Source organism: Tenrec ecaudatus, chromosome 13 (genome assembly GCF_050624435.1).
Source record: "Tenrec ecaudatus isolate mTenEca1 chromosome 13, mTenEca1.hap1, whole genome shotgun sequence".
In the NCBI taxonomy this organism is placed as follows: domain Eukaryota; kingdom Metazoa; phylum Chordata; class Mammalia; order Afrosoricida; family Tenrecidae; genus Tenrec; species Tenrec ecaudatus.
In genome coordinates this window covers 3959721-4219663 of record NC_134542.1, presented here as the reverse complement: position 1 = coordinate 4219663, position 259943 = coordinate 3959721, and the positions used below count along the sequence as shown (strand labels likewise).

The 259943-nt window shown below is 53.7% G+C and overlaps 2 protein-coding genes across 2 annotated transcripts; one reads left to right on the top strand and one right to left on the bottom strand.

Annotated features, from left to right (window-relative positions):
• Positions 1–32241: 32241 nt before the first annotated feature.
• DRC11 (dynein regulatory complex subunit 11) lies at positions 32242–198676 on the bottom strand. Its single transcript, XM_075530131.1, has 20 exons — positions 198557–198676; positions 198250–198389; positions 132889–133213; positions 127656–127775; positions 126497–126688; positions 125820–125891; positions 114429–114634; positions 94521–94605; positions 81751–81879; positions 80703–80778; positions 76852–76958; positions 76539–76634; positions 74187–74251; positions 71113–71195; positions 65257–65364; positions 63850–64049; positions 48381–48467; positions 40941–41118; positions 34302–34540; positions 32242–32343 (listed from the first exon to the last, which is right to left on the bottom strand). The coding sequence occupies exons 1-20, from the start codon at positions 198674–198676 to the stop codon at positions 32242–32244; spliced, it is 2730 nt and encodes a 909-aa protein (XP_075386246.1).
• ACKR3 (atypical chemokine receptor 3) lies at positions 198218–208432 on the top strand. The gene is made up of 2 exons (XM_075528951.1): positions 198218–198284; positions 206452–208432. Exon 2 carries the CDS (start codon positions 206489–206491, stop codon positions 207575–207577), a length of 1089 nt encoding a protein of 362 aa, XP_075385066.1. The 5' UTR covers positions 198218–198284; positions 206452–206488; the 3' UTR covers positions 207578–208432.
• Positions 208433–259943: the final 51511 nt, after the last annotated feature.

Genomic DNA, 259943 nt, shown 5'->3' with positions numbered 1-259943 from the left:
CAGTCTGGATCTTGGGTCCAATTTCAGTGAGTGTGACAGCCCGCAGGCTCCCTCTGGGATCCAGGCATGACAGGGTTTCAGAAACGGTGTCGGACCTTGAATCTCAGAGCCTCCGTGCTTTGCTCTGGTGCTGAGGTGAGTTACAAGCTCGGCTGCCGACCACAAGTTTGAAACCACCAGGTGCTTCCGGGGAGAAAGATGAGGCTGTCCACTCCCAGGCAGTCCTCCTCTGCCCTGCAGGGTGGCCGTGAGCTGGACTGGCCTCACAGTCAGCATGAGGCCAACAGCTCTGCAGTGCTGGATGCCTTGCGTGTCCACAACTACAAAGAGCCGAGGGAAACCTCTGGGGTTCGAGGAACATGGTTGCCAAAAGAAGCGACATGAGAATGACGAGAGACGGGATTGAACTTCAACCCACAAAGGAGGTGACGCTGAAGCTCTCGTTAGGCAGATAGTAAGAGGACAAAGCCTCAGAACTCGGCACCCACCGATCTTAATTACCAAGCTATCTGCTGGGTGTTTAATCAGCGGCGCGCACACTATGCTAATTATTCGGGCTAATTTTGTTATAATGTAATTCTTTCTCAACCCGGCTATGTATAAATTAGGCACCGAAATGTAACCGAACACAAATTATATTTGAGGCAACATGAATTCCCTTATTTCACGATGAAACACCCTCAGTTTCCATTTCCCTCGCTTCCTCCTTTTTGGGGCAAATCCTTCGTCTCCGCCCCTGCCTCTTCACCCTCAGCCGACCCATCCCCTGATCAGAAAAGAACTCAGTCCGGAGACCCTGCCTCCGCTCCCACCTCCCCGCTTGGAAACAGTCTGACTGCTCCAGCGGTGTCCTTGAAGGGACCAGGCTGCACGGAAGCCTACATGGAAGCACACACACGCTTCAGCACAAGGAGGAACTCAGAACATTACTCAAGCCCGTCTCCACAGGGCCGAGGTCAGACCTGCCCCCACCTTCCACCCTCCACCATCCCTGAAGCCTACGAAGTGGGAGCCATGAGTGGGGGCAGTTTGGGTCAAAGTTGGCGTGAGAGTCATGGCTCGTGATCTGGCCCATCCCGAACGCAGACCCCATTGTGACTCGGGAGCCCTGGCGGTGCCCATGATTCATGCGCTGAGCGTGGGGCTTCCAGCCCGTCCAGAGGCCCGGCGATGGGTTGGAGATCGGGCAGAGGGCACGAAGATGGAGAATTGGACAGAGCATGCATACAGTCCACGACCTCATTGTGGGACTACATTTCCCAGAGACCCTTGCTACCCCCATGGCCTTGCTTGAGACTCTCCTGTGCAGGGAACCCTTAAAAAACACTTGGGGGAGCGAGGCGGGCAAGAAATATCAAGGCTGTGATGGCTTGTCAGGTTTTCTTCCTCCCTGGATTTCTAGAGGGGCTTTGGTGGCATAGTGGACTGCTAACTGTAAGGTCAGCAGTTTGAAACCACCAGCTGCTCCTCAGGAGAAATTTGAGGCTTTCCACTCCTGTAAAGAGTTACAGTCTTGGGAACCCACAGAGGCGGCCACACCCTGTCTTATGGGGTCACTCTGAGTAGGCATCGACCTGATGGCAGTGAGTGAAAGGACTTTGTAAACAGTTTTCTCTTGTGATGCCCTGTGTCTTCCCCAGAGGCGGCTTTCTCTTGGTGAGACGCTAACCGGACTCCGGGAACGGACTGATGTGAACATCATGTGGATCCCAGTTCTCCTGGGACACAGGCGGTGGGGTGGCTGTGAATCGGCGCTGGTTGGCTCCATGGCAACTTGTTTTGTGGTCATAGTGTGTGGTCATGAACCTAATCTCATGAAAGCACATGGAGCTCACAGGGACCTCTCAGCCCAGCACAGGGGCCCAGGGGACTCTTGAGCCCCTTCTTTCCTCCCGGGAGCAGCTGGTCCCCATTGCCAGCCATCAGTACTTGAACCTCACTGCTAACGAGTGGGGCTACGTCCAGATCTCCCCAAAGTCACCAGATGCACTGACGACAAGAAGCTTTGCTTTGGAGTCTGCAATATCCACCCTCCCCGGTGCCCATTGCTTTCCTGAGACCACAACCCCAGAGCTCGGCTGCCTTGGGGGGGGGGTTCTTCTTTTTGCAGCCCCCCACAGCTGGATCTGCTGCTCTCCACCCACATGTCCAGCTCAGTGGAGAGAGAGGCTGCTCCCTCCCTGTGGTCAGGAGTGGTCTCACTCTGGCTGGAGGTTCCTCCAAATTCCTTTTTAATGAGTTTCTAGTCATTTCTGTGACCTGCCCACTGCTTCCAAGATGCCCTCCTGGGGCAAGCTGGCCCTGCTGTCAGTCGTGGAGCTGCTGGGCCTCCTTCTGGGGTTGTTTGTGCCCGGCTCTCAGAAGACCTTCCACTCGTAGGGCCTTGGCTTCTGCAGACACTGCAGGGACTTGTACAAATGATGGGGGGGACAGTTCCAGGAACGCCACTGTCAAGGGCAATGTTGCAGACACACGACTGCCTGCAGCCTGTGCTTCCTGAGTCCTTTCTCCCAGGCACCGGTGCTTTGCAGGGAGCTGGGAGTATAGGGCTCTCCAGGGGTGCAGTCTTGGTGGAACAATGGGCTAAGATTGGGCTGCTTCCTGCAAGGCCGGTGGTTTGAAACCACGGGCTGCTAGACAGGAGAAAGACGAGGCTTTCTGTTCCTGTAGAGAGCTACAGTCTCTGAAACCTAAGGGGCAGTTAAGGGTTGACATTGGCCTCCCTTTGTTTCTTACCATGGCCGTGATTGTCACCTAGTTGTCATGTTTTATTTAGACTTCTTGCAAATATTTCTTTGATTGATTTTTCTCACCGTCCCCTATGAAATGGCTGTCTTTTGATTTTATATCCTTGCTTTCTTTTTTATTTCTAATGATATTCATCTTATGAAGGCTTTCAAGGACATTCAAAAGATTATCCTGAAGATAGTGGTTACACATTGGGCTGCGATCTGCAAGGACAGCAGTTCGAAACTACCACCCAGTCCATGGGAGAAAGATGGGGCCTTCTACTCCTGTAAACAATAATGTGATAGGCCAGGTTGACCGGTGAAACAAAGTCATTGACACTCATATGTGTGTAAGGGAGAGCTTTAGAGCAGAGTAATTGTATATCGAGAAAATATCCCAGCCCCGATCAAGTCTATGACTCCGATACTAGCCCCTGAACTCCTCTTCAGACTCAGGCAGCACACGCAACGCTGCCAAATGCAGGAAGATCACTGGCTGGTGGGCGGAAAGTCCTGAGGCTCCAGTGGCAGTGGACGCATCTCCAGGGCTCTGGCTGCCATCAGCGTGGCTCCACGTGGCTTGTCAACAGGTTGGTGAAGCAGAGAGAGTGCTTCCTGCCTCCAGGGAGGAAGAGAGGTAGGTCCCAGCATCCTCATGAAGAGGCCACGCCCACAAGGAGGGACCATCAGGCTGTGACCCAATTGACAGGCTAGACTTCGAAATTGTGTAACTATCACCAACAGTTAATCTCGGAAACCCATGGGGGGAGGGGGGGGGTCACTCTGAGTTGGCATGGACCCTGGCAGTGAATTTTGAGAACTCCCTGGGGCACAAGCAGGAAGCGCTGGACTACCAACCAAAAGGTTGGTGATTTTCAACAACCCAGCACCTTAGAAGAAAGACGCGGAGACCGTTTCCAAATGGTCACAGACATGGAAAGCCCTTCTCTGCATACAGGAAGGCACCCTGCATGGGAACAGACTCCACAGCAAGTAGAAGAAAAACTAGCTATCGCCTCGTTCTCTGTGTTTCTTCTTGTCCTCTTGGTTCTCTGGTTGACCTGTGTGTTAGTCTAGGTAGAACAGAGAAACACATCCACAGACACTCAGGTGTGTAAGAAAGAGCTTTATATACAAGAGCAGTTGGATATTGAGAAAACATCTCAGCCCAGTCCAGATCAAGTCCACAAGTCCGATATTAGCTTTTATGTCTGATACCAATCTATAAAGTCCTCTTCAGACTCATGTAACACATGCAATGATGCTGATCACAGACCAGTGGATGGAAAGTCTTGTGGATCCAGTGGCAGTGGAAGCATCTCAGAGCTGGCAGGGATCTCTATGTGGTTCCTTCAGCTCTGGGGCCCTAGTGTAGCTCAAAGTGTCTTGTCAGCAAGCATGTCTCACAGGGAGTGAGTGTGTGTCCTGCCTCCAGTGAGCTATTTATCTCCTTAGTGCCTCTAAATGAGGTCATCAAGCTCCGACCCGATTGCCAGGCTAAACTCCACCCCTTCACTCGTAAGTCTCAAATTGACGACAGATGATGTAACTACCACACCTGGTTAATGATACGTGATTTTACTTCCCCCGACTCCCTCCCCAAAATATTAAGCTATAGTGTTCCTAAATCATTGAAACTATTTTTCACCATTTTATTCCTTTCTAAATGTATTCACTTTATTTCAATGCTGCCCTTGTTTTGTTTTTATATTTCATTCTCTGTCACTGAGTTAAATGTTTGGCTCGTGATTCAATCAGTAATCCATGGGAACACTAACTATCACTACACCCGCCATGACGGCACGTAACAACAACCACAACCACAACAAGGCAAGGTCATAGAAACCTTTATGAAACAAAAATATCAAAATGAGAAGCTATTATGATGGGGGCCAGACCAAATCCAGGGATACATATGGTAGCTAACAAAGAAGGAGGTGGGAGGAAAGGAAAATAAAAAGAAATGGGTAGCAGAGGGACAGGGTACTAGCTCACCCAAGGTCAGGGTATTGTTTATATCTCCACAGGGAAAGAGGGGCCAGACTTCGACCGGTGCTTCAAGATGTGAATGCAACATACCGGCATGAAGCAGGGAACCAGTAGAGAGGTCTGAGGGGTTGTCCCCAATCCAAACTATGTGGACAGCAGCCCCTCCCCCCAGAAGAATTTACTTCAGAGGTCAACACTGAGGCTACAGCTCAGGGAGAGGAACATGTTTGATCAGACCACAAAGAGGGAGGAAGAGAGAGTGGAGCACATCTTGGCTCACCAAGCCTTGAGGATGATATTCCTGCTCAGAGCAGCCAATCCACAGAGAAGAGCACATGGCTGGACCCTCTATGAGACACGACATCCCTCATTGATCCATAGCCCTACAGGGGGCAACACTGGGGACACAGTGTGGGAACTGTGCCCGCTCTGATCCCATCACACCGAGGCAAAACACTAAGGACGTGGAACACAATAGCAAGGGGACCGCCCCCACCCAACCAGGACTGGCTCTTTCTGTGAAGCAGGGTGGCCAACACGTATCTTATCTTCCATGAAGACATTGCTGTTGGGTCCCATTGAGTGAGGTCCAACTGATCTGGGCCATATGCACAACCCAAAGAAACACTTCCTGGTCCTGCACCATCCTTAACACTGTTGTTAGGTCTGAGTCCACTGCTGTACCCACTGTGTCGACCCATCTCCCTGAGGGTCTTTTTCTTGGCCAATGACCCTCCACTTTACCAAGCATGATGTCCTTCTCCAGGGACCGGTCTATCCTGACAACGTGTCCAAAGCACGAGATGAAGTCTCCCCATCCTTGCTTCTAAGGAGCATTCCGACTGTCCTTCCAAGACAGATCTGTTTGTTCTGTGACTGTCATTGGAATGTACTTTCCACAATCTACTCCAGCACCACCATTTAAATGTGTCGATTTTTCCTGGATCTTCCTTATTCCATGTCCAACTTCCACATGTGTAGGGGGCGATTAAAAGTACCCTGGTTTGGGTCAGGCAAGCCTTTTCAATACTCTGAAGCAGCGGTTCTCAACCTGGGGGTCACGACCCTTTGGAGGGATTGAATGACCCTTTCACTGGGGTCGCCTAAGACCATCGGAAAACACATATTTCCGATGGTGTTAGGAACTGAGACACCCGCTTCTCTATCCGTCTCCAGGTGGGTCCGCCCACATGCAGATACGCCCACCTACGAGTACCCGTGTGAAGACTGTTACCCATGCTGCACCGTGCTTCAAAACAAAATTTCATTTATTTGTCATTAGAAATAAATAGTTCACAATATATAATTACATATTGTTTTTGTGATTAATCACGATGCTTTCATTATGGTCAATTTGTAACAATGAAAATACATCCTGTCTATCAGATATTTACATGACGATTGATAACAGTAACAAAATTATAGTTATGAAGTAGCAACAAAAATAACGTTATGGTTGGGGGGGCACCACCACATGAGGCACTGTAGGAAAGGGTCGCAGCATGAGGAGGGTTGAGAACCGCTGCTCTAAAGAGGTCTTGTGAGCAGATCTGCCTAACAAAGCCCGTCCTTTGGTCGCCTGCTGCTTCCCTGAGCATCATCGGAGCTAGAAAGCATTCCAGTGGAAGAAACTGAGCACTAGGTTGAGCCCTTGCGGTAGAATTTTATTTCGGTCTCAGCAGTATGATTTGCTGGGAGGAGGTTTTCCATAGAACGAAGGACAAAATACAAGCCACCCCTCACGTCTCTCCTCTAAGCCATTCTCTTTCAGTGTGTGTGTGTGTGTGTGTGTGTTTGTTTAGCACAAACAATGAGTTAGCAGAGACACTCCCTTTGGAAGCCAGACTTGCACTGAGCCATAAACTGTAAACACATTTCTGGCTCAGTGGCTAATGCACAGCCACAGCATCTTTACGGCCGTCGAGAGCACCATGACACCCAAGGGCCAGGACTGACTTTGCCAAGACCCGGGCGCTGGGTCGTTGGGTCCTTGCTCGTCAGCAGGGAGGCGTCCCACGTGCCCTCGGAGAGGCGGGAACGGCTTGCCATTTTCTAAAGGGTCGTTTTTTTTTCCGCCTTCAGCAGTTTTAAGCTCTGACACCCACTGAGGTCTTGTATTCCCTCAACTTGGCTGATTCACACCCCGCTCGCTCCCGAGTCTCCTCTGCACTCTTAATCAACGGCCCCCCATTTCTCCAAGCTTCCCACATGAGTCTCACCAGGGTGTTTCTGTTATTTAAGAAAGAAAAGAGAGGCATTTTTCTTTCCCCGGGTGATTACGAACGAAGCAGCGTTGCTTCACTGCACAGCCGAGGAAGCGCAGGAACCAGTGACGAGCATGAATGCGAGGTCACCACTAAGCAAAAGGCTGCTGTGTTAGTCCTGGTAGGCTAGAAAACAAGGCCACAGCCACTCATATGTGTTTAAGAGAGAGTTTTATATAAAGGGTAATTGTGCATTAAGAAAGCATCCCAACCTAGTCCAGTCCAAGCCTGGAAGTCCAATATTAGTCCATATGTCTGATACACACATGCAATGGCGCCTAATGCAGGATGATCACAGGCCATTGGGTAGAAAGTCTTTGGATCCAGTGGCACTGTAAGCATCTCAGTGCTGGCAGGGGTCTCCATATGGCTTCTCCAGCACCCAGGGCTGCATCAGGGTAGGTTTATGTGGCTTCTCAGGAATGTCTAGCAGGGAGTCAGTCTTGTCAGTAGAGAGTCTCCAAGGGAGTGAGTAGAGTGTCTTCCAGGGAGTGAGCTGAGAGAGAGAGAGAGAGAGAGAGAGAGAGAGAGAGAGAGTGAGAGAGAAAGAGAGAGAGAGAGAGAGAGGAGTGTCTCACGCCTCCAAGAATGAAAATACAGGAGTTCCCAGAATTCTCAGGAGAAGGCCATGCCCACACAGAGGCCTCATTGGTTATGTCTTGATTGACAGGCCAGACTCCACCCCTTCACTCATAATCCTCTCAAATTGACACCAGATTACATAACTACCACAGCTTCCCCACCCCCACCCCAAGCCCGTGCCCTGGGGAAGGTGGGTACAAGTCATGGACATGCTCACATGGAAAGACGGGAGGCTCCAGCCTGAAGCTCATGTGCCACCACCGTGCTGGACAGGTTTCTAGTGGGACTGCCAGATGACGTGGCTAAGAAGAAAGACCGGGCCACCCACTTCACCCTACGGCACTCAGTTCTACGTCCACACGCGTGCGGGAACCGTGAGTCAGAGAGCCCACTTCAGGGTGGGGGACTCCTAGTGTGTAGCCTCAGCGGGATGGCTGCTCATCCGGGTTTACTCAAAATGGGGTAACACTTAAATGCTCAGAAGAGAAACCATGGTCTGGTTCTAGTTTATGAAAGCTGGCTGTCTTTATCACTTGGCATCTTGTCATCCAAGCTTTCTGCACGCATCCTTTTATATTGCTTAATAGGAGTCCCGGTGGCTTGGTGGTTATGTATTGGGCTGCTAACCACAAGGTCAGCAGTTCAAAACCACCAGCCGTTCTGAGAGAGAAAGATGGGGCTTTCTACTGTTGCTAAGGGTTACGGCCTCCTAATAGCAGTGAGGACAAGCAGAAAGATAATGTTCTTAGATGGCCTGCGGTCATGATGGTACAGCTGTTCTTAATACGACCCAACTATTGAATTGTATGTGAATTATATGTCAATAAAATTTGAAAGAAAAAAAAGGGTTACACTCTTGGAAACGCACAGGAGCAGTTTTACTCTGTCCTGCAGAGTCACTGTGAGGCGGCATCGTCTTGACAGCAGGGAGTATAGTTTTGGGTTTTCAGCACCTGAAATCAGGCTCTGTGTTCTGTTTCACCATCTGCCCACCCGCTTCCCCCAGCTTTCTTTCCACTTGATTCTCACGTGGGCTCATGCTGGTGCCTGCCGACTCACGTGACCCCCATGCACTCTGGGCTCCGATCGCTCAGATCATGTCGGTCCTCCTGGGCTGCCTCTTCAGAAGTCAGTCACCAGGGCTTTCTTCTGAGTGTGCGAGTCTGGAAACTTGCTGAGCCCTGCTCAGCGTCACAGCCACATGCACGCCTCCACAGACACACAAGGGGGACTGTGCATGGGTGTCTTGGCTGGAATCGGATCTCACATAGTCTGCGTGGTCCTTGGTGCCATGGGGTCTGTCCAGATGGAGACCTGATTTGGGGCATCGCAGGGCAGTAGAGCTCATGCAGAAGACCCAGGCTCCGTTCCCAGCCAATACCCCTCAGGGACGGCCATTACCTGTCTGTCAGTGCAGCCTCATGTGTTACTGTGATGCTCAGTGTCTAAAGACCTTCCAGACTAAGAGAGACTAGGAAGAAAGGCTTGGTGATCAACTTTCCAAAGACAAATCAACTGTGTTCGCCTGGGATGACTACAGGAACAAAAATAGTGAGACTCATATAAGTAGAAGGACGAATTTAACATCAAGAAGGGGCCTGTGTTAGTCTGGGTTGGCTAGAGAACCAAATTCATAGACACTCATATGTATGAAAGAGAGAACTTTATATCAAAGAGAAATTGCATATTAAGAAAGCACCCCAGCCCAATCCAGAGCAAGTCCATAAGTCCGATATTAGCCCATGTGTCTAATACCAGTCTCTAAATTCCTCCGCAAACTCAGGCAGCACATGCAATGATGCCGAATGTGGGAAGATCATGGGCCAGTGGGTGGAAAGTGGTGTGGGTCTCCAGGTGGCTCCTCCAGCTCCAAGACTGGCTGCCATCAGCATGGCTCTATGTGGCTTGTCAACAGGACTGTCTCGCAGGGAGACGAAGCAGAGAGAGAGTGCGCTAGGCCTCCAGTGAGCTATTTATCTCCTTCGTGCCTCCAAATGGGGTCATCTAGCTGTAACCTGATTGGCTAGACTCCACCCCTTCACAAGTTGACAGATTATATAATTGCCACAGTGCCCCATTCTAGTCCAGCTCATGTCCATGGGTCTGAGGCTAGCCGGGCCCTCCTCCAACTCACCTAGGTGCAAGACGAATGAGCAGACGTGGGAAGCAGGGAGACTGCAGGCTCATGGGTGCAGAGTCACGTGGAGCCAAGATCTGGGAAGGTAGTAGGGTGCCAGCAGCCTGCATAGGCTTTGGATTTTCACCCAACAAATAGCACCCAGCTCTTCCAAGGGCTACAAAGTCTTGCAAGACAAGGGTCCTGGTATCCAGGATGTTTAGGCCGGACGCTGACCTTCATGGGCGGAGGAGAGGAGACGCATCTTGGTGTGGTGACCAGAGCGCTCCTAGGTGGGGCTCGTGACTTGGCCCTTCCAAAATGGGTAGACTTTCAGAAGGAAATTGGGCAGGAAGATGAGGAAACACCATTCAGGCTGAGGGGCCTCCACGCGTGTAGACCAGACAGCAGGAGTGGAAGGCGTGGGTGGCTGCGTGGGGGGCCATGTCCTATGTGCAGGCCCCGGGTGGGCAGGGTCCCCTGTTCTGTTTCCTGGAGGAGACAGGAGCAGAGTAAGAATGTAAGAGTGATCAGAGGTGATTCATGGAGAGAGGAGGAGGGGAGCCCGGGGAAGGAGAAGGCTCAGCATCTCAGAGATCCAGAGTGAGCATCTAACGAGTGGCAAAACAATGAGCTTAAACAATCCATGTGATTATGCATCTAAACTTCTTATTTCAAATCCAGCTCCCTAATTAAGCATACATTACTTTGCCATTCAAATGTATTCCAGCTTGACACCCGCTCTCTTCAGTCGGTCGTGAGCGAGGAGGAGGGCAGGCCGCCCGAGCCGGCCTTAAGGAGTCCAGGAGCCCTCAGAGATGTTGTGGGTGCAGCGACAACCCACGGCCAGAAAGCCAGCTGCATGCAACTTTGGGTTCTCCAGTGCATGGCCCTGGGGTGCAGTGTTTACCTATCAGGCTGCAAACCTTGAGATCAGCAGTTCAAACCCCACAGCTGCTTCTTGAGAGCAAGAGGAGGCTCTGTGCTGTTGTGACAAGTTCCAAAACCTAAATCCAGACTCACCGCCATGGAGTCGATTCTGACACATGGAGAGCCTACAGCCTGGCAAACCCTCCGGGGTGGGGTGAGGGCAGTTCTACCCTGGCCTATGGAGTTGCTAGCAGCTGGAATCAGCTCCATAGCAGAGGCTGAGCGAGTGAATGCATCCACAAGGAGGCCTGCTGGTGTAGTGGGTCCTCGCTGGGCTGCTAATCCCAAGATCGGCAGTTCAAAGCCCCGAGCTGCTCCTCAGGAGAAAGACGAGACTTCCTGCTCGTGTAAAGATTTACAGCCTCAGAAGCCCACAGGGTCAGCTCTACCTTGCCTTGTGGGGCTCCTAAGAGCCGGAATTGACTCGATGGCCATGAGTTTGAGATTGTTCTTTTCCCCGAGTGTGTAGAAGAGGGATGTTGGCCTCATGCCCTGGCTTGTTCAGTGCGTGATGGAAAGGCCTGGAGTCCTGTGAGAATGGCCAGCTGGTTTTATAAAGACACGGCGAGTAGATACTCCGCCGGACAAATGGCATCCACAGGCCTGCTCCACGCAGGTTGGCTTCAAACCTTCTCTTTACAAACAATGCTGTGTCTTTCAAGCACAGCGCCTGGAGGGGTATGCGCACCTGCAGCGGCCAGGGGCGCTCAGGAGGTCAGCAGCGTCCTGCCTCTCCCGCCGTGCTGGGCACTCGCCGCCCCCTCTCTCTGTCCCCTCTGGAAGGCCTCAGCCCTGAGTAGTGGTCAGATACAAAGAATTAAGCAACTGGTTCGCTGCCCCAATGACTGTCTCACACACACAAGGAGGCCGCGTCAGAAGGTGGCCTCTACTTCATCCAGTTAATACTTAGATGGGAACGCCGAACAGGACACAGGTAGATTGTGTTTTAAGAAAGAGTTTGAAAACAGGAACGAAAGAATGTCAAACAATACCTGACAGACAGATTAAAACTGAGGAACCCCCACCCCCATCAGAATTTTATTTTCAAAGCAGTGCATTTAATTTTTTTTCACAAAACAACTTTCTCATGTTCAAATGACTCTCCATTACACTTAATAAACACACTAGTCAAATCTGCGATCCGTTCTTGGAAACATTTTCCAAACTCATCTCCCTTGTTTTTTTCCTTCACCTCTTCTACGTCCTCAAACAGCTGTCCTTTCATGTTCCCCTGCATTTGAGGAAACAAAAGGAGTGAGGTCAGGTGAGTCAGGTGTGGGGCAGCAGAGGCATGCTGTGTTTGGCCCTAAACTGGCACACTCAGGTGCATTGTCATTGTAGAAACCCAGTCCCCCGTCTGCCACAAATCAGGTATCTTTTGGTCACACACTGTTATGCAATCTTTCCAGAGCCTCTAAATAGAAAGCTTCATTAACAGTCTGACCTGGTGGAACAAACTCCAAATGCAGTCCAAGTTGACATTGTTGTCTGTTCAGGAAGTTGACGGACATCCAGAATGAGGTTTGTCATCAATCAACCTTTTTGAAAGGAGAAAACCACTTGTACACTTGAATTTTCTCCAAAGCACTGTCTTTGTAAGTTATGTTCAGCCTCACAACAGTTTCTGCCTCATTTTTCATGAGCATGAAACAAAATTTCACAGCCACACATGGTTTTCTTAAATCGGCCATCACAAGAAAGTGAGGGTTGAGCGAAACTACTGTGACCCGAGAGAACCTGTCTGGGTGATACTCCTGGTGAACTAACTCAAGGCTCTCCTGGTGGCGGGGGTGTGGGTGGGGGTATGTATACTTCAAAAGGTCCACCCAGCGGAGCATTTTTCTGTGTTTTTTTCTGGGGGTACCCCCTCATATTTCCATATTGCTTCTTGATTGGCATCCTCATTTGCAATATTCTTCCTTCACACTTTTTGCTGAGCATCCCCGGCTGTGTGATTTATCCTCAGCCATCTTTTCACTGTAGGGGAAGCATCCCATTCCTTTAGAGCAGTGGCTCTCCACCTTCCTCACGCCGCCACCCTTTAAATTAATACGGTTCCTCATGTGGTGGTGACCCCCCCAACCATAACATTATTTTCACTGCTACTTCATCAAGGTCATTTTGCTACTGTGATGTATCAGGTGACCCCTGTGAAAGGGTCATTCGACCCCCCAAAGGGGTCACGGCCCCCAGGTTGAGAACCGCTGCTCTTGAGGGAGTCATTGTGTTTGATGGAATAGAAACAGGCGACTTCCCTACTCTCAGCAAACCCCTTCCCGCTCCTGCTGCACTTACAGAAATCATTCTGACAGTATTTTTAGCTCTTTGAACGTTTTCAGGAAAATGTATCCTACAATATTTTGTGGGAATTTGGGGTGTAACACAAAGCTGAAACAAACGACAGTGTGTCACCCTCTGGTTGCTGGAAATTTTTCCTGTTCACATTCTTGGTTTACTGAAGCAAAAAAATGCAAGGGAATAGAAATGTAGCCTTTCCTCAAAAGTACAGCGAGCTTTTATGAAATGAATACCTAGTACCAGCGCAGCTTTGTCTGAGTTTTTTGTATCATGGATGGAGTGGGTGTGACTACAGTGCCCAGAATACGCTGTAAAAAAGCGTGAGGGATGCACTGGGAAGTGGAGTATTGAGATACGGTTAGGTTAAAATGTAGCATTAAAATTTGATCCCCCTTAGGATCCATTTATTTATTTTTATTTTTAAAAAATTTTTTTTATTTTAACAATTTATTGGGGCTGATACAATTCTTTTCACAGTTCATACATATACATACATCAATTGTATAAAGCCCATCTGTACAGTCTTTGCCCTAATCATTTTTTTCTCTTTTCTTCTTTTACATTTTATTAGGGACTCAAACAACTCTTACCACAATCCATACATATACATACATCAATTGTATAAAGCACATCCATACATTCCCTGCCCCAATCATTCTCAAGGCATTTGCTCTCCACTTAAGCCCCTTGCATCAGGTCCTCTTTATAAATGGGTGCACAAGCAAATGTGGTGAAGAAAGCTGATGGTGCCCGGCTATCAAAAGAGATAGTGTCTGGGGTCTTAAAGGCTTGAAGGTGAACAAGCGGCCATCTCGCTCAGAAGCAAATAAGCCCACATGGAAGAAGCACACCGGCCAGTGCGATCACGAGGTGCCCAAGGGACCAGATATAAGGCACCATGCAAAAAAAAAAAGATATAAGTGTGTGTATGTATGTGTATATGTGTGTATATGTATATATGTATGTGTATATATATATTATATTAAATGAAGGGGGAAGTGCAGAGTGGAGACCCAAGGCCCAAGTGTCGGCCAATGGAGATCCCCTCATAGAGGGGTTTAGGAGAGGAGATGGGTTAATTAGGGTGTGAGGTAGTATCGATGAAGAACACAGCTTTCCCCCAGATCCTGGATGCTTCCTCCCCCCAACTACCATGATCCGAATTCTACCTTGCAGGGCTGGATAGGACAGAGGCTGTACACTGGTACATATGAGGGTTGGAGGTACAGGGAATCCAGGGTGGATGATACCTTCAGGACCAAGGGTGTGAGGGACGATGCTGGGAGAGTGGAGGGTGAGTGGGTTGGAAAGGGGGAACTGATTACAAGGATCCACATGTGACCTCTTCCCTGGGAGAGGGACAGCAGAGAAGGGGGGAAGGGAGACCCCGGATAGGGCAAGATATGACAAAATAACGACGTATAAATTACCAAGGGCATATGAGGGAGGGGGGGAAAGGGGAGGGAGGGGGAGAAAAAAAAAAGGATCCATTTAAATTTGTCTGGTTTTTAACATTCTTTCTTTTTGATCAAAGCTTGTGATCTGTTCTATTTTGTCATTGCTGTTACTTTCTGTTTGGGTCGTTTACACGTTGTCCCGCATGTGAAATCCAGGGTAAGTCGATCTATAGACCGACGACAGCTGGATGAATGGTTCCTCGCGGGTCCGGCAGGGGAGGTGGCACGGAGGGAAACGGGGGAGCTAATAGCGATGAGCATGAGGAGGAACATGTTCTACAACCGATTGTGTCATGATTGCACAACTCTCCCCGATGTGATTGAACTACTGAATTGTACGATGTGTCAACTCCCGAACTGTTGACCCCAAACAAAGAGTAAGGGCTCTAAATTTTGGATTTCCACGTTGGGTGGCTGCCTAGCTGCCCCCTTAGAGAACCTTGATTACCAGTGCCATTTTAATGAACTCAAATCAAAAATTAGATATCAGGTCCGCAGAACCGGTGCCAACGGACTGAATCCCACCACTTCCCTAGAGGCCACAGCTGCTGCTCAGCTGAGCCCCTGAGCCTGTGAGGAGAGCAGAGGAAGGTGCAGGGAGAGGCCTTTCGGCCGCCTCATCTACACTACATAGTAGGACAGTTGTTGGGCCTCCAGCTGGTTCTGAGTAAGGGTGACCCCACCCAGGAAAGATCCAAACGCTGCTCCATCCTACACCCTCCCCAGGGTCGCCAACATGCCCTCAAGCCCGCTGTTTCTGCGGATTGCCTGGTTTGAATGCCTTCAGCCCTGAGGCCCCCAGAGTTTCAATTGGCTGGTTATCAGGAGATCTCCAGGCCTTTCTTCCTAGTCTGTATTGATCTGGAAGTTCCACCAGAAACCTGTCCACCAGGGGGCCAACCGGCTGGCCTTTGCAACCCAGGAGACTCAGCTCCCAGCATCAGAGCAACATGTGAGATGCAGGCCACCTGGGGAGGCCTCTGGGAAGGCAGGTGGTGGTAGGATACATTAAGAGTTCAGCTACAGTAGCAGCCCGGTACCGACCACATCAGTACTCCACAGCATCGACTTTCCATGCCAAAGGCCGAGAAAGTTTTCATTGGAGCTTGGAGCTAAAACAAAACACTGGACTCCAACCTGAAGGCATAAGTGATTTTTGTAAACAAAAGCGGTTCATGTTTCGGTCACTCGGCCTTAGTTGGCATTGTTAGTACACGAGTTATTTAAACCTTTTGCGGCTGTTCCAAGCATTTCTTGTTTGTTTGTTTGGAATGTGTGAGTTTTTGTACTGTTTTTAGATAAAAAACATGGGTCCTATGAAAGATTTTTTTGAAAAGAATCATCATGATACGGAACTGGTTAACCATGTTATCGATATTGTTGATGATAATTTGGAAAACCCTTTTAGACAATAGTTAAGGAAAAACCAACAGCAGACCACATGAGACAGAATACTTTTTAGAGAAAGCCAGCCAGGTCCTAGTGACAAAAGCCAAAGAAGGGAAAAAATCCTGAAAAGCAGCTACCAGTTGATTTGATGGAAGGGGATTCCCCTTCCAAACAAGGACTTTCTCTCCATCCCTGCTCTCCCCATCTGTGTCCACAAATCTAGAGCCTCATCCATCTCAAGGAATGGGCCATACTGTAGTTGTTAAAAACTTTTAATGTTGTGTTTCTTATTTAAATTATATTATTTAACTCTGAACTTATTTACTTAGAAGTTTCTGTGTTATGTTTTGTATAAAGAGACAAGGGTAGGGTAAAAACTTGGTGGTCAAGAATGGAGTCATCCATCTTCAGTTATTTCTTGTGGGAAAAATTGATCCAGAACTTGTCTGCATCGCATCTGGACGCTCCTTCTAGAACGGATTAGCGTCGAGGTCTGGGCTCATCTGGATCAGCAAGAGGGACTTGCAGGCACCAAACCAGCTCTCGTAGGACACAAATGCTGCTCTGTCACAGTCACGGTGGGGCGAGGAGGAAAGAGGCGGCACTAAGGGTCCTCCCACTGGGAGCAGAGAAAGGAGGGGGTCATTGTTCACATGACAACAGGGATCATGTGACAGGGCTTCACCTGGCTGGTCAGCAAGGACTTGGCACTGTGAACCTTGGGAAACTCCCCTTTGGGCATGCTGCAGGATGCCCTGGGGTCGAAGGGGACCCAGACTTTCCATTACAGGGGTGGGGGGATTCTACCAGGTGGTCTATCACCTCTGAGCTTAGGACTCCTGGCTATCAGCTGCAAGATCTGCGGTTCAAACCCACCAGCCGCTCTGTGGGAGAAAGCTGTTGGCAGTTTGTTTTTGTCAGGAGCGACAGCCTCGGAAATCCGACGGGGCGGCTCCACCCTGTGCTCCAGGGTCACCATGAGTCAGAACGGTCGTGGCGACAGTGGGTGGTTGGTTTTCGACTCAGGAGTCTTGGTGGCACAGTCATTAAGCGTTCAGCTGCTAGTTGGAAGGTTGGTGGTTTGAATCCACCCGCCCTTCCAAGGGAAGAAGACAAGACATCTGCTTCCATGAAGTTGTTCGGTGCCACCGGGTTGGTTCTGACCCATAGCGACCCCATGCACAACAGAACCATACACAGCCTGGGCCTGTGCCGTCCTCACAGCTGCTCCTGTGCCTGAGACCATGGTTGCAGCCCCTGTGTTCATCCATCTCCTGGAGGGCCGTCCTCTTTGTCACTGCCCCCCTACTTTACCAAGCATGATGTCCTTCTCCAGGGACTGGTCTCTCCACCACATATCTGCCAGTCTGTCCTATTGTGGTGGCTTGTGTTGGTGTGATGCTGGCTGAGATGTCACTGGCATTTCGAATGCCAGCTGGGCCACCCAGCGTGAACAGGGTTCAGTGGAGCTTCCAGACTAAGAGCAGACAGTGGAGGAGAAATCGGCTGTCCATTGTTGAGGAAGTCGCCGCTGAAAGCAGGATGGGCAGCAGCGGGGTTGAGTTCATAATGGCATAGATGTGGTCCGCTGTTCACAGTAGACCAACTGCAGACAGGCCACTGTGGTGAGAATCTGTGGAGCTGAGTGTGTCCTTCCCGCCCAGGATCAGTGTCGAAGTCTGCTCAGCAAGGGAAGAATGGGCTGGCCAGTGCTTACTTGATAGTCTGTAGTAGATCCTCTCATTCCTGGTTTCACCATCCATCAGCCAGCAGAGGTTCCCATGTGCTCTGATGCTGGGACAGGGGACTGGAGAGAAGGTGGGATGTGGACAGGCCATGCTCAGAGTCCAGGGCAACATATTGGGGTGACATTTCCCAGAATGCCTTTCTGCCCCTATGGAAGTTCCCAAGAATCTCTGTGTGGGACCCTGTGTTAGTCTGGGTTGACTAGAGAAGCCAATTTATAGACACTCACATGTGTATAAGAAAGAGCTTTATATAAAGAGTAATTGTACGTTAAGAAAACATCCCAGCCCAGCCCAGCTCAAGTCCTTAAGTCTGATATTAGCTCATATGTCCCATACCAATCTATGATTTCCTCTTCACACTCATGCAACACATGCAATGACGCCAAATGCAGGAAGATTACAGGCCAGTGGGTGGGAAGTCTTGTGGATCCAGTGGTGGTGGAAGCATCTCAGTGCTGGCAGGGGTCTCCATGTGGCTCCTTCAGCTCCAGGGCTCTAGCGTATCTCCATGTGTCTTGTCAGCAGCAAGGTCTTGCTGGGAGTAAGCGTCTGTCCAGCCTCCAGCAAGCTATTTATCTCCTTAGCTCCTCCAAATGAGGTCATCAAGCTGCGACCTGATTGACAGACTAAACTCCACCCCTTCACTCTGAAGTCTCAAATTGATAAGTGATGATGTAACGATCACAGGCCCCTTAATAAAACACTTCATATTCATATGTGTGTGGTGAGTGGGGGGGAGACAAGGAGGGGGAGGATAAAAGAAAAATAAGACCTGCCAGTCTGGCCGGTAAGGATTTCTTCCTCCTCCCAAACCCAAAATCTCACTGCCATCGAGTCAACTCTGACTCACAGCGAGGACAGGGCAGATCCGCCCCCGTGGGTTTCTGAGACAGTCCCTCTCTATGGCTATAGAAAGCCTCCTCTTTCTCTGGCGGAGCAGCTGGTGGTTTCAAACAGCTTACCTTGAGGTTAGCAGCTCCCCGTGAAACCACTAAGTCACCAAGGTTCCTGGGTTTCTCCTGGGAGTCTCCGTAAAGTTCTCTTGTGATGCCCTGTGTCTTCCAAAAGGAACTGTTTCACCAGGGAAGATGGTGAACATGGATTCTGGTCACCATGCTGGACAGGGTTCAGCAGACCTTCCAAACAAAGACAGAGCAGAAGAAAGATCTGGCAACCAGCTTCCCAACATAAGCCATCTGGTTGGCAACTGACCAAGGCAGGCTGTGGGTCCTGGCAGCGCCCTGTCCCCTCTCACTCAGAATCCTTGAATCTCTGGGCAAACTTAGACCTGGCAAAGCCCTGAGTTAGCAGCTGCCAAATTCGGTGACTATTAAAAGCAAAATGAAAACACATTTCCCGTTTGCCAGGAAGGCCAGGTTCCTCTCAGTGTTGCTACAAAGCCCATTTCCCAGCTGGGCGGAGGGCAGGGGAGGCAGCCAGGTGGGCCTCGTAGGCTGGCTCCCGGTGCTGCTGGCAGCCAGCAGGCCCGTCTTTGCTTCAAGCGGAAATGAGCCCCTTTTGCCAAGTGCTGGGAATGCACCAAGCAGAGTGTCTCAGGGGTCAGAGCCTCCTCCAGGGTCTCCTCCTCACCGTGGGGCCCACGCCTCTGCTCGGAGGGGCTGCCAGAGCTGCGGTCCAGTTTGGGGCTTTCCCTCCACCTCAGCTCCCACAGGTCCCACGTGGGCCGGCAGGCTCAGTGGCCGGAAAGAAGTTCCTGAGTGCTCAACTCTGTGCACGCAGAATCAGAGAGGATGCCCACTGCTGTGCACAAGGACCAGGACCTGGCTCTAGTGGCCCTGGAAACCCCCCCTTAGCTGCACGGTGCACACACCCTCCCAGCCCAGGGCTGACCTGCCGGCGGCCTTGACTAGCTGCTTGGATGGCCATGTGGACAAACCCGGCCCCATGCCCTCTGGTCGGTTCCCGGGGCCTTTTCTGCAGACGCCCTTCGGTCCTGGTCCTGTCTGGCCTGTGTCGGCGTCGTCTTCCTTGATGCACAGCCCCGAGCTGCTCAGTGAATCCCGTTAGCTCAAAGGAGGGGACGGGGACCAGAAGCAGGGACCACCAGCTTCCCTGACAGGCCAAGAGGGAGGAGCCAACTCCAAGCCCGGGGGGGGGGGGGGGGGGCCAGGGGACCAGGCTCCAGTCAGATGTAGTGACGAAGACAAGAGACGCCACCACATCTGGGGACGGCGAGGAGACGCGGGCTGGGCTTTGCTCTGGGCCGAGCGGTTTATCCTTGCAGCGAACAAGGGCTCTGCAGCCTTCATGCTTCCTCCCTCTGCCCAAGCAGCTCAGAGGCCATGCAGGAGGCCCTCATGGCTGCAGAGCGGCCTTGCTGCCCGTCGAAATGTGGCTCCTGAAGCATCCGAGGAAGTCCTGACTCTGCTCTGCCCACATTAGTCCCTGGGGATGTGGCCTGGTTTGGAAACAGACTTTTTGGGGAAGATGTTAATACCGTACTCACTGTTAATAACCAACTCCCGGCCATGGGGTTGTTGCCGGCTCACAGTGACCCTCTAGGACCACGTGGAGCGGCCCCTGTGGGTGTCTGAGGCGGTGAACCTTAACGGGAGCCAACACCTCGTCTTTCTCCCCTGGACTGGCTGGCTGGCGGTTTGTGTGTTCCGACCTTGTTGTTATCATCCAACTTGTCACCCAGACATGTCCTCCCTGAGCTGCAGCTTCAGCACTGTCCTCTGAAGTAAATTCTTCTGGGGGTAGGGGCTGCTGTCAACGTAGTTGGGATTGGGGCCGGCCCCGCAGCCCTCTCTACTGGTTCCCCACTCCATGCTGGCATGTTGCATTCACATCTTGGAGCACCGGATTGAAGTCTGGTCCCTCTTTCCCTGTGGAGATATAAACAATACCCTCCCCTTGGGTGGGTTAGTGCCCTGTGCCCCCGCTACCCATTTCTTTTTATTCCCCCCCCCTTTTCCCTCCCTCCCTTTTAGTTGGCTACCATATGTATCCCTGGATTTGGTCTGGCCCCTGCTATATGCCCTGGTCCTCAGCCCAGGAACGTTTGTATACGGAAGCTTTTTCCCTATGCCCATTTGCATTTTTTTTTAAAGCTTACCTCAGCGGACTCATGTTGTACTTGTCCTTTTGTGCTTGGTTTACTTCACTTAGCATGATTTCCTCCAGTTCTTCCCATGCAGCAATGTGCTTCATACGTTCATCACTGCTTTTTAGTGATGCGTAGTACTCCATTGTATGTCTGTACCACAGTTTTTTAATCCATTCGTCAGTTGATGGAAATTTGGGTTGTTTCCAACTCCTTGCCATTGTGAACTGTACCACACACAGATGAACATTAGCATACAGATGTCTGGCCATGGTTTGTTTCTTGCCTCTTCTGGGTATATGCCCAGTAGGGGGATTGCTGGGTCATATGGTAGCTCAATCTCCATCTGTTTTAGATATCGCCAAATCGATTTCCATAGCACGGGAGCACTTTAAATAAAACTGTACAAACATCAATAGGAAACAAAGGTATGTTTTTTAAGCCTTGTAGTGGAGGCCTTGGGTGGTGACCCGCAGGGTCGGCAGTTCGAAACCAGCAGCAGCTCTGCAAGAGAAAGACCGGACTTTCTCCTCCCATCAAGAGTGACAGTCTCAAAAACCCACGGGGGTTGCTGTGAGCTGGCATGGACTCCCGGGCAGGGAGTGTGGTTTGGAGATTTTGGGATGGGGAGGCCTTTCAAGGCCTGCTGGGAAAGTGATGTTGCTTTTGTTAGGACTCACTGGGACCTTGCCTGGTTCTAAGCCTGAAGCTGCGTGCACGGGTCAGTTCACCTGGTAAACATGACAGGTGAAAGCAAGTGAACCCGAGGGGCAGTTGCTGTCTCCTAGCGAGCCCTCTGGTCACAGTGCTGTCTGGTGTCCCCTCTCCCTGGGCCCCTGGGCAGGTGTCTGGCCAGGTACCCAGTGGGCTCCTGCAGACAGGAGGGAAGTGTGTAGTCTTGTCCCTGATGGAGAACTTGAGCCAGGGACTGGCCTGTGACCACTTACTCTGTGTAGGGACCACCCCTAATGGGCAATGTCTGGGGGAAGACTTGAAGTCATTCTCTTAGGGCAGTGCCCTCTCCCAGGTGCCCGCTCCCATGGTGCTGACCCCTAATGTCCTGTCTGCCCAGTTATTTGTCAGGGAGGCTGGACCTCCTTCCCCATGGTGCTGAGATGCTGTGTGGTGCCCCCTGATGCTGGCCCGGGGCCTGCTGTCTCTGCTTCTCCATCCTGGTCTGCTTCCTCAATTGCCTGTTGCTTCCTGTCCATCAGCTTCCATGTGTCAAGAAGCCCGACTTGAACCAGACTGGACTGGTCTGACCTATATCTACACCTGTGTGAGCCATTTCTTGATATAAATCGCTTTCTCTACACAACACATGCAAATGTCCCTGGTTTTGGTTCCCCCGAGAGCCTGGTTTAACCCAGATGTGCGTAGAGCTAGCTGGAGGGTATGTGGAGACACCGTTGCTTCAGGGCTCCACAGGTGTGTTTAGAACAGGTGTCTGTCATTGGGTAACCAGACTCAACCCGCCCGTGTCTTTTGGGGACACAACTCCAGCCAGAACAAAGACCCACGGGCCCTGTTCTTCACGCGTCCCCGAGAGAAGGCAGGGGCCAGTGTCCCCATAAGTGTGTGCACTTCAAATCCGGGATTTGGGAGTTCAGGGATGGCAGGAGTGGACAGGACCCGGTGCCACAGTGCTGCAGGGACACCCTCTGCCCCATGAGGTGCCTGCATCCCCCTGCTCTTTAGCATTTAATCCTGAGAGAGTGAGCAGGACTCCTTCCTGGAGATCCGTGTGCGCATGTGTGTGGACGAGCAAGCGGCACTCCGAGCGAGAGAACAATGGAAGTCCCCCTGCAGAGGGCAGAAACCATTACTTGGGTGGAGTGTTCTCCAGTGAAGCCCAGGGCCCCTCGGGCTGTTCAGGAGGGCAGGCGGGGCCACCTTTGAAGGCTCCCTGACAAAAGACCCTGGCGGGGCACATTCTAATCTGCTCCAACCTCTTGCCAAGTACTCCTGTTTTCAGGTGGCACGGGGGCCTAGTGGGGGGGGGGGCGCGAGACTCCTGTTGCAGGATTTGGGCTTTGTGCCTGATATAAATACGCACACAAAGGGGTATTTGGGATACCTCGTTGGGAGGATGTAATTAAATTTACCTGTGAGAACCCTTTCACGTCTGCGGCTAACTGTTTGATAGAAAGGGAGCGGGCCCCATCGGCTCATCTGTCAGGGGCGGAATTCTAGCAAATTGGGAAAGTTGCTGAGGCAGAAGTAATTCATTTCCGCTCGGAGGAACAGCTTCCAGGAGGGAGGGCCTGGTCCCTGCTCCATTGTTGAAGTCCTGCCACATCCTCCTGTGGGCACAAGCTCTTGGGGAGCTCAGAGACTGAGGGAGGTGCTGGCATGACCACCAGTGCTCCTCTTGTGGGGCACAGGGTGCTGGGTCTGTCAGCTTGTGCCCAGGCCACCCCCTGCTGGAGGGGCAGAGCATGGCATTGCCACACCCCTGCCAAGGGCATGAAGATGGGAACCAGGCTCACAGGGACCAAGGGTGCATGGAGCTGAGGTGGCCACTGTCACACCCCACCCAGGGTAAAGGAGTCTCCGGGACAGGTGTCCCTGCAGTCTGGGGACACCGTTAAGCACCTGGCTGGAGGGGTGGAGAGGAAGGGCCTGCCATGTCCCCTGCCTACAGATGGGTCTTCTCTTCTATGCTTCTTGCCCAGGGGGAACAATGGCTTGGGTTTCCAAGCCTCCTCCTGCCCCATCCCTAGGTCAGCCCTATGCCCAGTGTCCCTGCTGCCCTGGGGGTGCTGGAGGTGAAGAGCTACAGAGGCAGGATGGGGAGGTGACAGTCAGGTCCCAGCTCAAAGCTGAGATCCTAGACACAGGAGGAACAAGCGAGGCCCTCGGGCCTGTGGGTGTGGCCAGCTGGGTGGGCATGTATGTACCTGTAGGGGCTGAGGTGAGGTGGGGCTCACCACTGGCAGACTGGATCTTGCTTTTGAGAGAGAGGCTTGTTTGGGGGCAGCGTGGGGTGTGACATGGATGCTCGGCCAGGCCTAGAGGGGCCAGCACAGCAGCTGCTGCTGACCCAAATCGTGGGGAGCCCATGGTGTCAGAGGAGCCGTGTGGGGTAGTTCTGCTGGACAGAACTACCATCAGAGATGGCTCCTTATGAAAACTATGCTTGTGGAGGCTCAGGGTAGCCCTGCTCCTCTGGGGAGGCAGCTTGGGAAGGTGCCAGCTGGCAGAGAGGCAAAGTGACCTTGCCCAGAGAGGGTCCCAGCTCTCAGGCTGTACCTGCTGGACGCCAAAGTGGCCAGGGCCTGGGAGGCCATGTGCCTGGAGAGAGCACAGGCAGGCTGGCCGTGAGAGCTGGGCCTTGCAGCGCATGATCAACTGCTAAGTCTCGGGAGCTGCTGGCTGTGTGGGTGGAGCTGCAGCCGGTGGCCGGGGGTGGACTCTCTCAGGCAGCCAGGATGCTCTGTGGCCTGACCTCTGCCCCTTCTCACCCCTGCCCCGATGGCCGTGGCTGATTGGGGTTATAGACCCCCTCTTTTTGGGAGGCTCTCTCCTAGGAGGACAGGAGCCCTGGTGGGACAATGGTTATGCATTGGGCTGCGGTCTGCAAGGTCAGCTGTTTGAAACCACTGCATCTCCGTGGGAGCTTTCTGCTCCTGCACACAGTGACAGTCCCAGAAACCCAAGGGGGTCGCTGTGAGTCTGGGAGGGACTGGATGGCAGGCGTCCTAGCCACACAGGACTGGACTTAGAGGGTCGAGGAGACAAATATGGCGGGTCCCCATCTCTGTCTCACCCCTGAGTAGGATGGTGGCCTGGGGTGGAGGGTGGGGGGCAGCTGGGCCCTGCTGTCCATCAGACAGCCCAGTGACCTTGGAAGGCCCTTGCCCCTACAAGCTGTCCTTGTCCCAGTGTGGGCAAGATTTGCTGTGAGGACTGTCCCCATGGGCCACCTTGAGGTACAACCTCCATGCCCCCCTCACCCCCGTGCTGGCCCACAGCTGGGCCAGCTGTTGCCTCAGCCTTCCTGCCCCAGCTGGTTGGCTCTAGCTTCCAAGAGCTCAGGAAATGGATGTTTACAGCCAGCTCAGTGTAAACAGCCCCTGCTCCCGGTGCCTCCAGCACCTGCCCCAAGTCTCCCTTCCTGCTCCAGGCTGGCCAGACTGCTGGCTGGGGAGCACCTCCATCAGCCCTGAGGGGGTGAGGCCATGGGGGAATGTATGCGTGTTTATGTGAGTGTTTATGTCCCATGCTGTGGATGTTGATGGTACGTATATATGGTGTATGGAACTGTGTGCGTGTGCATGGTATATAGGTATGTGTAGGCAGTGGAGTGTTCATGGATCCATGGTATGTATGGGCATGTGTATGTGCTATGGACTTAGGTTTGTATGTGCATGCATGGTATATGCATATATATACTCACACGTGTATTTATGTGTGTTACATGCTTGTGTATGTGCTATGTACATGTATATGTGAATGTGTATGTAAGTGTGCACATGCCTGGTGAATATATAAGGGGCTTCAAAAATTCGTGGAAAATGGAATGAAAAGTTAGTTGAATGTTTCTATGAGGTTTTAGAAGCCCCTTGTATATGTAAGCATGGGAGTAATTGTGTATGTGTACATGCATGGTATATGTGTTTGTATGTGTGCATGCAGAGTACTTGTGTGTATGTATAGATGGGAGTGATTATGTATATGTTGGTATATGTGATGTATTTATATATGGGTGATTATGAGTGTGTGTATGATATATGTGTATATGGGGCAATTGTGTGTGGTGTGATTATTCACACATGACATGTGTGATTATGGGGGGATTACATGTGTACTCATGGTACATGCATGTATGTGTGAATGTGGTGATTATATGTGCCTGTGTGTTGTGTGGATGCATGCATGGTATATGTGTGTGATGTGACTGTGCACACATGCTATATATGTATGCATGTACCTATTATGTGTATGTATGATTGGTATGTGTATGTGGTGATCATGTGTGCATAATGATTTATGTATGTATTTGCATCTATCGGTGATTATATGTGCATGCGTGTGGTGTGTGAATGTATGGTGTATATACATGTGATCATGTGTGCACGAGGCATGTTGGTGCATGAGGCATGTTGGTGCATGTGCATGGATAGTGTATGTGCATGTGATATGTGTGTATGGGGTGTATGTTGATGCATGTGCACATATATTGTTTGTGCATGATTATGTCTGTATGGGGTGTGTTGTTGTGTGTGCATGCATAGTGCATGTGATGATGTGTGTATGGGGTGTGTGTGCACACATGGTGTATGTGTGTGTGATTCGGTTGGCTGATGGTTACTCCACTGGCTTGGTCCCTGTGTTATCACAGGCCAGTGGGTGGAAAGTCTTGTGGATCCAGTGGCGGTGGAAGCATCTCAGTGCTGGTGTGGGTTTCCACATGGCTCCTCCAGCTTCAGGGCTCTGGCTGCTATCAGCATAACTCCATGTGGCTTGTTAACAGGAAGGTGAAGCAGAGAGAGTATGGTCCTCTTCCCAGGAGAAAAAGAGTAAGCTTCCAGAATCCTCCTGGTGGCTGTTACCTTGGGACCTGATTGATGGACTAGACTCCATGCTTATATACTGTTTATCACGTTGACATGAAATTATGTAACAACCACAGTGCCTCCCCACCTGGCTGCTCATGGCCTTCTGGAAAGCTGCGACCCTTTGCATACCCTTCACTCCTCCTTCCGGACATGCCGAGGTCTGGTCTGAGGAAGGAGGAGATGGAGCAGGTGTCCCTAGAGGTGGGGCACTGAGGTAGAGTGGACATGAACCACGGACGCTGTCACCCAGCCAGAGGTGGGCAGTGGAGGGACTGCAGGTGCTGGTGAGGCCTCTCTCTGTACTTGTTCTAGGTGGGCTGCTGTTTCCTCCAGCTCGGGCCCTGCAGCTGCTGCCAGTGTGTGTGTGTGTGTGTGTGTGTGTGTGTGTGTGTGTGTTTCACGACCTCCTCCCTCCTCTGTGTTCTCATCACCTGTGCCTCCTCTGAATGACCTTGGGGGCCTCAGAAGCTATGTGTGGCTCAGCGGGTCAAGCAGAAAGATGAGGTCACTGCTCCAAGACCCACTGCCTCAGAAATCCCCTGAGGGCAGCTCTAATCTGTCCTGGAGTGCCACTGTGAGTTGAAGCCACTTAAGGACAGTGAGTTTGAGGACTTCCAAAGCCACTCCCCGCCCCCCAGATTAGCGCCACTCTTTGAAAGGCCCCCATGGCTCTGGGGCATGCTGAGGGAGACCCTCGGCAGGAGACCCTCGGACACTTTGGTAGTTGTTAGGTCTCGTTTGACTCACGGCAACCCCACGTGCTGCTGAAGAAACCACACACGAGCCTGCGCTGGGTAGACTAGAGAAACAAACCCATGGACACACATATATATAAGAAAGGGATTTACATACAATAGCAATTGAACATTGAGAAAACATCCCAGTCCAGGCCAGATCAAGTCCATAAGTCCGATACTAACCCTTATGTCTGATACCAATCTATAAGTCCTCTTCAGACTCATGAAACACATGCAATGATGCTGAATGTAGAAGCTCACAGGCCAGTGGGTAGAAAGCCCTTGGATCCAGTGGCATTGGCAACATCTCAGCGCTGGCAGGGGTGTCTGCATCAGGGTGGGTCCATGTGTCTTGTCAGCTGCTATGTCTCCCAGGGTGTCAGCAGAGAGTCTCCCATCTCCAAGGAGGAAGTACCGGAGTTCCCAGAATTCTCAGGAGAAGAAGGCCATGCCCACACAGAGGCCTCATTGGCTATGATCTGATTGACAAGCTAGACTCCACCCCTGCACTCTTATCCTCAAATTGACAAACGAGTATACAGCGACCACACCCGTCCTCACATCATTCCTGGGCTTCAGCTTATTGTTGCAGCCATTGCGTCTGTCCGTCGCCTCGAGGGCCTTCCTCGTGGTCGTCGCCCTGCCTCTTTCCCAGGATGTTCTTCTCGGGGGCCTGGCCTCTCCTGACCACATGTCTAAGGTATGTGAGAAGTCAGTCTCCCCATCCTCCCCTCTACGGAGCACTCTGACGGAACTTCTTCCCACACAGACCTGCCCGTTCTTCCGGGCGCCATGGCATTTTCAATATTCTTCCCCAAGGTCGTCACTCAAAGGCACTGGGATGGTTTAAACATGCCGTTTCCGAGCAGGGGGTGAGTTTAAGGCACGTCTTTGAGGGGGCGGTGGTGGTGGTGGTTGGGACATCAAGACCTGGTGTCTGCTTGTTCGGGAGGGCCGCCTGGGTGCAGGCTGCCAAGGGGAAAGTGTCTTCAATCAGCTCCATTTCCTATGTTTCCTTAATGAGGGTTAATGGCATTAATTACTGTCCCCTTCACTTAAGGACATGCTCACGAGGAGTTAATTGACACCTAATAGCCCGGGATTGGAGAGATCCCAGCCGAACTCCAAGATGGCATGGGTGATGGAGTCTGTCTCCAACCTCCCCCACCCTGCTCTGCCCACCCACTTGGCCCCCAGCCCAGGCTGTCTTCCTACCCCAGCGTCTGTTCAATGCGGCTGCTTCGGGCCTGACTGTGCGGCTCGTGGGGCTCTGGGCTTGAAGCATGGACGGTAGACAGGTTCTGAGTCTGATGAGCCGTTCCGGCGATGGAGATGGTGAACAAGGTCCTTGGGATGAGTGCCTCCCTGGGGCCCGTCTGGAACCTCTGTCCCTGTTCAAAAGGCACAGGAAGTCCCACCTGGCACTTTATCTCCTGGGCGTTTATCCTACAACCGTTGTCCTTGTTTCTAAGTTCGCCGGTGGAGAAGAGCGCCGAGGGTGCTCATTGCAACCCTGGCAGGTCAGTGCGTGGGAGCAAGTGGAACGCGTGTTACATGTGGGTGGATCACTGTGATGCAGCCATGCAACCGGTGCATTTGGTTCACACCTACCCAGATGAACCTCAGAAGAAGGCCTGGTAATCGCCTCCAGAAAAACCCACCCTCGAACACCCTACGGGGCACTGCCAACCTGCCGGGGCCGCCGTAGCCATAGCCAAGTAAGCATACCTGAGTGAGCAGAGAGGCCAGGGAGGGGGTAGTGTGCATTGCACGCTGGTGTGTATGTGAAGACAACAGAGGTGGGAGATGTGTGCGCACACACATCCACACTCACCCCCCCACATATACACTCAAGCCCATACACACTCATACACATACACACGCACTCACACTCACATGCACTTGCATACATACACACTCACTCACACATATGCACGCACACACACATGCTCATACTTCCACCCCCACAAACTTGGACACACATATCCCACCCACCCCCAGACACACACACACACACACACACACACACACACACACACACACACACACACATAGACACACACAGACACACATCCCTTCCCATGCACAGACACACAGACACAGACATATACACACACCTCAGACCCCCACATCTACCCCCTCTCCCACAGGGATACACACACACGCCCCACACAGACACAGCAGGGAGCAGGGACACTGGAAGCCCCAGTGTCTGCGGAACTCTGGTGTGTCTGGGCACATAGAGGGGGCCTGGCCAGGACAGGACAAGATGCCCACAGGGTTGTAGGCAGAGTCGTGGGGCTGGCTGAGCCAGTCCAGGTTTCGGCGGGGCTCAGGTCCCCAAGAAGAACTGCAACACAGGCCAGGGCTGAGGAGGGCAGTGGACATGTGGGCCTCCTCCAATCGTGCCTCTAAGACTGTGTAAGTATTTACTTACAAAGGGAAGGGCTGGGGCCACCCTGTAGTCTGTGGAGCAAGTCTGCTGGTGCCCTTTTTTCCAAATGTGTGATCACTCTGTGTCTCTGGGTCCCATGATGGTCAGTCATTATGTCCGTCAATCAGGTCAAAGCCAATGAGGTCTTTGTGTGGGCATGGCTTTCCCCTGAGGATTCTGGGAATTCCTGGATTTCTATCTCCCTGCTCACTCCCTGAGAGACTCACTTTTGACAAGACACATGGAACTACACTAGTGCCCTGAGCTGGAGAAGCTACATGGAGACCCCTGCCAGCGCTGAGGTGCTTATAACGCCACTGGATCCACAAGACTTTCCACCCACTGCCCTGTGATCTTCTGCACTCGGTGTCATTGCATGTGTTTCATGAGTCTGAAGAGGACTTTATAGATTGGTATTGTGCATATGGACTAATATCAGACTCATGGACTTGATCTGGACTAGGCTGGGATGTTTTCTCAATATTCAACTGCTGTTGTATATAAAGTTCTTTCTTATACACATATGAGTGTGCCTATGAATTTGTTTCTCTAGTCTACCCAGATTAACACAGTCATCCTCACAGTTTCAAACTGCTTTTGCCCACTACACAGACCACCCCCCGAGACCCCAGTCCACTGCCACGGAGTCGATACAGACCCCCCGTGACACTCTGTAGGGCTTCCGAGACTCCCAAGTCCTCACGGGGACAGGCTCATCTCTGTCCTGCGGAGTGGCTGGTGGGCCTTTGAAGTGCTGACCTGTGGCCTAGGAGCCCTGGTGGTGCAGTGGGTTCCGAGTGGTAACTGCAGGGTCAGTGGTTTGAAACCCCCAGCTGCACCTTGGGAGAACAAGGAGGCTGTGTTTCCACAGTCACAGCCTTGGAAGCCCACAGGGCAGTTTTACCCTGCCCTCTCGGGTTGCTGTGGGTCAGAGTCACCTGGGTGGCAGTGAGGCTTTTTGGGCTTTGTGGTTTGCAGCCCAGGGGCCTATCCCTAACAGTCATGTGGGCTACCTGACCGCAGGGTCCCCTGGACGACACAGTCATAAGCCCGTCCAAGCCCTGAATTCTTGCCTCCGACATGATGAGAAAATGTCAGCCGCCCATCCGCCCACGTGTGACATTCCCTTAGGAAGCCCCAGCCATCAGGTTGGTATCGACTCGGTGGTGGTGGGTTTTCAGATAATGAGGACAGTGGGTTCCCCAGAGACTCACGGAAAGGCCTGGAGAGACCCCGCAGTCTGCGACGAGCAGGGGCAGTCGACCCCTCTTTCAGGAGCCCCCCCTGTGTCTAGTCAGACACAGGCCAGGCCGGGGCAGGTGGGGCAGGCAGGTCAGGCCCAGACTCAGCCAGGCACCGGGGCCCCTCGGGTGTGAGGAGGCTGTGGAAGCTGGGTTTGTTCCAGTGGACAGATGGGGAGGACAGCCTTCTGGCTTGGTGAGCCCTTGGCTGGTTCAGCCTTCCTTGCACAGATCCAGCCTGGGGGGTGTGTACTGGTGGTCTCAAGGCTCCGGGGCAGTACTGGAGGGCCAGTTTCTGGGTGCCCAGGTGAAGTGGGGGATCCAGGCTGGGCTGAGAGGTGGGGAGAGACCTGGCTGTCGGTGGTCTGACTGGGTAGGGCACTCTGAGGGTTCACATTCCCACCCAGGCCATCCGGAACTGCCCCTCTCTCTGCCGCATTGTCTTACTCCTGAGACTTTACTGGGACACTGTGTCTGTTGCCAGGGGCGGCCCCATACGGGCTGCCCCACCTGAGAGGTTCTGGTGCCCTGCCAGGCTCCCACCAACCTTGGATCCACAAGACTCTGTACCCACTGGCCTGTGAGCTCCCTGCTTCCTGATGATGTACGCTGTGGGGTTGGAGGAGGCCCCGGTCGGCTTGCCTGGGACCAGTGGGCTGGGGTGGGACCGGGCTGGGGCACCTTCTTGATGTCAGCTTGCGTCTGGACTTCAAGCTCTTTCTTGGACACAGACGATGTCCCTGCTTTGTTTCTCTGGACACCCAGCCTGAACCTAGCATGCCTGGGGCCTCAGCTGGAGGGGTTTCCTTCCCCACTCTGAGCCCACCATTGCTTGAAAAACCGGGGATTCAGAGGCAGCCAAGCCCTGAGGTCTCAGTGTTCCAAAAACCAAACCCAGGAACCCTGAGCCTCAGTGCCCACTCACCCCCCATCTCCCTGCCTCCCAAAGCCCCCAACCTCGTTGCCATTGGGTCGATTCTGACTCACAGCGACGCCGGGGCTGGGGGGCAGAGCAGAGCTGACCCCTGGGGTGTTCAAGGTGGTCAGTATTCTCCAGAAGCAGGCGGCCTCATCACCTCCCGCCGGGTCCCGTTACTGGCCTTTCTGTTAGCGGCTCAATGCGGTTAGCGCACTGCCACCACGGTGGCCTTTTTCGAAGTCGGTAGTTTGGGGGTGAGTCGTCTGAAAGATCCTTTTGGCTCCGGCCCGCAGCCACGTGACGCGGTCGGTTTTAAGCTTTTATTCCGCTACATAACATATTCTAACAGAGCAAAGTGTTCATGGATTCGAACACGGACAAGGCAGTGTACAGTGTGTGTGTGTGGGTGGGGTGGGGGGTGGTGGGAGGGGGTGGCTCGCAGCAAACAGGCTCCGCGGCGGCAATGTGCAGTGACCGTCACAATGTAAACCTGGCGATTCCTACTCACGAGAGGTGTCCAATGTGGGGCGGGCTGTGGGGGGTGGGACAAGGGGGTGCGGGTTATGTGCAAACTTACTTTAAGCGAACAAACAACTACAAGTTCTAGACACGGCAGCCGGGACAACGGGCCCGGGGCCCAGCCTGCTGCTCAGGGAAGGGGGCAGTGAGCTCCTGGCACGAGCTCAACTCCCCCCATCTGCAAGTGTCTTCTCCTGCTTGGGGAGTCTTCTCTCGGGAGGGCGGGGCCATCTCCCTCCAAGGCGGCTTTCCAAGAAGGCGTCACTTCTTCTCCTCCTTCTTTTTACCTTTGTCCTTTTCTGCTTCACCCCCGGTGAGGGCCAGCGCTCGCCTCCTGCCCAGAGGGGTTTTGGCATACCAGTTCTGGAAGGAGAGAGACTGCTGATCAGGAAAATGGGATGCCCGACCTGTGTTGGCAGAAGCGGGCCTGCTGGGCAGGGAGAGCCAGGGGTCCCCCCATGGTGGGCTCTCGCTGCCATCGAGTCAAAGCTGACTTGGAGCGAAATTCCCCTGTGGATTTCAGAGACTGTAACTATCGACTGGAGTCAAAAGCCCAGGCTCTCTCTGGCGGAGCTGCAGGTGGTTTTGAACTGCCGACCATGTGGATCGCAGCCTGGTGCTTCACCACTATACCGCCGGGGCTCCGTCACGGCTGTGGGCATTGGTTGTGTTCCCTGCACACTCTGGTCCTCTGTGGTTTCCCATCTGTGTGTCTTATGACACGGATGGTGGGTAGTTGAGGGAACGTGGGCCAAAGTTAACACTGCCCCTCTGCTGTGCAGGTGACCTTTGTCTGCCCTGAACGTGTGCCCTTGCTGGCCATTGTGAATGGCCCCTGGTAGCTGGACTCGTAGCCATGTGTGAGCCATTCAAGGGGAAGACGGCTGAACGGATCCCATCGATGCTGGCACCCAAACACCAGCCAGCAGCCGAGGGTCACTGGCCCTGGGACGGCATTCAGCTCAGCCTTTGTTCTGCCTACAAACTTTCCGGCACAGGCAGACCTTGGAGCTGACTCAGGTTCGGTTCCAGCCCACCGCCATCAGGCGAAGATCGCAATCCGGTGGGTTTCCCAGGGCGCAGGCGTTGTGCCCACATCCTAACCATAGCTTACCAGAGACGCGAGTCCCCGGAGAAGCTGGGTCATAGGGAGGGGAAGGTGGCATCGGGAGTGGAGGAAGGCTGATTAAGAACCTGCGCTGCGCAGATGGCAACATTTTGCTGACTGAAAGTGAGGAGATGATGAAGACCAGGGACTGCAGCCTTTACTATGGATTAGGCCTCAGGGTAGAGAAGACCCAATCCTCACTGCCGGTCTGATCTTGGATCCACCATCAGTGCTCATGGACGCAGCAGTCAAGAGATCAAACGATGCATTGCATCGGGCACATCTGCTGCACAAAACCTCCTTAGGGTGTTGGGATGCAGGGATGCTATTTTGGGGACTAAAGGGCTCCTGAGCCAAGCCATGGTGTTCTCCATTGTCTCATAGGCTTGTGATATAGTTAAAGTTTATTGTGCTAACCTGGCCAATAAACGCATGTGGGGTTAATTGAAGGGTGGAGGGATAAATGGCTCGGTGAGCCTCGCCTTTTTAGTTCTTGGGTCTCTTGCTTTCTGATGGTCGGACCACGGTGCAGCTGCCTTAGCCAGTTCCCTGCTTCAGTTGGCAGGGCTCACTTCCTTCTAGACATCCCCAAGGAGAAGCCGCATGGACCTACCCCGATGCAGCCCTGGGCGCTGGAGCAGCCGTGTGGAGACCCCTGCCAGCGCCGAGATGCTTACACATTCACTGACTCGGCTTTCCTCCTGCAGTCGGCGTCATTGCATGTGTTTTGTGAGATGGAGGAGGACTTTGTGGATTGGTGTCGGACATATGGGCTAATGTTGGACTTGTGGCCTTGGGCAGCACCGAGTTGGGATGTTTTCTCGATGTGCACTCACCCTTTATATAAAACTCTCTCTTATCCATGAGTGTCTGTGGATTTGTTTCTCTGAAGTACTCAGACTGACAGCTCATGTGAGTCAGACACTGAGGAAGGAAGAGTGAAGGGCGGTGGCTGCATCTGAATGATGGTGTTGGTGACGAATACTCAAAGTACCACAGAAGAAGGACAACCAGAATGCTCCCTAGCGGCCAGGATGGCGAGACTTTGTCTCATCTACTTTGGACATGTGGTCAGGAGAGACCCTGGAGAAGGACCTCGTGTTCGGTGAGGTAGAGGGCCGGTGTAAAAGAGGAAGGCCCTCAACACGATGGAGGGACCCCGTGGCCACAGCCGTGGGCTCACGCGTAGGAACCATGGTGAGGTGCCCCTTACCTTAAAGCTGTCCTCCTCCTCCTGGTACACGGGGTTCATGCTGGTGAGGACCGTGATGAACTCCACAGCACTCAGCGGCTTGCGGGCCTGCTGCTTCAGACGGCGCTCGGTCAGCACGCGCTTGACCACCTGGACAATGTGGCCTTGGGTGAAGCCGTCGGTGACCTTGGCCAGGCAGCTGATGTTCAGTGTTTTCGTCAGGAAGCCCCCGTTGCGCTGGATGATCTGTTCCCACAGCACTGCTTCGCCCAGGATGGGGGAGAGGAGACCGAGAGCAGCATGAGCCCATGAGAAGCCCCCCTGGCCTGGAGCCCCAACTGCCTCCGCCGAGCTCCTGCTCTCGGGGAGAGGAGGGCTCGGAAGCACCCCCCGTTTATCAGAGCAAGCCAAGTCCCCCGGCTGACCTGGTCTGACCGCCCTGTGCAGACCCCGTGCTTGTGACACACGGAGGTTTGATGTGAACCGTACTGGGAGCCAGGTCTATGGGCACCATTTCCCCAGCAGCCCGTGCACACGTCGCGCCATGGTGTCCCATGTCGGTCACTGGCACAGGGCTTCAAGCTTCTCCATCGTCCTGTGGTACACCTCTTGGACTACCAAACCCAAAGCCAGACTCGCTGCCCCCTGGGTGGGGGATTCTGACTCACAGAGACCGAAGGACAGGGGAGAGCTACTCCTGCGGGTTTCTGAGACTGTCGCTCTTGACGGGAGCAGGAAGCCTCCTTTTTCTGCTGCAGTACGGCCGGTGGGTTTGAACCGCTGACCTCTGGGTTAGTGGCCTGACGGGTAACCACTGCACCACCAGGGCTCCCCCAGTTCAGTGTAAACAGAACTTTTCTAGGTACCAGGGAGCCGAAAAGGACGTGTGACTCACTTTACTGCCATGCTTGCTTTATGGCGGCGTCTGGGACAGAGCCCACGATGTCTCCGAGGTCGGCCTACAAACACCCCTCTGCCCCTTCGGCAAACTTCAGCCTTGAGGCAGTGGTATGGATGGCACTGGCTCTCTGGACCCACACGTCCCCATCAGATGGGCAAGGACAAAGAACGTACTGACAAGGGTTAGCATTGCTTGAAAGCGGTGTCTTTGAAGAGGTTCGCAATCTTTCTCAGTGGTTTCTGCCCCACTCGTGTGACCTGGCTGCCCCCAAAGGGGGACCTTCTGAAGTCCTGCTTGGAGGAAGTACGGCCAGACATGCTCCTTAGAGACAAAGACGATGGGACTTCGTCCCATGGACTTGGGAAAAGTGGTCAGGAGGGACCAGCCCCTGGAGGAGGACATCATGCTCGGTAGAGTGGAGGGGGGGAGGGTAAAAATGAGGAAGGCCCTCAAATGAGATGAAGGGCATGGGCTTCTCAGGTGGGCTCCATCCTGAGAGTCGTCGGGGCGGCGCGGGGCTGGGTGGTGCTTCACACCATCATGCTTGGGGTCACTGTGAGTCGGAGCTGACTGGACAGCACCAGTGGCCACAGCTCATTCTCTAAGGAGCTGCTCCAGGGGTCCTTCTGCAACAGCTGTGGTTTTCAGCTGACTCAGAGCTTCAGGGTGATCTCAGGGTAGTTATTGTGGGGGTCCCTTTGGACTTTATGGGTCCAGAAGACCTGGATTCCCTGAGAATTTGAAATTCTGCCTGCATTTCCCTCCCCCACCACCCCTTTTAGATCAGGATTCTTCAGTAGAATCTTTGCTCTCAACAGTCCATCAGGGCGGCCGGGTACCACCCAGTTCAGGTCTCCCGGCAAAGGGAGAAATTGCTTATGGAGGCGATTAGCCACATATTCCATATTCCTCCAGGGCCCCCTACTCTTTGTCCTCTGTGACCCCTGGTTCTACTTCCTCTGATGTTCCAGGAGCAAGTGGAGATCGATCGCCGCCCTTTGGAAGGCTGATTGCTGACCTCGAAGAGCTTGGGAACCACACGGTGAACTAGGAGGTAGACCAGAAGCACGAAATGCCTTGTTGGCAGATTCACTGGAAATCCCCTGGAACCATGATCTGAAATCACCAAACCAAGGAACCCGGTCGCACGAGGTTCGTTATGACGGCTACCGATTCTGTCTTGCTGCTTTTGTCTTTGTCAAGGCACCTGCCACACAAGCCTGGCCCGTTCCACTTTTACAGCCAGGCAGCTTATTGGCAGCAAGCAGGGTCTGAGCCCTGTCAAGTCTCAACAGACAGACAGACAGACAGATGTGAAACCTAACCAACAACAAACCATGTGAAAAAGCAAACAGTCCCTCCCATTGAGTCGACTAGGATCTAGAGCTCAAGGCAGAACTGTCCCCCGGGGGTTCTCCAAGCCAGTAATTACGCTGCACGAGCCGACAGCCTCCTCTTTCTCTGGAGAAGTGACTGGGGGGTTCGAACTGCCGACCTTGTGGTTGAAGTAGCCCAATGCACAATCCACTATGCCACCAGGGTCCGTCCTGTTCACTCTGCTGGGAAATCCAGGTACTGCTGGGTCTGTCAAAAGACCATGTTACCTAAAGGCGTGGATTCTAAGTGGAGAAGGTCTAACTACTGCACAGGAACAGGACGGTTAAAGACTTAACTCCGACCCATGAGGAGCCGAGAACTAGCCCAGCAACTTGTCTCCAGAGTCCTGATGCAAATGCTGATGGACTGCTCAGCTGCTGCCTGCAAAGCTGGAGCTCAGAGCCACCCCGCAGAGGCACCTCAGAAGAAAGGCCCGGCGGTCTCCTTCTAAAACATCAGCCGCCGAGAACCCTGGGCAGCACGGCTTAACGCCAACAGCCCTGGATCCGCCTAGAGTTGGAGCTGGATGGATGAGCACTGGGCCTCTGGCTTCTTTTGGGCAGATGTCACCACAGGGCCCTTGCCTGAGGGAGAGGGCAGATTTCGCCATCAGGCCTGCAGTCTGTCCAGGGTGCGGGCTTTGGGGACCCTGAGAGAGGCCAACCAAGGCCACGAGATCCTCAGTCCCCTCTCAGATCCTGCAGGACCTACTCGGCTTCCTTGCTGGGGGCTCATTTGAACTAGAGACACATGGAGCTACAGAGACCTACCTCTCAGCGTGCTGTGAGAAACAGGTACGATTGAAATATATATCTATTTATTTTCTAGTGTATGGGTGGCCCTTTGCTCCCTGTGCCCGTGATTCCCGGTGTCCCCGGAGTTAGTATCAGCAGTAGCACTGCTGCTTGACATGGTTCCCTCAAACAACCAAGCTCACTGGCAGCTGTCCACGCCGACTCACAGTAACCCTACAGGACAGGGCAGAAGTGCCCCATGCGAGTTTCTGAGACGGTCCCTCTTGATGGGAGTAGAGAGCCCGTCTTTCTCCCATGGAGCGGCTGGTGGTTGTGAGCCATGACCTCGCTGTGAGCAGCCCGGTTCGTAACAGCTACGCCCCATGGGCTCTTGGCACCATGCCCCAACTCTTGAGAAGCCATCAGCTCTAAAGACCGTGTACGTGAGCTGCAGGACAAGCTCGTGGACAGGTGAGCCTGGAGCAGGTGAGGACCCGCCAGGTTCAGGTGGGACTTCACAGCCCGAGGCAGAGCCGCCATTTGGGTTTGGGACTGGGCAGGTCTCCTCTCCGGAATCTCACTGCCCCTGAGTCGACCCTGCCTCCCAGAGACTCGATGGCACAGGTCAGAGGAGAACTGCCCTTGTGAGCGGCTGAGCCTGTCAGTCTTGGTGGGAAACAGAAAGCCTCATCTTTCTCCTGTGGAGCGACTGGTAGGCTTGAACCACCAACCTCCGGGTGAGCAAGCAGCTCAGTGCGTAATGTACCACACCACCATGGAGGCTCCTGCTCCTGATGTATTAAAAAACCAAACAAACCTAAAAACAAACTCGCTGCCATCGAGTTGGTACGGACTCACAGCGACCCTCACAGGACAGGGTGGGGAGCTGCCCTGTGGGTTTCTGAGTTGTCACTCTTCACCGGGAGTCGAGCGCTGGTGGTCTTGAACTGCTCACCTTGCAGACTGCAGTCTGATGCATAACCACTATGCCAGCAGGGCTCCTCCAGATTTATAACGTCTACAACATACAAAGCAATGGGCTGGGTGGGGGCTCAGGACGCCTGGGGTCCTGTTTTACATTTTCTTGGGAGGAGCATCTGTCTTCCATGTTCTCCTTGGCTTGCAGCGAGCCAGGTCTCCCCACTAGCCACATCCCGTGGGTCCCGCCCTCGCTGCCCCTGCAGAGAATGCCACCCATCTTCTTCATTTCTGTACAAATGGGTTTGATGTGGGGTTTTACAAACACATGAGAGGTGGCTGATGTGGCCGGGGTGAGTGTCCGACTCCCTGAACCCTCCAATTCTAGTAACACCTTCAGATGCACACTGGCCTGAGCCCCGCAGACAGTGGGTCTGGGGCGGGGGTTGGGTGATGGATTGGGCCATTAGTGAGAAGGCCCCTGGAGGAGAGAGGCAGTATTAGGATGGGGAGGGAAGGAAACCCGCAGGGGCTTCTGGGGCCCAGACAAGGCATTCATCAAGCGGGGGTGAGGGTGAGGGTGGGGGCAGGGGGCTGCCATTGAGGAGAGGGTCTGAAGGCAGCGGGGTGTTGGGGTGAGGAGAGGGAGATGGGGAATCATAGTTGGAGGACTCGAAGGGCTGAGTTTCCCAGCCTGGGCCACCTCTGCTCTCCACACTCATTCCCATTGGTGCTGCCCATGGCAGCCGGGAGAGGGGTTTGTAGCGCCCACTGTGTGGGTTGGGAGAGACTGTTCTTGACCAATGCAATGATGGGGGCAGGCTTTCTTTAAGATGGAGAGGCCAGCCACGTGGCCACGAACTCGCAGAATCCCAGCAGGAACGCAAGCATGTAAGTCTGGGTGAGGGTTCTGTGCTGGAAAACTGACCCCGCGGAGGAAGGATAATGAAAAGATTCAGTATCTGAACTGAAGAAGCACCAGTCTCTGTCCACAGCTGAGGGGAGCCCGTGGTTTCCTCCCTCCCCGTGTTGCCGAGAGTGCTTCAGGGGGATATGCAGGCTGAATCGGGTTTTTAGCTCAGCCTGAGAGCTGGCAGTAGATTGACAGCCGAGGGGCTTGCCTTGTGGTAAACTGCAGACACCGCTCAATCCAGGGTGAGAGCAATGCTCTGTCCCCTTAACAGTAACAGGATCCAGACATTGCCCGGTCCTGCGTCCTCCTCACTAAAATTGTCACCACCTTGGGGCCCCAGGTTGCAGCCCATGGTGTCCACCTGTCTCATCAAGTGCCTTCCTCTTTCCTCCTCTCCCTCTGTGCCACTTTGCATGATGTCCTTCTCCATAGACTGGTCTCTCCTGGTAATGTATCCAGAGCTCCTGAGGCGGAGTGTCGCCATCCCTGCCTCGAAGGGGCATTCCGGCTGTTCTTCTTCCAGGATGGATCTGTTTGTCCTTGTGGTGGCCCTTAGCACTCTCAATAATCTTCGCCAAATGCCACAATTTAACATGTAGCTAGGAAGTGAGGACAGGATGCTGGGGAAAACAGACTTGCCACACACACACACACACACACACACACACACACACTCAACATTATTGCCCTCGGGTCGATGCCGACTTGCAGTGACCCTACAGGGCAGGCTTGCGCTGCCCCTGTGGGTTTCCGAGAGAGACGGTGACTCTTTACAGGGGCGGGGAGCCCCATCTTTCTCTCATGCTCCACAGAGGATTGTCACAAACCTTCAACTTGTTTTTCTTTTAAAAGTAATCGAGCAGTGCACAGTCAGACAGGGATTGCCTGTGAGTCCAGAGAAGGGCGTTCCTTGTTGCTCTGTGCATCCAGGAAGAAAGGATGGAAGGAGCAAGCTGTGGGATCAAGTGTTGACTTTTAAACGAGTGACCCCGGGCCTGGATGAGACACAAGAACAACGTCACCTTTGTCCCGAGCATTGTCTCCAGGCTGGAGAGACGCAGGCAGGCACACGGACCACAAGAAGACCCCAGACAAGCGGTGAAAAGAAGCGGTGGTCGACAGGAGACTCACACCTGTCCTCAGGAGAGAAGCCAGCCCCACGTGGGCTTCTGCCCGCCTCAGCGCCAAGACCACGAGTCCCCACCCCGGCCCCTTTGTCTTCAGTGACTGCGTTCTGTCACCTGGCAGAGCTGTGTCATTTCATTCTTCCCTGTTGGTGCTAACTGCCTGGCCCCTCTCTACCCCTGTTCTTGGTGGGGCAAGGAATTAGGGGCTGTCCAGTCCTGTGAAGATCCACGGACCTTTTCATTGGCTATTTTTCCAAGCAGACAGCCGGGACTCTTCCTTGTCCTTCTTAGTCTGGAAGCTTCTCGGAGAGCCATTCAGCATCCCCGGCATGCACCAGCCTCACACATGCTCAGCCATGAGCTCACTCATGGTGACCTCCTGGGTGTCAGGACAGAGCTCTGCTTCACAGGGTTGATATTTCCAAAGCAGATCACCAGACCTTTCTTCCTAGTCTCCTAAGCTGGAAACTCTGCTGACAGAGCAGCACAGCGGCACAGCCATGCACCTGCCTCTGCGGACAGTCAGGTGGTGGCTGCGTGTGAGGTGCCCTATCTGGAAACTGGACCCCGGTCTCCCTCGTGGCAGGCCACACAGGGTCACCACTCCTCAATGCTTTCGCGGTTATACACCATGCTTCTTGTGGGTCCCAGCGCCCGTCTTCACCCACCCACTGCCCGAGGGGTACTTGCCGTATCTGGAGGCATAGTCTGGCCGAGGCACCAGGATGATTTTTTGGTAAACTCGGCAGAAGGACTGCAGCTCGGCGTCGAAGGGCCGCTGCGTGGTGCCCACAATCAGGATCCGGTCGTCGGGTTTCAGGAGTTTCAGGATTTTGGGGAGCTGCTTCTTCAGGCGTTTAGGGTCCATCTGGGAGAGGGGCATGTGGCGGGGAGGGGCAGAGACAAATGCACATGTGAAAGGCACTCTGGTGGGGAAGATGGAGTTGGAAGGAGGGGATCGGAGAGCGGCAGGCAGTTGCCAAGGCACGGCACTGCGGTGGCTAATCCTAATGTCCCCTGGTCTCAGCTGACTCCTGATTGGCAAAGAGGGACAGGGACAAGCTAGAAGGGGGTTAACACGCGGGTCGCCTTGGAGGAGCACTATCTCAGATGTCCATCTGATTGTGCCAACACTGACGTCCCCACCCTCCGGTTCTTTCCAGAGGGGCACATGGCAGGGAGCACCACTGCTGGTGAGTCAGTTCCCACCCCAGCAACACAGGTGGACAGGCAGGACTGCCCCTGAGGGCTCTGAGCCTGGCTTTGGCTTGTTTTTCAGATGATGGTGTCTGGCTCAGGTGGATGAATAGTGTCTGGGGTCTTAAAGGCATGTCTTAAAACAAGCAGCCATCTAAAAGAGATGTTCACCAAGTCCCCACAGAAGGAAGGCCCTACCTGAGGCTGTCAGTCTTCACAGGCGCAGACTGTCTCCTCTTGCTCCCTTGGAGCAGCTGACAGATTCGAACTGCTGACCTAGTGGTCAGCTCGAACTCAAAAGCTCACTGCCCTCTGCTGACACCAACACATAGCGACCTTATAGGACAGGGTAGAACTGACCCCGTGGGTTTCTGAGACTATAACTCTTTACTGGAGTTGAAAGCCTCATCTTTCTCCTCAGGAGCTGGCGGGTGGTTTTGAACTGCTGACCTTGAAGCTAGCAGCCCAACTCTACCACCAGGGCTCAGTTCACGAAGTACAGTGAGCAGGGGCCCTGCAGGGGGATGAGCTGGCCAAGTCAGGACTTGTCCCAGTTGGCCAGAGGGACTTAATGGGTGGCATTTCCTCCCGCTCCCTCCCCCAGTGACACTTGGGGAATGGGAAGACAGAAAACACCTGACGGGACATTCTAGCACCTTGACTCCAAGAGCGGGAAAGGGAACCTGGCTTCTCCGAGGAAGGTTCTGGACGGGGCTGCTGGCGAGGTGAACTAGGCTGGGATGACCACAGGTGAGCCTGGCATGCACAGGCTATACAAGGTCCCCTGCATTGTCCCCTGAGCGGGGCTGCAGCAGTGTGAGCCTGCGTCCTCTAGCCTCCTTCCTCACTAAAGAGGGAGGGCAGGCAACCCTGGGGGGCGGCCTCTGGCCCCCAGGACTCAGATCAGGCCACGCTGCCAAGGGAAACCCACTGGGTGTGGATGCTGGAACACAAGCTGAGGGAGGAGGTGGGGGAGGTGACAGGGAGCTTGCAGAGATGCCCCGTCTGGGGACTCCCAGTGGGGACGGAATGCCCAGCCTGGAGCCCAGGCAGTTAAAGAAGGCTCCCTCATGAGCCATCCTTCGGTGGCAGGGTATCCACGTCCCTGCAGGCCCCAACCTGAGAGTCCTTAAGATGGACGTGGGCCCTTGAGAAAGTCCAGCCTCAGGAGGGCTAGCTCATGACAGTGGGCACACTGGTGGGGGCAGGGCTGATGAGAGCCGGGGTGGGGCGGGGGCTCAGGTCCTCAAAGTAACATTTTTGGTCTCTCAACACTTTAAAGAGACCTTGTGCAGTAGATCGTTTGGTTCCTTGACGTCCGTGAGCACTGATTGTGGATCCAAACAAGATGATACCTGCGATCGTTTCAACCGTCTCTCCGTTTGTTCATGGTGTTGTCCCTTGATTTAGTTGAAGATTGCGTTGCATCGAGTGGCAATCCGTACCGAAGGCTGCAGTCTCCGATCTTCATCATCAGCTAATGTCCCCCATCCTCATTTTCAGCAAGCGAAGTTGTGTCACCTGTACATCACAGGCTGCAAATAAACCTTCCTCCAATCCTGAGGCTGCTTGCTTCTTCATACCATCCAGCTTCTTGGATGATTTGCTCAGCGTACAGATAGAGGGTGGGGAAAGCTTACAGCCCCCAAACACACTTTTCCTGATTTTAAACCATGCAGGATGGCCTTTTGGTCAAAGAGCTGTTTCTTGGTCGTGGTGCAGGTTCTGCACGAGCACAGAGAGGTGGAGTCTTGGAATTCCTACTCCTTGCAAGGCTATCTGGGTCGTGATGATCCACAGCCAATGAAACACCAGTATGCATCTTTCTGGTGTTCTCTGTTTTCAGCCCACACCAGCACTGCCATCCCTCATTCCACATCCTGGCCTCGACCAGACTTGAGTTTCTGCCTTCTCCATGTGCGGCGGAGGCTGGTTTGGGGCTTTCTCCAGCAACATTGTATTTGCATCTGCTATTAATAGGATTGTTCAATAATTCTCACATCATGCTGGGACCCCCCTCTCTGAGGAATGGGCACACGGATAGAACTCTTCCAGTTTTATAGCCAGGTGGCTGTCTTCCACATTGTTATTTTTGGGGAGTCACCGATGGGTACATGCTTCAGTGCCTCATCAGCTTGTTGCGACATTTCGCCTTCTCTTCTGATTCCCAAGGCCTTGTTTTCTGCGAAGGCTCTCAGTGCAGCTTGGACTTCTTCCTTCAACGATGCCGTCGGTTCTTGAGCACATGCTACCTCTTGCGATGGCTGGGAGTTGACCAGTTCTTTTTGGGACGGTGACTGGTTTTGTGTGTTCCTTCCATCTTGCTTTGATGCTTCCTGCGTTGTTCAAGATTTTGCCCATGTGGTTGTTGGGCCCCATCGAGTTGGTTCTGACTCACAGGGAAGACACCGCCCGGCCCCGCCCATCCTCACAATCAGTCTCATGTCTGAGCCCATGGAGGCAGCCACTGTGTAGGTGAGTGGGGTAGGTGAAAGTGAACTGGTCTTGGGAGAAGCTTGGCAGAGGACGAGGCAGAGGGGAGAGGGTGTCTGGGATGTTAAGGAGTGAGTGTGTGCGTGCTCCCCAAAGGTTAGTGGAGGGAGGGACCTTATAAGGTGGGAGACTGGGGGTATAGTGGGGGCTCCAGAGACCTCCTAAACTGTAGCCCTTATGGAAGCAGGCCACCAGGTCATCTCTCCTACAGGTCTGAACCATCCACCTTTCTGTTGGTAGTAAAATTTTCTTTCCACCTTGTACAGTCTGGGACCATCCACAGCATCCGTTGCCATGGCAACAGTGATGTGCCCTGCCCTTCCTGGTGATGGCAAAGCAGGGTCACCTGGGCCTAATGAGTCTGCTTAGAGAACAAGTGTTATCCAAAGGGCCACCTTGCAGAGTATGGGGCCATCTCCAGCAGCATGGTTGCCATGGTAATGGTGGTGTGGCCTTGCCCTTTCTGAGTCGGGAGATGGCACACCAACCTGCATGCCCCAAAATGCAAGGACACCTGGGTTTAATGACTGTTTGGATAACAAATATTGATCCTGGGTGGTGCCCAGAGAGACAGGGTCTCATAAGGAAGAGACAGAAATGAAAGCTCTGTCCTTCCCCCTGTACCCCTGCGCTAAGGCCACCCTGTTCCAGTCCAGAGGTGCAGTCACCATGCGCGCCTGCAGCCACCCCCACTGTCACCTGGCTGCCCCACACAGTGACATCATCTCAGGTCATTTCCAATTGGTGGCCGGCTTCTGCATGGCTGTTCCAATGTGTTCTCTGCAGTGAGTGGGCAACCTCCCACCGCAGCCAGCTTCCCAAGACCAGCAGCTCCCTGGCGGGGCTGTGGCCTGCGGTGTCACGGAGGCTCTGGCTAGATGGAGTAGGAGAGGGAAATGGGGCAGAAAATTCGGGCTGGGTCAGCCAATGGGGCCGCCTTCTTTACTGCCTACACCTCCTGCACAAAAAGAACCCACTGTGCACGCCATCGGTGGGAGAAGGGGTAGTGATGGGGAGGAGGGGGTGAAGGAGTGGGGCAGAGGGAGAGGAGGGGCAGGAAGGGTAACAGAGGGGAAGGGAGAGGAGAAGGGAGGAAGAGGCAGATGGGGTAGATGGGGGCTGAGTCTGTCAGGGGCAGGGCGTGCTATTGAGAATTGGCCAAGGGTTGGGGTGGAGGGGGCTTGGATCTTGGACCACTCAGGATCCTAGACAGTAGGTTTTTTGGGGCGACCAGAGGGGTTGTGGGACCAGGTAGTGGAGCTGGAGTATGGCCTCCGGCTGTGGGCTCTCGGTCTCTTCCCCAGGGCGTCCTCTCCCTGGTATCCACCATCATGGTCATCATGCTCTGCGGCAGCAGAGGGGACTGTGGGTGAGGGCTGATTTGGGCTTCCTGGGGCCTTTCCATCCAGGATGTACCCTGGCTGAAGGTGGGGGGGGGGTGTCCCTGCAGATTGGTCTCTGAGCCAGCCTCTGGGTCCAGGGGCCTGGAGGACAGGGGCTGGACTGTGAGGAAGGTTGGGGCAGAGAGGATGCTGGATGCCCACTGAGGATAGGCAGGTGGCCAAGAGCCCGTGTGACCTCTCGCTGAGACAGGGCCAACCGTGGGTGTGTTTGTGTTTAGCCCATTGTTTTTATTGTGTATGAAGACGAGGAGCTTCAAAAAGTGGGGGTGGGGAAATGGAGCGAAAAGATAGCAACCACGCCCCACCTGCGTTTGGAAGCCCCTTTGTAGCTGATCAAATTGGTTGTTTTGATCGCTTCAAAGTAAACAATTGCACAGCCCTGTTGGTACTCACAGGAAGAGTAACCGTCACTGGCATCGTTCCAAAATGTGTCCACCCCCAAAACGGATACCCAGTACCCCACACTTCAAGATCCTGGCTCCCGGGGGCCTCTTTTCCACTTCTGGCCTCGCTTGGCACGGCCTGAGAATGATGAGTGAGTGGGGTCATTCCTGGGTGGCCCTGTGACCGGCCTTTGGCGGCTCATCCGTGTGGTTCTGCAGTCAGAACTTACTCCTTTACAGCACAGTGACCAGCCAGGCCCCATCTTCTAAGGGTGGTGGGGCAGGGCAGCTGTCTGATGCTGCACAGGCCAGGCTGTTTGGTGTCTCGGAGACTCACAAGGGTGAGTCTGTGGGGAGGCTGAGGCTGGGATGGGAGGGCCAGGCTTCCCGGATGCCCACTCTGCCCTCCTCTCTGGGGGCTCTGGGGACTGCCCTGATAGGACACATAGGGCAGAGGAGTGGGTGCCTGGAACAAGGCTCTCCATCTTCTCCCCTCCCTGCTGGCTGGGGTGCTGGGCTGGAGGTGAGGATGCTATGGTGGGAGTCTGGGCCCTAGTGTGTGGGTGAGCTGTCTCTTGCAGCCCTATCTGGGCCTGGGCATGTGGAGGCTCCACACAGGCCCCCTGGTCACTGGGCATGCAGGCCCAGTGTTTGTGGCATTTCCCTGGGCATGATTTGTGCTCCCCCAAGTAATCACCCTCCGGCCGACACTTGAACGTGGACGTAGAGAGAACTGAATGAGTGCCCGATTGTTGACAGCTGAGAATAAAGGGAGAAAAGCAGTCTTTGACTGGGTCCCATGTCGGAGCTGCGGCGGTGGCGGGAGTGGGAGGGCAGGGAGCTGGTTTCCTGCCTGGCACAGCAACCCCGTCTACGTGTGCCCGGCGTGTCTCAGACGGAGCCTCACTCCGCAGGGCTTTCAGTTTTCAGAAGTGGATCACCAGGCCTTTCTTCCAAGGGGTGGGCTCAAACCTCCCCCCTTTTGTAAGCAGCTGAGCTTGCCCGCTCTGTAGCACCGCCACCCTGGGCTGTGCCCACTAAGCCTGGGCTTCACTCCTGCTCAGCTGTCCTCCAGGGCCCTGCCCACCCTCCTCATGCACCTGTCTTCCCATAGGCTGGAGTGTGTACCTGGCTGGGGCACAGGGCTGTGGGTGAGGACACAGGTGTGCAGGTGAGAATGTGGGTGTGCAGGTGATTGGGGCAGGGGAGTGCAGGTGAGGATGTGGTTGTGCAGGTGAGGACACAGGTGTGCTGGTGAATGGGGCAAGGGTATGCAGGTGAGGCGTGGGTATGCAGGTGAGGTGTGGGTATGCAGGTGTGCAGGTGAGGGCACAGGTATACAGGTGAGTGGGGCAGTGGCATGCAGGTGAGGTGTGGGTGTGCAGGTGAGGACACAGGTGTGCAGGTGAGGACACAGGTATGCAGATGAGTGTGGCAGGGCTGTGCAGGTGAGGCGTGGGTGTGCAGGTGAGGTGTGGGTGTGTAGGTGAGCAGAAGGCGTGATGGCGATGGCAACAACAGCTCGAAGGATGAGAGGACAGAAGCTGGCCAGTTGGCCTTGGAGGTTCTTGCAGCTGCTAGAGGTGTGGCAGCCGCCAGCGCCAGCCAGACTCCACTGTTACAGCAGCGCACGCTCAGAGGGGCTCGGCTGCTCTCGGAGGACACAGCCTCAGGTGATCAGTAGGCCCGACGGAGTGCCCCTCTAGGAGACAGAGCTTTGCCGGCCACTGTTTAGGATACCCTGGCTTACACGCCACCCTGCCCCCAGTCCTCCTTCCCAACCATAGCAGTTCAAATCCACCAGCTGCTCCACAGGCAAAAGCCCAGGTTTTCAACTCCTGCAGAGAGCCACAGCCTCGGACACCCACAGGGGATGTTCCAGCCGGCCCTGTGGGGCTGCTGTGACCGGCATGGCACGTACTGTCCACGGCAGTGAGTTTGGTGGTTGGGCTTTTCATTCCCCCAAGACGGGGACCTTTGCACATTCCGCCAGCAGAGGGAGCTAACTACCGGAGTCCCTGTTAAATAACCAGAGGTCGCTTCAAACCTTTCTGGAACCAGGGAACAAGCAAGACTCCTTTGGGGGGGAGGGGGAGAGAAAAGATGAAGCTCAAACCACCTCTCCCTGCTCAAAATGACGCATCAGGATCAGAAGTGATCAAACCCCTTCGAATGTAATCAGAGCCTCACAGCCACTACCGGCTTTGATGCCAGTACGCACGCAGTAACAAGCATCAGTAGCTGCAAAGAAAGATGTGTGTTCTTTCTTTTGAACGCGTGGGAAATTTGCCGGTGATTTTGGGGTGGAAGCGTGGGGGAGGGGCACTGGCAGGAGAGAAAGGGTGGAAGGAAGCAATTGAAGGGGTGTCAGGGGAACACTGGGACTCAGGAGGCCTTTGTTCCCAACTTGGGACTCTTTTGCTGTTTGTTACTCTGAACAATAGGAAATTCGGATAGCGATGTTTCCTTCCTGCCTGGCATCCTGGGACAGCCTTCCAGCCCCCTCCCCTCCCGGCCCCTCTCCTCACCCCTCCTTGTTTTCTCCTGAGCCGTGCTCCCCCCGCCCTAGGTCCTGTGAGCAGGCCAGTGGCTCTGAGGCCAGGCACCCCCCTGCAGGGATGAGACGGCCACATGGGGCTCTTAACTGCCCTCACCTCCTTTTCGTTGTTGGGCACCCGCTTGTAGAAGGTTTTCTCCGTGTCTCCGATCCACACCACGGATGGCTGGAGCTGCCGGGCCACCTGGCAAGGGGGGAAGGTGACAGGGGCTGTCGAATGAATACTCCGTGCCCTGGGGTGCACATCTGACTCCCCACCTCTCACCCCAGGGCTGCATCATGTGGGGGCTCCCCAGGACCCTGGGGTCCACTATGGGTGCTGCGGACAGATGTCTGCGGACGCTGGTAGCACCTCCTGCCAATGGGGTAGGGAAGGACTGCTGAGGGTCTCACCCACAGGTGCCGACACCTGGGTAGGGGTGCTCAGCTCCCACCCTGTGCATGCGAGGATGCTCCAGCCAGATACTGAGGGTTCTGCTGAACTGGGGGTGGCCTACATTGTGGGGGCTCCCTTTTGGCCTGGACACTGGCGTTGAGTCTTGGCACCAATGGCTGAGTAGACAGTGACTGTCCCTGGTTTCTGAGCAGGATGCCCACATATCCAATCAGCCCAAGCTTTGGAGATGGAAGAAAGAGCCCCCCTGTCCCTCAGGACAATTAAAGAATTACCCGTGAGCCCTAAAGATGTTTTTACAAACAAGCAAAGTCATCATCGTCTGAGCACTCCCCGGCTGGGCCTAGTCAGTGCTGACTCACAGAGACTAGAAGAGGGGCCTCCCGGGCAGTGCCCACCCAGATGGAAGCCCTGGGAGGCGGCACACAGCTGGATTGGGGGCGGGGGCTGGGTACCAGGAGCGCTGAAGGCAGTGCATGCTCTGGACTTTGCAAGGCGGGGGCCGGTGAGTGAGGAGTAGGCAGGGTTGGGGCAGCCTTGTCCTTGTGGAATAATCTAGCCCCTCTCATTAGAGTCCTTGGGGAGGCAGCCTGGGTGTGCTAGCTGGCCTGTCTGCACAGCCTCTGGCCGGCACCACCTCCCCAGTACCCCCGCCGTGTGCTCCCCGAGGCACCCATGGTGCGGTCCTGATGCAGCTGGGTTCCCTCAGACTCGGTCCTCATTCCTTTGCTCCCCCATTACCTCCCCGCCCCCCTCCTGGGGCTGTCTGCAGGTGACCTCCTGCACCCCAGTGGCTCCAAGGACCTCCAGCTGCTGGAAGCCAACCCCTGTAGCTCCATCCTTCACCCCCCTCCAGGGCACCTGCCTCTTGGAAGCCCCCAGACCCCAAGGGCCAGAGTTGGGCCCAGCATCTCCCCTCTACCCCTGATTCTCGCCCATTCCCTTTGTGGCTCCCCCAGACCATTTTCCAGAACAAAGACCTAGTGTCTCACCTCATCCCCGCATCTCATGATGTCAGCATTTGTCTGCCACCCCCACCCCATCACTTCCAGTCCCACCTATCCTTCCAGCCCCTCACGGTCTCAGTTTCCCTTCCACTGCCGTTAGCCACTTGGTCAGCCAGTGTGGTCAGCCAACTTGTCCGAGGAGGGCTGGCCTGATGAACCTTCCAAAAGCCAACTTCCTGCTGTCACAGCGACCCCCCTGGACAGGGGAGAACTGCTCCTGTGAGGTTCCAGGATGGGAACTCTTTACGGAGCCTCATCTTTCTCCCTCAGAGTGGCTGGCAGTTTCAAACTGCTGACCTGGTGGCTGGCAGCCCCCCTCCATAACCACGGTGCCAGCAGGGCTCCCGGATGAACCTCGTCCTTCAAAAAGTGTCTTGGTGTTTCCGTCCACAGCTGCCCCATCGGCAGACCGGGTAGCGGACAAGGAGATGGCCTTGGAAAGGCTCTTAAGCAGTAAGGGAAGAGATCAGGTGGCAAACAGAGGCATAGTCTTACTCTCCGTCCTCCTAAAATTCCTCAGGAAAAAACCCGATTTAGAAACTGTTCACAACAACCATGCTCTCTCGTCTTGGGTCACAGGGTCGTCACGAGCTTCCCGAGACAGCCAGTCACGGCTCTCCATGCCCACTTGGAGAGCAATGGCTTCTCCATCCATCGCTGCTCTCCGAGGGCCCGGCCTTAATGGGAACGACAGACGCGCGCGGGGCAAGACTGAGCGGGCTCCTTTGCTCCGCTCTCCACAAAGTCGGCCGCGTGGACGGCCGTGCGGTACAGGAGCCTTGCTGACCCGGGGTCACTTTGGGGCGACACCTGGCTTAAGAGGGGGCTTTGAAAGTGTGGCCCTGGTTCCACCCATTTCAAAGTCTGACATTGTTCTCTGAGCTCTTGGGCGCGTTTAGAGCCGGCGGGGGAATTCCGGCCTTCCTGTGCTTCTCCGTTTCTCTGTTTTTGGACACAGACCTGGGGAGAATCTCTTTCCCAGGATGTTAACCTGCTTCGGGTGGGGCAGCGGGGCCGTGGGGAGGAGCTCTTCTTGGGGGATGGCTTTTGGGGAAGGGCTGAAACGCAGGAATATTCATTGTCAACAACAGCACCAGCACACGGAGACGCCACCCACCACACCACTTCTGTGTGTCCTCCCCGCCCCCGCCCGAAGGAGCTCAAGTTACTCTGCACATGGGCAGTGCCAGCCTCAGGCCTCCTCTGACTGAGGAGGAAACTGAGGCCAGGAGAGGGGGTTCCAGACCTGGTCTGTCTACACAAGGTCCCTGTGACACACACCGTTTGCGCTGGACTGGTAACCTGAGTTAACCGAGGGCCATGGAGGCCAGGCCTGGCGATGGGGCAGCGGAACCCTCTGTGGGAGCAGGTCTCATCACGTGGGGGTGGGGGCCCTCGAGTAGGCATGGGCTTCAGGGCAAAGGGCTCTGCTTTGTCTTCAAACTCACGAACTCAGACTCCGGTTTTGTCTCGGCTTGAAAAAAATTAAAAAACCAAACAAAAACCTGTTTCCATGCTGGTTACATAATCTGGCGTCAACTTGCGGAGGGGTGGAGTCTAACCGGCCCATCAGGTCACAGCTTGATGACCTCATTTGGTGGTGCCACGGAGATACACCGCTTGCCGGAGGCCAGACCCCCATACACTCTCTGCTTGACAACCCCGTTGACAAGCCACGTGGAGCCACACTGATGCAGCCGGAGCCCTGGAGCTGGAGGAGCCACGTGGAGCCACGGCAGCGCTGAGATGCTTCCACTGCCACAAGACTTCCCACCCACTGGCCTGTGAGCTTCCTGCATTCGGCGTCAATGCATGTGCTGCGTGAGTCTGAAGTAGAATCTATAGACTGGTAACAGACATATGGGCTGATATCGGACGTATGGACTTGATCTGGGCTGGGCTGTTTTCTTAATGTACAATTGCTCTTTGATATCAAGTTCTTGCTCGCCCACACCTGAGTGTCTAGGATTTTGTTCCTCTAGTCACCCGGACTGACACAGCTTCTCTGACATCTAATCCACACATCATGCAATTGAATAGCCACTCCAGGGAGAGTGACAGGGATTGTGCGGGCACCACCGCAATTCCGTTTACCACACTTTCTTCTTCCTTGTACTCATTGTTATTGGCTCCCCATTCTGCCCCGCCCGCCCCTCCTACCCTGCCTCACCCTTAAGAAACGCCAAATCCAAATATGACGAAGGGAAAAGTGGCAGAGCCTAAGGTTGCGAGCCCCCAGTTGGTAGAAGGCTGTGGGGGGCAGTGGGGGCCCCAGACCCATCGGCAGAGCATCTGGCTAGCTACAGGCAAGGGTCTCAAACAGCTTTCCTCTCAGACAGAGACCACTGTACTCGTGCGCAGACTGCATCGAACTTGATACGTGGTCAAGTTGACCTCCCCCTTGACCTAACCTGAAATTCTAGGTGCAAGCATTTCTTGCTGGTTCCATGCCCAAAATTTCTTCCTTGGCCTTTTAAATACCGATGGCAGTCTTTCCTTTCTTACTCACTCTTTGTGTTTTTATCTCTGTATTAGTATTATTTTATCCTTACCACTTTATTTTGTTTCTGTTGTTTTTATTGCTCCTGTTGGGTTTTCCAGTTTGTGAAGCCCAGGAGTGGACACACAGGGAGGAAAAGGTTTATAGGGGCTGCAGGGTGGGGAGGGGGAGTTGGGAGAGTAAGGGGCTGGGGGAGCAGACAATATATGTGGGAGAGGGGAGGGAGTAATAGAACTGATGGTAATTACACAACTCATTTGAAAAGCAATCTAACCATGGGGGGAAAATAAGAAACTGTTCTAAAATTGATTGTTGTAATGACTGTACAACTCTTCTCGATACGACTGAACTATGGAATTGTGTGATATGTGGATTAAGTGCCAATCAAACCGTTACTACTACTAATAAAAGAAGAAACCACTAATCCAGGCATTCGCTCTCGAGAATTACCCGTTCTGGATTTCATACGCAGAAAACCATGCCCACCACGAACACAAACAGAAACCAGCAGCAATGGCCGGGCGAAACGGAGGAAAGCCTGCGTTGAAAAGAAAGCGGCCACGTAAAAACCTCGAACGCATTTAAAAAGGGTCCAAAGGGAGATCAGACCATCAGGTGTTAATCTTGACCTAATCTGGTCTGCATGGGTCCGCTTTCCAGGGCGCTCTGTCCGACAGCGACGGCACTCTCATTCCTGGTCCATCTTCAGAGGGGCTCACCGGAGCCTCGATCCACGTGGGGACACCGCAAGTGGATTCTGGTCCTTCACTCTCATCCACGGCCTTCTGCGAACCAGGTGCTCAGCATTTAAGCTCTAACGCGGGTTCCTCCTCTGGTCTCGGACCTTACTATTACCCATCCTTGGATCATGCAGGCTGGTGTGCTTCCTCTGTGTGGACTTAGCTGAAACCCCAGGCTGAAACCCCAGGCGCAATTCTTTCTGTTAGCTGGGCATCATCTGATTCAGTCAGTGCACACGGCTGGCTATGTGATCATGCTATGAGAGCACGTACCTGGAGCCATCCAGTAGGGCCGTGTCATACCACTCACTGTTCTTAGGCCAGGGCTGTGATGAAGTGCAATCTCATGTTCCAGTCATGTATTGAATGGCATGTATTTGTCCCTCAGATGTCCCACACGTGTATTGTGAACTGGGAGAAGGTTTACAGATCATCAATTTTATAGCCAATGGTTGTTATACATTGTTTCATCCCATTCAATGTAAACCTCTCAATGTAATCCCCTTCCCCTGTTCCCTGTGTTTCCTGTCTCTATTCAGCCTTCTCTCCTAAGCCAGCCCTCTGAGCTCTGTCTTTGGGTGAAGGCTACCCTCTGGACCCCAAATGGTCAGTTATCCTAAGGTAGGTTACCTCCCCAGTGGCATTGCTCCCCTTACAAACCAAACCACTGCCATCGAGTTGATCAGACTCATTGTGACCCTGTGGGACAGGGTAGAACTGCCGGCATGGGTTTCAGAGATTGAAACTCTTTATGGGACTAGAGAGCCTCGTCTTTCTCCCACAGAGTGACTGGTGGTTTCGAACTGCTGACCTTGTGTTTATGGGCCCAACTTGTAACCTCTATGCCACCAGGCCTGTACTATTCCTTCTGAAGGCCCTTCTGCTTTTGGGCTGTGAGTTGAGCCACAGGAGTGAGCTCCATTTCAGACTCCACAGGTGGCCAAGGGTCATCTCTGTCTGGCCAACACACCTGGTCTCCTTCATGATTTTCAATTTTGGCTCATATCTTTCTGCCACTCTATCCAGGGCCTCCTAATGTGATCCCTCCCTCTCAGAGCAGCTGGTAGTGGTGGCCGGGCACCATCTACTTCTTCAGGTCTCAGAGTCATGGGAACAGATACCAGCAGTCCATGAGATGACAGCACTCATGGTCTCTACGTGTCCCTGGTTTTCATGACTCTTTTCCCCCTGGTGCCCTCCCACCTCCTGCCCTCCCTCGGGGGGGGGGGTGCTCTCTCAGTGAAGGGACCACATGGTGACGGCTCAGCTCTGGGCAGAGCTGGGAGGCCGGGATCCCCGGTGCTCTCCATTGGCAGCCTCCTGGACAAGGACGACTTAAGGGAACAAGAAGGCTCAAGGGAACCTTGGTGAGTTTCCCAGTAGCTGATTTCTGGCCCAAAGAGGGGCCTGGGCCCCGTGATCACCCACATATGACATCTAGGGAGGGCCATCCAGGGGCCAGTCTGTGCAGGGGGCCCCCAGGCCTGGGAGGCCTTCTGGGGCCTCCAAGCGTGTTCACGGGCTCAGGACAGGAGCAATCCCAGGAGGCCCTCTACATTTCCTGGCACAGAGGAGCAAGCACATTTGATGGAACATGGTGTCGTGGGCTGCATGCTGGTCTCCAAACCACATGGTTAGCAGTTGGAAACCACCGGCCGCTCCTTGAGAGAAAGATGAGGCTTTCTGTATAGGGGACCACAGATGTGGCAGTGGTGACCCACCAGACCTGGAGTCCAGGACCATGTGCTTCTGGTCTTTGCAGGCCTTTCCACACTTGTTTGCGAAGCTGTGACCGTGCCACCCAGGTGTGGCTCTGCTCACGGAGCATGGCGAGTCTCCCTCTCCCGCCCGTCCCACAACAGAGTGGCACAGCCCCATCCTGAATGTTGTCTTGCGGATGGAACATGGATTTGGTTAGCATTGTGGCTGTATGCCTGACAGTTTGGGGAGCACCGTCCTCAACAGTGAAGCAGTGAGGTGACCCCAGGCTGCAGGTTGGGGAGTTCTCAAGGCTGGGGCCTCTCAGAAGCAGGCGGCCTCTGGGTGGGCAACAACAACGTTTGGGCTGGTAGCCTGGTGCTTTGCCCCCTCTGTCCTCTTGGGGCCTCCTCTTAGCCTCCTGTTGGTGCTGGTAGGTGCTGTGCAGTCACGTTGGCTCCTGTGTCACCTGATGATTCTAGCCACCAAAATCCATGAGGCTTTCAACCGGCCTGTTTCCAAGGAAGCCGACTGACTGGGAGTGGCTCTTTCCCAGTCTGTCTTACTCTGGAAGCTCTGCTGAAACCCATCCACGCCGGGTGGTCCTACTGGCGTCTGTTGTGCTAGGGTCCAGCTTCCAGCATCTTGGCCACTCGCCAGCCACTGCAGTTGGTGACAAGGACAGCCACGGGGACCTCCTGGTGATTGTCCGATTGCCCTCTCCAGTGGGAGGGGGCCCCTGCTCCGCCTTCTCCAGCACATGTGGACGCCAAGAAGCCCGGTGCCAATTTGTTAATGAAAAATGGAATTCTTTGCTCTTTTAATTTTCATTTAGCTATGAAGAGGCTTCCTTTAAATTGCCCATAGATGGTTTGAGGTCATGGGCAATTAAATGTAATTAATTCATAATTGAACTTTACGGGAGTTACAGCGGCGAGCTTACCGCAGCTGCCAGCAGAGGGCTCTTTGGCCCTATGAAACGTCGGAGTCAGTCTTTGAGTCCAGGAGAGAAGACCATGTCGGCCAACGCTGGGAAGCTCTGTGAACCGGCCAGGGGTCCGACGGGCTTGCTGGCTTTGGTTCCCTAGACACACTGCTAGACCCTCGGCCCACCCCCACCCCCAGAACCAGTCTCTCCTAGGCTAGAGAAGCAGCCCCTCAGTGGGTGCACGGTAATCAAGACTGGCTGCCAACCCGATGGTTGCAGGTTCAGGTCCGCCCAGAGGCGGCTCAGAAGACAGGCCTGGTAAACTACTTGTGCAAAGCCAGCCACTGAGACCCCCCCACACACCCCCTGCTCCCCGGGGGCACAGTTCCACTCTGACAGGCCCGGGGTCTCCATGAGACTCCGTCGGCCATCTGGATGCTGAGGCCCTGTCCCCGCCCGTGATCATGGATGGGGAGGGGCCGAGCTGGGGCAGGGTCTGAGTTCCCTGCAAGGTGGGGACACTTTACGGCCCTGAAGTCACTTGCTTAAGATCCTTGGTGCCTACAGCCTTGCTAGTCTGCTCCTCCGCTGGTTCACATGCTCTTTCTCATGCGCTGTCTTGGACGGAGTCACAGTGGCTCCGGGAGGGAGCTGACCACTCGCCTACGATGGTCACCAGGCAGGTCCCTGAGAGCAGAGTGGGTGGGGCCTGCTGGGCTGACCCTGTAGGGACAGCGAGGTCAACTGAGGTAGCAGAGTGGATCAGGAGAGGGAGGCCGGCCAAAGCTGACCGACCATGAGGGCTCCCTTGTTTGATTAGGTTCTCAGAGACCCCGAGGAAGGTAGGGAGGGAGAGATCTTGGGCCAGCCGACTCTGAGGACCCTCAGGTTTTTTTTAAAGGGGCTCCATGCACACCCCCTCTCAGCCTTCACAGCAGATGTGGGCCGGCCCTGCAGCTGCTCCCGCTTGCTCCCCGCCAGCTCAGTTTTTCGGGCTCACATCTAGCCTTTGCACCGTCCGTGTTATTGAATACCACCTGACGCAGGTGGGGCCAATGCTCTTAGCAAATAAATGCCTGTCCCTTTATCAATCTTCAAGCTCAAATTCAGAGTAGAAGCTCTGGGGCTATGGGCCCTGCCCTTGACTGCCAGGTACCTCTTCTGGGGGGTCCCTGCTGCCCAACCAACAGGCTGTTTGTTAGCTGTGAGCCCAGCGGAGCCAGGAGGGGTGCGGAATCCTGGGGCACCAGCACCCTCCATGCGGTCAGCCTGGCGGGAAGCACCTTCGCCCTTTGCTCCAGACTGAACAAAGGGGCTGCAGCATCGCAGGGGAGGACGAAGCAGAGAGGATCGAGGTCCCCAGGGGTCAGGTCAACAGCGTGGAAAGTCTCAACTTTCTCCTATAGAGCAGCTGGTGGATTCAAACTGCTGACCTGGCAGCTAGTAGCCTAGCCTGTAACCACTGTGCCACTGGGGCTCCTGGGTGAGAGGAGCATGTTTTCGAGATTTCCTCCACAATGAGACGGGCCCTGTTTTCTTCCCACCACTTTAGTAAAAGAAGGAGGTTTAGGCAATAGGCTAATGGGGGTGGGGGGAATTGGTGCAGGACCAGAGGCCGTATGTTCTGCTGTGCACAGGGTTGCTATGAGCTGGAGTGACTCAATAGCACCACTTAAAAATGACATTTCTTATAGGAAATGCCCCCCTCAGCCCCCCACCACCACCCAAATAGAAACACAGGAGCCCATGTGGTGTAGAGGTCATGATTCAGGCTGTAAACGGCAAGGTTGGCAGTTCAAAACCACCAGCCACTCTGCAGGAGAAAGACAAAGGCTCTCAGAAACTCGCGGGGGGTGGTTCTACCCTGTCCCATGGGGTTGCCACGAGTCTGAACCGACTCCGTGGCAGTGAGTCTCCTCCGTGGCCGCCTACCCCCCCCCATAGAAGCATTGTGCTGCTGACCACAGCAAGTGCAGGAATGGCCCTTAGCATCATCGGACAAAACAACCATAAAGCGAATGACGGGGGGAGTGCGGCGTGGAGACCCAAAACCCATCTGCAGGCCGCTGGACATCCCCTTGCAGAAGAGTATCAGGGAGGAGACGAGCCAGTCAGGGAGTGATGTAGCAACGATGAAACATACAACTTTCCTCTAGTTCCTGAATGCTTCTTCCTCCCCCACTATCATGACCCCAATTCTACCTTACAAAGCTGGCTAGATGAGGGGATGTACACTGGCACAGATAGGAACTGGAAACACAGGGAATCCAGGGCAGATGATCACTTCAGGACTAGTGGTGTGAGTTGCGGTACTGGGAGGGTGGATTGGAAAGGGGGAACCAATTACAAGGATCTACATGTGACCTCCTCTCTGGGGGATGTACAACAGAAAAGTGGGTGAAGGGAGATGTCAGGCAGGGCAAGATTTGACAAAATAATAATTTATAATTTATCAAGGGTTCATGAGGGAGGGGGGAGCAGGGAGGGAGGGGAAAATGAGGAGCTGTGGTTGGAATGCCTGGTGGGGGTGGAGTGCACTTAGGCCTGTGTTCCCACCAGTGAAATGGGACCATGACATGCCATCTCCCAGGGTTTAATGAGGAGTCAAGTGAATGTGTGCAAGGGAAGTTGAGGACAGAAGCTGATGCACATACAGGGGGTATCATGGGCTCCGTGCCAGTCCAGACTTGCTTGGTGCAGGGGGCCCTTCTGTCTGCCCGTGGTTGCTTATGAGGATTTGGGTACGCCCGACAGTATCACTCACTGCCGTCAAGTTCTTTCTGACTCAGAGCTGCTCCTGCAGGACAGGGTAGAATTGCCCCCAGGGGCTTCTGAGACTGTCACTCCTTACAGGTGTAGAAAAGCTCCAACTTCCTTCCCAGGGAGGAGCGGCTGGTGGTTTTGAACTGCCAACCTCACAGATTTCAGCCCAACAAGTCACTGCTATGCCACCAGGGCTCCTGACAGTACAGAAAGGCAACACAATTTGGCCCTGCAGGCACACAAGGTCCCGTGTCAAGGTTCCCTCTTCAGGGACACAGCACGGACTTTTTCTGCTCTTCTCTGAGGAGGGCAGTGCTCAGAGCTGGCAGGCAGCAGGCAGACTCTGTCTCCTCCCCCCCCCCACCCCGGGTGATGCTAGCCTGCCCTCAAGCTCTGAGGGAGCTCCGCTGGCGCAGTGGGTACGAGTTGGGCTGCCAATCTCAAGGTCAGCAGTTTGAAATCACCAGCAGCTCTGCAGGAGAAAGACCAGGTTTTCTACCCCTGCAAAGAGTTACGGTCTCAGAAACACACAGGGGTGGTTCTGCCATGCACTCTTGGGTCTCTGTGAGTCAGAACAGACTCTAGGGCTGCGACTGACTGACTGATGGATGCAGGCTCGGTGGGAAGAAGAGATGGAGAGTTAGAAAAACTGAGCAGGAGCCCCAGCAGCTGTCACGCCGGAGGAGCTCAGGAAACACCACAGGTTTCTCCAAGACTACGCCCCCGGGGACTGACCTGGGACCGACCTTCAATAACTCACCCTAACAGAATGGGGAAAAGCCGCCCGCACATTCAGTCAGGGGAGCAGCTGCCAGCGTGCTTCAGAATCTGCACCATGTATCATCATCCGCAATATCTGCTATACGATGTAGTTACTCATCGGACACATGCACGGTCAAGGGATAAACAGTTCCAAAGAAGCAGACCCCAAGATGACCCAGTGGCCAGAGCCGGCAGGACAGGTCTAAAGGAGCGCCAAGCAGCCCGGCCTGAATAAGGAAAGGAAGAGACGCTTACGGCGACAGGGCGGTGCAGCAGAGCAAGGAGCATTCTGGAGCTGGAAACACACAAAGCCCACGAGGTGGGATGAAGAGCACATGGAAGACGGTGGGAGATGGACGTGCCAATGAGCTTGAATCCAGCCCGATGGAGATGACCCAAGGTGAAAACTGGGAATATCAGGATCCACGGAGAAAAAGTTGAGGTTGTTAAGGATTTTGTCTTTTTAAAAATTTTGTCATTGAGTGACCCACGATGAATGCTCATGGAAGCAGCAGCCAAGAGATCAAAAGACGCGCTGCACTCAGCAAATCTGCTGCACTGACCTCTTGGGAGTAACTGAAAGGCAAGGGTGTTACTTTGAGGACTCAGGTGCGGCTGACCTGAGCCGTGGCGTTTTCCATCACCTCCTGCGCGCGTGAAAGCTGGGGACTGAATCAAGATGACGAAGGAGGATGGATGGCTCTGAACGGTGGTGCTGGAGAAGAAGATTGTGAGTACCACGGACAGCCAACAGGACAATCCAATCTGTTTAGTAAGGAGGACGGCCAGAGTGCTCTTGAGAGCCAAGGGTGGCAAGGCTTCAACTTACACACTTTGGACATGTTGGTCCTATCATGTTTGGTAAAATGGAGGGGCAGCCAAATAAAAGGAAGGCCCTTCATGAGCTGGATTCACACAGCGGCTGTAGCAATGGGCTTGGACATTGGAACAATCATGAGCATGATGCAGGACCAGGCAGCGTTTTCCTCTGTGGTGCATGGGTTGCTATGGGCCAGGGCCGACCAGATGGCACAACTACAGCCCCTAACATGCAGGCCAGGAGAAGCAGAAGAACCAAGACAAGCTGGCCTAGCAATGCGGGACACACATGGGGTGCAGCAGCCAGGGCTTCCATTTAAAGTAAGGGAGTAAACCCGCAGATTAAACGCACGCTATTATCAGAGTCACACTGTCTTGGAAGAACAGTCCTTAGAAAATAGCTGGGCTACTGGCTTGACATGTTGCCAGGAGAGACCAGGCCCTGGCGAAGGTTAATCCATCGACGAGATGGATTTACACAGTGGCTGCAACAATAGGCTGACATGTTAGGAGGATTGTTGAGGACGGAGTAGGGCTGGGCAGTGTTGTGCTTTATTGTGCACAGGGTCACTGTGGGTCGGAACACCATGGCTGAGGCAGAGGGTCAGTGGGCAGGGTCAGTGGCTAAAGCACTGTGCTCCATCGTGAGGCTGCTGCAGGGCCCGGCGGGGTCCTGTTGGTTGTCTGTCCCTGGGCTGAGTCCAAGTCCACAAACAAGAGCAGTCTCAGATTGAGAGAGAAAGGAAGACGGGCGACGTGCTGTCCACAAGGCCTGGACTGGAGCGACACACACAGGGATGTTGGAAAGGAAAGGGGTCCAAGTCCCCCCATAGAGGGTGTGCATAAGGAAGGCGGAGGGGCTGTGCTCAGGTCTAACAACAGCAACCACAAACAACAACAGGAAGACGGGGCAATCTCCACGTGGCTGTGTCTTAGGACAGCGCTTCACTGAATCCCAGAGACTGAGCAGGGATTCAAACTTCCGCCTTCCCAGGAGACAGCAGTGAAGGGAGAAACCTGGAAATCCACCATCGCAGCTAGAGGCCAGGCTACCACCTTCCTCCTGGAATTGGCAAGACCGCGTGTGCGCATGAATAAAAAGCTGGGGGAGGAGTGGAAAAGGTGGGCTTCGGACTGGGAGGGAAACATTTGCTGAACACATGTCTGGCAGGGAACTTGTATTCAGAACACATCTACAGGGCTCTCGGAGACCACAGCCCCAACAGCCCAATGGAACGGGGCAAACGGCCGGAGAAGACGTGGCCCCCGAGCCCCACCCATAGGGAAACAGAGGCTTCAGAGCAGCATGCATTCTTCCAGACTCCACGAAGATGCACTTTGGGATGCGATTGTTAGGCTCTGCATCAATTCTGCTTGGTACCAAGCCTTGTGGCGGGAGAAAAACAACATGTGAGGCAGAATCCCAGGTCAGCCGCTCAATCTTGCAGGCCTGGGACCTGATGACCGTGCTCAGCTCGGTGTCTTCCTCTGAAAAGGTGGCTGAGGGTGATACACACTTCACAGGGCTGTTATGACTCAGAGTGACCCTCGGGGTGACAGCATTACCTGCTGCCTGGTCCTGTGCTGGTCTCACGGTCACGGCTGTGTCTGAGCCCCTCGCTGCAGCCACGGCGTCAACCTGACTCTGGAGGGACTCCCTCTTACTCGCTGACCCCGTGTTTTACGAAGCACGATGCCCTTCTCCAGGGACTGCTCCCTGGATGACAGGTCCAAAGTATATGTGATGACGGATATGGGACGGAGCAACACAGACCTGGTGAGAGGCATGCTAGTCAGCTGTTTCCCACCCATCTTCCTCCTTGCCCACACCCCAGCATGTAATGTTTCCCCCTGCCTGTTCCTCCAGGACAAGGGAGGGAGCAAGGAGATGGGGCAGTCCTGGCTCCCACGTGGGTTTGAGATAGTCCGCTATGGGGCTGTGAGGCCCCATGCGTCCCTCGTGGTATGAACAGCGCCGGGGGACTGACATTGTGCTCAAAAAAGTTACTCTCATGAAGGTCGATTATTTCATGACACTGATGCCATCAAGGAAGAAAGGGGGGACAGGGGGTCTTCACACCAAAGGGGAAGATTTGAGGATTAAGACTCGACTGGGGAATGGGGTGGGGGCTGGGGAGGGGGAGAGGGGCAGGGCTGTAAGGGGGGAAGGTGGGTGGGAAAAGAAAAAAACGGAAGAAGACGAAAAAGAAGATGCGGAATTAAAGAAATAGCACACAGGGAATTTGGCAGGTGGGGGTTTGGCACCGGGACCTGTCCCGATGGGCTGGGCTGTGCAAATGTGTGGCCTGTGTCTTCCTTCATGTGTGTCCTCCAGAAACACAAGGGGAAACAGTAACGGCGAATGAAATGAAAACGAGGGAGAGGAGGGTGGCCATCTTACCCTCCACCCCCCAACCAAACCTCTCTTACCCATCAGCCCTGAACACTGGTCTGAGGGTTATAAATGTGGGCCAACAACACTGAGACGGACCTACATTCCTTTGTGGCACGCCAGCTAGCTGCAAGCACACAACCAATCGAGAAGAGAAACATGGATTAAACACCATTTCGACAGTGACCGACCAGTACTATTTAATATCCACAAGCAAAGCTGACGTGGTTCCGTGGTAGAACCATTGCAGGGGACCTGGGTTCGACGCAGGGGACCTGGGTTCAAGGCCTTGATGGTGCACCTCGTGTGCAGCCAGCCACTACCTCTCTCACTGTTTCCAGGATGCAGATTCAGCTGGACTAGGAAGAAGGGCCTGGCGATGGACTTGCGCAAACTTGCCCAGGAAAACCCTCTGGATGGCAGGTGTCCAGCCCGAGGTAGATCATGGGACTCTTTTGGGCCAGGGTAGGGTTTAGTGACTCAGACCTGAAGTCCGACAGCCAGCAATGACGACAACAACCCCGGTCATGCAGCCAAATGCAAGTCAGATTTTGTAAGGCTTCATGTGAAAGGATAGCAACGCCCTGCACCACGGGAGCAGGAGAAAGATGAGGTGGTCTGCTCTGCTCTGCTCCCATGAAGACGCGCAGTCTCGAAAGTTATTAGAAACTACTTGACTTTTGTCCTGTGAAATCATCACAAGTCAGAACTGACTCGATCATAGTGCACTTGGTCCTACGTAAATATTCTCTGTGCTTTGGCCAGCTTTTTGTTTATCTGTTCCTGTATGTGTGTGTGTATAGTCTATCTATCTATCTATCTATCTATCTATCTATCTATCTATCTATCTATCTATCTATCTATCTATCTATCTATTTATCTATCCATCCATCCAGCCATTATTCATCCACCCACACATCCATCCACCCCCCTATTCAGCCATCCACCCACCCACTTACCCAGCTAGCTAGCTATGTGAACTGGGCCGGAGAACCATTGTTTGTCAAGTGGATGGTGCACCCTGGCACCAGTGCTTGTAAGCTGTTCACTTTGGTTGAGGAACGGGCAGGGTGAGGGTGGCCATGAGAGTATCCAGAGCCACACAGCTGGCTGGTGGCTCTGATTTGGGCATGTGCACCCCATCGCCCCCCCCCTCCCAACGGGCAGTCAGCCCAGCTCCCAGCCAGCTCCCTCCGCCCAGACGGATGAAGAGCTGATGCAGAGGACGGAGCTCTGCTCAGTGGCCATGCATGCGGGAGCACCTGGAAGTGCCGGGGCAGACGCAGCAGAGAGGGCCGACACCAGCAGTCCTGGTCTCATCGCCACTGAGCCTGGGGAGCATTTCAGAGGGGCTGCCCCGGCAGGCGGGGCTGGGAGGGTTCTGATACAATGGAAAAGCCGTTCCTAACGTTGGGTGCCCAGCCAGACACAAGCACTACTTGATTTGACGGGAGCTCTGAGGGGATCGCTGGCCTGGAGAAATGATCTCAAGATGGGGGACCCCAGGATCGGAGGGGACACCTCTGGGGAGGAGCAGCTGGGGAGCCGCGGATGCCTGGGTACCTTGAAGACCACGTGCAGCATCATCTGCAGGCCGTTGCGGCCGGGGTACTTGCCCGCGATGTTGGCCGCGGACAGGTTGAAGAGGTTGGCTCCAGTCTCCGTGCAGATGGCATGGACCAGCATTTTCTTCCCGACCCCAGAGGGCCCGGCCAGCAGCAGGGACTTCACCAGGGGCGCTTTCTCGTGCACCGTGGGGGAACCTGGAAGGCCAGGGCATGGGGGCACTCAGGCCAGCGGGAGATCCCAGTCCCTCTGGGGGGAGGCTCCCCCCGGCCATCACCCCAGGGCGACACCCATGTCTGAGAGGAGCACCAGGGGCCGGCCGCACTTCCCACCAGCCTGGGGGACTCGGTGTGAGGTTCAGCCCCCTCGTCTGCCCCTCTCTGACCACCCAGTGCTGAGTGGGTGCTGTGAAAGCTGCAGTTCATGCCAACCGCAGAGGGAGCCACTGCAAAAAGCAGCAGTCACTTCCAAGCCACCCCCCACCCACCCCGTGTAGAGGAGCTCTATTTACAGTACACTGCAGTCTCTCAGGGAGCCCTGGTGGTGGGGTGCATTGTGAGTGGGGCTGCTAACCACAAGGTCATCAGTTCAAAACCACCAGCTGCTCTGAGGGCGAACACTGAGACTTGTGGTGCCCGTGAAGATCTATGGTTGTGAAAACCCACAGGTGCAATTCTACTCTCTTATAGGGTGGCTGTGAGTCAGAATCTACCTCATAGCTGTGGGTTCGGGGTTCCCCCAACCCCCTTTTTTTGAGTAGTCTCGCAAGTGTGCTTGAGAGAGTTCCAGTCTCAGAAACCCAGCCCCAGGGGAAGTGCTGCCCGGTCACACGGTTGCCACGTTGATGGCAGTGGGTTGGGGTGCTTGAGTGGCTGCCCAGTGTGCCAGGGAGAAAGACGGGGCTCTCTAGTCCCGTGCAGAGTGACAATCGATTGTGGTCATGATTGTACCATTCTTCTTGAAATGACTGGATGAATGAACCGTGGGATGTGTGAATTCAGTGCCAATAAAACCATTAAAAACAAAGAAAGAGCACAGAAAAGCAAAGAGGGATTGAAAAAAAAGTTACAATCTTGGAAACCTGCAGGGGCTGCTGGCTGTACGCTGCCCTTTCGGGACGGTGAGGGAGAGCAGGTCTGATGACAGTGGCCTTGAGACGTCTCGTCTGCTTTGTGTCTGAGGGTCTCTCAGGTGCGCAACAATGCACCCCAAAGAGTGCGAACTTTTGTGAGAATGACCAAGGGGACTCCTAGTCGGGAGGACGCACCCGTCGTCTTTGCTCAGCACAAGGCCATCCCGGACCTCCTGTAGGACCATGGCGAGGCCCGCCTGTACCCCACACTTGCCGGTGCCCGGGGCTCGGCTGTGGGAGGCGGCAGGCAGTGCGCAGCTCAGGCTGGTTACCTAAGGGGAGGATCCCGTACAGCGTGATGAGCTGCCTGACGTCCAGCAGGGAGGGCATGGGCTCGATGGCCACCTGGCGAAGCGAGGTCCCCAGGTAGCTGTACTCACCTGGGGAGGAAAGAGACAGGGCAGAGAGATGAGGGGCTGGCGGCAGGTGCCACAGAAGTGGATGCAGGCCACACATGTCCCCCCTCCCCGGGGGGGCCGCCCACCACCAGTGAGTGGATGCCAACTCGTTAGCGACCCTGGGTGGGGTTTCTGAGACATAAATCTCTACAGGAGCAGAGCGCCGCGGTTTCCTCCGGAGGAGCAGCTGGTGGGTTTGGACAGCTGCCCTTTCTGAGCATGCCCCCATCTCACCCGAAGCCTGGTGCACGAGTCCCGGCAAGCAGAAGTGCGTGATGGGGAGTGGGACTCCCTGGGTGGGGCAGATGGGGGGCTCTCGGCTCTAAAGGAAAGTTAGGAGGTAGCGCGGAGGAAAAGCCTGGTCATCTGAATCAGCCTGAAATCCTTGTGGGGGACTGCTGCCCTCTGACATACACAGAGGTCGCTGTGCATCTCAATCAGCTACATGGTAACTGGTTTAAGGGGAGTGTTTGTGACCCCCCATGCCCAAACCCCAAACAAAACACCAACACCTGTCTTTTCTCAGATCAGCCAAGAACCACGTCCATGGCCACGAGGGCCATTCTGACTCTGAGGGCCCTGTGGGACAGAGCCGAATTGCTCCCCAGGGTTTCTGAGGCTGTTAGTCCTGACAGTTGCAGACGCCCGCTTTTCTCCCGTGGAGCAGCTGGCGGGTCCGAGCCTCAAACCTCTCTCTGAGCAGCCCCAGCGCTCAACCTGACACACCACCGTGACCCCTGACTCACTTTCCATGGAGACGAGCTTGGAAAACAAAACAATGAAACACCAAGCCCAGCCGCTTGGGAGCGCTTAACTGGGGTAACCTAGGCACGATGTTACGGAGGCGAACTCAACGCCCAATGAGTAATGCATCGTGAACACTCACCTTGAGGTACTGGGATGTGGGAAATGGGGTGGAGTTCTAACATGGGGGGTCTATAAAGAGGAATGGTTCACACACACACACACACAGTGGCATTTGCTTTGTGTGTCTTGTCAGAGGTTGAGTTTGAAAGGGGGTTGCCAACCTGGAGCTGAACTATTCGGGGGCCCGCCTGGAACTGGTGCCTGAACGGAAAATGCAGCCATTTGAGAGGAAGGGTACGGAGTCCAGTTAGCATAAACAGGAACATCTCCCTCTGACAGTTAATACTCATTTCCATTTCCATCACTTCTAAGTGATCGCCGAAGGACGGACACAGAGATAAATCTCCGAGGGTTTAATGAGAAGGTATCAAAGGGCTTAATTGTAACCAGCCATAAATTTGAATGGTTATTTTCTCACTAATTTAGATAAGGTCACTGGGAAAATTAGTGTGGCCATGGCCATCCGTCACGGGGAGGGCGCGCAGAGCCTCTGCGTGGTCCCAGGAGCCTCGGATGGCGCCTACCCAATGCTGTCGTGGAGAAAGCGGGGACAGTGTCCCTCCCCTTTCTTGCGCTCTCTTCCTGGACAATGACATCCCGACCTTGCCCAGGCCCCCATCTTACAGACGCAGGACAGAGGTGCACGCCCGTGCAGGCTGCGCACACGGGTACCGCACATCTCGGGGCGCTTTGATGCATTTGCAAATGCTCGCAAGACCCCGAGCAAGAGCCCATCAGGTGGCCGCTGGCCTGGTGCGCAGGGCCGCCCCTCCGTGTGATGGAGAAAGAGCCCCTGGGAAGGACAAGGGGTGCTGGTCGGGAGATGAGTAATGACAGAAGCTTCCAGGATGGCTCTGGGCACCCTCGCCTTCTGACTGAGCGGGTTATAAACAGAGCTGAGGGAAACCAGGGACAGCCACTCCATCTGGTGCTTATTGTTAGGAAACAAGGCTTTAGAGGTGACGGGGAAGGGACGCGCCTTCTTCTGCTTAAGGAGAGCCTTAGTCACACCCAGGTTGATCCTATTTTCTTGATCCCGGAGTCGTCAGATGCCAGCAAGTCGGTTCTCGCTCATAGAGGCCCGATGGCCATCAGAGTGAATCATCGCCGGTCCTGTGCCGCCCTCCCCACTGTCCTGACGTATGAGCACATCGCTGCAGCCGCTGGGTCCATCCACCTGGCTGAGGGTCTTCCTCTTTGTTCATGGGTCTTCTCCTTTACCCAGCACAATGTCCTTCTGCAGGGACTGGTCCCTCCTGATGACATGTCCCAAGTGTGTGAGAGGCAGTCCTCTAAGGAGCACTCTGGCCGCGCTTCATGCAGGACGGATGGGTTTGTCCTTTGGGCAGCCCATGGTACCGTCGATATGCTTCCCTAGCACCATGGTCCAAATGCAGCACTTCTTCTGCGGTCTTCCTTATTCACCGTCCAACTTCCAAAGGCACAGGAGGCGATGGAAAACTCCATGGCTGAGTCAGGCGCACCGTAGACCTCAAAGCGACCTCCTTGCTTTTCAACACCTGAAAGAGGTCTCGTGCAGCAGATTGACCCAACGCAATGCATCGTGTGAGCTCCTGAATGCTCTTTCCATAGACACTGACCGCGGAGCCCAGTAAAATGAAATGCTTGACAACGTCTGTCTTTTCTGCAACACGAGACCCTTCTCTGTTTAGGATGTCGCAGCTCATGGGTCCAGGGATGAGAACGTTTGTTTTCTTTATGCTAAGCTGTTTCCGTCTTTATCAGTGAGTGCTTCAAGTTCTCATCACTCTCCCAAGGAAGGCTGTCTCATCTGCATAGTGCAGGTGATTAAGCAGCCTTCCTCCACTCACGGAGCCCCTTGAGCCCAGCTTCTTCACATGGCCCAGACTCTCAGGTCATGTGCTCAGCTTGGCTTGTGCACTTGAGGAAGTGTGGTGACACCATGTAGCTCCTTTTTCCTTAGTCTGTTATGCTCCTGCTTCTTGGTCTCTGCACGGGGACACCATGAAAAGCTCACAAGGAAGACACTCGTTCTGCACAATGGTATCCTTCATTTACGTAATGCGTTGGTTTACTCAACAAGACAGAGCTGAATAAACACCGCGCTAATCTCCATTTTCAGCCAATATGCTATCCGGCATCAGCAATGAGATCCCTCCCTCCATGTCTTTTTCTGAATCTGGCTCCCATTTCTGGCACGTCCCTGACAGTGTACGGGTACAACTGTTTTTGAATGATCTTAAGCAAAAATTGTACTTGCCAGGGCTGTTAATGATTATTGTTCACCAATGTCTGCATCCCATTGGGTCACATTTATTTGGAATGGGCACACATATCAAGCTCTTCCAGAGGGTTGGCCAGGTATCTCTCTTCCAGATTTTTGTTGGGGACCAGTGAGCGCTTGCAGCCATTTGTGGAAACATCTCCATCAGAATTCCACCAGTTTCAGAAGCCCCGGTTACTGCCAAAGCCTTTGGAGCAGCGTGGACACAACAGATTCTGGATCATGTGCTGCCTTCTGAAATGGCTGAACATTGACCAGTTATCTTTGGTACCGCGACTCTGTTTATTCCTTACATCTTCTTTTGCGGCTTCCTGCATGGTTCAATATGTTGCCCATCGAATCCTTCAATATAACAACTCGAGGCTTGAGTTGTTTTCTTCAGTACTTTCGGGTTGAGCTAGGCTGAGCATATTCTTCCCTTTTGGTTTTACAAGCCCAGGTACTTTCACATTAATTCTAACGCATTTTTTCAAAATTTGCTTTAGAGGTTTTCTATCATCTTTTTGAACGACCCTTTGGGGTTTTCTGTTCAAGTTTTATCCCCGTCATTTCTTCCCTTTGTTTTTGCTGCTTCACAGTCAGGAAGAGTTCCAGTCTCTTCTGACACCCACGTGGGTCTTTCCTTTCCTGTCTTTTAGATAACCTTTTGCTTTCTTTGTGTCTGGCGCTCTCGATGTCACCCCACAGCGCATCAGGTCTTCAGTCATTACTGTCCCGTTCACCAGCTTTGCTCTTAAAATGCTCCCTAAATTGAGGAGGAATATACTTATCACTGTAGTTTGGGTCTCCTTAGACTTGTCTTAATTTTCTTCAGCTTCAACGTGAACTTGCACAGGAGGGACTGAGGGTCTGTTCCAGCTGGACCTGGCTCTTGTTTTGGCTGATATTGAGCTTCTCCATCACATCTTCCCACAGATGATGTCCACTTGACTCCTGTGTATTCCATCTGGTGGGGCTCACGTGTACAGTCGCCACAGAAAAAGAGACTTCCAAGGGAGAGGTGGTTGGGCTTTCAGATTCTATCATGAGCTCCTCACCTCTGTTCCGATCACCACGGCCATCACTTTCCAGCTATGGATCCTTTGCTTCCATCCTCACGTTCCAATTGCTGATGGGTATCAATGCAACTTGAGGGCCCATTTGATCAGTTTCAGGCTCCAGAAGTTCAGGAAACTTGAATTCCTTCACCTGTGGCATTGGTATTTGGTGCTTACATTGGAATGATGGTCGTATTCAATTGCTCTTGTAGATAAAGCTCTTTCTTATGCACATGAGTGTCTAAGAATTTGTTTCTCTAGTCACCCTGACACATCTTCCTTATTCAAAGCGAACACCTACACCTTATCCCGGGGGAGGGGCTAGAGTACAAATGTTTTCCACTGCCAGGGGTGAGTGGAGCCATTTATTTTCCCGCAGAGGAGGCAGGAGGCCAAATATGCTTAGGAATCTTTGGGCTGGATGCTCCACTGAACCCTGTCCTCCAAGGCTGGTCCTGCTGGTCTTTGAAATATCGATGGCCCAGCTTCCAGCATCTCAGCAATGGCAAGCCACCACAGTACAGCACACGGACAGATGGTGACTCTAGAGCCTAAGATTTTACTGAAAGACAGTTTCTTACGTGGAACTGGTGGGTGATGGGTGCAGGAGAGTGAAGGACAGCATGCCTGGGCCACCTCCCGAGTCACAAGAAAACATGGGGCAGTGCTTGAGCATGTGCAGATGCCTCCCTCCCCATGGGGGCCGTTGTGTGCTGCTGCGGGCTTGCTCCATGGGGCTTCCCAGACTGTGCCAGCATCAGGTCTCCAGGCCTTTCTTCCAAGGCCCCTCTCGGTGGGCTACCTTTCTGTTCATAGCTGAGAGCTTTTAAGAGCCTGTGCCACCCAGGCACCTCGTACACTTGTTGGGGATGGAGGCAGTGTAGGGAGGAGGAGGAAAAGCAGGAGGGAAGGGAGTTGGGGCAATGGGAACGAGAGGCAGGGAACCTGGGGCATGAGGAAGAAAGAAGCAGGGGCTGGAAAGACCCTTGGAAGACAGGAGCCCAGGGTGTGGTTAACGGTAAGGCTCCAAGACCTCCCGGAGGCAACAGCTCTTAGTTCTCTACTCTGCACACGCACAAAGCAGAGGATGCAGACTATGGTTGCTTACATATTAAAAAGCAACTTTCTCTACAAGAACACAACCACAAACATGGAACCCACTGCCACCAGTCGAGACTGACTCACAGCGCCTGTACAGGACCGAGCAGAGCCGCCCCTGGGTTTCTGAGACCAGCACGTCCTACGGGAGCAGATCGTCTCATCTTTCTCCCACGGAGCAGCTGTCGGGTTCGAACAGCTGATCTGCCAATGAACCCCCAATGCTTAACCCACAGTAGCACCAGCGCTCCTTTAGGAAACTTCCTAGCACCCACAGGCCAGGCATGGGCCCAACTCAAGATGGGAAATTACGATGTCCTGTCCTGTTTTAAGTAGTCGCATGGACCGTTGGCAACAGGGACCAGGACAGACTGACTGGGTGTTATTTTCTGAGGGAGCCACCTGCGGGACCTCACAGGGCGGGGACTGCCGGGCAGCACTGGGGGTCCCTGTGCACATTACCGATGTAGTCCGAGAGGTTGACTTTCAGCGCCTGGATCAGCAGCCCTTCCTCAACCAGCTCCTTGTACAGTGACTCGATGCTCCTGGGGGGGGGGGGGTGGAGAACAGAGGGGCCGTCATGAGTGCCTGCCTCCGGACCTGGGTCCCATTCAGCGCATGGAGAGCTTAACCCAGCTCTATCCACAAGCACACCTGTCTGGGAGGAAGTACGGCCCGAAGGCTCCTTCGAAGCAAGGATGGTGAGACTTTGCCTCATGTAGTTTGGACATGTGATCCAGAGAGACCAGGCCCTGGAGAAGGACGTCATGCGGGGAAAAGCGGAGGGGCATTGAGAAAGAGGAGGGTCCTTGACGAGATGGATGGACACAGTGGTTGTCACAATGGGCTCAGTCGTAAGGACAATTGGGAGGTGGCACTTCCTTCTCTGTCCTGCACGGGGTCGGAATTGGTTGTGTGGGCGGCACCTAACAACATCAACGAGTCCACAGCCCGGTAGGACGTGTGCAGGCCCACGGTGCCATGTGAGGATGGCTTCGGTCTCTTGGAAATGAGAGGCCAGTCCGTCCTGGTGTCTCTGTGAGGCCTCCTGTGCATAAGGCCTACATCCTTGGACGCCAGGGCTGGCCGTGACTCCTGCCCTGGTCCTCTCGGCCGTCTTCATGATGGCTCAAGGATGACTTAGAAATGGCCCAGTCGCAGGGAAACGGCCGGGTGTTCGGCTATAGCAAGTGGGACTAGATCTCCATTCCTTCGGGGGAGGTCTGCTTCAGTCCAGCCTGGCAGCACTCAGGGCTTTAAAAGACACACCCAAGGATCTACATACAGAAATGTGGGTGGGGGACGGACAACAGAAATGTGGGTGAAGGGAGATGTCGGACAGTGTAAGATATGACAAAATAATAATTTATAAATTATCAAGGGCTCATGGGGGTAAGAAGGGGGGAAATGAGGAGCTGATGCCGGGGGCTTAAGTGGAGAGCAAATGTTTTCAGAATGATGAGGGCAATGAATGTACAAATGTGCTTCACATAATTGATGTATGTATGGATTGTGATAAGAATTGCATGAACCCCCAATAAAATGATTTTTTTTAAAAAGACACACAGGTGTTTGGGTGAGTTTTATTTTCCTTCTTTCTTTCTTGTTTAATTAAAAATGTTTTTTAAATGAAAAAGGTTTACTGACATATGAGTCACATACCGTACAAGCCAGTGGTTTAAACAGATTAAAAAGAGTTGTGCATTCACTCTTGTACCCTTTGTTCTCAGCTGCCCATCTCCCGTCAACCTCTCCTGCCACAAACTTACCAAAAAACCCAACCCAATGCACTCCCATCAAGTCAGTTCCAACGCATAGCAACCCCATAAGACAGCATAGAACTTGCACCTGTGAGTTTCCAAAACTGTAACACTGTAACGGGAGTAGAAAATCTCACCTTTCTCCTTGGAGCAGCGGGTGGTTTTGAACTGTTGACCTTGTGGCTTAGCAGCCCAATGTGTAGTCACTAAGCCACCAGCCCTCTTCACCATAACCCTAAGGAACTATTAATCTAGTTTCTGTCTAGATGGGTTGCTGAACCTGGATTTCATAGAGAGAACATCATACCAAAAGAACCCAGTGAAGACAACAGAACACCGAAAAACCTCAATTTCAGTGAAAGCAAAAGGTAAGAAAATCTAGAACAAATTAAAAAGGGAAAATGAATGATAAAACATTAAATTTTAACCAAACTGCATTCGCAGAGCAGTCTGTCTGAGGGAGGACTAGTTCCATCCCTGGGCAATGGACGGAGGGGGTGCATGGAAGCTTAATCCATGGGGGGACCCTGCAAGTGGATTTTGGGGCTTTCATCGTCATCCATACCCTTCTGCAAACCAGATGCTCAGAATTTAACCTCTTATACAATTCCCTCCTCTGGTCTTGGACTTGATTATTTACAATCCTTGGATCACACAGGCTGATGTGCTTCTTCTGTGTGAAACGGGCTGCTTGTCTGAAGAACTACCAACACTGGCCCCACCTCATTGTATCTACTGATCCTGAATAGAGTCTGAAAGGCTCGCCTCTTGTATTTCTCTCACATGTAGGGTTTTGGCACTTGCATCATCTCCTTTCTGAGACCCAAGTGGAGGGAGGGAGTGACCCGCCAAGGGGCCAGCAATACCCATGGGAGGAAAGACATTGGCCACAGTGATTTCTGACCTTCTAACTACATTCCTGGGACGCATTGCGAAATGCGGGTAAAAATAGGCTTTCCAACATTTAGGCCGTGTCTGGGCCAATTCTCAGGAGCCTGGGGGCCATAGTGATTACATGTTGGGTTGCTAACTGCAAGGTCAGAAGTTTGAAAGCACCAGCCACTCCAGGGGAGAAAGATGAGGCTTTTCACTCCTCTGAAGAGTTAAAATCTCAGAAACCCACAGGGACAGGCCCTATAGGGTGCTTATGAGTCAGAATGGACTAGATATCAGTGAGTTTTTATTTCGGGGGGTGGGGTGGGGTGGGTGCATTTCTGGTAAACAAAACCAAACCAAATCCAAAATGGACCAAAAATGAGCACGAGCCTAGACTCCTTAGGGTTGGATGTCAAACAAGGAAGCAGAAAGAAGTGAAAATCTCCCTCCAAGAGAGTCCACCTCAGCCTGCTCATCACCAGGGCCTCCTCAGGCAGGGCCCAGCAGCAAGGTCAGGGGGCCTGCTCTGCCCTCCGGGAGCTCAGAGTCTGGGTGTCCACAGACGTCTGCTCCAGATGATGTTTCCTAGCATTGTAAGAAACCCTGCAGATGAAAAAAACTTAAATAATAATAATTTTTTTAAAAGTCAGGGGTCGCGACACTGAGCTCAGAAGCGTGAAGGGGCCAGGTGTGTTGGTTCTGGGCTGACCCCCTGGGCCGAGCTCACTGAGCCATTGGAAATGGTGTGGAGTGGGGTGGTCCCGAGGGGTCTGCTCCATGACCGCCGCGCGTCCTACATCCCTCCCCGTGTCCACTCCAAGGGCAGGGTCACCTCTCAGGGTTCCTTCAGCTCTTCCCGCTCCCCCCACTCTGCGCCCTCCTGGTGGGGGCGCCCCTTACCGGTTAGCTGTCAGGTCTTTTTCTTTTTTCCCCCTTTTCCCTTTTTTGCCTTTCTTCCCTTTCTTCTGAAAGAAAGCAAGGACACGCAACAGTTTCATTAGAACAAGGTGCCACCTGGACTTTGCCGACTGGCTACGAAAACTGTGCTCTGGAGTACAGTGGGGGGTGGGGGGGAGGTGAGGAGCCCAAACCCACTGCCTTCCAGTGGATCCCATAGCTGTGGGGGGAGGCGACATCATCCCCCATGATGAGATTGGATATGACGTAATGAACTCCATGATGAGACCCGCTATGAGCAGCCAATCATCTGAGAGGGTGTTTCCTCAGGGGCGTGGCCTGCATACAATATCTATGGACACCTGGCCAAGTTCGCTGGCTTTTGGCTCACTCTGGGTCCTGCCTCCGACATGTCATCAGCTGACCTCTGGTTCTTTGGACTTGAGCCAGCAGCCTGCTGCATGACCTGCCAATGTTGAATTTATCAGCCTCTGAAGCCCGTGAGCCAGCCTGCCATTGGCCCTGTTGATCTTGGTTCATCAGTCTCTGTAGCTGCATGAGGCAGTCTGACTGTGGACCGCAAACTTGGGACTTACATTCTTTACAACCACAAAACCATTTGTTTGAGATAAATCTCTCCGTCTATATACATATATACACATCTCTGGTCTTGCTGTTTTCAGGTAAGTTTGGACTGTGGCTCAAGCCCACCAGCCAGTTTGGGCTTGAAAGGGGAGGCTTTTGCTCCTATAAAGATTTATAGCCTTGGAAACCCTCTCGAGGGCCCGTGAGGGTCAGAATGGACTGGATGGCAGTGGGTAACTGCCCAAGTCACATGCCTGGAGAATCTTGGCCCCAGTGACAGGGCTGTCATCAGGGCAGATGTGGTCAGTCAACTGGCTGCCCTAAAAGCACTGTGAGATGTGTTTGGCACTGATTAAAAATAAAAAACCAATTCAGTTCATCCCTTTAGCCCCAAACCACCCACTTCTAAAGCACCTGCTCATTGGAATGGGCCTCCCTGCAGACCTAACTCCAGCCTTCGGGAGGGTCAGCCACAGCGGGTCAGCGGGCTTCAGAAGAGCACCCGGATGATGACAGAGTAGGAGGAACAGTCTGGCTTCTGAACACCAGCCAGCGAGAACCATGTGGGTCAGTCACAGCAGAACACTGTCAGACTCCTTGCTCTATGCAGATCAATAGAAGGAACTGGTCCTGGAGAAGGACAGCGTGTTCGATGGAACAGAGGGACAGTGCGGGTGAGAGACTCTCTGGGAGACGTAGTCCAGCACGCTGCTGATTTCCATGAGGGAGCAGGCCTGGCAATAACACCATCATGATTCGGAGTTGACTCAATGGCATCCATCTATCTATCTATCTATCTATCTATCTATCTATCTATCTATCTATCTATCATCTCTCTATCTACCAGCCTCTGTCAGTTACCTGCCTATCTAACATCTATCTACCTATCATCTATCTGTCTCTCATCCAAGAAATTGGACTATATGAAGAAGAACTCAGGTTCAGAACTGGAGGAAGACTCAATCGTCGATACGTGGGTGACCCAATCTTAGTACATGTGCCACTGAAGCAAGCATGGGTGACCCAATCTTAGTACATGTGTCACTGAAGCAAGCATGGATGACCCAATCTTAGTACATGTGCCACTGAAGCAAGCATGGGTGACCCAATCTTAGTACATGTGCCACTGAAGCAAGCATGGGTGACCCAATCTTAGTACATGTGCCACTGAAGCAAGCATGGGTGACCCAATCTTAGTACATGTGCCACTGAAGCAAGCATGGGTGACCCAATCTTAGTACATGTGCCACTGAAGCAAGCATGGGTGACCCACTCTTAGCTGATGAAAGGGAAGAGGACTCGAAGCCCTCATTAGTGAAGATCAAAGAAGACAACCTTCAGTACTCTAGGATCACAACTCAAATTCATCGCCATTGAACCAATAGACACGAGTGGAAACAAACAAACAAAAAATGAAGTTGTTAAGGAGTTCATTTACTTGGATCTACAATCCATTCTCATGGAATCGGCAGTCAGGAAGCCACTCAATGTGCATCACCGGGCAGATCTGCTCCACGAGACTTCTTTAAATTATTGAAGAGCAGAGGTGTTACTTTGAGGATTACAGTTTGCTGACATAAGTCATGGCAAGTTTAGTTACCTTCTATGAATATCAAAGTTGGATGAAGAGTAAGGAAGGAAAACCACTGAAAAACTGCCCAGGGGGTAGAGGGACTTGGCCACTGCCCATGGCTGTGTAGGTAGGGGCTTCTGGTCACCACTGGAATCTCCCACCTGCCTCACCCTTGCTTGTGTTCCTGCCCAACTCACCTTATTACCTCCTTTTTGTCCTCTGGGTGGTAATTCCTTTTCTCTGTCCACAGCGAGCTTCAAATTAATTAGCTCCTGCCTCATCAGCTCATCAACCTGGGTGTGTAGAAAGCATGCACCACATTTTTAGACACTTGAGTGCCCTGTGTGCTCATTGTGAAGTTCAAAATTAGCTTAAATTCTGGGATCAGGCAATCCATAGGAAACTGTTTAAAAAACAAAACATAACCACCATCACCCCGTACCCCCCTCCCCTCCAGCACATCACTACAGTGATTGGCAGGCTATTCCTATGACTCAAATGCAGTGATACCTGCAACCGGATCTCAGACTCTAATTCTTTTCGTTTCTCCTCTTTGATCAGTTCTGGATCATAGTCCTGGGGGAAATTCCAAGATTCGTCTTTGTTCTTCCACATGTCTACATTCCAGAAATAGAAACAAATGAACAAACAAAAATGGGGTGCGTGCAAAACCTCAACCTACAAGTTAATAAAACAATGTCTGTAATATAAAACATAAATCTAACTTTCTCGTCTCCTGCAGAGAATGCAATCTCAGATAAAAATCATTTGGGAAGTTTGGAGAATGCGTGCCAGCTGTTAACATGAGGTCATTCCGGGCCCTGATCAGATGTGAGTGGCATCCTATCGAAGAGGAGAGACACAGAGAGACGATGGCTATGTGAAGACAGTGGCACAGGCTGGGAAGTTGCTGCCACACGCCAATGAAGGCCAACGGTGTCAGGAACTAGCAGAAGCTCTCAGAGACACAAGGAGTGAGCTGCCCCTAGAGTCTTCGGAGAGCAACACCCTGCCCACAACTTGACTTTGAACGCTGGCCATCAGGAGGAGCAAGTTCCCGTTGCTGTAAGTCATCCAGCCTGTGGCACTTTGTCTGGTCTGTTGCTGCAGCCACTGTGTTAAGGCATCTTTGTGAAGGGCTTCCTGTTTGTGCTGCCTCTCCACTTTACCAAACATGATAAAGTCCCCTTTCCAGGGACTAGTCTCTCCTGACAACATGTCCAAAGTACACGAGCTTAAGTCTCACCATCCTTTCCTTTAAGGCCATTCCGGCTACACTTCTTCCCGGCCAGATTGTTTGTTCTTGTGGTGTCCCACGGTACTTTCAACCTCCTTCACCAGCATCACACTTCAAATGCATTGGCTTTTCTTAGGGCTTCTTTATTCAGTGTCCAACTTCCACATGCCCATGGAATCTTTTCATATTTCAACTCAAGGCCTGGATCTCCTTTTTCTTGAGTTCTTTCAGAACATGGTGAGCGTGTCCTTCCCTTTGGGTTTTGCAACTTCACTATCACACTCTGCAGTCTTCGCGAGGTGCCCTGTGAACTCCCCTGTTGAACGAAGGTACTTCGTCTTCCCTTCCCTTTGTTGTAGCTACTCTACAACCAAGAGCAAGTTGCAGAGTCTCTTCTGACATCACTTTGATCTCTTCTTTCTTTCCCATCTGTCTCATGATCTTTAGATTTTTTCCCTCGTGTTATAGTTTTGATGTCTTCCCACCGCTCGTGGGGTCTCCTGTCATTAGTGTTCAATATCCATTCCTGATAGGTTCTGGACAATGAGGTGGGATATACTCCAGGTTGTATTTTGACTCTTGGGGACTTGTTTTAATTTTCTCCAACTTCAACCTGAACTTACGTGTGAGCAATTGATGGTCTGTTCCACAGGCGGCTCCTGGCCTGGTGTTTGCTGCAATTCTGAGCTTCTCCATCGTCTCTTCCCACAGATGTAGTTACTTTGATGTCTGTGTATCTATCCCACCCGGCAAAGCCCACATGGATAGTCATCATCTGTGTTGTTGGAAAAAAGACATTTGTGATGAAGAAGTCATTGGTTTGGCAAAATTCCGCTGTGTAATCTCTGGCTTCATCTCTATCACCGAGGCCCTGTTTTCCATCTCCTCTCACCTTTCTCTGTGTTTCCATATTTTGCATTCCAATCACCAGTGATTATGAATGCATCTCCAATGCATGTCCGACCAATTTCAGACTGAAGGTGTTCGTTGAGTTGTTCATTTTCGTCCCCACTACTTTAGTGGTTGGTCCATTCATCTGAACAAGAGTTTTATTAACTGGGTCTCCTTATCCATGTGGACCGACAGTCAGTACCCTGCCGCAGGCAGTACTGCGTTTCATGACAGATCTTGAAATGTCCTTGTCCACGATAAATGTGACACCGGCCCTCTTGAATCTGTCATTCTCAGCACAGTGAACCGCATCGCATGACTACCTGATTCACAATGGTCAGTCCCCACCCAGTTCGGCTCACTAATGTTTAGGATGTGAATCTTCATGAGTTCCGCTTCCTTTCTGATGACGTCCAATTTTCCTAGATTCTTTCATTCCAATTTCCAACTACCAGTAGAAGTTTATAGCGGTTTCATCTCATTTTAAGGGATGTCTCGCCAGCAAATGACGGTCCGAAAGCCGGGCTCCCCCTGCAGCGTGAAGGCCGTCCCTCCTCTGAGGAGGCAGCTCTTCTGCAGTTGCATTCACAGTCATATTCCAGTTTCCACGCTCACCCCTGGATCTGCTGCCAGCCATCAGGTTTTCGGTGCCCGGTTCCTTAGAAATGGGCCTCCAGTCTCTTTGCTTCCCGCATCACAGCAAAACTCTGGCCGCTCCCGGAGGACACGGCGACAGGTGAGTGATGGTCACCAACCCCGGGCTGTCTATGAAAAAGCCCCAGCCTGCTCACTGGTTGGTGGGATCATTCAAATTATCCCGCGTACAGAGAGCGAGGGTATTTAGCTAACTCCAGTCCCAACCGCAGAGACGCAGACTCCAGGGCCCCAGGCTGCTGCCGGCACACACCATCTGACGTGAACTTAAGGAGCTGCCCCTGCGTGGGAGCCTCCTCTCCATGGGAGCTGAAAGCAGCTGAGCCAGTCTCTCCTTCAGGACCCCTGGTGGCATGGTGGTTAGAGAGCTGGGTTGCTAACAGCAATGCTGGCAGTTTGAACCCAGCGGCTGTTTTGCTTGTCGGGAGGAAAGCGCGGCCGTTTTTCTGTAAAGGTTCACACCGCAGCCTTCGAGGCCCCTGGGGTTGGCTGAGTCCAGCTGGATGGCCATGGGGTGTGGCTTTTCCTTTCTTCTCGTCTCTCCCAGCAGTGGTAGCATCGTGCTGCATCTGTCCTTCTGAGAACCAGCAGCTGCAGGCCATGCATGCCAGTGCGGTGCCGTGTGCCTCTCAGCATTGGGAAGGGGTTGCCAGGCTTTTCTTCTGAGGTGTCTTTGGGCAGACTCGAGCCTCAGGCTTTGTTTGACAGTTCACACACAACAGGGGCTCCCCACCATGAGAGCAAGACTGCTTACGTCAGAGAACGTTTTGGTGGTGCACGTACAGATATTTTTATTTTCTCTCCGACCCGTGGGTGTATCTAAACTGGGTCTGAGTGTGAGCCGCGGGGTGGGGTGGGGTGGGTGGAGAGGTTGGTGGTCCAAGTCTAGGATCCACTAGGAACTGGTCTGAGATGCATGCGTCCCAGGGCTGTCCGGAGGCAGACAAGTAATGAACGTTGGAAAGTACTCCACTTCTCCTTGACTGGGGTCGCCTGGCCGGACAGCTGGTGCTGGGATTTACCTCCAGGGTCTGGCAGGACCCAGGGTGGAGGAGAACAGTTTCAGGATACGATGATGGAAATATGGGGAGACCCAGTAGTGTCTTTGCTGACCAAGCCAGATTAGAGCTATGCTAATTTTTTCTTTTTCGCTGAGCGAGGTGCAGAAGAAAGAGTTGGCAGGATGAGGATGCAGGTCTCACTTGGCCTGATAGGCTGAGAATCTCCCCCGCACGCACGGGAGCGAGGGTCGTCCTTGGAAACAGGCTGCTTGCCTGCCATTGAGCTCGTGTTTGTCTTAGGGGCTCGTGCAGTCTTGGGGGCTCAAGAGCAGGATGGAGATCTTGGGGCATCCTCACCCAAAGTCACGTAGCTCATGGCCACGCATCCCGACTTCAGGTCCTGCAGGGCACTCAGAGGCATGCCACTGGCTGAAAGAGTGAGATGAGGTGCCTACACCCCTAACCTCACTGGTGCCAAGGGGAAACCAAAAGCTCGCTCCTGGTGCCTGGCACCCCACCCTCAGCGGTGCCCAGGGGAAGCCAGAAGCTCGCTCCTGGTGTCTGGCACCCCCACCGACCTTTGAACAGCTGGTTCCCTTCCTCCATCCCACCGAGGAAGAAGCTGGGGGACATCTTCCACTCCTCGCTCTCCTCCTGCCAAAAGCAGAATCGTGTTTGCATTAATTGCCCGTCTGAACCAGACGTGGAGAGGCGAGGGCATCAAAATGACCCAGAAGCAGCAAGGACGACCGGGGGCGTCGAGTAAGCGTTGGGACGGTGGGCTCAGGTGGAGCATGTTTACAAGCACTGACCCACTGCACCTGCAGGACTCCCCCCGACTAAGCAGACAGCCAGACAGACACAGACTAAGTAGACAGATTGACAGCCAGAGAGACCCAGACTAAACAGCCAGCCAGAGAGACCCAGGGCTCCTGAGTTGATTCTAGCTCACGATGGTCTTAGAGCAGAGCTGCCACACACACCCCCTCCCCACCAAAGGCTGTGAACCTTCACTGGAGAAGACGGCCTCATCTTCTGCCTACAGAGCAGCTGGTGGGTTTGAACCACTCACTGTTGGGGGAAGCACCCCAGTGCTCACCCTTTGGACGAGGAGGAACTCACATTGCCATGAAAGTGGCCCCCAGGTGGCACAAGATGCTTGACGGGATCCAATGCCCTCCTTTGGGGTTAAAGTCCATGTGCTTCTCCATCCTCTCCAGGGGTCACCTTGACAAGTGCCCTACCCCCGCCCCATCCACTCCACCCTTTACCTGGGTCCTTGCCGCCAGATGGCTGGGAAGAGCTGTGTGTGGCATGAAAGCTCACAAATGATCATGCATACTGGGGGGGGGGTGGCCCCGAGGCTGAGACCACTGCTAATCCCAGCGCTCCCAGGAGAGCTGACCACCAAGTGTGGGTCAGCACAAAGGACTCTTTCAAGCAACTGGCTGAGAGAAAGGGGTCCTCGAGCCCAAGAGGAGCGCTGGACACAGGTTGGGGGGAACACCCCACTGGCTCAGAGATAAACAGCAACCACAAAACTCCCCCCCCCCCAAACAATCAAAACCCCGAGAGGACACGATGCCATGACCAATGTCGGCGCCCGCCCCCCCCCGGATGGTCTACCTTCGGTCTTTCCTTGCTTCCTTTCCTTCCTTTCGGCACCTTCTTGCGCTTCTCCTGCTTCTCCTGCCTCTCCTGCTTCTTCTTCTTTTTATCCTCCTCTTCCTGGCTCGCGATGATGTCTGCGATCACCTGGTGAGGAGCAGAGGAGCCGCAGGGTGCAGTGAGCTCCCACAGGAGGAGGGCTTTCCGGTCTGGGGAGGGGGCTCCCTCCACTCTCTGCCTGCTCTGAGCCCCCAGGCAGACACCCGTGGGCATTGCTGGGGTGCCCTCTTCCATATGCCTGTGTGTGTGTCTGTCGATGGGAGCAGATGGAGGGGGCAGTGGGGGTCTTAGCTTGCTCCCTGCTTCCTTCCCAGATGCTCCTCTGGTGGATGGGGCTGTGGAAAGTCCCCTCCTTTCCCCCGAACCCCAAAGGCTCCAGCTCCCAGCTTTGGTCCCCAAACCGCCAGCCCTGCTCATGCCCTCCACAAGAATTATTTCACTCCTCCCTCCCCCCACGACTAGACTTGCTCTTGTCTTAACTTCCTTTTCCATAAATGAAGGCTCCTGGTAGCGCAGAGGGTGAAGGGCTGGGCAACCAACCCAAAGGTCAACAGTTCAAAACCACCAGCCTGCTCCTCAGGAGAAAGATGAGGCTTTCTGCTCCCAGAAGGGATTACAGTCTCAGACACCTGCGGGGGTCACTCTACCCTGTCCTGTAGGGCCGCCGTGAGTGGGACTACCCCGTGGATTAGCCGTGTTTCCAACAGTGACGGCTGAAGGCCCAAGACCTCGACCCCCTGGACGGATAACATGGGGATGGGAAGGGCACCCAGACCCTCATAACTGGACCCACCAACAACCTCCTGGGGAATGAAGTGGAACGCGGTTGACAAGGAGTTTGCTCTTCTTGACTCAGCAGCTAGGGCCCAAGGGAGCAGCTGTCAAGAAATCAAGTCATGGGTGAATTGTGCTGGACCAATCGCCTGGCCTGAGACAGAGACCGGCAGCAGCAGCAGAGCATGGAGCATGGAGAACCAGGACACGGCCATGGAGTCGATGGCGACATGCAGTGAGACTGCCCCTGTGGGTTTCTGAGACCATGACTCTTAATGGGAGTAGATGGCCCCCTCTTTCTCGCGCAGGGCAGCTGCTGGTTTCTAACTTCTGACCTTTTGGTTAACAGCCCAAAGTGCCACCACCATGCCACCGGGGCTCCCAGAAGAACACGAGGAGCTGCACAGAGCTGGACGCACCCCCCAGTCTCCTCACGTGCCTCCCTCATGTGTGCAGACAGGTGCTGTGGTGCAGAATGCACAGGGGTGTTGGCAGCTGCGTGGATTTTACCCTTGGATGCAGATCACCAGACCTTTCTTCCTGGTCTGTCTTAGTCTGGGAGCTCTGATGAAATGCGCTCAGCAGCTCAGCAGCACACAGTCCTCCTCTGACAGGCAGGTGGGGGCTGTGCGTTGGGTGCCTCGGCTGGGAATTAAACCCAGGCCTCCCATGTGGAAAGGGAGACACTTATCCCAGAGTCTCCACTGCCCCCCCCCCTGCCCTCTGGGCTGAATATTGTTAAAGGAAAAACCATGCCTGAGCTTTCAAGGCACAAACTCACGCTGCCACTGTCACAGCACAGAGGACAGTAAGGTGGTCACGGGCGCTGCACTCAGAGAGAGCAAGGCAGGGGACACCACAAGGGGGAAGGGAGGGGACCTTCTTGACAGTTTGGTTATAGCCATGGACCCTAGATAAGATGGACAGACACAGTGGCTGCAGCAATGGGCTCAGACATGCCGACAGTTGTGAAGAAGGCACAAGACTGAGTGGTGTCTTGTTCTTGCTCGTGGGGTCGCTATGAGTTTGAACTGACTTGACCACCTTGACCACCTCCACCTCCACCACCTCGACCACCACTACCACCACCACCACCTCCACCACCTCCACCTCCACCTCTACCACCTCCACCTCCACCTCCACCACCTCCACCTCCACCTCCACCTCCACCTCCACCTCCACCTCCACCACCTCCACCTCCACCTCCACCTCCACCACCTCCACCTCCACCACCTCGACCACCGCCACCTCCACCTCCACCTCCACCTCCACCACCTCCACCTCCACCTCCACCTCCACCACCTCCACCTCCACCACCTCGACCACCGCCACCACCTCCTCCACCTCCACCTCCACCTCCACCACCTCCACCTCCACCTCCACCTCCCCCTCCACCTCCACCACCTCGACCACCGCCACCACCTCCTCCACCTCCACCTCCACCTCACCTCCACCTCCACCTCCACCACCTCCACCTCCACCACCTCGACCACCGCCACCACCTCCTCCACCTCCACCACCTCCACCTTCACCTCCACCACCTCCACCTCCACCTCCACCACCTCCACCTCCATCCCCACCTCCACCTCCACCACCTCCACCTCCACCTCCACCTCCACCACCATGGACACAGCAGGTGATGCACAGCGGGCTGCTGACAGGGAAGAGGACCTGGAGCACTCACTGATGAAGATCAGTATGGATGGCCTCTCAACACAGATAAAACAGAAATCCTCCGAACTCCACCAACAGATGCCAAACCCAGCCAAACTCGTTGCCATCGAGTCGATGCTGACTCACAGTGACCCTGCCAGACAGGGTGGAATTGCCCCCTGTGAGTTTTCCAGAGGGTAATGCTTTATAGGAGTCGAAAGCCCTGTCTTTCTCCTGGGGAGCAGCTGGCTGGTGGTTTCAAACTGCTGACCTTGCAGCTCATAGCTGAAGGCATAACCATTCAGCTCTCAGGGCTCCGGACCAGTAGGCAGCATCCTGATCAATGGAGACCAGAATGAAGCCATCAGACATTCCATTCTATGTGGCTCCACAGTCAGTGCTCGCGGGAGCAGCTGCCAGGATGCCAAGAGCTGTTGCACTGGACAGATGTGCGGCAGGCAATCTCGTTAAACAGCTGAGAGGCAAAGATGTCGCTCTAGGGACTCAAGCACACCGGATACAAGGCAGGATGTCTCCAAGCACCTCACTCATGTAAAGTCTAGATGGCTAAGGAAGACAGACCCAGAGGGCGCCTATCAATTGCGGTGTTTGCAAAACAACATTGACAGCACCCCGGGCTGCCGGAAGGACAGGCAACCTGCCTCAGAAGGAACAGAGTCTGAGAGCGCGGACAGCGAGGTTTCGCTCGTGTGTTGTGACGTGTCATCAGGAGGGAGCAGTCCCTGAGGGAGGAGATGGAGCTCGGTGGAGTGAGGGCCAGTGGTACGGGCGGAAGAACCCCCGGGAGAGGGATGGGCACGGTGACTGCCACCGTGGGCTCAAACACGGCGGGGACTGTCAGGACGGTGCAGGGCCGGTGGCATTCCTTCCCTGGTGCACAGAGAGGGCCCCCGTGAGCTGGAACTGACTCGGCGTACCCACCACCACCACCACATATGTACACACACACACACACACACACACATATCAGCACATGTGCACGTCTACAGACAGCGCACACCGACGCTTGTGTTGCGTTGCCCATCCCAGTGGTGAAAGCCTGTCACTGTAGCTTTGAGGCGCCAATACTGAACTTGCTTTGCCCCTGCTCTTTAACCAGAGCCACGTCTTCCAAAGTGCACATCCATGCATACATGTGGAGCGACGCCACGCACACACGTTCTGGGCCTGAGGACAATGAATACGAGGGGACCGTTCCTTCGTTTTTGGGACAAAGACGAGCACTTTTTGGGTCTGTCCTTCTCACTCGCTGCCACGGAGTCGATGCTGACCACAGCGACCCTACAGGACAGGGTAGAACTGTAGCTGTGAGTTTCTGAGATTGTCACTCTTTATGGGAGTAGAAAGCCCCATCTTTCTCCCAAGGGGCAGCTGGGGTTTCGAACTGCCGACCTTGTGGATTGCATGCAGCCGGACTCGAAACCACTTCTCCACCAGGGCCCCCTGGTGGTACTTAGAGAGTGTGCTCATCCTTTTTTGGTAGCCTGTTTGATCATTCTCCCAGCAAGAAAACGCCCCCCACCCCCTTTATGCTGTTACTGACGATGTCAATGGTCATCGGCCATAGCCCCGCTGGCTCGGACCCTTGGGGGCTGGTGGACAGCACATCAGACAGTGTGTGACCCTGGGCCATCTCCACGAAGATCGGTATCTGTGAGCACCTCCTTGTCACTGGGTACCAGTCCCATCCGCCGAATAGCTGAATGTCACTGGGTTGCGTGTGGGCTTTTCCACTCTGAGTTTACGAAAGCATTTCTGTTTTCTGTTTCGTTTATTTATGCATTTACATCTAAATCTTTGATCCTTGCTGGCCCATTCTGGAGTTAAGTCCCAAAGGGTCAGCGATCGATTGGATTCCTTTTCAGACGACAGCGAGCTTGTTCTAGCGTTCCTAGGCAGCTGGCTTTCCTCGTGCATCTGAGCCTGCGCCTCTGTGATGTACTGAATCCCACCGCTCTTCTGGACTGTTCCTTGACGTTCTATCCCTTCCCTCTCTCCCCACCCCCTCTGGGTTGTCTTTCGATTCACTTGTTCATCCCAGACTGCTTTAATTGCTGGGTTCTTAATAACATGCTGTAAAGCCTGGGGGTGCCCGTGCCTCCGCCTCCTCCTGCTCCCTCTGGCTTAGTCAGTTCTGGGTACCATGTGGAAGCCGTTTGTCACCTTCCCTCCCACGCACACCCCGACATCATGCCATTGGCGTATTATTTGGATTGGGTTACATTTATAGAGTGGGCGAGGGAGAGCTGACATACTTAGGAGGCTGGGTGTTTCTACCTGTGGACTCAGGCTGCTTGGCCATCTGTTCAAATCTGCTGTTTGATCACTAGGAGCTGTTCTGAATGGTTCTTCATTCAGAACGTGCATTTGTGACTTATAATTTGCGACTTATTGCTAGTTCCTCTTTGGGGGTGGTGTTGCTACGGACCCTCTTATTGTATCTTCAACTCGATGGTTGTTTGTAGATATAAAAGTTAGTGTGTTCTGCATGTGTATCTGGTAGCTCCTCTCAAATGATGAAATGTTCATGTGGCTTAAAGAGGGTTTTCAGTTGATTCTCGTTGGCTTTGTTTATTGAATAAAAAGGGGATCATTTTACTACTCTCAGTCCAATTCCGGTATCTCTCTCATGTCTAATGGGGTGGCATGGTGGGTTGAGCATAGGATTGCTAACCACAAGGTCACAGGTTCAAACCCACTGGCCACTCCATTACAGAATGATGAAGCATTCTGCTCCTGTAAAGAGTCACAATCCCAGACACCCACAGGGAAGCTCAACCTTGCTCTATATGGTCGCTATGCGGCGGGAGTTTGCTTGTTTGTTTTTGGTTTGGCCCTATGGTATCCAAGGAGCCCTGGTTATGCAGTGGTTATGAATTGGGTTGCTAACGGCAAGTTCAGCAGTTTGAAACCACTAGCTGCTCTTTGGGAGAAAGATGAGGCTTTTAACTCCTGTAAAGAGTTACAGTCTTGGTGTGTTAAGCAGGGTTCTCTGAAGAAACAACCAGGACACTTATGAGTATATCTATATATATATATATATGGATAGGTTTATATAGTGAAAAGGAATCCAGCAGCAAAGTAGTCCACAGCAAAGTAGTCCACACAGCAGTCCAGAGAGCTCGGTCCAACTCACTTTCGTGGGACAGTTAATATACTGAAGGTCCTCCCATCTCACACAAGCCACCGGTCCAAAGCCGATGAAGCGGGCTGTAGGGAGACGAGATGTCTAGCAGAGGTCAGTAGCTCAGTGCAGTGAAGCAGGCCATGGTGGAGCCTCATGGCGCACCAGTGCGAAGTGGTGGGAGGCGTGGCGTCTGGAGTGGTGGCAAGAGGAATGGAGGCTGCCCTGCAGGCAACAGACACGGCAAGGTGGGGCGGCACCGATGTATGGAATGGCACGGCACACTGATGCGGCTCGCAGGTAGTCCATGACAGTGCACGTGTACAGGCCGGGCAGCTCCCTCGGGCAGTGTGCCAGTCTGACCACCAGCATGCCGGTCTGACCACCAGGGAAGGGGCCGGCCTCGGTGAGCCATCGATCTCGGCTGAGCCTCCAAAAGAGGTCGTCAAGCTGTGACTTGATTGACAGGCTAAACACCACCCACATCTTCTTTTAAAAATCATTTTATTGGGTGCACTTACAGTTCCACCTCCATCTTCTTACAGGTGCCAATTTGGCACCCAAAACTCAACCATCACACTTAGAAACTCACAGGGGCAGCTCTCCCCGGTCCTGTCGGGCCGCTGTGAGTTGGCACTGACTGGGTGGCAGGGAGCTAGTTTGTTTTTCCCTCTCTTCTCTCTCCCACGGTGCCCAGTGGTCCCTGGGGGACAATCCTGAATGGCAGAGGTGACAGTGACTGTCCTGGCTTCCAGGGACACGTTTCTGATGGATGCCGTGGCCTTGGTCTTTGAATGAAAATGGAATTGTTTGGCATGTGAGAGGAGCACCCCCCTGCCCCAGCTGCCTGAGCTTTCATCCTTAAGAATAAGCATGGGGGGCTGAGGGGAAGAAATGGGGAGCTGATATCAGGGGCTCAAGTGGGAAGAGAATGCTTTGAAAATGATGACGGTGGCATATGTGCAAACGTGCCTGACACACTGGAGGACTGTATGGGTTGTGATAACAGATGTAAGAGCCCCCAATAAAGGAAGAAGAAAGAAGAAGAAGAAGAATGGATTTGGGGCTTTTCCACATGTCCCCTTAGTAGCCGCCATGGGGGCCTCTGGTCCCCCTCTCTGAATCTCTCTGTATGACGACGACGCATGCTCGCTGGCGTCCTGAGTGGGAGCCATCCCTGCACTCTGGAGTCTCTCCGCTACCTCGGATGCGAGCATTGAATTCTGAAGGTTTGCACCAATCCCCACGAAGACGGCGGGCCTGCGGTTCCACATGGATGCACGCTCCTTGGGGCTTGATGTCAATGCTTTGCTCATTGCACGAATGCACATTTGCTGTGCTCACTTTGTACAAACCTTAATGACGCCACTCGCGCACCAGGCTGTAATGTGTGCGTGGAGGGGGCTCAGCCTTACACCATTGCTGCTGTTCCTCCCCTCCTTCCTGGTCATGGCAACAAAGGCTTCTTGGAAACACATTCCATGCAGGATCGCATGGAATCATTCCATCAGCTCCGCGGGTCACCCTTGCTACAGCCTCCAGCTAAAGACGAGAACTCTGAGACCCTGGTGGGGAAGGTGGCCAGACTCGGGGCCCTGGACCACTCAGAGATACTGGAGGAGTCCCTGGTGGCTCAGTGGCTAAGCATTCAGCTGCCAGCAGAGAGGATGGCAGTTCAAATCCACCATTGGCGCAAAGAGCATTCTTAGATTCTCCCCTCCCCCCAAAAGAACAACAACAAACAAACCCCCAAACCAGCATGCCACGGACTTGATTCCGACCCCTGGTGATCCTGCTTAGGGCTCCCAAGGCTGTGTAGAGCAGACAGCCTCATTTCGCCTGCCCCCCGCCCCTCTGAGCAGCAGGTGGGTTTGGTTAGCCCCTAACTCACAGCACCACACGCTTACCAATCCCGGCCTAGGCCCCTGTGTGGTGGCTCTACAGGCAGCCCCGCACAGTCCTTCAGGGTGGCCGTGCGTGAGCGGGGACAGGATGGCACCCAGGGCGGCACACCAGGAGGTCTCTCCTCGCCTCCCTCTCTGGGTAGCTTTATGGAAAGGCACGAACCAGACGAGCCCAGGTTCCTTTTGTTCTTAGCTCCCCATCAGTTTGCACCCCTCTCCATGCCCGACAAGCCAGTCAGAAGTACCACTGACAGCCATGGTCCTAGAATGACCCCCTTTCTCAGCGAACGAGCAGAGTGTTTGGCCGCTGGCCATGCATGCTCCAGGCTCGACTTGTGCCTGAAGCTGCAGCTGGAGGGATAAAGCCCAAGCAAGCGATCGGGTGGAATGGCACGGCATTAAAGGAAATCACTGGGGGCAGCACCTGATGGACAGGGAGACGACAGGCAGGGCCTGGCATGCAGGGGCCCAGGGAGGGCTTCAGGAGTCAAGGCTGGCTCTCAGAGAGACTGAGGTGGGGTTGGGAGTAAATGGAGATACAGAACTTGTGTGCCTGATCTTGGGGGCCAGCAGGAGGGAAAGGGGACAGGCGGTCAGGAAACCTTGACCTTCAGCATGCTTGACTGCTGTCTCTGAGTCCAGGCTACTGGTCTCACGATTCTAAGGAGAGCTGGGCTGCTTGATCTTGACTCAACATCATCAGCAGTTCAGAGACGACAGCCAACCCCCAAACCAGCTCACTGCCATACCAGTGCATGGTGACTCATGGGGTGACAAGCGGGGCTGCTAACTAAGGCCAGGAGTTCAAAACCACCAGCCACTCCTTGGGAGAAGAATGGGGTTTTCTACTCCTGTAAAGAGTTACAGTCAGGGAAACCCTCCAGGGCAGTTCTACCCTGATCTGCAGAGTCACTATGAGTCGACCTGGACTCAAGGGCAGGGTGTCTGGGTGGACATAAATACTATCAACATATGTACATAGAGTTGACATATCTATCACCTGGCCCTTGAGGAGAAAGGGTGCTGATTCCTGACCTACAGGAAGCTGTCTTATTAGTTAATCCCTTACTACAAATTCTCCCATTGGCATGGAAAGGATAGACAGGTCGATAATTTTCATGCTTATTTGGTGTTGTTTCTGAAACAAACAAACTCATGCTAATTTATATCTCCCCTGCAACACTCACAACAACTCCTGTTATTATCATGATTTAACCTGTTTACCACCCCCTGCGTATGGTGTCAGGAGCCCTGGTGGCAGATGCTGTCCGGTGAGTGCACCAGAAGGTGGATGGTTCAAAACCACGGACCGCTGGGCAGGATAAAGATGAGGTTGTTGGCATTGGTCAAGAGGTACCATCTCAGAAGCCTTTTCTAGAGTCACTACGAGTCGGAGCGACCCCGGATGGCCGTGGGTTTGGTTTGGGTGGATGGACGCTGTGTGATACGTTGGTCATGCCATCAGCCGCAGCCAGTCCCTGGAGAAGGACATCTGACTCGGTAGAGCAGAGGGTCAGCGAAAAAGAGGAGGCCCCAATGCAAGCATGAAACAGTGGCGACCACGGTGGTTCCGGCGCAGCCAGGGCTGAGGATGGCGCAGGACAGGGCAGGGCTTGGTTCTGCAGGGGTCACTTTGAGTGGACACCAGCTCGGTGCCAACTCCCGTCAACAGGGATGGAGACTGAGCAGGACGTGGCAACAATACTTACATGTTCCCTTCTTTGCTCAAAAACCAAACTCACTGCCATCCAGTCAATGTGGACACGTAGTGACCCCGGGAGGGCAGGGAAGAACTGACCCCGTAAGTGTCCCGGACCATAGCTGTCTCAGTGGTTGAAAGCCCTCTCTTCCAAGGAGCTGGCTGGTTTTGAACTGCTCGCCTTGCAGACTGCAGCCCAGTATGTTAACCACCGCGCCACTAGGGCTCCTCTGTTTCTTTGTTAAGGATGCATTTTGTAAAATGTCCGTTCATAGCCTTTGTCACCTGGTCCACTGGCTGCCATGGCTTTCACAGCACTTTCCACATACGGAGGTCCCTGCTGTCAGGGGTGCAGCAGCTCTTCCTTCCAACGTACACACGTCATTAAGGCCACTTGTGTTTTATGGAGTCAAACACGTCAGTGCCTTCATGGCATCTGTGTATAAAGACAACATGCTTGTGAAGTTATTCTCAACCTGGTGGTCAAATATTCAGACTCTTCCTCCTGGTCCGGTACAGCTTAACTTCCTCCATTTAAATAGTTGTTGTTGTTGTTGCTAGGTGCCATGGACTTGGTCTGACCCGTATCAGCCACCCGTGCGCGACAGAAGGAGACACCGCCCGCTCCTGTGCCAACATCACCATTGTCCTACGGCTGAGCCTGTGGCTGCAGCCACTGTGTCTGTGCATCTTGCCGGGGGTCTTCCTCTTTGTTGCTGCCCCTCGACTTTAGCAAGCACGATGTCCTTCTCCAGGGACTGGTCTCTCCTGACAATGTGTCCCACGTACATGAGATGAAGTCTCCCCATCCTTGCCTACAAGGCGCACTCTGACATCTGTGCTTCTTGCTGGTACAAGGGCTCAGGCAGGCTCTAGCTGATGGGAGTGGCCCTCCGTCCCCATGGATTTGGAATGTCACTGTTGGGATAGTTTTCCAACCCGCACCTGAGTGTGCTCTCAGGAAGCCTCAGTGCCCGGGTGTGATCCCGGGCTGCGGGGCTGATTCATGCTGGAAATTTGGACAATTTGCTTGGCCTCCTCCTCAGGGTGGGGGTCATCCAGGAGTCCACTGAAAGGAGCACCGGACACCTACTGCTCACTCAGCAAACGTGCCCTTATTTTGAGGTTTCAGTCATCACCGTCTTGTCCTTATTTTCCACAACACCCTCATGGTTTAGGTATTTGTTCCTTACAAGCTGACTTTTACCCAGTAGGGCCAGCTCCCCATCGTTGCTCTTGTTGTTAGGTGACATCGAGTCGGTTCTGGCCCATAGCGACCCAGCGTACAGCAGAATGAAGCACCGCCCGCTCCTGCACCATCCCCACGATCGTCCCTGAGCCTGAGCCCATGGTTGCAGCCACTGTGCCGATCCATCTCATCCAGGGCCTTCCCCTTTCTCGTTGCCCCTCCACTTTACCAACCATGAGATCTATCCTTCTCCAGGGACTTCGTTAGAAGTCTTCTCAAATGCTTGGATATTTCTGTGCATGCATTCTTCCAGGTAAGCTCGGAGCCCCGTCTGTCTGTTAGCTGGCACAGGGGTTTAGATTTTCACAGGAACGCATGACCTGCCTGCCTGGAAGAATGGGAAGGCGCTGTTTGTACTTCATGGAGTCTGTCTGCCCAGGCATGGCATCCTCTGGCCTGTTTGCTCCCATCTTCATCTATGTTCCCTAGTGAAAGTTTGTCAAGATAATTCTGTGTACTTCTTAGTATGTTCTTGGGGTGCATCTTCTGGGGGATGCCCCCTGAAAACCATGCCACCGACTTCTATTTACCACCCACTTTCTTATACGCGCTGGGATGTGCAGAGTGCAGGCCTCTCAATGGCTCAGCTCTTGGCTGGACTCCCCTTGTGATAGACTATTTGTGTCACCCTGGCCAATAGGAACATGTGGGATTAAACAGGTCACAGTTTGATTGGAGGGCACAGAGATAAAGGGCAGTTCAAGGCCTGCTCTCCTCTCTCTTACTCTCTGGTGATTGGACCAGTGTGTGGCTGCTTTAGCTAGTTCTCTGCCTCAACCTGAGAGCTACACTCCCTGAGGGCCAAGCCATCCCACGGATCGTGTCACTAGAGCTCGAGGCTCCTTGGAGATGTGCTTCACCATGCTGCTGGTGCATACATGGCTTGAGCTTGAGGCTGGTGGGTCCTGTCATCTTGTATTGCTTGTGTTCGACATCCCATCCAGGCCTGCTTTGCTAAGCTCCTGACCTGCTGACTGTTGGTGATTCACCCTGCTGCTTGCTGCCTGTGAGCAGACTCTGCTTGCCTTGCCCAAGGAAGGCTGTCTGCTTCCTTGACCTTGGTCCCAGCAGCCCATGTGAGTTGAAAGATGAACTGTTCCACGGGAGTGAGTTTCACTGAGCAGAGTCTACTCTGTGTGGGCTAATTAGCGGTTATAGTCCTTCTTGCTGTATAAACCTGTCCATATATATAACCCCCTAAGTGTCCTGGTTTCATTCCACTAGAAAACCCTGCCTAACACACCCCTCTTCACGATGTCCCTCTACTGAGATGGGGAACAGGGGCTGTTGAGGCCCGGCCGGCTCTCATGGATCTCTGGACGAGGCAGGTTCCAAAGTGTATGGAGAAATTCTGTTATCGCTTAATCCCATTTTCTCACAAACGCTTTGCTGCCATCCGGCACTTGAACCACTCCATCAAGTTTCCTTGGTGGTTCCCTTTACAGAGGTAGTCTGCCAGGCCTTTCTTCCTCAGACCTGCTGGAGGGGGGGCGGCGCGGGGGATGGTCCTGCCCACAGCTCTGATCAGGCCATTTGGGTAAGAACATAATCCCTCAGAACAAATGCCTTGCCGTAGGCTCAGATCCCAACTCATGGCCACTGGATGAGGCCAGATGGAACTGCCCCATAGAGTTTCCTTACAGAAGCAGGCAGCCTCCTCTGTCTCCCTTGGAGCAGATGGTGAGTTCAAACTGCTGACCTTGCAGGGAGCACCCCACCACCAGCCCTCCTTTAAGAACATAAACTCTCCCTGCCAGCTTATAGCGACCCTCTAGGACAGGGCAGAACTGCTCCTGGGAGGTTCTGAGACTGTAACCATTAGGGGGAGTAGAAAGCCCATCTTTCTCCCGAGAGCGGCTGGGGGTTTCAACTGCTGGCTTTTCAGATTGCAGGGTTTCTCTGACAATGTGCACTCTCACTGCCATCATTTCAAGGCTGACTCATAGTGACCCTCTAAGACCAAGCAGAATTGCCCTGGGGGTTCTTGAGACCGTGACTGTTTATGGGAGTAGATAGCTCCATCTTTCTCCCGAGGAGCGTCAGCTGGCAGTTTCAAACTGCCGATCTTCTGGAACACATAGCTGCTCTAACCCCAGTGCACCTTTAAGAACACAAGGGCCCTGGAATCCAGCTCTTGGGAATTTACGAAGGAGCTGAGCACTTCCCTGTCATCCTGCCTTCCACAGGGCCACCTTCAAAGAAGGGTGAAGGAACGCCCAGTCAGCAACCCAGGTTTAATCTCCGAGGGAGCCGTGGTCTAGGGGCTGTGAGGAGGTGTGAAGTCATGCGCTTGGGGGTCTGTACCTGTTGAGGCGTCTTGTTGGAAAAAATGAGAGCTGAGCCTCCTTCTTCTACCTTAGGATAGGTTGGGAAGGCGCCGGTCAAGTTCCTGAGGACGGGGGGACAAAGGCAAGTTAAGACTGAAACGGACGCAGCCCACCCTGTTCTCCAACCCCACTCGACGGCTCTGCTTGTATATGGACTTGACCAGTGAATGGTCAGGGGGCTCCGGGTTGGTCAGGGTACCCAGCCATGGTCAGGGGCTCCAGCCATGGTCAGGGGTGGGGCTCCCAGTAAGGAGGGGAATCAGGCTGGCAGGCGCTTTCTTGCTGATGTGCTCTGAGTACTTTTGCCTGGGATGCGGTGCAAAGCACGGGAAGTGGTTCATGGCAGATTCTCAGTGAGCACAAGTAAGGCCCAGGCTAACCTTGCTGACCGGGTGCCCAGCCCCTGTCGGCCACTGTAACTAGGGAAAGCGGCTTGGATTCTGAGGCTGGGGTTTGGGGGAGACACAGACACCAGGTGGTATGAGAGCAGGGGCTCTGAGGGGGTGAGCCCGATTGCATGTGTGCCCCACAGATTGGTAAGCAAGCACAAGTCTCCATGAGCTTCCTTTGCTGGCTTGTCGGACAACCATTGGACACTGGTGACGTGTGTGTGTGTGTGTGTGTGTGTGTGTGTGTCTGTCTGTCTGTCCTGGGGCTGTCGGCAGGTCGGACGCGGAGCTTCTAAGGAGCGGAAGGAAACCCAGAAAGAAGCGGGCTTCTTTCTTCGTAGGATGGCGAGTATCAGACAAACCCATCTCTCTTCCCGACAGACCGCTTCTCCCACCCCGCGGCCCCGGCCCGCTCTCTTTTTAGCTTAAATAGTGAGCCATTTGGTGCTTAAGAAGGAAGACAGAAACACAGCTCCCTTCTCCCTGTTTGAAGCTGGGGATAAACACAGGGCTTGAAGGAAACCGGAGGCCGGAGCCGTTCAGATGATGGATTCGTGCCTGAGCCTGAGGCGCACTCGAAGCTGTGTCCTTTACACCACAGCTATGTTCAGAGGCTTCTGTGACTCTGTAGTCGTATAACTTCTGCTTTGAAATTTAGTGTGTGTGTGTGTGTGGGGGGGGGCGTTCAAGGGGCCCACAGTTGATATATCAAAGAGTGATTGGCTTCAGCGAGTGTTTTACTTACTGCGCTTGCACGGTTTTAAAATCTAATGGTTCGAGGGGCTGTCATGTTTAACGTGCCTCTCCCAGACAGTTCTCAAACTCCAGTCCCCGGGACCCCTTCACGCTCCTGGAAGGCCCCCTAAAGTTCTGTGAGCTGTATCTACCGACATTTACTGTATTCAAAATCCAAGCGGAGAAATGCCTAGGACCCGTCCCTGTAGTCTTTAAAAACACCCGTGCGGTTGTTAGGCGTTGTCGAGTCTGGTCTCACCCACGGCGGCCTGACAGGCAACAGGACGAAGCCCTGCCCAGAGCCGTGCCGTCTGCACGGTCCTTCTGATGCTGAGGTCCAGCCAGGTGGCCGGCGTGTCAGTCCGTCCAGTCCAGGGCCTTCCTCTCCTTCACTGCCCTTCCGCGTTTCCTCTCCCCACACACGCCACCCCTCCAGCCCCCTCTCTGCGGGCACCGCCACGCCACTGCCTCATTGCTCCGTACGTTCCAGAGCCCGCGGGTTTCTAGGGACTCAGAACAAACCTAGCAGCTTACATCACAGGAAACCAGGGCGGATTTACACGCGCGGCTTCTGTCAGGGGCTCTTAATCACTCGGCACGTTCCCTGTGCCAGGGAGATGCAACAACACTGCATCTTCACCGCACTCTGTGCAGTGGAGCATCCACACAGCCAGCTATTGGCTTGAATAGATGGGTGATTATATTTAGTTTTTCTGAGTTATATGCCTCCATAGCATCAGTAATAAATCGAAATGGAATTAGTCTTATCCTTAAAGAACTGGAAAGCGTTGTGTGGCAAACATGAAAAAATATGTATCTTAAACTAGAATACAGATGATGACAGTGTCTCTTGACAATCCTGTGCGACTCACATGCACATGTACACACACAACACACATGTACACAGGAGACACATGTGCACATGCACATATATGAACACAGCACACACGGCACAGACAACATGTGCAACCGCCCCACACTTATCCAACCTCACACAAACGCATAGGCCCACATGCATGTGCACACAAACACACATGCACACACAAGCCCCCACACGTATGCACATGCAAATACGTGCGCGCACACACATCTGTATACATGCATAGTCACACATGCACACACAATTACACATGCACCAAGTCTGCATGTATGCTCACGCACACAATGCACAGATACACACTCAGGGCCACACCCGGGTGCATGCCTATGCACATGCACATAAGACTGCACACATACACAGCCACATATGCACATACACATAGAAGCACACACAAGCCGTCACACTGGTGCACACAGCACACGGGCTCTCCCTCCCATGGCAGACTGACTTCCCTTCCTGCCCCATGTGGACCCTGTTCTGTATGGCCCCTCTCAGCTCCGTGTCTGGACCGTGTCCCTGGGAGCAGGCTGAACGGAGGCGTTTGGGCCCCGCTGTCTGTTTCTCAGTGCTCATCCCTGGGCCACCCGTTTTTGCCCATGCAGATGGTGGGTGGGAAAGGAAAAAAGAGCCCCATACAAGTGTGAGTGTGTGGGTGGGGGGGCAGTGTTCATGGGGTCCCGCCACCGATTGGGTGAGATGGGCTGCGTAAAGACATGGGATTTGTTTGTCTTTCATGCATTACAACTCCACAAACAAAAGGGAAAAGAGGAGAGAAGGCTCCCCGACTTAAAACCCTGCAGTCCTCACCCCGAGATCCAAACAACGGCCCATGTGGCTGTCACGCACCCACCGTTGCTTAGGGTTGTCAGTGCCGGTGGGCGTTTCCCACCTTGTTGGGGGGTCTGGGTCCTGGCTGTGCCGGCTCTCTCGGCGCTTTCTGAGCGCGCCTGGCCTTGGAGAGGTGGCCTTCTCCACTCCCCTGACCCCAGTGTGTCTCTGCGTTGTTGCTTCACTCCTGCCGGCAGGCTATCCCTCCCAACGTCGCCCCCATCTCATCCACCCCATTCCCATTAGGTCTCCAACTGCTGCCGGTCAGGGAAGAGCCAGTCCTTCAGCTGGGCGCCCAAACTTCCCAACCCCAACCCCAGCTCCTTGAGTCTGGGTCACTCAGATTCATCTAAGCCCTATCAAATGGAACAGCCCCCACAACTCACTGCCATCAGTGGTTTCCGACGCACAGTGACCCTGCAGGACAGGGTAGAGCCGCCCTTGCCAGTTTCCCAGACTGCAGGTCTGTACAGGAGTAGAAAGCCTACTCTTTCTCCCACAGAGCAACTGGTAGTTTTGAACTGCTGGCCTTGTGACCAGCACCCCAACAGGCAACCACCACATCACCAGGGCTTCTTACAAATGCAACAAGTGATGCAGAGAACAAAACTCATTGTACGCCTGCAGGAAGGGTAGCCTGGACTCTCCACAGGAGACCAGTCCTCTCTGGCCGGACCGAGGCAGGCGAGGCACTCCTGTGCTGCTGGCCAGCATTCCGCCACCAACGGCAGTGATGGCTCAGCTCACAGTGACCCACTGCCACCGAGTTGACTCCAATTCACGGGGTCCCTGTAGGGCACAGTACAACTGCCCCATGGGTCCCAGGGCGGCCATCGTTAAGTTGGTTAAGCTGTATTAAACTAAGTATTAATTTCTAAGAGGTACACTTCCAGTTATGAAGCCCACTTACTAAAGAGTATTTAGAAATATTCGAATACGATCCCTGAATATCCAATATCTTATCCATCCAGATTCAAAGATTTGGTTAATAGTTTAAAAATAAAAACAGAAAAGTGGGACCAGACTTCAACCCAGTGTCGCAAGGTGTGAATGCAATATCCCGGCATGGAGGAGGGAACCAGTGGAGAGGTCTGGGAGGCTGGCCCCAGCACCATAAATTAAGTGGATTCCTGCCCCTCCCCCAAAAAGAATTTGTTCCAAAGGACGACATTGACTCTGCAGCTCCGAGAGATGGACATATCTGATCAGAGCACACAGGAGCAGACGAAGGGGCAGGAGGAGAGAGTGGAGCACAGCCTGGCCCACCAGGCTGTGATGATGATGTTCCTGAGTAGAGCAGCCAGTCCACAGAGAGAACAACATGGCTGGCCCCACTATGAGACAGGATGCCCCTCAGTGACTAAGGGCGATACAGGGGACAGCACCGGAGACACAGTGTGGGAATTGCATCTGACCTGATCCCACCACACCGAGGCAAAGCACTGGGGGAGTGCAGCGGAACAGCAAGGGAATGGAGTGGCAAGGTCCCCAGGGAATGCTGAAAGTGGACTTTGGGGCCAGGGCATGGTGCCCCAACAGACTGGACTGGAAAACGCTCCTAAGGGCCAGCAAACGATCCCTGAACTAACTACAAGCTTTTCTCTTGTGAACTGTTTTGTTCTGTTCTTTGTCAGTGGTTTGTTTTTGTTGTTTTGTTGTCTGGGTGTATACTGTTGCTTTGTTTTCCTCTGTCTTGTTTTCGTGCATGTTAGTGACTCCACAGGTCTGTCTGAATAGGACAGGCTGGATGAACTATCTGGAGGAAAAACAACGGGACCGACAGTTCCGGTGGGACTTGGGGTGGGGGGGTAGGGGGCGTAAGGAAGTGGTGTTAACAAACCCAGGGACAAGGGAAAAACATGGGACCCCAAAGGGTAGAGAAGGCGGAGTGGCAGGCATGGTGGGAAATGATCAAGGGTAAGGTTGCTTAGAGAAGAGGTATACTCTAGCCCAGGTGGCGATGAAGCATGGTAGTAGGGCAGGAGGAAAGTCAAGGGAGATGGAGGAAAGAGCTAGGAGTCAAAGGGCATTCATGGAGGTCTAGACAAAGACATGTACATGCAAATATATATAGGAGGATGGGGAAATAGATCTATGTGTCTATATTTGTAGGTCAAGTATTAAGGTGGCGGAAGGACCTTGGGCCTCTACTCAAACACTCCCTCAATGCATGAATACCTTCTTTTATTAAATTGGAACTCTATGATGCTCACTCTCCCGACACAACGGCTGGAGCCAAAGTGGGTGAACAAGTAAATGTGGTGAAGAAAGCTGATGGTGCCCGGCTATCAAAAGAGATAGTGACTGGGGTCTTAAAGGCTTGAAGATAAACAAGCGGCCATCTAGCTCAGAAGCAACAAAGTCCACATGGAAGAACACACCAGCCTGTGTGATCGAGTGGTCCCAAAGGGATCAGTTACCAGGCATCAAAGAACAAAAAATCATATCATTGACTGCACACCTCCATGATAGGATCGCTGAAGACAAATGGGTGCATAAGCAAATGTGGTGAAGAAAGCTGATGGTGCCCGGCTATCAAAAGAGATAGTGTCTGGGGTCTTAAAGGCTTGAAGGTGAACAAGTGGCCATCAAGCTCAGAAGCAAAAAAGCCCACATGGAAGAAGCACACCGGCCAGTGCGATCACGAGGTGCCAAGGGACCAGGTATAAGGCATCATGCAAAAAAACAAAAACAAAAAAACAACGATATAAGTGTGTGAATGTATGTGTATATATGTGTATATGTGTATATATATATATATATATATATATATATATATATATATATATATATATATATATATATACAACATATTAAATGAAGGGGGAAGTGCAGAGTGGAGACCCAAGGCCCAAGTGTCGGCCAATGGAGATCCCCTCATAGAGGCGTTTAGGAGAGGAGATGGGTTAATTAGGGTGCGAGGTAGTACCGATGAAGAACACAGCTTTCCCCCGGATCCTGGATGCTTCCTCCCCCCAACTACCATGATCCGAATTCTACCTTGCAGGGCTGGATAGGACAGAGGCTGTACACTGGTACATATGAGGGCTGGAGGTACAGGGAATCCAGGGTGGATGATACCTTCAGGACCAAGGGTGTGAGGGACGATGCTGGGAGAGTGGAAGGTGAGTGGGTTGGAAAGGGGGAAGTGATTACAAGGATCCACATGTGACCTCTTCCCTGGGAGAGGGACAGCAGAGAAGTGGGGAAGGGAGACTCCGGATAGGGCAAGATATGACAAAATAACGAGGTATAAATTACCAAGGGCACATGAGGGAGGAGGGAAAGGGGAGGGAGGGGAAAAAAAAAGAGGACCTGATGCAAGGGGCTTAAGTGGAGAGCAAATGCCTTGAGAATGATTGGGGCAGGGAATGTATGGATGTGCTTTATACAATTGATGTATGTATATGTATGGATGGTGATAAGAGTTGTATGAGTCCCTAATAAAATGTAAAAAAAGAAAAGAGGAAAAAAATGATTAGGGCAAAGACCGTACAGATGTGCTTTATACAATTGATGTATGTATATGTATGAACTGTGATAAGAATTGTATGAGCCCCAATAAATTGTTAAAATTAAAAAATAAATAAATAAAATAAAATGTAAAAAATAAAAACAGAGACATGGGGCCCATCCTTAGCACAACCTCTGCCTCACCCACCACATACTCAGAAGAAAAGCAGCCAGGAGAGGGGCGGGATCACTCTGAGGCCCAGGCTGCCCTGTGGGATCCCCGGTGTTCATTGCCCTGAGGGGATCCCCCGGGTCACCTTCAGGCCCGCCTGTTGTTTGACGAGGAGCCCTGGGACGTAGTAGCTGCACGTTTGGTGCAAAGATAGCAGTTCAGAACCACCAGCCGCTCCTGGGGAGTAAGAGGGGGCTTTCTACTCCCACAAAGAGTTTTAGTCTCAGAAACCCACAGGAGCAGTTGCACTCTGTGCTTTAGGGTCGCCATGAGTCGTAATAAACCGCAGTGTCATTGAGCAGCTAACCACCAGCTCAGCAGTTCGAAACCACCAGAGGCTCTGCAGGAGAAAGATGAGGCATTTTACTCCCATGAAAGAGTTACGGTCTCAGAAACTCACAGGGACAGTTCTACTCCGCCCCACAGGGTTGCTATGAGCCAGAGCTGACTCAAAGGCAGTGAGCTTGACTCTTTTTTTGGTGGAGTCTGGGAAGGGTCCTTGGTGGTGCCGTGGGTTAGTTCCTGGGCTGCTGATCAGAAGGCTGGCTGGTCAAACTCACCACCCGAGTCCTGGGAGAAAGACGGGGCTGTCTGGTTCCATAAAGATGCACAGCCAGCGAAGCACAAAGGGGAGGTTCTGGGGGTCAGATCTATGTTATGATAAGGGTCTTGCGGGGATTTTGAATCATGGCCCTTTGGGCTAGTTATTGTGACGGGGCATCGCCACCTCATGTACAGCTCAGACTGAAGCACCTCTCGGAAGGGGAATGATCGCAAGGGAACATGGAGCTGGACCGCAGATCCGAGGAATAGAGAGGCGTTGATCCCAGACACATGCCCAGAGCTCTGCAAGCCGTGGTCTGAGGATGTGTGCCTTTCCAACCCGCCCAGAGTGGCCGCCAAAGCTGGCCCAGGGCTAACCTTCCCAGGGCACCTGCCCGTTCCTTACACGGTCTGAGCCACATGCGACAAAGCCCCACACCAAACTCACTGCCACCAAGGCAATTCCGACTCAGAGTGTCCCTACAGGACAGGGTAGAACTGGCCCCGTGGGTCACCCAGACGGTTAGTTAATCTTTATGGGAGCAGAAAGCCTCCTCGTTTTCGGGAGCAGGGGGTGGACCTTGCGGCCAGCAGCCCCCTGCAAAGCCACACTCCACAAGGCTGTTTCAAACACGACGTGGTGGGGGTAGCCTGGTTTTGCAGACTTGCTTGAAGGGTTGGCAAAAACCGAAACAAGGAGCATTCCGGCCAAACCCCCTCCTAAGAGCCCTCGCTGATTGACACGGCGTGAGTGGACAGCTCAGAATGTGACGCCGCCATTGTCTCGTGTAGTGCCCCCTGCGGTCCCGAGGCTGGGGGTGGGGTGGGGCGGACCACTGCCCGGTGGGCACTTGACTTGAGGTTAGGAAGTCCAGGCCTGGCCACTCTGGGCCACTTCCGCCACACCCGCGGGCCCTGCAGGCAAGGCTGAACAGACGCCCAGGGGAAGCACAGGTGGCCAGATGCCCACGGGCAGCCCTGAAGAGACAGCGTGACCCCAGTGTAGTATCTCCCTGCTACCCGGTGCTCCCTGGGAAGGCAGATGCGGGCACTGCTGCCATTGGCGGAGCAGTTGCCAGGGAGCTGCCTCGGCCTGACGATGGGGACACCATGGTGCAGACTCAGGGCTGCGTTTCCAGGAACAGTTTGTCAGCTCTTTCTTCCAAGGCACCCCGGGTGGACTTGAGCCTGCAATGTTGACGCTGAGCACGCGGTTTGTACCACCTGGGGCTTCTGTACCCACTGGTTCACTCTCTACTCTCTCACTGCCAGGGTTCTGACTCCAGGGAACCCTCCAGGGCTGGGCAGTACCACCTGTGTGGGTTTCTGAGACTGTAACTCTTCCCAGGACTTAGAAAGCCTCGTCTTTCTCCCTCAGATCTACTGGTGGCTTCGAATTGCTGACCTTGTGGTTAGCAGCATAACATGTAACCCACCATGCCACCTATAAAAAATAGATCTCACTGTCACAGAGTTGATTCAGACTGATGGCCATCCTCTAGGCCAGGGTAGAATTTCCCCTGTGGATTTCTGAGACTGTGACTCTTCATATAAACAGAAAACCTCCTCTTCCCCCCCCCCCCCTGGGAGGGGCTGGCAGTTTGGAACCGCTGACCTCATGGTTAGTAACCCAAGGAGTAACCACTACACTGCTGAGTCCCTGCGAGCTCCTTCCCCTGGAGAATGCAGGAACGGGCCTGGTGGGGCCCATTCAGACACCAAAGACTACGTGTCTAACTGAGTGAGTATTATTAAGTATTAAGTATCTACTGTCAACTTGGCAGTTAGGAATTAGTCTCTCAAGCCCCTCTCAGTGCTTGATGCCAGCTACATTCCCGACGCCGCAGGCTGGCTCGGGCACGACGGGCAGTGCTCAGGTCTCGCAGAACCTAGGGAGCGGAGGGCGCGGCTTTCTTAGCTAGGTAAGGGGAAGGCAGGGGTCTGGGTTATGCTGGCGTTTGGGAGGGGAGGAAGCTGGAGGAGGGACACACCCTGGTCTTCTATCCCGCATGTCCGACGTGGCAGTGGCGGTGGTGGTGGGGGGTGGGGGTGGGGTTAGCGCTAGTGAAGAATTTATGCCTGGTGTCAACATTTCTCACCAAAATGTGCAAATGACCAGCTCCCTGTCCACAGTGATTTAGAAATCAGTCACCCTGGTGATGCAGGTCCCCCATGAGACCCAGCACTGGGCTCCCGAGGGCACCCTTTGGGGCAGGCTTGGGGCTGGGGCTGGATCTGTGTTTCATCAAGTATGAGAAATATATGGATGGGGGCTTCCTGGCCGCCCCCCCCTACAGTCACCCAGGCACCTCTACTCAGGGCGGCAGGCTCGTAAATTCACCCCCCCACCCCCCACACTCCTCCCGGCTTGCTTGCTGGGGAGCGTAGCCCGTGATGCTGCACGGGAGCCCACAGAGGTGATGCTGGTCACCTATAAATTCCCTCACACTCAGTAAAGGCAATAAGTGCACATGGAGCTAATTACCGAGGCCCTCCCCGGCCGACTAGGGGGTGGGGGTGGGGGGAGGAGCGTGCGGAGCAGGGCGGTTCTTTCATGGCCCCTGACAGCCGCCCATTCGTTCGCTGGTTTTTCTTCTTGGTCTCAGGGTGGGAGGTGGGGGGACGCATTCAGGCCAAAAGCTTCCTTCTTGGTCTGCAAGGATGAGCTTGGGATGGCTTCGATTCTACAAGGACTGCTGGGCCTCGGGCCCCTCCCCAGCTGGTCCGTGAAAGGAACGGTAGGTGCTGGACAGCCCGGTGGGCGACTGGATTTGGGCGCATCTTGTGCAGAGGGGACAATGTCCCCCATCGTGAGCAATGCATGTTTTCATTGCTGCTGTGCCCTGTGGCATTGGTTCCGACCCGGAGTGACCTTTGCACAACCGAACGAAGCGCTGCCCGGTCCTGCCTAATCCTCACGGTGGTCCCTGCGCCTGAGCCCGCCACGGTGTCAGTCCATCTTGTAGAGGGCCTTCTTTCTCTTTCACTGACCTTAGCAAGCATGACGTCCTTCTCCGGGGACTGGTCTCTCCTGACAACACGTCCATCCAACGTGTGTGAGACAGAATCTCGCCACCCTGCCTCTCAGGAGCACTCTGGTTGGGCATCTCCCACCGCGGGTTTGCTTGTCCCTCTGGCGGTCCACGGGGCTCCCCATATTCTTCTCCAGCGCCACCATTCGAACGTGTCGGTTCTTCTTCCGTCCTCCTTAGTCAGTGCCCAACTTTCCCACGCACAGGAGGCGACTGAAAAGACCATGGCCCAGTTCGGGTTCATCCTCGTCCGGAAAGTAACGTCCCTGCCCTTCAACACGCTCACGAGGTCTGTGCAGCAGACGGACCCCGTGCAAGGAGAGGACGCGGCCTGTGCTTTGTTTCCGCCTTCCTTCGGACGTGGGCAGGAGAAGCAACACCTGGGCAGGGGTAGGTGCATCTCCAAGGAGGGAGGAGGCTTTTTTGGGGGGCCTCCTGGTGAGTCACAGCACAATTGTGCCTCCCATCCTGCCCCGCTACCCTCCCGCCGTGTGACTTTCTGGGCTGTTGGCTCAGAAGTGGGCTGCCAGGCTGTCTTCTGAGTGCCCATGGGTGGACTCCGCCCTCCAGCCTGCCCTTTAGTCATCAAGTGTGTTAACTGTTTTCACCGCCCACGGACAGCTTTGAAGAAGGAGGTCATTTGGGCTGCTAGCTAACCACAAGGTCAGCTGTTTGAATTCAGCAGCTGCTCCGAGGGAGCAAGATGAGGCTGCCTACTCCTGTAAAGTGTTGCCTCTCAGAAACTCACAGGGGCGGTTCTCCCCCGTCCTGCAGGGTCGACAGGAGTCGGCTTAGCCTCCATGGCTGTGTGTTTGGTTTCAAACTCTGGAATCCAGGAGGTAAAGGAAGATGAGCCCAGGAGGATCACTTATGCCCATGCTGGGTTCCCTTCACCATGGCGCCCCGCTGTGCAAAGCAGTCATCTTCTGAAGGCTGGCCAAGACGGCATTAGAGTGAAGGGCGGCGAGGTGGGAAGGCGGCCTCTGTGCATGCACTGGGCCTCTCCGCCCAAACGTGTCCATCTATGACACCTGGGCTGGGAAGCATGTTGGCAGACACCACACTGAGACATACAGGTTGGAGCTGGCTGCAGCACTCACCTGAGCTCCCTAGCCAGGGAAGGCTGTGTCCTCTGGGGAGGCTGATGACAGAGTGGTCATCTCCAAAGTCACCCGACTTCCCTGTGACGGGGACCTCAGCAGTGACAGGGGGAACGGGGGCCTTTCACATTTCCGAACAATCGCGGGTGACATGTGTGGCTGATGTTCTGCCGCTCCTTACAGTGATGCCTTGCCCTCCTCTAACCCCTACGAAGCACCCAGCTCAGGTCATGGCATTTCCATGGCCTCAGACACATGTGAAAGCTGGGGGATGTGCAGGGAAGACTGAAGAAGAGTTGGTGCATTTGAATTAGGGTGCTGGTGAGAAAGATGGAAAGGAGCCGGGCTGCCCAAAGCAGTCTGTGGTCCCAAGGAAAAAGCAGCAGCCCCGCCCCCACACCACCCTAGGGGTGTGTGTGTTTCATCCTGTTGTGCATCAGGTTGCTATGAGTCAGAATGGACTCAAGGGTCGGCTGACAACAACAATCATTTAGCCAGGCACTACCTCACAGGTTTCTTGTCATAGGTGTGAGGGTACTTCCAGTGGTGCATCTTCCATGGAAGCATTTTCATGGGCGTCCCTTCAATTCCTGCAACCTAGTTCCTCACCAGTACCTTCAACGTGGCTCAGGCTTCATCGCTCCACACCATCAGTTCTTGATCATATGCTACCTCTTGAAATGGTTCAATGTAGACCTGTGCTTTTTGGTAGTGTGACTCTGTGTAGTCCTTTCATCTTCTTGTGGTACTTCCAGTGCCATTCGTTGTCTTGTCCGCTGTGGTAGTTATATCATCTGGTGTCAATTTGAGAGGATTAAGAGTGAAGAGGTGGAGTTCAGCCTGTCAATCAGGTCGCAGCTTCATGACCTCATTTGGAGGCACTAAGGAGATAAATAGCTTGCTGGGACACAAGTTGACTTCCTAGGAGACATTGCAGCTGACAAGACACATGGAGATACACTAGTGCCCTGAGCTGGAGGAGCCATGTAGAGACCCCTGCCAGCGCTGAGATGCTTATAATGTCCACTGGATCCACAAGACATCCCACCCACTGGCCTGTTATTTTCCTGCACTTGGCATCATTGCATGTGTTGTATGAGTCTGAAGAGGAATTTATAGATTGGTATCAGACACATGGATTAATATTGGATTTATGGACTTGATCTGGACTAGGCTGGGATGTTTTCTTTATGTATAATTACTCTTTATATAAAGCTCTTTCCTATATACATATTTTGAGTGTCTATGAATTTGTTTCTCTAGTCTACTCTGACTAACACATCCACAGAATCCTTCAGTCTTGCAACTTGAGGTTTGAATTCTTCTTCTTTTGAAAAAGTTCTAGGCTTCAGAAATGTCCAGCATACTCCCCTCTTCTGGTTTCCCAGCTCCAGGTCTTTGCATGTGGCTCTATAGTAGTTTTCTCTGTCTTCCGAACCACCCCTTGGAATGTTCTGTTCAACTCCGTATGTCACCGCTTCTTCATTTGCATCAGCTACTCTGAGTTCAAGAGCAAGTTTCAAATTCTCTTCCGACATCCATCTGGGGCACCTGCCTTGTGCCTGACCTTCTGCTATCTCCATGGTCATGCGGGATGTCTTTGCTGTCACCCAACAACTCACCTGGCTTCAGTCGTTAGTGTCCAGTGTGCCAAATGTATTCCTGAAGTGGCCTTTAAATTCAGGTGATGCATGCTCACGGGTGTACTTGGCTCTTAGGAGCTTGTTACCAATTTTCTTCAGCTTCAACATGAATTTACATACAAGCAATTGATGATAGGTTCCTGAACCAGCCCCTGTTCTTGTTTGGGCTGATGACATTGAGCTTCTCCATTCTTTCCTTTCAGAGGTGAAGTCAATTGGATTCCTGGGTAGTCCACATGGGGTCCTGGTGGTATAATGGTTATGAATTGGGCTGCGATCCATAAGGTCAGCAGTTTGAGTCACCAGTTGCTCCATGGGAGAAAGACAGGGCTTTCTACTCCCATAAAGAGTTACAGTCATGGAAACTCACAAGGGCAGTTCTACCTTGACCCACAGGGTCACTGTGAGTGGGTATCAACTTGATTGCAGTGAATGAGATTATTCTGTTTGATGAGGTCTACATGTATATTTGGTGCTGATGTTATTGAAATAAAGTTATTTGCAACGAGTAAGGTTATCATCATGCAAATATCAAAGAGATAATAATTAGTGTGTTAATTGGTACATTCATTCAAGAGAGTGTTAGGTCATCATTAGAAACATATTCTAGAAAACATGGCAAAATCCAACGTTAAGTTAAAAGGTGTAAGATGATTAGCATGATGTAGGATTCCATTTCCATAAATTATAGCAATGGAGGAGAGACTAGTGATTTCCAGGTCCTAAGAACGGTGGGATTAAAGGGGCTTGTATGAGATACCTGGGTGACCCAAGGGAGATCCTGCATGGTTTAAAATCAGGAAGGCGTGCGTCAGGTTTGCATCCTCTCACCATACTTAATCAATCTGTATGCAGAGCAAATCATCAGAGAAGCTGGATTATGTGAAGAAGAATTCGGCCTCAAGATATATCAACCCACTCACTGATTAACAATTTATTAACAATATGAAGATGACACCACCTTGCTTGCTGAAAGTGAAGACTTGAATCCGTTGCGCATGAAGATTAAGAAAGGCAGCCGTTAGTTTAGATGACACTGTAGTATACTGTCAACGCAGTGTAAAGAAGACCAAAGTCCTCACCATCGGACCAACAGGTGACATCATGATAAATAGAGACAAGATGGAAGTTATCCGGACTTCATCTTGCTTGGCCCACAGTCAATGCTCACGGCAGCAGTAGTCAGGAGGTCAAAGGATGCACCGCAGTGGGCAATTCCTCTGCCCAAGACCTCTTTAGCATGTTAGAAAGCAGAGGGTTACTTTGAGGACTGAGGTGCACTTGACCCATGCCATGACATTTTCAATTGCTCCATGTGCATGTGAAAGTTGGACAACGAATAAGGAAGACTGAAGAAGAAGTCAATGCGCTTGAATTGTGGTGCTGCTGAAGACTATTGGCAGCTCCACAGCTACCCAAAGAACAGATAGGACGTAAATCTGTCTTGGAAGTGCGGCCAGAGTGCTCCTTAGAGGCAGGGATGGCAAGGCTTCTTCTTACCTATTCTGGACGAGTTTCCAGGAGAGACCAGTCCCTGGAGACGGACAATCATGCTTAGTAAAGTGGAGGGGCAGCGAAACAGAGGAAGGCCCTCAACAAGATGGACGGACACCGTGGCTGCAACAGTGGACTCAAGTCTAGGAACAATTGTGAGTTTGGTGTGGGACTGGGTAGTGTTTTGTTCTGTTGTGCATACAGTGGCTATGGGTGGGAACCGACCCCATGGCACTCCATAACAACAGGGGAGACATTTGTGGTCATGAATAGTTTTGTGCCTCCAGATGTCATGGAGGTTACGTACTCCCATGCTTGGGGTAAGATGTGTTGGATTGTACCCACAGGGGGTATCGAGGTCAGTTTCTTAGCACTGACATTCTGCTACGATTGCATGAGCTGTAACTAACTGAAAGGTTGGCAGTTTGAATCCACCAGTTGCTGTGCAGGAGTGAGTGGTGGAGGGAGTCTGCTTCCATAGAGATTACAACCTTGCAGAACCTAGCCCACCATGATGATGTTCTACATGCTGTTTGGGGGAGTAGCCACTGGAGCCTTACAAGCTGGTGAGTGGTAACTATTGGCCTCCCCTTGTCCAGAGGAAAACAGAGTGATGACTATTCAAGACACATGGGAAAAACAATGATTCCTGTGGACTGATAGACCAGCTTATAATCTGATCGACCAGATTATAACAGCTAATTAGTCCACACAGCAGTATAGAGGGTTCAGTTCAACTCACTTCTGAGGAACAGTTAAAATACTGGAAGTCCTTCAACTCACGTGGGCTGCTGGGTTCAAGGTCAAGGAAGCAGACAGCAGAGTCCTCCCTGGGGCCAGGCAAGCAGAGTCTGACCACAGGCAGCAAGCAGTAGGGTGGGTCAGCAACAGTCAATAGCTTGGGAACTCAGTGAAGCAGGTCCAGATGGGAATGCTGAACTCAAGCAATGCAAGGCGACAGGATCCACCAGCCTCAAGCTCAAGCCATGCATGTGGTGAAGCAAGTCTTGAAGGATCCTCCAGATCTAGCGACAGGATCTGTGGGTTGGCCTGGCCCACAGGTAGTGGAGCTCATGGGTTGAGGCAGAGAACTGGCTATAGCAGCAGCACGCATGCATGCACACTCCCATCACCAGAAAGCAAGAGAGAGGGGGGCGGGCCTTGCAGAGCCATTTATCTCTTTGCCTTCCAATCAAACTGCAACCTGATTAATGCCCCCTGTTCCCATTGGCCAGGTTGGCACAATAGACCTACCAATCACAGCTCAGGACCAGGTTGGTTTCCTTCTGTTGTGCGTAGGGTTGCTATGGGTCTGAACCAATGGGTTGGCACCTGACAACAACAAAAAGACAGGCCTCCTGGCCCTGAGACCAGACGCTAGAGAGTTCCTGGCAACTGCTCTCCAATTGCTCTGGAAGGGATCCCCTGAGAAGGTCCCAGATGGAATAGGAGGACAATGTGGATGAACTAAAAATCACAAAAATGACATGGGTGGCTCGGGGGACCCGCACCCCACAATCCCCAACACCCCCCCCCCCAGAACTATGGCCCTTCGTCACCACTCAGTTCTGGAATGGGCTGACATTTCAGCCAAGGAGCAGACAGGTGTGTAAGGGAACATTAACATGCAGACACCTTAGACTAACTCCTCAACCCTCTGAGATCCAAAGGGCAGCACTTATCTACCAGCAAAGATCGGCAGGGTTAGGAGGAGAGGAAGAACAGAGACGGGAGACAACAGGGAGGGTGGGGGTGGAGATATGTGATCGGTCTGTTGAGGGACGGCAATCAATGGGATGAAACAACATGTGTCTGAACCGGTGACTGTGGAGCCAATGGCCGGCTCTGTAAACCTGCCCTGATTTGTGAAAAAGAGTCTAACACAACAGCAAAACAAGAGACGTAGGCAGCCCTGGGCTTCATAGGGCCCATGCTTCTGTCCTACGGCAAGGGGTTTGACTTCTTGGGTGTAGGAATAGAAATGTCTCATTTGTCCCCCGGCCGCTTGGGGTTAAACCCGACGGATCACATTTCATGTTTTAAAAGATAATATTTTCTTTTCATTTGTCTTTGCTTTCAGGAAAAAGCTAGAAGAATAAAGGACCCCCCCCCTTTCAAAATTAATCAGATAAATGTAATCTAATTATGCAAGTAAATCAGCCTGGAATACTAACTTCAAAAGAGGGCTCTCAGGCCTTTGTGAATGCCCCAGAGGGCTATTCTGGGGCAGCCCCCAACCTGCCAGGTCAGGGGTACTAGGAGGGAGGGTTTTCCGGGCTGGAATCTTCAAAGGAAGCCCATCAACTATGAGTTGACTGAAGGGACAGCTCCCGGGGTGACACACCGGGCAGGTTCCAGTCTCCCACGGCCTCCCTGGACCTCAGGTGGGGAAGCTGACTGCACGACTGCTCCACCCCCCGCCCCCCATGGCTCCCCTGGTTCTACTCTCCTCAAATATTAGTGATGTTAAAAAATTTGATTAAAACTGTTTATTTGGAATTATCCCAAATGGGTTGCTTTTCTTCCTTCCCCCTCCCCCTCCCATATGTGGTAACTAGGTCTTTTATTGTGAAACTGATACTCGTTCAGCTCACACTCAACGCCCAGTCACTGAGCCCATTTCAAATTACAGTGGCCCCGTGGGGCAGAAGAGGGCTGGCCCCGTGGGCTTCCGAGGCTGTCACTGTGTCTGGGGCAGACAGACTCCTCTGTCTCCCATGGAGGGGCTGGTGGTTTGGAACTGCCAACCTTGAGGCTACTAGCCCAACATGTTACCACTGTGCAACCGGGACTCCTCATTGGCTGGGATGGGAGGGGGTGTGACACACAAGGTATCCAACAGTGGAGAAAAACGTAAAACTCTAAAATGCCTCTCCTCTAGTTTCCAGAGGTAGCCATGCCAACAGTGAATTGAGCACTCTTTCAGATGTTTTCCAGGTACATACAAACATACAGTTAACAGGCCACACGTCTGTGCATCTCTCTGTGATCCTGCACCTGTGTACGTTCTTCATTTACTTGGGGATTGTCACTACACAGAATGCTTTCAACATGTTTTCTGTCACTGAATATATCTAATTTTAAAAATTCCAAATATGAATAGGGGCCCTTGGTGGTATGTGGTGGTCAATTACTCAGCTGTTAATTGAAAGGTGGGTGGTTCAAACCCACGGGCCGCTCCCTGGATGAAAGATGAGGCTGTCTTCTCCCAGAAGGATTGACAGCCTTGGAAACCCAGTGGGACAGTTCTACTTTGTCCTCTGGGGGGGCGGGGCGGGGGGGGGGGATATGAGTCGGAATCGATTTGCCAGCTGTGGCGCAGGCTTTGGTTCGCAGGCGACTCCGCCTATCATCTAGGATTGGACTCAACGGCAAAGAGTTTGGTTTGGGTTAGCTTTCCATAAAAGCCCAGGACCACTTCATATACATATAAAGATACATACTTATTAACACCACTATTATGCAGAAAACCATAGAAATGGAAAAGTGGTTTTACCCTCAAAAGATAAGCCTTTGAAGACCACGAGGGGGTGAGGGTGGGGCAGGGGGAGGGAGGGATAGGAAATTAGAGAGGGAGGGAAGGAGGGAGGGAGGGAGGGAGAAAGGGAAGGAGGGAGGGAGAGAAGAAAGGAGGGAGGGAGAAATGTGGAAGAGACCCACATTGATGGAGGGTTTCATGATTTCGTCTGCTGAGATGGGCTGTACCGCTCCATGGAATATGCTTCTAAAAACACCACCACCATCACCAAACCCCCAAGAGTGAAGGCTCACTGTCCCCTAGATTCCTGACTTCTTGGGTTGAAACATCGGTCTGAGTGGCTGAAAAAGGAGAAAAGGTCAAACTGAGACAGACTTGGAGTCTTCAGCGACGGACAAGGTCCTTTCAAACATGGACTCCAAGAAAGAGCCATTTCTTTGTCAGGAAATGCATCGTGGAATGCCGTCCGGTCGCTGAGACTGTGGGCGCAGGGAGGGAAGTGTGTGGTATCGGGTGTTCAACAACGCAGGGGCGAGTGCCCAGGCCTGCGCCATCAGCCCCAGGGCGTGGGATGTGGCCAGGACACCCAGTGCGGGAGCACACAGTGACCCACATCTACTTCCCCTGGGCGCATGCAGTCTGGCCACTGGAGAAGAACTCAAAAATGTCCATCCTGCGGGCTTGTGCGACGCACCACTCAGACGTGAGATTCCCGAGCTTGGCAGCACCCGGTTTAGTTTATTCAAGGGGGGATTCCACGAGGCGGAATCCTGGGACACGACAGTTCGTCTCTCAGCTACTCACCACAAGGTCAGTGGTTCGAAGCAGCCACGCAACGGCTTCAGGGGAGGAAGACCTGAGCACCTGCTCCCCCTAGGTGGTCAGGCTAGGGAACCCCGCGGGGACACCCTGCTCTGTCCTAAAGGGGCGCTGTGTACCGGAAATCGACTTGATGGCAGCTGGCAATACAGAAACACGAGTGAATGCCTGGTGTGAAAGAAGTGTGAGTTACCGTGGCCCCCACACGTGAGCCAAACCCTCCGGGTTGATGGATAGCCAGCCAGAGGAGGCCCTTGTATTACAGGCACAGACGCTGCCCCACCTCCCCGGAAGGTGGCTGGCCCTGGGTCACACAGCTGTCTTGGTGGGGGGGCAGGGGTTCCCACTCAGAGTTTGTGGTGTTGGTGTTGTACAGTGCCCAGGGTGGGGGGTTGCGTGGAGGAAACCATTCATAGGGAGGCAGGGAAGGGAGGTGAGAAGCTTGACGGGGAGATACCACCTGGTATCCCCGGACCCTCCCCTCCAAGGGTGAAAGCCAGGCCCAGTGTATCCTCTTATCAAGGTACGCGCAGGCTGACTTGTGCTTACTTACTGACCTGCAGCGCACGATTTCACATGAGTTTCACTCTATCAATGGTTCTGCTTCCAGGTCTGACTGGCATCTGTCTCTCAGTCGCCAGCACCCTCCACCCCCACCCCCTGAGCCCAAGTCTCTTGTCCAATTTACAGGCCCTGGCAAGGATTGGCAGAGGAGCCCTGGTGGAGTAGTGGTTTCACTTTGAGCTGCTAACAGCAAGATCAGTGGTTCAAATCCACCAGCTGCTCTGAAGGAGACAGACAGCTTTCTACTCTCATAAAGTTACAGTCTCAGAAATCCTCCAGGGCGGTTCCACCCTGTCCGCCGGAATCGACTTGGTGGCAGCAAGTTTGTTTTGTGTCAAGTGTAGAGTACTCAGTCAGCAGCGTAAGCACAGGCTCACCTGTGCTTACCTACCCATCTGTATCGCACAACCTCCCGTGGAGTACGTGTGGTGTTGTCAGCAAGCACAGGGATGCACGTGCTTCTTATGTGAGGAGCACCCAGCCCTGCTGGTGGCTCAACAGCGGGTGAAGGCTGCCCGCCTCTGCCCACCTCTGTCCATGCCCGGGGCTCCTCACAGAAGCATCATGGGCCACGCTTCAACAAGACTCATGTCCTGGACCCTCAGCTGTGGCCCCTGGATTTGCTGACAGGAAGCCCATTGCCCCTCCCCCCAAGCCCTGGGCTGGTCGCGTGGAGTCCAGGGTGACTTGCTCACCTGCATTCGATGAACCAGTGCCGGATCTGGTCCTGCAGGCCGTCCTTGATGTCGGGGCCCTCCACCAGCTTCAGGTCATCCTTGATGGTGACCAGGGCATCCTTGTAGTCCTCCTCATGCTTCAGCTGCACCTCATTGCGCCAGGACTGCACCTTCTGGGCCTGCATCAGGGTGGTGCTGATCTGGTTAATCTGCGGCGGGGGCCTCTGTGGACACAAGCACAGATGCCTGAGGGCTGTGGAGGAAACTGGACGCACGTCAGGGTCATCAGTGGCGCCCCACAAGACCCTGAGTCCTCCCCAAACTCTAAACCCATCACCAGCCAGTTCATTCCCATGCTGAGTGGCCCTACGGGACTGCTCAGAATGGCCCCTGTCGGTTTCCCAGACTGTAACGAATTGATGGCAGTAGAAAAGCCTCATCTATCTCCTGGGGAGCAGTTGGTGGATTCGAATGGGTGAACTTCTCAACTCTAAACCCACAAGTCCAGTCTGGTCCACAGCGACCTTGTTCGGGGCTTTCAAGGCTGTACAAGTGCCCAGGAGCAAACTGGTCTCATCTTTCTCTCAAGGAGCGGCTGGGGGGTTTGAACCACCCGCCTTGCAGTTAGCAGTCTGGTTAGCAGTCGAGAGCAAACCAAATGGCCCGTGATCTGCTCCTGTCAAGACTCTCGCTGAGAAAACCCAGTCGAGACAGGGCAGTTGTCTGGGAGTTGGAATTGTCTCAACTGCAGGTCTCCTGTTTTTGTTTTACTCTGACGATTCATAAGAAATACACGCAGAATAAACAAATGTGTCCTGGAAGAAGGTTCGTCAGAACGCTCCGTGCGGCAAGGAGGCTGAGACATCCTCTCACGTACTTTGGACATGTGATCTGGGGAGACCAGTCCCTGGAGAAGGACAGGTTAGTAAAGTAGAGGGGCAGGGACACTGAGGACTGACCGTGGACAAGACGGATGGACACAGTGGGTGCAACCATGGGCTCAAACAGAAGGACGCTTGGTGCCGGACCGGGTGGTGTTTCTTCCTGTTGTACACCAAGTCCCAAGGGGTCGGACCCAACAGCGACACCCAGAACAAAGGATTTGATACAGCAGAGACATGTGAAGACATGATCCCCCTGTCATGACGTGGGCAGTTAGTTAGAAAGATGCATCTTCACCCCCATGGCCGGCTCGTAGCAGCCCGAAAGGACAGGGTAGAACCCCCCACAAAGCTAGACTCTTTTTCCTTTTAAAGATCATTTTGTTGGGGGCTCTTACAACTCTTGTTACAATCCCTACATCAATTGTTTCATACATTTTTGTACATATGTTGACATAGTTCTTTTCTAGACATTTACTTTCTATTGAGCCCTTGGGATCAACTTCTCTTTTCTTCCCTCTCCCTCTACCCCACCCTCGTGGCCCCTTGATAGATGATAGATTGTTATTATTTGCATATCTCACATCGACCGCTGTCTCCCTTCCGCTCCGGTTTCTGTTGTTCTCCCCCCTGGAGGGGTGTGGGTGATTATGTGCCATTCATTGCAAGCGGTTCCCCCTTCCTTCCCACCCCCACCCCTTCCCCTACCCTTTTCGTATCGCTATCCCCATTCCTGTTGCTGGGCTCCGTGTGTCCAGTGAGCCTTATCTCTTGTCTATACCTATGTACATGTTTCGGTCCAGTCCAGAGTGGGAAGCAGCACTGGGGTCAGGATAATGGGAGGGGGGTTTAAGGAACCAGAGGTTTATTGCTTGATCCATCCGTGCTCTACTGCACCCCGATGGACTCATCCCCTCCCTACCACCCCTCTGCGGAGGGATGTTCCATTGTCCACAGATGGGCTTTTGGTCTCTGTTCCAACCCCCTTCACTCTCACCAACGTGCTTCTGCTAGGCTCTTCATGGAAGCAGCCTACCTTATCTTTCCCTGGAGGAGCAGCAGGGCTGATGGGTTTGAAGGGATGGGCTTTTGGTTAGCAGGGAGCGCTATGACCTCCGTGCCACCGCTACCAGGAGCCCTCACAGATTCACAGTCACTCTGTCATTCTGAGTTCAGAAACTGGGGCTTTGCCGAGTCCCCTTGGTGAGTGGGAGAAGAGAGACTATCCCGGAAGACAGTCTGGAGGCTGGAAGCCTGACCCGAGGCTGGTCACATCAGGTCCCCCGACAGCCGGGAGCTCTGGTGGCACAGTGGATTACACGTGGTGTTGCCAACCGCAAGGTCGGATGTTCAAACCCAAGAGCTGCTCCATGAGAGGAAGATGAGGCTGTCTGCCCCGGGAAAGAGTTATGGTCACTGAAGCCCACAGGGGCAGTTCTGCTCCGCCTTCCAGGGTCTCTCTCGGTCAGAATCGACGCAATGACAGTGAGCTCTTGAGTTTATCGACAAAGCTCTCCAAGAAGGGGCTTCCCCAGGGTGCTCCCCGCATCTTCCCTGGCGTTCTATCTCAGTCTGAGGATGTTCTCTCCCTCAGGGTCTGCGGGTCCACGAGGGGTTGCCCATTAAGCCGAGCACTTCTCCCCCAGTTGGGGAGCATCGTGGCTGGAGGTCATTCAGACCACTTGGAGGCCCGAGGCCCGCTCTAAGTCCCCCAGGTGGAGGAGGCGGCCACGGTAAGGTTTCATGCCTCTGACACCGAGTTCCCCCCACCCCACCCCTCCCCCATCAGCTGTGCTGCGGGTGCATGTGCTTTGCTGTGCCCCCTTCTCTGCAGCCCCTCTCCCAGATGTCCCCGCGTTTGGAGGCTGGTGGTCTCTGTGGAGCCTGTGCTCACGATCTGCTCTTCCTTGGGGCTAAAACGTCTTTTTCCTCTCTCGCCACTTTTGCCTGGTCACGAGGAATTCAAATTTGCGGATTCGACCCATGCTCTGGCCCCTCGTTTAAAAACAAATGGCGGACATTAAAGGGAGGCAGGGGACACAGGCATGCACTCCAGACTGGAGTGCATCAGCTGTGGGGGAATGCATCTTAATGAAGGCGTCCCACGTGAATAGGCCATTAGATGTACAAGCCTTCCACCGCTAATGACCCGGAGCCGGATAACGAAACCCGCGTTTAGTGCAAGGTCCTCTGTCAGCGAAAAGATACAGCTTCATAATTGATGTTGCCGTGAGAACGGGGTGGCATGTGATGCTCCCCGAGTTTGCAGGAGCAGGGGCGGGGGTGGGGCCCAAACAGGACTGCATGGTCCATTAGCTGACGCGCTTAGCTAATGCTTGATGGGCACTGTCTTTAAAAAGCCCCGGTCCGAATGAGCAGGCTGCGGACGGGCGTTTGTCCCCATACCCCTCAGGGCCATTTGTCAGCCTCAAATATACGTGCCGAGAAGTGATGTGACGCTGCTAACTTGCGCAGGGCCCGTGGCCTCGGGGCTCCTCGACAGTGCTGGCCCTTGCTGTCATCGAAGGGAAGGTGCACAGGGAGCAGGGAGCGCACGAGTCATTGTCTGTGACCGGCAGATGGCCTTGCGGGGCTTGCCCTGGCCCGCCGACCGCCTTGGCAGTGGACAGAGAGCCCATTAGGGAGCACGCAGAGGCGGCCACCTCACCAGCTCCCTGGACGGCGGCCCCAGGCACGCGCCCCTATCACGGGCACAGACCTCTCGCCTGCTGAGGGTCAGGCCATCTCTGCTGCCCCATTTCCGGAGGATATGGGTGTGGGCAGGCGGGGCATGTGTCTTGGTGTGTGGAAATCGCCCATTTTGTCCCAGGCTTCCATTTCAGAGCACCGCATCTCCCCTGAGATGTCTGCGGTTAAACAAACGAGGCCGCAGGAGAAAGGAGGGCGCAGGAAGAAAGAACTGAGTTGCGAGCTAGCGAGCCTCTGCTTTTCTTTAGCCCTCAGCTCAGCATCCACACCAAACCACACCAAATCAAACCACGGCACACCACACCAAAGCACACCAAGCCAAGCCCCACCACACCACACCAAACCACACGCCACCAAACTACACCGCATCACCCCAAGGCAAACCCGCTACGATCGAGTCCTTGCCGACTGGCAGAGACCCTGTTTCTGGGACTGTAACTCCTTACAGGGATGGAAAGCCTCGTCTTTCTCCCACAGAGCAGTTGGTAGTTTTGAACGGCACACCTTGCGGTTAGCAGTATACCGAGCTCCCTACTCAGCTCCAAGCTGGGTGAATCTTTCTTTTGGGTGCTGCGATTGCATTGGCATTGAATTAGCAACTCCACAGAGCTCGGTGGCTGAGTGGGCCAAGCGCTGGATTGCTCACCCAAGCACAAGGTCAGCAGTTCAAACCCGCCTGCTGCTCCTTGGGAGAAAGATGAGGCTGTCAGCTCCTGTACAGAATGACAGTCTCAGAAACCCATAGGGCCGTTCCACCCTGTCCCGTAAGGTCTCTATGAGCTGGCGTCGCCTCAGTGGCAGTGGGTTTGGTTTGTGTTTTGGAGGTGAGGGAGGGTTTCACAGCAGTGCCGGGACAGGAGGGCTGGGGAGGGGGTGGAGGCAGGGGTCACCATTTAGGTAGCTTAGAGTGATTGTTTATGGAGATCGAGAATTTGGCAACTGATATTGGTGATGGTTACACACCATCATCAATGAAAAAAATGATCTAGTTGGAAAATGCTGTGTTGGTAACATTTTAATTACAATAAAGTACATATGCAATGTATGACGAAATACACCCTTCACCGGCTCTGACGGTGCGCTGAGGTGGCATACAGAGCACGGTGGCAGAGTGGTTATGAGTTGGGCTGCTAACCACAAGGTCAGCGGCGTGAAGCCGGCAGAAAGATGGGACTCTGCCCCGCTCCGTGCTACGGGGCCGCTGTGCGTTGGCATCGACTTGGTGGCAGAGAGTCTTGTTTTGTGATTTACCTCAAGCTGTTCTTGCCACAAACTTGGCTGCATTGCAGAAGACCCCGTCATGGGGTTGGCCACACCGTGCTACGTCCTATCGTGGGACACGCCGGCCCCTCAGTTGACCTGAACCTGACAACAGAAGCGTTCCAAGCTCCCACTGGGCATCGGAGCGGACAGCCAAGACCGGGAGGTGTGACAATTGGCCGGGGGTTGTAGCCCGTCCTTAGAAACACCTTGTGTGTTGTTGCCTGGTTCTCAGAAGCCCTCCTGGCATCCCACTGTCAGGGTGGCGCTGTAGACAGAGAGTGGATGCTGGCTTTCTAAGCTTATAGTTCAATCTCCGCCGAGGTCCTCCTTACAGTCCCGTGGGGGCTAGGGAGCCAAGGCCTCAGAGACTTGGGGACTTCAAGAGCAAGGTTCCCAGCTGGCCACCCCAGGTGCTGGTCACTGCCCTCCACTCTCTGAGCAGCTTGGGCAGACTGTGTGGCCCTATCCGGGAGCCATCACGGGGATTCCATGGCCATCACGGGATCCTCACTCACAGCCACCTTACGCTCTCCGAAGCTGTACTTCTTCGCAGCCTGGTCTAACTCGGAGTGCCTGGTGGGGTTGAACCGCTGGCCTTGAGATTAGCAGTCCCACGGTTGCCTGGCAATGCTTGCACTATTGGGGTGGGCAGACATAGAGGACTCCAGATGGGACTGCCTCTCCTGGCCCAGAACACATCCCGGGGCAGCTCTTTGGCATTTCCAAAGAAAAGAGATCTAACCAAACCCATCGCCACAAAAATTCCAAGTCATAGCAACATGGACCTTTGTTTTTTTAAGAACAGATTAGTATAATTATTTTTATTTAAACCATTTTATCGACACACAATTCACACAACATCCAGTTCAATAGTTTACGCATATTAAAAAGATATTAAAAAGTAGTGTGCAATCATCGCAGCCATCGATTTTAGAACATTTTCTTCTCCTTCTTCTTGTATTCATTATGACCGCTTCCTCCTTCCCGCCCCTGCTCCCACCTCACCAAGACCCCAAGAAACTACGAATCCTGTTACTGTCCCTATGGAGATATCGATCCTGGATTTCATCTACCGAAAAACATACAAAGTCAACAACTGAAACCCTTGTAACCACAACAAAATGAAGCAGGAGAAACACTGCGGCTGAAAAAGATGAACAAAAGAGATCAAAGAAAACTTGAGCAAATTACAAATGGGTTAAATGGGGACCAGACGACACGGTGTTCACTTCAACCCACCCTCCAGGTGTTCTGTCTGAAAGAAAGGCCTTTCATTTGCCTAACAGCTGATGACTTCATGTCAACTCGAAGATGGATGAGAGGCTAGCGGGTGGAATGCAACCTGTCAACCAGGCCACAGCCCGATGGTGCCTCCTTTGGGTTGGGGCCCCGGGCATCTCCCTGTCTGGTTTCTTGGCCTCCCTGCTTGCCCGGACTGTGCCCGCCTCTAGGTGGGCACCCCATCCTCCCAGCTGTCGGTGCCCTGCCATGTTCCCACCGCCCTTGGGCCCACACGACTCGGGGCCCACGGGCCTGCAGTCCCCCTGCTTCCCCCATCACCTCTCTGTGTCATCAGCCCACAGCTCTGTGAGTCTGCAGAGGGGTCAGGCTGGCCACACCTCATGGACTGGAGTTGTGCTGGGTGGGGATGCCTCCTTGATATAAGACTACTTCGTGATATCAAATCTCTCTCTTATCCATCAAGGAGTGCCACCGACGTTGCTTCTCTAGAAAGCACAGGTGAATACACCTGGGCTTGAATCGGCGCTCTCTAAAAGGAACCAAAGGACGCTTGGAGTCAGACGGGGTGAACAATACCCACGACCAGTGCAACTAATTTTGGCTCTGGAGGTGCCCCCCAACCTTCAGAGGGAGCCCCAGGAGCATGGTGAGAAGCAGGAGGTGACGATGTGAGAGGGCTTTCCCAAGTGTCTCCTGCCCCCCCCCCTGCCCCCCGCCCCAGAGGAAGTGTTAATCATGCAGCAGCCCGGGTCCCAGCCGGCCTCATTACAGATAAGAAAACAAAAACAACACTGCCTTCGACTGGATTCCGACTCGCAGACACCCGGATAGAGTGTCCAGGGCTGTGCGTCTGTGCTAGAGCGGGCAGCCTCATCTTCCTCCCGAGGAGCGGCAGGTGGGTTTGAACTTATGATGCTGTGGTTAGTTGTTGGGAGCCTGAGGCGTTTCTGACTCTTGGCGACCCCGTGCACAGCAGAAGGACACACTGCCTGGTCCTGCGCCGTCCTCACGCTGGTTCCCATGCCTCAGTCCTCGGCTGCAGCCGCTGTGTCCGTCCATCTTGTCCAGGGCCTTCCTCTTTGTCGCTGCCCCTCCATATTCCCAAGCATGATGTCCTCCTCCAGGGACTGGTCTTTGCCGACAACATGGCCAAAGCATGTGAGACGACGGCTGGCCATCCTTGCCTCTGAGGAGCATTCTGGCCGCATTGCTTTCAAGTTTGCCCTTCTGTCCATCTGTCCATGGCACTTTCAATACCCTTCTCCGGCACCACGATTCAGATGCATCGATTCTTTTTCGGTCTTCCATCTCCAATGCCCACCGTCTCACGGGTGGTTAGTAGCAGCGCCCGTACCACAGGGATTCTTATTGAGAGAGAAACTCAGACAAACCCACTCACTCACTGTCGCCGAGCCCATCCCTACAAACAGCCACCAGGCTCTGAATCTTTACGGGAGCGGGCAGCCTCCCTTTTCTCCCGAGGTCTCATGCAGTGACCTTGAATTTGGCTAGCTCTGATTTGTGTTGCAAGTTGTAAGGGAATGGGGTCTAGAGGTGCTTTGAGGGCCCGGCCGATACCTGGAAAAGCCATGTGTCTTGGTACGGGCCCCTGCATCCTGCTCTTTATTGTCATGTAGGCATGATGGCTTCCGGGCAGCATAAAATATTGCTCTGCTACCCTGGGACACACGACTCCAGAGGGGTCTGCAGAATGGCGTGCGGTGTGCTCATTAACTCCGCCCCCCCTCCCCTCCCCTGGTGGATTCACGCCATTGAAACAAGCACACTTGGGGGCGGGCTCTGCTGTACACATGGCCCCTCTGCAGGCCTGGAGGAGAAGCATAGAACGCGGCCGTATCTGAAGAATGATTTCTGCGACCATGGGGACAGAAACGTCTGGCCAGGAACAGAAAGCAGAACGATGGCTCAGTCTGGGCTCTGGCTTCAGGGACTGGGGAGCTCAACTCTGGGACTGGCCAGGCACCTCATAAAGATCAGATCAACTGTTGATCGGGGCACGTGGAGGGCTTCTATGTTAGCCTAATATGGCGCAATGCAATCATGGAAACATGGAATTCCGAAACGACGGGGCAGTGTCTTAAGCAGGGACAGGGTGGGGGAAACACAGGCAATTGGAAGCATCGCTTGGATGGAAGGAAATCGAGTTTCATGGCTGTCAGCCAGTTCTTGAGAGAGGCCTTCTTTAAGAAATGACAGCCATCTATTTTTTAATGGTGTGCAGTTTCAGCTGGACATGGACAGCGCAGGGTAGGGTGGGTGAGAAAACAGAAGAAAGTCCTATTTAATAGGAAACAGACAAGCAACTCCTTCTCATACTCTGTAGCTTTAGTACTGAAGCAGAATGAACACCCAGGTCGGCCATTTGCACAGAGCAGACGAAATCTACTCAGGGACACACCCGGACAAGGCTGGGAAGAAAAGATGGATGGGATCCAGGCAGCGTCCATCCTGTTTCAGGTGCATTTCTCATTGACACCTTTCTGGTTTCTCTGTCTCGTGGGCAAGGCAGGCAGCTGGCCCCTGTGAGTCAGAATCGACTCAATGGCAGCCTGTGGCTGGCGTGTTGGTGGCGTCACTGAGAACTTGACAGGGGAAAGCCACAGCAGATGACCCGGCCCTGTGATTCTGGTGTGTCCCACGGAGAACATGCTTGTGCAGTGCAGGCTGTGCTCAATTAAACGGAAACGTGATGGCATGGGAAAGCTCATGTGATTCTGAGGTGACCCCAGATTGGATCTCTGGCTGCTCATTTAATTTTTAAAGTGGGAGCTGGAGGGCTCTTGTGTCCACATGACTCTGAACTTTGGCTGAAGAGAGGAGCGCGGCCGTGTCATTACATGTCTGCCTGCCCATACTCACCAAACCATCTTTGGAGTATAATTGGGTAGTATTCTATTGGCATTAGCTTAAAAAAATTTTAAAGCAAATAAAATAAAGTTTGAATGTTTTTTTAAAAATTGCAGGTAGTCCCAAACTGATGACTCACTCCAGTTACCGTGAACAGCTTGTACTATCGTCCATTTGTTATTTTGTATCTTGGTGCATCTCATTGGTAGCAACTTGTGCTACAGACAACATGATTTGTTGATGATGTCGTTCTCATGCCAGCCACCAGAGACAAAATGGGGTCAATAAGGATCCTATAAAGCCATACTAATGACAACTAGACAACGGAAAGTAGACATTCCAGACAAGCCGACAGTTGATGTGCACCTTGAAAAATAAGGGTGCTAACTCTTGCTTCTCCAGTTCAGACTCAGGTGAGACCTCAGCCCCGGCCAGCACCATGGTTGCAGCCTTGTGTCTCAGTTCTCTGTCCCTGCAGTAACAGAGATACTGTGGGAACATGGACCGCCCAACAGTGTCTGAGACAAGAAGCCTGAGATCACAGTGCTGGAGGAAGGTTCTCCTGTGCTGGTTCTGAGAAAAGCACCTTGCCTCCTTTCAGCTCTGTGGGCCCAGCCTCCCGTGGAGACCTCCATGTGTCTTGGCTTCAATCTTCCCCTGGGTCTAGGAGGTTCTCAGCGCAGGGTCCCCGGATCCAAGGGAGAAGTTACTCTCCTGGCTCTTCTTTCTTAGTGGTTCTGGGGTCCTTCCAATCTCTGTTGCCTACACTCCCCCTCTCCATTTACCTCTTGTAAGAGAAAAGGCGATGAAGGACGTCCAGGGCAAACTCCCCCCACATCAGACCACCTGTGTCAGGGTGCTCATGGAAGTAAGGGTCACTCTAACCCCACCTCCTTAGCATCACACACACACACACACACACACACACACACACACACACACACACACACCCCTGAACACTTGTGACGTAAACCTAATCCTGCATTGTGAACATAACAAGCAGAGCCTGATCCTCATTAAGGTAACCGTGGCATCTTCAGTCCCCTTAGATGTATGCAGAAGCTGGTTAATGGAACAGGAAGCTGACAGAAGAATAAATGCATGTTCATTAAGGTGCCAGTACAGAATAATGGCTATATTCTGGACTCCCAGAAGGATGAGCACTTCAGCCAGAATGCTCCTCAGAGGCGAGGAAGGCGAGGCAGCGTCTCACGTGCTTGGTGAAGTAGACGGGTCATCACAATGAGGGAGAGCCTCGAGGAGATTACTGACTCAGCAGCTGCAACAAGGTGCTCAAACAGAGCAGCCACCGCGAGGACGGTGCGGGCTGGGGGAGCATTCCCTTCTGTTATGCATACACTCACTGTGAGGCTGCCTCTGGGCTGTGATCTGCAGGGTTGGCAGTTTGAAACCACCAGCAGCTCCTTGGGAGAAAGACAGGTTTTCTACTCCCGCCAAGAGTTACAGTCTTGGAAACCCACTGGGGGTCACTGTGAGTCAGCACTGACTCAATGGTAGCGAGTTTGGTTGTGTTTTTAACAACAAGACCACAGCACACAGGCCCTCATGGCTCTCTCTCCCTTGCCCAGTGCCAACAGCAGCTTAACATGATGCACGTGCCTGATCTCAGGTTTCATGAGCCGATGACTTGGCTCTTGGAGGCACAGAGGGCCCGTGGATCTCTGGGAGACTGGTAGGATGGCTGACCGACCAGTCCCTTTGCTGGGCTGCAGGGGAGTGTAATCCTATTGGGTGAATCTTCAAGCCACTTTTTGCCTAGTAAGCAGGCCAAACCCTTGCAAGACTGTGCCCAGCTAATCATTGTGTGGGAGGTAAAGGAATGGCAGGAGCCCTGGTGGCGTAGTGGTTATGCTCTGGGCCGCAAATGGAGAGGTTAATGGTTTGAAACCACCAGCTTCTCCGTGGGAGAAAGAGGAGGCTTTCTACTCTTGAAAAGAGATTCAGTCTCAGGAATCCACAGGGCCTGTGCACTCTGTCACATGGGCTCTCACGGACTTAGAATTGAGGCGAGGTCCTGAGTCTGGTTTCTGAGCGGAGAAGTGGGTCCAAAAGCCACACAGAAACAACTGGATGCACACACTAACCCCGCATCTCCTGTGTGGCAAATGCTCAGGCTCTCCGATCAGTTTCACAGAAGTAAGAACGTGGACAGCTTAGGTCCACGATGTCCCAGGCTTCAGGCTGTCCAGATGTCCCACAGTGAGTCTGGGGCTGGGCACGCATTGCCCTCCTCCATGTGTGCCCACCCCCTCCATTGACCCCAGGGCTGGTTCCTATTCTTCCAGCCTCACCAGCCATCCCCTCTGCTGCTGGTCCTCCCCGAGAAGAGACACGCTCTAGAGAAATCCAGCAACGTCTGCTAGCCTGGGAGATGCTTTTTTTCTCTCCGGAAGCCAGCTGCAGCCCCACGGGCAGGAACACTTACCATCCCCAGGAATATCATCTCCTCTTCTCTCGCTTGCTCCGTTTTCTTGCTCTCGTGGTAGGCTCTCCAAACCTGGGAACAGAGGGAGGGTCAGCCGGCGAACACACACATGCCTGCAGGCAGGCACTCGCAGGCCCGCACGGTTTCACAAACGGAGGTCTGCGGAGGCCGCCCTGCGTGGAGGAGCCAGCCTCGCTCTCTGTGCTGTTTAGCCAGCAGCCTGTGCTGGCCTCCCGCCTCTGTCTCCCAAGTGCGCATTCTCACAGTAGCCATCCCCACCTTCTCACCATCTGCTCACCATAGTGCCTACGACGGACCATAGGACAGAGGCGATGGAGCTTCCCGAGGCCCTGGAGAGCCCCGGTGGTGGAGTGGTTATGTACTGCTCACTGCAAGGTTGGCAGTTTGAAACCACCACCTGCTCTGCTTGAGAAAGATGGGGCTTTCTACTCTCATGGTTACAGTCTCAAAAGCCTTCAGGGGGCAGTTCTAGCCTGTTCTCTTGGGCCTCCATGAGTCGGCCTCAACTCGATGGCAGTAAGTTTCGGTTTACCTACATGTGAGATTTGGCATTCCGGACTTCATGGCCTCCTCCCTCTCCCACCAGGGTGCATCTTGGGAAGGGGTGTCATATCCACGCCCTGTCCCCCGACCCCCAACTCTCAGGGGTACCTCACCTTCTGAATGCACAATGCGGCGGCCGAGATGTCCAGGGCCCGGTCCCCCAGCAGCTTGTTCTGTTTGACCCTGTACTCCTGCAGGTAGATCTGCTTCATGAACAGGGCTCGCAGGCGGCCCTGCCGAGCCCGCTCTGCCACCTGGATGGTCTTTATGGCCTCATCTGGAGGGATTGTCTTCAGGATGGTTTTCTGCAGGAGAGCAGGGAGGGTAACGCCAGGCTCAGGCATGCTGATCACACCAACTGACCCCAGAAACACCCCGAGCTGCTGTCCAGTCACCCACTGCTGACCCGGCCCCCAGCACTCAGCGGCGCCATCTCCCAGTGGGCGACTGTGGTCTGAGAGCAGCCCCAGAGAACTCTGGGGGAAATGCTTCTAATTCCACGTGGCTGTGAACTTCTGGAAGTCCTCTCCTGTGCCACGAGGGAGCCCAGGGGGTGCAATGGGGGAAGCACTGGGCTGCAAACCACAGGGTTGGCGGTTCAAGCCTACCACCTGCTTTGAGGGCGGGCAATGAGGCTGTCTACTTCTGCAGACTCACAGTGTCAGAAACCCTACGTAGGGTCGGTCGCTATGAGCCTGGACCGACTTGCCAAGGGCCCTTGGTGGTTAATGAGCTTATTTGAACAATATTTATTTCCTGACTTGGCTGGTGTTAGCTGGCATCAACTCAGCTCCGACACATGGTGGCCTGGTGGACAGCAGAAGGAGACACACTGCCTGGTCCTGCAGCAGCCTAACCATCGCTCTCACGTCCAAGCCCACTGTTGCAGCCAGCGTGGCCTGCCGTCTCGGCAGCTGAGGGAGGCTTGCCTCTCTCTCAGTGCCCCTCCACTTTACCAAGGTCTCTCTTCGGAGACCCAGCCTCTCTGTCCTGCTAACAGGGCCCATGGAGCCCATGGAGCACTGGGATTTGATCCGTCTCTAAGTTCTTCAGAAAAGGTTGCTTATGAACCATTCAAAATGCGTCCAAAAGTTTATGAGACCTTCTTGCCTATGAGGGGCGGTGTTGCCTGCCCTTCTAAGGAAAACAATCCAAGCATTCACCGTCACCCCCTCCCCCAGATCCCGCTGTCCCAGCCACCCACGAGGCACCCCAGGTAAAGGAAACTTAATATTCTTTTTGAGATGGCATCTGCTAGGATGGGGTACGAACCAGGTTTATCATGTTCAGTCCGCTGTCGGCGAGGATTTGCGCCAGGATTTTCTCTCTTCCTTTGATCACTTCCAGCTTCTCCTTCAAAAAGTACCTGGGGATGGGAATATCTAATTGTTGCTAGGAAAGAGAGAGGGGAGGGGGAGGAGAAGAGCATGAGGGCCTTTGCCACGACCTGAGGTCTCAATGTCACGTGCAGAACACAGAGGGCACGTGTACCAAGGCCTGCCTCTCGAGGACCATCTCTGGGGTGAAATTGACAATAGCAACTTGAGAGGCTAGAGAGGGGGTGCTGGGGGTTGGGGTGGGGTGCAGGTTCACGTGGGTGGTGGAGGGTGGGGTGGGCTGCACCACGTGAAGAATGTGGCCCAAGTCACTGAGCTGCACACAGAGACTGTGTGGAGTGCGTGTATCTTTCAACATCAAGGTGAACCGTTCATCAAGGGACAAAGAAGGGCAGGTGGGTGACTTCCCGTTCTCACCAGGTGACAAAGCCACCAGAGCAAAGAGGGTGGACTCCTGAGTGCTGGGGGGATGGAAACAGAAACCCAATAAAACCCGAAAACTCACAGCCACGAGGCCAAGTATGAGCCACAGTGGCCCTACAGGACAGAGTACAATGACCTACCCGTGTGGGTTTCTGTGGCTGTCACTCTTTACGGGAGTAGGAAGCCCCGTCTTTCTCACTGGGGGCGGCTCCGTAAGGGTACCATTCTGACTCACGATGACCCCATGAGACAGGGGAGAGAACCGCCCCTGTGGGTCTCCAAGACTAACTCTTGACAGGAGTAGAAAGCCTCGTCTTTCTCCTGTGGAGTAAGTGCATGGTTTTGAACTTGTGACCTTGTGGTTCACAGCCCAACTCATAACCCACTGTGCCACCAGGGCTCCTTGCTAAGGAGGCAGACAGTCGGAATAAAGACTTGCAAGCACACCTCTTGTTATAAACACTGCAGGGACACCTCGGTGGTTCCTGTCAGTGAGGCCTTGACTGACTGACAGCCTCTGTGATGAGCAGGGACTTTGTTAAGGAGACACTCCTGGGTAAGGGTCGGGGCAGGGGCCAACCTATCAGTTGGGTTGTATCCTGATGACAGCTCCTTGGTGTCACAGCCTTTTTTTTTTTTTAATTAGAAGATCGTTTTATTGGGGGCTCTGACAGCTCTTATAGCAATCCACACATCAATTGTATCAAGCACAGTGTACACATGTTGCCATCATTATTTTCCAACATTGACTTTCTCTTGAGCCCTTGGTATCAGCTCTTCTTTTTACGCTCCCTGTGGCAGTTACATAATCTCGTGACAACTTGTGAAGGGGTGGAGTCTAGCTTGTCAATCAGGTCATTGGCAGTCATGCCTCTGTGTGGGCATGGCTTTCTCTTGAGGATTCTGGGAACTCCGGTTTTCCTCCCTGGAGGTGGGAGACACTCTCTGCTTGACATTCCTGTTGACACGCCACATAGAGACACAGAGATGGAGCCAGAGCCCTGGAGCTGGAGGAGCCATGTGGAGACCCACGCCAGTGCTGAGATGCTTCCACCGCCACTGGATCCAGAAGACTTTCCACCCACTGGTCTGTGATCTTCCTGCATTCAGTATCATTGCATGGCTACATGAGTCTAAAGAGGAATTTATGGACTGGTATTGGGTATCTGGGCTAATTTTGGATTTATGGACTTGATCTGAATTGGGCTGGGATGTTTCTTTTATATGAAGTTCTTTCTTATACACATGAGTGTCCATGAATTTGATTCTCTAGTCTACCCAGACTAACACATTCCTTCCACCTCCCACTCCCACCCTTGTAACCCCTTGATAAATTATTATTCTCATATCTTACACTGACTGCTGTCTCCCCTCCCCGATGGTTTCTGTTGTTTGTCCCCCTGGGTGTGTGTGTGTGTGGGGGGGGGGTGTTATCTTTCTGTATAAGAGTGAGAGACACTGGGGCTCTCTCTTTGTCACTTTGCCTTCCTGCTTGCTGGGAGTCTGCCTGCCTCCAGGAAACCCCGAGAGCCGTGGGTACCCTGTCATGTTCCCACAGACCCTGGGTCCACAGGCCTGTGTTCTCCCTGCGTCCTCCTTCACTTTTCTGTGTCCTCAGCCCGCAGCTCCGGGAGTCTGAGGAGGGTCCTGCTGGCATCGGACTTGAGTTGGACAAAGCTGGGATGCCTTCTTCTTCTTCTTGTTTATTTATTTTTAAGCAGTTTTATTGGCACTTCATCCACATAGCATACAATTCAGTAGCTCAGTTATATCAAGAACTGTACAATCATTACCACCATCCATTTTGGAGCATTTTCATCTCTTTTACTCCTTGTTACTAGCGTAATTATTATTGTGTGTTTTTTTTAATTTTGGCAAAAAAATTACCCGATTCAACAGCTTCTCCACGTCTAATTCATTACCATTGATTGTACACGTCCTGTTGTGTAACCATCATCGGTACCCTTTTCCCAATGACCCGCCACCACTCACATAAACCCAGTGCCCCGGAGCGAAACGCCTCCTCCTCCATCAGGGCCACCGGTGCCCAACTTTGGTTTCCTGTCTTTTTTGTTGTTTCAGTAGTTTTCTTGATACAAAATTCACATAGCACAGCCTCCACAGTCAAGTCACGGCCACAAAGAGGCGCATCGTCAAGCCAGCTCCTGCGCTCCTTCCCCATCCCTGCATCCATTGTTTGATGCAGACTCCCCCTCCCCCTCCCCCATGAGCCGCTGCAGCAGCTACATCTCTGTGCACCCGCTCCCTCTGTGCGTTGCAAACTGGGGAACCCAACAGAAACAGGAAAGCACCCAAGCAAAGCGAAACAGAAAAAAGAAAAGAATAATTATAGAAAGATTAAAAGTAAAGAGAAAGAAAGAAAAGACCACAGGTACTAGTCAAAAAGCCAGAGAAGAAATTTCTGTTGTGGGACAAGCGAGAAATATTTAAGCCTAGAACAAAGTCAGGTTGGTCAAGAGGGAGGTCGCTGACCAGGTGATCACACTGTGCCGTGGTTCAATGCACCACAATCAAGTTTACAGGAATGGTTGTCTGATAGGAGAGTTGTCTGAGGCCCTTGCCTGTGGCTAGAGCGGAGCTTCCAGATGCTTAATCTGACTAGATACTCTGCAGATGGATTTTGGGCTCCATGGCTCCCTACAAATTGGGTGTTCACAATTTATGCTCTGGTACTTATCTCTTCATTATAGTTGGATTTTAAAAACTTCATCTTTGGATCACACAGGCTGGTGTGCTTTCTTCAATGTGGACTTAATTGACTCCTCTCTTAGATGGCTGCTTGTGTGCATACAAGCGTTTAAGACCCCAGACACTATTCCAATGGATAGCCGGGCACCATCTGCTTTCTTCACCACACTTTGCTGGAGCACCTTATCTTCAGTGATCTCTTCATTACAATGCCTTCTTCTTCTTTTTTAAAAATCATTCTATTGGGGGCCCGTACAACTTTTATCACAATCCATCCAGCCATCCATTGTGTCAAGCACATTTGTACATTTTTTGTCATCATCATTCTCAAAACATTTGCTTTATACTTGAGCCCTTGGTATCAGCTCCTCATGTTTTCCCCTCCCTCCCCGCTCCCCCATCCCCCATGAGTTCTTGATAATTTATAAATTACTATTATTTTGTCATATCTGACGTCTCTCTCCACCCACTTCTCTGCTATCTGTCCCCCAGGGAGGAGGCCATATGTAGATCCCTGTAATCTGTTCCCACTTTCTACCCCACCTTCCCTCTACCCTTCTGGTATCACCACTCTCACCACTGGTCCTGATGGGTTCATCTGTCCTGGATTCCCTGTATTTCCATTTCCTATCTGTGCCAGTGTACATCCTCCGGTCCAGCCGGATTTGTAAGGTAGAATTGGGATCATGATACTGAGGGGGAGGAAGCATTCAAGAACTAGAGGAAAATTGTATGTTTCATCATTGCTACACAGCACCCTGACTGGCTCATTTCCTCCCCGCAGCCCTTCTGCAAGGGGATGTCCAATCTCCCACAGATGGCCCCTGGGCCCCCACCTCGTACTCCCCCTCATTCACAATGCTATGATTTTTTTTTGCAACGCCTTCTTGATAGAAAATTACTTATTGATATAAAGTTCTTTCATATGAACTGATACGCATCTAAATACATATGAGTGTCACTGCATTTGTTTCTCTAGATAAACGGTTTGACGCAACCAACTGCTGAAGGAAGTTGTAGAAACAACTCCACGACCTTAGCTTACTTAATATAATAAATAGCTCAGGCAGGAGCAGCCAGGGATTGAACTGTGCAGATCTTTGCTTTAAACGAACACTTATGTGACATGTTCTGCTTCTTAGTGTGTTTCAGAGAAATGTCCTTTTTAAGCTGGGCCAAAGATCTATGACGCAGAAATGGGGTGGCCAATTGCTCCTGAGAGACCCAGACAGATGGATGGACAGAGAGCTGGGAGAGACCCAGGGTATCTGGGCAGGAGGGTGCTGTGCCTCCAGGGGCCAGCAGGGGTGGGGTGGGGGCTCCAGAGCACCGAGGCTCCAGTGCCCACAGCCATGCATCCCCATGATGCTCACCAGCAGTGCACGTCAAAGGAGACGACACACCATCTGCAGACCAGGCCACAGAGGTCCACAGACCACTCATCTCATCCTCAGGATGGCAAGGAATAAAGACCTGAGAGTGAGTACCCATGGAACCAGCAGGGGCACTGCGGCTGGGAACTGTGGGATTTATATGAACCGGGTGTCCCCGAAGTGACACGGCCATCAGGCCTGGGTATGTGCCCTGATGTCCATGCAAATGGCAGTGACCTCTGTGCCCAACACCAGCCCCACTGTCCTCAGTCCATTCTGACTGACAGTGATGCTACAGTGTGCCCGAGGCCAGTCGATCTTTACTGGAGCAGACATCTCTGTCCCAAGGAGCAGCCAGTGGGTTTGAACCACTGACCTGGCAGTAGCACAGTTTCAGGGCTTCCCAAGGTCTATGAAAGGAGCCCCATATCCCAAGCGCTAAGGGGAACCCACCCTTGGTCAAGGACAAGATGATACGGGGGAACGGAAGGGCTGTGTTCGATTGTTAGTATCAAACAACTGGTCTGTCTGTCTGTCTGTCTGTCTAGAAGGTCTTTAGACTATTGGCTACAGGTCTACCTCCTGATTTGAACCAGAAAGAAACAAGGAGGGAAGGGCAGAAGGCAGGACAGAAGAGGGATAGAGAAGGCGAGGGAAGCTTACAGGAGCCAACTTCAGGTCCGGCAGAATGCTGTCGAAGTAGTGGAACTCGGTCAGCTCCAGCTCGACCATCTCGTTCTTCAGCTCCAGGATGCGGCCCATCACCCCGTCCAGCATTTTCCGGATGAGGAGCCGTTTCTGCGGGTGGACCATCTGGTCGTAGACGTTCTCCAGCTTCCGGAAGATCTGCACGTACTTGATGTAGAAGGTGGCCAGCATGTCGAAGATGAAGACCCGGTTCTTGTGGGGCTCGGCCATGTTCTGAGACTCCTTGTCCAGCAGAGAGTCGAGGGAGTCTTGGGTCTCGTGCCATATCTTGTTGTATGTTCTGCGGAGAGACACACAGCATGGTAGGTGAGCATGGTTTTACCTGGCACGAGGCTGGAGCCCTGGCGTCCCAACACAGACAGAACACACCATCAAGGTGAGTTGAGAGTCTTGCCTGCGTGGGCGTGGGGTTCTTTCGACCATTCAGGTGCTGTTTTGGTGACCTGGACTGTTTGGATAGGATCCCCCACCATTATTAGTAGGGCTGCTTACAGCAAGGCCAGCAATTCAAACCCACCAGCCCCTCTGCCGGAGAAAGAGGAGGCTGTCTGCTCCTTTAATGGTGCACAGCCTCAGACACGCTGTGGGGCACTCAGAGCTGGAACTGACTCCATGGCAGTGTGTTTGGTTTGGGTACCAGGACAGGTGAAAGATCGCAGAGCAGGCTGGTTCTCCATTCAATGCCTAATACACATTTTGTTTCCTAGCATTGGCTGCCAAACCGAAAACAATCCTTGGTGGCACAGTGGGTTAACTGCGAGGTCAGCAGTTCAAATCCACCTGTTATCAATGGGTACCCGGCTGCTATAAGGTCCCTATGCGTCGAAATTGACCCCGTGGCCGTGGTTTAAAATATACACTCACTTTTGTTCCCTGTTCCATCCTGCCTTCTGGCCTTCACCCCCGGTATATGCTGTCCCCGACCCTGTTCTAACCACATTGATACCGCCCTGATGTCATCGGTCACCCTGCAGGTCTGACAGTGATTTTCGGCTTGGAAGGCATGACCCATCCTTGGAAGAGCCCTTTGCTCAATTGAGATGAAGTCCCTCCCCACTATACCTGCAAGCAAACACGCCCCGCCCTGGCCCATAAGCCACAGCCGACTCTTTGCGCCTTGCGGGGCAGGGTGGGTGTGCTGCGGTGGGTCTCCAGGAATGTAAGTCATTAGGAGAAGCTTCCAGCAGCTGCTGGGTCTGAACTGCCAGCCCTGCAGTTAGTAGCCTGGCGCTTACCCCTCAGCGCCACCAGGGTTCTGAGACACCATGGGTTTTAGGTCAAGGGGCCACACAAGTGCTTTGGTGGGGGTCTCAGTGCCCAGACCAGCTCCGAGGACACTGGGCAGCGCCTGTGATGCTGGTGACCGCGTGATGAGCGCGGTCTGGCATATGTTGAGAGTGACCAGAATGTGACACGGAGGTTCAAAGTGGAGGCAGTTCCCTCGGCCTTCAGATCTGCTGGGCACCATAAGTAAGGGGTGGGGAGGCAATAAAACAGAGCCTTTCGGTCCTGAGTGACTTACTCATGTCCAAAATCAAACAAATAAAAACAACTGCATTTCCTACAATGGAATCTTCGGCACCCTTTGAAACAAGGGTGACTATCCAGCACCACAGACGGAGAGACCCTATGCTTAGCCACGTTAGTCGGTCCTAGAAATGTTTGATGGTGCCATTGTTCTAAGGAACAACTAAGAAAAACAACATCCATTTTCACACCGAAGGGTAAAACTTTGAAGACCTGGAGTAGGTCACATGGAGGAGAGGGAGGGGGGAGGAACAGGAAATTATGGAAGGAGGGAGGGTGGGAGGGAAAACAAGCCAACACACACACACACACACACACACACACACACACACACACACACTGGTGGGGGGTTGGAGTGGAGTCTGGTGGCGTAGCGGCAAGGGCAGCAGTTGGAAGCCACTCTGCAGGAGAAGGAAGGGGCTTTCTACTCCCGCCAAGAGTGACCACCTTGGAAACTCATGGGCAACTCTCCCTGTCCTGCGCGGCCACCATGAGTCTGAACTGACTCAATGGCGGTGAGTTAGGGTTTTGGTCGATGGGGTTTTTCAGGGGATATGGTTACTGATTTGATTTGATGAGCTGGGTGTGCAGCTGCACAGAATAAGTGTTTCTTTAAAAACCTAAACAAAGAAATATACGGTTAAAGTATTTAAAAAGGAAGAAGGGTCCGAGCCTTCACCTCCCTCCACATTCCTTAGCCCGCAGGTGTGAGCATTCGGCTGAGTGGGTCTGAGAGGAGGACAGCTACAACGGAAGTGGCCGTAGAGTCTTTAGTGACAGACAAGTCCGTTAAAGACAAAACTAAAACAACACTCCAATTGAATCAACCCTCCCCCCAACTAAACCCACTCCCATGATGACTCACTGCGACTCTAGGACAGACAGCTGCCCCTCTGGGCTTCCAAGTGATAAGTCCTGATGCGCACGGACAGCCTCGTGTTTCTCGCACCCAGCAGTGGCTGATGGGTTTGCACTGCCCGCCTTTAGCAGTCCAGCCCGGAACCTGCTCCACTCCACTGTTCCTGCACAAGTGGATGGTCAAGCTCCCCTGCTGTGGGCCCAGGGTTTGAATCTTGATGGCTGTGGGTCTGAGTCCAGTCTCTGAACCGACCTACAAATCTGTGGCCACCCAATCCCCACCCCCGATCCAATCCGTTCAAGTGACAAGGAGTGGCCTCTCCCGGTCTCCGTGGGCCTATGCCTGAGAGCACGTGGACAGTCCCTGTGGACTGTGGCTCCTCTTTCCTCGCCCCTTCATGTGCTTGGCTGGTTCTCATCCTGGATTCTCCTTTGAGAGCTTTTTACAACGTGACAGGCAGTGCCTCTGAATGCTTTGTGTACACAGGCATCTTGGAGCTTGCCTTTTAGCCCTAAGAAGCTGCGTCTCACCACGGAACAGAGCAGCGGAGCTGGCTCTTCCCTCTCACAGGGTCGGCTCACACCCTGCCTGCTTCTGGGCCAGCACCCCGGGAGGTCTCTGGGTGAGCTGCTGCTGGCCACCGAGGTTTGCCACTCCATGTCTGGCCCAGAGAGGTATTGAACTTGCGTTTTTGTTTTAAAATATCTTTTAGGGGTGGGAGGTGTTCTTAGGAAACACTTGGCAGCTCTAGGAACACCTTGCGCGCGCGCGCACACACACACACACACACGAAAAAAAAATATCTTTTAGGTATCATCATTATGTGCTTGGGGGCCCCGGTGGCGCAGTGGTTATGTGTTGGGCTGCTAACCGCGAGGTCAGCAGTTCGAAACCACCAGCCTCTCTGAGAGAGAAAGATGAGGCTTTCTACTCCCGTAAAGAGTTACAGTCTGGGAAGCCCATGGGATGGTTTCACCCTGTCCTATGGGATTGCTCTGAGCTGGAGTTGACGTGTGGCAGTGAGAGGGTGTGTCTGGCGTGCTTCCAGTGGACATGGGAGACTCTTATCTTCCTGGCCCTGAGTGGGGAGTCTGCATTCACGGGAAGATTGCTCTGCAGCACAGACGGTGGCCGTGATGACGATGACAATGATGTCAGACTACGGCGTCCCAGTGGGTGCAGAGCTGAGCTGAGGACTGGAGGGTGCGTAGTTCTGTGCCACCATCTGCTCTGTAGGAGAGCGATATGGCCTGTGTTTCTGTGAAGAGACACCTTCGGTCTTCCCAGGCTAATCCAGCACTACGCAAAGAGGGCTGTTCAGCGTCCTAACCCAAGGGACGCCATCATCGTCCACAAGCGCAAGGAACGTGCCCCTCGGGCCCTCCAGGAGACCTGGAAGTTTGCCAGGAAGGAGGTGGATGAATGGACACCAGGCTCGGCAAAGCTGTCTAGGCCAAAGGCATCAGGAACGCCCCGAACCGTCTCCGTGTACAGTTGTCCGGGAGACGTACCGAGGATGAAGTTTCCCAAACGGGTGCTGTACATTGGTTACCTACGCACCCGTCACCACTTTCAAAAACCTACAGACGGTCCAGGTGGATGGAAACTAGTGGCTGATGATCTAATAAAAGTTCTTTAAAAATTAAAAGATGACAGCTTCGGAAACCCACAGGGCGCTTTCTCTGGGTCCCGGGGCCACTGTGGGCTGGCACGGACTGGAGGGCAGTGGGTTTGGGTGGGGCACCCAAGCGCGCCAAGCACTTTGCATGTGCTCACGCCCACGCCCCTCACAGTCACCCTCTGCAGTGGTCACTGTCCTCTTCGTTCTGTGGAGTCTTACGATCCTTGGTCCAGTTGGCTGATGAAAACAAGAAGAAAACCGGGCAGGAAGGAGTTCGTGGTTGCCGAAGCTGCATGGGTCACACCGAAGCGGTCTGGCTCTGAGGGGGCAGCTCTCAGCCCTCACTGCATTCTCTCACAGCCCTAAGGCCATTCCACAAGGAAGACCTGAGAAGAGCGGTGGGTTTAGTTTGTGACACTGGTGAGGAATATTGACGGTACCCTGGGCTGCCAGAAAAAGGAACAACTGGATCTGGTTGGAAGTACAGTCTCGACGCTCCTGAGGAGTGAGGTTGGAGAGACTTTGTCTCACGGACTTTAGACATTGAGGCAGTTCCATGACCTCCTGCCAACTTGAGTGAAGGGGTGGGGCCTGTCAATCAGGTCATAGCCAATGAGGCCTCTGTGTGGGCATGGCCTTCTCCTGAGGATTCTGGGAACTCTTCCCTGGAGGCAGGACACACACTCTCTGCTTCCTCTTCCTTCTGACAAGCCACATGGAGCTCCGCTGATGGAGCCTGAGCCCTGGAGCTAGAGGAGCCAAGTGGAGACCCACGCCAGCACTGAGCTGGATCCACAGGACTTTCCACCCACTACTACTCACTGGCCTGTGATCTTCTTGCACTCGGCACCATTGCATGTATTATGTATGTCTGTAGAAAAATGTGTAGACTAGTATTCGACACATGCGCTAATATGGAAGCTACGGACTTGATCTGGACTGGGCCAGGATATTTTCTTAATATACAATTACTCTTTGCTATAAAGCCCTCTGTTACATATATATGAGTGTCTCTGGATTTGTTTCTCAGGTCTACCCGGACTAACACAGACACGGTCCCCGGAGAAGGTCATCATGCTTGATCAAGTAGAGGATCCTCCATGAGATGGATGGACCCCATGGCTGCTGCAGTAGGCTCCAACATTACGACCACTGTGAGGTGGCGCAGGACGGACTGGGTTTCACTCTCTGGTACATGGCACCACCAGGATAACTTCTTTTGCAAATTGGGTGCAGATTTACGTATCAGATCATTGTGTTTGCCTTCAACAAGTGAAACCGCTTAGCAAACCTCCCAACAGTGTGCCCTGAGCTGTCCCACCACTCAGCCACCCACCTTCTTTCTCTCTCTCGCAATATTTTCCCCTTGTCCAGATTTAACACCCGTCCACCCTCAAGCCAATTGCTTCCTCTCTCATCCCTCTCCCCTCCTCCCCCTGGTCACCACCAGAGTTGACCTCTTTTTTTTAAAATCGTTTTATTGGGGGCTCTTACAGCTCTTATAACCATCCTTACATCAATTATATAAAGCATATTTGTACATAGGTTGCCATCATCATTTCCAAAACATTTTCTGCTTGACCCCTTGAAATCAGCTCCTCTTTTTTCCCCTCTCTCCACCCCCCTTGTGAATCCTTGGTCAATTATATATTGTTTTTATTATTTCGTGTTTTACACTGTTCATCTGAAGGAACCCTGTTGGCACAGTGTGCTGAATGTTGGGCTCCTAACGGCAAGGTCGGAGGTTCAAAGCCCATTAGTTGCTTCTCAGGGAAAGATGTACGACCTCGGGAAGCCCCAGGAGCAGTCTCCTCTGACCCACAGGTACATAAGTCAGAGTGTCTCGATGGCAGAGGTGATTATTCTTCAAGGGGTTCCCCTGGGGTACAAAGGGTTCAGAGCTCCACTGGCAGCTGGAAAATCGATGATTCAGGTCATGGGCCCTGGAGCTCAGCATGCTGAAGGTCAGGACCTTGAGAACCGAGGCAGCCACCATGATTCAGTGTCTTCTCAAAAGGCAACAAGGACTTTGCTTGTCAGGAAGAACGTGGGGGAGGGGTGATGATAAACCATGTGGCGTGAATGCAAGGGATGATACCACCCCCAAACTCTTCTCACGCCCCAGTGCTCCACTGTGTTGGGGTGGGGATCTGGCCTCAGGGCACACTATCCCTGCTGCCTCCACAGGGCTCCCTGAGGCTAACAGGGTGCTTGCAAGCACACAGGGCTCTGCTCACCCAACTCACTGCCATCGAGTGGATACGGACTCACAGGGACCCTCCGGGACTGGGCAGAACTGCCCCTTGGGGTTTCTGAGACTGTCACTGTGACCGGAATAGAAAGCCCTGCCTTTATCCTCAAAGAGTGGCTGGGGGTTTTGAACGGCTGACCTCGCAGGTCAGAGCCCCACACATCACCACTCCCCCACCAGGCCTCCTGATGGCTCTGATGGCCCATTTTATTTCAACAGAGAGTATTGTCCTCTAAATCCCAAACCCAACTTACCAACTGCCCCTCAGTAGGTTCTGACTCAGCGGCACCAAAGAGATTTAATTCCATTGAGCACTGGGCATCTTCAGCCCTTGGAGGACCAGTGGCTAAAGACCAAGGCTGGTTGCCAGGAGCCCCCTCCACACACATCAACATCACAGATAGGAGGGAAAAGCAACGTCTTCCACCCATTCAGACCACCTGGAATCTTCTAGCAATTCCGTTTGTTATGCGCATGGGAGGGACATACAGCTGAGAAGGAAGGGCAATGACCACAGAAGAGGATCAGAGGAGGCAACGTCCTCTGTATGATAAGGGACCAGTGTCCCCTCATCATAAAAGTGTGTCCTGTCACCGTTTTATGTTCCCGTCACAGGGTAACCTGGGTGGCGTCACATAGCATGAAGTAGTCCTGCAACCTCATGAAGGGTTAAAACTCTGAGCACGCTCCTTGTGAGCAAAGCCCAGGCTCCTAACTCCGAGGAGGGGCAGAGACACCCCTCCCCCCCACCGCCCCATTCTGGTCACCAGGAACATGGAAGGGGCAAAAACGGAGGGCTCACTACAGGGTGAGGCCACCACCTGACAGGGCAGCACTGGAGCAGAAGGGTATGGTGGGTTTTGTTTCGAAGCTGGGGTCCGAAGCTCCACAGAGAGAACCACGCGGGGCCCCAGATCAAAAGGCCCGATGCCTCTGGCCAAGGATGGGTCAAGCTGGGAATGTGAGCTCAACCGAAAGGAACGCTTGACTTCACACAGCCCGAGAACAACGGTACCCCATAAATTATCCCCCAGATGCCAAGGGGCTCAGTGAATCTTAGCTCGAAGCTGCATTCCAGAAGAAAAACCCCCTCTCCATGACCCCAAGTCAGAGAAGACGATGCTTTCAAAATGCTAAAAGCCAGGGACCCGGAATGTTTCCAGGGAAGAATCACCAGAAATGTAAGCCCTGAAAGCCCAGCGGGAGAAGAGGAGAGAGACAGAAAGGCATCCTCCCTACCATGGAGACCATCCTGACGCAGGACGGGGTAGGTCTGCCCACTCTGGGCTTCTGAGACAGTCACTCTTTACAAAGCCTGGTCTTTCTCCCAAGAACCTGCCGGGGGTTTCAAACTGCTGACCTTGAGGCTAGCAGCCCAATGCACAACCCACTGAGGCACAAGAACGTCCTAAGCAGATGGGGAGAGGCAGGGCATAAAACTACTGGAAATGTGATCTCCAAACTCAGGTCCCAGGGACGAGGCAGATACGAGGGGCTTCACAGGATTCCTGGGAAAATTCCATCTTCTTTCAATTCCATTTTCCTTCCAGCTTTTTGGAAGCCCCCTCACATAAGAGAAGTTGATGTACAAGGACTAGACATACACCCTCATGGAACAGGCACAAGAAGACAGGAAATCAGAGAGGAGTTAATGGAAAAGAAGCTTCAGGGCCATTGCTTGGGACTAGTGGTTCCTGGGAAATCCATCAGGAAGAAGCCCCATCAGCAAATGTGTGTAGCAACGTGGCAAGCCACAGTCACAAATCACAAAAGCCACATGGGGAGAAAAATCAGGACTCAAATAAGCAAGCCCACTCCCAGGACCAACTGGGGACTGCTGGTATTGAAGACCCAACACCCCGTTGACGAGGAGGATCCCGGAGATGGGAATGAGTATCTCCTGCTTTGAGAGACGAGGATCCAAAGCCGGCCGACTCTTGAGAATCAAGCACACAAGTTTTATACTATGTTTATACCATTTTGAACTATTAAAAGTCTATCTTTGATCATCTATAAACAAGCCTCCAAAAACAAACCCCGGCCCTCGAGTTCATTCTGACTTTAACTCAGGGCAGAACTGGTGCTCTAAGGTTCCCAGACTCTAGCTGATTACCAGAGCAGACAGCCTTTCCTTTGTCCCGAGAAGCGGCTGGTGGTTTCAAACTGCCCACCCTGTAGTTGGCAGCCCGATGCGTGGCATTGCCAGTAAGATATTAAAGGCATCTTGAGAGATTTCAAAACTTCTAACCTGTCAAAGAGCATCATCTTCCACCACTGTACGAACCCTTTCCAACCAAGACCCCAACTCCTTCCAGAGCATGGTAGCAGCTGAAAGTGGTCTTGGGTAGAGCAGATTCCTGCTCCCACCTGGGCTACAGAGCCTGTGTGGCTCTTCCAGGCCATACCTAGGGCTCTGAAATAAACTGGAGAGGTTTTAAAGGATGTTATCCAGATAAAGGCGATTTTGTTTGTAAAAGTAGATTTTTTGGCTCTCGAATAATTTTTAAATTGTTGTGAGGAACATGATGGGCTTTTCTGCCTCAAAAGTTTACTGACCCCTGACCTGGGGCAATGTGGACCAACGTCTTGTAACAGACCTAGCATCTAGGAGCTCCCAGTCTGGCCAGAGGAACCTCAGAAGAAAGGCCTAGTGATCTGGTGAAACAACAACCAAAACAAATCCAGCCTCTGGAAATGCTGTGGATCATAGGTGTGGGACCCTGAGTCCCAATTGATTTAAAAGCAACTGATGGCAGAGTGGGTTATCCTTGGGCTCCAACCGAAAGGTCAACAGTTCAAAACCACCAAGTGCTCTGTGGGAGAAAGATGAGGCTTTCTACTCCAGTGAAGAGTGACAGTCTCGGGAACTGCAGGGGTCCCCTGTCCCGTGGGGTCACTGTGAGTCAGAATGGTTTCGATGGCCATGAGTTTTGGGGTGTACACTGGCAGAGCCGATTGTTGTCCCTTTCCACAGGGAGCACAGTCTTATATGGTGTCCTGGGTTGCTGTCCCTTGGATGGAATAGCCCTTTGTCCACTCCCTCGGAGCTCCTGTCTGTCTGTCCTTCACTGCCCTCCTCTGCCTCCTGAGCTGTCTGTGGGCAGATGCTGATCACAATGAGGAGCAGCTTCCTCCCAGGTACCATCGGCCACAGAAAAGCCCATCTATCTACTCTAACTTTGGGGACTCAGGTGCACCTGACCCAAGCCGTGGTATTTTCAATCGCATCCTGTGCATGTGAAAGTTGGGCACTGAATAAGGAAGACGGAAGAAGAATCGATGCAGCTGAACCATGGTGCTGGAGAAGGATGTTGAAGTCACCAGGGACTGCCAAACGAACAAGCCAATCTGTCGTGGAAGAAGTATGGCCAGAGGGCTCCTTACAGGCAAGGATGGGAGATTTCATCTCACGTACTTGGGACAGAGCGACAGGCGAGACCAGTCCCTGGAGAAGGACAGCATGCTTGGTAACGTAGAGGGGCAGCGAAAAAGGCGGCGGCCCTGGACGAGATGGATTCACACAGTGGCTGCAACAGCAGGCTCGGACACAGGACCAGGAGTGCGGACAGCACAGGATGGAGCAGTATTTCCTTCTGCTGTGCAGGGGTTGCTATGGGTCAGAACTGACTAGAGGGCACCTAGCAACCACAACTGCAAGCATAGTGTTTGGTTGCCAGGTGTATCCCAGGGGTGGGTACAGTTCCACACCTGAAGGGTGACCTGAGGGCCACTGTCCCTGAGGACTGGCCAGCTCTATCCGACCAGGAAGCCTGTGTGCGCTATGAGTGTGACATTTGCTGCACGCTGCTGTCAACTCTTTCTACCGACGGACAATGTTTCCCCGCACGGATGTGCAGCGTCTTGCTTATCTGTGCCCCAGTGGGCGGGTGCGTGGGCAGCTGGCCAGTCCACACAGTGGGGCTCTGATGAGCAAGACAGCTCCGGACCTTTGGGACAGGGTGCTCTGTGGACAGGACCCGCCCATGAACGACGAGATGTCTTTGGAGAGCACAGGTGCTTGCGGTTGAAGAACCAGCACCTGTCTCCTCCAGGCCACTTCACCTCTTGGCGTCTCTGTTTCCTCAAAGCCTCAAGGACGGGTCCCAGGACCCACTCCGGGTGCGGGGGTGGGGGAGACAGCTGTGGGCGTGCGCCTGAGGCTTTGAATGCACCGCTAAAGAGAAGGCAGTACTTCACCCCAGACAAGGACGCTATCCACAAATCGTGATGGGTTTCAGATGCAGACTGAGCAGTGCAGACGCCTGACGGTGATGGCTGACAAAGAGCAGATCTTCTGTCTGTCCTTTGGCCGTCCTCCTGTAACTGGGGGTGGGTTGAGCATTCAGAAGCAACATGCACCTTAACGGGAAGTACAAGCCCAGCAGGGCTGGCTGTCCTGCGCCCCATTCCCTGGGCTTGGCAGAGCATCTGCTCTTCACCAGTGGAAAGTTCCAGAAAGTCTGTGGGCACCCTTTTCCCAACAGCACGCGCCCCACGGTGGTCATCCTCACAACCTGTCACGTTTCCATCACCCTTGTGTGTCTGTGACAGATGCCCAGGCAGTGCTCCTCCTCCACACCGGGGGCTCGCTCACACACTGGCACTGCTGGCCCTGCCTGCGGGGGTCTGGGACTGGCCCGCCATCTCTCTGAGGTCGGCCGGTTAGCCAAAGCAGGATTACCCCTGCTCCTCAGCACTTGATGCAATCTGGCACTTCTCTGACCTCACCCCACTTCCCTTTGTGCCCCCAGAATATCCTCTCTGTCTTCTGGAGCTGAGGGAAGCTTAGTGTGTTAGTCCGGGTAGACTAGAGACACAAATTCATAGATACTCATATGTGTATACAAAAGAGATTTAGATCAAAGAGTAATTATATATTAAGTAAGCATCCTAGCCCAGTCCAGATCAAGTCCATAAGTTTGATATTAGCCCATATATCTGATACCAGCCTATAAATTCCTCTTTAGACTCATGCAACACATGCAATGATGCCAAATAGAGGAAGATCACAGACCAGTGGGTGGAAAGTCTTGTGGATTCAGGGGTGGTGGAAGCATCTCAGCGCAGATGTGGGTCTCCACGTGGCTCCTCCAGCTCCAGGGCTCTGGCTCCATCAGCACAGCTCCTTGTGACTTGTCCACAGGAATGTGTAACAGAGAGAGTTGGTCTGGCCTCCAGTGAGCTATTTATCTCCTTAGAGCTTCCAAATGAGGTCATCAAGCTGCGACCTGATTGACAGGCTAAACTCCACCCCTTCACTCTTAATATCCTCAAGTTGACAATTTGCCCTTGGATTCCCTCCATACTTTCCCCAGTGTCCGCTAGTGGAGGGTCCAGGTCTCCCAGAGTCCCCATAGTGCTGGGGTGGAGCTGCATCCTGGAGTCCCTTGCATTGTCAGCCCAGATTCCCCTCCTTCGCTCCCCCAGCACCTCTAATTCTGAGCCTCATTTCTTCAGCTGGTATCAGCTCTGCCCCTCCTAGATGCTGACCTCTGCTGGCCGCACGGGGACACCAAAAAGAGCCTTCTTGCCTGCAGTTCTTGTCCCTGCCTTCCCGCCTTCCCACTTTTCCCTCTGCCCACCAGCCACCCAAGCAGAGGGGCTGCCCTTCAGCTGCCAAGCCTGTTGCTGCTTCCTTGCCCCCAAACAAATTCATCTCCTGCCTCCATTGCCCCTCCCACCAGTTACTGATTGCTGTGAAAAGCTGATCACGCTCACCGAATACAGGGCCACCACGAACCAGAATCAACTTAGCAACCATCAGGGAGGTTGAGACTCAGACACCAAACCAAGCCACAGCCGACCAGCTGGCTCCAGCTCCCACAGACCCCAAGGGACAGGCTAGAAGGCCCCGTGGGCTTCCAGTACTCTGCCTCTTCCCGGCAGCAGACTGCCACGTTATTCTTCCAAGGAGCCACTTGGTGGGATCCAACTGCCAACCTTCCTGCCAGCAGCCCAACACCTGGCACACTGAGCCACCAGCTTATGCTGGGCAACCTTGCTTATCCCTTGCTCCCCGAGCCAGCTAGCTCCTGGCAAGGGCACTGGAAGCTCCAGATGGTGAAATCCCACAGGTAGGTCTCGGTTTTCCCGGCTCTTCTGACAGAGCTTACCACCCCTCCTTTTAGAAGCACACCACACTCCCCCTTTCTCCTCATGACTCGTCACCCCTGTGCCTTCCCCTGCTGCAGACTCCTCTCTCCAGTCTCCAATGCCCACATTGACTAAGCCTCTCAAACCTTGGACCCTTTCTCTCTGTCCTGTGCGCACTCATCCCAATGGGTCCCAGATTCCACCCACGAGCCAACAGCTCTCACGTGTACACTGCGTACACAGACCCCTTCTCCTCACCTCCACACTGAGCATGCATCTGCCAGCTGGCTAAGAAGTGCTTCAAAACCCCACCCACTGCCGAGTCTGCGCCAACTTGGACTTGAACAGAAATGCCCAGTGGATAGACCCGAGCTCTGCCCGGGGCTATGGGGGCTGTAAGTCTTTCCGGATGCTGACAGTCTCATCTGTCTCCCATGGAGACAGCCGGGAGCTTTCAGAGCCTGCCTTTGTGGTTTAGCTGCTGGGTGCTCTCACGTCTGTGCCCCAGGTGCCACCTCACACTTATGCCCCGAGCTGGCCTCCCATCACACCCACCCACTTGGCAGGACCTTAACTCCTTGCTCCCACTTTCTTGCCTAGACAACAGGGGTGACTGCAGCAAGCGTGTGGGCTGGAGGCATCGTGCGGTGCCGCCATCATCTTCCTCCCGTGTGAGCTATCTGGCTTCTTTGTTTCCTCACCTGGGAATAACATATAACCACACAACACTCATTGCCCTCCAGCCAGTGCTGTGGGTTCTTAGATTGTAACTATTTGTGGGAGTAGAAGGCCCATCTTTCTCCTGGGGAGATGCTGTTGGTTTCGAACCACCGACCATGGGGATCCTAGGCCCACAAGTAATCGCTACACCAATATACCAGCTTCTGCATGACCAAGACGCTGTGAGGATTCAAAGAGGCATTCTGGTTCAAGCACGTTCACCCACACTGTTGCTATTTCCTGCTGTTTGTAAAATGGAAAGTTAGTGAAGGTTTAGCGAGGGTTCACATTCCACGGCAGGCACGCATTCTGTCTCGGCTCCTCCAGTTGCCAGCACCTTTCCCGTTCCCTGTGCCCATGTCCCCTTCTTTCTAATACTCCGCGCTAGTCCGGGGAGACTCGAGAAACAAGTCCATAGAAACTCATATGAGTAAGAGAGAGTTTTATATAAAGGGTAATTGTACATTAAGAAAGCATCCCGACCCAGTCCAGGCCAATCCCATGAGTCCGATAATAGCCCATATGTCTGATACCAATCTATAAAGTCCTCTTCAGACTCACGGAACACATGCAATGATGCCAAATGCAGGACTATCACAGGTCAGCGGGTAGGGAGTCTTTGGATGCAGTGGCGTTGTAAGCATCTCAGCGCCGGCAGGGGTCTCCCTGTGGCTTCTCCAGCTCCCAGGGCAAAGGGTCTATCAGGTAGGGCCATGTGTCAGTAGAGCGTCTCGAGGGGAGTGAGTCTTGTCAATAGGCTCCAAGGGAGTGAGCAGAGAGAGAGAGGTGTCTTCCGCCTCCAAGGAAGAAATACAGGGTTCCCAGAATCCTCAGGCGAAGACTATGCCCACACAGAACCCTCATTGGCTATGACCTGATTGACAGACTAGACTCCACCCTTTCATTCTTAATCCTCTCCAGTCCCAAATCGACACCAGATTAACTACCACATAATATGAACTTCCATGTTGGATCAATGCAGCTCTTTTGATGTCATTAAAAACAAAACACAAAAACCATCACCAACAAAAAAACAAACTCAACTCCCTGCCATCCAGTCGATGCTGACTCACCCAGTGACCCTACAGGCAGTGCAGAACTGCAGCTGAGTCTCTGGACTGTCCTCTCTACGGGGTAGTGTCTTTCTCCAGAGGAGGAGCAGCCGGTGGTTTCAAACTGCAGATCTTGCAATTAGCAGCCTCACTGGACTCCTTCCAGGGCCAACAGGACTCCTTCCCCCTGCCACTTTCCGCCAGGATGTGAGTGGTGATTAAGGGCCATGGTCTTGGGGTCCTTCCTGGTGGTCTCTTGTACAGGACCTTGAGGACATCCCGATGCGATCCTCTCCTGAGCGAGTGGAAATGCCTCCCAGGACACGGTGAGCTGTGGCAGAGTTCAGCCAAACCTGTTGCACTGTGGCCAGACCCGCCCATGTACAGCTTCTGTGGAAGTCGGGCACCTTCTAGTTCCTCCAGGCTCGGTTCTCTATCCTTATCACCATGGCGCCCACAAGAGACTTGCCAGCCGGTAAAGACCCGCTGACTCACGAACTGGCAGCAGGTAAAATCCACTGCCCTCCAGGTGAACCGGACCACGCATAGGATCCCTAAAGGGACAGGGTAGAACTCCTCCCTAAGGGCTTGCAAGGAAGTTGCCAGGAAGGTGGAAGGATGAAGGAAGCAGGGGAAAGAGGGGAGAGGGAAGTTTCTATGAGTAGGGAGGAGCAGCGCTGGCTCCCCGCGGGGTCCCCACGCTCACGGTGCCTGAACAAGAGCTGGTTGCTCCCCTCCCCTCGCCCCTCCCCTTTCCCCACTTACGCATTCGACATGGTTGCTCTCGGTGGCGTGGCTCCGGAGCCTCGGGGCGCCGCAGCAGAGATCCGGCACCCCTAAGGGCACCGGGTGTTGGGGGATGCTCTGGGGACAAGGACAGGGCCAGGGAACCCTCACTTCCAGCCAGGGAGAGGCCACCGCGGGCCTCACCAGCCCGGAGCGCGTAAGCACTGAGAGTTCCCACCTATCCCGCCTGGACAGGACGACCGGAACCCTCAGACCTAACTTTGGTCACTGGCAGAGCCAGGCGGCCTTAGCAACGAGACGCTGCGCTTGCGCAGTGCTGGGCCCGTTCCAGAGCGCAGCTCCCCGCCCTCCCCCTGCCCCTCGCTGCACACTCTACGCCTGCGCGGCCCTGCTACCATGGCAACGAGGATGCCAGCGGGAACTCGCAGCCACTGGCTCTCAGGAGCCATAGCCTCCCAGGGAGCAGAGCTGTGTGTCTGGACGACCACCCTTACAACCCGGAGCCCAGATCCCCAGGCTCCCGTCCTATCTCACCCAGCCCATTTCCCCTAGACCATCTTTACGCTTGCTCCATCTTCGTCCCCGCTCAGCTCTGTGGGCCGGGGACAAGATCTCAGCGGTAAAGTGGGGTCACAGTCATTCTCTTGCAGAATTTTCCTGAACAGCCATTGCTGTTAGCTGCTGCGGAATGAACCCCACTCGTGGCGACCCCGTGGCGGGTCCCGAGTCATCCCCACAACGATCAGAAGCCAGCGTTTTCACTGACTGGTTTTCAGGTGGAGATCCGGCCTTTCTTCCAAGTCTGTCTTGATATGAACGCCCCATGGGTTCCAGCAGGCCCCTGCCGTTAGACAGACAGGTAATGCCTGTGAGTGAGATGCATGGACCAGGGATGGAGTTCGGCCCGGTCTTCTGTTGCTTCCACCACCACCCCCGCGCCCCCAAAACACACACGGACACACACACACACACACACACACTGTGGGCAGGGCGGTCAGTGGCAGGTGCAGACTGCCCGAGTGGCTGTGAGGGAAGATGACGTGGACTCAGGGCGCGTGGCACCTGTAAGGACCTGCTTTGTGGGGCTTGCTTGTTAGCGAGGCGGTCTTGAGTGTTGCGTCCATCCTTCTCCCTCCACGCTTGACAATTGCGGCTTTGGTAACCTGCGCTTTCTGTGGGGACGTACCTCAACTGATGCATGAGGAGAGCACGGGGAAGAGGAAACAAACCCCAAACCAGATAACCCCCCTGTCATGGCGGCCATCTCAGTGCACAGCTTCCCTACAAGAAAGGCAGACCAGAAAATGCCTGAGCGGATGAGGAACCCCGCACGTCTCAGCACAGTAGCTGTTGGTGGGATAAAACAAGGGTGGGAAACAGACTTGCAAACTCGTGTCCCCGCAGAGGGGGAGGGGCTATGAAGACTGAGGCAGAGGTCCCTGTGATGTCAGCACAAGATCTCTCTTGATGAGGGACGGCTGCGTATCTCACCCCGCCTTGGCGTTGGCCCAGCGCAGTGATTTCAAGCTTCTGGCCTCCCTCCAGCAGGGTGAGAGGATTTCTCTGTGTTCTCAGGCCTCCGGTCAGTGGTGGTTTGTTACAGAAGCCACAGGAAGCAGATACAAAGGACATTCTGTCCCGGGGCACGGTGATCGGTGGCAGAGTTCAGCCGAACCTCTTGCAGGAGGGAGAGCTGAGGTCAGAGTTTCCATGTACAGCTTCTGTGGAGCAGCCCCCACCCCCCATGGGTACTTGGCCTTCCAACCCAAACCAAACGCACTGCCTCCAAGTCGATGCGGACTCATGGCGACCCTATAAGACAGACTAGAACTGCCTCTGTGGGCTTCAGAGACTGTCAATCTTGACCATAGTAGAAACCCGCATCATTCTTCTGCAGAGCTGCTGGTGGTTTTGAACAGCTGATCTTGGGCTAGTAGCCCAAGGTGTGATCTACCAGGGGGCCACCAGGGCCCTGTACTTCATCTGTGAGGAAATAGATGCAAAGGCAGGACCCCAGCTTACCGCTCAGTCAGGGACAGTGAGAAGGGAGCCCAGGGGAAGGGGGGTGGGGAGGGGAGGGGACATTTTGCACTCTGTATTTGAGCCAACAAAAGATGGTGAAAGAGCAACTAGTGTCCTATATGAATCAGAAGGACACCGGTGATCTACTACCCTGACTGCAAACCCAAACTAAACTCCCTGCCATAGAGTGGATGCCAACTCATAGAGACCTGTGGGACAGGGTAGAACTGCCTCTGCGGGCTCTCCAAATTGAAAGCCCTGTCTGTCACACATCCCCACCCTTAACTTAAGATGTCTGGAGACAGTGCCGGCAGGGGTAGAGATGGAGCCAAATAAAAACCAGAAGCAAGTTGCTTGCACAGGACACAGGGTGGCAGGCCACCAATACATGGACATCATTCATTCATTCAAATATGGGCTGGGGCTGGGGCTGGGGCAGGTGTTGAGCTTCAAGGACTTCCAGGGGAAATGGAATGAAAGGAAAATGGCATTTTCCCGAGAGCTTTTGAATCCTCTGTATAAGACAGGGAGGGAAAAATGACACAGGAAGTGGGAACGCCAGGTGAGAATCAGAAGCTGTCTGATACGGACCGGGGTTGGAGAGATCAAGAAACAGACCTGGCACCAGGCTGCTGAATTCCTGACCAAGAGAAGAAGCTGAAACCAATTACAGGGGATGCGAGGGGCGGGGGGTGGGGAGAAAGGAAAAATAAACAAAACGTTTCAAATCTTTAAGTAATTAGCAAAATGTTCATTGATGTCCCAGAAAAAGAGACTCGGCATTTGGAGCTCTTCCTTCCCCTCCCCCCTCACCGCCCCCCCCCCAACTCCCCCCCTGCCCAGCAACTCCCCAAGATATGAGGAAATGCTTCCAAAATAAAGGAGACAGACTTGGGACCAAATGGTTCCACTGAGCTCCAGGACAAGCTCATGGAGAACACATCACACCAAGAGACACCCTGGAGGGGGTATTGGACATCATGGAAAGTACGGAGGAGCCTGCCTCGTCTCAGCTTCTCCACGGAGCCTTTCGATGTTGGCTTCAGTGTGAAGCTGGCCCTGCCAAGGTTTTGCTCATGGGGGATGTGGGGGCCGTGTGATTCAAGAGGTTTTCGGCTCATTCGTGGTGATGATTTATGCCAACTAGACCTTCTGGGTGAAGGTAGGGTGGCCCCCAACATCAACATATTAATTGTGTCGCAGCCTGATGACACTTCCGGCGTTGGTTGGTTTGTTGGAAATGGACTTGTTTCCCACTGAAGCATCCAAGTCCACTTCAGTTCGACTTCCCCTCCTTCTATAGGAGCCACTCAGACCCCTGCTTAGAGCAGAGCGGACAGGAATCTGGGGAGTGGGTTCTGTATAAGAGAGAGACCCAGGGCAGAGCTGAGTGCCATTGGCCCTTCACCTTCTACTACATCTGGGTGCTGCACTGGGTTCTTGATGTCCTGTTCTGTTGCCTGCCAATCTCAGATTCACTTTTCTCTGCGTGCACCAGCCTGTGCCCCTGCTGCTCCATCATCCCGGTTCCTGTTCATCAGCTTCTGCTGCTACACACAGTCAGGAGAAGCCTCCAGCTTATAGCTGATTCACAGACTTGAACAGGATTGGGCTTACCCACTTCCACAACGGCGTGAGCCATTGCTTGGCATAAATCTCTTTCTACAGACAGACAGATACAAACAACAGTGGTTTTGCATCTCCGGAGAACCCAACCTAACACCCTCATGGATGGTGGCAAATCGGACAGCCCTCAGGAAACGGCAGGCATGCAGTTGTCAGCATGCGTTCAAATGCACCTTGTGAAAGGCCGGTGTCCAGTGGCTTAAACAACAAGGAGATGCAGATCACCACTTAGCAGGAATGGAGGTGAGGCAGCTGCAGGACTGAATGTTTCTGGGGCCCAGTGGCAGTCTCAGCGCTCCCGAACTCGCTGTCCACTGGAATTACCATTGGGGATAGGGTGTGTGTGCCTTCATGGTCACAGAATGTCAGCATGCACGCGATGTGTCACATGGTCACTTCCTCGGCATTTCTGTCATCTCAAGATAGGAGAGGGGTCAGCTGGGAAAGGCGAGCACAGCACAGTCTTAGAGCAGTCATGATTTACGTGTACCCCAAAGGGGGGTCCCCACTTGTCGTGTTATGATGGCTGTATGCTGCTGCTGATGCCACCAGCACTTCAGATATCCGCAGTGCTGCCCACTGAGCTCGAGCTGATGTCAGCCTGCACCTGTGGAGGGATGGAGTCCAACCTGCCAAGCAGGTCACAGCCTGGTGACGCCTCCTGGAGGTGTGGCCTTTTTATAAGAGAGACACTGGGGACTCCCCTGCTCTTTGTCTGCCCCTTTCCCTGCCTGCTTACTGGGACTCTGTGCCTGTCCCTGAGGACAGGGCCGGGATCTCCTGCATCTCACACCACCTTTCTGCGTCATTGGCCTGCAGCTGCGTGAGGGTGAAAGGGGCTCTGGCTAGCATCGGACGTAAGGACTGGAGTTGGCCTGGGCTGGGCTGGCTTCTCAATATCAATGTGCTTGTTGATATACAGTTCTTTCTTATATGAAGGTCACTGGATTCGTTTAGATAACCCAGCTTAACATACTCAGTGTGGGCAGGATTCGAGGAGCTTCCAGACTGAGGCAGACTAGGAAGAAGGCCCTGGTGATCTGCTTCCAACAGAACAGGAATACCGAATAAAGAGCAAAGAGGAACCGATGCGTGTGCCTCATGGCCTTGGTGACAAGTACCGAATAGTTGTGGACGGTCAGAAGAAAGATGGATCTGTGTTGGAGGGAGGCCAGCCAGAATGTCGCGAAGAAGAAGAGAGGGCAAGACTTTGTCTCGCATGCTATGCGCATGTGATGGGTGGGCTCAGTCCCTGCAGGACGATGTCGCCCATGGTGGAGTGGAAGATCAGTAACGCATGGTCAGCCCCTGCATGAGAGGGACCGTACTGTGGTTTCCAACACAGCGCCTGTCGTGAGGGCTAGCATGGGGACTGATGTGCAGCAGATGCTGTGTGTCAGAACTGACTGTGTGTAACAACAACAACAACAACAACGATGACGACAGGAGAGTAGTAGATGCGAGAACAAACCGGAGCCCTGCCAGTGGGGACGCAGCCGGGGTTACCTGTCGAGCAGGCACCGCAGATCAATATTTGCATAGCCTGAGTCCTTCTGGCCAACAGCTCCGTTGAAGGGGGAGGTGGAGACTGTCCAAGGACCAAGTCAGACGGTGCTGCCCAGCTGGAAGAGAGCGAGCAACGAGGATTGCTCTGCCGGTCTTGTGACCTTTGTTGTGGTTGGTAGGTGCCATCAAGTTTCTTTTCCTCCAACTCATCATTGTGGTTATGTTTGAGCCCATTGTTCCAACCACCGGATCTATCAGCTCATCAAGGACCGTCCCCCTTCCCCTGCCGCGTGCGTGCTCTGCCGAGCCTCATGTCCTGCTGCAGCATGTCCGATGCACGTGGGGCAGAGTCGCGCCTCCCTTGCTTCTTCTAGAGTGTTCTGACTGTATTCCCTCCAAGACAGGTGCCCTTTTCCTCTGGTAATCCGTGGCGCCGTCCGTATGCTTTGCCGCCATTCACATGCACCCACTCTCCAGTCTTCCTACATCCAGAAGACGGTGACCTTTAGAGCAACAAAATAAAATAAAAAATATAAGAAGGCCTAGTGCAGTACTCGGGGAGCCTCGGTGGTTTAGAGGTGGGCTGCTCACTGCAAGGCCAGCAGTTCAAAACCACCAGCTGCTCCTTGGGAGAAAGATGAGGCTTTCTACTCCCATGACGAGTTAATGTCTCAGAAGCCACAGAGGCAATTCTACCGTAGCTGATAGGGTCGCTGTGGGTTGTCATTGACTCAATGGCAGTGAACTTGGTTTTGATTCGGTTGGTGGCACGATGGGTTACAGTGGTGGCTGCTAACAGAAAGGGTGGCAGTGTGAACCCACCAGCCACTCTGCAGGAGAAAGCCGAGGCAGTCTGTGATTGTGTAAGTTAGGACACTCATCACGGGGCAGCTCTGCCCCATCCTACAGGGTTGCTGTGAGTTTGGGGTTTCCCCCCGCCCCGCCCACTCCAACTCTGATTACAGAGAACCACGCTCAGGTTCTCAATCAAGGCAAGGCTTCAAGCCCTCTGGCCTCCCTTCTCTCTGTAGCACTACCACTGGGCCATTGTCCTTCAGCCTGTCCAGTTAGACAAGCTCTTCCAGGTCCATTTCAGCAGAGGCCCAGCTTTCCCAAGGACACGGCTAATGCACACACAATTCCAAGTCCAAGTCCACCGCTGTGTTAGGCTGGGTTGTCTAGAGAAACAAACTCAGTGACCCTCAGCTCTGTATAAGAAAGAGCTGTATATCAAGAAGGCATTCTATTCCAGGCCAACTCAACTTCACAAGTCCGATGCCAGCAGTGTCCTCTTCAGACTCACTTAGCTGCAGGCTGGAGATGGAGAAAAGGGAGTCAGGAAGCAAGAAGATCACAGACAGGTAGAGGCAATGTTGTGTGGATCCAAGGGCTGTGGAAATACAGCAGGACACCCACAGCTCTCAGGGTTGGGTGGCCCACACGGGACCTCCATGTGGGCAGCAGAGTCCCAGTGGGCAGGGAGGCAGAAGCAGACATTCCCAGTTTTTATCACCTTTACAAGATGGCCACTCCTCAGGAGGCATCACTAAGCTACCACTTGATTGGCAGGTTGAACTCTGGCTCTAGTGTGTCCAGTTGACATAATATCTGAACCACAGCTCCCGTTTAGTGGGCTCTGACTCATAGCCACCTGGTAGTTTCCAATGCAGAAATCTCTACGGAAGAAGACCATCTCACCTTTCCCTTGAAGAGCGGCTGGTGAGTAGAACCTCCAAACTTCCATCCGCCCAACACGTAACCCACTGGGCCATCAGGGTTCCTGCATAGGGTCATTCTGCATCGGAATGGACAGCGGGCGTGGTTGGGGTTTAAAGAGACAGCACGTGATATCACCGCCCTTTCTTTTCTAAGAAAGAACTCCAACAATCATCTTCCTGATCTGTCCTGGACTATTTTCTGGGATCCACGTGAAGTGCATGAACCAGAACCTGACCTCTGTTCCCATGAGTGTTACTAGTGGCACTGTGTCCTCCCAAGATAGGTGTCACCTTAGCTGGGCTGCTAGCGATTGTCCACTCTATGGAATCCCATCCATTATGTGACCATCCTCTGCACGCTGGACCCTCAGCTCTAGGATGGATTTCGGCAGGATTAGAGGCCGTTCTGTTAATAAGATGCCAAACTCCCTGTCATGTGTTGTTTCCGACTCATGGCGACCCTAATGGGCAGGGCAGAACTGTCCCTGCAGGTTTCCAAGACTGTAACTCATCACGGGAGTAGAGAGCCTCCTCTATGTCCCTGTCGAGGCAGGCTACACATGACAAGATTAGGGTGTATCTTGAGTCAATCTCTTTTGAGATAGAAAAAGATTAACCAAACCAGCAGGGACTTACAGCCACTGAGAAACAGGAGCTGGGAGCAGAGCGCATCCTCTGGATCTGGAGGTCCCTGTGCCGAGAACCTGCTAGACCAAGGAGAAGATGGAGGCCAAGGCGCATGATTCCCTCCAAGGAATGCAGGATCCACAGTTGCTGAAAGGGGACAAGCACCTTCCCTCCTGGCTGACAGTGGGAGACAGCCATTCCCAGGGCTCTGAATCTGGACTTTAACTCTCCTGGACCGTGAGAGAGTAAGTACATTTCTGTCCCTTAACGTCACTCCCTTGTGGTTATCACAGCAGGAGGCAAGACAAGTCATCAGTCTCCCACTGCTGTAACTTCCTTTCAGAACGCCAGAGCGATCAGGCCAGATCAAGAACGTGGCCTCCTCACCACACCTAAACTCCCCAAGGCCTGTACCAGCATGAAGCCCCCCCAAACACCCCTCAATCCAAACTGCCCCCTCAGACAGCCCAGGCTACAACAGGTAGCAGTGGCTATTCATGGTGCCAGGGGGCAGGCAAGTCACTAGCCGATCAAAATGGTGTCCCCCAGGTGCTGCAGGCACCCTCACTCAGGGACCCAGCGTCTTTCCCCCACCCCCCTTTGCTGACAAACATCTCCCACAACTCCCAGTCATAGCAAGACCAGGACAGAACAAGGCAGGGATGCTACACCACACACCAGTCTGAACCGGCCTCCCAGCCCGCGGAAGTCCCAAAGCCATCTGCTTGGGCAGAACCAGGTCAGCTGTCCCAGATGTCTCACAAACCACTTCTCTGAAGGACCTGGTGTGGCCCTGTGCCATTCCTGGGCTTCCAGCCTCCCGGTGTCCTCTCCATCCGGCTGCATTCCTTTCCAAAGTCACATCCTGCCCGACAAACAAAACAAAACAAATCAAAACAAAACAGCCCTGCTGCTGGCGAGCCTTTCTCCAGGTCACCTTGCAGCGTGTCCTGGAGCAGAACCAAGCCCTGTCGGGTTTTTCCAGGCGTTTCTTTAAGGAGGCAGGTCATGGGGCTTTTCTTCTGAGCTGCCCCTGGGCATGTTTGAACCACTGACCTTTAGGTGAGTGGCAGTGTGACTGAGAACAAACTATTGGTACCACCCAGGGAGCCTTGTGCCTGTCATTCCCCCAGGGATCATCAGTGCGGTCACTTCCCTTCTGCCATGAAGGCAGTGTTTGTGTTGGGTCGAGTCATGAGGCCTTGTGCCTCACTGCACATCCGAGGGATAGCGACAAAGAGGCAGACCCTCAGCGAGCAGGAGAGACCCAGGGGCTCCCGCACAGCAATGGCTGAGGATGGTGAGGATGCAGCCCGGGTTTCGCTCTGACTCAATGGCACCTCGCCACATCCACCGGAGTTCTCGAGTTCTCTCTCCAGTAGCTTGCTCTGAATTGACTGCTGTCACTTCCGCAAGGAGCTGGGGGGTTGCCGCTGGGGGTCAGCCCCCCATTGGACTGCTCTCCATGAGTTGATGGTTCCAACCCGCAAGCCTCTCTGAGGGAGGAAGAAGAGGGCGTCTGTTCCCATGCAGGCTTACTGGCTCAGATCCTGCCCTTGGAGTCGGAGTCAACTCTGAAGCCCTGGGTCCCTCTTCCACAGGAAGGTGCTTCTGTCAGGCGAGTACTGGGCTGATCACTACAAGGTCGACAGTCCAAACCCACCAGCACTTCCTGGGGGAAAGAGCAGGCAGTCCTCCTAAAGAGTCACAACTTCGGGGGCTCATGTAGGGTGGCATTGTAGTTAGGCATTGGCCCCAGAGCCGCAAGGTCAGCAGCTGGAAACCACCAGAAGCTTCACCAGAAAAAGGCAAGGCTTTCTACTCCTGTCAAGAGTTAGTCTCAGAAACGCACAGGGGTAGCTGCACCCTGTCGGAGAGGGTCCCCATGAGTCGGCACTGACTCGATGGCAGTGCGTTTGTGGACCCAGAACGGGCTCAGTGGCAGTAGGTTCTCCCCCTACAGTTGCCAAGTTGGGTCCTACACAAGTATGTTCCCCATTTTCTTTAAACCATAAAGGGTTCATACAGAGAGAATCGGAATTCTCAGTTCCCTTCATACACTCACGTCATATGAGCGATAGTTGTTGAAGTCTGCTCAGCGGGAAACCCAGTGCTGAGTTCTCTGCTGTGTCAGAGATGGATGGCTTCTGTCTTCTAGGCGTAGAGCAGGCGTCCCGGTGGTGCAGCAGGTTATACATTGAGCTGCTAACCACAAGGTCAGCGATTCAAAGCCACCCACTGCTCCCCACAGAAAGAGGAGGCTTTCCACTCCCACAAGGACTTATATTGGGTACATCTGCTGCTCAAAACCTCCTCAAAGTGTTGAAAAGCAGGGGTGTCACTTTAAGGACTGAGGTGCACTTGACTCCACGCCAGGGTGTTTTCACTCACCTCCTGTGCATGTGAACGTTGGAGAAGGAGGAAGCAAATCCCAAGAGGAATGGGTGTGTCTGACTGTGGTGTCGGCGAAGAATACTGAAAGTGCCGTGGACTTCCAGGAGAACAAACCAATCTGTCTTGGAGGAGATACAGCCAGAGTGCTCCCTAGAGGCAAGGAGGAGAGACTTCATCTCATGTACTTTGGACACGGGATCAGGAGAGACCAGTGTCTGGGAAAGGATATTGTTCTTGGTCAAGAGGAGGGGCGGCGAACAAAAGGAAGATCTGTGATGAGACGGATGGACACAGTGGCTGTAGCCATGGGCACAGACACAGAACAATTGTGAGGGGGGTGCAGGACCGGGCGGTGTTTCTTCTATTGAACACAGGGTCGCTATGAATCAGGACTGAGTTGATGGCCCCTCACGACAACAAACAACAACAACAACAGCGATGACGACGAGGACGAGTTATAGTCTCCTAAACCCACAGGGGCAGTTCTAACCTGCCTTTTGGGGTCTCTGGGTCCTCTTCAGACCCACATGGCGCCAGGCTGATGGCACAGGAAGTGTAAGTGGGAAGCAGGGAGCTCACAAGCAGAGCTGAATGAATTCAAGGTCATGGAAACATGGCCGGGTGCCGACAGCTCCCAGGTTGGCTCCTGGGGTCAGTGGCACACATGGGACCACCCCCCTGGAGGCCGAAACAGTCCGTCACAGATGAAGGCAAAAGGCAGAGATGGAGGAGCGGGGTGTGGGGTGGGGGCAGGGATCCCCAGAGTCTCTCTAATAAAAATGCCATACGTCCTGGGGGCACCCTCAGGCTGTGACCCCATTGGCAGGCTGGATCCCACCCCTCCAGAAGGGCAAGTTGACATAGGACCCAACTGCCACAGTCCTGACCTGCTGAAATCGACTCCATGGCAGGGAATGGGAGAGTAGAGGAGACAGAAGCAGGAGGTGACTGGATTCCACAAGGTCGCACTGAGTTGCCTGGAATGTAGGGGGAGTGAAGCGTCCCTCCCCCACTTGCACAACTACAAAGTGTTAAGCAGAAGGCAGGGGTCTGAGCTGCCTCTGGGACCTTGGGTCTGTGGAGAGAGGAGAGCATTCCCGGCCAAGGGACAATATGGATGACAACATCAGTCCAGGAGACATGGAAGAAATGTTCATTCAACATTGAGATTCCTGCTTGACTTTGTGATCAGCTTGGCTTTGTAGACCGGGACCAGATGATGGACTTGCACAAGCATGAGCAGAGAATTCTGTATCCAACCATCAGGTGACCTCAGAGCTCCCGAGCTTCCTTGGGAAGGGAATTGGATTGATCTTAGATGGGGAGAATGGTGAAAAGACCAGGAGTAACCGGGACTTGGATTCCTTGGCATCTGAGACTGAGGCTAGAGGAGAAAGCTGTACCCGAATGAGCAGGTCTGGTGCCTGGAATGTGTCATGTGGCTCAGAGGAAAACATAAGAGAGGCTGCTGGGTCTTCAGGCTGGGAGGCCAGAAGGATGGGGGTGGTGTTGGCCGAAGTGTCGGCTGTGCATGGAGAGGACCTTGGAGACTAGGAGTATGGGTGTGGGGGGCATGTTGGGGCTGCTTTCTGAAGCACAGCAGAGAAGACGAGACAGGGAGGTAGCTGGAGAAGATGAACTGAGATCAAGGAGGCATTTGGATTTAGGGAGGTGAGACATTTGTTGGGATAAGTGGAAAGAAAGAATCTCAAGGTTTTAAGAAGCAAGGATGCCACTTGGAAGGACTAAGGTATGTCTGACTCGAAGCATGGCCTTTTCCATCATCCCATCGGCAGGGAAGCCAGGCGGTGAGACGAAGCCTCTGAAGAAAAGCCTCCTTTGAACCATGGTGTTGGCGAAGAACACTGAGCTTCACCATGGACTTGAAGAAGAACAAGCTCTCTTGGATGGAACACAGCCAGACTGCCCCTCTGAGAGGGAGATGTCGAGGCGGTGGCTGGCTCGTTGTGGACATACCATCCAGGAAAACCAGCCGCTAGCCAAGGACGTCACAGTTGGGAAAGGAGGTCACCCAACAGGAGGACACTCCTCCAGGAGATGGACGACCCTGCAGAGTCCCCGCAGTGGTGTGACATCATGACACACGACAGAAAGGTGACACCAGACCAGGCAACTTCACCTCCTACCCACTGACAGCGAAAGCCACCCGAGCCAGACAGCGTTGACCTGACAGCAACCAGCACCTCCTTAGCCAAGGGCACTGTTCGCTAGACCCCGGCCGGAACCGGCTCTTCTGCTGCGACAGATCCTTCCTTTCCCGGACAGCCTGGGCTCCTGCCTGGTTCTCACGCCTCCTGGAGCCACTTCCTGAGATTTCTGAGCGAGTCCCTGGAGTCAGCACCACACTCAGTCTGGGCAAGCCCTCAGCACAGGCTCAGCTGTGTGGCAGGAAGACAATGCACATCCTTACTGGCCAGGGTGTGTGGGTGTTCCTCTCCGTAGGGAGTCATCCAGAACCCCGTTTCATTTCTTCCTTCCTTTGCCCAATTACCGGTTTCCTATCGCTCCCTGAGTCCAGGACCAGCCATATTAGCCTGCGCTTGGGAGCTGTGCACCAGATGTAGCGTACTCCCCTGTAGTCCTGCGCTCCCTCCACTGAGGCTGCGGAATTGGCTGTGCATGGTGCAGCCCAGGGATAAGCCCATTGTTCGTTTGAAAAATCAGAACTGGGGGTGATGATCACCAAAGCTGAAAGAGTGGACCATCTGAACGTCCAGACCAACAACTCTAAAGTTTCCATTACCAAAACAAAGCAGAACAAAAAGACACGGTGGCTCTAGCAATTCAAACAACCTTTTCGGAACCCTTTCCTGCATGCAAGGAGAGAACTGCCCCCATGTCGCTCCAGGGCATGGCTAGGTCTCCTAGCTGTGGCTGTGTCCTTCATTCCCACCGAGTTGATGCTGACCCACAGGGCCCCGTGTACACACAGACTGTGACTTTCTGGAAACAGAACAGCAGGCTTGTCTTTCGAGTACCTCCTTGTGGGATCGAACCGCCGGCCTGTGGGCCAAGTGCCGGACTGTGGTTCACGCCACGTAGGGACTCCATGGTGTTTCAACTGCCGTGCACTGGAAGGCCTCGGGATATCCGGCCTTGTGTGCTTGTTGCTGTTGCTTCCCATGGAGTTGGTCTACCGTAGTGGCTGCCTGGTCCTGCCCCGTCCTCACCCTCCTTGTTCTGCTTGAGTTCATCCTGGCAGCCACGGTGTCAGTCCATCTCCCTGAGCCTTCCTCATTTTCTCTGGCCTTCTCTTTCACCAAGCATGCTACTCTTTTCCAGGGGCTGATCTCTCCTGATAACATGAAACCAAATCGCCCATCCTCAGCTCTAAGGAGCCTTCTGGCCGTACTTCTTCTAAGACAGATTTGTTTGTTCTTCAGTCAGTCCACAGTCCTTTCAGTGTGCTTCCCCAGCACCATCCTCCCGTGTCCTGCTTTGATGTGTTTTCTGCATGCATGACCACACACTTCTCACTGAATCTATGGTGGTGAAAGAATTGGGTGCTGCACACAGGGCTCGCCTTGGATTTGGCATGAGTTGGCTGTGTCAGTTGGCCATGCATGGGAGTCCTACAGGTTGAAAATGACTAGGGATGGGACCCCACAGTGGTTTGCCCGGTGGGTCTTCAAATAGAGTGTAAAGGCAGTGGATGTTTCCAGTGAATTCCAGTCAGTCCCAGTGGGCTCCTGAGCTAGGCCAATGTCCTGGAGAGAGTGAAGGTGAGCTAGACAGTTCAAAATGAAAGGGGGTCAAGTTCAAATCCAATCTGAAGGGCTTCTTCTCTGAATGTTGATGTCAGCAGCACGTTTGGTACTAAATATGGTAGTCCCCCTTGGCCTTCAGGGGATACTTTCCAAGACCCCCAGTGGAAGCCTGTCACATCAATGTGTACCAGAATCCTGCATATACATACATACCTACCATCAAATTTATAAATTAGGCACAGTAAGAGATTACCAAGATCAACTAATGCTAACATGAGACAATCATGAAAATAATGTTTATGGATTCGGTTGTATCCCCTCCCCATCTATAAGTGTGTCAACTTGGCTGGGCTGTGATCCTCAGTGTGCTGTGGTTCATCCTTCATTTGTGACTTGATGCAATTATCCTCCGGGTTGTCAATCTCCACCTCAATGATGTGGACAAGGAGGCTGAGAGACAGTCTCATTGTATTAACATAACAGTTAGATTAAACCAAAAACCATCACTGCCCTCTGGTCAATGCTGACTCGTAGCGACCCTATAGGAGTGCAGAACTGCCCTTATAGATTTTCAAGACCATGAGTCTTTATAGAACTAGAAAAACTCCATTTTTCTCCCCTGAGGGCTTGGTGGTTTCAAACTGCTGACCTTGAAGTTCAGCTGTTAATGAGGCAGGATGAACTCATTGGGATTAAGTTGTACCTGAGTGAATCATCTTTGCAACGGTAAGAGAGATGAAACAAGCTAGATCAGAGGGACTCAATGGCACCAAGATAGAAGAGGTGGGAGCAGAGCAAGTCCTTTGGGCGGGGAACTTCCTGAGACCAGGAGACACAGGAGGGAAGCCTTTCCTTAGGGCTGGCCCTTCAAGATTGGACTTCCAGCCTCATAAACTGTGTGAGAATACGTTTCTGCTCCTGGAAGCCCCTCCCTTGCGGGATTTCTGTTCTAACAGCTCTGGCGAACTAAGACAGACACGAGGGGCTGTGTTAGGCTGCGTTGTCTAGAGAAACAGATCTATAGACACTTATCTATGTTTAAGATTGAGCGTTAGATCAGGAAGTAATCATATGTCAAGAAGGCATCACAGCCCAGGCCAAGGCAAGTCCATAAGTCTGATGCTAGCTCGGGCCCTCTTGCGACTCGCTGAGCTGCAAGCTGATGGCGCAGAAAGGTGAAGCAGCGGAAGCAAGGAGGTCAGAGGCTGGTGTGTTCAGAGTAGTGCAGCTCCAGGGTTGGTGGAAACACCGCAGGACCCCAACAACTCTTAGAGCTGGGCAGCCCATGTGGGGCCACTCTTGAAGGCACACGCAGTCCCAGGGGAGTCCCAGTGAGGAGGAAGGCAAAGTGGCAGATCAAGACAGGCAGTTCCCAGAACCCCTCATTCTTGGACGAAGGCCACAGCCCCAAGGAGGCGTCATCCAGCTCCCACTTGATGGACAGGTTTGACCCACCCATAGCCAGCAGTGTCCAGTAGAATAAAATCAACCAACTACTGCAGGCCTTCAAAAGGCTCTGGGGAAAATGAAGCTAAGAGGTAGCAGATGATCTTTCTGCCTCTTCCTCATGAATGGTGGTAAAAGCTGTAGGAGATGCAAGCACGGCAGCCGCAGAGTGAGGTGGTTGACCATCAGCAAGTGAAAAGGTGGAAAGTAGAACCGTGGCATGGAGGGGGCAGTTTTTCTACTGTCATTCTACAGAGGAGGCCTATTTTCAGATGTTACACATGACACTGAGCTGTATCCCCACCAGCTGTTTAAGTCGGACCGTATGTCTGCACAGAAGGAGATATGGTGAGGTGCCGAGCCCAGTGCATTTCTCACAAAACCGGAGATGGTGAAGGCCGGACTTGGCTTAGCCAGACTTGGTCAACCTTTGATGTACCAATTCCAAGATCCCACACCCACCTGCCTGACTCTTCCGGAGCAATCCCCACAGTGCAGGACATGGTACCACTTGCAATGGAGACAGTTTTACTCACCTGGAGGGTTGTTGAATTACAGATGCTGAGCAGGTGGATGGATTTAAGCCAACCTGCAGATGGACGCCAGCTTACTCCCTCAGCTCTTTGAGGAGCCTTGTCAGTTAGCAGCATCCAATAAGCGGGGGTCCTAATTTTAGCATGCACAGAAACCTTGGGAGAATGCCCAGGTATCAAAAATCGGTTCCATTGGGGTGTTCCGAAGAATGACCCGAGAGAGGTTCTGCCTGAGGCAGCAGCAATGATTTCAACATTCCTACACAAGCTGAAGAGGGAAGGTCAACCTTCTCCAGGAGGTCTTCTTGCGTGGGGCCACAGCAAATGCTCAGGGAAGCAGCAGTCCAGAGATTAAAAGTATGCATTGCATTAGGTAAATCTGGGACGCAAGATCTCTTGAAAGTGTCCAAGAGCAAGGATGTTACTTTGAAGACTAAAGGGCACCTGACCGAAGTCTAAGTGTTTTCAATCGCCTTCTATGCACGGGCAAGTTGGACAATGAACGAAGAAGCCTGAAGCATAATCAATGCATTTGCATACAGTTCTGGCAAAGAATATTGGGAGCACCACGGACTGCCACAGGAACGAACACATCCATCCTGGAATAAGGGCAGCCAGAATGGTGCCCAACGCAAAGGTGGTGAGGCTTCGTCTTCCACACTTCGGGCATGTTGTCATGAGAGGCCAGTCGCTGGAGAAGGACGTCCTGTTTGGTAAGGTGGAGGGACTGCAAAATAGAGGAAGGCCCTCAACAAGGTGGCTCCGACATAAGATGACTGTGCGCTGGCCCAGGACCGGATCGTGCTTCCTTCTGTGGTCCGGTGGGTCCCTATGCGTCGGAACCGACTAGATGGTACTCCACAACAACAACCACAGCAGCAAACATCTACCTACGTCAGGGATTCTGTGACGGATTTTGGTCCTCCCCCGCCTGGCTCAGCAGCACAGTCAAGAGGGGTTTGGACGGAGAAGGCATCCCACTGAATGGGTTTTGTTGTGAAACTGCTGGTCCATGCATCTTAAAAGGGGATATGAGCAATCTGAGCATGACCTTCTAGAAAGGTCTCCAAAGACAACACTCATTAATGAGCCAAGGCATCTGACGTGGCATGGCCATCACATCCCACTGGAAGTGGGAAGGGGGGTTTCTGATAATACCGCCCGTACTGTCTATAAATAAAACGGTGAAGTGTGAGAACAAATGAAACAGGAACCGGCCAGAGGCAGGATGTTGTGTTTTGAATTATTATCCTGTTTTTTTTTCACCTCCACAACAAACCTCGGGGGCCAGCTTTTGTAACCCAGATGTGAGGGAGGTCACTTCCCATTGTTTCAACACCTGCTGTCTTTTAAAATGGACTTCACAGCCATTCATAAATCCAGCCCGGAACCCACTTCTCAGTTGCCGGCTCAGGTCGCTTCCCAAGACTCCCAAACAAGAGTGCACGTCTGCCCCTTTCCCGACGTTTCCCTCTGGCCTGAAGACCCTGTCCCTGCCCCCCCCCCCCACCTGCTGGCTCCTTTGTTTTCACAATAGGGACACCCAAACAATGGACTGGGCTCGGGGAGTGGAGAGGGACTGTGGACTGCAGCTACATTGTTCACAGAGCAAGTGCGAGACCCAGCGCTGAAGGGCCGGGGAAGCCAAGAACAAGGCACTGCTGGCAGGCAGAAGGGCTCGCTCCTCCATTTCCTCTCCATCACCGATGACCGCCGATAGGAGGAAAACGACCTGCCCTATGTGTGTGTGAGCACGTGTATTCCTGTGTGTCTGTGTGTGTCTGTCTGTGTGCGTGCATACGTGTATGTTTATGTGTCTCACTGATGGCCGCCAATAGGAAGAGAAATATGTGTGTTCGTGTATGTGTGTCTATGTGTCTGAGTGTGTACGTGTGTTCATGTGTGTGTGTGTGTCTATGTGTGTCTTTGTGTGTGTATGTGTCTGTGTGTGTGTTTATGTGTCTCACTGATGGCCGCCAATAGGAAGAGAAATATTTGTGTGTGTGTGTGTCTTAGTGTGTATATGTGTGTGATTATTGGTGTGTATGGATGTGTGTGTGTGCATACACATGTGTGTCTACATGTGTGTGTCTGTGTACTTGTCTCTAGGGGTGTGTGCGTATGTATGTGTGCATGTGTGTGCGTGCCTGTGTATATATCTTTGTGTGTCTGTTTATGTATATGTGTATGTGTGTGTGTGTGTGTGTTAATCAGGCAGGTGGCCATGTGGAATTCTGATCCAGCCATTTCGTCCTTCATCAGTGTTCCAGGGGGGATTCGCCAGGTGCTTCCTTCTCTGTCTGTCCTCTGTCCTTAGAGAGGCAGGCCCACCCAAGGGAACACCATCCCTCATCAGCAGGGTGCACCCTACAGCGTCAGGGCAACCATGGGGCGATGGGCTCAGACAGACCAGCTGTCGGGAGGATGGCGCAGGACCAGGCAGTGTTTCCACCTGCGCTGTCAGGTCAGCCTGAGTCAGAGTCTGTTGGCCGCCCCCCTCCCCGCCACCCTCTCAAACCCCACCCTTTCCGATCAGCAGTTTGGCATGAGGAGACTGTGGACTGGAATATTCAAGCCATCTCGGACAGCGTCTGCCAGCTGCTTGCCCAGCGCCTTGCTCCCTGCTCAGAAAGTGCCTCCTGATGTTTGTCCTCGTCCTCACTCATGAAGTGCAGAGACTGGGGCTGGAATCTCTTTCAGAGAATGGACAACAGGCAGATTCACACAGTCTTGCATCCCTGTCTTCCCGGAAACTGCGGGTTTGAACACACGGAGGACTTGCGGCAGCCCTGAGGCCAGCGCGTTCACCGGAGCGGTCTCCAGCAGTGTCCACTCACCTCCGGTCTCTGGCCCATCTGGTTCCTTCCTACAGTATTCCTGACTTTGCATCATACTTAGTAGACAAGCCCCTGCCATCGGAGTTTCAAGCCCTTGCCTCCCCCAAAAAAGGTTTACTCGAGGGGCACGGAATGGGTTTTTTTCTGTATAGAGAATTTTATTGAGAGAGAGAAAAAGCCCCCAAGGCCAGCGGGATTGGTTCTCTAGGGCTTCGTTCCCCACCCAGTGTGAAAATAGGCTTTTAAATATCCCCATGCAAGAGACTGTGAGGGAACTTCTGCTGAGGGTAGCAAGGGTTTCTGGGAAAGTAGTCCCAAGAAATTTCACGGAGTCTGTCCAAATCTCCACCTTCACTCCTGTGCCTGTCACACTACCACCCACCTACCGCCATGGGGATCATTGCGACTCAGAGTGGCCTTACGCAGGGTTTCAAAGACCGAAGAGACAGCCTCATCCTTCTCCTTTGGAGTGGGTGCAGATTTGAACCCCTGATCCTGTGGTGAGCAGTCCCATGCTGTGTTAGTCCAGGTTGACTAGAGAAACAAATTCACGGACACTCATGTGTACAAGAAAGAGCTTTATAGAAAAGAGCACTTGCATATTAGGAAACACCCCAGCCCAGTCCAGATCAAGTCCATAAATCCGGTATTAGCTCATATGTCTGATACTAGTTCATCAATACCTCTTTAGACTCACGCAGCCATGCAATGACGCCGAATGCAGAAGGTCACAGGCCAGTGGGTGGAAAGTCTTGTAGATCCAGTGGCGGTGGAAGCATCTCAGCACTGGCGTGGGTCTCCACGTGGCTCCTCCAGCTTCAGGGCTCTGGTGGCCATCATTGTAGCTCTGTGTGTCTTGTCAACAGGAATGTGTAGCAGAGAGAGTGTGTCAGGTCTCCAGTGAGCTATCTCTCTTTCGTGCCTTCAAATGAGGTCATCAGTCTGCGACCTGGTTGACAGGCTAGACTCCACCCCTTTGCAAGTAGACAGTAGATGCTGTCACTGCCACACACACTAACCAGACAGCTCATCAGGCTGCCTCATGAGGGAACCTGGTAGAGTGTAGGCAGAGTGTTTCTATGCACCAACAAAGTCGTGAGACTCCTCTTCTTGTCATAGTCACGTCATTGCAGTGGCTGGAACCCAACCCACCGTATCTCCGACACTTGGCATCCAGTTAGGATCAAATTCACAGCAGCGCCTCTGGAGGTTAGCGAGGGAGCGCAGGCTCAGCCTGTGAGGTTATGTTCCTGACAGGAGGACCTTTGGCAAAAACCACAATTCGTAACCAGTGTCATGCTGAGACATGGCCGAATCATATGTCTTTGGCTGTGTGTGTTTTCAGTAAAAATTTGAATAAATCTTTGACACAAGAACAACTGCAGGTTAAAGCGGTGGGTCCAAGCCGAGCCTTCCTGTAGAAATGTGTGCGCTCCTTACATGCACACCTGTCGGTGGCCTGTCTGAACCAGCGGGCTGCCCCGGGGCCAGAGCCACCAGGTGTCTGCCCTTATTGCTCGGGGCCTGGGAGTAGAGCCTGCTGTGACCGAGTGAGCAAGCCAGATGGAACGGGGAGAACTGGATGCCCATGGGTGCAGAGTCACATGGATCCAAAGTCCTGTGGGAACCAGGCAGGGTGCCCGCAGCTCTCAGAGTCAGGCGGCCCACATGGGCTCCCCTGGGAGGCAGGCAAGCAGGAAGGTGAAGGGGAAGGAAAGAGGAGGTCCCCATTTTCTCCCTTGTCAGAAGGCCACACTTCCAAGGAAGGCATGTCCAGGTTGTGACTTGAGTAACAGACTGGGATTCATACCTATTTAAATCGACATAAAATCTGACGGCCACAAGAACTCTGCTGTTATCCTAGAGGCCAGCAGTTCTAACCCAGCAGTTGCTCTGTGGGAGACAGAGGGGGCAGTCCGCTCCATAAAGACCCCAGTCTGGGCAAGCTCTGTGACAGTCCTGCTCTGTCTTACAGGGCCACGACGGCGTGGTGGTTATGAGATGGGCTTAACCGTGAGGTCAGAAGTTCGAACTCACCAGCCGCTCCTGGGGAGAATGATACGGCATTCTTCTCCTCTCTAAAGCTGCAGTCTCAGAAGCCCACAGGAGCTGTGTTTCCCTGTCCTGTAGGGTCGGAATCCACTCTTCGGTATTGAATTTGGAATGTCTTGGAGGCAGCAAAGTCGAATCAGGGGCAACGGGACTAGTTTGGCGGCTCAGGGCTGAAGGCGCTCAGCTGCCCCAGGAATGCTCAGGGCGCTGACGCTGCCAACAGCCGCTCCCAGGGAGAAGGGTACGTCAGTCTGCTTCTGAAAAGACAGACCACAGCCTTGCACACCGTTGGGGGCAGCTCGGCTCTGCCCAGTGTGGCTGCTATGGGTGAGAGCGGACTGAGCGGTGGGGCTGTCTGGGGAGGCTTCACTCCCCCTGCTCCCCAGTGCACACTTGGGTGAGCAGGTCATTCCTCTGCAGCCCGAGTGTTGTTTAGTCTTCTTTACTTATTCTTCTGTCGAGAGGTTCTGGGCACCTTCAGAATCTCAAAGTCACCATGAACCTCCTTGGGTGTTTGCCTGGCCTTGGGGCCATGTGAGAGTCTGCAGGTGCAGGGCAGGCTCCGTGGTAAACGTTCACAAACGCTCCTTGCTTTCCCGTCATTGGGCCTCCAGGACTTGGGTGGGACGGTGGCAGTGAGCTGAGACTGGAGAAGCTCTGGGCCCTGGCAGTCTGTCCCTCCCTGTGCCCCCAACACCTGTCCCAAACCAGAGAGTGCCTGAGCCTGGCCAGAGGGGAGGACGAGGTGGAGCATTGCATACAGCAGCGCAGGCCACATCTATCTGGGAGTGTGAAGCTGACGCCCCCCCCCCCCCCCCGGCTGGCCTGGTCTTGAGTGGGCAGTCTAGCAGGCAAGGAGGACTGTGTCCTCGATACTGACTTATTGTGACCCTGGGAGGGCATGTGCAGTGATAGCCAGTGGCCCCCTGGGGACTGCGCCAGCTGAGGTTGCTGCTGTCACTCGGGGCGTGCACCTGGCCTGTGGTGGGGGGCGGTGGGCTTTGGCAGATTCCCCCTGTCGCTGGTGATAAAGCCGGTCATGTGCTCACCTGCGTGAACTGGCTGCTGCGTGCTGGCCAACCCTTCTCTGACAGGGAATACACTCGAGGCCCCACCGTGTCTATCACCGGGCTGATAAGGGGCACGCCGACCTGGCTTGAACTTGGGAGGAGTCAGGAGGCCTTATGGCTATGCATTTTCCATACTCAAGGAGGGTGCCCGGCTCCCTCCACACAAACATGCCGACCACCGTGTCCAGAACAGTTGTCAGTGTGCCTCCCTGCCCAGGAAACAGCCCCCTGGCTGCCGTCTTCGCTGCTGCCTTTGGGTTGAAGCTTGCGCCAGGCATTCTGATGACCAGAGTCCTCTCTCCTCTCCTCGAGGGCTCGATCAGGCGCGGCTGCTTCTGATCTGCTCCAGGAGAGATGATCCCCCGGCTGCATTTCCCCACGCTGAAGCCCTCGCCTTGCAGGACGGGCCTCCTCTCCCTTTCTCCCCGCCTCTGCTGAGGGGCAACTCTGGACATAGCTCATGGGGCGTTTGTTCTGCAGCTGAGAGCTGCCTCCTCTCCCGTGATTGCCACCTCCATGCTGGCTGTGGAGGGTCCCCGCCGTGTGGCGTAGTGGCGGTTAGGGTCTTGGAGCCAGTGCCCACTGCTCACTCCTGCACCATCCCAACCACGGTTCTCATGCTGAGCCATGGTCAGAGCCACCATGTCCGCCCGTCCATCTCATCTAGGTGCTGCTTCTGTTTACGCTGCCCCTCCACTTTACCAAGCATGATGCCCTTCTCCAGTGACTGGTCTCTCCTGACATCACGTCCAGAGCACATGAGATGAAGTCTCGCCATCCTTGCCTTAGGAAGCATCCAAGACAGACCTGCTTATTCTTCTGGCAGCCTGCGGTAGGTTCAGTATTCTTCTCCAGCACCGTGATCCAAATGCATCGATTCTGCTGGGTTCTTCCTTATCCTGTGTCTAACTTCCACCTGCATAGGAGGTGATTGCGAGTACCGTGGCTTGGGTCAGGTGCACCTCAATCCTCAAAGCAACACCCTTGCTCTTGAATACGTGCTGCAGATTTGCAGCAATGCAATGCGTCGTTTGATCTCCTTACTGCTGCTTCCTTAAGCAGTGATTGTGGATCCAAGCAAGATGGAAGTGTGAGCAACCCCAACCTTCTCCCAGTCTGTCATGATGTGACTTACTGGTCCAGTGGTAGGGTTCTGGCTTTCCTTGCACCAAGTTGTAAATCATCCTGAAGGCTGTAGTCCTTGACCTTCACCAGCAAAAGACTCTGAGGCTCCACACACAATGGACAAAGGCTCTGCATGAGGGCGGGCATTTGGATTGCTGTGTCTCAGAGGGTTCCCACTGGTTGATTTTCAGAAGTGGGGTTCCAGCCCTTTCTTCCTAGTCTCTGTGGAGGCTCTCCTGTGGCTGTGATGCTGAACAGATTTCAGTGGATGGAGCTTCCAGACTAATAAAGACAAGGGAGAAAGGCCTGGCGCTCTGCTCCCACCAATCTGAACCCACCCAGAACCCACTGCTACCCAGTCCCCTCCGGCTCCTAGTCAGCCTACAGGCAGAGTAGAACGGCCCCAGTGAAGCCTTATGGAAGCAGACCGCCTCACCCTCCGGAGGGTTTGACCTGCTGACCTTTCTGTTAGCAGCCCAGTACTTCAGCCACAGTGCTACCCGCCTTCCTTCCAATAATCTACAAGGACAATTGTGTCTTCACAAAGGTGTGACTGGAAACCAGACAGGAGCCTTTCGTGTTGTTGTGCATGATGGGTTTGCTATGAGTGGGGGCCACGTTGACAGCAGCTCTCCATGTAGGAAAGCAGACATCTACTCAAGGAAGCGCCTTCCGACTCATAGCAACCCTATAGAACGGGGAAGGGGGGATGCCCCTGTGGACTTCTGAGGCTGTAACTCTTTATGGGAGCAGAAGACCTCATCTTTGTCCCGTGGGGTGGCAGTTGGTTTCGAACTTCTGACCCTTTGCTTAGCAGCCCGATGTATTACCCCTATGCCACCAGGGTTGCTTACGCCCGGATACAGTATTTGCTCATGAAAACCCCAAGGAGGCCAGAGTGGGCAAAGTTGTCATTCTTCGAATGTTTAAACAGTGAGTCATTTTAAAAGAAGCAACGTTATTTTTCTGCCCAATGTGTCGCTCCAGGTCCCACGTCTGGCTGCCCTCTGTCCCCTCAGGCATTCGCCAGCCCCTTCGTTTTCCTCATAGGGCCTTCTCAAGATAGGGTCTCTATTCCATAGAGGAATGGCTTGGTTCTCAACGATGAATATTAAAACCACACATCAAGACTACGTAAATGATGGGTTTCTTTCTTCTTCTTTTCCCCCTAATGAGCTTAAACGTGCTTAGTAGATAAAAATGCAGGTCGTAGACCAAACAGCCATGGAAGGCTCTAGAAAGACTGGCACGGGTGCCTGGGAGATGGCAGAGGGCTCAGCGGCATGTTTCCATCACCCCCATCCCCCTTGGCCTTGTTAGGGGTATAAACTCCAGAATCCAGACGCACTGCCATCAAGTCAACACTGATGCGTAGCAGCCCTGTAGAATGGGGTAGACTGCCCTGTGAGTTTCCATGACTGTCACTCTTTACAGGAGTAGAAAGCCCCGTCTTTCTCCTGAGGAGCACCTGGTGGTTTCCCATTGCTGACCTGGCAGAAGGTGTAACCACTTCGTCACCAGGGGTCCCTGTGTTATGTGGACAGGCAGGAAGTGACTGGCTTGGTTTCAAGATGGTGTAAGATGCTCACCCCAAGCCCGTGCCAGGAGATGGGTTTGTATGAGGTTCTCAAGCTGGAGGGCCAGCCAGGCCCCCCTCCATGATTCACACGGAGGGAAACGCTGCCGGTCGGAAGTGCATAGAGTGACGCCCCGTATCACACTGGCAGCAGCACCGCAGGTAAGACACACGCCTAGGCCTTAGCAAGAGAGACACTTAGTGACCAGTGCAAATCTTAACATCCCCAAATCTTGTTCAGTAGGCGAGCCCTAACCCAGCCAGACTATGATCGATCGTTAGGTTTATTGTGCCAACTTCGGCTTCCACAGAAACCTGCTGGGCACAGTTTAATCAGGTCACAGCTTGACTGGAGGGCGCCGAGATAAATGACTTTCCAAGGCTGGCTCCCTTCCCTCTTCCTCCCTGGTGATCTGACCAGCACTCCGCTGCCTGAGCTAGTCCTTTGCCTCAGCCATGTGTTGTGCTACTGTGGTCCGCACCCACGCCTGTGGGTGGCTAGAGCTTGAGGCTCCATTTGAGACCCACTTCACCACGCTTCTTGAGACGCCATTGAGACCGATTCCCTATGCTACTGAGCTACTGGCCTTTGGCCTCTGCTGCTCCTCAACTCCTCATGCTTGGCTGTGGCCGCCCCACCCTGCGAATCTTGCCTGAGGGCAGACTCCGCTGTCTGCCTCCTTGACCTTGGACCAGCAGCCCATGGAAGTTGAAGGACCTTCAGTGTTGAACTGAGCCCTCTGTCCTGCTGTGTGGCCTAATTAGCTTTATATTCCTTCTTGTTATATAAACCTAGCCATATATATATATATATATACATATATATATATATAATCATAATTGTCCTGGTTTTGTTTCTCTAGAGAACCCTGCCTAACACACCAACCCACTGCCACTGAGTCGGTTCCCATGCGCAGTCGGCCTCTATAGGGTCTCTGAGTGTCACACTTTACAGACAGCCTCTGGGTGAACTGAACCCTCCCAGCTGCTGGACAGTCCAGGATAAATTCCGCATTCTCCAGCAACCTCAGAATGCAAGGATGTTGGCCCTGGCCCTGCAAAGCCAAGTCACCCTGTGTCGGCAGCGTGAGGGCCCCCTCGAGGGAGCCAACGTCGGGGGTGGGGGGGTGTGTGTGTCAAAGGACAATGATCACTGAGCAGATTCTAACTGGCAGGGTGTGTCCACAGGGGAAACACCTGGCCTTCCAGAGCAGACTGCCAGGCCTTTCTCCCAAGGCACCTCCAGGTGGACTTGCACTTCCAACCTTTTGTTTAGCGGTCACACTGTCAGCCACACCACTGACAAAACAGCAACAAAAGCTCACTGCCATCAAGTTGATGCTGACTCACAGTGGCCCTGCAGGACAGCGACAGAGTAGCCCCTGTGGGTTTCTGAGACTGTCACTCTTTACAGGAGTAGAAAGCCTTGTCTTTTTCCCTTGGAGCAGGTGGTGGTTTCAAACTGCTGACCCAGCGGTTGGCAGCCCAATGTGCAACCACTGTGCCACCAGGGCCGCAGACTTGCCCTTTTCACCCGAGCTGCTTTTCATGCTAGGCTTCCATCTTTCTGCTGCGGCAGCAGTGTTATAATCTCCCCGCTGAGGACGGCAGAGGTAACAAGATCCCAGTACCCCTTTTTCTCTCACGGTTACTTTCACATGTGCCCCCGGAGGGACACTTTCCTGATCAAATCTCGTTTCCTGGCTCTTTGCTCACTCATACTCAGGCGCTTGCAAGTCGGAGAATTTAGTCCTTTGCGAAGGTGACGTCTCTCCGTTCCCGGCCAGGAAAATAAAAACAACCCATTACGAGCGAATGAACCAAGGAATCTGTTTATGTTCAAAGCAGGCGCTCTGGAAAACGCCACTCTCAAAGGCCTAATTCCCCAATCCACTCTTCACAGGTTTTCAGCCCGACAGCGCTCCTTGTTACAAGCCCGATAAGCAGCCCCCTTTCCCTGCGCCCAGGTTGTTTGGCACTGGACCAGTGGAGACTTGCGCAGAGCTGCCTGAGGCTCCAACCTCCAACTGGATTGCCTGGGGTGGAGCCTGTGTGGCAATGCGGGCACTTTAGGCGTCTCTGGGAAACAAGGAGGGGTGGGCAGAATGTAAAGGGGGTATCCCTGGAAAAACAGCCCTGTTGGCGAAGTGTTCGAAAGTTCTAGTTTGAAACTGAAAGTTCAACAGTGCAGTAGTTCGAAACTGCCAGCCACTCCGAGGGAGAAAGATCTGTTCTCAGCAGGAGCTGCAGTGTCTGGAAGCCGTGGGGGCTGTTCCCCCTTCCCTACAGGGTCTGTGTGCATCAGAAGGGCCTCAATGACCGTGAGTTGTTGTTGTGTGTGTGTGTGTGTGTGCTTGAGGCACAGATGACAGAGAGGAAAGAGACACACAGCGCAAGCAGAACTCGGATACCAAGGACTGGTCCTACACCAAGGCCATCAGGCCCAGAGCACAGTAGACACACACGTCCCACCTGTCTTTTGGTATCCTCACACATAGATGAGTTATGTCTGCACCATGGCCCCCCTGGGAAGTGCACTGTAAGCCTGCAAGCAAGCAACCAACTAACCAAATAAGACCCCATCAAACGCACTCCCTCAAGCCAATGCTGACTCATGGCGGCCCTACAGGACAGGCACATCTGCCCCTATGGGGTTCCCAGACTGGTATCTCCAGGGAAGTAGACAGCCTCATCTTTCACCTGTAGGCAGCTCGTGGTTTCAAACCACGAACCTCAAGATCAGCAGTCCAAAGCAGAACCGCTACGCCACCAGGGTTCCTACAAACCTGGAAATCCATGAGAAGGACCAGCAGGCTCACAGAGAAGGGAGGTGACGTGAGCTCCTGGCAAAAGAAGACCAGGAGAGACTTGCTGGGTGCAGGGTGGTCTCAGACCTTCCATTCTTCATCGACAAAACACAGGATCTGTGAAATGCAGGAAATCAAAGGGTGAGGGAAGGAGGCCAGCCGAAAGGACATCATTCTTGTCACTGGTTGAGGAAACAGAGCATACAAAGGGTGCATCCAAGGAGAGGCTGGCTCTGACTGAGGCAATAGGGGAGGGGGTCAGGGGTCTGCCCTATGTCTGGGCCCTCTGCCCGGACCTGAGAGGAGCGGAAGGGTCTGCCCCACCCTCACGCACCTCCTGGGGAGAAATCCAGGGCCAGGGCAGCATGCCGAGGTGTCACTGTTTTGGCTGTTGCTGATCAAAGGAGCTGTGACCCTGACACACTCCCAGGATGTCACCTTTTTAGGCACTCACACGGCACGACAGCACCGGCGTGCACTGTATCAGTCTGCGATGTTGCTCAGGACACAAGCAGGGAGTCCCACCTCAGAACAATGTCCTGGCCAGCCTCAGAGAGGGTCCCTCTGGAGAAGGCTTCCAATGGGTGGATGTGGGCTCAGGGACTGGACTTCTTCGCCCACGCCAGCCCAGGCAGTCCCTCCAGCCGTCACAGAGGGGACAGACAGAGACCCCTTCTCACAGAGGGTGCTCCTGAGACTGCAGAGACGCACCTGAAAAGGCCCCCACTGCTCCCCATCCGGGGTCACCCGCGGAGCATTTGCTCTGCCCTTGGGTCTCCGCCGCCATCGGACTCAATCGGCGGAGAGACAGTGAAATCCCCCGGACACGTGTTTCCTGTTAAGCAAGAGGGCTCCACTTGTGTCGGGAGGGGTGTGGTGGTGATTTCAAGAGAGACTGCGCCTCAGTTTGAATTAAGTGTACGTGGAGCCGAAACCCATTATGACACTTCCCATAAACAGCATCAAGCTTTGAAGGAAGTCAACAGTGATCTGAGATGCCCCGTCAGAGAAAATGGCACGGAGGGGCCCCCCACCCCCACTTCCAAGTGGAGAGTGCTTTGTAGAGACCCGGGAGCTTCCGCAACTCGGAAAACCCGACCCCATGGTCCCGGCTTCCTTTGGGAATGGTTTCTTGGTGTGCTGTGTCATCAGTTTATCCTTTATGTGCCCTGGGGAAGCCCTGGGTGACACGGGAACCCGGGAAAGGATGGCTTTGTTCTTTGGAGGACAAATCTCTTGTGAGGAGACGGAGAAATTAAACAGGTACTTTCCTAACCCTACAAAGACACCAGAGTTTTTCCTGGGTGAGGTCATGCTGTGAGTGAGCCCCAAACCACGCTCCCTGCCACCGCATCCGATGCCGACTCACAGCGACCGCGTGGGCCGGGGTAGACCAGCCCCTGGGCTTTCCGAGGCTGTACCTCTTTATGAGAGCAGACAGCCTCATCTTTCTCCCCCAGAGCGTGGCTGGTGGTTTTGAACCACTGACCGCGAGGTTAACAATTCAGTGAGTATCCACTGCACCACCAGGGCTCCCTCTGGTATTGCTAGTAGTAGCCATCTAGCCAGTTGGGGTCATGGTGACCCCCACCCATGCATGACAGAAGGGGACACTGCCCAGTCTACGCCATCCGCACGCAGCTCTGTGGTTCATTTGGGTCCTTTGTCCTGCCACCTGGTCCGTCCCACTCTCACGGTGGGGCCGCCTCACTTGTGCTGACCGACCCTCTAAGGCTCTTCTCTCCCAGCGGCTGGCCTCGCTCTCCATCCTTGCTTCTAAGGAGGCATGGCTTGCATTTGTTAAGACCTGAGCTGTTGGCTCTCCTGGATGTCCGAGCTGTGCTCAGCATTCTGTGCCACTCTGCGGGGGGTGTTTGCATCCGATCCTCTCTCGGCTCTGTGGGGCCATCGGTGTGATCAGGTCCTGGTGTGTGAAATGAGGAGGGGCATGAGCCTCGTTGATGATGAAACTGGTTGCTACAGGCAGAGGGGCGTTAAGGAGGAAATGGAGAACTACTTGACTTGGGGCGGGGTTGACTGGGGCTCTGAGGTTGGGCATGGTCTTCACCGATCAAGAAAGACAAGGGCCTCCACTCTGAACCCTCCTCTTTCACATTGATATAATTGTTTGGGATCTTTTGATACCTGATACCTGCTCCCATCGACATCTCATGATCACAAAGGCTGGTGTGCTTCCTCAATGTGGGCTTATTTGTTTCCAAAGCCCGTCTGTAAGGACTGGAGAGCCGCCCACCGAGGGGTTACAAGGAAGGGACGATTCAACCAAGGTGCAGTGTAGCACCGACAAAACACATATCGCTTTTCTACTTCCAGAATACTTCCCCCGCCCACCCCCTGCCCACTACCAGGGCTCAGCTCTACCTTACAAATTCTGCTAGACCGGAGAACATACATTGGTACAGACAAGAGCTCTCGACACATGTAATTCAGGACAGATAAAGCCCTTAGGAACAGTAGTGGGAGTAATGATATCATGAGGGTAGGGGGATGGTAGGGGTGGGGAGGAGAGGGAAGGGGGAGAAAGGGGGAACCCCATCACAAGGTTGGATATACAGCACCCCCAGGGGGGTGAATAACAGAAAGGTGGGTAAAGGGAGACAATGGACAGTGCAAGGCATGACATAATAACAGCAATATAGAATTGATCAAGGATTCACGAGGGTGGGAGGGAGGGGGAAAAAGAGGAGCTGACACCAAGGGTTCAAGTAGAAAGAAAATGTTTTGGAAATGTTGATGGCAACATATGTACAAGTGTGCTTAATACTACTGAGTGATGGATTGTCATAAGATATGTAAGAGTCTCCCAATAAAAATTATTGATTTAAAATAAAAACAAACCAAAACATTTTCCCAATAACCCCCATGGTGGTGGGGGGGCTATCCTACCCCTTAAGAATTAAAAAAATCATGATACTCTTGAAAAAAAGAAAGAAAGAAAGACAGTCAAGGGCTCATCTGCGATGGAGTCTCAGAACATTGTCCACCAGGATGGTAAAGTTGGGTCATCTTTGACAGATCACCTCGGCCGCATGTCCCCACGCGGAGTCTGAGGTCACGGGGTTCATTACCAGGACCCCTTCACCCACACGGACGCCCCATAGGAGGTTTGTAGAAGAAAAGGTGATGGTGGAGAGGCCTGGTGATGGGTAAGGAGCGTCATCCCACCCCCCAGGGATAGAGTCCAGCATTTGGGGATGAGGAGGTGGAAGCCAGCAGCCAAGTTCCCACTAGGCTCCCAGACTGTAGCCCAGTGGAGCTCAACCTTCCTCACGCCGCGACCCTTTCATACAGTTCCTCATGGTGTGGTGACCCCAACCACAAAATCATTTTCATTGCAACTTCGTCACTGTCATTTTGCTACTGTGATGAATCATCGTATACATATCTGATAGGCAGGATGCATTTTCATTGCTACAAATTGAGCATAATTAAAGCATAGTGATTAATCACAAAACAATATGTCATTCTATATTATGAAATATTGATTTCTAATGACAACTAAACGAAATTTTCTCTTGAACCATGGTGCTGCGTGGGTAACAGTCTTCACACTGGGTACTCGTAGGTGGGCCTGTCTGCATATGAGCGGACCCGCCTGGAGTGGATAGAGGAGTGGTGTCTTGGTTCCTAAGACCATGGGGAATATGTTTTCTGATGGTCTTAGGTGATTCCTGTGAAAAGGTCGCTTGACTCCAAAGGGGTTGTGACCGCAGGTTGAGCACCGCTGCAGTAGCAGGTCTGCGCAGCCGAGGAGGGACTTCACCTGAAATCGAGTCACCTCCTGGGTGCTTTAATGACGGACACAGACAGACGGGCACTTTGTTGTCGTTGTCAGGTGCCATGGAGTCGGTTCTGACCCACAGCGACCCCCTGCACAGCAGAACAAATCACAGCTGGCCCTGCACCATCCTCACAATGGTTGCTGTGCCTGAGCCCCTGTTGCAGCCACGGGGACCGCCTGCTTCGTCGAGGGCCTTCCTCTCATTTGCCGGCCCTAAAATTGACCAGCGATGAGATGAGACTGAACTCCCCCCAGAGGGAGAGGGAGGTCACCCACCAGGAGTCACCCTGAGGAGACAGTGGAACAAGAGAGCTTCGTGTTAGGAGAGATACACATGAACTATGCAGGGTGCGCACAGGATGCCGATTGGTTACAGTGTGTGTCCCCCTGTGACCAGGGTCGGCGGCTTTCTACAGACGCAGAGGGAACAGGGGAGGCATGGCTCAAATCTAACTGCTCGAGGCGGTCGGGACTGCAAAGATGTGTCTCTCCAGCAGCCCCAGGGGCAGTTCTGCTGTGTCGGAGAGCCGTGGCCTTCACGGCGATTCTGACTCCCAGTGACCCTACAGGACAGAGCAGAGCAGCTGCTTAGGGCTCCGGGCTGCAGTCTCGCCTTTCCTCCGAGGAGCAGCAGGAAGGGTTGAGTGGCCAGCCCCATGCCAGGTTTCCTGGAGGGTCACTCTGAGTTGGACTCCATGCAGGTTTGGAGCTGTTTGGGGATGCCACATAGCAACCCTGGTGGCACAGGTGAGAAAACTCTTAGCTCCTAACCCCAAGCTGCAGGTGGCACCCACTGGCTGCGTTGGTGGGACATGGGGTCACTATGAGTTGGAATAGCTGACCCAATGGCACCTAACCACACACCACGTCTTAACAGAATCAGACTGCCTCATCCTTCCCTGGCAGGACATCTTGGAGGCTTGAACCACTGATCTGCTGTTTGTCACTGAACACTTGAACCACTGCCACGGAGGTGTACCAGGTGAAGGGCAAACATCGGCATAGCTCGCGAGGGAGATCTGCACTCGGTTTGGGAGTGAGCAGAGACACCCAGTGCAGATGGCCCATATCGAGGCACAGACACACTATATGGGCCAGTTTTTCTACTTGGAGGCACTTGAACCTGTTTCCAGCAGACAAGGGTGCTCGCGCTTCCACCCCACGGGAGAGAAAGCCGCCTTCCAGATGGGAGCAGCTGGATGCAGAGTAGGGGCCCGGGCTGGACCTTGATGGGAGGCACGGGTCCCCTGGGAGCCCCTCCTGAGTCTGCTTTCCTGGCCACTGCATTCCCTCTGGGTGGCCCTAGCTAGTCACTCCCGAGTCTGCGAGATGCCCCCAAATCCTGTTAAAGCCCTCATTGTTTCCAGAGGGAGACCAAGGGAAATGAGACGCTTCCATTTCTAGAGGAAAGGGAGGGGATCACAGCCACGCGGCTGTCCAGCGGGTTCCTACTCACGGGAATGGCAGGGGGTTTTGGGTTTTCGCTCCATTTCTAGTGGAGCCCCAGATGGGGTGAGGGGCTCAGTGGTTTGAGCCCACCATCCCGAGGTGCCTCACCAGAAAGGCCTGGCAATCTCCTGCCAGGACCCTCCGTGGAGTACCACCCTGGGGAGCACGTATCTGCTCTGGCGCCTCTGGGGCAGCCTCAGCAGCAGCTGGTAATGGCTCAGCATGAATGTTCCGGTGGCCTCAGGGAAAGGGGTGGGGGCTGCTCCTAAGATTGGTCCTTGTGGGCATCGTTCCTAGCCCGGCTTGCCCAGTGTGCCCCTCTCCTTTCTCCCCCTTCCTGAGAACCGGCTTCCTCGCTCTATCCAACCCCAGCTAGCGCTCAGTGTTTCAGCCTGCTGTTTCTCTGCACTGGCTCAGGCACCTGCCTGCCCCCAGGACCCTCAGCTGGTGCTATGTTTAAGGTCTTGCATGCTGTTCTCCTGGTCACTGAAGCTGGGTGGCTTAACCCTGTGACAAACATAGCCGCTGCTTTGCTCAGGCTACGCAACAGGTAGTAAGCCTGCAGGACAAGGTAGAACCGCCCGGGTGGGTTTCTGAGACTGTAACTTAAAACAGATTTTTAAAATACATTTATTGGCTTATAATTCACGTATTACATAACTCATGGGTTTAATCATACTAAGAAGAGTTGGACAATCATCGCCACCACAACCCATTTTCGAATATGTTTGTCTTTTGTATCAGTGCTATTAACTCTGATTTCCCCCCGTGTCCCTGTCTATATCCCCAAGGAACTATTAAACAAGCTAATGTCTCTATAAATTTCCCTATCCTAGATTTCACCTACAGAACATGTCACTAAACCCCATACCCAATGACCACAAAATAAGAAACGAACTAATAACAAAAACCAAGTAAAAGACAAAAAGCAGGGCGATGACTGATCATGTTCTCTAAGGTGACCTGATAACGACCTCGGCAAAATGAATGGGAAGGGGAACGTTTTATGAGAGCAGAAAGCCTCCTCTTCCTCCCTCTGAGCAGATGGTGGTTTCGAACGAACGGTCGGCCTCATGGTTAGCAGCCACACCACCAGGGCTTGACTTGATGGCAGTGAGTGAGTCCGTTTGTTTGAGTATATCCACACAGGTGGGTGAATCTTTGGAGGGAGGTGGTAGAAGTTGGATGCGAACAGGAGCAAACAGGGCGGGTGGGGTGGAGGGAGGGTGTGTGTGTGCAGGCACCTCTAGTCTCTTTGAAGTGCGGTTCAAACCCACACAGGCCAGGAAGTTCAGCTGAGGTTGAGCGCCTACTTCCTCTTACTCCTGTACAGCTTGGGTGCTTCAGTGGTGAGGAGGGGCCCGGGGAATTCCAGAAAGACACTGAGTGGAGCGCCACCGCTCTTGAATGCAGCGTTTTACAACGTGCTTATAAGACGTGAGGATTTCATGGGACGTGACCCGGGATCGCTTTTCTCCACGGAGGTAAGCTAAGACTCCTGGGACCATGCCTGATGGCTGCGTTGGGGAGTTCCTTCTCGTGTTTTCCAGGCTAAAGCCTTTTATATGGTTAGAAACAGAAGCTGCCTGCGTTTGCTGAGTTTTTTGCACAGTGCAGTCTAGAGGCATGGGTTTCGTGCTCCTGAAACAGGCACGGGGAGAAGAACTGAAAGCTGCCAGGGGGACAGTGATGCGAGAGGAAGGAGATGAAGCTGAGGGACGGCTGTTCTCTGAGCTGGCTCGCAGCAGGGCTGGGAGGAGGGAGCCACGGTCAGTCCTTCACAGACTGCCCACGGCATGGGTAACCCGAGAATGTCCACAGGTGCTGAGGGAGTGGTGGCCCACCAAGAGACGGTCAAGTTTCACCGGCAAGACGGTTTGTTCTGATGATTCGTGGTCTCATGAGAAACCCGAAAATGGTACCTTTGTGGAATTTGAGGTGATTCTGCAGCACCCTCACCATCAGTGTTATGTTTGAGCTCCCGGTGGCAGCCGCAGGATCAATCCATCTCCTTGAGGGTTGTGATAGGCCTGGTTGATGAGAGAAACAAACCCAGAGACACTCATGTGTGTGTAAGAAAAAACTTTATATCAAAGGGAAATTGAATATTGAGAAAGCATCCCAGCTCGGTCCAGATCAAGTCCATAAGTCCAATATTAGCCCATATGTTCGATTCTAGTCCATAGAATCTCTTCTGACTCACGCAACACATGCAATGATGCCGAATGCAGGAAGATCACAAGCCAGTGGGTGGGAAGTCCCATGGATCCAATGGCAGTGAACACATCTCCAGGGCTCTGGCTGCCATCAGCGTGGCTCCATGTGGCTCTTCAACGGGAAGGTCCAGCATAGAGAGAGTGTGTCAGGCCTCCAGGGAGGAAGAAGTGAAGTTCCCAGAAGCCACATGACAAGGTCACACCTACCAGAAGGCACAGTCAGGCTGTGACCTGATTGACAGGCTAAATAAACTCCTCCCCTTCACTCTTCTTATCAAGTTGACATGAAACTGTGTAACGACCACCTCGTATTGCTAGCCCTCCACTTTACCAAGCAGGATGTCCTTTTCCAGAGACTAGTCGCTCCTGATTCTGTGTCCAAGTCTCTCCATCTCCACTTCCAAGGAACATTCTGGCTTAATTTCTTCCAAGACAGATTTGTTTGTTCTTTTGGCATTCTACGGTATTATGAATATTCTTTGCCAGCATCATGATTCAAGCGCGGCACTTTTCCGGTTGGGTTTCCTTATTCACAGCCTGACTCTCACAGCATTGTGGCTTGGGGCAGGTGCACCTTAGTCCTCAAAGTGACTTTGAAGAGGTCTTGTGCATGCCGTAGGGCTGCCCAATGCAAGGTGTCATTTGATCAATGCAAGGTGTCTGTCATTTGAGTGCTGCTTCCACGGATGTTGACTATGGATCCAGGTGCAATGAAATCCTTGACAACTGATTTTTATGCTTTTAGTTTTTATTATGACTGCCTTTATTGTCTGGGCCTTTCTCTAGCCAACTCCCCCGCGCCCCCCCACCCCCCGTCTTTGGGGGCTGGTCTGAGAATGGTCCTTGACAAGGGCCTCCCAGCAATAAAAGCGTCATAATGAAAACGAATAGATAAAGGAACGAATGGATGAGGTCGTCGGCTTCAGACCCTACTTGTGACAGAGTTGTAGGAATGGAATCTTGTTATAAATTGGGAACTACTTGTATCTTAAAAAAGAAATCAAATCTTTTGGTTTCAAGTGAAAAGTACACTTGTGTCATTCCGGTTGACCACACTGAGGGACGCATTAAAGAGAGGCCGTTTTGTCCCCAGTTTGTCAAAAAAAGAAAAGAAAAAAAAAGAGTCTAGATCTCTAAGGACAAGCCTCACAACTGAAAGGGTCCTATGGAGCAACTGAGTAATTGAAGGAAGACAAAGAGACAGACAGACAGGCAGACACATTGTTTCGGATACTCACCTCTCCCATGATGCCCGGAACAAGAGAGAGCACGTATATAGTCTTGGGCTACTGAGCTCTGTAAGCCAGACATAACAAGGTGGGCAGGTGCATACGAACTGGATGGAAGGTACTCGAGTTAAGGTGGCAGCTTAGCCTCCAATGACCTGAGCCCTCTCCAGGGGGGCAATCTATGGTCAGTGTCAGAAGGGAGTCTGCTGCGCTTTAGGTGGGATGGACAATAGAGTCCAATTGCTCGTATTGACAGACAGCCTCCAGGGGTATAGTAAGCAGCGATGTGCTTGTGAGAATCATCTTCATTAATAAAGAGTCCTCTTTATTATGGAGGGAACTTGTGGGGGATGATTTTCAGTCCGGAGAATGTGACTGGGATTCATCTCCAATTCACAAATGCGAAGACCTTCCTCCACGGGAGTCTTGGCCTTCCAGACTCTTTTGTGATGAGCGGAGGGAATTTGCCTTCCCGTTCCTCTCTTTCCCACACTTCCCTTGTCCTTCATTCTTGCATATCATATCTCCACTCCTCTCCCCACCGGAATAATTTCGTTGCTTCCAGAAGTGGAATGTTTCAAGAGCTTCCTCTAAGGACAATTTCTTGGTAGAAGACTCAATTCACAGCCCTTCCCATTTAGAAAGCAAATGTCCTCTGGGTGAGAATTTTCAGAGCTGGCTAGTTTTCCGTTGGACGATTTGTACACATTTTGTTTTGAGGCCGTAGTTCAGTCCCCTTAATGTGCCAGCACCCTTCCCCCTTCCTCCCTGGGTTCCCTGTTGACACACAATTTCACATTGTCTGAATACATGTTTGCTTTCACTCGTTTTTCATGCATGGCTATGCAGGGTTTATAATTCTACATGGACAACCATTTCAGTCATGAGGCTGAAGTTACGATGCCACTGACCTCTTGCTTCCACTGCTGCATTTGAAAAGTCCGTGTGTCAATCTTCCTTTTTCCTCAGGCCGCTGTTCAGACCTCTTTTGTCTTTAGTGTGCTGACATTTCATCACAGTGGGCCTGGGATTTGAGTTCTTGTGTACATTCTGCTTGGCATTGGGTGTTCTTCTTGAACCTGAGGATCTGTGTCTTTCATCCATTCTAGAAAATTCTCAATCACTTTGTGCCCCCACCCCCATAATTGTATTAACCTTACTAATTCCACTTTCTTGTCTTGGAATTTCCATTAGACACACTAGCTTTTTCTCTTTTGCTCCCCCCCCACTTATATTTATCGTTTTCCATGTCTACACCTCTTCCACATTCTTATTTTGTATCTGTATCTAGTCACTCAGAAGTCCTTGGGTGGTGTATGTAGGTTGTGCTTGACTCCTGCCCTAAAGGACGGAGGTTCAAACCCAGCTAGCAGCTGTGAGGAAGAAAGGCCCCTGATCTGCCAGGAGGAAGTCTATGGGGCAGTTCTGCTCCATAGCGCCTGTTGATGTGGTTGAATGCCATCGAGCCAGTTCTGATGAATAGTGACCCAGTGCCCGATAGACCAAAACACCGCTGGTTCTGTGCCAGCCTCACAACTGTTCTGACGATTAAGCTCATGGACACAGCCACTGTATCCCTCCGTCTCATCAAGGGCCTTCCACTTTTTTTGCTACCCCTCCACTTTACCTAGCATGATGTCTTCTTCAGGGACTGGTCTTTCCTGACAACATGTCCGAAGTACGTGAGAGGGCGTTTTGCCATGCTTGCCTCTACGGTGCTTTCTGGCTGTCCTTCTTCCAAGACAGATCTGTTTGTTCCTTTGGCAGACCATGGTGCTTTCAAGATTCTTTGCCAGTGCCATGACTCAAATGCATTGTTCTTCTTCAGTCTTCCTTAGTCAATGTTCCACTTTCACATGCAGATGGGGCCATTCAGCATATTGGGCCAGGAACCCCTCAGTCTTCAACATCACGTCCTTGCTTTGCAATGCATAGGGCTGTCATAAGTTGGAAATCTGTTTTGGGTTGTTGTTGTTTTCTGCTTCAAAGCACTATCATGCTAGTATCTGTTTGGCAGGTCTGCTTCTGCTCCCTGTCGTTTCTGCGGACTTAATGCTCACGGCATCGTCTGTCTTCGGAGTTCTGTGGTTGCTGGTTTGGTTGGTTTCCATTGGGAGCTCACGGGAACTCAGTGGGTCTTCATCTCTGGGAACTTCTGGATCCTCGGACAGTGGGGCTTTACAGGTCACCTCCTGGATGAAGACCAATTGTATGCTAAATTCTCAGCCAGAAGTGTTTTTGAGGTACATCCATGGTAGGAAATTGGGCCCCCATTTCACACGAGGTCTGTTTGTTGTTACAGATTCTCAGGGAAGAGTTTACTCTATCTCCATTCAGAATCAAGGCAAGGCCGATAAGACGCTTCCTGGTCTCCCTAACTGGGATTTCCACGGAGAGTGTGGTTGTGTGTATGCAGGTCCCTCAGCAGGGGCCCTCCCCTCAGCTCTGTCTCATCCAGAAGTGAACGACAGAGGGCAGACACTGACCCATGTGGCTGAGAGCCGTTGTTCAGTGTGGGTAGAAAGAACGGTGATCCCTGAGTGGCAGGTGGGTGAGCTTTGTCTTGGGAGTGTTGCCAATGTTGGTCTTTTCTGACGTAACAGCCAATAAAAATCCACTACCGTACAATTCAGCATGTATTTCACTGTGATTTATATGGACCAAACAGGGCTCTTGCCAGCCAGTTTATTAAAAGCCCATTTATGTGCATCTGAAAAGGTACGTGTCCCTCTTGGACTGTAAGTCCCGACAGGAACCATGATAAAAGGGCACATTCTCAGACTCTTGTTAAAACTTTAACCTGACCATCTTCGGGTGGACGGTGAGAGAACACATCTGATGGAACGAAAGAGCTTAATTGTCTTCCCTAAACACTGGGAGGACATGATCAGACTGCTTTGCTAAGATCCCACCGTAAACTTTATTTATGTGCAAGGAGATAAGCTGCTCTCTTTCCCAGTAAAATTGAGTTGAAATGCCTTTTGAAGGCTGAGTTCATCTGGTCTGTCCTAGCACGGCCCAGCATGACAGAGGCTGGGCAGTGCCTGCTTCTGCAATGCCCAAAGCTTCTGGGCAGCAGGCTCCAGGGTCAACTCTCCACCCTCAGCCTGACCCTGGAGAGAGCACAAGGCTGTGGTCTCCTACCTTTGTTGTCCTCCGAAGGCTTCACAGCCCCGTTGGCATTGGTTATTGACCCAATTCTTGGCACATGCCTTTGACGGGGGCTGCTGTTCAGGATTCCCTCCTGAGCATGCTCACTGTCCACGTCGCTGCCCTGCCAGGAGGGGGACTGTGTGTGTTAGTGTGGGTGGACTAAAGAAACAAATCCATAGACACTCATGTGTGCGTAAGAAAAAGCTTTATAGACAAGAGCAGTTGAATATTGAGAGAACATCCAGCCCAGTCCAGATCAAGTCCATAAGCCCAATATTAGCCCATATGTTCAGTACCAATCTATAAAATCCTCTTCTGACTCACGAAACACATGCAATGATGCCAGTGGGTGGGAAGTCTTGTGGATCCAGTGGCATGATAAGCATCTCAGCACTGGCAGGGGGCTCCACGTGGCTCCTTTAGCTCCCAGGGCTCTGGCTGCATCAGGGTAGGTTCATGTGGCTTCTCCTCAGGGATGTCTCACAGGGAGTGAACCTTGTCAGTAGAGAGTCTTCAAGGGAGTGAGCTGAGAGAGAAGGTGTCTCTCACCTCCAAGGAGGAAGTACAAGAGTTCCCAGAATCCTCAGGAGAAAGCCAGGCCCACCCAGAGGTTTCATTGGCTATACAATGATTGACAGGCTAGACTATACCCCTTCACTCTTAATCCTCAAATTGACATCAGATTATGTAACTACCACACTGTTAGGCCGGTGGACTAAGAAACAAATCTAGGGAAACGGATATATGTGTAAGAAAGAGCTTTATTTCAAGAAGTACTTACACATCAAGAGAACATCCCATCCCAGTCCAGATCAATCCCATAAGTCTGGTATAGTCCATCAGTCCCTCTTCAGACTCACACAGCCCCAGCAAGGATGCAGCATGCAGGGTGACCGCAGGCTGGTCGGTCGGTACAGCGTTGTGTAGATGCAATGGCAGCGGAGGCATCACAGGGCTCTGGCAGGTCTCAGAGTAGCTCACCAGGAGGTAGCTGAAGGCCAAGAGAGAACGGGAGGTTCCCAGGCCCTGCTCATGAGAAGGCCACACCCACAAGGAGGCTCCATCAGGTTGTGACCTGATTGACAGGTTGGATACCACCGACCCTTTTATAGATTCTCAAGTTGACATGAAATGAGGTGACCACCACATGGACTCTCTCTCTCACATCTCTTAAGTCTCGGCATGTACCACGTAGCAAGGACATCTGACGGACAGACTCCCCAGTGATAGCTGAGCGCTTCACCACAGCGTCACCAGGCCTCCTTCTGTGAACGTGGCTGCCTAGGAAACCCTGTGTAGCAGTTCTCGGTGACACCGAGGGACACCAGCAGTCGGGATGGACATGTGGCCATGCCTTTGGTTAGTGGCGATCAGCATCTGCTTCCCCCAAAGTGTCCGGGGACACCCCGCCTCGCTAGTGTCCCTGACACAATCTCTGAGCTGTTCGTGGCCGACGGGGCCCTGGCTTCTTGGGAGTGGCTGGTCCCAGGTGGCTGCAGCTGCTTCTGACAATTCAAGGGCAACTGTGCGGACCTGTGGTCGGCCCAGGGCACCAAGGCTGGTGTGAGCAGATGAGTTGACAGTGGAGATGGCCCCGAGGAGATGCCCACAGTCCCTGCCCTGCCCTGAGCCTGGCTAGAGAGGCCTGGAAAGGCAGACGGCTGCTCTGCTGGCAAGGTCTGGTTCCGGTGAGATGACGGTGGGCTGCACAGCTCAGGGTGGGGGTGCTCTGTGTGGCTGGCTGGGGAGCATTGGGAAGTCTCCATTTTACCAGGCAGTTAGATGCATGACCATTCCCACAGATCCATGAGTCCCAGGAGCCACACACAGGGAAGCACTCGGATCCCCACTGAAAGGACTGGGGTTGGTTTGGAGGTACCAGAAGGTACCTCTGAAGAAAGGCCTGGTGACCCCTGCTAAAAGTCAGCCACTGACGACCCACTGGGGCATGGCTCTCTTCTGAGACCCACCCGGGTCTGAGCTGCCCGCCCCTGCCAATGAGAGACACGTAAACTCTCGGCCCACGAGCTGCTGGTGTTGTTCTGGGTGGCCGAGTCCCTGGCAACCCCAACTGCCCCATCTGTACCGAAGCAGGCGGCTGGCTCTCTTCTCCTGAGAAGCTGTTGGTGGGCTGGAACTGCCGACCTTTGGGTTAGCAGCTAAACTCTTATCGAGTGTGCCGCCATGCTCAATATGTCCGTATGGGCTCTTGCTGCCCTTAGTCTCCAGTCCCTGGAAAAGGACATCATCTTTGGTGGAGGAGCGGGCAGCAAGAACAAGGAAGAGCCTCCACAAGATGGACTGACGCAATGGCTGCAAAACCACGGGCTAAACTGAAACCCCCGTGAGGCTGGTACAGGACCCGGTGGGGTCTCCTTGTGCGGAACTGCAGGTCATCATGGGTCAGCACGTGTTACTGAGCAGAACTGCCTGACACCTGGTTTCCTCCGAGAAGATCACCAGGCCCTGATTCCTAAGCACACCGGCAGTGTCGTTTTTTCTATTGCACATCCCACCACGGGTCACATACAAATCATCGCAAAGCTGGGCAGCTAACAGGACTAAGAAGTCAGCTTCCACCTTCACCACCAGACTCTCCTCCTGGGGTCTTCCTAGTGTCCAGGGCCAGTTATTGACCACAGGGCCGATTCGGACTCAGGGCGCCCTGTCCTTGTGAGGCTCACAGCAGAGCGGGGCTCCTGCAGGTTTTCAATGCCTGGCTTGTCACCAGAGCGTCCCCAGGCCTTTCCCTCAGTCCTTCTGGCCAGACTTGAACCTGTGATCTTGGTCAGAAACCAAGGGCCTGGACCCTTTATGCCAGCCAGGGAGACGAGTTTTTAGAGACTAGAAGACCCCACAAGTGAGTTAACAAACACATGAAAGAAAAAAAAAAAAGAGGCCTTTCAACCCATTCCAACCAGGCGAAGCTTCAGGTCAGAGTAGAAGCACCCCGCCCCACAGGGGTTTCAGGCTGTGAGTCTTCATGGAGGCGAATTGCCCCCTCGTTCTCCGACCATCTGAGCTGTCAGCCTTCTGGTTAGCAGCCCAGCCCACAGCCCCACCTGGGCTTTTCCAGGACTCACTGACCCAAAGTGAAAACAGATTGAGTTCCGGGTACCCACCTGCAGCCTTCCTCCCACCCCTGACCCCTTGAACCTCTTCCCTCTGATCCAACAGAAAAGCCTTACCTTGAAGGAATCTCTGCAAAGGGCACCACGTGTCCAGGCTGCTTGCACACAACTCAGCCAGGGTTTGTGCATGTTTCCACGCAGCCCTCCCGGATGGTCCAGCTATAGAAACAGTGACTGGGTGAATGGTTCCTTGGGGGTCTGGCTGGGGAGCCAGGGTGGGGTGGGGGTGGGTGGGAGATGGGGGGCTAATAACAGGGAGTCCACGAAGGAAGAACATGTGCCAAAATGATTGATGACCGTACAATTCTTCTCGATATGATTGAACAATTGAATTGTCTTCTGTGTGGAATATGTCCCAGTAAAGGCTTCTGTCCCCAGGAGCAGTCTCTGGGTGGAACGGACGGTTTGTGCTCAACTGCTAGTCGCATGCTGATGGGTTAAAACCATCCTGCGGTGCGGAGGAAGAAAGATTGCCAATCCTCTTCCAGGAAGAGCACACCGGCGCCTACTCACGGTGGCAGTGGGCTCGGGTTGGGCCCGTGGGAGAATGACGAATTCTGCACGGGATCATTTTCTGGTGTAGGTGTAGTCGCTGTGACAGCAGGTGGGCACAGTGGGACATTGGCCAGCTTGAGGGACATACCAAAGACGCTCAGATTCTTAGATCACAGGAATGAACGGTCATTGCCCCTTGGCTGGGGCAGCATGGCCAAGGAAAGCCCCTCCATCCCCGGGCTGGGCCAGCCCCCACTGATTGGGGCAGAGCCGTGCCTCCCAGGGTCGCTCTCAGGACTTCCCAGGAATCTCTCCCAAGGCTGGAGCAGAGTGCACACTCGGGAATGGGCCTGTGGGAGAATGTTCAAAGTCCCAGGATGGCTTGGTTGAGTTTGGGTGCCGTCTTAATGGCTCCTGTGTGGAGGGAGGGAGGAGCCCCTCCCCTCGCTGGGGGATGCTCTCTGGGGGCCTGGCCTTTTTAGAAGAGAGACCCAGAGGGAAACAGGAGTCTTCTCCTCCTCCCCCCCACCACCACCTTCCTGCTCGGTTCTGTGTCACACATCTGGGGCCAGGGACCCATGCAGCCCACTGACGCAGGGAACCGTCAGCACTTTGCCACGTACCTTTGGGCCTTGCATCCACGTGGCTGCATACGCACTCACCTGCCCAATCCCCCGGCTCCCTGCTTCTCCTGCCTGCTTTACCCACCTCCAGCATCGTGGGGTCCGAAGGGGGCTTGGGCTATACTGGACCGTGGAATTGAGCTGCCCTGGGCTGGGCCGCTCTCTTGATACCAAAGTCCTTTCTTCTACATAGGAGCCTGCCTGACACTGCTTTGTTTCTGCAGAAAACCCCGCCTCGCACGCTGAAGGAGAAGCGTCTAGTGAGGCGCACCCAGCACGGCCTGCTGGGCGGCGAGGACACCAGGGGGCAGCTCCTTCTCGGATCCTTCAGCTGGGGGAGAAAAAGGCATTTTTCTTGCAACGGATGACAGTTACACAATGAAAAGGGAGCGAAGCAGGGGGGAAAGGAGGGAGTGGAAAAGAAGGCAGCATCCCCTTACAGACTCCCCCTTCACTGGGGTTCTCAGCTCCTTAGAGCGTTTTCCACATCAAGGAAGCACACCACGCTGCCTGCACGTATGCGTTCTCATCCCGAAGCCTCCACCGGCTGCCGTGCGTCCCAGGCGAAGGCTTGTTCTCAGACTGCCCTCGGGTTTAGCTGTTTTCTTCCTTTTCTTGAGCGGAATCGCGGCGGGGTCTTGAAGCTCAGGTCCATGTGTCAAAGCCCTGGCAGAGTTCGCACACGTTTCGGGAAAGCCAGACCCCTGGTGCTCCTCGCATCTCATTAGGACCGAGGGGCTTTGATGTGCTCTCCGGTGGAAAGTTCCAGAACTCCCTCCGACATCAGAAGGCCCCGCGCCTTCCTCTGCTCACTTCACAATAAGGGAAAGTAGAGGAAGCTGTGCTGCCTTCACAACGTTCCAGTCGACTTTTCTTTTTTGAACTTCCTTTCCTTGACACACAAAGAATTGAAGTGTTTCAACCACAGCAAAGCGACTGATACAAAGGATACCCACACACGGATTGGTAAGATCTGACGCCCATGGACATCTTCCTGTCCAGAAATGAAGGCATTATGGAGACAGCGAAGACGCTCGTGGGTGAGCCTGAATAAAAGGCGGCTCATTGCTCACCTGTAGGTTCAGATTTCACCACTGCTGGTGGCCTTGTGGTGATGCACTGGGCTGGGATCTACAAGGTCTGCAGTTTGAGGCCAAGAGCTGCTCCTAAGGAGAAAGACGGGGCTTTCTAGTCCCGTAAAGGTTTACAGTCTCAGAAACTCACAAGGCTAGCTCTACCCTGTGTTATGGGTTGCTATGTTTGGCTTTGGTTACTTTTGGTGTGAGATGCCCTGTGGGTAGCTACACGTCCTGGGGACCCTCCGTGTAACAGAAGGAAGCCCCGTTCGGTCCTGTGCCCTCGTTTTCATTATCCAATGTGTGGGGCCTTTGTGGCAGCCCGTGTTGGTCCATCCCCCTGAGGGTCTCCCTCGACTCTGCCAGAGGAGGGGTCTCCTTTGTTTGTTATTACCGGTCTTTTCCGATAACGTGTCCAAAGCAAGGAAGCCGAGGTCTTGCCTTGCTCACTTGCAAGGACCATTCCAGGTGTCTTCAGAGGGACTTGCTCCTCTCGTGGGCAGCCCACAGCTTCTCTGACCTTTTGCACAAACACCCCAGTCGGAACGCCTGCCTTTTCCATGTCTCGATGCCCCTCCGCCATCAGAGTGATGTGCTCCTTTTGTCAAACATTAAACAGGGCGCCTGCAGCCGGGAAGCGGCCTGCAATCTCTCCTGGGGCCCGTTGACTGGCGTTTCCCTGGGCGTTGGCCGTCAATTGGAGTAGGATGAAATTGTTGCAGGCAGGTGGGCTTTGTGTCAGCCGGATTCTCAGTGGTTTGGCAGTGAGACACCCCCCCCCCTACCCCCGTGATGTGACCTAAGACAATGTGATCGTCTCCATGATGGAATTCGCTCTCAGCAGCCAAGCAGTTATAAGAAGATGAGGCTGGAGGGTGGCCCACGCCTCAGGTCCCAGCCTGAAGCAATGGGAAGAGGGTTTCCTCGGCGGGTGAGGGGTGGGCTACTTCCTAGCTGTCTTCCTTGGGGGTCTTTAGTGACCTGCTCACCTTGGGTTCCTTCACCTTTGAAATCACCAGCCTGCCGTTCACGAAGCTACGTGAGTCAGGAGATGTCTCCAGCCTTACTTCTGATGCATGTTCTTGGGACCTGCCCACACTTGGACTTGTCTGCTTCTACAAGCCATTTCCTTGATACATACTTCTGTGTATAAACATGTAGGGCTTTGACCAGTGAGGGGGTGTTGCCTGCCTTGCAGGTTCACAGGCCTTCCTCCAGCTCTGATACCACCTCCTTCTTCATCGAGCCGGCTGCAGGGTTTATTGTTTAGCATGCAGGTCCTAAGGTTTGGACAAACTGCAGGCACCAAGAGCAGAGAAAGTGACTGTCCTGGGGGTGGCCCTTACCATCCCAGCAGCCACACTGCCCTCTTCTGACTGTGGGCTGGCCGAGAGCCACTCCCAGGGCCCTGACCCTCCAGGACACCAGTGCTTTCTAAAGGAAGTGAGGTCTCAGGGCCCACGCAAACTCTCATCCAAACTTATTGCCATTGAGTCGATGTGGACGCACGGTGACCCTACAGGACAGCATAGAACCGCCCTGTGGGTTTCCAGGGCTGTAACTCTGTGTGGGAGCAGAAAGCCTCATCTTTCTCCTGAGGAGCGACTGGTGGTTTCAAACTGCTGACCTTGCAGTGAGTAGCCATCAAGGTTACTCTACTCTCAGAGGCCACAATCAGGGGCAAGTTGGAACCCAGAGGGGGCAGCATCATATCCCAGGTGCATATGGCAGACAGGAAGGAAGAAAGAAAGTTAGGGAAATCTTGAAGAAGGGAAGAGGAAGAGGGTGAGTGAAGGGGCCTTGGCTGAAGATCCCTTACAATAAACCCTTAAAAAAGCAACCTGCTTCCTACCCCACCTTCCCTCCACTCCCCAGGTGTCGCCACTCTCACCCTAAAGGGATCGTCTGTCCTGGATTCCCTGTGTTTCCGGTGCCTATCTGTACCAGTGTACATCCTCTGGTCTAGCCAGATTTGTAAGGTAGAATTGGGATCATGAGAGTGGGGTGGAGGAAGCATTTAAGAACTAGAGGAAAGTTGTATGTTTCATCTTTGCTACACTGCACCCTGACTGGCCCGTCACGTAAGCGGGTAGAAAAGGGAACTGATTACAAGGGTCTACATGTAACCTCATCCCTGGGGGACGGACAATAGAAAAGGGGGTGAAGGGAGATATCAGACAGTGTAAGATATGACAAAAAATAATAATAATTTATAAATTATCAAAGGTTCATGATGGAGGGAGGGGAAAATGAGGAGCTGATATCAAGGGCTCAAGTAAAAGGCAAATGTTTTGAGAATGATGAGGGCAACAAATGTACAAATGTGCTTGACATACAATGGATGGATGGGTGGATTGTGATAAGAGTTGTAAGAGCCCCCAATAAGATGATTTATTAAAAAAAAAAAGCAACCTATTGCCACACCCCCTGGTGGTGGTGGTCGTACAACAGATGTGTGTGGTCAATGCCCAAGTTCACAAGACAATGGCTAGGGTTGGCCATGATCTTACCTCAGTAGATAAAAAACAAAAGATAAAGACGATGACCATTTTAGTTCTCTAATACTGAGTGGCGGAAATACCACAAGGGCGTGGCTTTACCAAACAGACACTTATTCTCTTGCACTTTAAGGGGCCAGAGCTCTGCAGAAGGACGGAGGCTTCCTCTCTGCTGTCTCTGGAGGAAGGCTCTTGTCTCATTTTATTACCTGTGGTCCCGCTGCCCCTTGGAAATGGCCACCAGTCTTGGCATCAAGCTTCCCCTGGGTCTAGGAGGTTCTCCTCGCAGGGACCCAGGGTCCAGAGGAAGCCCTGCACTCCTGGCTCTTCTTGCTTGGCAGTACTGGGGCCCCTCCTCAGCTTACTCCTCTCTCTTTTATCTCTTGAAAGGTAAAAGGTGATGCAGGTCCCAGCCAGGGGAGCTCCCTGATGCTGGATCAGAGTAAGGATGTCACATCCCTCCCTAACCCCCTGATAGCTGATTGGGGGATGATCGTGTCATTACATAGCTCCCAGATGGCATCCTTAATGAGCTGCCAGACCCCTGAGAAGCATGGCCCAGCCAAGTTGATACAAAGTTTTGTGGGGAATGCTTCAATTTATGACAATGACAAACAGTAAAGACCAAACAAAACAGCAATTTCGAAGTGTATAGCTCAGAGGCATTCTGGACCCTGGCTGAGCCACAAAGCCTCTGCTCTCCCTAGTTTGAACAGGGCTCCCTCATTCCAAAGGGGAACTTCTCCCCAGGAAGCAGCCTTCCCCGGTACTGTCTGCCCCGACTCCTGCAACCACGGGCCATTCCTGCGGATTTACCGGTTCTGGATATGTCACTTCAATGGACGCCTAGGACATGTGGCCTTTTGTGGCTGTCCTCTGTCCCTCAGCCTGATGTGTCCATGGTATTTTCCTTTGCCTCCTGCATATGTGAAAGTTGGAGGTTGAATAAAAGACCGATGAAGAACCGGTGTGTTTGGATCACCAATTGCTGGTGAAGAGTGTTGGAAGTAGCATGGTCTGACAAAGGGACAAACACGTCTGTCTTGGAAGTACAGTCAGAATTCTCCTTAGAAACAAGGAATGGAAGACTGAGTCTCACGTGCTTTGCACATGTTGTCAGGAGAGGCCAGTCCCTGGAGAAGGACATCATGCTTGGTAAAACGGGGCAGTGAAGAAGAGGAAAGCCCTCGACAAGATAGACGGCCCAGTGGCTGCAACAATGGGCTGAAACATAAGAACGGGTGAGCAGGGTGCAGCACCCAGGAGCAGTGTTTTGTACAGGGGGGCGCTATGAGTCGGAACCCAAGGACCCCAGCAACCTTTGCAAGGGCCGCCCACGGGGTAGCAGGAATCAGCTCTGCCTTCCCAGGAGCACTCCTTGTGGGGCTGTACCACGTGGTTCATCCAGTCATTGCTAATGGGTACTTGGGCCATGACCTCTTTTTGGTGGTTCATTGTGAATTATGCCACTGTAACTCTTTGCAGCCATGGTGTCACTCCATCTCCTTGAGGGCTCTTTTTTGCGGTATTCTACTTTATCTAACATGATGTCCTTTTCTAGGGACTGTGGATTGACTCAGTGGCTGCAACAGTGAGCTTAAGCATGGGAAGAGTTATGAGCATAGTGTGGGACCTGGCAGTGTTTCACTCTGTTGTAAACGGGGCTGCTGTACACGGGGCTGCTGTACACGGGGGCTGCTGTACACGGGGGCTGCTGTACACAGGGGCTGATGGTACCTAACAACAACAACAATACACGTGCACGCAAGTGTATCTGTCTGAGTGCTGGTTGTCAAGTCTTCTGGGAACATGCCTAGGGGCAGAATGGTGGGGTCTCATGGGATTCTAGGTTCAGCTTTTTGAGGTGGTTCTAAGTCTGCCCCTGGGGCTACGCCACTTTATAGTTTCCTCCAACCACAGTTCAAGGACTCCCCTTTCTCCTATCGTTCGATTGCAGACATCCTAGTGGGTACCAGCTGGGACCTATTGTGATCTTTTCTGCTATTTCTGAAACTGCTATGGCTTGTCCTCGCTCTGCACTAGCAGCTGCATCTTGTGACTTTCATCCACGATCTATCTCCTCTTTAAGGAGAGCAGCTTCTGGCTGTTCATCTGGTCCTACACCTGCCCACTCTCTGAAGAGCAGCTCCGTTCAACCCCTACCTCCACTGAGTCCTGAGACACGTGCCCGCCCACCAGGAGCAGGCAGGGACAAAACAAGTCTAACAGAAGTGTACTGGGGCCTCCGTGGCAGTCTGTCCTGTCCTGGTGGGAGCAGTGGTTTCCAGACAGCCACTTGTCCTGGGCAGCCTTGATGAGTAGCTTTGGGGCTCATGGGGGTGGTGGGGGTGGCTGCAGGAAGAGTCACAGCAGCTCCTTGAAGGGCCCCGTGGGGAGGTGACAGGCTGACCCTGTAGAGACCCCAGAAAGAGGGGTGTGTCCAATGCCCCTTTTAGTCCTTTGTCCCACTGTGTCACCATCAGGGGGGAAAAATGAAGCTTTCATGGAAACAAAACATTGCTTTTGTCAAAGGCTTTCTGCCCTGACCTTACAATCCCCCATTCAGCATCTGGCTGTCTGCTGTTATTTTTAGTAGATTTTTCTAAAGAATCTCAGCAAGCCGGCTTCAGGGAGAGAGTGCCCCTCTGACTGGTCCCAGCACACATGTGGCCTCCCCTGCTCGAATTCCAGGAGCATCAGGCGGCCACAGAGACATACCTCAAGGGGGAGTGGGAGACCCCTTACAACCATGGGGTGAAACGTGTGGGTTTCTGTTTTCTGGTCAGTTTGCTATATAGGACCCTAGAGGAGACTGAGGGGGCTTCAAAGAGTTGGCGGGACAGCCGTGAACTTTCCCCACGCACTGTTGGAAGGCCCCTGGCACTGCAGGGCTGCAAGGGGAGGAAAGCAACTTCCTCTAATAAAATCCGGGAGCTGCACTCCCGCAGAAACAAGAAGTGCCCCGGGCATAGGCCACACCTCCGCGCGTGCCCCCCACTGGCACTGGGCGGCGTGGAGAACGCGGTTTTGATTAGGTGCCCAAGGGCTTGGGGTCGAGGTCCTGGAAGAATAATCTGACTCTGCGAGCTACCATAGGGGTCGGTCTTTGTGGGCGAGATGTTATGGTATCGCTGAGTCGCTGACGCCACACAGGGAGGAATTCCGAAAGAGAAGAATTCCGCGCCACGCCTAAGTTCAGGAGCTCACAAACATTTGTCCTGGAAATGAATCCTTTTCCAAAGTGGCCTTTCAGCGAGAACTCAGGGTGTCAATGGGACGTTTCAAGATTTACCTGACAGCACGGAAACTGTGGGCGCCTTTGCAAGGCATTGCGTGCCCCGGTGGCACCGTGGGTCTTATGTTGGGTCTCTAACCTTAAGATCAGCCGTTCGAATCCGCCACCTGCCCGCTGCTCCGCTGGAGAAAGTTGAGGCTGTCTGCTGCCAGAAAGATTTACAGGCTGGGGATCCCCCGAGAGGGTGGGGGGGGGGAACGCCTCGGTCTCACGGTGCGTGTGGTTGTGCACGCGCGCGTGTGAGCGGGGTGGGTGGGGGAGTTGGCGGGTGTGTGCGTGTGTGTTTGGGGGGTGGGAGGGCGGGGAGTGCCGGGATGGGGTGCCCACAGTGCCACCTAGAGGCGGCTCCCCGCAGTGTATAAATCGCGCGTCCCCAGCCCGCGGCCACACAGCCTGCGAACGAGCCGCGCACTGGCAGCCGCGCCCCAGCCCGGAGCCAGCCCGGAGGTGAGGGGCGCGGGCGCGGGGCGCGGGGGGCTCCCGCGGCACAGGCCGGGGGTTAACCCGGCGAGGCAGCCTCTCAGGAGCTGCTGGGTCCCGGCGGGTCCGGGGCTAAGCGGTGCACGCCTGGCTGCAGAGCGCCAGTCGCAGACCCGGGAGGGGACCCCTTTCTCTGCAGGGCGCAGGGCCGGGTTCTTGCTTCAGGGGGCTTGGGGTGGCCCCCATCTTGGGGTGTTTGTGGGGTGGGAGGGTCTAGTACCCCACCCCCACTCCCCTACCCGGGCTGGTGCCCGAGGGCTCCGCTGGTTGGTGGGAGCGCGCACGAGGACAGCCCGGCCCTGCTGCCTACCTGTTCCCCTGGCCGCGCGGTGGGCAGCGCTGGCGGTGACCGTGGACATCCCGGGCCATCAGGCAGGTAGGACGAGGCGCTGGGAGGTGAGGTCGGACGCTGCGTGGAGGAATCTCGGAGAAGCCATAGCGAACCAACTCCGGTGGCGCGGTGCGTTAAGCGCTGGGTTTGCGCACCTCCAGGTCAGAGGTTCAAAACCGCTAGAGAAGGATGAGGCTACCAGCCCCCGCGGTCTGGGAACCCCAGGGAACCACTGGACTTTTTGGGTCTTTTAGGGTCGCTCCGGGTCAGCATGCGCTCGATGTCGGTAGGCGTTTTCTTGGTGGGTGGGGAGATGGAGAAAGGGGGTAGATCACTAGTCTTGGAGTTGGGTACTGTAGGAGCAACTTGTTCGATTCTACTAGGTCTTTGTGTCCCCGGTGTGCCTCGTTGCTAACCGAGCGGGCGGGCTTACTGCCTCCTTAGAAGGTATTACGTGGAGTTAAACCTAGGGTGCTGTGGGACTAGGGGGGTTCATGCGGCAGGCTGGTCGAAAAAGTGGAGAGCTTGGTCCTGCACATCGATCCTTGGGGGGAAGCCCTGCCGTTTCATGTTCTCAGCACACGGGGACAAGACTCCAGAGGGGCCCGTCCATCTGAGAGGGGCTGTGCTGGGAGAAAGAACTTGGGTCTGAAGGCAGGGAGGGGTGCCCTGGCTGGACAGGAAACTTCCAGCGGAATGAGAAGTTGCAAAAGTTGGACTTGCCCTCCTCACTCTTTCTCTGCCATCTCTCCCTCCCTCCCTCCCTCCCTCCCTCCCTCCCTCCCTCCCTCCCTCTCTGTTGCCTGTGTTTGCTCACTGCAGGCTCATTCTGGTTCACAAAAGCCACCTCAGGCCGCCTTAAATGGTTTACAGCCTTTGAAGGTCCTGATGCCCTAACCGCCAGTTTCAAAGCTGAGACCTGCCTGCCTCTGTGTGTTTGTGTGTGTGTGTGTGTGTGTGTGTGTGTGAGCTTGCAAGTGCTCTTGTCTTTTTGCAAGCAGCTGCTGCCTTTGTGTCCCCCCTCCTCCTGGGGAAATATGGGGCTACAGGCTGGCCCAGAGAAGGAAAGTGGGGGCTGCTGGGACCCCTGGGCCTCACTACTGTCTATAGGTTGATCCCGGTGCTCAGAACCTGAGCTTCCCCCAGCTGCTGAGCCCTCGCTCAGCGAGGCTGCACAGGGGGGGCCAGCTTGGAAACAATTTGCCCTTTCTCCAGGGCCGGGCTATAAACACTTGAATGTGCAGGCAACAGCGATACAGGATGCCCCGGCCTGGGAGAGGGGGGCACCAAGGGGTGGGGCACAAGGCTAGGGAAAGAGGGGGAGTGTCCCCCCCCCACTGTCCAAAGCCTCCCTGCATTGAGCAATGGCTGCTTTGCTGGTCATCTGGGCTTTTCAAGGGGACAGGCATTAGGGTCCTGGCTTGCCAGTGGCGGCTGAGAGCAGAGCCCAGCGGCCCTAGAGCTTGCTGGAGAGATTCTGGGCTAGGAGCCTGGAGGTGAGTTTATCCCGCATTGAGTACAGGGTGCCCTGGGACAATGGCGCTGGCATTACGGTTTCTAATCAGGCCCTGAGCGGGCCAAGTATAGGCTTTCTGGAAGGGAGGGGGTGCTTAATCGGGAACAGTGGCTTCTTGTGTGATAATTCTGGGCTTAGAGGCCCCTGCTTGCAAGTAGGGACAAGGGACGTGCGGCATTTTCTCCAATCCGAACCTGAAGGACTGCAGGGCAGCCACCTTATAAACTCCAAGGGCGCCCTGGGGATAGGGGCCAGACCTCACAGCTCTGGGGGGCCCTGGATGGTCCTCAGGAATTCTGTCTCGTAGCACTGGACTGGGGGGTGGGGGTGGTGGAAGCTAGAAGGTATTCAGAGCTTGCCAGCAGGTCATCAAATAGCCTACTTTGGATCTCACAGGTACAGGTACAGTATTACAGTGTTCCCCAGGGTAGGTAGGTCTATTGAGGCGATAACGACTCAGGGTGCCCCTACAGGACAGGGTAGAACTGCCTCTGAGACTGTAACTCCTTACAGGGAGTCACTCACTCACTCATTCATTCATTCATTCACCCACCCACCCCCACTGACTGGCATCCAGTCAACGCTGACTCATAGAGACCTTCTGTGGGTTTTCAGAGACTGTAGCTGTTTACGGGAGTAGAAAGCCCAGTCTCTCTCCCTCGGAGCAACAGGGGGTTTCAAACTGCCGACCACCAAGGATCACAGCCCAACGCATAATGACTGCACCTCATCTTTTGCCAGAGAAATGGCTGGTGGTTTCAAACTGCTAACCTTGTCATTGGCAGCCCCGTGTGTAACAATTATGCCACTGAGGCTCCAAGCTAGTTTTGTGTGTGTGTGTGTAGTGGGGTGGGGGGGCGGGGCACCAGCAAAATAACAAGGGTTCTATCCATTGTTTTTAACCAACCCCCCTGCCCCCCTGAAGGGGTAGCCCAGCACAGTGATCTACAAACCACACAGGACAGGGCCAGGTGGAGTTGGGGGGTGAAGGGACAGACCAACGGGCTGTCACCCAAGTGCCCCTTGACACACAGGCAGCTTGCTGCAGCTTCATGCGTTCTTCTTGGAAGGGCCGCCTCACGGTAGCTGTCTTAGCATTTTTTTTATCAGCAGAGAGTGGGTTTTACTCTGCAAGAAACCCCGATGGCCGGCCGGATGACGTCCTCCTGGGAGCCTCATTGTGTCTGGCTGAGGGTCCATTCCCAGCCTTGCCCGCCCTGCAGTCCGGCTGCTCTGGCCCTGGCTCTAAGCCGGCTGGGAATTTGAGCTCTGGTTACACTGGCCAGGGCCAGACAGTGGCCTTTGTGATGCAGGGTTGTCAGCCAGGCCTTCTCTCACCATACTGCCCTCATGGCTGTCTGGGCAGCGGAGCAAGATAGGAGGATCGGGTTTCTGGATGTGGATTTCATTTTAACCGACTCCCCCCCACCCAGACCCGCCCTGAGGATCCTCCCAGGGTTACTGGGAGGTCTGAGGACCTGGGAGGAGGCACCCGGGGTCCATCCTTTGCTCATTCTGTGGTTCTCCTGTGGATTGATTAATTGACTCCCCAGAGGTTTGGGGCAGTCCTATTTGCATAAGGTAAGCTCCCTGCAGGGCCACCTGGGACTACATTGTATTCTGTGTGCTTGGCCCCAGCTGCTTTCAGCTCTGGACAGAGGCCATGGCCCAGCCCCAAGGTCAGCAGGTTGTTCCTTGGGTTGATTTTCCCATCTATGTGAATGCAGGGCCCCCAAACACAGCAAGGCCTCACGGCAGGAACTGGGCGGTTGCTTCAGGATTCTGTGGTCCAGCAGACCCTCCTTATCTAAATGGCACCCATGAACCTAGGGCAGCCCCAAGGAGGGGGGGCTCAGGGGACATAGTGGTGACTTGTTTGGCTGCTCACCTCAAGGTGGGCAGTTGGAGACCACCAGCTGCTCAGAGGGAGAGAGAGGAGGCGTTCTGCTCCGCCAAACAGGGTCAGTCTCAGGAAGCCACAGGGGCGGTTCTACCCAGTCCTGGAGGGTCACTGTGGGTCAGAACTGACTCTGGGGCAGTGAGATCTGGGTGAAGGAAGGAGGTGGGAACAATCTCTCTCTCTTACACACACACACACACACACACACACACACACACACACACACACACACACACACGCAGCTCCTGTTGATAACTTTGAGCCCTGGGTACCTCCGGCCTTGATTTCCGAAAAATCAGCGACTCACTGTAGTTCCTAAGTCGCTCCTCCCTCCAATACAGAGAGCCCTGGTGGTGGTGATGCATTGGGCTGCTAGCCTCAAGGTCAAGAGTTCAACTACCAGCCTCTCCCAGAGAGAAAGAAGAGCTTTCTACTCCCATCAAAAGGGACAGTCTCAGAAACCCCAAGGGGCCGATGTGAGTCAGCACCGACTCCAGGATAGTGAGAGATTATTTCAGCTGGGTGAGAGACTTTATCTCATCTGGGTGAGAGACTATCTGAGTTGGGTATGGACTTTGGGAACCCTTCGTGAGTGTGTGTGTGTGTGTGTGTGTGTGTGTGTCTTGTGTCTGTGTATGTGTGTGTTTCCCAACTTCCAGGCCTGTCCTGGGAAGCACATCTGGGTGGGTCTGAACTGCTGACCTATTGGCTGGTAGTCAGGCACTTAACCCACAGTGCCACCCTGGGGACTCCTGCGGTGGGTGTGTGGGATGAGTAACACAGGACATAGGAGGGTGGGTGGGGTGCAGAGAACGGAAAGGGTGGATTACTTGGGAGGGGCAGGGCGGAGGATTAGCAGGAAGGCTCTTCCGACTACGTGATAGGAAACTACAAACACGTTGAAGGCAGTTTGGATGAGCAGCCCGAGACACGTGGCCCTTTGGGCGTGTGTGCACTGCAGGCCGACCCCCCGCCCCCTGGGGACTTGAGGTTCTAATTCAGGAGGAGGGCTTTGTGGAGACAGCTCAATGTCTCAGGCCTCTCGCCAGCCACAGCTCGGCAGTCGTTAAGGAAACCTGCTTGATGGACAAGGAACTTGAGGAGGGAGAGGGCCTGACCAAGAGGTGCCAGTAGATGAACCCACCCCAGACCTGGGCCTGGGGAGGGCTGGAGGGACCTTCACTTCCCATCATGGTTGAAAACTCACTTCCTGTCCACCATGAACTTCCTGTTGTGATGTTTGCCCTGGTCCTTGTGGAAAGAGCTCGCTGCAGAAGGGATCCTGAGGGAAAGGGGGTGGTGTGGTGAAACGTAGTCTGCAATGCCTTTGGGAAACAACACAATGAATGGACCCCAGTCCTGCGGGAGGGGGTACTCTCCACGATGTTGTGTCCTGAGTACATGTGATAGAACTGCTGGGAGAGAAGGTCTCCCGTCTCTACGAACGTGGTGCATCCAGCAGGCAGCTGAGGGCAGAGCTGTGTGCGGCTGTGGTGACAGCCTTGTCTGTGTTCACACATGCCGTACGCACATGGATGTGTGGGTCTTGGACCCTCCCCCAGAAAGGAACATGGGTGAGTTTTACTGCCTCGGTTGGGGCTGGTTAAAATTTTTGCTGTGCTTTGCATAGTTCTTGATGTCCATCAGCTGGCTGTGACCTGATTGACAGGCTAGACTCCACACCTAGACCTATTTATGAAGTCGACATGAAATGATGTAACACCGATGGTGCGTGCAGTGTTCTGTCAGGGAGCCTTTGCTGTCTCTGTCTTCAGCATGTTCTCACTCTCCATGCCCTTAACAGTGGGGTACCTTCTTAACCACAGTGCCACCCCAAACTCACTGCCATCGAGTCAGTGTCCACTCACAGTGACCCTATAGGGCGGGGTAGAACTGTCGTGTGGGTTTCAGACACAGGGACTCTTTACAGGAGTGGAAAGCCTCATTTTCCTTCTGAGGAGCAGCTGGTGGTTTTGAACCCCCGAGCGTCGGTGATGAATAATTGTCTATTGAGCAGCAGGGCCAGCAGCCATTGACCCTCCAGGAAGGAAGGAGACCCCAGCTTCTGCCTTCTCCCTGTGAGCCCCCCCTGGGTCCCTGACCGTCCCTGGTCTCCTGCTGGAGTGGCCTCACTGCTGGGGTGTCAGCAGCCTGTCTCTTGAATCACGACACCCTTGGCTCTGAGGCCCTCAAAGTGGGCAGGGGCAGAGAGACACAGTGTGGATGGCCTTGGACGCCTGTCCCTGTCACTGCCCAGGTCTCTGAGAACCCTGAGGGCTGGGGAAGCCCAAGGGTAGTGGAGAGAGGATGCCCGTGAGCCTGGGTCTGAGGACTGGGGGTGGCTCCAGAGGACCCAAGCCACACTGGCTCCTGTCACGTCGACTCCACATGGTTTTCAGGGATCCACTTTTCCAGAAATAGGTTACCAGGCATTTCTTCTGAGGCTTTTTTGGGGGTGGACTCGAACCCCCGGCCTTTCCATTAGCAGCCATGCTCTAACTCGCCATTCTTGACACCACCCAGACACCCCAGAGGATGTGCTAGGGGGCTTCAAAAAACAGGTGGGAAAAGTCCTTTTTTTAAAAATATTTTCATTCGATTTTCCACCCCCCACCTCGGGCTCCTGGCAGTTCCGGCATCTCCCGGGATGCTCCTTGGAATCAGGGGACAGCTCGCTCCTCTGTCCTCCCGGCTCAGGACTGATGTCCGTCCTGTGGGCTCCGCTGGCCGTGCCAGGGGCAGAGCGTGGAGCTGTGCCAGGAGCCGGCCTTCTCTCTGGCTGCCTCTCTTCTGCCCAGCTGTGGCCGCCTGCCACGCACTCCTATCTGCTGGGTCACATGAAGACATGAGTAACAAAGGCCTTTAGAGACCCAGCACCCTGCACTTGGCAGAGAGGGAAAATGGGTCACTGGTGAGAACCAGGCGGCAGCCCAGGCCTTCAGCCTTGGTGAATGACCCCCAACTGGACTGGTAAATGTTGTGCCGGCTGCATGGGATCACCTCAGCAAGGCAGAGACCCTGGGGGCTCTTGGGTCAGCAGACCCCTCAGTCCTCAGCCCACCCTGGCTTGGACCTGGGGTGCCACCAATCAGAGTTCGTTTCCCCATTCTCAAAGGCTCCTCCAAATTGATTCAACTGCCGTCAGGTCCATTTGGACTCATGGTGACCCTACTGGACAGGGGAGCACTGCCCACGGGGTGGTGGAGGCTGTCAGTCTCTATCGGAGCAGACAGCCTCAGCTTTCTCCATCAGAGACACTGGTGGGCTCAAACCACTGACCTTTTGGTTGGCAGCCAAGCCCTTGTCCAGGTCTCCTTGAGAGGTCTGTAGCGGGGTGTCACTGTTAGTGGAAACCTTCAGGGGATTCCCTGATGTAGGTGCTGTGTGCTAGGGAGAAGATGCCACTGGGTCAGGGATTAAAGTCACCTGAGGTTAAATACCAGGCATCCAGAGCTCGAATCAGCATCCAGACTCTCTGCCTGCCCATGCCCAGGCCCGCTGGCCACTGTCCTCCTGCTCCGGGACATTCTCACTGGTGACGAGACCCAGCTAGGAGGAAAAGCAGAGCGGGCACTTCCTCGTGCTTGGGGTGGGGTTGGGGGACCCTCGCAGTGCCCCTTGAGCTGAGGCTTGGTTTTGCACTTCACCGAGGCTGCGGTAGCCCTGGACCTCCCCTGCTCTGGGCTGCCCATAGAGGTACCCCGCAGAACTATGAATCCACATGTGATTGGATGCCAGCAGGGTTTTAACCTTTGGGGAAGCCTATTGCCAGCCCACTCCTCTGTGACGTGGCTGGGTGGGGTCAAAGGGCTATCCAAACACTCCTGTGGTGACAGCTGGGGGCTCCAGTGGGCAACTGAGCAAGCCCTTTGGGTCTTGGCTTGGGAAGCACCTGGGGCGGCAGGCTGGGCGTCCCAGGGGGGAGAATGACAATGGTGAGCCCAGATCCTGCAGGTTGAGGGGCGGGGCAGCTGCAGGTCCTCGTACACATCTGGCCCTGCTTCGGTGGGTTGTCACATCTGCCTCCAGAGGGGTGGGGATGGGGACAGCCCAGCTGTGCATACGTGCCGTGGGCCAGCTCCCCCATCATGGGGTGGTGAGTCCTCAGCCGCCCGAAGTCTCAGAAAGCAGTGAAAAACAACGTCCTCTCTCGCTGGCCCCGGCTCCTCTTTGTTCTCAGCATTCAGTGGATGGCCAGGCCTTTCCTCTGAGCCTCCTCTGGGGAGACTCAAACCCCCAGCCTTTCAGGGAGCAGCCGGGGGCACTGCCGGCTCTCCCGGGGAACTCCCTTGGCAAACAGGGTCATGTTGGGGGGCGGTGAGGACACGGCAACAGCAGTTTGTGGACAACGGGCCTCTCTAATGCCTCTCTCTTTTCCACCCTGCAGGTCATCTGATTGCCCGCCCGTCCGCCGTCTGGAAGCCATGGAGGCGCACGTCTTTGACTACCCGGAGCCAGGCAACTTCTCGGACATCAGCTGGCCCTGTAATAGCAGCGACTGCATCAGCGTGGACACAGTGCTGTGTCCCAACATGCCCAACAAGAGCACGCTGCTGTACACGCTCTCCTTCGTCTACGTCTTCATCTTCGTCGTCGGCATGGTCGCCAACTCCGTGGTGGTCTGGGTCAACATCCAGGCCAAGACCACGGGCTACGACACGCACTGCTACCTTCTGAACCTGGCCATCGCCGACCTGTGCGTGGTCCTCACCATCCCCGTGTGGGTGGTCAGCCTGGTGCAGCACAACCAGTGGCCCATGGGCGAGCTCACCTGCAAGGTCACCCACCTCATCTTCTCCATCAACCTGTTCGGCAGCATCTTCTTCCTCGCCTGCATGAGCGTGGACCGCTACCTCTCTGTCACCTACTTCTCCAGCACTGCTAGTGGCCGCAAGAAGATGGTCCGTCGGGTCGTGTGCGTCCTGGTCTGGCTGCTGGCCTTCTGCGTGTCGCTGCCAGACACCTACTACCTGAAGACTGTCACCTCGGCTGCCAACAATGAGACCTACTGCCGCTCCTTCTACCCAGAGCACAGCGTCAAGGAGTGGCTGATCGGCATGGAGCTGGTGTCTGTGGTCCTGGGCTTCGTCATCCCTTTCTGCATCATCGCCCTCTTCTACTTCCTCCTCGCCAGAGCCATTGCGGCCTCGGCCGACCCTGAGAAGCACAGCAGCAGGAAGATCATCTTTTCCTACGTGGTGGTCTTCCTGGTCTGCTGGCTCCCCTACCACGCTGTGGTGCTGCTGGACATCTTCTCCATCCTCCACTACATCCCCTTCACCTGCCAGCTGGAGAACTTCCTCTTCACTGCCCTGCACGTCACACAGTGCCTGTCGCTGGTGCACTGCTGCGTCAACCCCGTGCTCTACAGCTTCATCAACCGCAACTACAGGTACGAGCTCATGAAGGCCTTCATCTTCAAGTACTCGGCCAAGACCGGCCTCGCCAAGCTCATCGACGCCTCCAGGGTGTCGGAGGCTGAGTACTCGGCCTTAGAGCAAAGCACCAAATGAGGAGAGCGGGTGAGCGTCCGGAGCTCCGGGACCTTGGTCTGGGCATGAACTTCGTTGAACTTCAGAGGGCGCTGGGCTGCAATCGCCTCTAAGCAGAGGGGCTTCCCCAGGGTCTCCACGCGGCAGCATTTGAAAAGAGGAACCTGTGTGCTTGGGACCACCTGTCCCCCGTGAGCGAGGACCTGTGGGACCTGTGTTTGGGCAGCTTCCCATCCCGCAGCGCTGTGCCAGATGGCCTGGACAAGGCGTCAAAGCCGTCTTCAGGAGGAGCTTGCCCCAGCCTCTGTAAAATCGGACTTTCAGAGCCCCCTGCATCTGTGTGTGTACATATGTGTGTGATTTGTATTTAAATGCTCAGACTTTATTTTCTCACTCTTGGCGTATCTTATCATGCCTCTGAAATGGAAATATATTTTAAGTACTGTTCGGGAGTGAGCACGCAATGTGGGTTTGGCGTGCCGTAGCGATAAGGGTTAGTTAGCCTTCAGTTCTGACTGAGGAGGCGTGGAACATTAGCTGTTTTTGAAATTATATAAATGTGTCTATGGATCTATATGAATGCTAAGCCAGGCTTGGGTGGGAGATCTTTTATTTACGAAAGTTTTATATCTGCGTGGGGCTTTGTACTAAAGAGGGGGTTGGGGGTGGGCGTATGGAACGGACACTGCTCCCTACTGCAGTTTGTGACATTGGTAGTATCATCAAGTTACATTAAAAAGCAAGGGAAATATATATATACAACAACGCAAAACACCGTCCCATGTTGTACATGAAACCAGCAGTCATGTCGCTGAGAGGTCCCTCCATTTGTAAGTTATTATTATTATTTTTTAAATAAAGTTGGTTTTTTTTCCTACAAAAGGCCACTGAGTCTCACTTTTGGACAGCTGCTGCATCAGGGCGGTGGAGACTGTGGGTGATACTCTGTCTCTGTGCAGTGACAAGGGGAGCGGCTCTTTAGTCGATTCTGACGCACGGTCCCCTCATGTCTAAGTGGGGCCTGTGCACCACGGCTCTGTCGTGACTTTGGAAGTCGGCTGTCAGGTCTTTTGTGATAGGCACCTGTGGGTACACTTGGACCATCAACCTTTCTGGACTACCCAGGAACGCCGGGGCCTCTATAGGTCAGCGTGAGAAACATGCTTAACATGTTAGGGCCAACTCCTAGAGTGTGCCTTGGATAAATGAGGCTGCAGGCGGAGTATTTGGATGTAGGGAGTGATCTTTCAAAGCATCTTGCAGGCAGTGGGCGGGGCGGTGGTGGGCAGGGTGCTGCCTGCAGGCTGTGGGGAGAGAGGACCCAGGAGCGACCCCTGCCACTGCGCCTGCGCCCCTGCTCAGGCTCAGCTCCGACAGCTTGCCTTCTCTGTGGTTTTGCATTTAAGCCTCACATTTCCTTTCTTTCTGCGAGACTCCTCGATGGCTGTTGTTGGTTAATTACGAGTCATGCAAACAATTCCAATGCACAGAGACCCCATGGGACAGCACAGAACCACCCCAAACATCCCCTTTGTTAGAGTGGAGCGCCAGGTCTTTACCCTGCACTGCCCTGGGTAGGGTCCAACCACCACCCTTTCAGATAGATCATCACGGAGCCACCTCTGGGGCAGCTCCTCATTAAGCCGATCGACACCTGTTGCCACTTCTGGAGGCCACACACGCAGCAGGCCTCCCGCTGTGAGGTCCCCCAGCACCTGCCGCTTCACCAACAGCTGAGAGCTCTAGCAGAACTGCCTGTTCCTGCTGAGCCCCCTCCCGCTGGCCAAGGGCAGCGAGCGAGCAGGCCAGCCTGTGCGGACAGGAGGTCAGCGAGAGACTCTCTCCCCTCAGTGCCCCTCACCTGGGCCACCTTGGCCACCTGGCCTCTCCCCTGCCACCTGTCCGGACCAGCTTCTCTATCATGCTTCCCAGTCACAGCAGGTCTCAGGGGCCTTGACTGTGACAGAGGAACGTCCACCAGCAGGGACACTGGCACAGAGCACTGATGGTCAACAGGAAGGCACATGCTTACCAGATGCCCTGGTCTCACCAGGGGCTGGGGCCTGGAGTCTACCCCAGGTGCCTTGAAAGAAAGACCTGGTGATTGACTTGTGAAAAATCAGCCGTAGCCAACAGTTCTGCTCCGACACCCATCAGGTTGCCTTGAGTTGGGGCTAATTGGATGGGAAGTAGGAGGAGACTGGGGGGTCTGGGGGGGCTGTGGGTTAGGCTTTGGGTTACACGCCTCAAGGTCAGTGCTCCTCAGGAAGGACACGAGGCTGTCTGCAGTGCTACTCTGTCCTACAGGGTCCGTATGAGTCTGCATCAGCTCCATGGCCATGAGCAGTGTTTGGTAGGAGTCAATATTGATACCAAGGCAGGGGTTGGGTTTGGAGTTTGGAGTGGGAAACTGCAGAGAGAAACATCCTGACTGTGGGGCTGGGTCACCCACAAAGCCTAGGGCCTGACTTCCTGGAAGCTCTGGTCTTCTCCTTTGGCCTGGGGCGTCTTGGCCAACATCAGGGACACAAGAAAACAACTCAGCTATTGTGGTTCTGCCGCCACTGCTAGTGACCAGCCCAGCACTTCGAAGGCTTCCAGTGGCTGATTTAAAAACAGTGTGTTTTTAAAGTTCAAACACACCAATTCTTCTTTGGTCTCCCGTATTCAAGGCCCAACTTTCTGGTACACAGGAGGTGAATGAAAGTGCCGTGGCTGGGTCAGGCGCGCCTCAGTCCTCAAAGTGACATCCTTGCTTTTCAGCACTCTGAAAAGGCTTTGTGCAGCAGACTGACCCAAGGCCACACGTCTTGTGATCTCCTGACTGCTGCTTCCGTGAGCATTGATTGTGGATCCAGGGAGCAGAAGGGGCAGAATATAGGACAGGTCTAAGGTCTCCAGGGGTCAGTGGGGTCTTGGTAGCAGAATTCCTGGCTTCCATGCTGGAAATCCGGCTCAATTCCTGGCCAGTGTGTCTCATGCGCAGTCACCACCCATCTGTCCCGGGGGCCTGCGTGCTCCTCTGATACGGTCCAGGTTTCAGTCGAGCAGCCAGACCATGAGACTAGGAGGAAAGGACTGGCTTTGGACTCTCAAAGGCCAGTTCCCGAAAGTCCGACACACCACAGAGGCAAACAGCGCTGCACCCCATCATAGCTTTGTTCCCCCCAAACGGTCTCCATGAATCAGGAGCGGGCACAGCTGAGCCCATGTCCACCTTCGGGGGCCCCGTGAGCCCCAGTTCATGACACTGGGCCCGTCACACTTCTCAGGGACAGAGATTAACTGGCCTCCGGGGACCTTTCATGCAGCCGACCTATCTATCTGTCTGTCTGTCTGGGACGAGAGCATGATGGGTGTCCTGGAGCTTTCCAACAGACAGCTTCGGCTTTTTTATGGCCTTTTCATATGCTTATGCCCACAGATCTCTCAGTGTGGGGCACAGAGTGGCAGCCATATCCCAGGATTCCCTGCAGTGCCTCCGTTTGTCCCACCCTAACTCTCCAGAGGGACCCAAGAGCAACGTTTCCACCGCTATTTCCGGAACGAAACTGATTAAGCCCTTTCCTGGGGGTGGGGGTGGGGGTGGGCGTCGGGCTAGTGGGGGCAGGGCCCAGAGGCGAGGGCCACCGTAAAGCTATTGTGGCACAAGCATTACATCTGCTTGGGTGACTCCCAATGCTTGTTGGCCCGGCAACATGTGGCAGGGAAGGAGGGGGTGCCGTGCTTAGCTGCTGGTCGCTGTGGTGGCTGAGGGCTGCCTGCAAGAGCCGCCCCCCTCACGCCCAACCCTGCTGTCCCACGCTGGACTTGGTTTCTTGCCGTCTTTCCCACAAAGAGTCTGAAGCTGACCCTCTTGCCTGTTAGGAGGAAGCCCCCACTGATGGCGTCCCTGCTGAGCGTGCAGGCCCTGCGGTAGGAAGGTGGGAGTGACAGGAGCGAAGGGCCTGTCTCCCAGATGAAAAACCCTTGGCAGCCTGGCTGGGTGGAGCTGGTTCCTCTGTAGCTGGCTGGATGACTCCCCCCCCACCCCACGGTTTATTCACCCCTTCACCCCACTAACTGCCCAGTTCCTGCTGGTCTCCCACTGGGCACCAGGGGCTGGGACCTAGCACCTGAGAGTCTCATTGCTGGGCAAGAAGTCTCACCAGTGGCCATGGGACACTGGGAGACATGGTTAGGGGTGCTGGGAATTCCCAGAGTGGAGGAAGGTGTGGTCCCAAGCCTTGGAGGGCTGGGGGAGGTATACAAAGAAGGGTCTCACACAGGGCTTACGAAGGGGGTGAGCCTTATATCCCACCTGAGGAAGCCCAGGGCCAGGGGCAACGGCAGGACAGGGGAAGCTGCCCTTAGGACCAGTCCTGGACAGGGTCAGCTTCAGGGAGGACATGCTTCAAACTGGAGCGATGGGCTCCAGGGCTGCCCAGAGGTTAATGGCTGCGGGGGCTGTTAATCATTGTGTGCTGGGAATCAAAGGTTGTCCCTGCCACCCACCTCCTGAAGATGAAAACTCAGCTTTGGGACAAGGATGTTGGAAGGAGTGATGGGGGTGGGGTGGGGTGCTCTGGGAAGCGTGGACGCTGCAGTTTTCCAGGTCGGTGGCTGCAGGGTCTTGTGGATTCCCTTTGCAGCCTGGACCTTGTCCCTCCCCTCCTGCAGAGATCAGTAAGCCCCCAGGAGAGGTGTGTGTGTGTGGGGGGGGGGGCAGGAGCCGTCCCCACCCTCACACCTGAGCTAGCCTTCCTTTTCCCCCTCAGGCTTTTGGGAGTTCCTTGGTCCATGGGAGCTCTGGCGGCGTAGTGGTTATGAGTTGACCTGCGATCTGCAAGGCCCGCAGTTCAAAACCACTGACTGCGCTGAGGGAGCATGAAGAGGCTTTCTATTCCATAAACAGTTCAGTCTCGGGAACTCACAGGGGCAGTTCGACCCTGTCCTTTGGCGTCGCCATGAGTCAGCACTGGTTCCATTGTGGTGAGCGAGGAGCTTGGAAAGGCAACGGCCAAAGGTCCCATGGGAGATAGTTTAGCTGCCAATGCCGACCTGAAGGTCAGTGGTTCGAACCCACCAGCTGCTCCACAGAAGAGAAAAGGTCTCACCATCGGTGTCCGTAAAGATGGTAGCCAAGGAACCCCAGGGGTGATAGTGGTGGTGGAGGGGGACCCACTCTGCCACTCCTGTGGCAGCCACGAGCCGGGATCCACCAGACGGCAGCGGTTTTGCTGTCTTTAAAGACAATGGCGTTTCGCTGGGCAGATCTGCACTGACCTCTTCACAGGGCAGCTGAGCAAGGCTGCTTCCTGGGGACTCAGGGGCCTCTGACCCGCGCCGCGGTCTTTTCGGGAGGCCCCTATGCACGTGGAAGTCGGACACTGAGTACAGATTTGAATGATGGTCCCGGTGAGGAATGCCGGCAGTACCGTGGAATGACAGATGAGCAAACCAGACGTCCCTGAAGAAGCAGGGTCAGACCGCTCCTCAGAGACGAGGGTGGACAGCTGTCACCTCCCGCACAGACTTTGGACACGTTGTGGGGAGGGGCCGGCCAGTCCCTGGAGAAGGACATCTTGCTCGGGGCAGCAGAGGGGTGGTGAAAAAGATGGGCGGACGCAGCGGCTGCATCAATGGGCTCCGGCACAGGAACAATGGCGAGGCTGGCACAGGACCGGGCAGCGTTTTGTGGGGTGGTGCAGAGGATCTTGAGGGGTCAGCACTGACCGGAGGGCACCAACAACCACAACCACAACAGCAACAGCAATGAGGGGACAGGAGGCAGGCCGACAGGCCCACCCTCTGAAATCATCGGCGGGGAAGGAAGGATAATCATGGGGCACATGGAGGGCTGGTGACTCACGCTGACTCACAGGGTGGAGCAGAGACCAGCGGGCCAGGGGTGGTCAGTGAGTGAGTAACTGGGTGTGAGCAGCCTCAGAGGTCCCCATGAAGCCAGTCTTCTGGGCCTGCCTGACCCCATGGGCGGGGTGGACGTGCACAGCCCCCCTCCTGGTTGGAGTCTGTCTTGGGTAAAAGCAAACACCGGCAGCACCCACCAGGACTTTTCTCTGGGTCCAGGTTCTCAGGCAGTTAACTCTGACTGCCCACCGAGACTGTGGGCCCCAGGGAAACACAGAGACTTGCCTGGGGAGCGGGGCCAGGGACAGGTCTGCGACAGTGTCCGGATAAGCCTTGGGCTCCTGGGTTTCAGCCAAGATCGTTAGTGGCCCCAAGGGCATAAGCACAAGGCCACACAGAGGAGGGGGGTGTCCCTGCATTCTTTGCAGCCCCTCTCTGGGGGTGACCAGCCCCTCAGGAGATCTGAGAGTGCTCCTGGGAGGGGGGTACTTAAGGGGGCAGTGGGGACTTGGTGATAGAATTTACATCCTTCACTGGAAACCCCAGGGTGCGAGTCCCAGCCTCCACTAAACAGGTTAGAGCAGAGGCTCCTGACTCAGGCAGACTTGGAAGAAATACCTGGCAACCCCCTCCTAATCCCCATCCAGGGAGACCTCGGTGACTGAGGGGCTGCACCCCTGCGCTCCTGGGAGTGGCACGGCACGGGCACCGCCTTGCTTTGCTGCTGCGCATGGTGTCGGCATGCATTGGGGGCTGACTTGCAACACTGCACCAAATCACAGAGACCCTGGGGACAGGGACAGCCCCTGTGGGTTTTTCTGAGACGGTCACTCTTGATGGCAGTAGAGAGCCCCTCTTCTCCTGACCAGTGGCTGGGTGGAGCCTTCGAACTGCTGACCTTGCAGTTAGCAGCTGAAAGCATGACCCACTCCCCCCGCAGGACTCTGAACTGACTAGGTGGCAGTGAGTCTGTTGGCTTTGTTAACGGCAGCAGCGACCTGGTGAAGCCACACTGTGTGGCATTGTGGGAACCTTGTGATGCACTCTGGGTGCACGCAAAGGGCCTGGAAAGTCCTGTAGGAAAGAAACTCAGCTTTGTTGATGGGCAGTCTGGTTCTACAGGACCTTTGTGTCCAGACAGCAGAGCTCGTCTAGACAGGCGCCCCGAAAGCCCGGCCACAAGGACTCTCAACTGGGAGGGTTTATTAGATAATACGTTGCTGGAGTCCACCATGGCGGGCTGGTTGAGAGCGTCCAGGTGGACTCCATCTCTGTAGTTCCTAAACAGTTCCTGAAACGCTCTGATGATCCCCCGGGTTTGGCTGTAGAATCAGACGCCTTCTGGAAGCCTGGTAAAAGAGGAGGCAGCTGGCTTCTGTAAAGATTTCCTACTGTTCCTTACTGTGTGTGGCCATCAAGTTGATGCTCCCTCTCAGAGACCTCATAGAACCACCGGGCACAACTGCTCTGGTGGGTTCTTGAGGATGTAATTCTTTACAGGAGAAGAAAGCCTTCGCTCTCTCCCGAGGAGCGGCTGGTGGTTTCAAACTCCTGACCTTGTAGTTAGCAGTCCAGCTCCTAACTCATGTTGCCACCAGGATTTAGAGCCCTGGAATCTTCTGGGTCTGTAGGGGCACGGCAGTGAGTTTGTTTGGGAAGGGTGGCTTTGGAGTCCAAGAGCTGAGTCTTTCTTGGTTCTGTGTGGTGCCCTGGGATCCCGGAGGCCAAGAGAAGAGAGAGGTGCGGTCCCTGGCACACACCCTGGCACAGTGAGCCTCGGACACTGGGGTGAGAACTCGTCAGAGGCCTGTAGAGAGGGAAGGTACACCAGCAGACTCTTTACCTGCCTGCTGCAGGTGTAGCTGTTCTGTGGGGAGGGTGGGCATATGCTTGCCCTTGGTGTGGCTGAGGTCCAGGCTGAGGTTGACTGTGCAATCCCAGCCACCCTGAGACACTGGGCCAAGGTCGAATGGAACACTGGCCTGGTGGGAGCGCTTTAAAGTGGATTTAGGAAGTGCCTGAGATCACAGGCCAGTTCTGATCAGCAATTCAGCTCTCCGCATAGAGGCGGGAATGAGCTCCCTCATCCAGGTGCTAAACTGCAAATAACAACAAATGAACAGAGGGTCCAGGTGGGTTCTCCAATGCTCACCACCAACAGGGGTTTCCAGGAACCCCAGACAGCTGCCGGAAATAGCACCCAGGAGAAGGCTCTAGAACAAATATCCCTGACCGGGCGAGCCTGTAATCAAAGACCTCAAAGATGGCTGGACATGGTGGTCAGTCAGAGCAATGGACCAAATGTAGTCATGAAAATGGCACCGGCCACTGACATTAGCTCACCATGAACCATGTTGGACTGCTAACCACAAGGTCAGTAGTTCAAAACTGTTGGATGCTTTGAGGGAGAAAGACGGGGTTTCCAAGATGATGTGTCAGTCTCAGAAATTTGTAAGTGCGATTCTATTGTGTCATATAGGATCGCTGTGAGTCAGAATCAACTCAGGGCTGACTGGACGACCACAGAGCAAGGGAGAATGGCCATCAGAGACGAGGTCAGCTGGGCATCTCAGGAGTGATGGCCATCGGCACTCTTGGAAAGCATCACAGCCACAGGACGAGATTCTAGTTGCCCTTCTCAGCAGCCCTCCTTGGAAGCAGACACCCCGTGATGTCCCTGGCTTCCGGCTATGCGTCCTGCAAACCAAGAGCCGAGTGGTGCATGAATGTCCTTTTCTCTGGGCTTGACTTAGGAAGGCCTAGCAGGCCCCAAACTGACAGCAGCCAACAAAAGGCCTCTGTGTCTTTGGTGCAAGAAAGCAGGTGCTCCAGGCAGGGCTGGCTCAAGCTTTGGGCGTCCTGGCAGCTGCAGGCACACCACAGGAGGTGGTGGGCAAACCACAGCCTTCTGGACAAGGTCCCTGGCAGGCTGAGTGCCCTGCAGTGAGTGAGGGAATGAGGGATAGGCCAGAAAACTTCCTGTGTGGCCACTGTATGACGGATGGGCTCTGGGAAAGGTCCTCCATCCTCGTCTCTCATTTCATCCTGATCTGGTGGCATAGTGGTTAAGAATTTGTGATCTGTGATCTGAGAGGTCAGCAGTTCAAAAACCACCAGCCGCTCCTCGGGAGACAGTTGGGGCTTTTGACTCCCGTCTAGAGTGACCGTCTCGGAATGCCACGGGGGCAGTTCTGCCCTGTCCTCTAGGAACTTTATGCCTTGGTATTGACGTGGTGGCAGTGGGTTTGGTTTTTTGGGGGGTTAGGGGGCTATGCTGGTGGCCCTAGAGTCAACCGCACACATTTAGAGGAATGGGTCCCTTTGTGGGTGTTTCTTGCCTGGCACCCTGGTGGCATAATGGTTACTGGTGGGCTTCTCAATGTGGAGTTAGCAGTTCCCCTCTCCTTAGGAGACAGACGGGGCATTCTACTCCCATAAAAAGTTACAGTCTCAGAATCCTACAGGGGCAGTTCTACCCTGTCCTACAGAGTCCCTGTGAGTCAGCATCGACTCCACAGCAGTGCGCTGATGATGATGATGTTGATGATGATGATGATTATTTTGAGGGCTTAGGTTAAGGCGATCACTGGGCTCCTTTTTGTGGCTCTACTGTGTGGCCACACCACCCACCAGGGCTCCTTCTACAGCCTGGCAGGAGTGTTACCACCACCTCTGTTTTGTTTAGGGAGGAAGCGAAAGGGGAGGGGGCTTTACTTAAGGAGAAGACCTGGATGTGACCCTGGATCGAGTGGCCTAAACCCATGCCACTACGCTAGCTCTGGTGAGTGGATTCGATCTGCAAAGACCCTGCTCCCGGAGCCAAGGGGGTACCTGGAGACCCAAGTCTGATAGATAAATGATTTATTCATGAGACCACCTGTCTCTGCCCGGTTCTCTGAGCTGCAGTCTGTCCATCAGGCCTCACAAGGTTTTGGTTTCCATCGATGAAACACAGGTCGGTTTTATAGCATGTGCCAAGGCCAGGATCATCCCGAGGCTGATAAGAAGATTGGCCAGTACTGGAACAGAGACTGTGCTCTCTGCACTGGCCTCCAAGGAAGATGACCAATGACCAACTGGACGTTGAGCAGGACAGGCCAGCCTTGTGACTATGAGACTCCTCCCCCACACCAGACCAGGAGACTGGTGGAGGCTCCTGGAGGCTCCCTAGTTCCCCAGCAGGTGGAGAGAAACCAACAGTGCTGTGTTCTGGAGAGCAAAAGGGAGCCTGGTGGCACCATGGGAGAATCACCGTCTTCCAGGCGGGAGACCCAGGTTCAAATCCCAGCCAATCCAACTCAAGCACAGCCAACCTTCCTCCCTCCCTGTTGCTGAGGGGGTCTCACAGAAGCTTCCAGGCTAAGAAAGAGTGGGAAGGAAGCCCTGGCAAGAATCTGTTTTAAGCACCAAATTCACTGCCCCTGAGTTGAAGCAAACTCACAGTGACCCTAAAAGACGGGGTAGAACTACCCCTGTGAGTTTCCAAGGCTGTATCTGCTCACAGGAGTAGAAAGTCTTGTCATTCTCCTAAGGTGTAGCTGGTGGTTTCGAACTGATGACCTTTCATATCGCTGAACAATTCATAACCACTATGCCACCAAGATCCCCTCTCTACCCGCCCCACCCTATAGAATGCCTACTCCTCATCTTAATTCCCAAGTCTGTAACTCTTCATGGGAGTAGAAAACTTTCCTGAGGAGCAGCTGGTGATTTCAGACTGTGAACCTTTCGCCTAGAAGCCCAGTGTATAACCCGATGTATGCCACCAGGGCTCCCAATGGGCTCTCAGAGTGCACGTGACAGGCACACTACTCCTCTCTACCATGCTAGAACAAATAGCCTAATGTCTCCTCTGGGATGCTTCCATTGATGGGCACCTCACTACCACTGACCCCCCTGCCAACTCCGAGCAGCTTCCAACTCCACCTGCCTCTAGAGACCAGAGTAGAACTGCCCCCTTGGAATTCCAAGACCAACTCTTCACGGGAGCAGACAGCCTCCTCTCTCTCCTGAGGAGCAGCTGGTGGTTTGGAAGTGCACACCTTGTGGCTAGCAGCCCAGCGCGGAAACTCTGAGCCCCAGGTCTCCTCCTTCGAACTGCTGGTCCTTCCATTTCTGGTTCCAGGATGAACTGATGAGGTCAATGCATCAAACACGTGCTCTGCTTGGCTGGTTCTGCATTCCCTGCTTGCCACTGAGTAGTTCTGAATGTTCATTTTGGGTTTTTTAATGGGCTGGTCGGCCTGGCTGTATAGGCTGGGTTTGCAAGCTTGTTTCTTTTAAATTAAAACATTTTTAAGATGCCTCCTTGAAGTCATAGGCGAGTCACTGAAGAGTGACTGACTGTGTTACCAGGCCTGGACGTTCTTGGATGGAATTTAATCTGAGTCTGAAACGCTTACACTATTGACCTGTGTGCAGCCAGTGGAGATGAAAAACAGATCAAACATTAACAAGGCCTGGGGCGTTTGTTCTTCTCCTGGACAGGCATCTCCCTGGTCTGGGACTTTGCCTCCCATCAACCCCTCTGGGATTTAGCTCCCACCGTGGGTACTGGTGGTGGAGTGGTTACATGTGAGGCTGCTCACTGCAAGGTCAGAAGTTTGAAACCACTCACTGCTCCTCCGGAGACAGACAAGGCTTTCTACTCCTATAAAGAGTCACAGTCTCAGAAACACCCGGGACAGTTCTCCCCTGTCCTGTAGGGTCCCTGGGTGCTGGCATCGACTCGATGGCAGTGAGTTTGGGTTTTGGTTTTCTAAGCATTGCCATCTCTTTACTCTTCTCTGCCTCCCTATGGACCTGTCTCTCTCTCTGTCTGCCTGGACCTTCGAAGGACTTGCCTGCAGTGCCTTCCTGATTTCAGAAAGACAGAAGAGAGAGAGAGAGAGATAGATAGAGAGAGAGAGAGAGAGAGAGAGAGAGAGAGAGAGAGAGAGAGAGAACAATGCATGGACTTGCAGAAGCTTCTGGGTTTTGTTTGTTTCCGCATCCTTATATGTTCCAGTGTGTGTGTCTGTGTGTCTGCCCCCGTGTGTCTGTGCGGGTGTCTCTTTCTAAAACTTAATTTAAAATTTCTATGCCTCCTTTCCTTCCCCACCCCTGCCTCCAGCTTCTCAGTAACCACCAGAGTCTGCTTCTTTTGGCGGGAGAACCATTTTTCTCATCTCTTTATTTTATTTTTCAATAATAGTGATCTCACAGAGTTCTGTCTTCATGAGATCAACTGACTTTGCTTGCAGAGTGTCTTCTAAATTCGTCCACGCCAGGGGGAGTTTGGCTGTTTTTGCTGCCATTCTTCAGGGCTGTGTAGTATTCCACTGCTTGTGTTCATCTGGGTTACTCCCCTGCTTTTGCCACTGTAGGTAGGACTGCGACACACATGGATGTGCACATCTCTGCCCCTGATTGTTCTTCATTTCTTTGGGGTCTATACTGAGTAAGGGACTGCCGGGTCACATGGAATGTCATTTGTCTTGGGAGATGCCACCCTGCTTCCCACGGTGGCTGGGAAGTCTGGAACTCCCGCTCCAGGGTCTCAGGGTTCCAGTCTCTCCACATTGTCTCCAGCATTTGTCTGTTTTACCCCACCTTTTTTGGAAGACGTGGCTGTCGGTGAGGTGTCTCACTTGTGTCTCTAGTTGGGACGACAGCGGGCATGTCCTCGGGACTGCTGGCCGCGGGTGTCCTCCTCAGTGAGCCATCCAGTCACATCTCCTGCCCATGTTCCACCTGGCTTATTCGTGGTTTTCTCACCGAGGGGACACAGTGACCTACAGATTTTAGGGACCAGCCCTTCTTTATTTTTACATCCTGCTCTTTCCTCCACCCAATACGTGGCTTCTCCGTTTACTCTTTTGATAAAGTCTTTTGATGTCCACCAGCGTGGCATTTTTAGGAGGTCCGAGACCTCTACATTGTCTCCTGTAGGGCGGGCATTTTTCGTTATGCTTGGTAGCGTGTTAGTGCTCTTTATTAGGGCCCCTGCGCTTGTGCCTGTGTTTTCATCGGTGATCTCTCAGCGTTCTACGGTCATATTTAGGTCTTGAATCCAGCTTGAGTCCATTTTTGTGTGTGGCATGAGGTACGGGTCCTGGTGCATTTTTCTGCAAATGGAGATCCATTTGTTCCAGCACCATTTGTTGAAAAGACTCTCTCTCCCCAATCTAATGGGTTTCGATCCTTTATCAAAGGACCCATAGGTGCCCATAGGTGCTTGGCTGTATCCCTGAGTTCTCCTTCCTGGTCCGTTGGTCTGCAGAGTCTCTACTTGTGCCAGCTGTTCTGACTACGGTGACTGTGTAGTAGGTTTTGAAACCAGGGAGTGAGAGGCCTCTGACTTCTTTTTCTTTTTTTAAGTTTTCTTTCCTGGCCCTATAAAGTTAGTGATCAGTTTTTCCATCTCGCTGGGATTTGGATGGGAATCGTGTTGTGTTTAGAGAGTGCTTGGGGTCACGCTGACGTGTTCGCCACATTAAGAAGCCGGCCCTCTCTTTAATGAGCGCCCCCGCCCCCACAGCTGACGAGGCCCCGGGAACTCCCATGAGAGCATCCTTAGCGGGAGCGGCCTGTGTGTTTCCCTGTTTCCTGCAATAACACGTCTCAGCCCCGTGTTTTCTGAGGGGGCCCTTGGGGAGGAGCCTTTCACATTTTTCCATCCCTGGAGTCCACTGTCCGCCTGGGAGCTCACAGGCATAATTGGCAGATAACGGAATGGCTGGGGATGGGGGTGCCGTTTTCCTTCCCCAACCCCCTGGACTCACTGCCATTGAGCTGATGCCTGCGCACAGTGACCTTGTAGGACAGAGTAGAACTGTCCCTGTGAGTTTCCAAGACTGTACCTGCTCACGGGAATAGAGAGGCCTGACTCCTTTCTTTGGAGCAGATGGCTGTTTTGAACTCCTCACCTGGTGGATCTCCTCCACCCAATGGGCAGCCCCACTCATTCAGAGCTCCCAAGGCATGCTGGAACTTTTGAAAGCCATGCTCTGTAGCTTCTTGAATGAAAGCCAAATGATATGTGTAGAGCCAAGGTGCATGGGCAGCCCAGGGGCCGCCGGGTCCCTATCTAGTTACCGGCATCAGAGGGCTGGCAGGGGAAGTGGCAAGGATGGGGTCACTACAACCCCCCAAGTTCTCATAGCCTGTCTCCCTGTGCCCTGGGACCCACCATGACCGGAGATGCCCACATCGCTCAAAGGTCACGGGTGGAGCTTCCCAGCTCACCTGAAGCTGGCTCTGGCCATTTCCACCACCTTACCTGCTGGAACATTCTAGAAGCGAGAAACCGGAAATACTCTCCTGAAGCCTGTTTTGCTTTTTCCCTTACGGAAACCAGGAAGGCCAAGCCAAAGTGCCTTGCAGGTGCATGTCCAACGTCTCCACCATAAAGGAGTCAGGCCAGATCCGTCCAGGCACTCTACTCAACGACCACAGGCAGACTCACGCCGCAACCGATCGCGCTGTGAGCTGAGGCCGACCCAGGCCTTCTGGAAGCTGCTTTGTGTATGTGAAAACTTCACGGGGTGTTTGGCCCTAGAGAAGTATTGTTTGGGTCGGTCACCGGTGAAGGACCCAAGCTGCTCCTTTGAAAACCCCGCTGGGTGGGAGTGAGGGATACTCGGCTACCTTCCAGAGGGGAGGCCAGCTTCAGAGCCCATGAGGAAGACGGTGTTTTCCCCCAAACCCCAAATGGCCCCGTCACTGCCACATTAAAATCAAAATGCTTGCTTGAAATGACACCGTGTAGGAAAATCTCTTTACTGGATTCAGCCAGGAGGAGAAAAAGCAACACCCACTCTCCATCCACGTGGAGAAAAAGGGGAAGACGGACGGAGACTCAGGAACTGGAGGAGGACTGGCCGCGCGCGCGCGCGCGCGCGCGCGCGCGTGTGTGTGTGTGTGTGTGTGTGAAACTGGGTTTGAATAAATACCTAAGGGCCTGGGGTCATGGAGGGGTTCTACATGAAAATACCAGCAGACCAGTAGTTCCCCGAGAAGGGACCCGCTTACCCCAGGGGCCCAGGCTGTCTGCCGAGCAGGATGGAGTCTGCCCAGAACCACATGGAATGTTCTGGAACTGGGCTAAGCTGAAATTGCAGCATGCTGGAGTAACAGGTATTTTTTTCAGAAGGGATGGATCCAAGACAAATATTGTGGAAAGTAGGCTTCTCATTAATCCTGCTAGTTTTATGATCAGACACTGCATGGCGGGCCACCTGGCTTCCCAGTGTCTGAGCTATGTAAGTGTTACCCTCGGTTTCCAGGCCATGTGGTGGAAAGCTCCAGCACCCTCTTATAGTCCTGGTAAGAGGTAAAGGTTGGCAGGGGCACAGACTTGCCTGACTGCCTCTGCCTCTTCTCAGAGAACCCTCTCCTGCAAGTATTCATCCAGGGTCCTTTCTCCGCTGTGGTGGTAAGAATGCACACAGCCAGCCTGGCTGGCCCTGCTGTGAGGCAATTCCTGGGTGCTCACTCGCATCTCAGGATGGCAGTGGCCCCCCGACCCCCAGGGTATCCAGTGAGTCTCACAGTGGACAGCAGGGAGTGACAGGGTATCTGCCGTTACAGATAACCTCTTGGCCAGCAGAATCTCAGAGCATGCACAATGAACTCCCCAGCCTCCCCTTGCAGGTGAGGTGTCCCTGCAGGCACAGAGGGCTGTTCAGGCTTTTCTTGTAACCATGGCCCCATGGGATGCGCTGTCCTGTCTGACTGCCAGAGGTCTCTTGGACTTTCTCCCATGATGTTTTCGGGGCGCTCAAAAAGAGGACTTGGAACTTTCATTTAGATCTCAACCCCACTGCTGAGAATTTGCATTTCCACCCCAGAGACCTCATCTTATGTCTTCTGGATGTGTGATCAGGAGAAATCAGTCCCTGGGGAGGGACATTGCATTGCTAAAGTAGAGAGGCAATGAAAAAGCGGAAGACCCCACCGAACTGACAGAGTGGCTGCAACAATTGGCTCAACCAGAACACCAATTTCGAGGATGGGGTAGACTAGATAGCTCTTTATTCCATTGTCCATAGTGTGGTTATGAATTGACTGATTCCATGGAACCTAACAGTAAGAACCCCAGACACACTGGACCAGAATATCCCTTGACAAGATCCCCAGGGGTTTCTTGAGGTCACATCTAATTGAGAACCTCGGTGGCTCCAGTTGTTTGTGAGCTTGTGATCCACTGCTAATCTTCCGGTCTGAGACTAGAGGACCTGTGCATGCACATTCATTGCAGTATGCTTCCCAGGAGACCAAAGGTGGAAGCAAAGGAAGCACCCATCAACAGAGGGATCAAGGAGCATCATGTGGTTGAGACATACAAGGAGGTGCTACTCAGTAACAGAAAGAACAACTGGCCTCTACTCACCTGGGGCAACAGAGGAAGAAGGAGACTCTGGAACAGGAGCAGGACATGGACGATGTGGCTAATTGTCTCTGTAGACAGTGATGCCAGAAGAACTGGATGGTCCCCGTGATTGAACATTTTGATCAAAGATTGCACGGAAGAATCCTGATCAAAAGGAGGGACATGTGAAACAGAAGTTCAAATTCTCACAGACTCTGGACTTCCCAGAGCCATGGAGATTGGAAGAACCCCTGACATCATGGTCCAAGATGATCTTTAAACTTAAACCAAAAGATCCCCTCCCAAGTCTTAAAACTGAGTAACAAACAGTTTATCTTAACTAGTTTTATAAAGGGTGTGTGTGTCCTGCCTTGAGTACTGTGTTCTGTAGGAGATACAATTTATGACAACAGTCATGAGAAAGATTAGCTAGGACCTTAGGGGGCAGGGAGTGTATGATAATGTTGCTTGAGTGTCATTGAGCTGGTTGACTCCTCACCACCTTAGGCATGACAGTGCTAACAAGGGAGGGCGGGCAGGAGTCAGCCCAGGAAAGGGGGGTGAGGGTGGCTCGGAGAATGCCATCCATGTGAAGTTGCTGGGCCGCACGTGCAAGAAGGTGGAATCGGCATCTGCTCTGTTGCACATGCTCTCTGTGACAGCGAGACAGACCAAATTAGAGAATCAATCCCAAACAGCAACAAGAGACAGTCCAGACAATCTTGCGCGTCACGTGGCCTTGCCATGAGTCAGGGGTCCACTCAGTGGCAGCTGGCAACACCAGCAGCAACAATCTTCATGGCATCCGGTAGCCAGACAGACCTTTCTCCCATGACATCACCAACCTCTCAGTCAGCACTGTGACAGTTACGTCATCTGTCTGTTTGCAAAGGGGTGGAGTCTAGCTTGTCAATCAGGTTGCAGCGTGATGACCTCATCAAATGGAGATAAATAGCTCACTGGAGGCCAGATACAGGCTCACTCCCTGCGAGACATTCCTGCTGACAAGACACATGGAGCTACACTGATGAAGTCAGAGCCCTGGAGCTAGAGGTGCCATGCGGAGACCCCTGCCAGCACTGAGATGCTTCCACCACCACTGGATCCACAAAACTTTCTACCCATTGGCCTGTGATCGTCCTGCACTTCCTTTACTACATGGCTGTGTGAGCCTGAAGCGGAACTTATACACTGGTATCAGACTTATGGGCTAATGTCAGATTTATGGACTTGATGTGGACTGGGCGGGGATGTTTTCTCAATATACAATGGCTGTTTTAAATACCACTGTTTCTTACACACATATGAGCGTCTCTGGATTTGTTTCTCTAGTCCACCGGGACTCACACAAGCACTCTTGTCCTTTCTGGGTGCTGCTGACTTGACTCTGAGGCACAGGGACGCTAGGGAATGGGGAGCCATCGATACGGATGCAGACTGTGGACTCTTTGTCTAGGAAGCTTCTGGGAGGGTCTGAGTCACCAACGTCATCTTAGCGTGGCGGTCGGTGCTGCCGGGTCCCTGTGGCAGCGTAGAGTTGCCCCATTGCGCCTCCTGGGCTGGATCTGGTGGGAGCGACGGCCAGCTCTTTCTCCCTCGGATCCCTTGGTGAGTAGAGGAGGACCCCCAGTGGCACCCAGAGACCTGGGGCTGAGGAGGACCCCCGTGGTGTCCCTGCAGCCACGAGGCGCCAGATCTGAGACTTCGGGGACACAGCCTTCATGTACCCCTGCCCGAGGAGCTCAGATCCCTCCCCATCCCCAACGAACAGGACTTTCCTTTCGCCCTTGGACAGTAGGTTTCAAAACATGCTGTCTAATGAATACCAGACGGGAGCGATCTGAAATACCAGGCCGAGTGCCTGTCCCCAGGCGTCCCCGGCACGGCGTGTCTTCACAGGGAGCATGCCCTGACACTTCTGCAAGCCAAGGATGAAGTGCAGACCTGGGCCTAACCATTTTAATTAAGAAAACAGCAGCCACCACAGGCGCCGTTAAGATAGGCCGCCGACACTTTAAGTCCTAGACATTATTTGCTGAGTCGTCCAGCAGAAGCGAGAGGCTCCTGAGAGCCCAGAGGGCTCCAGGGGCCCATGCTGCAACCAGGGCTTATTTGCTTTACTCTCTGCTCTCCGGGAGCAGCTGGGCAGCGGCAGTAAGTAGTTCTACCTCTCACCGAGCCCTGTGAGAAGTAGGGTCAGGTCTGTGATGCTAGAGCGAGTCTCATGAAAACATCGAGCCACTCATCTGCATGTGAGAGTTGGACACTGAATTGGGAAGACCGAAGGGCAGTGGATGCATTGGAATTGCGGTACAGGATAAGAACTGTGGAAGTACCGTGAGCTGCTACAGGAGCAAACTGATCTGTTTTGGGAGGACGGCCACAGTGCTTCTTAGAGGCAAGGATGACGAAGCTTCATCTTACATCCTTTGGGCATGTTGTTCGGAGAGAGGCCAGTCCCTGGAGAAGGACATCGTGCTGGGTACAGCAGCAGGGCAGCGAGGGAGAGGACGGCCCTCGATGCAACGGACGGACACAGCAGCTGCAGCAATGGGCTCAGCCACAGGCACCGCGGTGGGGAGGGGGCAGGACCAGGCCGTGTTTCCTGCTGCTGTACGTGGGTCACCCGGTAGCACCCCGCAGCATCAGCCACCACACAGTGGTGTGGCTCAGGCCGTGGACTGGGATGTTTGGGCTACTATTCATCAGAGAAGCACCCAGAGTTCAAGTGGGTGGGGGTTGCAGAAGGCTTTACCAAGGTCCCAGGTGAGTATACCGGGCCTGAGCCCTGGGTCGCCTTCTCTTGTCAGGTGTCTGGGCGGTGAGCTGCTGTTCTTCTCCTGCAAACCAGGTGGGCTGTGCTAGCTCCATGGTCCAACCCTGCTTTCTCAATTACACACCCTCAATAACACACAACACTTCAGACACCTCTGGTTAAGGCAGAGAATACTCTGGAAGTCGGGAGAATGCAGGCTCCCCTCACCCCTCTTCCTGACCCATGAGCTGGCGCCCTGAAACGGGGGTTATAAAATACCCCTGGACTAGCGGATCCTGAAGCCCCATCAGCTGCTGGGCTCTTCCAAGGCTCACTTTCTCTCAGCCCAGTCCCTCTCTCTCCCCTTAGATTCAGGGCTTTCTGCTCTTCTTCCTCCTCCCTGCCCCGCCCTGCCCTCCTCTCCCTCCTTCCCCTCCATGCTCCAGTCCTCCCGTTCTCTCTCTCTCTCTCTCCCCCTCCCTCCTTGTGGATCTTTATAGATGGGCTTTTATTGCTGCTCAGTACCTCTGAGCAGGATCCAACTCTTAGTGGCTGTATGTTGAACAAGAGACACTGCTGTGCCTTCAGCCTGGCTCCAGTGGTTTTGAGTTTATGGCCAATTTCTTCCTGCAAATGGCCCAAGCCTTGTCTGGGAACAGACCCTGGCTCAGTCACCTTCTGCCCACAAACCTTGTCTGGGAACAGAGCCTGGCTCAGACACCTCTGGCCCCCACCGAGGTGGGCTGGCCGGGGGCTGGGACTTTGCCAGTGGGGGAGCTGAACATTTAAGGAAGCTGATGGAGTGGGAAGGTGTCACTGCCTCAGAAAGCCTCGGTCTTCCCACCGGACAAATGGGAACCACAGGATGGACCTCCCCATGGCGTGGCTGAGGTAGGAACCAGGTGCTTAGTCGGTGAGGTCCCCAGGGGCTTCAGGTCCATAGCACAACGGGAAAGTGGCTGTGATTCTTGGTGTTCCAGGGGGCAAAGACGCCCAATGCAAACACATTTCCTAGAGATGCCTTTATTAACTCTTTCGCTGGACAAAGACAAACCCTTCGCATGAGGCCCCATGGCGTCCAGACGGGTCACGGTCGCTCAGCTAATCATAAGCTAATCACAAAGCACGGCAAACAAAATACAGGTCGGGAACCATGATTGGTGGCCGATGATTCATCACAGTTTCAGGAGGAACGCTGGCACCAGGGACCCCATCGGGAGACACATGCTATTGCAGATAAGAAAAGCCCACAGGATCGGTTCTGGGGCTCTTTGACCACCTTGGTTGGGACATCAGTCATGGCCATGTGACTCAGGTGCCCCCATTTCCATTAAGGGCATATGCTCAGATAAGTCCCTGAAGGGGAGGCTGCCCCTCCCTGTGCTGGCCTGGAGAATCTCAACAAACGCACTGGTGCCAAGGGCACAGCTGTCAGCTCAGAAGGAACCCGGTACACCTGGGCAGAGACTCTGAGTGGATCTAGGGCTCCCTCGGCAGCCCAGTGCTCAGACGGAAGCTCTGGCAGGACCCTGGGTCAGGGGAGCCCTGTGGGCCTTCCACTTTTCTTTTCCATGAAGATTGCTTGTTGTGGTTGTAGTGAGGTGGGGCCCAGGGGGTGAGTGTGCCCACGCACCGCAGAAGGAGGCACCGCCCGGTCCTGCTCCATCCTCACCCTGGTTCCCGTTCTTGAACCCCTGGTCGCAGACTCTGAGTCCATCTGGCTCATGGAGGGCCTTCCTCTTGTTCGCTGCCCCCCTACTCTACCAAGCGTGAGGTCCATTCCCAGGGACTGGTCGTTCCTGATCAGAGGCCCCAAGTACCTGAGATGAAGTCCCTCCATCTCTGCCACCCCGCAGGAGCTTCCCCACACAACACGCACAGCGGAGGTCTGGATTCGAGGGTGCACGGGCCGTGGCTGTTTCGGAGCCATGGGAGGCTTGTGGGAACTGTGTAAGAGTTCCTTCTTGTTGTTGGGTGCTGCTGAGCACATTCCGACTCACGGGGACCCTGGAGGACATGGCAGAACTGCTTCATGGGTTCCCAAGGCTGTCATGTTTCCAAAAAGGAGTGCTGGTGGTGCCGTGAGGTTAGGGATTGGACTGCTAGACACCAGGTTGGCGGCAGCTCTGAGGGAGGAAGATGAGGCTGTAGCTTTGAAAGTGCTACATCGGGAGACTCTGAGTCAGTATCGTCTCGATGGCAGTGGGTTTGGTTTGGTTTACGCATCTCCATGGAAGCAGGATGACAGCTCTTTCTCCTGTGGGCAAGCCGATGAAGTGCATGTTAGTGACCAAGTACTCCATCATCACGCACCACGCACGATTCTTTCCGCAGCCCCAAACCAAACTCACTGCCATTGAGTCGAGTCTGATTCACAGTGACCCTACTGGACAGGGTAGAGCTGCCCCTGTGGGTTTCTGAGACTGTCACTCTGTACAAGAGTAGAAAGCCTCGTCTTTCTCCCACAGAGATTTCCAAACCCAAGTCCACTGTCACAAGTCAATCCCGACTCCTAGTGACCCGATAGGACAGGGAAGAGCTGCCCCCATGTGTTTCCAAGGTGGCCACCTTTATGGGAGCAGGCAATCTTCTCTCTCCTGAGAAGCGGCTGGTGGGTTTGAACCACTGAACGTGTAAGCACTGGGCCACGAGGGCTCCTTCCACCACAGTTGTATTCGTGTCTTATTCCTTGCGCTGAAGCGGGGTAGGAGGAAAATACGGGGTGCAGGGGTGAGCCATCAAAAAGAACTGTGTGCAGGGGAGGTTCTGGCTGGTGGGAGTTGGAAGGGAGTCCAAGAAGGCTTGTGAGGTCAAGGCCACTTCTCAATGGTCTTCCTCAATGATGTCTGGACGGTTTCCTCCCAATCCGCCCACGTCCTTCTCAGCACACTCTTCCTTCCCCCCAGTAAATGGCATGCACACCCCAATTACCAGGGTCTGCTTTCTGCTGAGTGCAGCACTAGTGTATCTGCAGTTGAGACCAGCTGGTGCAGTGGTTATGCTTTGGGCTGCTAACCGCAAGGTCAGCAGTTCAAACCCACCAAGTGGCTCGGCAGCAGAAAGATGCAGCTTTCTGCTTCCTTCAAGAGTGGCAGTCTCAGAAGCCACAGGGGCAGCGCTATCTTGTCCTATAGGGCCACTAGGGGTTGGAATTGACTCGATGGCAGTGAGTTTGGTTGGGTTTTTATGCTGGAGAACAGAGTTCAATTCCCAGCCAGTGGTTCATAAGCTGCTACACTTGTCTGGTAATGGAGACTGGCCACTCGCCGTGACGCTGACCTGGTCTCAGTAGAGCTTCCGGACTAACATGGACTAGGGAGAAAGGCCTGGCAGCCTGATTGTCAAAAGCAGCCCATAAAACCCCCATCGATCACAAGGTCCCATTCACAGCTAATCATGGGGGTGGGGCTCAGGGCTGGGCAGTCGTGGCCCATTGTGCATGGGTCAAGCCAGCAGCTGAAAGGAGCAGACATGGGGGAGGGGTGAGCGTGTGCTCTGGGAGGCCAGCAGTGGTTTCCAGGATAGATACGAAGGGCTTCACCCAGCTGTGCGCGGCCAGAGCCAGGACTCACCCCGTCTCGGCTTCCGAGACTTGTCCTGGAATCCCTCGGGGTGGAGGAGGGAGTTCGCCTGGCACCCCATGTTACTGGAATGTCTACATGGGGCGAGTGCAGACAATCCAGGGCCATGAACCACTTCCTGCTCTAGAGAGGCTGGGCTGCTGGCAGGGGAGGCCCGAGGCAGTAGGGCTGTTAGTTCAGGGCCCTTGAAGGCCAGACCCAGGGGTCAGGAGGTCAGTGTAGAGACCTGGGTGGAAGGGACACTCCTCTGGGGATGTAAAGTCCAGAAGCTGGTGACTGTGTTGGGTGACCTTAGTGGGGAGTGAGGAGTGCTGGGTCAGGTATGAAAAGTAGGGTCCCACAGGAACACCTAGTATGTTGGGATCGACCGGGCTCCATGTGGTGCCCAGTGGCTGATGTTAGAGGGGCCTCAACTAATGGTCAACCTTTGGGTGAGCAGCTAGCTCCCTGTCCCTACCACCCGGGGACCTATGGTAGGTGCTCAGGAAATACTGGTGGGGGGGCAGGAGGAGGGGAAAAGGAGTTAAATGGTGAAGGAAGGAGGGGAGAGTGAATGAGGAGGCAAGACGGAGGAGTAAAGGAAGGACACATGGAGACTCTGCTATTTCCCGCAGGACAGATGGAAGGAGCGAAGGGAAGAAGTCATCAGGATCCTGCTATTTCCTGTAGGCAGAGCTGGGGGGGCCTTCCTGGGCGACTATTTCCCTAACCCCGTGGGAAGCTGTGCACTCAGCTGGGCATGGTGGAGTCTAGAAATGAGAAGGACTTCCATCAGGGGTCACTGCCTCCAAAGGGAAGTGGGGGGCCAGGCTATCGTGGATAGGAGGACCTGGAAGAGGTAGGGCAGCTGCGCGGTGAAAGCCCATGCAGGCAGCCCTGCCTTCTGAGGGAAATGGAGGAGGGTCTCAGAATGGGGATCCTGGGCCCAGATGATTCTGATTGCCTAGGACGGACTAGAACTGCCCCTACTGGGTTCCCAGACTGTCAGTCTAGCAGGAGTAGACCATCTCATCTTTCTCTTGAGCACTGGCTGGTGGTTTTTGAAATGCTGACCTTGTGGTTAGCAGCCCGTCATACCACCTCTCTGTGACTGAGCCTTGGCGTACTGCGGAAGATGAAATTACACTGCCTTACAGCATGGAGGATACTCACATGATATTAAGCATCATGATCTATTCAAGTTGATGCACAATTTTTGGAGGGACACAATTCAATCTATAGTATTCCACCATTTGGCCCCCAAAATTCATGTTCTTGCCACATGTGAAACACATTCACCCTATCATATTGTCTCCAACATCTTAAATTAATGCCAAGTTTCAAATCTCCTCCACAATTCCTCATAATCTGAATCTGTGGATCCCAGACTACAAGCCATCTTCCAGACTGCAGAGTGGATCAGGACCCTGGGGGTAGGGGGCAGGTCTCCATCAGACATGGGAGAGACCACAGGCACCAGGAAGCCCAAGCCCAGCAGGGTTCTTCCTCTGAGCACAGCTGGGTACCGGTCTTGCCCACCAGACTCTGTGTTGATAATGCTATCCAAATCCTGGAGGATGAGAACATTTGGAAATTAGTGATGACGGCTACAATCAACCAGCCAGCCAGCCAACCAGCCACCAATCAGCTAGCCAGCCTGATCAATCAACCAACCAACCAACTAGCCAACCAACCAACCCACCAACCTACCACCACCCATCTACCCACCCACCTGCCAGCCAGTCAGCCAGCTAGCCAGCCAAGCAACCACCAGTCAGCTAGCCATCCAGCCAACCAACCAACCTACCACCACCCACCCACCCACCCACCAGGCAGTCAGTCAGCTAGCCAGGCAACCAACAAACCACCAATCAGCTAGCCAGCCAGCCAAGCAACTAAATTATTACCAACCGACCAACCAACCACCAACCAGCCAGTCAGCCAGCTAGTCAGCTAACTTACCACCAACCAGCCAGCCAGCTTTCTAACCAACCAACCACCAACCAGCTAGCCAGAAAGCCATCCAGCCAACCAACTAACCAACCAGCCACCAACCACCAGCCAGACAGCCTTCCAACCAACCACCCACCCACCAACCAGCTAGCCAGACAGTCATCCAGTCAACCACCTAACCACCCACCCGCCAGACAGTCAGCCAACTAACCAGTCAACCAACCAACTAAACAAGCAGCCACCAAAGAACCAACCACCAATCAGCAGTCAGTCACCTAGCTAACCAATGAAACTAACAAGCAACCCTTACAATTCAATCTAACCCCAAAGAAAACATCAGACATACCAGCACTTTGAGAATTCTATCCCAATTCAACCAAAAATGCCCTCAAAACCATCAAGGTCACCTGACACTAGAACATTCTGAGGGTCTGTTTGTGCCTAGAGGAGTCTCAGGAGATGTGAGGAAGAAACGCGATGTGGGTTCTGGATGGGATCCATGGTACACGTACGGCAGGGCCAGACTCATGAAATCTGTATGGGGCCTGCAGTTAGGTTCATCTTCTGGCGCCCACGTTGGCCCCTCGTTGTGACAAGTGCTTGAGAAGGAACCTGAGACATGACCTCTTGGGAAGCTCTGGCCAGGGCGTAGGATGTAGGGTGTAGGGAGCTGGCTCTCTTTGCAACTTTGATGTCAATTTAAAACTCTCCTTAAAAACCCCAACCACAAAACCAAACCACTTCAGTGGGTGCGCCCAAGACATCTGGGGAATCAGCAGGAGTTATTTTGAGGTGTTGCACTTAACACAGAAAACCTTCAGGACAGCGAGGCAGCAAGGGACTTGGTTTGGCGTGTCTGAGCGTGTCCTGGAGGGGTCAGGTCAGGCCAGTCTGTAAATACAGAGCTCTGGGGACAAGGCTGTGGTTGTCTAACATTCCTGGGTCCTGAGGATGGACTAATCACGGGTCAGGGAGGTGCCGCTCCCCTGAGCTGAGGCCCAGTTAGATCACATTTGGAGCATAGCCCCACGTCTCAAACAGAACTTTGTGAGGCCTGGTGACCTGCAAGTTGTGGTCAGGCAAATGGACAGCGTTGGACCAGGAGCAGGATACAGGCTCAGCATCCCCAGGGGATCCGCGATAATGAGGTCCCCGTCAATGGAGGCATCCCAGAAGAGACATCTGGCTAGCTGTGCTCCCGAGGAAGAGAGGAGGATTGTACCTGTCTTGTGCACCCTGAGAGCCCATTAGGAGCTCTGGTGGCATGGGGGGGGGGGGTCACACACTGGGCCGCAGGCTAAAAGGTCAGCAGTTCGAAGCCATCAGCCTCTCTTAGGAGAGAGATGCAGCTTTCTACACCCATAAAGAGTTAGTCTCGAACTCACAGGGGCAGTTCTACTCTGTCCTATAGGGTCACAATGGGTTTGAGTCAACTCAACAGCAGTAAGGTTTGGGGTTTTCTTTTGCTTTCTAGAGATCCCATCACTCCACATCCCATTCATCCCCTGTCCTCCAAGTCTTCAACTCTCAGACTTTGCGTGATTTGCTTTGGGGAGGCTGCATCGTGGGTGCTGGGGCTGAGGACGTGGGACCTCTCCTTGGGATGTTTGTGGGGCGGGGAGGTGGGAGACCCTGTAGGGAAGGAGGGTCTGGTCTACTCCTTGTTTCTGGAACTTTCCGCCACCTTAGCTGTTCTATCTGCCCCACCCCGAAGCTTGGCCCCGCTCTCCTGCTGCCTGCCCTTGTCTCCTGGTTTGAATGATTTGGGTGGCACAGTGCTTGGATGTTGGGCCGCTGAACTCAAGGTCAGCAGTTCGAAACCACCAGCCAGCCACTCTGAAGGAGAAAGATGAGGTTTTCTATTCCCGGAAAGAGTTTCCGTTCCAGAAGCCCACAGGGGCGGTTCTCCCTGACCTCAGGGTGGTTGGGCATGGACACGATGGCTGTGAGGTTATTCGGAGGTTGGAGCTGACTCAGCAGCTGTACGTAGGGGTTGATGGATGCTGCCTTCAGGTGCGCCCCAGACATAGAAAGTGGGTTTCTAAGACTGTCTGTCTCTACAGAAGCAGAGAGCCTCATCTTCCTCCCTCGGAGCACCTGGTGGGTTTGAACTGTTGACCTTGAGGTTAGCAACCCGACATGTAACCTATTGCTCCACTGGGACTTCTTACAAGGGCCGGTGGGGCAGACGGACTCTTTCCTAACAGGTCCAATGAGGAGTCACCACCCCACCAGGGATTACTCACCCTCCAAGTGAAGGATGTCCCTGAGGCCCTGATGGTCAGTGGTGCTGGGAAGGAGCCAGCCACCAGGCACCTGTGTTCTCCAGGTGGGAAGTGAGGGTCACTCAGGCCACTCCACCCATCTCTAGCTCCTGGGCTGCTTCCCGACCAGCCCTTCGTAACAGGTCAGCCCAGTCCCAAATGAGCCAAGGGGACAGCTGTCCAGCTCTCACCCCACCAGTGGCCAGCACTTTCTTCAGTGTGCGTTCAATGAGGTGACGAGAAGGAATTCGGCACCAGTGACAAACACTCCCAGTAGTGACCAAGGGAAAGGGACACACTGTGTGGGGCTCAGGGACACTGGGGGGGGGGGGGCGGACAGAAAGGCACAGGAGGCTGGCTGGAGGAGAGACGGATCCCCGGATGTGGCTGGTGGTTTCCGGTGCCCAGGCCCCCCTGGCCACCTGACACCCTGATTTCAGTATTCCACCCCACTGCGGGTCCTCATCAGCATTCTGGGGATCAAAGGCTTCCCCGATGTCCATGCGTGCCAGCGCGCTGGGTCCAGGACTCGCCTCGCCTCCCTCATTGCCCCCTGACCGCGTCTGCCTCTGTGGCCCAAACAGCATGCATGAGAGAATAAAGGCCCAGGCGGAGGGGTCAAAGTAGCCCCTTTTTCTCAGGACCCCACTAATGCAGCGTGGCCTGGGTGCCCACCCTCCTGGGCATCCGGGCCTCCTCAACAAGGGACCATTTGTCACTGCCACTGGCCCCCTTGTTGGATGGGGTGCCAGGTTCTCACCACTCCTCAGCAGCTCTGTCCCCCCCCACCCCAATACGGCGAGCGTTGCCTGGACAGCAGGGGCTCTGATGTGTGCACCACATCCCGAAGGTGGGCAGCACCCACATGCCCGTCCGCAAATGGCTGGCCAGCCCACAGCCTGCGGGCCCAGTGGAAGGCAAAGTAACCAAGGAGAGAGTAAAGTTCTGACACACACTACGTGGGACATGGGTGGACCTCAAAAACCCTTTGCTGGGCTATGACCTGGCTCCTGGGACGTCAGCCTGAGCTAAGCTTCTCTCAAAGGCCACTGGGAGCCTGTTTGTCACTGGTGGTTCCCTGGTGGCTGGCCTGTGCCAGGGACGCTGGAAGCTCTGTCCCCAGGATTTCAGCCATGGTGTCACCTTTGTTCCAGAAGACTAAGACAAAGAAGAAAGAGCTGGCGATCTTCTCGCCAAGGGAGAACCCAGTGGGTCCCAGCGACTACTGTCTGATACAGCAGGTGCAGTGCTTCAGCACCCTGCTGCAAACGGAGGCCTGGTGCAGGGATGCACCCAGAAGTCCCAGGGACAAAGGGCTGGTGATGGTACCTATAGAGATTAAACAAAGCCAAGCAAATCACAGCCACACTCACGGCCATCAAGTTGGTTCTGAATGAAGGCGACCCTGTGGGATAGGGCAGAACTGTCCCATGGGTTTCCCATACTGTAACTCTTTGTGGGACTGGAAAGCCTCATCCTTCTTCTGCAGAGCAGCCGGTGGTTTTGAATTGCTGACCTTGAGATTTTCAGCCCAATGCATGACCATTCAGCCCCCAGGGCTCCTAAAGGTCAAACACAACAAGACAAAAATGAATAGAACAGAATAACAACCAGAAATCTCATCACCATCGAATGAACTCTGACTCAATGTCCCCACAGGACAGAGGGGAACTGCCCCATCCGGTGTCTGAGGCTGCAACTCATGACGGAAGCCGACTGCCTCACCTTCCTCCTGTGGGGTGGCTTCTAGGTTCAAACTGCTGACCTTGTGGTTAGCTACTGAGCGCGTACTGACTGTGCCACCATGGCTGTCCAGAAAACCGCGTGGAGCGGTTCTACCATCACAAGAAGTTGCTATGGGTGGGGGTCCTGTGAGGTCATCGCACCACCAATTCTACCACCACCTCCACTGCCACCACTGCCACCGCCTCTACTGCCACCTCCACTACTACCTCTACCACCATCTCTACTATCACCTCTACTACCTCCTCCGCTACTACCTCTACCACCATCTCTACCTCTACCACCATCTCTACCTCTACCACCATCTCTACCTCTACCACCACCTCTACCTCTACCACCTCCTCCACTACTACCTCTACCACCATCTCTACCTCTACCACCACCTCTACCTCTACCACCACCTCTACCTCTACCACCTCCTCCACTACTACCTCTACCACCATCTCTACCTCTACCACCACCTCTACCTCTACCACCACCTCTACCTCTACCACCTCCTCCACTACCTCTACCACCACCTCTACCTCTACAACCACCTCTACCTCTACCACCTCCTCCACTACTACCTCTACCACCACCTCTACCTCTACCACCATCTCCAATACTACCTCCTCCGCTACTACTTCTACCACCACCTCTACCTCTACTACCTCCTCCACTACTACCTCTACCACCACCTCTACCTCTACCACCTCCTCTACCTCTACCACCACCTCTACCTCTACCACCATCTCCAATACTACCTCCTCCGCTACTACTTCTACCACCACCTCTACCTCTACTACCTCCTCCACTACTACCTCTACCACCACCTCTACCTCTACCACCACCTCTACCTCTATACCTCCTCCACTACCAGCTCTACCACCATCTCTACTACCTCTACTGCCGCCTCTACTACCATCTCTAATACCATCTCTGCCACCTCTACTACCTCCTCCACTACTACCTCTACCACCACCTCAGCCATCACCACGACCACCTCCACTACTACTTCAACCACCCCCTCTACTACCATCTCTACCACCACTGGCACCATCACCACCACCACTACCACCTCTACCACGCACTTCGTCTCCACTGTCACTCTCAGCTCCCATCACCTGACAACATAGCGCCAAGCTGACCCTCCTGGGCTGGAAGACACTCTGAGCAGCCAGTGGCCACCCCTTCCATCTTGACCACCCAAGGGCTAGAGTGAGAGCTTGTGCCCAGGCCACAGGGTTGTGTTCGTGGTACATGGAGACACCGTGAGTCAGAGTTGACTTGGGGCCGTGAGCGGATCTGTGCACACGGAGCTGCCAGTGTGGCCTGACCCTCGGCACAGTTGTCCCCCCACCCCTACTTATGAGAATGGGCCAGATGTCCCTTTATGACGCTCCCCAAACCACACTCCCCCCACCATCCACCAGGGTCCTGGTCACCCCACAAAGAAGCTGGGCCTGGTCTCACAGCACTGGTTTGTCCCACCTCAGCCAAAGCAGTGCCTGGGGACCTAGCTTCCTGGGCACAGAGTGCCAGCCCCACTGTGCCCACTGTAGCCCTCCCCGGTGACCCCATGTGGGGGCCTATCCTGCCCATTCCCTGCTCTCCGCAGACACCCTCTGTCTTCCCTACCGTCGGTCACTCCTTCTTTAGCTTCCGATCAGACCCGGGCGAGGGGCGAGCCCAGCTGAGGGTCTAGGCTGGCTTCCTCCTATTTGTTTTCCTGGTCAGGTCTGTCTAGCCTCCTTAGTCCTGTAGCTCCCGTTATCTCTGAGCTGGCCTCTAACAGCCGCCCCCACACCCCCGCCCCCGGCTGAGGAAGAAACATGCTCTCCGAGGCGTGCTGCGATAATCCCCGTGGAACTCGGGATGCGTGGGAAAGGTAGCAACTGGAGATTACTCAGAACGGGCTATTTCTGCCTGACGTAAGGCGCCGATAAAACCCGAGCCCCAGCTCACGGGGGAGTGATAGCCCTGGGGCTGGACTGGGGAAGGATTTACACAGCATGCACGGGAGGCTTAGGCACGTCTTTAAACATGCGGTGTTGTCGAGGACCGAGTGGTGCCAGACACGGCTGTGCTGGGCTCTGTGTGCCTGCTCCCTTTGTTCAGCCTGCAGCCTCCAGAATGGGCCCTTGTCAACGCACCTCTACCCAGGAGGGCAGCCCGCCAAGTGCGCGGCAGGCCCCTCATCCGGGACCAGGGTCCACAGGATCTTTCAGGCCATCCCCACATCCTACCTGCCCTCTCTGCCCTTCTATGTCCCTTTCTCATTCCTTCCCCCCTCTCCTTCTTCTCCCTCTCCCTCTCCCCACTCAACTCTTTGCTTCCTCCCTCATGTGGGGGCTTGGCCCTGGGCATGCTGGGGACACTGTGCCCCCTGGGATCCCCTTGATCCTTGTTCTCTTGGGGCTTTCCACCATCAGGGAGAAATCACAGAGGCAAAGTTTGCTCTTGTGGCAGAAAACAACCCCTGACCCAAATCTGGTGCTGGAGCATGGCGGGCTCCATCACCTGCTCCCCACGGTGAGCCAGGGCGCCCTGCTGTTGAGGAGCAGAATGGAACCTCTCCAAGCATTGCCCCGGGATCGTCCTCAGATGAGCTGACACCACACATGTGCTTTGAAGTCTGAATAACATTGCTAGGGGGCACCTTGAGCATCTTCTAGAAGTTTCTCTGTTGGGGTGGTTCCTATGCTTTCTTCATGGTCACCCCACCCTGCAAAGGGGCTCTCAGAGGAACACTGGGAGCAGAGTAGGTCCCTGCGGATCTGGCGTCCCTGTGCTGAGAACCTCCTAGACCCAGGGCAGGATTGAGGTATCTGAAGAGAGAACACCTTCTCATGGAGCTGGGACCCTGGACCAGGACATCTAGCTCTCTAAACTAAGAGAGCATCACTGTTTGATAAAACCACCCCCTCGTGGTATTTCTGTTATCACGCACTCACCAACTGAGACCCTCGTCTCTCACTTTCTGGAGCATCCCCTTCATAGCCTTCAGGATTCAGTCTAATTGTTTGCAAACTGATTTCCGGGCACTTGGCTCGGATGTGTGTACAGAGAAGCTGTGGCTTTCTCACTGACCCGTAGGCGCTGACAGCTCAGAGCCAACTAGCCCTGGCCCAACCCCACCTGAAGATCCCAATCAATAACGCCCCCGCGACCTACTACTGGTTCCAGAAGGAATCAAGGACCTCAGCCGATGCTAATGAAAGCCAGGTGGGACCCCTTCTCTCTGATGTAGCAGGCGCAGAGCTGGGCACGGAGACTGGGAACTTTGGACGCAGGGCTGGAGCTTGACCCCTCAGACCTCTTGCCTCGTGTCCAAGAGGAGGCTTGGGAGCTGGCACCCCATGCCCCATTCGTTCTAGAAATGTCCCTCCTTTTTCGTCTCCCCCTCATTCCGGTCCCAGTTTCAGAGCCCAGGGGGGGATTGTAAATGGTTAATGAGATTTGCATCTCGCCTCTTCTCTTTCCCTGTCCAACCCAGGCCTCCGTGATGGGCTGAGCCCCAACCATGTATCCATCCTCCCCCTGTCCCATTTTCTGTTATCTTCCCCCCCCCTTGCCCGCCTGCCCTTGCACCCCCACCACTCTTCCAAAGCCGTAGACCAGTGATCTTGACATCTCGGAAGCTTTTGTGTAATTTTTCCGGAGCTTGGTTCCAGCGAGTTCTCTCTGTGTATCAGGCTCAGCTCCATGGAGTTTGGAGGCAGAGCCCCCGGGCGCTGCTGACAGCTGACATATTCCACATTCCTGGGGAATGATCCGGATTAAATGAGAATTTATGACCGAGCCTGGTGAATGAAGGCTGCCTCACTAGCTCAAGGTGAGGCCCGTCAGGCGAGTCTCTGTTAATTAGCAAGGGGATGTGTCCCGCTCACTCATGGGGAGAGGAGGGGGACTGTGGTCCTCACAAGTGGGCACTCCTTGTCACCAGGGCGATGGCACAGGAACTGGTTGGAGGGGACAAGCTGCCTGTCATGAGCAACCATGTGGTTGGGGATTGTCTTTGCTCTATGGCTAGAGAGCGCCTACTCAAGCATTCTAGAACATTCCAGCAGTACCCAGCCACCCTAGGGTCCACTGCAATGCATGGTGACCCCGCGTATCAGAGCAGAATGATGCTACATGGGGGTTTCCGAAGGCTGCCTTTTCAGAAGTGAGTCACCAGGTCAGGTCTTCAGAGGGGCCTCTGGTGTTTTGAACCAACAACTTTGTGGTTAGCAGCCGAGTGCTTATTTCGTGTCGCTCAGTTCTAGAGGGGTGAGACGCAGAGCCATCCTCAGGCCAAAAGCGATGTTTGGTTGGGAGGCTGGGCCATCAGGAACTCCCTCTAGAACACAGGCGTGTGACTGAGTGAATTCACGTGCACTCGTGCACACACACATGAATATACCCCCACCCCCACATGCACACTTGCACACATACAACACACACATGCACACCCCCACATACATGTACATATGTGGGCATACACACACATGCGCACACACTTGTACACACACACACACTGCGGTTCCCTTGTCACTTTTCCTCCCACATCTTCATGTGTAACCAAGGACTGTGGGGATCAAGCACCCATCAGAGGGTGTGATGAGGAGATGAGATGCTGCCTGCAGGCTGCCCACCCCCAGTCACCTCCCCGTCCCCTGTTACTCTTCCCTCCTTGCTCCCACATGAGTGCCTGGCCCTCTGGCTTTTTGTCCAGGGCCCCAAGAAGCAGGCCTGGAGGACACAGGCTGCGGAACTGTCCCCAGAGGCATCCTGTGGCTGTGCAGACCAGGCACTCCTTCGTGGTTGCCCTGGTTGGGGGGGGGGCTTCCTGGAAGCACACTCTTGGCCCATGGATACTCGCTTTCCAGGGTAAAAAGGGTAAAGGGGAAGGGGCCCGGGAACTGCCTTCTGCACCCAGCCAGCAGCTTGGCTTCTGTCAGGAGGTGGGGCCTGTCTGGGTCCCGTCTACTTCCAGGAGAATCCCGAAGCTCTTGGGGGTGGGTTTGGGGTCTGGGGGGATATGCCTGAGATGACCCAGGGAGCTCGCGGGTGATGCTTTCCGCTGGAGGAAGAGATTCTGTTTTCTTTCTCCGGCTGTTTTCGGTCTCACAAGTGTTTTAATTATTTTCAAGTGAGAGGGGAGATGAAAGAGTGGGAGACTGCACCCTTACAAAGGCGGAAACCTGAGAGATTCAAAGGTGAAGCAGTCCCATTGAGCACCAAGACTTGTGGTCTTCATTGTCAGTATGTCTGTCTATTCATCCAATCTATTCATTCAGACCTCTACCTACATATCCATGCTCTCTCTCATCCATCCATCCACCCACCCATCTGCTCATCCAAACAGTCAAACGTTTACCTCACCCCACTCCACTCACATTCATCTGTCTATCCATCCATCTAACTCCCACCTCTAGCCTATGCACCATCATCCATCTATCTAATTATCCAAACATCTACCCACCCACACATCCATCCATCCATCCATCCCTCCATCCCTCCATCCCTCCATCCCTCCATCCATCCATCCATCCATCCATCCATCCATCCATCCATCCCTCCATCCCTCCATCCATCCATCCATCCATCCATTCCTCCATTCCTCCATCCCTCCATCCACCCACCCGCCTAGCTATCTCCCTGTCAGCCTACTTCCTGACCTATCTACCCACCCATCCATCCACCCATCCATCCATCCACCCACCCGCCCGCCCGCCCGCCTAGCTATCTCCCTGTCAGCCTACTTCCTGACCTATCTACCCATCCATCCATCCATCCATCCATCCATCCATCCATCCATCCATCCCTCCATCCGCCCGCCCGCCCGCCCGCCCGCCTAGCTATCTCCCTGTCAGCCTACTTCCTGACCTGTCTACCCACCTGCCTGTCTTTTTTCTTAGTGTCAGCTGCCATATTGGGGGGACTGCAAGTCTAAAGTTCATAGGTCAGGCTGAGACCATTTGTCTGCTTAGGTTCCCAGGCTGTGGCTCGGGGGACAGGAAGAGTGTGGACTGGAGTGAGAGTTCTGCCTAAATATCAATTCAAAGTGCTTCTAGCCTGGGGCAGAAGACACCTGGGCCACTTCCTTTGTCACACGAGGGGCCACCTGACTTACATTGAATCATGGCAGGTGGAGACATCATTTCCAGGACATGGAAGGTGAGTACAACGGATAAGGAAGCTATAAGAACGAAGAAAGGATCCATCACAGGACCATGGATTCCTAGAAGGACACACAATTCTGTCTTGGAAGTAGAGCCAGATGCAAGGATGGGGAGACTTTGCCTCCGGTACTTTGGACATGTCACAGGAGGGACACCCATCCCTGGAGAAGGACGTCATGCTGGGACAGTAGAGGGGCGGGCAGAAAGAGGAAGGTCCTCAGGAGGATGGACTGACGCAGCAGCTGCAGCAATGGGCTCAGACACAACAACCATGGGGAAGATAGGGCAGGACCGGGCAGGGCGTCGGTCCGCTGTTCCCGGTGTGAGCTCTGAGCAAGACCTGGGAGCCAAAGGACAGCCACCTGAATTGAGTCGGCCATGTTTAAGTGGATGCGCGTCTGTTACCCTTTGTCACGCGAGCTTGGACCGCCCTCTGGTTCAAACAAGGGTTTGGAATGTCAATTAGTCTCTAAACGCGTGGACCCCTCCAGCTCTCCCAGCCATTGTCCGAGATGGATAAGGAGCAGTCAGTTGGAAAGTAGATGTCAAGATAATGAATTACGGGATACTCCTTTCATGTGCTCGCTACGTTGTCTGTACTGACTGCGGTTTAGGGCTTTGTGTGGCCTGTCGTGTGTCTCAGAAATTAGAGCTCACCTGCAACTGATACGTGATTCATATGGTTAGAAGAAATTGGTGTGGATAGCACTCAGAAGGTGCATTAATTTCCAATTATTAGCATCCACCCACCCAACAGCCTTCATTTTTAGAAGGATACTCTGTTGGCTAACCTCCTAAAACCCCCAGTTGTTCTCTTGCTCTGCTCCACTGGAAGCAATTACTAATTGGGCTCATCACACCAGGGCACAGATCCGATATCTGGGACAGTAGCAGGGCCAGGACGAGTCAGAGCCACTGGATGCTACCTAACCACAAGAACCAGGGCCCGTTGCTAGACTTCAGGCTCAAAGGTCCAGTTGAATCGTGCCTCTTGCCACTTCCTGCTGTTTCAGGAAGGGCTGTCAGGTGCAAGCAAGGAGGTGGTCAACAGCGCTTGTTCCACAGTCACACCCCGCCATGGAAAGGCCTTGCCTTACATTCTGCAAGGTCACCTGCTTTAAGCACTGCACCCACACCACGGCAGCCACAAGAGTGGCGTTTGGTCAAAGGCTGGGACACATAGCTGGATGTGACCCCTTGCACATCCACTTCCCCTCAGTCCACAGTTAGTCCTGGTCCCACGTCTCCAGTGCATCCTTCTGCCTGGGTCAGCCCTGCCTCATGACGAACTCTTAAAGATCCTTCAAAACCCCATCCAAAGAGCACCCACTTTGGGCAGCTTTCCTGAGCCCCTCAACAGAACCCATTGCTGCCTCCCCTCTCAGCCCATGCCCCCATGAAGCAGAGTCTGACGGAGTACATCTTTCTGACGGAGTACATCTTTCTCCTCCGGAAGCCCAGTGGCCCTTCAATGCAAGGGCTTGTTCCCAGGTGTCTGTATGTCCCTCCTGGCCTCCTCCATCCTCTCCTTCTCTGAGCAAGACCAGTGCAGCCCCGGCTAGTAGCCACCTGGCAAAGCTGCCAGGAACCAAAGAGCGGGATTAGAGACCGCCGGGAGAAGCCGGGCATCTCCTCTCCCTTACCGACATAAGCACCGCTTTCCACTCAAAGTGGCAACGACGTCTGCTCCTCTTGCCGCCCCCACCCCGCTTCACTTTCCCTTGTCCTTCCACTGCATGGTGGCCTCTCCTTCCTTCGGTGTCCCTGGCAGAAGGAGGAGAAAGTCGAGGCCAGCGGTCAGAAGGCAGGGCGTGAGTCCCTGGACCTGGAGAAGCAGCAAGGTCCAACAAGGTCACTTCCCAGTGCTCGTCACCTCCTTTCTTAATGGCAATGCCATCCCCGTGCCACAGCCTCCTCCCCTTCATGGTGGACAGCTTCGTGGTTTTCCCGGTGTTCCCAAGGATGGGAATTATCACCACTCGCTGCTTCCAGAACATTTCTGTGACCTGGGGTTAGCACCTCCGCCAGCTGCTCTTCTCCATGTACCCCATTCCACCCCGCACACTTCCAGATACGGGTGTGTAACTATCTGAACCTGCCCCACCACCACCACCACCCTGGCAGAGGCGGGAATAAGGCTTAAGTACAATATTTTGCTTCCAGTAAATTTTAAATTGTGTCTCGGACTCCAGTGTCTCAGGGCACACGAACGTGGATATGGGTCCTGGGTGGAACTGTCCTTGTTAGGGGCCCTGAAATCGATTCGACCATAGTGACCGTGCGCACAACGGAAAGAAACACCGCCCCGTCCTGCACAGTCCCCTCCATTGTTCCTGTGCCTGCGTCCATTGGGGCAGCTACGGTGTCTGTCCCTCTCCTAGACGGTCTGTCTGGCTCTCTGCTTTACCCAGCATGATATCCTCCCGAGACGCGTCTCTCCTGACACCATGTCCTAAGGATGTGAGATGAAGTCTCGCCATCCTTGCCTGGAAAGAGCTCTCTGGCCGTACTTCTTCCCACACCGGCCGGTTTGTGCCGTGGTACTTTCAATCATCTTCTCCTGCACCGCAGGTCAAGTGCATCCATTCTTCTTGAGTTGGTGTCCGACTTTCACATGCACAGGACGACATGGCACACCCCATGGCTTGCACTGCACACCCCCACATACGTGTCGGAACTCATACCCCTCCACCCATCATGGCGATCCTATTCAGAACCAGGTTTCCTGGTTAAGTGTATGCAGCTCACGGTGTGGGGGAGCCTAACCCCCCTGGAGCGTTCCGGGAGCAGATGAGCGTCGGGATGCTTAGACATTAGAGAAGACAGATGCCATCCCAGGACCTTCTACCAGACGAGAATCCGAGGGGCACCCAGGACCCAGGGCTATCTACGACAGTGGTTCTCAACCTTCTTGATGCCCGGACCTTCATACAGTTCCTCTTGTGGTGGTGACCCCCAACTCTAAAATGATTTTCATTGCTACTTCATCACTGTCATTTTGCTACTGTGATGAACCCTGTGAAAGGGTCGTTCTACCCCCCCCCAAGGGGTCGCGACCCACAGGCTGAGAACCACTGCTCTCCGAGGAAAGCCTCCACACAGTGAAGCCCCTGGTCTGGACTTGTATCTTCCAGAATGGCGAGCCGGTCCAGCTCTGTTCTTTAGCATCTTTCTCCGTGGTTTCGGTTTCCGCAGCACCAGGCACTCAGGAAGACGCCTCTCCATGCCGGGGCCTGTGCCCACTAGATCCGGGATCTGTTTGTGAACATGCTCACGACAGAGCAGCAGTGCTGGAAGAGAGGAGGCCTTCTCTGTGGCCGATGAAAGACCCGCAGACTCCAACTGATGCTCAAGCAGGATGTAATGGGGAATCCCGTCTGTGTGGCTCAGAGTTGAACAGGAGGCTATCTTGAAGAAGAAGGCTCTGTTTTCCCTGCTACATATTAAAACAATATGCAGGATGCTTCTCAGGGGAGAAGCCAGGGTGAAAGCCCGAGTTCAAAGAAGTCTACTTGCATTCAGATGAGAAGGGAGCTAAGGCTTTGCTCTCTCTCTCTCTCTCTCTCTCTCTCTCTCTCTCTCTCTCTCTCTCTCTCTCACTCGCTGTAATAACTTGGAATCCATGGTGGATTCTTAGCTTTGCTCCCCTTGGGTGTGTGGGAGTCATTGTTTACTCACCCCTTCACATCAATATTCATGAGGGCGGCCTTGTGATGCCAGGTGCACTGGTCCCCCACCTGTGAGATGGCCATGCCCTAAGGATGTGAGCCCGTCCTGTGACTTCTCATGGAATGATAGCCACAGACAGCCAACCACAGTCACTTGAAGCTGGCTTTTGGCATTGCAGTGCTGACTGCTGACAGGGTGCATTGCTGTGCAGAGTTCACCTCTGGGTCTCTATTAAGGACATCATGTTTCAGGGGACGGAGGATCTGCAGCTGCTGTTGGAACCGGCACACCAGCTGGAGGAGTGGGGAGGATTCCATAGGGAAGCACACATACGCTGTCCAGAGCGTTGAGTGGACCCGCCGAGCAAACACAGAACAGGGGGCCTGGAAAACAGCGTGGTTCTGGCTGCCACCCTGGACGCAGGGAAGAGATCCAGAGGAAGTACCAGGAGCCAGGTTCTCAGACTAGGTCCCCCACGTGTGGCACCCAGCCCTAGAAGTGATTGAAGGTGGAACTTGGGTGCAGGAGCTGGAGCCTGAGTGGGAAGAGCTGGTCTGGGCAGTGCTGCCCCAAGAGCAAGTCTGGTGACCACCGGACCAGCTTTCTCTGCACTGAGGCCTCCAGTGGGGGAGCTGACAGCGGGGCAGCAGGTGGCCACAACGGCTGCCTTTGGGAAGAAAGGACAGTTCAAAGGAGGACAACCAGCAGGCCTTGGCAGTGATGGGCGTGTGTGTTCTCCTGCACTGCGGCCAGGGTTCTCCGGACACGGTGCTCCGAGCCTGCTGCCACGTGGCCTCTAGATAAGGTGCACTGGGATGGATGGGGGGGGCCCATAGCTGTAGTCACACTGCACCTAACAGGATGCTGTGGAGCAGCCAGTAGGCGTTTATATTTATTTATCTGGTGGAAATGGCTCACGCAGCAAGGGAGGCTGGCCGCTCCAAAGCCTGTGGGTCACACCTCTGGCTGGAGGCTTTTCCTGGCTCAGGTAGCCATCCTGGATCTGACCCGGCCCAGCTCCCTCAGCACTCTCCTCTCCCTCAGCGGAGCCACTCCCAGGTCTGGGCCGGGGAGTGCTGGCCCAAAGGGATTCTGCTCAGAAATGGACGCACTGACATGTAACACACATTTATTTAAAAAACCAAACAAAAAACAAATGGGCGAGCACCTTAGGAACGGATGGGATAGGGTTTCCAAGATCTTGTGAAGAGAACAAAGGTGGCTGCAAAGGAGGACAAATACCAACCGTGAGTAAGCATCTGCATGCAGAGTTTTGCCAAAGGGGCTCTGGGAAGATGCACTAGGACTGGGGCGCGGGTGGGGTTGGGGCTCTGACTTACCAAACTGGGTCCACATCCCGTTGATTCTGACTCCTGGTGGCCCCACATGACTCAGAGCACAGCCATACACCCGAGGACTCTGAATGGCTGATGTGTGAGGCCGGCCGACTAGAGAAACAAGTCCAGGGACACTCATATATGTGTAAGAAACAGCTTTATATCAAGAAGTCATTGTGCTCAAGAAAACATCCAGCCCAGTCCAACTCAAGTCCGTAAGTCCGATATTAGTCCCTAAGTCCCTCTTCAGACTCATGCAGTCATGTGCAGAGATGCAAACTGCAGGAGCAGCACAGGCCGGCAGGTGCAAAGCCAGGTGGATCCAATGGTGGTGGTAACATCCCAGGACTCTGACAGCAACCATCAGCCAGCAGGAAGCTGAGGGCATCGGGAGAGGAGGGGATGTTCCCAGGGCCCTCCTATGAGAAGGCCACGCCCACATGGAGTCACTATGAGGCTGTGACCTGATTGACAGGCTACCCTCCACCCCTACACTTTTACATATCTTCAAGTTGGCATGCAATTGTGTAACCGGCGCAGCTGATTTCTCAGAACTGTATAGCCAGGCCTTTCTTATGAGGCACCCCTGGGCAGACTCAACCCTCCATCCTTTGTGTCAGCATCCGATGGTGTTGCCGCTTGTGACACCCGGTGCTTCCATGGGGAGTGTGCAGGAACGAGGGGGGCGGAGAGAGATAGGGGTGAGCGGGCCTCCTGCTTGAGTTTAATTTTGCGTACAGTTGTCATTCTTTGCACGTGTAGGCTTTCACATTCAAGCAATGAAGTGGATTGTACCGAGGCGTGCTGAGGCGAGACACTCAGAGTTCTCAGGGACACACACCATGGGACACAATGGAACCGCCGTGGAACATTCCAGACTGTCATCTTTATGGAAGCAGATCGCCAGGTCTTCCCACCCCCCACGGGGCTCCTGCCGACCATCCCGATAGCAGCCGTCGAGACGCCTGACCCGGAGATGACTCGTCCTCCAGTGCTGAGTGCACCTGAGAGGGCAAACACCTGGACAGTTGGGGGCCTACTTCTGAGACTGTGGAGAAGGCATGTGACTTCCCGGGGCCTCTGTCCTGCGAGGTTACATAAGGCGGCTGGCCCAGTGGCTCTAGGCCAGGGACATGCATCAGAATCACTTACAGAAGATGAAAACAAAAACAAAAACCAAAAAATCCCCAAATGCAAGCTCAGTCCCCCAGGCCCAGAGGTTCGTAGACAGCAGGTCTAGGGCGGGACTGGTCCACGTCCCTTCTGAACAGCCCACAGATTTTTCTGTTGTGCAGGCTCTCGGGGGCTCGCTGGCCCCAATGACGCCTGGCAGGCTCCTTCCAGAGGAGGGGCACTCAATGGCTTCCAGAAATGTTCCCCAGATGGAAAACAAGCAGGAAGGCTCCAACTCAATGCCGGGTTCTTCCCAAGGAAGGCCTGGCACGCCAGGCCTTCTGTTGCTGGCGACAGACAGTGGGCCTGCACCCAGATGTGGTCACAGCCTTGTATTGCAGCTGTCGCTGACCTCCACTGGCTCCCAAGGTCAGTGGAGGTCCCTTTTCTGGCCACTGGTCTTGTTGACATCAGCCCAACCACCTGGCCCCATCCAGCACCATCTGCTTCCAGAGCGCCTTTCAAACCTGGCTCGCCCAGAAACTGGATCCCTGAGCAGTCTGTCTGGGCTTGCTGGGCTGCCCAGTGAGCGTGGGCGCAGAGGCCTGCGGAGTCACGCGTGACAATTCTGCGTTTTCACCAGCAGCCTGTGGGGGACTTGGAACCACGTACATTCTTCCCAAGAAGTCCACGTGTGACCGAGCAACGTGCTGTGCGTGTCGGACGCAAAAGCCCGGCTCTGTGGAAAACGGGAATTTCAACAGCCCCGGCATGTCCACAGGCAGGCTCTCCGTAGAACTCCTTGACTCTGGTTCTCATGCTGTTAGGGCTCATGTCCTCTCAACCAGAACACGTGGCTGAGCGCCTGAAGGTCTCCTGGCACAGTATGGTGAGCAAACGCATGGTCCGGTCCCTTCTTCTTGTGATGGTGGCGAAGGGCCCTGCCACTCAGCTGGACACTGAGGGCACCTGCGTGGTGTCCCTCGCCCTGCACATGGGCCACTGTGCTGCTAATTCCACTGCAGTCCTCTGGCTTTCACTGCCACCAAGGTCCAGGGAGGGCCTCTTTCTGGTCACTGATTGACAGTACCGTCGCTCCTCTGTACTGAAAGACCTCAGCTTGGTGAATTGTCCAGCCAGCAGCCCAGGCTTGCTGTGTCCTCCCCTTGGCTTAGTGAGCTCAGCATCTGTCCTCACTGTGTCCTCTGGTGGCCGCAGGGCACTTCATCCTGCAGAACCTGATCCCATGATGGTCTCTTCCGTCCGCCCAGGTATGGCTCACCTCCAGCTCCAATCTCACTCTTCAGTATCATTATCACCCCAGCATTTTACTGGCATATAATTAGCCCAGCATACATTTCAGTAGTATGATCACATCGAGAAGAGTTGTACAATCATTAGCACAATCAACTTCAGAACATTTTCTTCATTCTTGTTCTCATAGCTATTAGCTCCCATTACGCCTCCCCCACCATCCCCCTGCAACCTCCCCTGCCAGACTCCCACGGGACCAGAATGCAGCTGCCGGTCTCTGTAGATGGGCCTATCCTGGATTTCATGTGCAGCAACACATGGATTAAAGCAAAACAGAACACAGCAACACAAAACCGATAAAACCCACAGAAAAGAAAGCAGAAAATCTAATTCCTGCGCCTGCTGGCTCATCAGCCACAGATGCCCGTCTCAGGAGCCACCGGCAAAGACTTCATGGTTTTCTCCTCAAAAACATGTCCTCGGGGCATTGTTTCCCTACCACTGGGGTTTTAGAGGCCACGCGGGCCGTGGGGATCTTGATGAAGACAGCCTGGGTCATGCATTTTTTTCTTTTTGTTTTTCTTATCCTCATTCATTTATTTCCTTAAAACAGACTGTCTTCTGTGAATTGTTTCCTGATCATTTGGCTCTTACAGATGATGTGAGCCATGGGATTTTAAGGAAGACTGCCTGAATCATATATATACTTATGACCCTCATTGGCTTATTTACTTATTTTCCAGAAACCTGGTGTCAGGCTGGGCTCCCTCCTCAGGTAAAGGTTAGTAGCACACTCCAGGTGCGAGGATTGCAACATTCATGCTGTCCTTGGAGGGCATAGACTTCTGTGAGCATTTAAGTCCATGTACGTTTCTTTGGTGACTGTTAGCTTGATCTAGAAGGGGGTGTAAGGTCTAGACAGAAGTCACGCATGCGCGTCTCCACTGTCGCATCTCCTGCCCTGCCGAGTCTGACACGGTGCCCTGAAATGGTTTGACTTAGCTCTTGATCGAGTAGGCAGCCCCGTCTGAGAGAGAACTTCCTGAGATATCGGGTTCTTTCTTGTCTCCCTGCCAACTCCTCACACGGCCTTCCCCGGCCCGGTCCTGCTTCGCTGTAACATGCACGAGGTCTTGTTTTCCATGGAATGAATCAGCGTTAGCCCCACCGTGCCCCCACCGTCGATGGCACAACGGGGAATTCTTTTAATTCCAGCCCGGAATTTATTTCCTACTTTTTATTTTTTGCAAATCACTGCAGGGATTCCCTTCGTCTCCTTTTCCCATCCATCACGAGGCGATGTTCCAGGCCAGGCCCCGGAGGAGGAGGGTCAGCTAGCTCACCTGTCGGACATAGGGCATTTGTTCAATCGCCACCATTTCGAGTGTCTCAGAGTCGAGATCCACAGCCAGCAGACCATCTGGACACAGAGGCGAACCTCCGTATGCCTTGAAAGCAAGCCACCCTTTGAGAACGTGCATGTCCACGGGCCAGACACAGTTCCTAATGGGTCCTGGAGACTTCAGAAGCGCACGTCGTCAAGGAGACGTGGAATGTTTCCACTTTGCATCCCTCTACAAGTCAGGCCTTCCCAGCCACGGTGTCAAGCACCGGCAGCCTCCTCTTGCAGGAGGCAAAGAGGTTGGTTGTTGTTAGAAGCCTGTAGCTCCTGACAGGAGGGTCTCGCCGCAGCAGAGAGATGAGCTGGCACGTGGGGCACACGGGGTCCCTCCCAGGAGAGAAAATTCCTTCTGGAGGTGGCAGAGGTGGTCCTTGGTGGAGGTGGGCTGACATCTCTCCTCCAGTCCCTTCCCCGTTCCCAAGCTCACTGTTTTTAAAAATGTTGTCAGTCTTATCAACATATAAGTTGCATACAATTCAACAATTCAATCATAGTGCATTCCCGTTTTGTAGTTTTATTTATTTGCTTTTTTGTCACGTGAACTTTCAGGAAACTCGGAGCTGAATTTCACGTTGGCGTGTGATGATGAATTCACAGCTACTTCCTCCAATCCTTCCAGATGTCTTCTCTCTGGATTCCGAGTTCTGTCCCTGGGTTTATGCTGGACGTGTAGGAGGGCACCAAGGTGTCCTTGCCTACTAGCTGGGAGGTTGAGAGTTCAAACCCACTCAGAGGCATCTTAGAAGAGCGGGTGGTCTCCTGAGTCCCTATAGAGTCCATGTGGCGAAGCTGCTGCTGCTGTTAGGGGTCCTCAAGTTGATTCTCGCTTACAGGACCCTGCCCCGTCCTGTGCCAGCCTCACCATTCTTGTTGGAGCTCATTGTTGCCGGCATGGCCCCCAGCCGTCTTATTGCAGGTCTTTCTCCTGGTCACCGGCCCCCCACTTTTCCCAGCAGACGTCCTGGTCTGGGGATGGGTCTCTCCTGCTGACGTACCTATGATGCCTCCGCCATTGCCACTTCTAAGGAGCAGTCTGGCTGTACTTCTTCCGAGACAGATTGGCTTGCTCCTCTGACAGCCCGTAGTGCATTCAATGGTTTCCACGGGCGCCATACTTCAAAGGTAACCATTCTTCTTTGGTTGTCTTTACCCATTGGTCTTTCTGCTCTGAAACAAGAGGCGGGGTGAAGACAGGCAGTTTGGAGGACCAGTGGTGGATAGTCTGCACCATAGGGACAGGGCTAGAGATGGGAGGTGGGTTTGCAGCCAGCAGGGCTGGTGGCCGGCCTTCCCTCCAAGAACCGCCAGCTCTCCTCGCCCCCACAGTCAGCCCCCCACCTTCCCCTCCTCCCACCCATCAGGCTGACAGATGGGTCAGTGATCCTCCCGGCTCCAGAGGGCTGTCCTGGAGCCGAGGGCACTAGCTCAGCTGGGACGGCAACCTAAAATACAGTGCGGTTTGGTCACCAAATTCTTGGGAGGTTTTATGATGTATTCCTAGTGAAAGATATGGTGAATTCAATAACCTCATGCTCATAATTCTTCTCAATCATCAGTTTTCAAAATATTGCTTTATCCTGAGGGTGCCAGCTTGAAATACTTGGAGCCGCTTCTAAAAAAGCCAGGCTGCCAATCTGGAGAGTACTTCATGAACTGTGGCCTAACACACCCTCCCCACCCCCCACCCCCCACCAAACAAGAGTCACTCCCTTGGAATTAATTGCCAAATGCTTGTGTTTCTTCAAGTGCTTTATTCAAGTTGGTCCAGAACTCTTAGCTTCAGAACCATCTTGAACTCTTCAGGCTATAAGTCCTGCTCTCAACTCTCCCGGTTTGGGAATGCTTAGCCTAGGTGAACAGGCTCTGGGAGAAGCACCACTGCAGTCAGAATGCTCCTTAGAAGCCAAGATGGCAGGACTTCGTCTCACGTACTTCACACATGGCAGTAGGAGAGGCCAGTCCCTGGAGAAGGACATCGCGCTTAGTGGAGTGGAGGGACAGTGGGGGAGGAGGAGGGCGCTCAGCGAGATGGACTGGCACCATGGCTGCAGCGACGGGCTCGAATGAAAGAACACTCGTGAAGATGGCACAGGGCGGGGCAGTACTTTGTTCTGTTGTGCATCAATGCCTCCTAACAAACACACCCACCAGCAGTTTCATTGGAGACGGATCAGGCTGTCTCCCCGCTAAAGATGTTAAAGTCTCTGGAGACCTTGTGCGGAGTGGAGATAAGCTGGAGTTGACCTGATGGCAGTGTTTGTTTATTTGTTTGTTTTCCATATTGACTTTACCAGAAACTGCCCAACCATTTCCAATGTCGCCACCCAATTTTACTTTCCTATTAACCGTGGCTTGAGAAGGGGATGGATTGATACAGGGGCTGCATCCCTGGGATCCAACGTAACAACCACTGTGAGGAGGGTGCAGGGCCGGGCCATGTCCTGTTTGTTATATGTGGGGTCGCTATGAGTCAGGGCCGACTTGGTGGCACCTAATGTCACCACCAGTAATCCATGCGCATTCTGCTTGCTCCATACTCGCGGCAGCATTTGGCAGTGTTGTTTTACTGACGGAGCAATTTCTTACTGTGGACGTTTGAGCGTTGTTTACATGACAGTAAGCTCAGAAGTCTCGCGCGTAGGGCTCCGTTCATACGTGCGTGGGGCTATCACTGTCATGTCTCTAGGACCAGCGGATGGTTGCAGACAAGGGATCCCCACTAACACATCTGAGTAGCTTCCTCTCGGCCGGGTGCCTTCCAAGAAAGGTGCAGATGGAACTGTGAACTCCAAGGGGATCTGCCTGGCCGAAGAGATGCAAGGTAGAGAGCTCAGCATAGATTTAGAAGGTTGTGGTGACTGTTTGGGGGAACCCCAAAGGGGTCATCTTGAATAGATTTTCCCCAAAGAGACAGGATGATCACACGAGCTTCTCACAAAGACATGCCAAGAACATGGCAACCGTATCACTGAGACTAAGGCCAGGGAAGTTGCACTGGGGAATAGCTTCCCCATCGCAGCCGTGCACCTGTGTACTCTTTGAGGGCTTCAGAAAAGCTCTTCCTTGGGAAAACGTGGCACCACTCACCCTACGCCCCCGACCTGGCAGCCTCTCGAGGGTCGGGTGCAGAGTGCGGGATTCCTCAGCAAAGGGTCCGAGAGGGGGAAACCCGGCAACTCTCCCTGTGTTCAGGAGCAATCACTGCACACACCGCTGCTTTTGCTGAGCCGAGGTTTCTGATTTTGCGGCAGGGCCAGGAGGCTCACCCGCAGACAGTCTCAGGGCAAGTCCAGTGCTGGCGGGTGACGCCCACACATTCCCTCCCACTTGGTGCCTTGTCCTCGCATTCGCTAACACAGGCCACAGTGTCACAATTGGTCAATGTTGCTTCTCGTTGTTTTTTCCCTTGAAGGTTGCGTTTTCATCCTTTTGTTCAAGAGCGTTTTGCCCAGTGGCCGGCCAGGGGTTTGCGTCTTAGACTCTCTTTAAATCAGCGGGGTGGACCGTCCGTCCGACGTTGTTTGTTGCTAGGTGCCTTAAAGTCAGTTCCAACCCACAGGGACCCTGAATGAACACAGGGTGTTCCCAGCAGAACAGGGGCCACACTGCCCGGTCCTGCGCCGTCCTCCCAATTGTCCTGGCTCCTGAGACCATTGTGCAGCCACGGTGTCCATCCGTCCCCTTCAGGGTCCTTCTCTCATTCTTCGCCCCTCTGCTTGACCAAGCACGATGCCTTTCTCCAGGGGCGGGTCTCTCCTGAAAATGTGACCAAAGTAGTGAGACGGAGTCTTGTCTAAGGACCATTCTGGGCATCCTTCCCAGACAGATGGGTCTGTCCCTTTAGCAGTCGGCGGCACTTTCTACATTCCTCAGCACCTCTATATTCCTCAGCACCGTAATGCAAAGGCACCGGTTCCTCTACGGTCCTCCTTATCCAATGCCCAGCTTTCACATGCACAGGGGCAATGGAAAATACCATGGCTTGGTCAGCCATACCTTAGTCCTCAAAGTAACACGCTGGCTTGTCAATACCTTGAAGAGGTCTGTGCAGCAGACTGACCCAACACAATGTGTCTCGGATCCCTTTGACTGCTTGTGGATCCAGGCAGGATCCTTTCCTACTTCAACCTTTTCTCCATTATCATGATGTTACCTGTCGGTCCAGTTGTGAGGATTTGGGTCTTCTTGACATGGAGCTGTCCTCCACACTGAGGCTGCAGTCCTTGTTCTTCATCGGCAAACGCTTCAAGTCTTCCCTTTCAGCAAGCTGGGTTGTGTCATCTTTGCGAGTCGTATAAATGTGGGTCATTTGGGGGTTCAGAAAAGCCCCCCATCACCCTAAATCATCAATCAATCACAGCTTACCATATCACACACCTTACCAAAGAGACCGCTCCAGACATCACATTAGGGGGTGGTAACTTTATGAAATGTTTGACCAATGACAGTGGGCTAATTTTTTAAATCGTTTTATTAGGGGCTCATACAACTCTTATCACAATCCATACTTACTTCAGTTGTGCAAGCACTTTTGTACATTCATTGCCCTCATTATTCTCAAAACATTTGCTCTCCACTTAAGCCCTTGGCATCAGCTCCTCATTTCCCCCCTCCCTCCCTGATCCCCCCTCCCTCATGAACCTTTGATAATTTATAAATTATTATTTTGTCCTATCTTGACTTGTCCGACATCACCCTTCATCCACTTTTCTGTTGTACGTCCCTCAGGGAGGAGGTCACATGTAGATCCTTGTAATCGGTTCCCCCTTTCCAACCCACCCTCCTTGTACCCTCCCAGTATCACCACTCACACCACTGGTCCTCTACCCTGGGATTCCCTGTGTTTCCAGTTGCTATCTGTACCAGTGTACATCCTCCAGTCTAGCTGGACTTGCAAGGTAGAATTGGGATCACAATATTGGGGTTGGGGAGGAAGCATTTAGGAACTAGAAGAAAGTTGTGTTTTTCATTGTTGCTACATCACACCCTGACTGGCTCATCTCCTCCCCAAGACCTTTCTGTAAGGAGATATCCAGTGACCTACAAATGGGCTTTGGGTCTCCATTCCACACTCCCCACCTCATTCACTATGATAAGATTTTTTGTTCTGATGATGCCTGATACCTGATCCCTTCGACACCTCGTGATCACACAGACTGGAGTGCTTCTTCCACGTGGGCTTTGTTGCCTCTGAGCTAGATGGCCTCTTGTTTACCTTCAAGCCTTTAAGACCCCAGAAGCTATATCTTTTGATAGCCGGGCACCATCAGTTTTCTTCACCACATTTGCTTATTTACACGCTTTGTCTTCAGCAGTTGTGTCAGGAAGGTGAGCATCATAGAATGTCAATTTAATAGAAGAAAGTATTCTTTCATTGAGGGAGTACTTGAGTGAAGGCCCAACGTCCTTTGGACTGAGCATGATAGTGGGACAGGAGGAAAGTCAAGGGAAAAGGGCATTTATAGAGCTCTAGATAAAGACATATACACATGCAAATAAATTTATATATGAGGATGGGGAAATAGATCTACGTGCATGTATTTATAGGTTTAGTATTAAGGTAGCAGAATGACAGTGGGCTAATTTTTAAGTTGATAATTTTGTATGGCCGGAGAGTGAGGTTATAAATATCCATAAAGCTCTGGGGAGAAAAAAAAGGTTCCCCCTTCCCCCAACCTCATAGCATTTAGGCCTGTGAGTTGAGGCTGGAGCTGAGCTTTGTGTAACGCGCACGAGTCCTTTGTCAGGATTTGCTTTTAGCACGTCGTTGTCCCTGGACCCTCAGGGATAAGGACGCTACTGTGCTGGTTGGTGGCCCCCACTGGGATGAATCTGCTGGATGGCAGTGGACTTCTTTTTGGTGTGTTGCCGCAGGGTGCCCGTCATGTTAACATGGACGTATGTGAACCTATGAGACAGAGCACAACTGCCCCTTAGGGGGCTGTAGGTTGTCCTCTTCATGGCGGCTGGAGGCCAGGTCTTCCTCCCACGGAGCCACGGGGTGGTTTCAAACAGTCAATCTCTCAGTGGGCGGTTGAGCACTGAACCTTTACCCCTCGGTGTCCCTTATTTTGCACGTCGGCATCCAACTTTTTGAAAGACAACGCTCTCCCCATTGAGTTTCCCTCGGTGCCTCTTGGCCGTCCACAGTCACGTCAGCCTCTGGGCCTCGGCTGTTCACTGGACAGGTGTCCCTGGCCTTACCCCACCATCCTCTTCTCTGTCACTGTCCACAAAGCTGGCCTTTGAAGCCTCCCTGTGTGGGTAGCGCCCACCTCTCCTTTGCCCAGCCTGAGCTAAGCGGTGCTACCCAGAGGTGCGAGGACCCAGCCACTGGCCACTCCTGACCTCTCCTGTCACAGTTGGTGGATCGCGCGGCAGGCACGGCAAATGTTTAGTCCAGAGCATCCCAGGGCACACCGCTCTGTCATGACGGCGTGGCACGCACCCAACGCCATTAGCCGGATAAACATCTGCTTCTCGCCAAGCCTGTCTTCGATTTCACTTAGTGAGCTTTTCTAACCTAATTATGTGTGTCAACTCCTCGGCGGTAATCACCGCTCTCCGGTTAACCTCCATAAACAGTTGGATGGAGATGGCTTTATGGGCTGTCTTAGGGAGTCTTTGGATTACCCCAGACATGGCTGGTGCTGGAGAGAAAGAACGGAGCCGTGCCTCCCGCCGGCCTTCCCTGGCACATTCACGGTGATGGAGACTTGGCACCATCTTCCCGGCAGGGCTCCTTTGTCGCCTGGGCGCACTCGGCGATGGATGATAGCAGGCGTGTCGTGCACATGACAGAGGGACCTGAACGAGTTCCAAGTTATGACCCTGTGTGCAGACTGCTTGACAGGGAGTCTGGCCATTGCCGCTGACGTCATCCTCTGCTCCCATCGGCCCGGCGTCCACTCCCAGCTCTGCGTTAAGTGAGGGGATTGGAAATTAACCCACTTTGGTGAGCCATCTCGATACAATCGTGCCGCTGGTCTCCTCGCAAGTTCTGAGGCATGAATAGGCGTGCCTTTTCTGGCCCACGCACACTCTCCAGCTGTTTCTCATGTGGACTAAGCAAAGGCGGGAACGTGAGTGGGACCTGGCCCTTCCGGCGCACAGGGATGCTTCTATCAACTTCTTGGAGGTGTGTAGGGACAGGTCTTTTCCAGGACTTGCCATTGTTTAGTCCTGGAGATGATTCAACTCACAGCAGTCCCACGTGACCCAGGGGGACAGCCCTGCCAGCAGGTTTCCCCGGCTGCAAGGAGGCCTGCTGGCACAAGTGGCAGCTAGCCCCCAGGTTGGTGGTTCAAAACTACCAGGTGCTCTGAGGGAGAAAGATGAGGCTCTGCTCGCGTCAAGATGTGCAGCCTCAGAGACCCCGTGGGGCCTGTGGGGTTGTCAGGAGTCAGGATCGATGCCCAGGCAGTGAGTCACGGGCATCTTTACAGAAGCACCCTGCTGGCACAGTGAGGAAGCAGGGGCTCCCACCCCAGAGGTTGGCTGTTTGAATGACTCACCCACAGAGGGAGAGAGCTGAGGCCACCCGGGGGCCAGTTCTGCTTGCCCCACAGGGGCGCTCTGAGTCAGAATGGAGTGTTTGGTTTCCTCTACCTTTACAGAAGCAGGCGCCGGGTGTTTTCCCGGGACCGTGGTTGAGCGGCTCCAGTCTCACAGGTAGAGGAGAGCATGGAGCCATAGCCCGTCACTGAGCTCCTCCTGATAGAGTCAAGCATCTCTCTCCCGATGCTCTGTCCTGGTCTGGATGTCTCCCTCTCTCAGCCCTGGGCAGTTAGAGCCCTGGTGGCGCTGTCGGTGACACGTTGGGCTGCTAACCTCAAGGTCGGCAGTTCAAAGCCACCAGGTACTCGGCAGGAGAAAGACAGGGCTTTCTACTCCTAGGAAGAGTTACAGTCTCAGAAACCCATCAGGGCAGTTCTACCCTCACCTAGCGGGCCACTCTGAGTCGGCACGGACTCGATGGCAGTGCGGTTTGGTGGGACAGGGCAAACCCGGCCATCATCTCTCCGCAATGGGTCATCTTCAAAACACCCCAGTTTAGCGTCTGATGTTTGAGGGAAGTCATGAAACGATGGGGTTTCTGTTGCTCTTGGGACTGCAGACAAATCTGAAATCCTGTCCTCACTTCACGGAGGCGGGCAGGGACAGCGCAATCAGCTTGTTGTTGTTGTTGTTGTTGTTTTTGCTTCTTTACCCTGGACACACTACCAGCTCAGCCCCAACTGAACCACGCATGGGGAAAGGCAGTCCAATCCATAATAAAGATCAGCTGTCTTTATGAGCTGGCCGGTCTCAAGCTGAGCAGAGTCAAGAACATAAATCCCTTCCCCGATGCTGGCGATAGCGATGGGGGCGTGGGATGACAGGGACAGGGTGTGCTGGGGCCCCCACAGCCCAGAGCATTCAAACTGTGAGGGCGGAACTCAGAGTCCCTCCAACTGCCCTCTGCCTTTCCCAGTCTGATTGTCTGCCGTGTGTGTGTGCGTGTGTGTGTGTGTGTGTGTGTGTGTGCGCACGCATGGGGTATTGGTCAGCTGGAGGGAGAGTCAGCAAATAAGTGCCCTCCCCACGAGGGCGTACTTCAGCTCCACACACAAGCCAAGCTCAGCCACCTGGAACCTCCCCAAGAGGCGCACTTGGTCTCCACATCCAGCCCATGACTGACCACACGCCCCCATCCAACCCTGGTAGGACATCAGAAGTGAAAGGCCACCAGGCTTGCTGGATGGTTCTGATCCAGAGCTGTCCTCTGGGATCTTGTGCGGCTCCTCATCTCAGCTTCCCCTTCCCCTCCCCCTTGGATGGAGAAGACCAGGTTGGCTGCAATCACTCCTTCCTAGCCACATGGTTCAGCTCCAAAGGTCAGGCCTTTATGTGAAAATAAGGAGCCCTGGGCACGATACTCACTGGGCTGCCGACCCAAATGCCAGCAGTTAGAATCCACTAGCCACTCTGCACGAGAGAGGGGCTTTCCA

Coding starts and splice junctions, on each gene's coding strand:
- DRC11 (XM_075530131.1), bottom strand. CDS start 198,676: ATGTCCACGGTCACCGCCAGCGCTGCCCACCGCGCGGCCAGGGGAACA. Junction 94,606..114,428: donor CACTGGTTCATCGAATGCAG/GTGAGCAAGTCA, acceptor CCCCGTCCTCAG/GAACTTGACCGGCGCCTTCC. Junction 74,252..76,538: donor GACAAAAAGGAGGTAATAAG/GTGAGTTGGGCA, acceptor GCTTTCTTTCAG/AAGAAAGGGAAGAAAGGCAA.
- ACKR3 (XM_075528951.1), top strand. CDS start 206,489: ATGGAGGCGCACGTCTTTGACTACCCGGAGCCAGGCAACTTCTCGGAC.